Genomic DNA, 288,358 nt, shown 5'->3' on the forward strand with positions numbered 1-288,358 from the left:
CTGTTGGTTTCAAAACAAACAGTAACAGTCTGATACAAATACAGCAGTGGAACAGGGGTCCCACCAAGGGGGATATGGATCATGGTGTCAATCTCTGCATACACGGTCTTACATTTAAAGAAATGACAGTGTTATTTGGCTCTGCTGAGGCCAGGTGGTAGCACATTTATGTCTCAGATTCAAGACAGAGCATCTCTGCTCAATGCTACCCAAATGTGTAATCATTAATTTGCAGGTATTTATATAACAGAGTCTCTTAGTAATAGAGTTAAGTTTAATACAGCACATTTTGTTGGGGAAAGCATGGGTTTTAGAGCCAGACAATACCTGTCTCATGCCAGCCACCACCCCCTGTGCCATTTTAGGAAGTTGGGCCTGCTGTTTCTGGTTGGCACAATGAGAAAGTTGTAGGGAAGCACGGGGGATTTGGTTGGAAAGTCTGAAAAGGGAAGTTGGCTGAAGGCAGTTGCCCCTAACTGTTCCTTGGCCTTTCCAAACAAGTCTGTACACCTGTAGACCCTCGGGTGTTACTGGAATCTTTATGCTTAATCTTTAGATGTCCTTGCTTATAGGACACTGCAGACACATGTGTCCTTCCAAGATTACTTACCCTACTGATTGTATCTGAAAGATAAACTTTATGTTAAACTGCTATTATAATAAAAGCCTTAAGAGGCAGGTGATGGGGTTGTCTAGTTTCTTTAGCCAGGCAGTCCCTTAGTCCTCTCTTTCACAGAAAACCTGTGTCAAAGCAACCATTCATCTGTTGCACAGGGTCTGCTGGTCAGCCCCAACAGAAAGTAATAAAAGTCTAGAATTTTGATGAAGATTAGATAAGATAGCACATGGAAGACCTTAGCCCAACCCTGGCACCCAGCAGGCATTAACACAAAATCCCATGGCTTTATAATTTCACAGGAGTTTTGAGGGGCCAGAGCTAAGAAATTGGAAGGCTCAGCTGGGGAAAGTACAGGGAATGGCCATAAAGGGAGACAGAAATGAGAAACAGAGGCGCCAGAAAGTGTTAAGTGAGCAGCTTATCATCAGAGACCATCGGATTCTGTTGAAGTGAGGCCATGAAACCCAGAAGGCTATGATGGCAGGTGTGTCTATTTCCCAAATACCTTTGAATGCTTCCACTTCCATAAATCCACTGCCTGAGGTCTAGACACCTGGCTGAGCTCCTTCAGATTCACTTAAGTCATCTCTTACCCCCTTTCCTTCTGCCCTTCCATGCCTCCCTTCTATAGTAAGAATGCATATCCAAGCTCATCCTACTAGCCTTCCATCTCTCCACAATTGTTAGTCGCATAAAATCACCTTTCTTCCCATGGTTCACAATCAGCTGGCATCCTTGCTGAAAAACTCAGTTCCTCCACCCTACCAAGTTGCATGTGGTCTCTGGACCTTTGCACATTCTGTTTCCCAAGCTGAGAACACTCTTATCCATTATTTTCTTTTCTAGTGTCCTTTCTCCTCTCAGACTCTTGATTTTACCTGCTTCTTCCTCTAGGAAGACCTCCTTGCCTACCTGTCCAGTCCAAAACTGAGTTGATATCCACGCTAAGCTGAAGGCAGCTCACACAGTAGATGGCAGGCAGTGGCATTTAGTAAATGTTTGCTGAATAAGTAGATCTACCTGGCAGGGGAGATGCAGGCTCGATTAGCAGATAATGTGGAGACAATTTACCCTGAAGTTCATACTTAGTTTTTTCCTACCCGGGTTCCAGCAGGTTTACTGAGATGGCTCAGTAACCCAGGAAAATCTAGGAGTGTGGCCAAGGAACTTTTATAAAGTTGTGAAGGGCTAAGAGATTTGAGCTAGGCAGGGAGAAAGGCTGGGACTAAGGACTGCAGGAAGCCACCACCTCCTGGACCAACAGGATGAGCAGGGAAGGCTATAGGACCTCAGGGCTGTGGAAGGAGGAGAGAGCTGCTGGCCATGCGCTGTGGCCTCTGTTAGAGGAATGCAACCACTGCCCATGGGACCCCTCCTCTTGCCCTCCCTTCTCCCATGCTTTTATCGCCACCTCCAGCAGGTCACCAGGGCACCAGAAGTCCTGTTGGCTCTGAGCAAAATGGGTAAGGAAGGAATGTGATCAATAAGAAGAAACAGAATTTCTGGTTGTTCTAAGAACCTAATAACCTGTCTAACGACCAGTCCTAAACTGTTATTGGCAATGGATTCCACCAGCTGGTGTTAAGTCTTCTATCTTTTGGAATAAAACATGTTGACTTGGCCGAAACCAGTTTGGCTCAATGGATAGAGTGTCGGCTTGGGGACTGAAAGGTTCGATTCCGATCAAGGGCATGTACCTTGGTTTTGGGCACATCCCCAGTAGGGGGTGTGCAAGAGGCAGCTGATCGATGACTCTCTCTCATCGATGTTTCTAACTATCTATCTCTCTCCCTTCTTCTCTGTACAAAATCAATAAAATATATTTAAAAAAAACCAACCAACCAACCAAACAAACAAACAAACAAAAACATGTTGACTTGTCAATTGAATAGACATTAAATAAAATAATATTAAACTATTTTAATTTAATTGAAAAAAATTAAGACTTTAAAATTTAGTTTGATTTGGACTAAATTATTTGCAATTTAATAAAAGTCACTTTTCAATTTTAAGTTTTAGAAACCCACTTGGATGTTTGTCTCAACCTGAGGTATAACTCAGCCTCCATTCTGCCAGTGGATTTGCCCACCGCCAAATAGGCTGGAGTCTGAGCAAAGGCCTTGCCCCTGAACCGGGAGGCAACCCTTTCTGGGATGGGGATATCTCAGCAAGGTCAGACATGACGGTTCCCCGCTTCTCTGGCCACTAGTCATGGAATTTAGGTGTTGGGCCCAGCAACAGCTTGCAATTTGAGGGTTCAGATATTGTCATCTGGAAGATGTCAATATGGAGTCAGGAACAGACGAACACTTCCTAACTTGCAAATCCACAAATAGCGAACCTCCTGTCTGCTGAAGCTGGTGCGCTGTGCTAATTCAAAAGTCAGACAGCATGCAAAGGCTCCCTGTGTGTACGAAATGCTTGCAACACCATCTGCCTCTGTCTGTATTTAGGTGCTTAGTTTGTTAGCTCCGAGTGCTAACAAGGTACAGCTGCAGGGGCAAGATACTACCTAGGCCTCATTTCACCCAAAGCAAACCTAACATTCAAACAAAATTAGAGGAAATGCATGTGCCACCGCCTTCATTCTCCACCCAAGTTCAAGGTTTTCTCCCCCAGGGGATCAGCTTTGAATGGCACACCTTTGTGTAAGGCAGCCCTGCTCTGTTTCAGGACTGCAGTCAGCAAACTCATTAATCAACAGAGCCAAATATCAATAGTGAAATGATTGAAATTTCTTTAGAGAGCCAAAGTTTTTAAAATGAAACTTCTTCTAATGCCACTTCTTCACAATAGACTTGCCCAGGCCGTGGTATTTTATGGAAGAGCCACACTCAAGGGGCCGAAGAGCTGCATATGGCTCGCGAGCCGCAGTTTGCGACCACAGCTTTAGGAGATCATGACATCTTTGCTTAAAGTTGGTTACCAAGACCTTAGCTGGGCAGCACATGCATAATGTGTGGGTACTATGCAGAGACTTGCCTCCACCCTGGTCTACACTGAGCAGCTGTGACCAATACCACCACTGGTCTTCCCTGGACTCCGTTTCTCCTCTATAAGGTGGGGTAGTAGCGCCTCCCTCGGAAGGCTTTGCTGAGGACTACAGGTAGTGTGTGAAAGGGACACGCACATGGCGGGTTCTCAGGAAATGGTAGCCATCACGGTCATTAGTGCAGGAGGAGTTAACTGGATGGGGTAGACTCTCCAGAATCCAGTGTTTGCTGACACACAGGGGGAGGTGTAAATGCTGTCAGTTGTGCGTGCTGGCACATTTATCATTAAGCATCGTTGTGTCAGGGGTCCGTGAGCACAAACATGACCAAGCCCTTGCCTCCCTGAGAAACTCCACAGGCAGGCAAAGATCCTGGGTACACAGATACCGCCCTGCTTCTCCTCCCCAGACTGAGCAGCATCTGGAGAGATGGGACAAGGAAAGCAATAAGTAGCTAAGCAAATTAATACACAACACTCCCAAATAAAGGTCCTAATGATATGAGCCAGCCTGGCCACCAGACACTCAAATCAAACACAGTCAGTGTAACTTTCTTTACCACCACCTTCCCGGAGGTCCCAAGTGTTCTTCCATATGGGGATTAACCATAATCTCTTAGAAAGCTGTCTGGGACTCACATACTGCCATTGCCAACACAGGATGCTGCCTGGTCTTCCAGGCAGGACTACAGCTTGGATTCCGGGCAGGGGAGTGTCTGAGAGGCCTTCCGCGGTCCTCTGACCCGCGGTGCTGCAGCTGGCTGTGTAGGGCCTGAGCGGAACTTGCCTGCCTGCCACACACACAGGCACAGGGCCTCCGGTGCACAGTCCTGGACGCAGGGCAGCTCTCGAGAGCAAGGGCCATGTCGCACCACGTTTCTGTGTGCTGAGACTCAGACAAGGGTCTGAGGGCCCTGCCAGAGGACCGTGCTGCTTGTCACAGTCACGCAGATCACAGGGCCGGTGCTTCTGCTGGCGCCGAGGACTCTGCGCATCACTCAGGCCACAGGCGCCCTTCTCTGTCTTCTTCCCCAGGGCTCAAACTCTGTGCAGATTTGCAGGAGCTACACGGTGACACTAGAGGTCACTGCAGAGTACAGGCAGGGTTTGAGTTCTGGAAGGTTATAGATATAGAGAAATGCAAATTAACTAAGTCGTCAAATCTGTCCTCTTACCATAAATGTATAGGTTCTTGCACAACAAATTCTCATTTTTCCGGGGGCCCATTTCTTTGCTTCTCCTCACACTTCCATTCCTGGCTCCAGAGCCCGTGCTGGCTAATCTGGTGTTCACCGTAGAGGCTGGGGAACATTTTGTGTGCAGAACTCTCAAATGTGTGTAGGTGGAAACTTAACATGCGAGACGATGACACTGAGTGTCAACCTTGGCAACTAGATTGGCATTGAATTGTAAATGGCTTTATTTTTTTCATTTTTTCACTGTTCAAGATTTTTTGGCATTTTAGTTTGTATGACACTTGGACAGTTGGCTGTATTATTTATATGTATACTTTCCTTTTTACATTATATGGCAATGTACACTAATCTGATACATACAGTACACAGAACAGATCCTTTGGATCCTAGCTGGTTTGGTTCAATGGATAGAGGCTTGGCCCAGGGACTGAAGGCTCCTGGGTTTGATTCTGATCAAAAGCATGTACCTGGGTCACAGGCTCTATTCCCAGCCCTGGTTAGGGCTCACGTGGGAGGTAACCAGTTGACATGTCTCTCTCACATCGATGTTTCTCTCTATATTTCTCTCCCTCTCCCTTCCACTAGCTCTAAAAATCAATGGAAAAATATCCTCAGGTGAGGAGTAACAAAGACTCTTTGGAACAGTTATGCACAAGACATGCAATATTGGATTTACATTGGATCCCAGGATGTCGTTAATTAAAGAGAAGAAAGTTGGACTATGCATGTTGAACCACAAGTTATATAACCCAGTGGACACACATCTAGTTTGAAGGGCAATGTAGCGTATGCAGCATTGGCAGTGGTGCCGTTGAGGAGGTGGAACTATTTCACACAAGATAAGGATGGTCCAGCATCAGGACACAGATGCAGGGTTTTATGAGCCATTACTATTTATACCTTTAGAAAAATTATGTTTTTAGTCACAGATCAAATAAAAGGGACAATATGCACATTCTCCAATCAAAATCCTGCTGTAGCCTCGACAGTGAGATTGTAGGACATTGGAAGACTTGAAAACTATAGCTCTTTCTGGATCCCCCAAAGTTATCTGCTCTCTTCTTCAAACGGGCTCTTCCTCAGGTGTCAGAGTCACCTTCACAACATCAGAGGTTCCACTCTGTCCCAAGAGGAAGGAGCACTAAGGAGGACGTCTTCGTTTATTCCATGGAGACCCTTGATCATGGTGGAATTGGATGCTCCTGCTTAAAATTCTCTATCATACTTCCTGCCAAATCTGCCACAGTGGCCCAGGGTGTGTAGCCTTTCAGTTTGATCACCTCACAGGCAGTTCAACCACCTGTTTGTGAACTTCTTTCCACTGCTCCTTATCTGCATCACTGCCTAAATCAGGGTGCAGATCCTTTGGGGAGACACCAGCAACATTCACTCCACTCCACACAGGGACACTAGAGTCTCCAAGCTCCTCAAGGCCACACCCATGGCAGCTTAATGGGTGAACTCCCAGCCTCTCACCCTTAGAGGATGGAACCAGGCTGAATCCAGATTGCAACCACTTCCAATAAGATGGTTTCTGAGAAAGCCACTTATCTTCCAACCCACATAGGTCAAGATACCTACTGGATTGGAAACAACAAAGCAAATTGCAGTTGGGGTGAATTTCACAACATTAGGAATGAAGAAATTAAAGATGTTCACGTTATGCTAGACCAAATTATCCCTCATGTTGACGTGCCCCAGCTGTGGTAATAACAGCTTGGAGTTTGCAGTCTCACTGTAGTCTGTCAGAGACAGTTTTGGAGTTCTAAGGAAAAGGCTGCCATGCTGGAGACCCATCATCTCTCCCTTCAATTTGCCTTCCATGACATCAACAAGAGCAAGTTTACCTGCCCCGTCTTTCATGAAGATACTGATGGCTCAGGCATCCGGCAGCACCAGCCCAACGACCGTAACCTCATTCTGGGGGCTTCGTTCTCCCTGAAGAAGACGCACGGGCAGCTGCTCCTTGAGAGTTGCCGCACTGGACTTAGAAACAGAGGAATGGATTGCATGGCGGGTGGGCGTCAGATCCCAGACTAAGAGGCAGCTGCCCATATCAATGACTTTATTTTTACAAGATTTAACCATTTTTTCAAAATTGTAAATAAAAATTCCAGTTTATTTAAATAATTTTGTAATTCATGATATCCATGAATTATGATCTACTTGCTTTTAAAATTTCATAAATAATTTTGTATAGTTTAGGAACAAAATAAGTGTTTTGAAAACTAATTTTCATTTTTGATGAAAATACATTCAAATTTTAGACACTCTGAATACAACTTCATATATTTTTTTCAGTCCTTTGAGTCATTGAGCATGAGTGCAATTGAAATTGTGAGAGGTTAAAGGAAATGCAAAAATAGAGCTTAAGAAGAAAAAAAAAGACATAAAAAAAGAAAATCTTGAAAGGGATGGTCTGTTTAAATTTTTAAAAACTGGAAACAATAACATTTAGCAGCCTTCTAATAAGCATGGCCCACATAAAATTTACAAACAGATGTAACCAATTCTTTATTTAATGGAGATTTAATTACTAATCAAGACAAAGGAAATGGATTAAATAAGAAAAAACTGTTTTATATAAATCAATAAACTGAATAGGTTCAATGTGATCTCTGAAACTTCATATTCTTACCATAAGAAGATTTAATTATTCATCAAAAATAATGGGAATGTAAGTGAGCCTTCGTTCCTGCTCGTGTTAGGGCCTGAGAAGTGTTGGGGGCAGTCCGAGGCCGTCTGCATTCTGGCTGCAAACCTGCCTGGGCTGGGGGCCCGGAGCATAGATTTCCATGGTCTGAACCCAGGACTTGCCACCAGACCAAGCTCATTGGAGTGATACACAGTTTCAAAGTCCCCAACTCAGTGGCTCACACAAAATAGATTTCAACAATGCTGTTTAAATTTATTTGAAAATAGTCCACAAGCTTGCACTCCCTGGGATAGGAGGAAGAGTCAATTATTCCTTAAATCAACATATATTCAGTGAAGATGAGGGCTTGGCTTCCTGGGGCTTTTACTAGTAGTCGAGTGGAGAAGGTAGATGTGATTCAAAGACTCAGGTAAGGCGACCCACAAAGAAACACCACCTCTCCACCGAGAGAGCCTCCCGAAGGAAGGACCCGGTGGCTGTGCGCCCTCCTGCTCCTGGCCAGCCTGTCCTTCTCCACGGTCTCTCCCCTGCTCCTGGCCCCTTCCTCTTTCCTCCCTCCTCTCCAAGCAACCCCTCTGGTTATATGTGGGATGAAATGTGAAATTCTTATTAGGAAGTGGCAGTATGCAAATGAATGGAAATTCAGAGAAAAAAGACAGCTTATGTTTAAAAAAATAATCATCATGATGAATGTTCTCCTTAGAGAAATAAGCTTGTGCTGCAGTGTATGAGCAATGGCTGCCTGAGGCAGCTGGGTGCAATGTGGTTTCTGAGATTTTCATTGGTGCTGTAAAAAAAAGCCAAAAACATAAAAACAGGCTGTGAGAAGGGAGGAAAAAAATAAAAAGCTGGAGCTGCAGATGGGTGGAAGTGTAACGGATTCCTATAGAAATAGAGCATTTAAATTAGCTTGGCATAAAAATAATCAGGGCTGTGGGGTTGGCTTACTAACTATATTCCCCACTGCCTGATTCCATTTCTGTTTTGAGAAATCCAGCAGGCATCCAGGTTCCTCCACAGGCCCCATCCCAGCTCCAGCCTCAGGAACGAGGGCTGCGGCTGCTGCTCAGCAGTTGGCACACCTGAGCTTTTGACATGAGTCTTTCTGTTGTCCCTGCCTGACCCAGCAAAATTCTGGGTTTCTTTCTTCATGTTATCTTGCTGCATTCCTATAGAAGTCCAGAAACCCTGGAGCCTTTTAATTTAATTTTAACATTTCCCCCTGAGATTAATTTCTATAGTCACACAAGGGAGCCCAGGCCCAGGTTTTGATAATTAATAAATAAACAAATATTTTTAATAAAGTTGAAAGCATAGGGTCTCAATCAAGAAGGCCTTCTGCTAATCAACATACTTGAGTTTGTAAAGTAATATCCTGGGTATAAATTTGTACCAAGCCATGTGAAGTATAAGAAATGGTACATTCCTCCATTCTTCTCAGGCAATTTCTACCCACTGGGGTGGTGGCAAAGCAAGCCTCTGTCACGAGGGTGACCCATCACTAGGGCAGCGAGAGGCTCTGGGGCACCTGCTGTCCTTGGAGAAGTCCCTGCCCTCCTCTGGGCCTTTTGCTCACGGCCTTTGGGCCGGGAAGGCAGGTTTGCTCAGGGTCAGTGCTGAGCCATTCCTGCCTGAGGGTAGTTCCTGCAAGTGGGGCGCTGACTCCTACTGTTCTCGGTCCTCCCAGACTCGGAAGGTTCTGCCTTCCTGCCTGCCACCAGGGCAGCTCCCTCATAGCCCTCAGAGCCTTCCTCCTTTGGCACCCAGTGTGAGCTCTATAGAGCTTAACTTTGTTGTTGTTGACATTACAGTAAGCAGAAACAAGCCACTCAGAGAAAAACAAATATGACATGATCTCACTTATATAAAGCTTAGCTTTTAAAGACAAACCCTAACACCTACTTGGGAAAGAATGACTGGGGGTGGGGTGGGTGGGTGGGTACAAGGTTTCCCTTTTAAGTGCAAGAATGAGGCTTTGGGGCAGTTTCAATTTGTCTTCTCTGATCCCTGATGAACCTTCCATGACAATTTCAGATTAAGCTCAAAACATTGACTGAGTGAGGCTGGTACCTGCCCACCTCCATCACACCACCCTCACCCCCCATCTCAATCACAGCTAGGCCTGAATCAGGGGGTGCTGAGGGAGGGGGAGCAAACAGAGGCTCAAAGCTTTGTTTCCCCAGGTGGGCCATCTTTGCTTGCCCCTTTCTGATCAGGGAGCTGGAGTGAGTGCCTGCTGCCCATGGCGGGGTGTCCTCAGCCTTGCAGGGCGGGTAGGGTCAGGGGGCTTAAGGGAAACAACACTGGGCTGACTCGGCCCAGCCTTGGCTCAAGTTTCAAGGAGAAGGAGTGACTTTCTACCTAGTGCAAAGATCTGCCCTCAGATCTGCCCCTGCTGGGAGGCTTGCAGGGGCCCAGAGCAGAAGCTCCATTCCTCTATTGAAGAATGGGCTCTCGAGAGAAATGCACAATCCCTGGGGGAGGCCATTATTGGAGTAACAGACACAGCCCATTGGTGTAAACAAAGGACGAAAGATCTGCCCCAGAGCCACTAGACATCCTGGAGCACGGCTTGGAAATTACTGCAAAAATCTAGGCTCTCCTCTGTCAGCGCTGCTGGAGCAGATCCTGGAGGTACGGGTCCTTGCTCACTGAGGGATCTACCCGGTCTGCTCAGTGCCAACCCTGACAGTCACACCCATCCTGGCCTGCCACCTCAGCCCCTCAGCGTTTTCCTTCCTACAGAGCACGTCTGAGTCAGACATAAAGCCATTTCACCATAGCTGGTAACGGATTCTAGAACCTTCTATCAAAGGGTTGACCATTTGCCCTTAGGCAGAGATCCACAGGGTGGTGTGCAGCCAGGTGCCAGCACCTTCCCAGCACACACGCCAGCCTGGAACCTTCCACGCTGCCTTCCCTGAGCTGGTGCAATGAGAATTGTGAGTGCACGGCAGATTGGGGGTTATTTTTAAACACCCTTGCTGGGAGGCAGCAGCGACCTTAAAGTAGGTTGTCTCTCTTTTTCTGACATTTCAGTTTTCTCATAAAAGCATTTATTTGTAGAAACAGAGAATGCTAAGCTGCAAAAGCACCCACGTTATGCAAATGGCAGCTGCTGGATGTCTCCCACGTTGACAAAGGGAAACGGGACCAGCTGCAGCAGGCCCTCGGGGTGAAGGGGACAGCTGGCTGCCCGTCTTGAGAATGACCAGTCCACCAGACGGGACCGGCTGCAGAAAGCACGCTCTCCTCAGACCCAGGAGCCCCGGGGACCAGGAGCCTGAAGACAGCGACTCACGCCTGACCTTCCTGCAGAGAGGGCAGGTTCCTGGGGGAAGGACGCCATCTCCACGCCCCCAGCCATGCCTGTTGCTGCTGGTTGTCCAAGAAAGCCAGCGGCATTCCTTACCCTCCCCTGGCTGAAGTGACTACACTTTCCTGTCCTATTAAAGGAGGAGATCAAAGGAGTCAACTTCCACTCAGAGAGCCAAGAACTATGAGGGATGCCTGAAGGTTTGTATGAATGCTCAGACCTCTGAATAATAGCCATAACTGTAGTCTATTAAAATACTATCAACATGTTTATTAAATAATATATGTACATAATATATAAAGTGAGACAAGGACATGTCAATATAATATTTTATACAACAATAAATATATAATTGTCATTTTGAGTAGTTCTGCAAAAATTTCTTAGTTGCCTTATGTCAACACTGTGCCAGACACTAGGGGTCCCAAACGGTTACAGTTTAGGGAGATGCCTGAACAGGACTTTCAATCAAGCACCAGGGAGCCATGGAGGGCGCAGGGCTGAGGCAGGCACATGGCCAGCAGGGATGGAGGCGGGGTGGAGGCCGTGCAGCAGTGTCCTGTGCCGGTGCTGGCTGGAGGTCAGGGCTTTTGAAAGAGCCGAGCACGGAGAGTCCTCTCAGACCTCAGTGCCTGACGATGTTCTGTTCCCACTGAAGGCCCCACTTGAAGTCCCAGCTTGATTCTCCCAGGAGATGAGGAGCCTGGGCTGTGTGCCCAGCTCTTCCCACTCCCTTCTGTCTCAGCACTTGGCACGTGGCAAGTCCTCACTGCTCTGCTGGACTCTCTCTCCCACTGGTCCATGGACCCCAGTCGGCTCATCACTTCTGTGCCCACGGCGCTGAGCAGAGTGCCTGTAGCACAGCTGGTCGCCAGTGTGTATTTCTGGAACGACTGCGTGAAAAGCATGAGAGGCTGGTCTGCCTTCAGCTCCGCTCACCAAGGGCCCCTGCTCCTCCGGGTTTCAGGCCCCGTGCCGAGAGAGCACTCCCCTTTATGCTTTCAAAGGCAAATAAGGAACTCTGTGAGTGGGGGAGGGGGGATCATGATTTGTTAAGTTGATGAGTATAGCTTTCTTGTAAAATAGAAAATTCACGAATCAGAAAAGCTCATAGTCTCATTTGATGTAGGAAATGGTCAGCAGAAGGACAGAAGAAGAAGAAGAAGAAGAAGAAGAAGAAGAAGAAGAAGAAGAAGAAGAAGAAGAAGAAGAAGAAGAAGAAGGAGGAGGAGGGGAAGAAGGGGAAGAAGGGGAAGAAGAAGAGGAAGAAGAAGAAGAAGAAGAAGAAGAAGAAGAAGAAGAAGAAGAAGAAGAAGAAGAAGAAGAAGAAGAAGAAGAAGAAGAAGAAGAAGAAGAAGAAGAAGAAGAAGAAGAAGAAGAAGAAGAAGAAGAAGAAGAAGAAGAAGAAGAGTTCACTTTAAGACAGACTTCAATTCAGAGTACCCAGCAGCCCAGCAGCCATTCTTGAGCCCGCTCAAGCTTTTGAGCAGCTTGATTTTGATTTTCCAACATCACTGAGCAAGGGGTGACTATCCCACCGGGATGTTCACGAACGTTCATGAACCCGGAGCCTGATTCCTATTCCTCGGGATCTGAATTGGAACAAAAACCCGCACAGACAAAATGCTGGTGAGAGGAGCCCACAACCCCCCCCCCCGGGGGGGGGTGAGCAAATAAGCGTTTGCACTGCCACTCTCTCCTCAGCAGGGATCCCTCCACCTCGCCTACGACCAGATTTGTTCTGCCCCGGATGTCCCGGGCCTGCTTTGTGGAGACATCAACATAACAGGGCAATAAACTGAAATGAAAAGTGGACACTTAACAAATAAAAACCTGCATCTCCCCTTTATCCTGCTGGAATCATAATGAGCCAGGACTGCCAATCTCCAAAAGGTGAGCTGACGGGTCCTGGAACTGACGCTTCCCTCCGTGATCCTGATGTGGTAAATGGACTATGATTCCAGCATTTAATTCCCTCACCTCTTACTGTTTGGAGATTTCCTGAGCACGATGCTAGATACGACAAAGCCAGACCGTGAATACAGATATCAGAGATGAAATGTTGGTGCTCTTCCTTCTCCAAAGAAAGGAGTTAACTGCATTGTTTATTGTGCATATCGCTCCATGTGCCTGCATGCTTCCCTTAAAGATGTGGAAGGTGAATGCTTTTCTGAGGATATAAGTTAAACTTGCTGAGATTGTGATGACCATGCTTTTACTCCCAAGAAGACCTGGGTAAATTGAGAAAGGCCCTATAATGTCTGTTACTTCTTGTACTTCTTGCCATTTGGTCCTTATGGGGAAGGGCAAAGAAGGATTTAACCCTTTGCACTCCGCTGTCCCCTCTCAGGGGACATCGGAATTCTAGCATATCACTCGGATGTCCCCTCTCAGGGAGGACATTGCAGTTTATTAGTGATTACGGGGAATTGAGTTATTTCAACGCACGTTTCCGCCGCAAAGTAGCGTCGAGTAGCTGGTAGCCAATGTCCAGAATGGTTCGGAGTGCAAAGGGTTAAAATCAATTCTCACCCTAACTGTTTTGGCTCAGAGGATAGAGCATCGGCCTGGGGACTGAAAGGTCCCAGGTTTGATTCCTGTCAAGGGCATGTACATTAGTTGTGGGCACATCCCCAGTGGGGGGGATATAGGAAACAGCTGATCAATGTTTCTCTCTCATCGATGTTTCTAACTCTATCCCTCTCCCTTCCTTTCTGTAAAAAATCAATACGATATATTTTTAAAAAATAAAATCAGTTCTCACCATTTTTTCATTAATTATCTTGGCTTTTCTGTCATATAAATGTGCACAATAATATTTTCTCTGCTTTTTAAATATTTATACTTATTATTTCTGTTTCATGATATGCAGCTTTGGGCAGCTGATGTTGAATAATAGAGGTGCTAGGAGGGGAGACAGCGGACAGATTTTGAGTCCTGGGTCCTGAGTTCAAGACCAGCTCTGAGCCTGCTTAGTCAAGTAAACCACTCAGGGCCCAGCTCCCCCCGCACAGAGTGAATGTGATGCTGCTTTTCTTACCCTGAGTCCTGGCATAGAAATAGTGTCCTGTAAATTAATGGCAGCAGTCGCTGTGATCTTCACAGCGACTGTAGTACACCTCTTTGTTCCACTGTCTTTTCACAACCTCCCAGATTTCACATTGAGGATGCTGTTGGCTGTTGGGGGCTGTGAGCTTAATCCCTCCTCCTCCTTGCTTCCAGAGTTCAAGTTAATTGAGAATTAGACATAGATCCTAGAGGGTATTACCATGCAATATTCATTTAATGGCTGATAGGGATATATTGGAGCATGCAGCTTGCTGAAGTGGATTGTCTGTCTCTCTGCCCTCTCCGTTGCAGTCCAGACCTGAGACTTGCATGTTGAGGAGTGAGTCAGCTTACACTCACCCCGCCATGGACAGCTGCAGCCTGCCTCCCATCCCACAGAGCCGAACAACTGCATCTTAGACAGCCAAGCCACGGGGCCAAGAGGGGCAGTTACACTCAACATTTTACAACCACCCATTTGGGAAACAGAAACCACAGAGCATCAGATTTTCCACTGTTCACTCACGAGGCAGAGGGTAGGGGGAGTAAGAGGGAGGCAAACAAACAAAAGCTCACTCCCTGGCTCTTCCCCACTGAAGCTAGGCGTGTTGGAGACATTCCCTCCGTGTGAACCAGGGCAAGCATATCACAGGCAGAGAATGCTTCTCTCTTTAATTTTTATTGATTGATTTTAGAGAGAGAGGAAGGGAGAGAGATTTGTTGTTCCACTTATTTAATTAATCATTGGTTGACTCTTGTATGTGTCCTGACCGAAGATCTAACCCACAACCTTGGCATATCGGGGTGACATTCTAACCAACTGAGCTACCTGGCCAGGGTATACTTTTCTCTTTATTGGCTATTGGTTTAAGATATTCTTCTGGGCCCTGGCCATGATTGCTCAGTGGTTAGAGTGACAGCCTAAGCACTGAAGGGTCATGGGTTTGATTTCTGATCAAGGTACCTTGGTTGCAGATTGATCCCTGGCCCTGATTGAGGTGCCTGTGGGAGGCAGCTGATATCTCTCTCTCTCTCTCTCTCTCTCTCTCTCTTTCTTTCTCTCTCTCTCTCTCTCTCTCTCTCTCTTTCCCTTCTCCCTCTCTCTTTCTTTCCCCCTTCCTCCTTCCCTTCTACTCTCTCTAAAAATCAATGAGAAACATATCCTTGAGTGAGAATTAATAAAAAATAAAAAAATATTTAAAAATCTATCCTTCTCTACTTATGATACGGTTCTAAAAGCAATGAATTCTTTTTTAAAATATATTTTATTGATTTTTTACAGAGAGGAAGGGAGAGGGATAAAGAGTTAGAAACATCAATGAGAGAGAATCATCGATCAGCTGCTTCTTGCACACTGCCTACTGGGGATGTGCCCGCAACCAAGGTACATGCCCTTGACTGGAATCGAACCTGGGACCTTTCAGTTCACAGGCCGATGCTCTATTCACTGAGCCAAACCGGTTTCAACAAAAGCAATGAATTCTTAAAATTCAATTCAACACATCAACAGATGGTCCCCAATTTATGGTGCTTTGTCTAAGAATGTTTCTACTTTACGATGGAGAGAAAGTGATATGCACACAATAGAAACTGTACTTAAAATTTTGAATTTCTGTCATTTCCAGGATTAGCAGTATTAGATTCCATACTCTCTCATGATGCTGACCAGGGCATTAAACCTCAGCTTCCAGACAGGCATGGAATTACAAGGGGTAACTGTATTGCCAACATTTTCTGGATATTGTGATTTTTCTTTTTACATCCCATATGTCTGTAAAACATATATTTGTGTCTCTGACTTCTGGTGAGAAGAAGAGGAGGGCATTACTCCTGAAGTGAAGCTCAAGATAAGTGCCCAAATGTACGCCATGCAAGCGTTCTGAGCAGAAGTAAGGTAGGCTGTGCTAAGCTATGAAGTTTGGCTGACTGGGTGCATTACATGCATTTTCAACTTAGAATGGGGATGTAACCCCATAGTAAGTTGAGGAGCATCTGCATTGAATATTCACTGTATATAAGGCACTGTGGCAGAGTTTATTGTATTGAATAATTACTGTATATAAATGTGGCAAAGTTTTATTTAAATTTGGAAAAGATAGTATTATGACAAGGGAGCTATCACAGGACTCCTCAGAGCCCTTAATATTCTAAACTGCTCTGTGAGGTTTCAGTTCCACGAAAGCAACATAAACCCACTAGAGCCTATTCTGCCGTCTGGTTATGTTTAGCCATTCACTGGGTGGCCAGGCCGTGGTGCAGGATAGAATGCAACATGAGTGTGGCCAAGGTCAAAAGGCAAATAAGTGCCTCTCAGGAGAGAAACCAGGGCATGATTGTAGATCACCGAGTACAGAGGACATGCACTTCAGGCCCAGTGGTGCGGTGTTTACTTACAGCAGGAGGAGAGACAGAGTGCAGAGGGTCCAGCCCTTTGCAATGCACTGCTGTCTAAGGGCCAGTGGATCCAGGCCACAGCTGATGTGGGCAGTGTGATTGCATGTAGTCTGCTTTGTGCTATATGGAAGGACCCTGACCACTCCTCCGTGGTTCCTAGATACAGAAACCCTGGGGTATATTTGATGGCCACTTAGGAGAACACACACAGGAGCACACCATAGGCCTGAGACAGAAAAGCATTCCCTCGAAAGAGATAACCAGCCTCGGCCGTGAGGGCTCTCTATCTCTCAGCAAGGAAATGTGCCAGGCCACAGCCCATTCTTACACAGTCAAGTGGGGATTCACAGACTGCACATGGCTGCCTTTTCCAGCAAATTCCAACTAATATTTTGAATGGGGAAAAAAAATACAAAAAAGTATCTGAGTAACCTGACTCCAAAAAGCATATAAAGCAGGTGACTGTTGAGAATTAAAACTTTGAGAAGAGAGTATACAAGGTGAGTTTCCATCTCCCTCTCCCTCTCATAGCTTTGCTCTGAGGATGGCCTTTAGTCTCTGAGGAATGTAGCAGGGTGGTCCTTTAAGAAGCTGATACTCCAATATAAATTATATCTTTATGATTGGAAACTAAGAATAGATATCTCCTGAGAGCTAGAGAGTGAGGGATAAAAAGCCCAAAATGGAGAAAGCTGGAAAGAGACAGGTTTCCTAATTATAAACTCTCCCAAGTCTCAGCATTCCCCTTAGTGATACACGTGTACAATACAGACCAAACCAGCACCTACAGCCTTTGAGAGCTAAACTGGGACATGAACCACTGCCCACAGAAGGTGAGACAGAATTAGATAAAAACATTAACATCCTCCACAGTATTGTAATAGAATTCAGAGTGGATACAAACATAACACTCTCAATGTTCAGGATACAAACCAGAATTTCCCAATATAAAAAGAACCAGAAAAATGTGACCAATTCTCAAGAGGAAAAAAAACAAAACAAAACGAAAAAACAACAACAGATTCCCAAACGAAGATAACCCAGATGTTGAGGTTATCAAACAAAGACTTAATGCAGCATTAAAACTATGCTCCATAAGGTATATACATATACTTGGAATAAATGAAAATATAGGCATTCTCATCAAAGAAATAAAAACTATAAAAAGAAATCAAGTGGAAAAAATTTTAAATATAATATATGAAATAAAAATTCACTTGACGGGCTCCACAGTGGAATAGAGATGATGGAAGAGTCAATGAAATCTTACCCAATATGAGACTAAAATAAACAAAGACTCAGGTTTCTGTGAGACAATGTCAAAAGTAGTAACATATATTTTATTGAAGTCTAAGAAAGAGAAAAAGAAATGACTGAAATGCAAAAATTATTTAAATAAGTGATGGCCATAAAGTTCCCAAATTTGGTTAAAGGCATAAATTCACAGACATGGGCCAGTGGGAAAGGAGGAGGGGATAAGGGAAGCTGGGGAAGGTTAATTGGGGGGAAGAAAACATATGTACTACTATTTGTAATACTTTAAACAATTAAAAAAAAATAAACAAGACAAGTTATCTTAAAATACCTAGACATATCACAATCAAACTGCTAAAAGCCAAAGATAAAAGATTTTGAAAGCAGTTAAAGAAAAATGACATATTATGTACAAAGAACAATTCAAATAGTTGTGGGTTTCTCTTCAGATACCATGGAAACTAGTGTAATAACAACTTTAAGGCACTTGAAAATAACTGACAACTCAGTATTCTGAATCCAGCAAAAAATCTAAAAAAAAAAAAAAAAGAAGACCTTCTCTAATGAAGAAAAGCTAAGAAAATTCATCAGTAGCAGACATGCTCTAAAATGTAAAAAGAAGTTCTCTGGCTATTCCAGAAATGATGCCCAGAGAGAAACTTGGGTCTTGGCTGGTTGTCTATTCACCCAATCAAAGCATAATATGCTAATGATATGCTAAGGCTGCTCAACTGCTCGCTATGATGTGCACTGACCACCAGAGGGCAGAGAGTTGACCGGTCAACTAGTCACTATGTTGTGCACGACCACCAGGAGGCAGACTATCAACACAGGCGCTGCCCCCTGGTGGTCAGTGCATGTCAGAGCGAGCAGCTGAGCAGCTTTAGCATATCATTAGCCAATAGCCAGGCTCAAATCTGGCGAGTGCAGTGACAGTGGCAGGAGCCTCTCCCACCTCTGCGCTAAGGATGTCTGTGGGGAGTGGACCTAAGCCATCAGGAGGACATTCCCTGAGGGTTCCTGGACTGTGAGAGGGCGCAGGCCAGGCTGAGGTACTGCCCCTCCCCCCATTCCCCCCATGCACAAATTTCATGCACTGGGCCTCTATTAATAAATAATATCTCACAAGGACTTGCTGGGGAAATGAAATTGGAAATGGTTTGCTGGAGAAAAGCTGTGGAAGAGAATGGGGGTTGGGGGAGTGTTGAGAGGGTCTGGGCTGGGAGGACATAGGAAGAGGGCCCAACATTCTTGGGCAGGAGCTGCAGCTTCCCATACCCCGGCCAGCCACCTGTCCCCTGGGCTGCCTCACGTGCTTCCCAAGGACGTAGCAGTGACTGCCCTGAGGTGTGCAGCCCCTGCGTGGAGGTGAGACAGTGCTTTGTCTACAGATGTGCTGTTCTCTGAAATAAATCTGTCTGTACAGGCAGCGGCACTTAGGAGACTTCTAAAAATGAATTTCAGAGATGAATTTCTGATATCCAGGTACAGATCAAGAGCGAGGCTATTATTCCGATTGTAATGTTTGTTGCTTAAGATCCTCCTCCCAGAAAACAGCACCCAGAGTTCTGAGGTGGCTGCAGACGGGAGAGTTCCAGCTTTGGAAACGCATCCTGCCCGGGAGCATTAAGCAGTTTTTCTCTGTGTTATCACCTCACTCCATGTCTGGAGGCAGGAGCCATGCCACACCCAACTTCTCAGGATAGCTTTTCAGAAACAGGTTTCTGGGTCTCCTTGTGCAGAGTGTGATCTGGCATGTCTGCCATGGGCCCAGGGGTCTGGGTTGGCAGGCCCTCCTGTGAGTCTTGTCTGCAGTGAGGCTGAAGAAGTCTATGCTTAGTCTCTCATACAAGCATCTCACCACAAAGCCCTTCTGCGTGAGCACCAGGCCCTGTGCAGCTCCTGAGCCATCTCTCCCCATGCTTGTGATTGTTCTGATTGTGCCTGGGGTCCCTGTCAGCTGTGACTACTTGACCAGAACCTTGGCCTTGCCTTTGCTGCGGTCTCAGCAGGCCCGTAGCATGCCGGGCGCCCTGTGGGCCACTGGTAACAACCTGTTCGCTCCGTGTGCTGCCCCCTGCCCACAGCCCTTCTGTGGGAGGTCTTCCTCCACCAGCACCCCTGCTTCACATGAACATGCTGCCCTCCCGTCACCTGGGTTGAACATATCTCCTGGGGGTCTCAGGTTAAGACTATAATATATTCTTTAGAACCTTTCATTTTAATCTTTAAAATGTACACTAATTTCGCATTCATCTACAGAGAAAAGCTTAACAAAAACCTGCCATCCTGCCCCACCCGGTCTCGAAGCACATGATGCTTGGTGTGTGGTGTCTGCCTTGTGGGTTGTTGTCCAGCACACAGCATTATGCTCCCGGGCGTGCAGACCCCAGGGGGAAGTGCACAAACCCAGGAGGAAGGCTTGCTCACTCTGGAGAGGGTCTGTGCTGAAGAATCTAGAAGGACTGAACATAGGCTCCTCCAGAACCGAGGGTTCCCTCCAGTCCCCCAGGATGGGCCAGGGCCCTGTGGGGGGCCAGACAGGGGTTGTCCAGCAACAGGCTACGTGGCTAAGGGTTTAAGTGAAGGCGGGAGCCCAGGGGCCCCCAGAAATCCCATCTGAGACTTGCTCTGAACGAGGAGACCTGAGGGTACAGGTAGAGGAAGGTGTTTTGCCTGATGGGCTGGTCATCTCTGTGTGGCTGGTGGGGGGACTGGATTTCCTTTGGTAACTAATGTCCACTCTTCCCAGCCAGGCAGGGCACACCCGAGTGAGGCTACTGGCCCCAGGCTGTGATAGGCTTCAGGCTGAAGCACATTTCCCCCCGTTTTAAATAGTTCTGTCCTTTTCCAACAAAAAGATGTCATCTGGCTTTGGGCGGAATCCAATCTTCGGTGGCCTGCTTTTCTCCTTTAAGCACGTTGCTCTCAATTCCCTACAGATAAGTAACTTATTACAGTGCTTTGGATGGCCCTGCTCTTAATGCCAGCTTCTTCCCCTGAAGCACCATGCGCTTTATGATGCAGCTCCGGGTTGGTGCTGGGTCATGGATTTCAGAGGAAGACCGGAGACGAGGTCTGCTCCTCTAATTCTGACAGCCCATCCGCAGAGCAGGGGCCGCCGGGAAATAAGCTGGTGCCGGTCGCCTTTGGTCATCTGTCTTTATTGCTCAAAGAGAAGTCACGGAGAGCAGCTCCTGTGTTCACGTGTCGTCAGGTCTTTGCAGGTGAGTCTGTGTTTACCTGGCAGCTGTGCCCATTGACAAAGTGGAGTATGTTCACCTTTGCAGATGAAAGATAAAGCGAGATGGAATATAGAGAATTATGTCCATGTGATACAATCTGTTAGAGGGATATTTTCTGCCTTCCATTTTTGGCAGGCTGCCCTCTACCCGGGGAACAGCCTCCATCGTTCAGTCACTCCTTCAGTTCCTCCCAAAACAGATTCAGTCTTTCTGGCCTGCCTGCTGCGCGTGTTCACCGAGAGGGACCAATGACGCTTCTCTGAGCACCAGGGGGTGGATAATGGGAGACAAGGCCTGCAGACAAGCCCTGCCTGGAGAGGGAGCAGAAAGGCGTTTCTGGACTCAAAGCCAAGATGGGTTTAAAGCTCTCTTTTAGTCACAGGACACCAGCAGCTGATTAGTGAGGCTCCAATCTGCAGGGAGGCACTGATAAAAATTATTAAAAACACTGAGAGTTTTTATGTAGTTATAGAACAAGGAATTCATGGAACAAGCCATTGATTTTTTTTTTTTTCAATTTCTAAGAAATACAGAAAATTTATATCTTACTATTTCTCAGAACTCAGTAATGAAAAAAAGAAATCAGTTTTTCCTTAAGGCTGAAATGCAAAGCAGCCTGGCAAAGTGAGCAGCAGGGGTTGATTTTTTTTTTTTTTTTTTTTTTTTTTTTTTTTTAATATATCTTGCCTGTTCTGGGACTAAATGCCACCAGCATTACCAGGTGAAGTCTTTCTGCAGTCTCTCTGTAGGAGGCTCTGTCCACGGTCCTGATCTGGCCAGGATGCTGCGGAACTGTCCTTGGGACTGAGCAGGGACCAGCTGGGCTGACACTCTTATGACAGGAGACAAGTCACTTCACATCTTTTCCTGTCTCAACATTCCCACCTACAGTGGGCAGACTACACCCCCAGAGGGAAGAGAGAGCCACATGGTGACACACAATAAAGACAGCAGGACCTCCGTGACTGCAGCATGCTGTGACTGACTTCAGTTTCACTCCTTCCACCCAGGGCATTTTTCTCTGAATCTGCACAGCTTTCTATGTGACACTTTAACTCCATTTCCTTTGTATGAGTAATTCTTTTACATTGTGTGACAGGATCATTTTTTGGTGATTTAAAAAGATATATATATTTCCTAAAGGAAAGAAGAGGTGAGAGGAGAGGGATCGGGAAGAATGTGGAGGCTCTGGCCCCAGGTAGTAGAGAGAAGGGATAGAGGATCATGTTTTCTGGGTTTGTGTTCTGGTTCCACCACTCTTTTGCTGTGTGCCTTTGGGCAGACATCTAACTGGGGTTGTTTCCTCATCTGTACAGTGGTGCTCCTAATGGTACCTGCATCATAAGGCTTAGTGATACATAGAAAGCACTCAGCACAGTGATTGACTTATGCTGAGCTCTCCAGAAATGTGCACTCTCTATTATTATGTATATCTATGGCCAATGTGATCTATACAGATTTGTGGAATGAGTGGATTTGTGAAGTAGTAAATAAAAAACAAGAATGGAGGAAATTAAAGACTGAATCTCTCCCCCAAATCTTCTCTGATCTCAACAATGTGAATATGCAGGATGATCAACAAGTGTGTATTGATTTGGCCTCATGTGACCACTGGCACCCCGAGGCTGCAAAGTCCCTCTACTCACCCACTACAACCTCCCCGACACCAACTATTTCTAACTGTCTGTGCTTTGCAATATTGGCCTAGAGCACTGACCTCCCCTTATTCACTGATTGGAATCATAATTCTTCCAGTCTCCATTCAAATGCCACCTCTTCTGAGCGTATTTCACAAGCCAGAGGCTACTAGAATTTTATTGTTCTTGTTGATGTGTTCATTTGTTTTACCAGCTTTACATTTTCTGTTGATTCACTATCCCTTAAGTCCTGTGGACCGAGGCCTGGAGCCCAGGAGCATTCTCCCCCACCCTCTCCAACCAGGGGAGGGGCTTCGACCTTCCCCACGCTGTGGTTACCTCTTAAGCGATGCCCACTAGGGGTGGAGTAGATAGGTATCTATTTCCATGTGTGAAGAATGAAGGGGTTGGACTAGCTGAGGCTGCTCCAGCTTTAAACCCCTATTGTTCTTTGGGCTAGATGAACCTCAGAAACTAGCGGTGGGCATGTCACAATTCCAGTCCAAATCCCTATCTTTCTAAAATACTAAAACAGAGGACAAAAACTCCTGCCTTCCTCCCTAACACACACAAATTTGCAACTCATCCCCCAAGAAGATTCTTGATTACCCCCTAGGACTGCCGGGCCTTGAGCCCTCACAACAATGTTGCAGGTTTATTTATAAAGATTCTTTGGGATCTCAGTCTCCCAGGGTTAGTATGCTTTTCAATGTGATCAAGGGACTGAAGCAACGCAATTATCCTGGAGAGAGGCTGTGGAAGATGCTGTGTTATCTGTAGGGAGGCAGTGTTCAGGTGTAGTGGGTTACAGCAGTCACCATTCCCTGGCATCATCCCTCACCTCCACTCTCCATTCAGAATTTTCAGGCATGAATCCTTTTGTAGATGTATAAAATATAGGTTTTGGGTTGTTTGTTTGTTTTTTATCCTTCAATTTCTGTAGGATAAAATGCCATTTCATTATACTCTGCTACTAGCTATATTGCTCAGGGCATTGAAATCGAGAACTGATGGCTGAGATACAGACTGAAATTCCATGTCACCATTTTATTTTTATTTTGTTATCTTTTTTTTTTAATATATTTTATTGATTTTTTACAGAGAGGAGGAGAGAGGGATAGAGAGCTAGAAACGTCAATGAGACAGAAGCATCGACCAGCTGCCTCTTGCACACCCCCTACCGGGGATGTGCCCACAACCAATGTACATGCCCTTGACCGGAATCGAACCTGGGACCTTTCAGGCCGCAGACCGACGCTCTACCACTGAGCCAAACTGGTTTCGGCCCATGTCACCATTTCAGATGTTCCATTATTCCAGAACCAAGTGCTGTTTGCAGGCTTTTTACTTGATATTCTATAGCTATCGCCTTCGACCAATTATAATTCATCTGACGATCTAATTCTAACAGTCTAATTTTATCTTTCTGTAATTAAGCTTCTTCTGGCAGCATGCTATTTCACCATAAAAGGAAAATATTCCATTTCCCATTTTCAAAATTGGTTGAGCAAGACAAGGGAAGGTAGTCATCCACTTAATTCTATATATTTTTTGAGCAAGCATTTTTCTTATCGACTTAAAGAACTAGTAGGTTAGTCCAAGGAAAAACTTTTCAGATATCAAATGTTTGAGAATTTTTTCTAGAAAGAGAGCTGTGAATCAGTCAGTATTGATCACATACTTTACTGACTTTTTGCAGCTAAAAACCCAAGAGGAGAATGAACAAAGTTTCCTCAGCAATATGTCCTACAACTGGTAATATTATGTATCTGAGAGGCACAGGTTGATCATTGCATGTACAATATCCAATATTCTCTGACTGTATTGTGGGGGGCGTACCTACCTGAAGAACTAAGTTTCCTAGTCTCCCTTGCAAATGGGGATGGTTAAGTGACAAAAACTGGCCAATGAGACATAAACAGGGTTATCAGGTTGCATTTCTGCCAAAGATTCTCATAAGAGAGGTGGACTCAGCTGGAGGTATGTCCTATAAATGTCTTCCTTCTTTCTTCCTTCAAAAAGAACTTGATTGCTGGAGCTGAAGCCCCTCCAAGCACCACGAGGGAAGGGCCCAGAGAACTGCAGAGGCCTCAGCCCCGACGTCCTTTAAATAGGAACCAACAACAGCTCCTGTCTGCCTCTAGACTTTTCATTGTGAATCCCTGGCTGAGTTAGGCTGTTCTGATTTGGCCAATTGATCACATTCATGCCTTTATTTGCATATTTGTCTTCCCTCACTAGGATGTACTTCCACAAGGGATCATTACTGTATATCAGGGGTCTTCAAACTACGGCCCGCGGGCCACATGCGGCCCACAGAGGAGTCTGATCCGGCCCGCCAGGTTTTTTGGGCAGTGAGTGCAGCCGAGGTGTTACAGTAGGAATTAGTAGTTCATATAGTCCGGCCCTCCAGCTCTCTGAGGGACCGTGATCTGGCCCCCACTTTAAAAAGTTTGAGGACCCCTGCTGTATATTATGCCTGGAATGTAACATGCACTTGATAAAAACTTGCTGAGCACTGAATGAATGCAGCTAATTTCCTGACACAACCAGCTAGTCAGTAAAAGCTAATCAGGCACTCGGTTCTCTCCAAGCCACATCTCACTCTCACAGGGTACTAAAAGCCACCTTGCAAACACTCATTTAAAACTTTATTCAGCCCTGGCTGAGAGGCTCCGCTGGTTGGAGCATCCTCCCATGCACTGAAAGGTTGCAGGTTTGGTTCCCAGTCAGGGCACATACCTAGGTTATAGGTTCAATCCTGAGACGGGTGCGTATGGAAGGCAACCAATCAATGTTTCCCTCTTCTCTCTCTCTCCCTCTCCCTCTTGTCTTTCTCTCTCCCTTCCCCTCTCTCTAAAATAAACAAGCATGTCCTCAGGTGAGGATTAAAAATAATTATAAATTCATTAATAAAATCTTTATTCAAATCATGAAAGCTTCATGACATTTTTACACAGAATTAAATTTGTATTAGTTATTGATGACTTCTCATTCACATACCTCCAAAATATACAATCATGGAGTAAAGCAGGAGTTTTTGAGATCTCCCCTAGAAAAATACACCTGCCCATGACTGAGCCACAGAGGCCACTCTTGGGCCAGGAAGGACTGACCACTGCTCTTTGGGATTCTGGAAGGCAGGCCGACAATCTGCAAGATCGCCCTTTGGGGATGACCGTCACAGCTGCGCCTCAAGAGCTGGCCACAGTGAGGCAAACACACCAGGAGCCTTCTCTCGCCTCCTTGTCTAAAATGAAGGCAGGTGGGCTGGGGGCTGGGCTTGGCGTGTCTGCCCAGCCAGCACCTCAAGGTGCTTGCCCACTCAAGAAACCATATTTTGTGAATTTGGACCCTTCATGCTCCTTCTATTTGAAGTTTCTTGGTGGAATGTATCCTGTTATTTAGTTGGTAAATGTGCTCTCCTTGCTTATTTCTGTCTTTCAGTATATGGTCTAACCTGGATGAACAGGGTCACTTTCCACTTGAGTTGTCCCCTTTAGCACTGGATTGTAAAATGAGTAAAGACTCCAGGCGGCTCAGAAAGAGAAGCTGGGGCAGGGTTCTCCCAGTCCCAGGAAAAGTCTAGTTGTCCTCTAGAGATCAAGTAGCTTACTATGACCCATTCGGGTGCAGGGAGAGGCTCTCTGTCCTTTGCCATCAGGTGTCTGGTGAACTGGGACAGGGACCATCCACTCCAAGCCTGGATGGTGAGGGGTGGAGAGAACAGCCTCTGGACAGAGCCCCAGAAAAAACCCTGAGCATCTATTGAAGTCAAATCATGGTCATCAACCTATCTTTGTACAAAAAATGGAGCTAGAGTAGATTTTAATGGAACTAGAGTCGGTTTTAATGGCACAGGGAAGAACTTTCTAATTTTTCTTCTTATTGTTTACTGGGCAGTCAACTCAAACATGTGCAACATTGGGTAATTTATTGCATTGGAGGTTGTTTTATGAAAGCCAGTTAGAAGGAAAAAGAACACCTCACATTTATTCAGTGCTCTGTGGATTTGCAAAGCATTTTCACATACATTATTCTTATCTTTTTACTTTCTCTGTTTTTCAGTTTACTGAGCTTGAGTGGGATAATCCTCCTTCCCCACAGATTGGAATATAAAGTACAGAGCATGGCACACAATAGGCACTTAAAATATGGAGGCTGGTGTTCTCTCGTTGGATCCTTAGCTTTCCAGTATCTTCACACTGTTCCTCCATGTCCTCTCAACACCTGGGCTATAGTCAGTGACATCAGTGCTCCCCACTCTGCCATGGAAGGTTTCCTTCACATTGTTCCCTGACCACAGGGTCCCAGGCACCCCATGACAGGGTACCTTCAGCTCAGGATGCTGAGCTCATATGCTCCCTGCTCTATGCCTTCCATGCCAGGGCTCTAGAGAGCCTGCCCTCCCCATCACAGTCATCTATGTGCTCTCTCAATACCCTCCCTCACTGAAGGTGTGGCTCCCCTCTGCATGCTGGAGGGGCCCTGCCGATCTCCTGTGCCACCAGCCCTTTCGCTTCTCTCATCCTTCCTGTCATATTGCCTTCCTTTAGCTCATGCCACCAATATATAACCATTTTCAAAATTAACAACAAAATAATCATCTCAAACAAGAAGAATCCAGCCCTTAATGCTGAGGCTGGGTCACTGGTCCCTCCCAGGACTAGCTTTCCTGGGAAGGTCTTCAATATAGTTCCAGGGGTTGGGGTCATGTGACCTTTCACCTATTTACTTTTGGTCCCTGTTACCAGCTGAATTGTGTCCCTTCCAAAATCTAAATAAGTGACTGTATGTGGAGATGAGTTCTTTAGAGAGGTAACAGAGTAAAGATGGGTCCTATGGGTGGCTCTAAATCCAATCTGGCTGGTGTCCTTATTAGAAAAAGAAATTTCTACTCAGGCACATGCTGAGGAAAGGCATGGGGTGACACAGGGAGAAGACTGCTGTCCAAGAGGCAATCGGAGGCCTCAGGAAAGCCACGCCCACTGCCATGCTGATTTTAGGCTTCCAGCCTCCTGAACTGTGAGAATTACATTTTGTTTGAGCCCCCAATCTGGGGTGCTTTGTTATCGCGACCTATATGACTAATACAGTCCCTTTAAAATTGTTGTCTTCATTAAATTAATGAAAAGAACGTTTTTAATCTTTAAAAAACAGGTTCCATAAGCATCTTGGACAAGGACATTAGGCTATGTTAGTCCAAATTAAGAAATTTATTCTTAATCACATCTAACTTCACATCTTTAAGGGCTTTTATCTTGATCCCTTTCTGAATCTGATCCCTGAAGAACATCTTATTATCTACTTGGTCTGACACTTTTATCAAGACAGGCCCTCTGACTGACCATGCTTCCAATCCTAATGGCTCATGAGATAAGTGGCTACACCTACTGTGCAGACAAGGAACCAGAAGCTGAGAGCTTGCAGGACTCCAGGAGAACGTATTCCAGGGGTGTCTCCAGATCCATCACAGCTGCACCCAGGCAGCCCTCCGAATGTGGGAAGTAAACAGCACAGATCCCAGGCCTTGACACAGACAGCCTGGTGCCTGGCACGGAATACTGCCAGTAAACATTTACTTATGACTGGCTTAAATTATGACTACTACATATACACTTATAGATAGGTTATTCTAATAACCATATTTTTGTTCAGATTAAAGGCAAGTTCCCAGTGGATTTTTTATTTACTTATTTACTCCAGCTTAGTGTAGGGGTAAGAGAATTAAACTGGAAATTAGAACAAGGTTTGAATTCTGGCTCTGTAACATTCTAGCTGTGGGGCCATGGACCAGTCCCACTTTGGTCCTAGTTGTTTTTTTTTTTATTCCTCTGGTCTTAGTTTTTTGTGTTGTTGTTGTTTTTTTTATCTGTGAAATTAGGGTCTTGGATCAGATCATTCTAAAAAATGTCTTCCACCTCTATACTGCCATCATTGTGAGAATTTTGATAGGAAATGCTTGTGGGTTTCTAGCTTCTGCTGCTTCTCAGTTTTCATACATACAGAGTGAATTTTACCTTCTATGACATCAGTCACCTTTCAATTATCCATGGGGGAAAGGGGCACTTAGTATTGAAGACAGTTTTGTTAGCCTGAGGCCAAGGTCCTACTTCCTAGGTAGGGAGGAACCTTGGGGCTTCAATGTGGCCTAGTAGGTGGCAGAGGGGCCTGGCCAGTCCTCTGCAGGCCTTTACCTCCTGCAAAGTTCCCAGCCCTCAGCTTCAGTGTCCCCTGAGCTGAGCATTATGTTTCTAGCCAGCATGCAACCAACATGTTGGGGCCAAAATGGATGAGAACTGGGCATGCTCCATCAGCACCACACTTAACTGCAACTCACAAGCCTGGATCTTGCTGTTGTCCCCCTTCCTGCATCTCAGTCATTGCTGCTGCTCTGGGATCCTTGTGTCTTGAGGGCAGGGGCCATGGCTCAGTTAGCACCACCAGACGAGAATGCTGCCTGAAAATGCAAGCATACTTCAAGGGAGACACCTGCCTTGGCTGCATGGTGCTGGTCCACATTAGGTTCTCACAGCTCTAACATCTTATCTTACTTCCGAAAGGGGACATAAATGGAACTTCATTACCCTGACCTTTTCCAGGTGGTTGGAATTACATGACCCTGAGGAACGTCTGCACTTAGGTAGTTCAAAGGGCCTCCCCACTTCCTAAAAGAGGACAAAATATAAAAAGCAACAGGACTGAAACAGCTGGACTCTGTCCAGAGGTGAAGGGAGGCCACTATGAGGGGAGCGGGAGAGTGGGGGGAGGGGAGGCGAGCTCAGCCAGCCTCCCTCCCTGCCTCAGGGATCCTGTTTGGAGGCATTGATCTGCTGGGAGGTTTCAGGGAGCTATCTGTTTCCATGGCGGAGCCCTGTGAAGTCGCTGCACTGCCTGCTGGAAGGCAGGATGTGTCTTCATAGACATCAAGGCTTAAGATGTTGACTGGCTTGTCCATTTTATCAACTAACTAGATTTTTAAAATCCAAACAACTGGCCCTGGCCAGTGTGGACTCATTGGTTGGAGTGTCCTCACATATACTAGGGAGTGGCGGGTTTGATTCCCAGTCAAGGCACATATCAGATTGCAGTTCGATCCTCTCTCCCCCATCCTCAACCCTGGTCAGGCACATGTGGGAGGTAGCGATCCATGACTCTCTCTCTCTCTCTTCCTCTCTTCTTCTCTCTCTCTCTCTTTCTCTCTTTAAAACAAACAAACAAACAAACAAACAACAAACTGGTTGTTGCACTAATCATACAAATCAGTGACTTTCTTTCAAGACAGAAATGGTCTTAGGACTTGCCAGTTTGAAAGGCTTTGTTTCTTCTTTATTCCTTGTGCCTTTAAGCCCTCCCAAGATTAAATATCAACCTATCCTGAGATAGATAGATAGATAGATGGATAGATAGATAGATAGATAGATAGATAGATAGAGAGATTGCTATTTCTGCTCCAGACACAACAGACACAAACTAACTCCCTGCACCCCCATCAGTCTGTAGGATGGTCCTCAGGGTTGTGCTGGAGGATCCAGGAGGGAAGGCCTGTTCAGACAGAAAAGGTAGCATGGGCTTGGGCCTGTGGGTGAGTGCAGGTGCAGGTAGTATGTATGGAATGGGTTACAGTGCAGGTTGTGTGGGCTACAGAAGTTTTCCAGCTCAAAAAGATTTAGAAGAATTTCCAGATCACTACCTGGAGGTGGGAAATGAAGGATTCACAACCTCTCCCATCAGACAGACTTCCTGGACACAATCTGTCTCTGGTCTGGTACCCCACTGCCTCAACCTTGGTCTCTGAAGCTTTGTCCCATCTGCTCCCTTCAGCATAGAAACTGTCCCTCTGCCCAGAGTCTGACTGTGGTGTGGCTGTGCCCAATTTTGGGCTTAATTTGTGCCTATAGACTCTCCCCAGAAAGGGCCTTCCTCCTGTGCCCTCCTAGCTCAGCCTCATGCCACCCACTCTTACAGGCCCTTGGGCTCAGGGTGAAGGGTGGCTTCTCATCAGAGGGCAGGGATCAGGCCTGTCCCCTGAAACCCTGGTACCTGACAAGTAGCAGCATCCGGCACACATTTGCTGAGTAAAGGGATGGCACTTGCCTTTGAGAGCTATTTTTGAAGGTCATGAGCAGAAGACTCAACTGGATACTGTTAGTCTGACTCAGAAAGTCATGTAAATCCTCAAATATGTGGGATGGCTCCTTCGCTATGTAATTAACAATTCTACCACTGCAAGCTAGATAGATAGCAATTCCCAAACACTGTTTCTTCACATGGTTCCTCCTCTCAGGAACCTTGACGGCTCCTCTCTGGATGCCACTCTCCTTGCTGGTAGTCAAGACCCTTCAAAACCTGCCTCTCTCCTCTCTCAGCACCATGCAACACAACCCTCTCCTAGCTGGCCCTGAGCTCAAATGCTCATTTCCACCTCTATACTTCCACGTAAGCCAACTCCTACCCATATACCAGTCCTTACCCAATGGCTACTTAGGCTATGTGTCCCCCTTGAGCATTCCAACTCACAGTAACTGTCCATCCATGGACCTCTGGGAATGACAGCCTCTGCTATTCATGGGACCCTACATGGTGTCATGTGTATTGTTGTCATGGATGATTTCACTTCACACGTGGAACTTCTGCCCATAATAATTAGACTGCAAGCCTGTGCTCTCCGTGTGCTGACAGGGGTCCCACAGTAGCTGTTTCTGGAAAGTTAGTTGAATATATGATTGAAAAGCTGAGGCTTCTTTCCTTCCTTCTCAGAACAGGCTGACCAAAGCCTCCAAAGGCTGCTAGAGGGAGAAGTCCTAGTAGAGAGACACCCTCTGTCTGTACTAGTGTTCCTTGGAAGCAGCCAAGGGCGTTGGGGTGGCTGAGGAAGGTAGAGGCAGCTCACAGGTGAGCCAGAGCAGTCCCCACTATCACACTTGTGACAGCAGCTCCGTGGGTGCCAGAGCAGGCTGCACAGCTCAGGGACTTGCTTGGCTGCCTGAGAAAGAGACTACTGCCCCCAAGAAAGGGCTCTGGAGCTAAGCCAGTTGGCAACACATTTTAGGTTACCTTATCCCTCAACTCTGAAAACTCGATCTGTTGCTTTCTATCAAGCCAGATAAGCTGGCTACACATCTATAGACAGTACCTTTCCAGGAGCCAGTCTTTAAATCTCAATGGCAACTCATTCTAACTTGCATTTCTTCACCCAATGCGTATTGTCCTTACTCAGTAACATTGATTTTTTTCTTAGAAGTGGGTGTGTAAGTTGACTATCACGTAGTGAAAGAACACGTGATATTTCATGATACACATTGTCACTATTAATGTGTTCATTCTGTTGGTTATTGAAGATGTAGAGGACACTGGCTCAGTCCTGGAATTTCTCTAGCTGGTGATAAGATTTTTTTCCTCTGACATTGTATCCAAGAGCTAGTTGTCCTCCAGTACCTAATCTCCCCCTTTTACTTAGTAAGAGAACCCTTCATATTTTGCTGGGCACAAAACTTCTCGGCATCGATATCACATTCCCAGCCCCCTTTGTAGTTAGATGTGCTCATATGACTGAATTCTTGCCAATTAAATGTAAATGAAAGTGTCATGTATAACTTCAAATACTAAGTGTCCTTAACATAAAAAAAGTATGCTCCTTTTCTTTCATCTTCCTGCATGTTGGAATGCCTGCATGACATCTGGAGCTCAAGCACCCACCTTGAACCACGAGGTTGTATGCCAAGTAAAGGGTTTGTAGCTAGAGAGATGTCTGGGTCCCTGGTTATTGTGAGCTGACATATGACCCTGAACTTCATTTACATGAGACAAACTTCTAATTGTGTAAGCCATTGTTATCCTTGTTGTCTGACAATGCAACCAACCATAATCCTGATACTGTGGTGGTGGTTTTATGTCTGTTTCTACCCAGATATTATGGGTTGCATCATCTGTCTCCCTTGTCTTCTAGCTCTCAATCACAGCTAGCCAATGGCAGGCATTGCCAACAGAATGGAGAGTGAGAGTAGACAGAGAGAAGGATACTCCTCTTCCTTGCTTCCTCCATGTTTCAGTGCCTTAATGTGGCAGGTTACTCCTCCTTTCTATCCAGCTCTTGTCAGGGCACTGCTCATCCCTATCTCCATTTCTCAGTGGGCTCTGGCAATACTGTTTCTCCCTCTTTTCTCTCTAGACCTGAGGTAGTAATAGCTTCTCAGCACTGCTAATCTCTGGGACACTGGGCAACCTTTGTGAGTTTCCTTAGTTGTCTCAACCTCTGTAAATAGTCCTTTCATTATTTTTTTAAGTTATATATTTCAGTAAAGTTCTGTTTCTTTCTAGGACCTTGGCTGATATATCAAATGAGACAGGGACCAATGGGAGAATTGCTAACTTACAAGTCAGCACCGTCACAATCAGTCAATAAATGAGCATTTTACAAGTTTTCTTTACATGACACTTATCTGTGTTCCATGAGAACCACAACTCAGAAGAGCCATCCTAGCTGTGATTGTTGACTATGCTACAAACTACATAAGGCTCTCCTCTGGGTTTACCTACTATAAGATATAGTTCTGTTCTCAAGCAGTTTTATGTCCACTCAGGCACTATAAGGAACAGATAAGGGGATTAATTTTCATATGAGGGGGAAAGTGAAACTATTGTCATCAGTGGGGCTGAGCTAATGTTTGGTTTGTAGTGTGCAACAAGGTAAAGACCTTCAACAACTAAAGAGAGACAACTGATTTTAATTGAGAGCAATGGAAACTGGTGAACATAAGGTGACATGATAAAAAGTGTTATCAACATTTATTTGGCAAAAGCCAGTTGGCTTATTCTCCCTACCTTCAACCTTCTTATTCTCCCTACTATTCCTTTCAGATGTTATAGCTGCTACTTGAGTTAACTTTATAAATCTAGACTTGCTCATGTCTCATATCAGCCCCCCAATGCCAAAATAAATAAGTCCACCCTCCTTTACAATGAGTTAAAATGCCTTTTGCCACCCAAGTCCAGTCAATCTCTCTAGTGTAATCTCCAGCCACTTCCATCTACCTACCTTTTGCTACAGCCCCCAAGACAGTCAATATCTCCTAAACACATCACACAAGTGCCAGCTTCTGAGCCTTCGCACATGCTGTTCCCTCTAACCCAACACTGCCAATAGAACTTTGTGCATTGATGGAAATGTTCTCTATCTACTAGCCAATAACCATATGTGGTTTTGACCATTTGAAATGTGACCAGTGTGATTGAAGAACTGAGTTTCTAATGTTACTTAATTTTAATTAGTGAGACTTAATGTAAGTTTGGCTAGTGGCTACTCTCTTGAACAACACAGCTTTAGCCAAAATGCTCTCTGTTATTCTTCCCCCTATTTCCACTGTGGATCTAGAAAATTCCTACATATCACCAAAGAGAAATTTAAATGTTACTGCCTCACTATTGCTTTCTGTCATCTCACCCTCACCCATGAGACTTAATTACTCCCTCAGCTGTGTTCCCTGTGTCTATCTCACAGAATAGGGCCTCCATTCCTTCCTGGCAGCTTTTTCTTCTCATAGTTAGCTGTACAGTACTAATTGCATTCCTCTAGGTGAGCTGTGTGCTCTTGCCTCTAGGCCTTTGCATATTCTTTTGCCTCTTCTTAAAGTTCTTTACCTTACCCCTCTCCCTGGACAACTAATGCCTTAAGATGCCAACTTATATGTCTCTTATTCCAAGAAGCTTTCCCTATACCCTAGCCATCCAAATACGGGTCTCTTCCTAAGTACTCCCATAGTGTCTTATAGTTACACATCATCATTTTCTATACTTGTGTTTGTAGCCTGTTTTTCCCTATGTGCTTTAAGACTCTTTGATAATAAGTACTGGTATTATTTGAACTTCTATTACAGTGCCTGCCACCTAGTAACATGGGCTGTTAATGACTGAAATGCTCCTGCTGGGATGCAGTGGAGAGAAAACAGTGGGGCTACTGTCCTTGGTCCTGAAACAGTCCTGGGTAGCATGCATGCTATTCTATGTCCAAACTCTTTGGCAAACTAAAAGCAGGTTAAGGAATATGTTATGGGGAGAGGAGAGCAAGTATAAGATATAGATGATAGGAGATTTAAAGAGGGGGGAAAAAAGGAGAGAGAGAGAGATGATGGTGGAGGCTTGGTGAGTCCAAAAATCTGCAAGGTTGTCAAGAGTTGCATATTGATGCCAAAACCGGTTTGGCTCAATGGATAGACCGTCGGCTTGGGGACTGAAAGGTCCCGGGTTCGATTCTGGTCAAGGGCATGTACCTTAGTTGCGGGCATATCCCCAGTAGGGGTTGTGTAAGAGGCAGCTGATCGATGACTCTCTCTCATCAATGTTTCTAACTCTCTATCTCTCTCCCTTCCTCTCTGTACATAATCAATAAAATATATTTTTTTAAAAAGAGTTGCATATTGAATCTACAGGCAGTCTGCTCATAGAATTCTTTCATGATTGGTAGAGGTCATTCTTCTGTTTATTAAGATCTTAAGTTGATTTGATAAGACTCATACACATTATGGAGGGTAATCTGCTTTATTCAAAGTTTATCCTTTTACTTTATTTATTTTTTTAAAGGTATATTTTTATTGATTTCAGAGAAGAAGGGAAGGGGAAGGGATATATATTTTTGTGAGTGATTTCAAGTTTTTCAGGTATATACCCAGAGAGGGATTACTGGGTCATATTTATAATATTGCTTTTTCTGATGGAGTCAGATAGGTCTAATAGAGCTCTTTCATTTTTCTTTATGCTCATCTCTCTCTCGTCCCTCTGCATCATTTCTTGATTCCTATCTTAAATATCATTATTCTTTCCTCCATCTGATAGGTTCTGTTTTTTACACTCATTGTTCACTTGTAATCTCCTTAATTGCATGCTTCACTTCCAGAATTTCAGATTGGTTGTTTTTTAAAAATATATTTTTATTGATTTCAGAGAGAAAGGGAGAGGGAGAGAGAGAGAAACATCAATGAGAGAGAATCATTGATTGGCTGCCTCCTGCATACTCCACACTGGGGCTCAAACCTGCAACCTGGGCATGTGCCCTGATCGAGAATTAAAGTGTGACCTCCTGGTTGTCCTCTTATCCTGAAATTTCAACAAATTAAGCAACTATAATTCAACAAAGAAGTCCCTCCTCAACACAGAGGCATGCCTGAGATGTGCAGATAAGCCACACCTGCCAGGCTGATTGATTCTTTTTCGAAGTTTCAATGTCTTTGATAAAGTACTCATTGTGCTTATGATTTGTTTTCTGAGGGCACTGAATTCCCTGTCAGTATTTTCTTGCATCTTATTGAGTATTTTCAGAACTGCAATCTTTAAATCTCTGCCATTTATATTACATATTTTCATGTGTTCCAGCTTGCTTTCTGGGGATTTTTTATTTTCTTTCTGGTGATCCTCATTACTGTTGTTCTTCATGGTATTTTCTGTCCTCCTTTGCTTGTGCATTTATCTCTGAAGAGGTCTTTCTATTATTTTCCAGTAGATGGCACTGAATCACAAGAGTTTTTACATCTGTGATCTCCCAGTCTTTAACCTCCACAGCTTCCAAGAGACAAACAGCCATCCTGCTTGGTGGTGTTTGCTTTGCCCTCACTGATGACCCCTGACCTCCATGGGTTCCCACTCCAAGCACCCCTCCTAAGCATCAGTCACTAAGGGAAACAGTGGTTCTACTGCAACAGCTTTTGGTTTACAGATAATATGCTCCTGGACTTTACTCCAAGGACAATGGGAGGTGAGTTTTGGAAGTCCAAGAGGCAGCAGGGCTCTGTGGTTCTGTTTCTTTGTCTGAAACACTACTGCCCAGCCTGACAGTGGAGGGACACATGGCAGAACCCTGTGCTCAGTCAGATGTCTGCTGGCCCAGTCGCTGTTTGCTCTGCTCCACTGCTGGACTGCCCTCCACAGCTCTCTGTTCCTCCCAGCCAAAAGAAGCACCTGCAACCACTGACCACCAGCTTTCTCCCCTCTCTCCACCAGTTGAGTTGTGAGCTCCCAGCTTCAGGGCTGTGTCTGCATGCCATCTGCACTTTCCTCCCTTCTCATCTTCCTGTGTAACCCCAGATGCCCACTTTTAGACACTCTGGTGTGTGTGTCTTAGGCATGCCTCTGTGTTGAGCAGGGATTTCTTTGTTGAATTATAGTTGGTTAACTTGTTGAAATTTCAGGGTGAGAGGACAAGCTGTGCTCTCACTCTGCCATTCCTCTGACGTTACTCTATTCAGCTACTTCTAACTGAAGCTTAGGTTCTGAGGAAAAGGTCATATCTGTTCAGCAGTCAGCACGGAATCCTTAACCTTTAATTGACATTAAAGAGCTGATTTGCTCATGGGCTTTAAGGAAGAGGTCTGACCTGTGTTACATCTAGGATGTGATACACCTATTGTTAAACATACACCATGATCTGGGAACATATCGATCTGTTATTTCCTTTAGTGTATTAATATTGCAAATCTAGGCCTCCCCAAGTTCTACCCTCACTATGACTATACTCATAAAAAATAGAAAATAAGGGACAATATTTGGGCACCTTCTTTGACTTTAGGAAGAGCTAAGCATGTAGAAAACTTCAGGGAACTGTTGTCTGCTAACTTGAGCACAGGAGTTCTAGTTCTCAAATGCAATCACTCAATAACAATGCTGACCTCATCCAAGGTCCTTTGCCAGATGGTGCCTCTGGTTTATGAACACCTTTATTTCCCTCTAGAAACCCATGTTAGTTTGGATCAGGGACGTTTGTTTGTTTGTTTGTTTGTTTATTTGTTTATTTTTATTTTTTTTATTTTTTATTAAGGTACTACAATATATGTGTACATATATTACCATTCCCCCCCCCCACTCCCACACATGCCCTCACCTCCCAGTGTTTTGCATCTATTGGTTAAGCTTATATGCATGCATTTATTATTTTTAAAGTTATTGGTATTTTTAATTATAGAAATAATCATGAACTACACTTAACACACACTGGTTAATCATTGGGATTCAGTATGAGGTGGGAAAGTGCATTTCTTTGGTGCCCTGTAGACCAGAAGTTCGTTTTTGTCTCTGCCACTTACTATGGTGCCCAAGATTATACCTTTGAAAGGTAGTCAGCCTCTTCAGTACTTGGTTTCTTCCTTCCTATTCATTGCATTTCTGTGTGTACCAGAGATAATAAATGTAAAGCACTTAGTATGGCACCTGGGGCATAGTAGGGTTTGTAGCAATATTGCAGCTTCTCAGGTGGACAGAAGACGGCCATTAGCAGGTAGACAGAAGAGAACAGAAAGAAGCACGGCCCAACAGTGAAGAAAACAATCTCACCTCTGGTTTCTATCTCCAGCGTGGGCATGGGCGTTACTGAGATGAGTATATCCTAATGACAGTTACCTTTTGCATCAATGCCATCAGGCACATGGCTCCTCTAATCCGCAGGCCTGGGTTTGCCATGGAGATGACTGACTGTGCAGGCTTCCACTTCTCCCTTAGGATCCTGGGTGCATGGGAGCACAGCACCAGCTCTGCCCTTTACCTTTCTTCCAGGGATGCTCATCTCCCTCCTGTGGAGCCTGAACACCTTTTCCTACAGGTCATGTCACCATCTAAGCAGGTTTTGCTCCAGGGACTCCAGAGAAATGGTGCCTCTAGTGTCAGCTCAAGATCTGTGGGTCAGCCTGGGGGTGGCCCAATTTTATCTTAAAAGACTCGCCAAAGCAAATCTTTTATGGAGTTTCTTGTTTCCTAGAAATCCTTTTCTACAAAAGGAATTCTCTTGGTCAAATGAACTGTGTCTTTAATAAGGAAGGACCAAGTTATTTCAAATTCCATGTTTATCAGACAGTACTAATCATATAAATGGGCCTAAGGATTTGGCATCTGTACACTATGGCCTCAGAAAGGAAATAAGTAAAAGTCATACAGTGGAGAGAAGATGCTTCCTCAAGTCCTCTCTGCCTTTCTGTCTCCGTCTCCGCCTCTGTCTTCCTCTCCCTCTCTCTCTCCCTCTCCTTCTCCTCTTTCTCACCCTCTTTCTCCCTCCCTATCTCCCCCTCTTTCTCTCTCTTTTTCTCTTTTCGTTTATTCTGATATCCCAAGAAGTGTTTTATAATAGCAGAAGTGACTATCTTTTCCCACTGCTGCAAAAATTAGCCTTTTTTTTTTTTTTTAACATCTTCCTTATGAACTTTACTCAGAGGAGGCAACCCCCTGGTGCACTGCCAGCCTGTTGGGTCCAGGCTTTGAACTGCACTGTTTGCATGAACCTCCTAGGTTCTGGAGTGACAGGGCCCCTTCTTTTCTTGGATGGATTGTTCCATTGGATTAGATGAGAGGGGATTTGGGAGGTGGCATCTTTGCCTCTAGGACACTATAAATACTAAATTTCCGCTGAAACCGGTTTGGCTCAATGGATGGAGCGTCGGCTAGGGGACTGAAGGGACCCGGGTTTGATTCTGGTCAAGGGCATGTACCTTGGTTGCGGGCACATCACCAGTAGGCGGTGTGCAAGAGGCAGCTGATTGATGACTCTCTCTCATCGATGTTTCTAACTCTCTATCTCTCTCCCTTCCTTTCTGTACAAAATCAATAAAATATATTTTTTAAAAAATACTAAATTTCCTGTGAGCCTAGGGAAAACTTCAAGGCAACTGTTAAGCCAGCAAAGACAGAGCTGGGGGGAAGTGCTGTTGTCAAAGAGAACCCATGAAACTGTCATTTTCCTGCTTGTACTTAAATCTTCCCGTAACCAGGAAAAGATGTTGTTAACTCCTAGATCCCTTCCCTGGGCTGTGTGGACTAAACCAGTGACCCAGTGGCAGAGTTTAGGAGAATGTTAAAACATGACAATAAATAGATTTAATAATAGCCTTTTCACTAGACCTCGGAGGATCCCTGGCAGTCTCAGTTACTCTAGCTCACATTTCTTTTGCCCTGTGTTATATTTAGTAGCCCAATTTTGTTTCATATATGTATTTAGAAGGAATACATCAAAGCGTGATTTCTTTGAGGCAGTTAGATTATGAGTTACTTTGATCCCTTTTCTAGAATAACCTGTTTCACATATTTTCTATAATTTGGATGTCAATTAACTTTATAATTAGAACAAAATTATGTTTTTTTAAAAAGAAAAGATATAATCAAGCTTTAGTAACTTGAAAGATATTTTTTTCTCAGATGGAGAGATGGCAATAACAGAGGATTATGAAGAAATTCACAGAAGCTAGGGCTCTGTTTGCAACAACTGCTGTTGAATTAAGTGGCAAACTTGAATCTAAGTGAAGAAGACAAATTGGCTCTTCTGGTGTTGCATTTCTCTCTTTCTCTCTCAACATCTGCTGAGTGTTCCGAGGCCACGAGCCTGAGCTGTTGTGTGTGCTGGTGGCACTAACGAGGTGGGGCGTGGCTTCTCCTGGTATGTTTGTGTGTGCAAGAGTGTGTGTAAGTGATGTGAACCCCCAAGCTACACTAAAGTAACAGGATTGCAGCCCCCGCCCTCATATTCCATTTAATAGAAATAAAATAAACCAACCCCATATTTTGTGTATACAATAGAAAAGAAAATACTTGTTGATGTTCAATGCTTGAAAGGATATAGCGAAAATACTACAAAATATAAAAATAGTACCATCAATTTGAAATCCAGTGCACAGTAAGTCTCAAGTGCCATAGATTACTCAACTTTTTTCCAATAATCTTATCTCTGGAAATTTATACAAGAAAAAAATTAGAAAGAAGAAACAGCTATATGCTTCAAGGCATTTATTACCAGACTATTTCAAGTTATTATCAGACCATTAATAGCATAAAATTGGGGGCAACAAAAAGAGAAGGATTTACAATAAAATGATAACATATTTGGAATAATATTATGAAGAAAAGTAATACAAATAGGTACTTACAATAAAATATCTTAAAATCAGAACATAAAAATGTGTTTTATTTTATTTGTTAGTATAAATATAATCAAATAAAATATATGTAGAAAGAAAAAACAACTATTTTATTAAAATGATAAGATTGTGAATTTCTTTATCAAATTTTTAATTTTCTTAATATAATATTATTTAAAAAAAAAAGCAATGACAATTGCTCTCTTGGTTATGTGGAGTCACTTGCTGGTGGACTTGAGTGTTTATAATTATTAAGTATAGCTTCTGCATGCTGCAGTGGTGGTAGACCATTTCTAGAATCAAATTGCTTGAGTTCATAGGCGCAGTTCTACCCCTTTCTAGCTAAGTGTCCTTGCCTTTGCTTTCTCACCTGTAAAATGGGAGATCATAAAAACATCTGAACTTGGAGATAAATTTTAACTGTTTAAATTTCCCATGGTGAACTGAGTGGGTGAAGGTTCTTCAGTAAAACTTTGTGGAGAAACATATGGCACTCTAAGCTGTGGGAAGGGGCAATATAAAAGGTGCAGGCAAAGCTGTGAGCTGAGGCAGACTCCTAGTTGGCAAATCAGAGAAGCAGATCTAAAGGCTTCACTCACTCTAAAAAGGAACTAGCAAGAAAGAAGCAAAATAACAGTAAGTTGAACAAGGGAAAGAGGGTGGTCCTAGGGCAAGGGCCTAATGCTGTTTTGTTTCTGTTTTGTTTTACCTGTTCCCTGTACCTATTTTTTTTTTTTTTGCCTGTGCCTATTTGTCTGTCTATCTATCTATCTATCTATCATCTATCTATCTACCTATTATCTTTAACTTTTGGAAAATTTTAAATCTATCCTAAGTTAAAAAAAGAAAAAAGAAAAAGGTAAACAAACTCTTAAATATCCATTACCCAACTTCAACAAAATCAACATTTCATTGATTATCCCATCTATATTCCTTCCCTGGATAATGTTGAAGTAATAATTTTATCACTTCATCCATAAGTACAAAAGATTCAAGCTCTTTTATTTGATACAGCCACAACACTATTACCATATCTTAGAAGTTTGCAGTGATTTTTAACGGTGCCATTTGAGGATTTATTCTACAGGGAGGCAAGTAGGAGGGTCTGCTGCATTTAAATAAAATTGGGGCAACTCACAACCATTTGTCTGACATCACACCTTTCCACAACACCACAGAACAGGCAGCTCTAAGAACCACCTGAGCCGTATCCACCTGGTGGGAATTTGGCAGATTCAGCACAGGGTTTTGTACTAGAAAGACCAAAGTGAGGGCTTGAACTCTGGAGGAGTCCTCCCAATGGACACAAAACAAGGAGCCTAAAAGGCAATGGTTGTTAGCAGAATATAAGGGCGCAGGGACCATTCAAGAGGTAGGAAGAGCCCTAGCCAGTTTTGCAAAGTGGTTAGAGCATCAGCCCTCAAATCCAAGGGTCTCAGGTTTCATTAATAGTCAAAGGCTCATAACTCAGTTGCAGGCTCAATCCCTGGTTGGAAGGCAGCTATACCACTATACCACCCACGCCCCTAATGCGGGAAGCAACCAATTGATGTGTTTCTCTCACATTGATGTTTCTCTTTTACTTTCCTCCTCCCTACCTTTCACCCTCGCTAAATATCATGGAAAAATATCCTCCAGTGAAGATTAAAAAAAAAAAAAAAAAAAAAAAAGAGGTAGGAAGAGGCAGAGGAGAGATTGAAAAAGTTGCACCCCACCCAACTCAACCATCAAGTCAACTTTCATCTGTTTCATTGACCAAGCTTCTAGAACAATATCACATGACCAAGCTTCTAGAACAATATCACATGAACAATATCACTTTGCCAAAACAAAGCTCTCCTCTTTGCTGGTCAAGGAGGCATTTGTGCAAAGGTGTATACAGGTAGAACAGAAGGATAGGAAGCCTAGAACCAACCTCCACCTGCCCTCATATCAGCCACTTTTCCTAACACATCACCTGTAAAATGAGGGCAATGCCTATCTTCGCACAGATTAGATGAAATAAGTGATGAAACCACATCTAGCACATATTGGGGATTTAATATATTTTATTTGATATGATACAAATATATCTGCCAAACTGCTGAAGTCATATGGAGAAGCTTACAAGATATTATTTTTCAGAAAATTTTGGGAAATGTATTGTCCTTTTTCTGCATATTACTACATGCTCATTTACATAAATTACTGTTTCTCTCCCTATGACCTAATTCTAAGTCTGGCCAACAAATTCCAGTCCAGTGTTCACAGTCACTGTACTAAACAGACAGTGACATTCTTGAACAAAGGAGGAATATCTAAGGAATTGTTCTCCTGAGCAGAATGTAAACGGAGGTTAGGGGACCAAGTGACAAATGTCCTGGATCCCGTAAAGATGTGATTCTTCCCAATATGGAACTTTCTTTTATTGTTCTGTCCTGAGAAAATTGGACTTACTCTGAAACCTTTTGAAGTGTGACTCACAGTGATTCCATCTGCATAAAATCAGAGTTCAGTCTCCCAGGGAAAGGGTTAGGTGACATTATTTGCAGTGATTCACATCTGCATATCAAAAAGAAAGATGGGTTATGAGGGGCCCCCTTTTTATGGGGGTGTTAGCAGAAAGGGAAAGGATGGGATGCCAACTGAGGGCGCATTAAGGAGTTAGCAGGCTGATGCAGATGGGGGTCCTGGAGGTCCAATTTATCTCCTGCTGAAACACAGCTGAGCTCAGCCGGCACAAATGACACCCTTTATATATGTGCGTTTCTTTCCCCTTTTAGTTCCTCCCCGCTGCTGAGGCAGCCCGGGGTAGCTGGCTGTGACGTTTGCCTCATGGAATTGCCAGTGCTTTTAGCTCACCACAACAAAAGGTGGCTCTTGGCCAAGAAGTTGATTCTCCCTACCACCCGCTATAGAAACAGGAATCCATGTTTGCCTGCCACTTGTCAGCCAGAATCCTTACTGAGTGAATTTCTTTAGTCCTCATTTGTCCTGGAGTGTGGAAATAGAAGCCTCCAAGTGGGGTGTGCACAGGTGAAACCACAAAGATGGAGCCTTTGGTTGGACCCGAGGGTTCCCTCTGACATTGAGCTTCAGGCTGGGCGGGCTCCTGCTCCATGGGTACCTCACTCACGGATGGCCCTGATGTGGGAGACCTGCTTGCCGCAAACCCTCACAAATCCTCCCCTGCTCTCAACACTTGCACTCATTTCCCTCAAACACACTTGGCTGATTTTGATGAAGGGCGTGTTTTAATGGGGTCTTCATTCCTGGAGAGCTGCAGGTCCCAGATAGTAAAGGAGCCCCTGGTTCTCTCTAACGTTTTCTCACACAAGGGATGAAATGAGGATCCCAGGCTCTTGCACAGAAGCATTCTCTTCGGACAATTGAAATTGTTAAGAAATGCACTCTGTCTGTGGTGGTAGGAGAACCCTGTCTTGGGAAATAGTTCCCACTTACCTCTCAGAGACTGTGGTTCTGTTTCCAAAGGGCACTAATGTCACAGCTACCATCGTTCTTGAATAATTTTTTTCTCAACACTACACCACTCTCCTGTTGCTCCCCTTAAGTTTCTCAACGGTTTCCATCTTTTCTTCTGCTAAATCTGTTAGATACTGTGTCTCTGACACACTTCTTCCCTTGGGAATGATTCCTTCCTGTGGCTTTTGGGATGCCTCTCTCTTCTAGTTTTCTGCCACCACTCTGTCCATTTTTGGAAACCTTTCCTGAGTTTCTTTTTCTTTGTTTACCTCTTAAATATCAATGTCTATGAAAGTTTTCTTTGGTCTCTTACTTCTTACCCCGCCTACGCTCACAAGGTAATCTTTCCAAGCCTGTGGCTCTCACATACATTTATGTTCCTGAACCTCTGAAGCTTTGCCTGGGATTGGGGTCTGCATCTCCTCCTAAATGTCCTACATTCCTCCACCATTCATAGGCCCTGGATTGAATCATGGGAAATGAAAGAGGCCTCTCAATTATTGGGTCATTGACATCTGAGTTCAGAGATTTTATGATTTTTACTAGAAGCCACAGTGCATGGATTCATATACCAATGGGGTCCCTCAGCCTGGCCTGCATCCTCTCACAATCTGGGACCCATTGGAGGATGTCAGAGAGCTGGTTTCAGCCTAATCCCTGCAGGCCAGGTAGAAGGACCCCACTGGTACTCGAATCCATGCACCAAGCTTCTAATATACATATAAGATCTTTGGTTAATCTATTCCCGCCCTTCTCTCTCCTCCCTTTCCTCTGAGATTCATCAGTCTGTTCCATGTTTCCATGCCTGTGCATTGAGCATCTGCCCCCTAGTGGTCATTGGATATCATAGCTACCAGCCGGTTGGCTGGTCGGCTGGTCAGTTAGGTGTTTACATATATAGATTACCTGTGCTCATTTATTATACTTTGCCCTTGGTTAATGGATCCCATTGTAATTCAACCATTTTATACAATCATGTCCAAGAAAGCAACAGGAAACCTGGAACCTGCATCAGAACAAGTCTCACATCCTCCTGGACACTGGTTTTACCCTGGAGGATGTGATAACAGATTGACATGTTCACTGCCGGCCTGGTCACCCCTAACTGCCCACCCCTTGTCAACAAGACAAGGAAATGGATGCAGCAAAAATAACACGCTTTTAAGAAGCTGGACTGTGGCCCGGCCTGTGTGGATCAGTTGGTTGAGTGTCATCCCATGTTCAATTCCCAGTCAGTACTCATGCCAAGGCTGCAATTTGGGGGAGGAGGGGGTGTGAGTCAACCCATCACATAGATGTTTCTTTACCTCCCTCCCTCCTCCTTCCTCCTTCCTCTCTCTTAAAAATCAATAAAAACATCATATATATATATATATATATATATATATATATATATATATATATATTTAAAGAAGCTAATTATGATCAGTATAGCTAAAGAGCTTGATAAAATGAGGTATTATAAACAAAGGCAATCTCATGGTTTTCCCTTTGTTTTGTTTCTAGGATGGGAGGAGACTGAAAATGTTTATAAAGAATAAGAAAGGAGGAAGTTGAAAGGGGTGTTTTGAATATAACAAAAATCAGGGGTAAACTGGAAAATGAAAAAGCAGAGGAGAAAAAGCTAACCTTCAGTAGAAGAGGAAACACTTGTTAGTGAGATACTGATACAGAAGCAAAGGCAAAAGAAAAGGTGAGTAGAGATTGATATTAAATAGATATGCGATTAGAAAGAAGAGGAAGCTTGTAATTAATGTAAACATGTTATGTGATCAGATGCTAATAATGAGAGAGCAATGGGGTGGAAGTCATGGAAAGAGGCTTACAATAGCAGTTTTGAGGAGAAGAGGACACTAACAATGGTACAGAAAAGAACTACTAAAAGGAAGTAAATCACATATTTAAAACTCATCATAAAATTATGGAACGGCCCCACCAGAAATTTTAAGCCTTAAGGTATAACAAAACACATATTTAGGAATTCACATAACCTACTAATGTCATTTTTAAAATCATAATTTTATGATAGAAATAATCATATTTATCTGATTTGTGGAAAGAAAATATAACTAAAGGAAAGCTAAAAATTTAGAGTTTGTTAGAAATAAAAATCTGACCAAAGTGGTTCTATAATATTACAATTACTTTAACTTGATTATTTTCTATACTAGTGACCCAGTGCACAAAATCCATGCACATTAAAAGGGGATTAATTAGCAGAGACTGGTTTGGCTCAGTGGATAGAGCGTCAGCCTGTGGACTGAAAGGTCCCAGGTTCGATTCTGATCAAGGGCATGTACCTTGGTTGTGGGCACATCTCCAATAGGGAGTGTGCAAGAGGCAGCTGATCGATGATTCTCTCTCATCGATGTTTCTAACTCTCTATCCCTCTCTCTTCCTCTCTGTAAAAAATCAATAAAATGTATTTTGAAAAATAAATAAATAAAAAATAAAAGGGGATTAATTAGAGGAAATATTTTAATATTGCTTTTGCCCTTTCTCTATAATAGAAGTGTCAGAGATGAAAGAAAATTAGTAAAATGTATATGAAAACTTTTCTCCTGTCAGAGTCTGGGGCTCACAATGGGACCCAGAGTCAAGACGCCGCCCATTCACATGCGCCCCCCCCCCCCCATCATTGGGCTAGATCCAGCCCAGCCAGTGCCGCCCTCATCAAGCCCTGCCGGGCAGGGGACATTACCTCAGGTCCCCCACCAAGCCCCGTTGGGCAGTGGCACGGCCTGAGTTCCTCAGACCCAGCACTGGGGGTGCACCTTGAGGTCCCCCATCAAGCCCCACTGGGTGGGGGGCATGTCCTGAGGTCCCCTGTCAATCCCCATCTGGTGGGTGGGTATGGCCTGGCACTGGGGTTGGGGGAGCAGACTGAGGTCCCCTAGCCCACCACCAGGATGGGAAATGCACCTTGAGGTCCCCTGTCAAGCCCTGCCAGGTGGGGAACATGGACTGAAGTCCCCTGACAAGCCCCATGGGGGTGTGGGAGGGTAGCCTCAGGTCCCCTCATTAAGGCTCCTTATAGGAACTTGGCCTCAGCTGTGTGTGCAGCCACCTTTGTGATGGAGTGATGGCAAGTTAGCGTATTCCCTCTTTATTAGATAGGACTAGAGGCCCGGTGTATGAAATTCATGCACGGGGGCAGGGGGAGGGGTGTCCCTCAGCCCAGCTTGCATCCTCTCCAATCTGGGACCTCTCGAGGGTGAGATCAGGCCTAAACAGGCATTTAGACATCCCTCTCACAATCCAGGACTGCTGGCTCACAACTGCTCACCTGCCTGCCTTCCCGATCACCCCTAACCACTTCAGCCTGCCAGCCGGATCACCCCCTAACCACTCCCATGCCAGTCTGATTGATGTCTAACTGCTCCCCTGCCAGCCTGTTTGCCCCCAACTTCCCTCCTCTGCCGGCCTGGTCACCCCTAACTTCCCTCCCCTGCAGGGTTAATTACCTCCAGCTGCCCTCCCTTGCAGGCCTGGTGCCTCCCAACTGCCCCCTTCCCCCTGCTAGCCATCTTGTGGTGACCATCTTGTGTCCACATGGGGGCAGGATCTTTGACCACATGGGGGCAGCTATCTTGATCTTGTGTGTTGGAGTGATGGTCAATCTGCATATTACTCTTATTAGATAGGATAGAGGCCTGGTGCATGGGTGGGGGCCAGCTGGTTTGCCCTGAAGGGTGTCCCAGATCATGGTGGGGGTTCCCTTGGGGCGTGGGGCAGCTGGGGTGAGGGGCCTGTGGTGGTTTGCAGGCCAGCCATGCCCCCTGGCAACCCAAGTAGAGGCCCTAGTATCTGGGATTTATTTACCTTCTACAATTGAAACTTTGTAGCCTGGAGCGGAGCCAAGCCTCCTGCTCTATTCTTGGCTGCTGCCATTTCTATAATTGAAACTTTGTATCCTTGAGTGAAGGCCTGGGCCTGCCAGTGTGTGTGGAAAGCTTTGCTTCCTCCGTTGCCAGGGAAACCCAAACATCCCTTCTGATAGCCATCTTGGTTGGGTTAATTTGCATACTTGCTCTGATTGTTTGGTGGGCGTGGTTGGTGGGTGTGGCTCGTTGATGTAACGGATTGGTGGTTAATTTGCATATTACTCTTTTATTAGGTAGGATAAGCAGGAAAATTAGTGTACTCAACATGGAAGGCTAGGATACCCTGAACTGCCTAGACAACCACATGGTAATGTCTATATTTGAAACATTCAAATCTAGCAATTTCTAGGTAACATGTAAATCAACTATAGTGATGATAGGCAGAGAAGTCTGTCCAGCCTGATATCTAGAGATTCTAAGGATCATGACAGCCCACAAGCAGGGTCGTAAAAATCCACCAGTTTCTCAATATGCCACTACAGTGACCTCAGGATGTAGATCTCCTGAGGTGGGGTTGGAGAAAACTGAATTACAACACAAAAGTCTTCCACACCAAGAAAATGTCTAGTCCAAGAAATTAGTTCAATTATAGAGATGAAGTACAAACCATCATTTACTTGGTTTTACTTAATTGCTATAGCAAGAGCCCTGTATAATCAACAAAATTCTCTTATATTTTCCTATAATTCGAAGGGTATAAAAAAGCCACAGTTTGTGCTATAAATGTCATCCTTTCTCGGATTATCTATGAAACTTCAAAGACTTTAGTGGCTCCCATCATCCAAAGCAGTATCTGAAATTCCAATAAATTTCAAAAATAACCATTTAAGGAAACCATATTAAATATTATTAACCAGTTAATTGCCTTTATTATCAGGAGCAATTAAAAGTAAATCCACAGTATACTACAAAACTCTTCATAAGTAGCTACTAGTTTAAAAAGAAATATGAAAAAAATAAAAAGAAATATTAAAAACAAAAACATTTAGCATATTCTCTAATTTCTCCTTTTCAACTTCAAACTTTCATCCAGCAATGCTTCTTTTCTTCTTCTTGAAACTACTTTTCTTCTCTATCCCTCTGAGCTTAGAAAGTTTCTTTCTCTTGGATTTCTAGTTCTTTCTGTTTATCTTGCCAACCTTCAAAAGATTGCTTAAAGCTTTCTTCCATTTCACAGTACGCAAAATTTATCTCATCATCATCTGCAGTCATAAAGAAAAATGTTATGTTTAAGATTAAAACTGTCAACAGGGATCTATTGTGAAGTATAAAAGTAATTTTGAAAGAAGAAAGAATTTCAACATATTACCAAAGAAAAAGTGATAAAATAAAAATCCTATATAATAAAAGGCTAATATGCAAATCAACCGAATGGCAGAATGACTGGTCACTATGCAAGATCTGCCCCCTAGTGATCAGTGCACTCCCACAGGGGAAGCACCGCTCAGCCAGAAGCCGGGCTCATGGCTGGCGAGGGCAGTGGTGGTGGCAGAAACCTCTCCTGCCTCTGCAGCAGCCCTAAGGACGTCCGACTACCAGCTAGGTCCACTTCCATGAGAAGCTGCCTAAGTCATCAGTCAGACATCCCCCGAGGCTCCCGGACTGCAAGAGGATGCAAGCTCAGCTGAGGGAATCCCCTGAGTGCAGGAATTTCATAAGCTGGACCTCTAGTAAAAAAAACATAGTCTTAAATTTACATGGAAATTCTACTGCGGTCAACAGAGAAAACACATAACTTGCTTTAAACTACTCAACTAAACTTATTCTAAAATTATAGTGTGTGTGTGCTCCTGGGTAGTTATTGTATTCTGAAGAAATTCAAGGCTAGTATGTTTACTACAGCCAACTATATATGTAGAAAAATTATAAACATATTTCAATCAAGGTACTTTAGGAAGCATAAACAAAACTATTAGAGTGTGTCATTAAATAAGCACAGCATTATATATGATTTTATTTTCCTGTCAACAGAAAAAAACTACATTTCCTAAGATAACTATAATCAGATAAAAATTATCAAAAATATTATTGAGTTTTAGCCACCTAGCAAAATATGTTCATCCACATGTTCAAAAGCAACACGCTCTGGAACAGAATTAGGACAGAATATATCCCCTTTCCCTCCCTGCCCTGCCCATTGATGCCCTCCACCCCACTCCTGCCCCCTCCCCAGACTGTCCCCACAGTATTTTTTGCCCATTGGCTATGCATATATACATAGAAGTTCTTTGTTTAATCTCCATCTCCTTCCCCCCGCCCTTCTGAAATATGTCAGTCTGTTGCATGTTTCAATGTCTCTGGATCTGTTTTCTTCGTCAGTTTATTTTCTTCACTTGATTCTACATTTACGTGAGATTATATGATAGTTGTCTTTCTCTGAGTCACTTATTTCGCTTTAGTATAATACTCTCCAGGTCCCTCCAGGTTGCCTCAAAGGGTAAGAGATTCTTCTTTTTTACTGCTGCATTGTGTTCAGTGGTGTAATTGTACCACAGCCTTTTTATTCATTCATCTCCTGATGGGCATGTGGGCTGTTTCCAGGTCTTACCTCTTGTAAATTATGCTGCTATGAACATATTCTTTCAGATTGGTATTTTGGGATTCTTAGAATATATTTTTAAAATTGGGATCACTGCCGAAACCGGTTTGGCTCAATGGATAGAGCGTTGGCTTGGGGACTGAAGGGACCCGGGTTCAATTCCGGTCAAGGGCATGTACCTTGGTTGCGGGCATATCCCCAGTAGGGGGTGTGCAAGAGGCAGCTTGTCGATGACTCTCTCTCATCGATGTTTCTAACTCTCTATCTCTCTCCCTTCCTCTCTGTACAAAAATCAATAAAATATATTTTTTTAAAAATGGGATCACTGGATCAAATGAGAGTTCCATTTTTAATTTTTTTGAGGAAAATCATCACTGTTTTCCACAGTAGCTGCACCAGTCTGCATTCCCACTAGCAGGGAACTAGGGTTCCCTTTTCTTCTCATCCTCACCAGCACTTGTTGTTTGTTGATTTATAGCTATAACTTTATTTACTTCAAACCCTTCTCAAATGCACTTCTAAAGCACATTCATAATCATTATCTTCATGGTGAATAATAATGTTTTGCCCATGCAAGCTCACTCTATTTTAAGCTTATGGTTTTTAGAACTCTAGTCACTCTATAATATTAATCCACAGCAATTTCCTAAACTGCTTGATAATCTTTTAAAAATATTTTTACTAATATTTGTTTACCTCCTAATACATTTCTATCTTTCTTATCTGAAGTATTTTTCACATATACAAATTTCTGATCTATTAAATATGTTTAAAAACTAGGACTATTACCTACATTAATATGAATTATATATGATATAATCCTGATAAATACTTTTCTATATTTAGATTCCATCAGACTCTAGAAGGAAAAAAGATTATCTATTCCAATGAAATACCAGTATAATTCTAAGTTAATATTTCAAGCTTTAGTGTTATCAAAACAGCAAGTAAGAAAATACATATAATTTTCATATTATTTTAAACATCTTCTGGAGAAGAGAGTCAGATAAAATGAGAGTTAAAAAATGAAGCCAAGATATTGAAACTGTAGAATAGATTTGTGGGAGTTTTAATCCAAAATGCTAACTCTCCTTTACTCTTATATTTTAGGAGTATTCAATTATATCTTTAAAGAAAAACTAACATAAGATGTTCTAAGTTGAAATTTTCTATACAGTATTAAAAATCTCTGCTGGAAGACGTTACATTCGTAAGCAAGTCAATAAACACTAGTATATGTTCATTTTTGGGGGTCAGAGTTTTTTTTTTTTGGGGGGGGGGAATCAATATAATTCTACTCTTTAATCTACATACACATAAAATTCCCAAGTAGTGATGTTTCATTTTTTCCCCCAAATTCCTATTTCTTATATTTTTAAATATGCCAAGGACAATATAAACTAAAAATGATTTGCTTAAATACTACTTAATTTTAAATCAGTGAAACCAGTGAATATCATCTGACGTAAGAGAGAAGGTAATAATGAGTAATTTTAGATAAATGTTGAGCATATACCTTCATTAATTGATATGAGTTTTCTTCATGTTCAGTGGATAATTCTACACTTAAGGGCATATAATTATTTGAAACTGCTCCATAAGTGTAGCCTAGAGAAAGAAAAAAAATATTATAACTTTAAATATTAGAGTAAGGAACAAAATATTAAAATTTCAAACCTTAGAACATTCTTTAATCCCAAATTCTATCATAGCATATTATTGATCAGTAACTCAAAACCTCAGAAAAGCAATGAAGAATAAAGAACAGAAGAAATCTATAATTTTTACTCTAAAATGTAACAAATTTTTATATCACTAATTTGGTATCCTCTTTTATATTCTAGAATAAAGTTCATTCTCCACATAAACATAATAATGTTTTGTTTGATATTGTAATATCTTGATTAGAAATCAAGAAAAGTTTAACTTTACCTGCTACAACTAGCAATATAATTTTACACAAGATATTGAAATCACTTTAATAAAAGTACTAGTTTGAAAGATTATAATTACTAACATGTAAATGAAGTAAACTTTCTTGAGTTTGTGAGTTTTTGTTTTATTTTAGCAAGTCTTTGTATTAGCTGTGTAGATGTAGTTATGTTTCTTTTCCTTATCCATTTAATGTGTTAGATCATGGTAACATTTCCTAACAGTAAACTATTAAGTTAATCATTCTGTTGGTTAACTTTCCATTCACAACTATTTTGTCAGATATAGATTTTCATCTTCAACAACTATGCACAATCTTCTGGCATGCTTTCCTGTGTGAGGGGCTGTAGAGCAAAAAGTAACATTCTCCAGATCCCCTTTACACTAGGTTTCTAAAGGTTACTTACGTTCTATCAATTGATATATCTGTGTAATTATTTATTTTTATAAAATATTATGTGTGAAGAGAGGCAGGGAGCCATATTTTAACATTTTTTTGGCCCAACCATGATAGATAGAGGGAGCTTTGGTTTGGAGACAGGAGTGCATAGTAGATAAGAAATGTCTCTGACTTCTTTAATTATATCAGATAGAAAGCTCCTGCAGCAGTCAGGCTCTGCAGTGTATGTGTGTGTGTGTATTTTGTACATGTTGGATACTCAGTCTACAATCTGTTTCTTAAGTTCTGTTAGCAATCTGTTACTTACTGTCATAACAAATCTCCAAAGATTCTTCTCCCACATTCCTTGGTATGCACACTCTGCATAGATCCTCTTGCACAGAAGCTAGACTAACCCTGTGTAACCATCAGGACTGGTAGGAATGATGTTGCATGATCTGAGAATAGGTCATAAAGAAACCTTAAAAGGTCCCACCTTAGTTTCTTGGTATGTTGTTCGTGATATGGTACTTCTCACCATGCAGGTGGCATGCAGGCCCTAGGGACAAACCACATGCAGGGGCCTCCTGCTGATAGCACCAATGAACACGCAGCTAACAATGAGCATAAATTGCCAGACATTTGAGTGAGCCATCTTACAATTACAATCCAGTAAAGATTTCAGGTGACTGCAGCCTTACTCAACATCTGATGCCAAATGCATATGATACCAAAGCAGGAACTGCTTGGCTAACCCCAGACAACCTACAGAATCATAAAAGATAATAACAAATTGTTATTTTAAATCACCAAGTTTGTTTTGCAGTAATAACCAGAACATTTACTCTCATGCATAAAAACAAACACATAAACAAATACCCTCAATGGCCTCTGATGTCTACAACTGGGAGCCCAAATTAATACATTTATATTCATAAATTGAGTTAGACTCTGGCTTCTACTGTAAGTGTTATGACTATACAATTGTATTTTTTAAACATGTACCTTTTTATAACTAAATTAGTATATAGCCTACAGAATTTTGCTCCTCGATGGTTTGTAATAATTGTATTGCAAAATTATTTCTAGTTTCTAAAGACATCTGAAAAGAAATACATTTCCACCATCTTGCCAGATTATTGATGTAAAAATATTTCTATTTTTTGTCAATAAATATTGATAATTTTAATTTTCTTGGAAAATTATTCATTAAAACTATTAAACCTATTTGACTAGAGATGTATAGGAGATCCTCTCATAATTTTCTAAACCACTGCCATAATTGTACTTATATAAACTTTCATATAACTAATCTAAACCAATAAAAGAGAAACATGCAAATTAACCATCACTCCACTATGCCCACCAGGCAATCAGGAGGGAATATGCACATTAGGAGGAGAAACATGGCGGCTGCCCAGCTGCTCCAGGCTTGGAGTGCCCATTGAGGCAGGATGCCTGCTATGAGAGGGAGGGCAGGGGGCGAAGGGATCTTCAGGAGCAGCTGGCCACAGTGAAGACGAAGACTGCAGACTCCTGTGCAGTGAGGACGAAGATGGCAGACTCCAGTCCGGGTCTACAGCAAAGACGAAGACAGCAGACTCTAGCCGGAGCCTGCAGCAAAGACAAAAAAGGCAGACTCCAGCTGGAGTGAAGGCCTGGGTCCCAGGTGCCAGAGGAAAACCAGTACTGGAAGCCAAGGGAAGGAAGGCCTATTGCACACATCTCTTCATGCCATGGGCCTCTAGTTTTCTATAATTGTTACTTTTGGCATTTTTCATAATTAAGCTATATAGTTGGAAATATACTTTTATTTTCATTGTATAAACCTTAGTAAAAATAAATTATCATACCATTAAAATCTCTAATAACTCAACTATAAATAATCACTGCCAAAATATGAAGCATCTATAGTATATAACAAGTCTTTACATATCCATTCATACAGATGCTCAGGACAAAAATCTTGGAGCCATTTTTTCTCTTTCTTTCACACCAATCCATCAATACGTCCTTTTGGTTCTTCTACCATAAAAATGGTTTCTAGAATATGACCGTTTTCATCATTTTTACTCAAACTAGAGGCCCGGCACATGACATTCGTACACTAGAGGAAGGGAATCCCTCAGTCTGGCTGGTGCCTTCTCACAGTCTAGGACTCCACAGGGGATGTATACCAGCCAGCTTAGGCCCAGTCCCTAAGCCGGCAGTCAGACATCCCTCTCACAGTCCAGGGCTTTCACAGTCCAGGACCCATCGCTCCTTATTGTCCACTTGCAGAGGAGGAGGGAGGGGCTCCCACCACCACCACTGCACTTGCCATCAATGAGCCTGGATTCTGGCTGAGTGGAGCACACTGACCACCAGGGAGAGCTCCTGTGTGAGCGTCTTCCCCCTGGTGATCAGTACATGTCATAGTAACTGGTTGTTCCACTGTTTGGTCAATTTGCATATTAGCCTCTTATTATATAGGACTAAAAGCCCGGTGCATGAAAATTCATGCACTGCGGGAGTGGGGGGTCCCTCAGCCTGGCCTGTGCCCTTTCATAGTCCAAGAGTCCTCAGGGATGTCCTACTGACATCTGTGGGAGGTGACCGGACAGGTCGATCAGGGGATGGTGCCGCCCCTTCACCCCATCGCCCCCTGTGGCTGCTGGATGCCGTCCCCTCCACCATCACCCTTCCCTTCCTCTGCCCACTGGCACATGCTTTGGCTGGCCTGGCAGCACATGCATGCCGGCCCCTGCCTACTGGTCATTCTGCTGTTCAGTCAATTTGCATATTACACTTTTATTATATAGGATAACTCTCATCTCTAACTATTGTTATAATCCAACATGATTTATAAGAGTCCTATATGATCAGACCCTAGCATTCTTAGATATAATCACAAAGGCTTACTGTTCTTCAAATATATTGTATTAAGCCCACTCAATGTGTCTAGGCATTTACAATTCCTTCTTTCTAGAATATCGGCTCTCTAGATATCCTCACAGTTCATCATCTCATTCATTATCACATTCATGTGACTTACCTTCTCAGTCATGCTTAAATAGCACCTCCCCCTAGGAGCCTTCCCTAACTACCCTATCTAAAATAGCAACCTCCAAACTCTATCCCTTTATTTTGAATTTGTTTTTCTTTCATAGCATTTATCTGTACCAGAACATTACATATTTATTTATTTGTTTATTACCTGTCTGTCCACACTGGAACATTAGAAAAGTAGAGTAGAAGCTTTGCCTATTCTGTTCTCTGTTGTATTCTCAGTGGCTACAAGAGATATTTTCACACAGTAATATTTGTTGATGAGTATCTGTGAATATTCACATTATGACTTATACTATTATTTACACAAATTATAATACATTAAATTTTATAACAATTTAAATAATATATCATAAATATTTATGTCATTAAATATTTGTCTAATACCTTTTTAATGGGTATAGTGTTGAACACACCAACCTCCTGTTGAACATTTAGATGGTTGCAATTTTTCATTATAAATGAAGCCATAATTAATTCTAATGAAATCTTTTATTATTTAATTATTCTTAGAACTAGAGGCCCCGTGCAAAATTTGTGCATGAGGCTGAGGGAGAAGGGGGAGTTTCCCTCTGCCCAGCCTGCACTCTCTCCAATCTGCACCACCCCCTTGAGGGATGTCTGACTGTCCCATTGGGATCGGGTCTCAAAGGGCAGTCTGACATCCCTCTCACAATCCAGGACTGCTGGCTCACAACTGCTCACCTGCCTGCCTTCCTGATTGCCCTTAACCACTTCAGCCTGCCAGCCTGATCACCCCCTAACCATTCCCATGCCAGCCTGATTGATGTCTAACTGCTCCCCTGTCAGCCTGTTTGCCCCCAACTTCCCTCCTCTACTGGCCTGGTCACCCCTAACTGCCCTCCCCTGCAAGGTTGATCGCCTCCAACTGCCCACCCTTGCAGACCTGGTCCCTCCCAACTGCCCTCCCTTGTAGGCATAGTGCCTCCCAACTGCCCTCCCCTGCTGGCCATCTTGTGGTGGCCATCTTGTGTCCACATGAGGGCAGGATCTTTGACCACATGGGGGCAGCCATCTTGTGTGTAGGAGTGAAGGTCAATCTGCATATTATTCTTTTATTAGAATAGAGGCCTGGTACATGGGTGGGGGCCAGCTGGTTTGCCCTGAATGGTGTCCCGGATCAGGGTGGGGGTTCCCTTGGGGCGTGGGGCAGCCTGGGCGAGGAGTCTGTGGTGATTTGCAGGCCAGCCATCCCCCTGGCGACCCAAGTGGAGGCCCTGGTATCTGAGATTTATTTACTTTCTACAATTGAAATTTTGTAGCCTGGAGGGGAGCCAAGCCTCCTGTTCACTCCATGGCCAGCAGCCATTTCTGTTTGGATTTGTTTACCTTCTATAATTGAAACTTTGTAGCCTTGAGTGCAGGCTTAGGCTGGCAAGGGCAGGCAGAAAGCTTGGCTTCTTCCATCGCCTGGGAAACCAAAGCCTCCTTCCTGCTCTCTGTGGCTGTAGTCATCTTGGTTGGGTTTATTTGCATACTCTCTCTGATTGACTGGTGGGTGTGGTTGGTGGACATGGCTGGTGGGTGTGGTGGAGTGATGGTTAATTTGCATATTACTCTTTTATTAGGTAGAATTCTTCCCAGGAGTAATTTTGATCAGTTGTAGAAAATAAACATTATTAGGCTTTTTATATAAATTATACTTTTCTCCAAAAAGATATATAAACTGATACTTTTAAAATCGTCCCATGATTAGTTTTCTTTATTATTTTTTATTAGTTTTCTTTAATGTAAAGTAATAGAATGTCTGCTTTCAATTAAGGCTGGTTAAACAATACTAATTGGTGATTAGTATTTATTGGAGATAATAAGGAAGGTTAGTAAGAAAAACAAATGAACTATATTGAACAGTCCAATATACTATATATATTATATTAGAGACTAAATATATGCATGAAAGAAGAGACACATACTTTAAACAGCTTAATTTTCTACATTTTAGGCTAATTATTCTCACCAAAAAAAAATGTTTCTTTCAACCAGATAAAATCTGTACTTACTTAAAACATCAGTATCTTCTAAGTCCTGAAGAATGAGCTCTTCAGCAGTTTTACTTATTCTTTAGGATGTTAATACAGTGAAGAACTGACTCCAGTAATTCAACTAAGTCCTGAAATTTTCAATAATGAAAGTATAAACTTTTTCATTAACACTATGTATCAAATATCCCCTCCTTCATTCCACATAAAAAATGTGAGAAAATGCATAGATGAGGTAAAAGGCTGTAAAGAGCATAATTCATCTCACACCTGTCAGAATAGCTATCACCAATAAATCAACAAATGACAAGTGCTGGTGAGGATGTGGAGGAAAGGAAACCATTGTGCACTGGTGGTGGGCATGCAGACTGGTGCAGCCATTGTGGACGACAGTATGGAGTTTCCTCAAAAAATTAAAAATTGTACTGCTTTTTGACCCAGTGATCCCACTTCTGGGAATATATCCTAAGAATCCCAAAACACCAATCAGAAAGGATATATGCATCCCTGTTTATAGCAGCAGCATTATTTACAATAGCCAAGATGAGCGGATAAAAATCTGTGGTACATTTATACAATGAAATACTATGTTGCTCTAAAAAAGGAGGAACTTTTACCCTTTGTGACAGAATGGATGGACCTGGAGAGAATTATGCTAAGCAATATAATCCAGTCAGAGAAAGACAAATACCATGTTATCTTACTAATATATGGAATCTAATGAATAAAATAAACTGATGTACAAATTGGAACCAGAAGCTTGGATGTGTGGGACAGACTGGATGGTGTCCAAGGGTAGGGGGACTGGATAAAGAAGGTGAAAGCTTTGGCTGAAGAACATGTGTGCTTACCCTGTGGACACTGACAATACTGTGGTGAAGCCCTAGGGAGCAGGAAACAGGGGAGAGGGGAGAAAGAAGAGGGACACCTGCAAACATTAAAATGTTTTAATAAAATAAAAATAAAAACTGCAAAAAAAGGGAATATTTCAAACAAATATATATGGTAAAAATTTGCTCTTCATTTTCAGGTGTTATGAATTATATCTATGATTCTGTTGAATTTCATAATCACATGAAAAATATCAGGATATTTAGTTGCACTCAAATTAAGTGTGGTTAAGAAGACATAATAATGTAAAAATATTAAATTTTCTCAAATATTATATGTATAGGTTATTGAAATCCTAATTAAAACTGAGAATATAGTTATTTTTTGAAGCTAGGCAAGAGAGTTTTGTGTTGTTGTTTTTTTAAACTTAGTTGAGAAGATTTTGAAATTGCAAAACAGAAAATTGAACTCATTTGAAATTGAAAAATATAAAACTAATACAAAAAACATTAAGATTAATGGAAAGTATAAGATAATTTTGGATAGATCATATGTAAAACACTAAATGTATAAAAAGATAAAATAAATCAATTAAGAAAAGTTGGATTATTCAACAAGTGACACTAGAAACATTAGATAAGTATGTTCAAGTATTTTTCAAATTAGATCTTCATTTTGTAACATAAATTTCCATTGGGTTAAGAGTTTTGAGGTAAGAAAAGGAATCATAAGCAGATTTTTAAATCATATAAACATTGGAAGAAATATACAAGTGAAAAGATAGCATGTTTGATTTTTTTAAAAAAAAGCATTCCCCCTATAGATCTTTTCACATAAAGTTTTCTTCCATCCATATATATTCATATTAGAACATTCGTGATTAATGTTAAAAAGCAGGATACAAATATCTATAATAATTAAAGCGTAATATTCTAATTAGATTAGACATCCTTCCAGGACGATGCTGGGATTGCAGCTGCCACTGCTGCGAGGGAGGGATCCAGGCAGCTGGCTGGGAAGGCGTACTCTTGCACGAATTTCATGCATCAGGCTTCTAGTATATACATAACATGGGATAATCCCAATTTTACCCAAAAAATACACATAAGAATGTGGATGAGTTTTATCTTCAATAACCTTTTATCTTTAATAAGGTGATTTTTGTCTTCAATAAACTTTTATATTTAAATATCTATCAATTTACACTGTTTGAAGATGATCCTAAGGTTAAACATGAGATAAAGACACAAAACACATTGAGAAAGTAAAATATCTCCTGAAAATTTTCCTCCAATTAAAGGGCTCAAAAGTACAAAACTTAACACTTACAGCATCACTCTCATCACTCTGGGTTTCTGAGATTGAATCAGTATCTACAGCACCTTTTTCCAAAGAAGAAATGCTGATTTTGTCCAATTCAGTTTCTATTTCTTCATTGATCTTTGTATCATCAGCATCTTCCATCATCCTTTACAATAAATTACAGAACTAATCAAAGAAAATTAAAGAGGCTAATATGCTAATACAAATTGTGGGTTCTTTAATGTGTCATAATAATCCAACATTGTTCTCTATACACATTTTAGTTTAACAAATGTTTATCACACCTGATCATGTCTGTACCATATATTTAAGAACAATGTTTGACTACAAAATGGTAGTCAAACCATTTCCCTAGACTTTTAATTCTCTAAGGGAAAAATTACATGGAATAAGCTGGCTTGCCTTCCTGAACCAAGAAACTTCACAGAAAAAGTCATCATAATAGAAATGATTAATGGAAAAATGCATATGATCAGCTTGAATATTCAGAGATTAAAATACAAGAGAACAACCTAAGTCTATATATGGGGAAAATATAAGGTTAGTTTCTATTCATTAACTCACGAGTTGTTAATTTTAGCAGAGAGAGCTGTGTTTTGCAACAATAACATGTAATGTTGGATAATTATGGCATGTAAAATCAAAATTTATTTCATTTAAATCTTTTTTTAATATATTTTATTGGTTTCAGAGAGGAAGGGAGAGGGAGAAAGAGTTAGAAAAATCAATGATGAAAAGAAATCACTAATTGGCTGCCTCCTGCATGCTCCCGACTGGGGATTGAGTCATGTGCCCTGACCTGGAATCAAACCATGATCTCCTGGTTCATAGGTCAATGCTCAATCACTGAACCATGCCAGATGGGCCGTTTAAATCTTTAATACTTATAATATATATGCATTAATCAGTATATTTCAGTATAACTTCATGTCATCATCATCATCATCACTATCATTAGCTTCCAAGTATTAAGTAGCTGTGACAAGGCAGGCACTAGAAGACATTTGTAAAATGGATAATCTTCAGAGTAACTTAAAAGGTTAAAGCTCATGAGAGTCATTGTATAGATGAGAACACTCAGGTTTGAAGAGGGTACTTAACTGTCCATAGCCATTACATTAATAAGTAATGGGGGCAGGATCATAATTCAGACATCCTGAATTCAAATTCTGTTCTTCACTACCCAATTGTCCCCAAACTCAAGCTATTCATCCGCCCAGCAATCCTTCTGAACATCTCCTTTTCTAATAATCTTCAAATTGTTTATCATAACCCATTAGCAGATCAAAAAGTTAATGTAGTGCCTCTTGATTATCAAGTATTAATGACAGGATAGGATAGAAAATATTAGAATAGGCCAGGAAAAAAAAAAACCCTATAATTACACTATATGTGCTAAAGATTTGTTTAAAAAACAAACATGTTTCTAAAGTATGTATGTGTGCCTGAATTACAATGTAACCTATTTTTTGTTCTTTTATTGTGGCTCTTGGTAGAAATAATTTTGAAAATAACTGTACTAGTCAGCTATTATTTTATTTTAGAGACTATTCCAAACTTTCATTCCTTCCTCAAGTCCCGGGCCTTTCGACCTCTGAACTCTGTCTTCTTGGATTTGCCTGCCTCCCTCTCTCCCTCCTATCCTCCCTCTCTCCCTCTTTTCCCTTCCCTCCCTTCCTCTTTTTTTTGCCTTATTTTACTCATCCATCTCAAAATCAGCTTTTTTGGTGGATTCAAGTTGGAATTATGCTGAGAAACCAAAGCATGAGATACTTTAGGACTCCATTTCTATAACATTTTTACATGCCACAATTTTATAAATTAAGAACATATAAGTGGTTGATAAGAGTTGGGAGTTGATTGTGTTGGAAGAACATGGTGATAAAAGGCCAACATGAGAGATCCTTATAATGTTGGAACTGTTCAGTATCTTTATGGTGGTAGTAGATAAGTGAATCTATTCAGATAATAAAAACTATATAGAACATATACACATACAAATAAGTACAAGTAAAGCAGATTGCATCAATATAAATATCCTGGTCATGATATTATATTGATAATATAGTTTACAAAATATTATCACTGAGAGACACTGGACAGTGTATACAAGGCTGCATTTGTATACAAGTATTATTTTTTAAGGCTGCATGTGAATCTACAATTACACCACTAAAGTGTATAGATATCCTACGTACTCAATAAGAAAACAGATAAATATAATGCAGCCAGGGAATAGAATTCTACACTAGTTTTTCAATAAAAATAAGCACACTTACTATCCTCCTCAGGAAATATAGCCACAGAGAAATAATTTCAAAATGGCAGGTATCAGAGAGATAGGCAGAGTAATATCACTCTTATGTAACCACACACACCCTTTATTTTTAGACAGAAACATGCTGGGAGGCATTGAGGAACTTTTGATTTTCATTTCATACCTTTATGTTGAGTGATTTTTAAAATAATATATATGCAGTACTTTCATAATTTTAAAAGCTATTTTAGAAATACTCAGTTCATCCACAACCTTTCTCACTGAAAGGAGAACAAAACACCACCACTGATGCAAAAATGTGATTCTGTAATCAAACCAACTGAAAGTGCAATTCAAAGGTTAGGTGAAACTTTTTTTTAAAACCAAATATAAAGCGGAATACACGGGTATACAAAACTTTATTTAGAAAGACAGGAGAGTAGGGGAAAGGTAAGAGTCACTTCCACTATATGTCTCTCTCTGCTCATCTGCTGATCATTAGATCAGCCCTGTCCAATTACATATTCGAGCACATTTGTAATCTTAAATTTTCTAGTTAGTAGCAACGTTTTAAGAAATAAAGAGAAACAGGTGAAGTTAACTTCAATAATATATTTTATGTAACTTATTTTATCCAAAATAGTATTTCAACATGTAATCAGTTAAAAACTGTTATGAAGTTCAACCTAAAAAGGCTACATTCTTGTTTGCAAACTAAGTAGTCAACATCTGGTGTGCATTTTACACCTACAGCACATTTCAACGCGGACTGGCTGCATTTCAAACCCTCAACCGCGTCCTTTAGCTGGCAGGTGAGTGCAGCCCTAGACTGATTATGACGTGGCTACAGCAAACATTTGAAGTTTATATTGAATCACTTAGAATTGGCTAAAGCCGCTAAACATGGTAAATCTTAAGTAACTCTACCTTTCAACCATAGTTCAACTATAATAAAAGGGGAGCGAAATCTACTTTTAAAAAGTAACCAAATTTATGTATGAAAAAAATAGAATAAGAGAAAGACTAGAGAAGAAGGGAGTGCGGAAGGCAGAGCACCTTCATTGAGGGAAGGTTAGTCAGAGCAGATCAAGTTTGACTAAGCCACCAAAATGCCCCAAAGTGAGGGGAGCCTGGAGCCTGGAGCCTCGCGCAGCAGCCCGCAGCCCCTGGACCCAGAGACTCCGGCTCCTCTGCGCTCCCGCCGCGCTGCCTCCTTCCCACCACGACCCCACCTTGGGGGCCAAACCGTGGCGGGGGGCGACCTCGCAGGGGAGGTCGCCTTTTGGGGGGCCCGGTGTGAGTGACCCCAGCAGCGGGTAACCCACCAGCAGCTAAATCCCTCCATCAGTTGGAAGAGAGCGCCCGGAGAAACCAAACAAACTGTAACCACGGCAACAGCCAATCCCCAGGCAGGTGGGCCGCGTTTTGTACGGGTGCTCCAGCAGGACAAACTACCTCCTTCTGCAATTAGCATGAAGGCTGCATCTCAGGAGCTGGATGAGGAACTTAGGTAGATGTTAATATTTAAGTCATTTTGGAAAGTAGTTAACGAAGAACTTTATATTGTTTCTGATCTACCTATACTTATTACTTGCATATAGTCAATGTTAAATTGCCTTTGTTCATTCCACAAAAACTTAATCCTGAATAGAGACTTATGGGGTCCGAAATATGAAAGGGAAGCCAATGAATTGTTTGCCTTCCATCACAGCAGTTTTTTTAAAAAACAAACAAACAATCAATCAAAAACAAAGTAAATTATCACTCATTGTCTATAAAAAAATTCTCTAAATGAATGAGTTAGTGGAGTGAGAAATTAGAAAACTTATTTTCTAATTGTTTTACTGTAAAATATTGACGTGATTCTCACTGCTTTAATATTAAATTTTAATTTTATGTATAAATCATGTGATTTAACTTTTACTTAAAATTAATCAAAGATTTTTGTGTGGAACAAATATATAGAATACAAATGTGAAAGTTAATTTTAGTTAGTAACAGGTATTTCTAATTTTTATTGTTTTTAAGTTTGCAAACAAAGAATTAAATTCCAAGAGGAAGTGGCTATGCATAATTGCAAAAGATATCTGACATACAGTAAGCTAAGGGCAAACATTTAATTGAGCCTTTGAAAGGAAATAGACTCTATTGCTTGGTAACAATACCATAGTAAACTTGTATTGCATCAACTTAAGAATTAATAACATAAAGTGAGAAATCAGTAGAGTTTTGATATTAAAAAACATGTTAATGCCTCATTCAAAAAAGATGATTTTCAAAACTAAACTATTCCTGGTTTTAGATCTAATTAAGTTTAATATTTTCATTATCAAAGTTCATGCTAAAATGCCCCCCCCCTTTTTTTTTTAGTTTAGTTTTGTGGCTGATTTATAGACTATTCAAACTCTTCACTTATAATGGCCAGACTAGCATATGATGTTGAAATTCACATGTAAAAAATTTAAGCTTAATTTTATTTATAATTAGGAAAGTAGGCATTTCCATATATATATATATATATATATATATATATATGTGTGTGTGTGTGTGTGTGTGTGTGTGTGTATATATATAATTTATTAGTAATCAATTAATTTCTAAAACTAATTTTAAATAGCTAATTTAGTAATCAGCTAACTTGAAGATGATGTATAGATTGCTTTCCTTCATAAATCTTACCTTGCCAAACAAATGGGCCCATTACGAGGGCAGACACTCGTCTTGACCTCCAGGGGGCGCCACGCAGTCTTCCCCAGTCATGAGGCATGGTTAATGCCAAAAAAAACAAAATAAATAAAAATTAAATTAAATTTTAAAAAAAAACCCTAAAACTAAGAGAAAACCAAAACATAAAACAAAATTTAAAAAAAGATGCTTTCCAAGGCGCTGCTGGATACCTACCTGTGGGAGCCAGAGCCGAAGAGACCTCCACCATCTGCTTTACAACTGCCTGCCAACCGCCCCGCCTCCTGTTGTTCCTCTGCTCAGCGCGCCCGGCCTCCTGCAGCTCTGCAGCTCTGCGTGGACTGTGAGAGATCAGAAACAATGTAAAGTTCTTTGTTAACTACTTTCCAAAATGACTTAAATATTAACATCGACTGAGTTCCTCACCTTTCAAGTGTTACCAGGGTGGACTCTGGTTCTCTTTCTGCGGGGTTTGGTTTTGTCAACGCCGCAGCAGAAGACCTTCAGGAATGTCTGCCAGGCCCTTTGCGCCAAGCCCGGCCGGGCCCGGGTGTTGGCGGCGGGAGAGGCTGGGGGGCTGCCGTCTTGGGGGGAGCGATCAGGGGGGGCTCCCTCCTGGTTCTCCGCCTTTGCAGCCCTGCTCTCACTGCTGCGGAAGCGGTTGCTGGTGCGGGGGGTGGGGGCGCCCCCCGGGCGGAGCTGCGGGGCTGGGCCGCGGGTCCCCGGCGGGAGCGCCTGCACAGGCTCCAGGGGAAGAGGGGAGGCGGCGATGGTCTCCAGGCTGGGCGGCGGCGGGGGCAGGGCGTAGGTCTTTTTCACCCCCAGGCACGGGGGTCCTGGCGAGCCCTCTGCCTGGAGCGCCTGCACAGGCTCCAGGGGAAGAGGGGAGGAGGCGATGGTCTCCAGGCTGGGCGGCGGCGCGGACAGGGCGTAGGTCTTTTTCACCCCCAGGCACGGGGGCCTCACCCTGGATGGTCCTGGCGAGCCCTCTGCCTGGAGCGCCTGCACAGGCTCCAGGGGAAGAGGGGAGGAGGCGATGGTCTCCAGGCTGGACGGCGGCGGCGGCGGGGCGCTGGTCTTCTTCACCCACAGGCAGGGGGGGCTCGCCACTGATGGTCCTGACGAGCCCCCCGATGCCCGGGACTCCTCGCGGCTGGAAGGGGTGGCGGCCCCGGTGTCAGGGGGCCGGTAGGGCCTGACCTGGACGGTGCGGCCCGGCATCCTGCCCATGGCCATCCTGCCCATGGTCATGAGGAGGATGCGGTAAGTCCCCATTACCCGATCGAATGTCTGGCCCGCCACGGAGTCCCTGATGTCCTCCTCCCTAAAGCCCATGCCGCGCATGGTCTCCACCACCTGGGGGTCCAGGTCCTCCCCGGGCGGCTCGCTGTCGGGAGGCAGGTCTTCTGGAGCTAAGTCCATCCAGGGCATCCGCATGGCCTCCTCCAGGGTCGGCCTCTGGTCGGGGTCGACCGTCAGGAGCCGCTGGAGGAAGCTCCTGCCCGCCTCCGACATGTAGTAGGGGGGCTTGTAGTGCCCCTCCAATATGCGCTGCGTGATCTTCTCGTCGCTGTCGCCTGGGAAGGGCACGCGCCCCGTCACCGCCTTGTAGAGGGAGGCGCCCAGCCCCCAGACATCGGCCTTGCGGCCGTCATAGGGCTCGCCCCGCAGCACCTCGGGCGCCATGTAGTAGAGTGTCCCGCAACAGCTGGTGAGCAACTCGGTGGCCTCGTGGCTGAGGCCGAAGTCCGCCAGCTTGGCGGTGAGGTCTTCTTCTAAGAGGATGTTGTCCGGCTTGATGTCCAGGTGCGCGAAGCCCCGCCGGTGGCACAGGTGGAGGGCCAAGAAGACCTGGCGGAACACCGCGCGGGCCTGGCGCTCGGTGAGGCGGCGCCGCCGCTCCAGGTGCGCCTTCAGGTCCCCGCCGCGCACGTACTCCATCACCAGATGTACTTCTTGGGGGGCCACCACTATCTCCAGCAACCGCGAGATATTTCGGTGCTGTAGGATTCTTAAACACTGGAGCTCTCGGCAGGAACTGGAGACACCGACACCGCGCCGGACGATGCTCTTTACTACTACCTTGGTGTCCGTGGGCAAGTGCCTCGCCACCCGCACCTTCGAGCACGCGCCCTTGCCGATAGATTTCCCTAACACATAGTCTCCTATGCACTGCCCCTTGAAGGTAGTCGGGACAGGGGAATGGGACATGATTACAGAAAAAGAGTTAAAAATAAAAATGAAACTGCAGATTTGTCCTAGTTAGTCTCAGGTCACCTAGACGAGCTCCCTGCACTACACGGACTAAATCCTGAGCTCAGGCAGGGCCTATGTATGGGAGTGGTTTGCAGTTCCATCACACTGGCACTTTATGAGGTCAGAGCAACAAATGGACCAATCCCAGCTGGGGATGAACCACAGTGGTTTTTCTCACTTTTTGGTCTCATGACCCTTAAACTCTGAAAAACAAAAGACACACACTTTTATTTGGGATATTATGTTGAATTTATTTATTTATTTATTTATTTTAAATATATTTTTATTGATTTTGTACAGAGAGGAAGGGAGAGAGATAGTTAGAAACATCGATGAGAGAGAGTCATGGATCAGCTGCCTCTTGCACACCCCGTACTGGGGATATGCCCGCAACCACGGTACATGCCCTTGACCGGAATCGAACCCGGGACCCTTCAGTCCCCAAGCCAACACTCTATCCACTGAGCCAAACTGGTCTCGCCTTGATATTTACTTATTAGAAATAAAAATCTATGTAGGTGAGCACATGAGTGCGCACACAAACACACATACAAGCAAAAGGAAAAGTCTGACTTATTCTCATGCTCCAGTTCTCAGTTCAAATATCACCTGCTTAGTTCTCAGTTCAGATATCCCTGATCCATCCTTTCCTACCTACCTTACTCAGGCCATCACGTTTGTCATCTTCATAGCACCAACCACAGTGGGGCTGATTTTTGTTTACTGTCTGTCTTTCCCAGGAAGGAAGGAGCATGACTATAGTGTTCCCTGAGTCTAGCACAGTGAGTGGCAACAAAGTAAGTGTTTAATAAATGTTTGTTCACTGGATTAACAGGAGAGTTTGTGGTAACAAAACATGGCCAACTACTTAATCAAAGTGATCCATGAAATGTCTTAAAAAACAGTCATGTTCTGTCCTCAGGCAGCTTTTGGGGCAGATACGGTAGGACCAGGGAGGGCTGAGGTGTACGTTTCTAGGTACGTGGTTGCTCAGTGAGACTGAGGAACAGCCAGCTGGTAGGAGCCTCGCTGTAAAGATTAAAGATTATTGGCCCTTCCACTGGCACTTCTTGTTAAGGAGGAAAAAATTTGGACCTGCAGTAAGGCTGCAAGGTATGTTTACATTTTGAATACCCATTTCCAGATGACACAAAAGACTTCTCTGGATGAAAGAATGTCTACAGAGGTACAAAGGGTGGGGTAATATGTTGGGGTAAATTCTACCCTTTATGGAGGCAGAGAGGGAGCAGGCAGGCTTGAGGACACTTTGGGGGAGCCTCTGGCATACTCTATTCCATACTAATCTAAGAAAAATCCCTACCTTCAGTACACTGAGTGTTTTAATCACATGTATGTTATTCTAGTAATCATTTTCCTTTAATAGTTCCCAAAGTCTCAGCTTTGTGTCAAGGGAATCTTTAGAGGGATTGGCCTGTGCCTCTCCCTCTAGAACACTTTTGTTTGTTCATTTTTACCTTACTGCTGTGATACTTGGCTCCTAAACATCATAGTCTTTGTTGCTGAGCCGATTGGGACCAAAATGGGGGACATTTCATTATTCTAAAGAGATGTTTACAAGTTAGTCAGAGATTACAATAAACTCAGGAAGGAAAGGAGAGAAACTTTCCAAGAAAGTTGCCAGAGTAAGAGTTAATTATATCTATTTGTAAAAATTGTATTGATAGTTACTTAAGCAACAATACCAATAGAATAGAATATTTTCTTGGCATAATCTCTTTCAGCAAGGTAAATACAGACTCAAAGACAGGACATTTAATGTAAAACTGTCAAGGGAAAAGTCAAGCTCAAAAACAGAGAAAGGAACAGGCAATCCTTTTTTTCAATATGCTACATCAGTTATATGCGTCTAATTGTGCCCAGATGAGCATATAACTTTTTTATGTTTTTTCTTTTTTTCTCTTTTTTTTTTTTTACTTTCTTTTGTTTGCATGTGTTTTTTCCCATTGACTCCCTCCTCTCCACATTCACCCCTCCTCAGCGTTCACCACACCATTGTCTGTGTCCATGGGCTATGCATCTATGCATTTAAGTTCTCCAGTTAATCTCTCCCCTCCCAACCCCAATGCCCACCTTCTCTGTGAAATTCATCAGTCTGTTTCATGGTTCTACGTCTCTGGATCTATTTTGTTCTTCAGCTTATTTTGTTCATTGGATTCCACATATGAGTGAAATCACGTGATACTTATCTTCCTCTGACTTATTTTGCATATAACACTCTCCAGGTCCATCCATGCTGTTGCAAAGGGTAATAGTTCCTTCTTTTTACAGCAGGATAGTATTCTATGTTATAAATGTACCACAGGTATTTTTATCCTCTCATCTGCTGATTGGCACTTGGACTTTTTCCAGATCTTAGCTATTGTAAATTGTGCTGCTTTGAAAATAGGGCTTCATATATTTTTTTCCCATTGGTGTTTTGGGTTTCTTAGGATATATTCCTAGAAGTGGGATCACTGGGTCAAGTGGGATTTTTGTCTCCAGACAGAGCCCAGCTCTTCACCAACTTGGCCACTTAGACAGTTGAACTACAGCCCCAAACACTGAATACCACAACCAAGTCCTAAAAGACAGCAAGGGCAGCCCCTTTCTGACTAGTCCTGCCCTCCTCTGTCCTATCGCGGCTGCCGGCCTTGCCTTCTGGCCTCTGAGACCTCTGTGTGGTCTCACCTCTCCCAGGCGAGGACCTGGCCCCCGCTCAGGCGCTTCCTCCTCGCAGAGCTGGGACAGGCCCTGTTCTCTCCTGGGCAGTGCAGTCTTTGCCCCTGCTGCCTCCCACTGTGGGACCTGTAAGGAAGGAGATGAAGCATCAAGGTTGCAAAGAGAGTCAGGAGGGGTGTACAATAAGTGTGAGGTGTAAAATAGTAATTCTGACATAAAATAAAACAGGGCTCTGTGGGGATACGGGGAAAGGAGCTGATAATGCTGCCGCTGGTCAGAGCAAGGTCCAGGACAGTTTTTCTGCTAATCACTTTCTCTAGTTTCTAAGAGAAACAATAGTCAGGGAGGCCGGATACTATAACTTGAAGGAGTATGAGCAGCAGTATCCAGGTTTTCAGGGAGTTGAGTGTCTTACCCTGTTTGTGGGTCAGTTTTAGAATGTGCTCCGGCAGCTCACCATCCATTTCTTTCATTGGTATATTATAGCTTCATGTCTGCAATGGCAACAACACCTCTGCTGTTTCATTCTCTTTCTAGCTTAACAGAAAGTCTTAAACCTCTGGATAATCCTGCATTCCAGGTACTTTATTTTTAAAACAAAGCCGTGTGTGTGTGCGTGTGTGTGTGTGTGTGTGTGTGTGGTCTTTGCATTGCAGGACAAAAGGCAAATGGAGAGAAAATTAGGGGGAAAATGAACCCAAAACATTTTTACTTGATTTTTTTAAAAGTTGGGCTTTAGGGGAAAGGTATTATACCCAAGGATACAACATGCACCCACAAAATTGATCTTCAGAAAGCTTAAGCCCCATGCCCTTCATTTTATTGGCATTATGCTCTAATCAACCAATGAATTAAAAGATGAGAGGCCATTTCGATCAATTGTGGTCACAATGAAGCCAATGCCTTTGTCCCAGGTGGCAGCTTTCCAAAGGCCAAAGAGCATCTTAAAATGCTTTCTTTCAGACTGCTAATTGGCCATCCTGCCTTGGCATCCATGGAGGGAGGCACTTAACTTCTGTCCTCTGCCTTCATTCAGATGATGTCAGGAAGGTAGGAGGAACTATTTATACACATGCGCACCCGAGGGAAGAGGCTCCCCCAGCTCACCATCTGACTGCAGGCAGAACCCTGGCGTCTCTTGCTTTATCCTCTGCTGCGAACCGTACCACCATGTGTCTGGTACCAGGCACACGAAATTATGAATAAACGAATAATTGGCTCAGTTTCCACAGTGCATGACAAATGTTTTTCATGAACATTAAATTCCTATTTATTTATTTATTTTTAATTTGAAGAAAATTAACCTCATTTCTGGCACTAATTTCCTCTTGTCTTCCTTCTGGCAGCATGAATTCTTTATTTCTCTGAGGCAGAAACGCATAACTCTCTTGTTTGTCTGTTTTGCAAACTCTGTACATTGCCTAGGGAAAGCTTTGCCGTCTTTCCCACTCGCTTGTACAGACTCCGGCGGGTAATTCAGATCTGTTGCAGTTCCATGCCGCTGTCTGTTTCTTGCTCTCCAGGCGGCCTTTCCTTTGCATCTCCTGCAGTGCCCCCCACAATCCGAGCCTGGTATACAGTGGTGCTCACCGAGTGCTTACTGAGTAATTGAGAGCTCCTTGGAATGTTAAGATTGATTTTTCTATCAGTGTTTGAAATTTTATACAGTAAGCACAGAAATAAGACACGTTGACAAATATTTTCCTTAAATAAATACAGATCCCCCCACTTACCAAGGAAGCTCTCACCGCACTAGCCTTCATGCCAATCCTCAACTGTGCCAAACTTAACTTTTTGTGTCAGAACCAATGCATTAAAAGAAATAATTGTTTTCAACGTATTTTGCATCTAAAAGAACACTGTTGACAAATACTGAAATATCTCTGAAAGATGGGATATGTTTTAGGAGGTGCTTTCACAGCCCTGAAAAGCTTCACTGTGTCATTTTTTCCAGAAACATCCCCAATGTCCACTGTGTCGTTTTCCAGAAAGTATCCTGGTGTTCACCCTCTTTACCCAGAAACAGTCCCAGTTTGGATTTTATGAAAGGCAAGATCTACGAAAACTTTATGAAAGTGAGGAGTTTGTACCGAAACTATGAAGTTTCAAAAAAAATCAATGACTTGGACTGGGCAAGTAATGTTTTCAGAATGAGAAAGAAAATAAGAACCAGAATGAGTATTACAATAGCTGGGGAAAAAAAGAGAAAATAAATGGAGTTGAGATACACCAGGATGTTTCTGGAGCGCTTGCCTTGTGGTTTTTCCCTATAACAGGTGACTGACGAAAGGAGATACATGAAAAGTTCCTTTGTCAATAAGAAGATGATAAATCATTTGGGAGAGAAGACTTGCATACAAGTCCGTGCTCACCCACTGCCAAGATTTTGTTGTAATGAGTTTTTAGCCTCACTCTCAGCTAATAAACTTGTTTCTATTTCTCAGGGGGGAAAAAAGAGTCATCACAAAGGAATTGCCTTTACTTCCTGCCTGATGCTCATGTCTATAAACATTACAGGATCTGTATATCTCCGTCTCCTTTCCTCTTTGCCTCCTTTCCTAAGACCCCAGAGAAAAGATGCTTTTTCTATCCAAGGTAAATGCTGTGCCCCATACTCACACCCTTCCACTTGCAGGAACTTGCTCCATCAATTACCACCCTCCCCCAGAATCTTCAACCTCCCTCTTCACCACAGTTTTCCTCTCACTACATAAGCATATGCTCGCATCACAAAACAAAATAGAACAATGATCACATAACAAAAAACTTCTCCCTTGATCTTATATCAGCTGATGTCCACCCTGGGTATACTGAATCCGCTAAGATCTCTGAAAAGGAAAATCCTGACCCCTGTGGTCCAACTCAGGTCAAGGGCAACAAAATCCTTAAGTAGGGTGGTCCAAGCATTGGTATTTTCAAAAATACATATTTTAATAAGTTTTTATTGATTTTAGGAAAAGATGAAGGGAGAGAGAGAGAGACATCAACCAGCTGCTTCCCACACGCTCCGACTGGTAATTGAACTGGTTGGCTCACAGGACAAAGCTCAACCAACTGAATCACATCAGCCAGGGACCAAGTATAGGTATTTTTAAAAACTACTTTTCTGTGCTGAAACCGGTTTGGCTCAGTGGATATAATGTCGGCCTGCGGACTGAAAGGTCCCAGGTTTGATTCCGGTCAAGGGCATGTACCCTGGTTGCGGGCACATCCCTAGTGGGCAGTGTGCAAGAGGCAGCTGGTCGATGTTTCTCTCTCATCTATGTTTCAAACTATCCCCCTCTCTTCCTCTCTGTAAAAAATCAATAAAATATATTTTTTAAAACCACTTTGCTGATTTTAATGCATAACCAGAGTTTTAAAATGTTGACCTAGATAATTATATTCCTCCTCTTCCCTTAACATTCAATCTTCTATAACTACATCTATTATATTTCAAAGCATTCATAAATATAATACCTACTAGGGACCCAGTGCACAAATTTGTGCACCTTGGAAGGAACTGTGGGCCACGAGGCTGCAGTAGGTACAGGAGTGGGTCTCAGTCCATCCTCCGCACCCCAGCCCGACCCCTCCCGCCACAGCCCCTGGTCCCCTTTCTGTGGCAGCCCCTCTCCTGCCAGCAGCCCCCTCCTGATGCTGCTCCTCCCACGTGCTGATAGTGCCAGCCCAGCCCTGCTCACACACCCGCTGACAGTGCAGAGTGATTGGGGCCGGCACCAGCAGCGGGTGTGAATGGTGGCTGCCGCCCCAATCGCCCCTCAGAAGCAGGGGAGGTGGAGAAGCCCTCAGGGGTGATCAGGGCCTGTAGCCAAGAGCAAGGGCCTGCTCCAGCGCCAACTTGTGAGAGTGAGCAAGGCCCACACTGCCAACAGGTGTGAGTGTGGGGCAGGACTGCAGCACCTGGAAGCAAAGAATTTTCAGTGACCGCCAGAGACTCAGCCCAATGACAGCTACTGGCGCCCCACCTCGGTCTGGTGCCCCTACTCACCTGCTCCACCAGCCTGCTGTGGCCAGCGCCCTCCATTTTCCACACACACCCCTGGTGGTCATTGCATGTCACCGTGACCAGTTCAGTTTTTCAGTTGTTCCACCTTTAGGTCTATTTGCATATTAGCCTTTTTTATATATAGGATTGGAGAGTAAAGATATATTTAGATGATGGAATTAGCAGCAATTGGTAAAAGATTGGATACACTGGTGTTAAAAACTGATGCTTAAACCATCGGTGCCATTTATCAAGATAAGAAATACTGGAATCTGTAGATTACTTTGGGCAGTATGGAGATTGCAATGATATTAATTCTTCCAATCCATGTTCAGCGTATATTCATCCATTTGTTTGTATCTTCCTCTAATTCTTTTTTCAATGTGCTATAGTTTTCTGAGTACACATCTTTTACCTCCTTAATTAGATTTATTCAAAGACTCGCCACAGCTGTTCCTGGAATCCAATTAAGGAAAGCTGGGCTCACTCCCACCAGCCAAGGTACCTCAAAGTAACTCAAATGCCAGATCTCTTTGGGGGCAGCCATGGTGGCAACGAGAAGGCCTAATTCTCAGCCTGGGTGTCGGGAAGAGAGTCAGAGCCTTTCCCTCGAAAGACAGGGGCTCACAGAGGCCTGGAGGAGTCGGACTCAGTTTCTGATGGCCGAATGCTGACAGCCCCCCGAATCCCCCCTCCCCGTGCTGTCCCACAGCTGGGCAGGAAGCCCCAGTGGTCTTGCCTGAGATTCAAAGCCTGTGAGCCAGGCCCTTGCCCTAGTCACACTCTCTGAACCCCACAACCCCCGGCCAGGCTCCGTCCTCTGCTCTCAGGTGCCGTTGGGCCTGCTCAGGCCGCCAGCCCTGCTCCCGGAGGAAGCCTCGTCATGTGAGTACTGACCTGTGCGGGGTCATCCGGTAAAGGACGAGCTCAGCTTCAGAGGAGAGGCCACGGCTCCTGCGGGTTCCCACAGCCAGGCCGGCGGAGGGGCTGCGCCAGCACCGGTGTGGCCGCGCCGGCTCCTCAGTCCGCGAACCAGAGGGAGTCTGCCACAGAGTGGGTGCTGGTTCACCTCACAGCTGCACGGGGGACCACGGAGAGCGGGGCCGCGGCGCTCAGGTCAAGAGCTCCCAGCCCCAGTCTGCAGGTGTTTCTGGGGAGAGTGGGTGATGGGACACTGCCTGTCACTCAGAAGACGCAGGACGAAGCCAGTGCCCCCGCAGAACCGCCTGTGCTCAATGCTGTGGTGACGAACATGAATACGGGACCCTCCCACCTGGAAATTCCACTAGGCAGTTTCCTAACTTCTGACAATGCCCCAATCCAGGGGTCCTCAAACTTTTTAAAGTGGGGGCCAGATCACGGTCCCTCAGAGAGCTGGAGGGCCGGACTATATGAACTACTAATTCCTACTGTATCACCTCGGCTGCGCTCACTGCCCAAAAAACCTGGTGGGCCGGATCAGACTCCTCTGCGGGCCGGATCAGACTCCTCTGCGGGCCGCATGTGGCCCGCGGGCCGTAGTTTGAAGACCCCTGCCCCAATCCAAGCACATCAAACTCAAAGGCTAACACAGGCCAAGTAAGGTTTAAGTTTATGTGGGCTACAAAGAAACAAAAGTTCCAGTTTTCATAGAAATGTAGCTTTATTTCAAGAGACATGCTGAACACAGAGGACTAAAATAAATGAGTAATCATTAACATAAAATAATAGAAATTTTTAATAGAAATTAATATATTTTTTCTTGACTTACCCAACATTGAATAACTGCACAAATTAATAAGGGTAATGCAAACAAACCTATTTTTCTTGTTCCCCAAAAACGACATATTTCCTGCTGCGCACACCAAACTAGTCACTACAAGACTAATGGCGTGGCAATAGGCTGCTAGGATATTCGCTGCTGGTATTAGTGGAGAGAAATGGTGTGCCTGTGTGTAACGAATGCAACAGGGTTATAGTAACCCCTCATTAGCGAATGTTGTAGTTTGTTATTAATAATTATGTATAACAGAAGATTGTAAAAATTAAGTTACAACATTTTTATTAAAACTGAGCAGCAAAAGTATTCGTTGTGGGCCACGTGCAGGCTGCAGGCCACGAATTTGACATGCTTGCTCTAGTCCCTTCACCATGTTTTCCACTACACCACATGTGTCAAACACAAGGCCCGCGGGCCAAATCCAGCCCGCCAGGCCTTGCAATGTGGCCCGCACCGCGCTGTCATCACTGCACTCCGCTGTCAGTTTATGATAGGGGTGTCGAACTCAATCAGAGAAGGGGCCAAAATCTAAAATCCAGCCTAAATCGAGGGCTGAATGGTTTACTGAACAGTCATAAACTGACAATGTCATAAACTGACAGCGGAGTGCAGTGATGACAGCGCGGTGCGGGCCACATTGCAAGGCCTGGCGGGCTGGATTTGGCCCGCGGGCCTTGTGTTTGACACATGTGGTTTATGACATTGTCAGTTTATGACTGTTCAGTAAACCATTCGGCCCGAGATTTAGGCTGGATTTTAGATTTTGGCCCCTTCTCTGATTGAGTTCAACACCCCTACACTACACACACATACACACACACACATACACACACACATACACACACACTCACACACACACCCCAGGCCCTACCAGCGGCCCCAAGGACCACAGGGGGGAAGAGTCAGGCCCACGGGAGCCTCCCAACACACCTGAGAGCATTACTCCCGGAGAAGCAGGAGGCGGGGACCCAAGAGCCTGCAGCTGAGCCAGCCGGACACTCACCACACTGCCGCTCCGCCGAGTCCTGCCCCTGCCGGTCTCAGTCTCCTCCTGTCTCAGGGGGACTCACAGAGACAACATGGGGCGGCACCTGACATTTAACATCAATTTTACTTTTTTCCCGTCCAGACACTGTTTTCAAAAGAACGATTCAGCTGATGTGCTCTTACAGCGGACATTTCCTCCGGCAGCCCCGCCACCTCTGATGGCCCCGGCCCTCCTGGCTCCCTGGCTCAGACACGCTGAGGCTCATGCCTGGGCTCTACGTACTCTTTGCCCTCCTCGTGTCACAGGCCGGCATGGCCATGGCCTATCAGGAAGAAGTTTTACAGGGCACAAGTGGGGTTTTCAAAACTGAAAAAAAAAAAAAAAAGGTAAGACTTTGAAAATATTGTGAAAAGAATTGGCATGATCTCCTTAAGAACTATGATGGAGTCACTTGTGCCAAGCCCCAAGGCAGTTAAACAAGCCTTAATCCTTACCTCACTGCAGAGAGAGAGAGAGAGAGAGAGAGAGAGAGAGAGAGAGAGAGAGAGAGAGAGAGAATATCTGCCATCACCTCCTTCCTTTCCCACAGGAGGGCGCCCTTACTAAAACAATGCATTCTTGGCTAATCCATATCCTTTCTGTCTTTAAAACCTTCCACTGTGTACAACCCTTTGCAGTTCTTTTGTATTTGCTAGATGGGATGCCGCCCAATTCATGAATCACTCAATAAAGCAATTTAGATCTTCAATTTACTCAGGTGAATTTTTTATCACTAACACTGAAAAGGGATTCTGAACCTCCCTACACCACTTTCAAGGGAAAAAACACAACTCAGATATCATTTGGAGGGAAGAGATCTTTGGGGGAAAAAACCATCTAGATCAGGGGGTAGATGTAGAAAATGGAACTCCTGAATTTGGAAAGCCAACCTACCTCTGGACTGCGTGCCTTGGCTTGAAAGTAAAGTAAATCGAACTTGAAGTTTTGGGTTTTCCCCCAGCTCACAACTGAACCTAATCTTATTGGTACAGACCCCCAAACCCTGCCCTCGCATGCTGCAATCATCCAATTTGCCCTAAGAAATGACCCTGTAGGCTCGGGTCCCATGGGGCAGGCCTTGGGTTATGAATCTGCTAATTAAATAAAAGACAAGTGCAGATGGAAATGCAGGTGGGGACCCTTCTCGCCTCTACACTTGTTCGCCCAGCTAGATTTCAATGAGGCGAGCCCAGTGTGCCTGGGAAGACATCTGCATAACGCCTCGTAATTAAATTTGCTGGTTAATAGGCTGCCTCGGCATGGACTAGGAATGCTGCTGCCAGGTCTGCAGGGCAGTCGTGGGGGCTCTAACTGGAGTCTGTGACAACCTATTGGTTTGCTAGGGCCACCAGTACAGCTGGGAGGGTAAAGGGAAAGACACCATTCTCTCAGTGCTGGAAGCTGAGGGTCCAAAACCAAGCTGTGCACAGAGCCACACCCTCCCGGGAGGCTGGCGGGAGGGGGGGGGAGGGTGTGTTATTCCTCACCTCCTCCAGCTTCCGGTGTTTCCTGGTGTTTCTTGGCTGGGGCAGTATCACACCAACCTTCACCTCTGTCTTCACATGGCTGCTTGTCCTGCGTCTCTGTGTCCCTCTCCTGTGAGATGGACCTCACAGGCCCAATGGTCCCGGGGTGACAGGTTCTCATGGCCTTAGGCACGCAGAGCTGAAAAGGAAATGCCAGGCTCTTCCTGGTTTCCCGCCTCTGCTCCCCACCACCTGACCGCCAGTCTTGGCAGCTATGAGCCCAGACCCAGCCCAGGCCACGCTGGCTGCCATCCTCGCCTGGCAACCGGACTCTTGCATCGCTGCTTGGAGCCTGAGTCCTTGTCTGAGTCACTTCTTCCCCAGGGTTCATCATATTTGCAAACACTGAGGCCCAACTCTGACCGATTTCAGCAGAGATTTTCTTAAAAAGGATATTAGGAAGCTCCCAGAGGGCCAGAGAACCAGGACTGGATGCTCCATGCCGGGAGCAATATCTATAGGTTTTCAAAATCTCCTCAGGTGACTCTTATGTGCAGCCACATTGGTGACCATAGCCCCAGGGCACCTCGGACACCCCGTTCCTATTAACCAAGCTGCATGAGCAGGGGGATCCACCTACAGCTCTAAAGCAGTGTTTCCCAACCTTCTCTCATGATGAGAATCACCTGGTGGAGTTGTTAAAACACAGATTCCTGAATCCCAACTAAGAAGTGCTAAACTAGAATTTTTGGGAACATATAGGTAAAATTGTATACTTAACTAGTGCTCTAAGACAGATTTTATATACAGAGCACTAAGTTAGGTATGCAATTTTACCTATATGTTCTCAAAAATTCTAGTTTAGCACTGTGGTTTAACAACTGTGGTTTAACAACTCCACCAGGTGATTCTCATCATGAGAGAAGGTTGGGAAACACTGCTCTAAAGGATGGTAACAGCAAGTTTGCATTATGCTAAGGAAATTCAGCTGTCTTGTTATTCTGCTTATCCTAATCATCACGAGGTTATCCCGCACAGCATCATTTGGAATCTTAATGAGAACTGCTTTCTTAGTTTTAATTGGACTCCAGGTCCTTTATAAAAATCTCTCAATATATTATGCTTACTATACCAAAAGTATTTTGTTAGCACTGCGTTTTAATGAGAAAGAGAAAGAGAGAGAGAGAGAGAGAGAGAGCAGATAGCTCATTTTAAAATACACTAAAAGGTAAAAAGCACATGCCAAAGGTGCAGACATGGTTGTCGTCTAAGCTTGATTTGTAGAAACCATATTTCTGGGTGCAGGAAACAGAAAACACAGAAAGCAGGGTACTCGGGACGTGACCCTGCTTGTCTGTCGCCACGAGCCCCTGCCTGCTGAGGTCACCTAACCATGTGAAGCCTGTGTCTTTGCGGGGAGAGAGAGAGAGAACACTGGCCCTCGCTGCTTCCTGTGACAGGCCTGGGCCAGACGCCCATGTCTGCTGCCCTCAGTCCTCCCAGCAACACTGTGAGAGGAATATTATAGGACTTGCTTTAGTTCTGGGGAAACTGAGGCCCAGGCATCCCAATAGATAGTCTAAAATCATACGGCCAGGAGGGCGGAGGAAGGACTCCAAACCAGATTCCTCTGGGCCTCCAGCCAGTGCTCCTTCTGTCGACCGAACTCCAGGAGAGCAATTCTGACCAACGTCAGGGCCAGTTCAGACTTGACATCGTGCCAAGCGGAATGAGCCGGACACAAAAGGACAGATGCCGTGCGATCCGCTGACCAGAGGTGTGGAGAGGAGTCACCTTCAGAGTCAGAGCGTGAAATGATGGTTCCGAGGCTGAGGGAGGGGCAGGGGAGTTGCCGTTGAATGGGGACAGAGCTCACTTTGGGAAGATGGAAAGTTCTGGAGATGGATGGTGGTGATGGCTGCACAATAGTGGGGATACTTGATGCCACTGAGCTACCCTTAAAAATCACTGAGATGGTAAATCCGCAGCAATTAGTGTTGCAGATGTTAACAGGTCTCTAACATGACTGACGTAATCATTGTTACCTATCACTGCAGAGCATACTAGTGACTAGAGTAGAGGTCTTCTTAATGCAGTTTTTCCATGATGTTCTTTCTTTGTGAAGGAAAAAAAATAGATAACTCAGGTGTGGGAAGGCCTTTCTAGTGTACACAGACCAAAGAAACACATTTAGCAGATTTTATCATAAAAATTATTTGCACTTCAGAAAATTCCCTTCAGAAGATGGAAAAGTTAAGGTACCATTGGAGAAAAATAATTCTAAAATTTTAGTTCGGCCCAGCCAGTGTGGCTCAGTCGTTGACTGTCAACATGTGAACCAGGAGGTCATGGTTTGATTCTTGGTCAGGGCACATGCCCGGGTTGTGGGCTTTATCCCTAGTGGGGGCAGGTAGAAGGCAGCCGATTAATGATTCTCTCTCATCATTGATGTGTTTTTTTTTATATATTTTTTATTGATTTTTTACGGAGAGGAAGGGAGAGAGATAGAGAGCTAGAAACATCGATGAGAGAGAAACATCTACCAGCTGCCTTTTGCACACCCCCTACCGGGGATGTGCCCGCAACCAATGTACATGCCCTTGACCAGAATCGAACCTGGGACCTTTCAGTCCGCAGACCGACGCTCTACCACTGAGCCAAACCGGCTTCAGCTCATCATTGATGTTTCTATCCTTCTCTCCCTCTCCTTTCTTCTCTGAAAATATTAAAAATATATATTTAAAAAATTTAGTTCGTCATTAGCTAATGTCCATAATATTTAGTTACTGCAAATCAGTAAGATAAAAAATATAACAACCTACCAACAGGACATAGACAATTGAAGAAAGAAGGAATACAATTAATTCCTGAAAGAGTGAACTGCATGAGGACTCAGGAATGCAAATTAAAATATTCAATATCGTTTTCACTTGTCATATTGGCAAATATTAAGCAGAATCATAATGTACCATGTAGCTAATAGTTTTGAGACTGACATCATACACTGCCAGTGGGAAAGTTAGTTGGCAGGATCTGTACGGGCAGCATGCACTTCTTAGAGGCATCCTAAGGGAATCATATGCATTCAGTCTAAACAGAACAGATGTACAAGGACATGTGACAAGGTATATTATTTGTAACAGTGAAAAATTAGAAACAACATAAATGTCCTACCATGTATCCACATGCTACTTTGTAGCAATTTAAAATAATTTTAGAGTAATATGATCATGAGAAAAAATGCACAAAATACTTAAGGTGATAAAAGAAAGGTACAAAACAATATATATTGTATAATTTTGATTATTTTAAGATGCTTAATCAGGCACAGAAAATATTATGAGAATAATATATGTAAAAATATTAAGCAATATAGATGGGTTTTTTTGTTTTGTTTTGTTTTGTTTTGTTTTTAACTAAAGCCTGGTGCCCAAATTCGTTGAGATCAGGCCAAAACTGGCTCTCCTGAGGAGTCCCGGATTGTGAGAGAGTGCAGGCCAGGCGGAGGGACCCCGCCAGTGCATGATAGGAGGCCTGGAAGAGCCATGGGAGGTTGGCCAGCGGGTGAGGGACTGCAGGAGGGCTCCAGGGTATGTCTGGCCCCTCTCGCTCAGTCCCCATGGGCCAGACCCCAGCAGCAAGCTAACCTACTGGTCAGAGCATCTGCCCCCTGGTGGTCAATGCACGTCATAGCAAGCAGTTGAGCGGCCTTAGCATAACATTAGCACAGCAGTCGGCAAACTCATTAGTCAATAGAGCCAAATATCAATGGTACAACGATTGAAATTTCTTTAGAGAGCAGAAAACCGACTTCTGCACATGGGCCACAAAGTTTCAATCGCACTGTACATTGGCACCCACACGTGGTATTTTGTGGAAGAGCCACACTCAAGGAAGGGGCCAAAGAGCTACATGTGGCTCTCAAGCCATAGTTTGCCAACCACTGCATTAGCATATTACGCTTTGATTGGTTGAATGGACGACCAGATGACCAGACACTTAACATATTAGCCTTTTATTACATAGGATAACTGTATTTTACAAGTTTCCTAAAATAAATAAATATTATTTTTGTGTCCACAAACAAAATATTACTTAACTTTCTTATCCACTTTTCACTCTGACTCCACCCCTGATGCTGTGTCAGAGTGCAGTGTCCATTGTAGTGGTGCATTGCTCTGTGTTCGACAGATGCCCTACCTGTGCAAACCCTATATACCCCCACCACCTTGCTGAGGCACGGGGAGAGCAGAGAGTGGTCTCGATCCCAAAATGTCCACTTTCTCCCTCAAAATCTTGCCATTCTAGATGGCAGAAACGAAACCCTCATGCAAAACCTGACCTGTGAGGGGGGTTGGGAGATGCGGTCTTCGGCAGGCCAGCTTCTGGCCGCAGTGAGACACTCCTGGGAGAGGAAATGGAGGTGACTGAGCCAACCTGCTCTCTTCCACAAATGGCTGTGTTAAAGAGATTACACAAATCAACGCGGCTTAAATAGTAAGGGCATTTGTTGTCATGCTTATATAATAAGTAGTCCAGAGGGAGGCAGCTGCAGGATTAATGAATTCAGTGGCTCAGCGAATACAAAGCTCTTGTCAAGAACTGGGAAGGTCTGATACTGTATGCTGCTTGCAAACTCATGCATTAGCCTGCCCGCGTTTCATGGACACTGGCTGCCACAGCTCCTGCCTTCACACATCATCATCTGAAGATGAGAAGAGAGACAACCAAGGTCTTTCACAGGCTAGAGAATTGATGCAGTCTTACGTGAAAAAAATATAGGTGAATTACCAATAACTTCTCCTCAAGTAACTCAAACCTTCTGTCAGGAAGTCAAGCTATTCTCATAAATTCAAAGCTGACTTCTCCCAGATTCCAACCCTAGCCATTCCTCCAATGCTAAGCCATTGCTCCGAGGCTGTGTTAGCTCATTTTCCCTGGAGAAGCCTGATACAGGGGACATGACGAGACCAGCAGTGATTCTGCATCTGGGCAGGCCCCCACCAGGGTACACTCCTGCTTCTCCGGGTGGTGGGAAGAGGGTTGCCCAGGTCACATAGCAGCCATCACAGTCCGAGCAGACATGGGGAGCTCGCTGGCCCTTGGCCCCAGGGAACTCCAGGAGGCCCTTCCTTCAGAGAGTCACTGCTCTCACACTGCAGACGGCCACTGGCTGGCTGGCAGAGAGGTCATGACCCCCTGCTTCAGCTCTGTCCCTTCGGTCAGGGCTGTGTGTTGGGGGGGTAGGGGGGGGCAGACCTGGTTGCAGCAAAGCTCCTGGGAGGCCTGGAGCTCCCAGAATCCCCCATTCCCACTCCTGCCTTCCCTGGACTGAGAGCCTGACCCAGAACCGGCCCTGGCTGCTTTGCTCTGTTTTTATCTCCCTGAGTTTTCTTACTGAGCACGGGCCAAAAGCATAATGCTTCTCCCAGCACCAGAGGGCCGCAGGAGTGTCTTTCGGTTGGAAGACTTGACTGTTCAGAATGAATGAGCCGAAGCTCCCGGGATGCAGAGAGCCGACCTGGGCGATCAGGAGTGTGCTCGGCCAGGGAGAAGGCGGCCTGTGGAAGGTGTGTGTGGTGAGTAGATGAGATCAGGTTCAAGAGCAAACCTGAAATGTCAGCTTCCAAACCCGAGCTGTGAGAAACCCTCAGGGCAGGGCAACTTCCTGTTGAAGTTTGTTGACTTCCATAGGCGGGTTAGCTTCAGAGAGACTAAAACTTGTCGCTGATGAAGCTGATCTCAGTTGGCCTTGCCCCTGGATAGAGCTATGTTGTTACTGAAGCAGTTGAGTTGAGATTTCCACACTGCGATACACTGAAAATCAAAACCATTGATTCAGGAAAAAACCCTCCAAAACCTTCAATGGAATTACCCCACCTGCTGCATTCATTTACATAAATATAGCTTTCCTCCAACTTCAGGTTGCCTGTGAGCGCACACGTGCGTAAATTCTCTTTCTGGGAGAACAGGAGAGCAACCCAAATCTTCAACAAGTTGAAGCACAAAACGAGAACCCTAACGAAACAGCTGCAGGAAGAGTATATTGGATACAGAGAGTTTTCTTAGATGTAAATTTAAAAAAAGTTGTTCTTCTTGAACTGCCTCTGGCCATTTACTAGCTGAGTCCCAGGGAATGAATGCGCAGAGGGCAGGCTGAGAGCCGCCTCTTCCAAGTAACCGGCTTGCCTCCCCTCCAGTCAGCCGGGGCATGGGTTGGTGTGGGGGATGGGGAGGGGAAGGGACAGGGATGCTTGCTGCTGAAGCCACAGCTGGAATCCCCTCCATAGCCCTCCGTGGAGGCGGAGGGGGAGGGGGGGAGTGTAGCCACCCCTGCTCCCCCCCCCCCCCCCCCCCCTAGCCACCAAGACCATCTTGGAGAACCCAGAGCACAGATGCAGGTAAGTCTGTGACTTCTCACCTTCGCTCGCTGCCCTCCCCCCACCCCACCCTCCCCACCCCCGCCCCCATCCCCTCCCAGCAGGCGCTGCGGTGGCCTCACTGGCTGCTCTGGCTTACTCTTGCCTCAGTTCCTGTCTTTTGCAACAGGCTGGCAGCTCCAAGCACTCATCTTACTGACGATGCTTCTTGTGACTTCTTTTTCCCAGCCTCATGGAACCGAGAGGGTGCTGTGGAAAGAAGCTTCCGGGTGAGAGGCCACTCCGCAGAGCTGCTGTTTAGTCTGAAGTGACAGCCACCACACGTTTCTCATGCAGCTCCCTCCATCCAGGCCTGCGCGCCACCAGGTTCTCGCTGCTCTGTCATTCCTCAGGCGGCGTTCGGAGAGCACCAGGGACACGCCATGGAGTCAGCTCGGACCGCTGACTATAAGGACGCTTCCCTAACACTCCTGGGCTCCAGGCGCAAATCTGAGTGCTGGAGAGGTGTTAACTCCTGTAATCCTCACTACAGTCCTATTAAGCAAGCAAGTGCGTGCCCCATCTGCAGACAGTAAGGCGAGGGGATGAGTTACTTGCCCAGGTTTTCCTAAGTACTGACAGGCAGAGCTGGGATCCAACCCCGTGGGCCTGGCTCCAAGCCCAGCCAGACATCACCCTGCTTGACCCGGGGCAGTGATCTGACAAACACACACCCTCAGGCAGCGAGAGAAGCAACCAGAGCGCTTACACTTCTAACGCCAGGAAGTCCTGTCCGGAGGCAGGGGGCTGAGGCGAAAGCTGTAGACGTAGTCATGCCATATCAGCAGTAACAGCGGGCATCTCTCAGCACTCCGCACATGCCAGGCCTGTGCCAGGCCCTGCACCTGGATCAGCTCCCTCAGGCCTCACGCTCACACTAAGGGGCCGGGTATTCCCAGGGCACGGCCGTGCGCCTCCTCTCCAGATTGGGTGATGCTGTTGATGGTGTGAAATCACCCGGGTGGGATTCAACAGACATAGGCAAAAACTACAAATCAGGACTTTTTCAATTCTCCATTGTTATTGAAAACCCGTCCATGATTCATTTGCCAGCACACACACACACACACACACACACACACACACACACCCCGGAGGTCAGCTTGCCCAGTCACCCCATAAGCCGCAGTCTCTGCCTCCAGAATGGCTCCCCCTGGACAATCAGGGCATCGGAGCCAGTGAGATGCCGTCCAGAACTAACGGCCCTCAGGGGACAATCGGTAAACACCTGCTCCTTCAGGTAGGAATGCAAGTCCCATCGAGCAGCAGACATTCCATCGGGTGGGAAGAGCAAATATTCAAGCAGAAATAAACTTGAGAAGCACAAGTTTCAGGTAGAATTACCCTAATCACATGCCCTGCACTAAAGGCTCAGCTGATGGGCCGCGGTGGGGAAGCCGGGCAGCTGCAGGCCTGGGAGGACAGACCCCGCGGGAGTGCCCACCTGGGGCAGGGAGGCCAGGACCTTGGGGGCAGGTGGGAGGGCCCCAGACACCACTGCTGGACCTGCAGGGGAACTGCGGGCCCCTCATGCTCCCTTCCCCACACACCCGGACACAGGGCGCTCTGGGGCACCACTGACACGGTGGAAAGCCTCTGCACTGCTCTGTTCCCTGAAAGCTGATCACAGCAAATGTGCTCAAGTTATGTCTCGCATTAGCAGGGCCCTCTATTGGCACCAAATTTAGGTTCATTGGTGCTCACCGGCCCCCATGGGGTAGGTATCATTCTCTCTACTTTACAGACGAGGAAACTGAGGCTCAGAAATGGTAGGTGACCTGCCCAGGGCCCTGCAGTCAGAGACGGGCAGATGAGGAGAGCTCGGTCCAAGGTCAGGGCCCCTCACTTTCCATCCTGTTCCCTCCACAGTCCCGTGCCCCTCGTGCAGGCAGAGCACTTGGATCTAGTTGCCTGTCCTTTCCCCAAGACCACTCTCTCTTGATGACCAGCTTTGGAGTGAGCCTTCGAGGCAGGCAGTGACCGCCCTCCGGCTTTGTTCTTCTCCTTCACCGTTGTGACGGCCTTTCCGGGGCTTTTGCCTGTTCACCTCTGTGGACCAGCACTGGCCCGTCATACCCGCTCCCCACAGAGGGCTGCTTCCGGAGGCCCGCGCCAACACTCTCCAGCCAGGCCAGGCAGCTTCTGCAGAATCCCTCTGGCCTGCCCTGGTCCTCCAGGCATGGTGGGCTGCCCGACAGCCACGGCCCACAGTCTCCGACGAGGGTCTGTTGGTTTTCACCACCAGCAGCTGCATGTTCTCATGTTACTAAAATCTCTCTCTCAATTGCTGAAGCTGTGTAACAAATTAGCTCAAATCTGAGACACCTAAAATGATGACAACATTTATGTTTGTTCACAAATCTGGTGGGTTTGGCAGGCAGGGCTCAGTGGGGTTGCTCTGCTCAGGCGGCAGCACCTTCCGGCAGGGCTGGAGTCCCGGGAAGTGTGGCCACTCACGGGGCTGGCAAATGATGGCGCTGCTGGCTAAGACTTTAGCTAGATCTACACCCTGCATGTGGCCTCTCCAGAGAGCCGAGGCTTCCTCACAACATAATGGGTGAGCCCGGGAGCAGCACTCTAAGAGAGGTCTAGGCCCACTACCTTCTAAGACTTGGGCCAGAAGTCAGAACGCAGCCAGGCAACCCCCAAATCTCACCCAGCTTCCGGAGCGGGGGGGGGGGGGGGGGGGGGAGGTGGGGGGGACGGGGGTGAGGGGGGACGGACAGCCTCCACCTCTTGACCTGGAGTGGCAGAGTTCTGGAAGAGAATGTGGGCCCAGTATTACTGTCATCACACTTTTGGAAAATCAGTCTGCTGTGGACATGTTTCGAAATATGAACTTGTTCCATCGTGGATATGTACAGTTTAAATTCCCGCCCCCTCCTATCCCTGGCCACCCCGGGACCCCATCCCTCGCCAGGCTGGCCATCCCTGTGGGCACCGCTACCTCCAAGACCCTACAGTTTAAATTTTGATAAATGCCATGTTTCTCTGAAAATAAGACAGTGTCTTATTTAATTTTTGCTCCCAAAGATGCGCTAGGTCTTATTTTCAGGGGATGTCTTATTTTTCCATGAAGAAGAATACGGTACACATTTATTGTTAAATGAAAATAAAGGAAATCTATTACCTGTATATGGTATGCTAGTATGGTAGTTGTCAACACAAACCAGACAAACTGTGAATCCTACAGTATCAAGAATTTACTCATTTATTCAATGACAATCATGTCATCATCTTCTGGAACATCATCATAACAATCCAATTCCCGAATTTCCTGGTGAATTTCTTGTGACTCCATTTCTTTCAGAATCAGTGAATCAAATCTCTCACGTTTAGCAATAGCACTATCTTTAAATGAGTACTTCTTGTCAAGGTAGCCTGCTCGCAGTGCATTTGCAATGCAACTGTCAGTGATTTTCTCCCATGAATTCTTCACCCAAGTCACAACTTCTTGCAGTTTAGGTTTCACAAAGTTTCCAGGCTGATTTCTCTCCATTCTATTTTCAATATAGTCATTAATTTCCATGCAAATTGTCTTTGAATGGCTTGTTTATTGCAATATCAAGAGTCTGGAGATAGGCCTTCATTCCTGCGGGAATCATTATCTGATCTATTTTTCTTTTGTGAAGAAATGTCTTCATGTTTTTAGTTCGGTGAGTGCTGGCTGCATCCCAGACCAGCAGACCTCTTTGGCTCCCTCGCATAACAAGCTGCAGCATTAAATCGACCCTCTTCCTTATAATTGCTTGTGTGGCCCAGGCCTTTTCAGTTTCAAGAATAAAGCGCCCAAAACACATTCAATATTTTCCTTCTTGCCCTTAGAAATGATTAAAGGTGGGATTTTAGTGCCATCCAGACGAATTGCCAAAATACAGGAAACACGTGCACTTTTGTAAGCAGTGGAGGGAATGTACACTAAAGAGGCACCCCGCTGTTCAATTGTTGTTTGAGATGATTGGCCCATAAACACTGCAGTTTCATCCATAGCAATCATGTTGGAAAGATTGTATTTAGAGAAGTCAGCATCATCAATAAAGGACTTGAATGCAAGTGCTCGCTTAATAACTTGAGTATCTTCCAACCTAAACAATGTTGTAGATCTTCTTAAAGACAGTTCACTTCGCTGAAGGAAATTGTCCAGCCAGTGTTGTGATGCTTTGAAGTCTTGGGGCTATGTCAAACTGTGGTGTCATTGCAAGGGCAAATTCTTGAATCTGAGCCCTATTCACAACCAAAGCTTTTGCTCTCCTGTCAACAACCCACTCACAGATCATGTCTTCCAGCTCAGAAAATAATGGTTGCTGACCTGATCCACACTTGTGCTTTTTAACATTTCCCTTGTCCACTTGTTCAATGAGGTTACCATACTCTGCTCACCATTTTTGGACCAATCGGCTACTCAACATCTTCTCTTTGCCAAAAGCAGTAAGATTTTGGCCCCAAGAGTCTTCCACGATTCCTGTTTTGTACTCCACAAAAAGCTTTTTCTTTTTGCGCTCATTTCTAGGGGTAAAATAAGGAATTGGGGAATCAAGGTTGGGGGAGGAAGATCACTTAAAATGACACAGGGGGGCTCAGAGGGTGGAATCAAAATGGCACAGGAGAATCAGAGGGGGAATTACCATTTTAGTAACCCCTTTTGATCCTCCTCTGTCATTTTGATTGCCCCCTCTGATCCTCCTGTGTCATTTTAAGTGATCCCCCTTCCCCCACTCCTGTGCCACTGAACACCTTTACCAGACATTCCCCCTACCCCTTTATCAGACATTTACCTCCTGGGGCCTGCCTGGGGACTGTCACTGGGCTTGCTGGGGCCTGGATCTGGGCTGGAGCAGGGTCTGCCACTGACTGAGAACCTTCAGTCATCATGAGGGCGGCCGCAGCATCAGGTAGTGTCACCAGAGACAGACCAGCACTCACCACCTTCCCCGCGTCTGTCAACTCTAATCCTTCTGTTCTTCTACAAGCATCTGCGAAAGTCTCTTCCTCTCTCCCACCCCGCACTCACCGCTCACTCCGACCTCCGCTCCGCCTCCACATAGCAGTGACGTCAGGACTCTGTGTAAAGTCACTGGTTGCTAGATGCCAGTTGGGGAGGCCCTAGGGACCAGTTTATGGTAAATTAATTTTTATTCTGAGACAGAGCCTGGGGGGTGGGGGGGCTTATTTTTTGGGGGATGCCTTATATTTCACTCAGAAGGAAACCTGTAAGTAGGTCTTGTTTTTGGATGATGTTTTATTTTCGGGGAAACACGGTGTTTGTTAATTGCCCTTCAGGGGCTGGGTACCAATTCACTCTCAGTAGAGGAGCATGAGAAACACATATTTGTTTAAGGAAGTAATGAAAAGGATGGAGAAATTCAAATTAAAACCACAATGAGATATTACCTCACACCTTTTAGAATATCTATCATCAATAAATCAACCAAGAACAAGTGCTGGTGAGGATGTGGAGAAAAGGGAACCCTTGTGCACTGCTGGTGAGAATGCAAGTTGGTTCACCCCCTGTGGAAAGCAATATGGAGTTTCCTCAAAAAATTAAAAATGGAACTGCCTATGGCCCAGTGATTCCACTTCTGGGAATTTATCTGAAGAAACCAGAAATGCTAATTCGACAGAATATATTCAGCTGTGTGTTCATTACAGCATTATATACAATAGCCAAGATTGGGAAGCAGTCCAAGTGCCCATCGATACATGAGGGGATAAAATAGCTATGGTACATTTACCCCACTGTAGAATACTATTACACAGTGGAATACTATCTACATATATAAAAAGGCAGTGACCATGATGACTGAAAACCAGTTGACTGAACATCAGGCTGCGTGGAGTGATCATGCTGACAGGGAGGTGCAGGAGGTTGGAGGTGACCAGGCCAGCAGTGGTGGTTGGAGGGGGGGGAATTAGGGGTGACCAGGCCGGCAGGGGGCAGTGAAGGGCGACCTGGCCAACAAAGGGGAGGGGGTGTTAGGGATAATCAGGCCAGCGGGGGGGGGGGGGGGGGGGGGCAGTTAGGGGTGAACAGGCTGGCAGGTAGGTGAGCGGTTAGGAGCCAGCAGTTCAGGATTGTGAGAGGAATGTCCAAGGGGTCCCAGATTGGAGAGGGTGCAGGCTGGGCTGAGGGAACATCCCACCCTGTGCATGAACTCAGTGCACTGGGCCTCTAATTCTTCCATAAAAAGGAAGACAATCTTACCCTGTGAGGCAGCATCGATGGACCTGGCGAACATTTTGCTAAGTGAACAGAGAAAGACAAGTACCATATTTCACTCATATGTGGAATGTAATGAATAGACTGAACTACCAAGCAAAATAGAGACATACTTATAGATAGAAAGCAGACAGGCAGTTCTGGTGATGGGGGATGGGGGTGGGGGTGGGGGTGTGTGGAGGGATTGAGCAAAAAAGAAAAAAGAATGAGAACTCATGGACAACAGAGTGGAGATTGGAGGAAGAAGGAAATAGGTGGAGAGAACAGAGGAGGTAAATGGTAGTGGGGGAAAAATAAAATAACATTAATAAAGTTTAACCAGAAGAAAAAAAAAAAAAAAAAGAACAATTGAGTGAAGCACTATGAAGCTGGTCTTCAGAGAAACAATCATCTGGCCACTGGGGGGCAGTGTGTTCCCACAGAAGCTCAGGGAGGGGCCCTCTGAAAGGAGCTGAGGAGGAGGAGCCAGGAGTCTCCCTACAGTGGAGAGAGGGGGTGGGGCCGGGGGAGGCGGGTAATTCCTGGTTGGTACCTCACCGGGCGAGGGAAGACAGGACCACAGCTTTGCATTTCGTTGGCTCTTTTGGCAGAGGAGGCCCCTGGTCCTTGTGTAAGTCAGTCCAGAAACACAGGCCCAGAACTCAGAACACACCTGGCTTCTTTGGGGGCCTCAGGGGAGTTGAGGCAATTCCTTCAAAAGCAGATTTCCAAAATGTTGTGTGTTTTTTTGTTGTTTTTTTAAGGCTACAAATGCCAGGGCAGGCACCGCCAGGGAGCACTGAACCCCATCTTGTAACACCTTCCCAGGGTGATTCCCCCTGCATGTAAGACTCTGTCAGTTCCAGGAACGCCTCTAAGTCACCAGGACCTGCACCTCGCCTGCATTATCTCTCCTGCCCAGGGAGGGCCAGTGGCCCTGGGTGTGGTATCCAGGGGCGTCAAGCAAGATTTTGCCATCCCCATGGGCAGAGCCACCTGCTTCTCTGTCTGTCCCCATGGTGTGTCTGCTGACCTTCACATCCTGAGTCCCCCAGGCCACTCGGGTCGTCCATCGCCTGCGCCTGACACATCCACCTCTCTGTCTCCCTCTCCGTCCTGTGTCCTGGCAGAGAGCCACGGCCACCCAAGCTCAAGGGTGCCTGTGTGACAGGCTGCACGCACCACCCACTTCCCCCGGGCGATGGCCCGCAGGAGGGGCCAGGCTGAGCGGCTGCCCCTTCCCAGCAGCTCCGAGGGGCCACGCCCAGCCTCCTGCCGCCCTAACTCCACTTCTCCCGTGGCAGGAAACAAAGCAGGGCGTTTTGACAAGACAGCGTGGATGTCACAATGATTCCATGGGGTATGAGTTTCTTAAAAAACCAGTGAGGTGGCAGATGTCCTCCTACCCTCCTGGAATGTTACCTCAACCACTGAAGTCCAGAGCGCAGCCCAGAGAGGGTGTGGGGCGTCAGGGACAGTCCCCGAGAAGCAATAAAAGGTTTCTGGACATTGCAATGTGCTCTTAGTCTACGTTAGGGGCCAGCGGGCCTCTTTGGCTGTCCCTGCAGCCTGCAATGAAGAGGCCATGCTGTCACTTGCATTAAGCTCATCTAATTGTGGGGGTCCCTGTGGCTCCAACCCGCCACTTTCCACTCACAGCCCTGCCTCCCTCAGCTCGGAGGCACAGCAGCGGTGCGGGCCGGCCAGCGGACCATGAATCTCCAGCGAAGCCCCCCGCGCCCCCCCGCCCCAAGGCCTGCGTGGGCTGAAGCTGAAGGAGCCCAGTCACATCAGGAAGGCCTTGCTTTGACCTCAGTTCTGTGTCGCTGGGCCGATGGCTGGGCCTCAGTTTCCGCTCCTAGGAACCGGATGGCAGTTCTCTCTTCATAGAATCCCTGTGAATTAAACCAGAGGGCAAATGCAGCCAACTCAGCACGATGCCAGGCACCCCACTCCACTCCTCCCTTCACACCCACCCCCACCCCCGCCCTGCCCTTCTCTGACCTTGAAGCCCAAACACGGGCTTCCAAACAGGAAATGCAGGCGTTTTGGCCTCACTCACAGCAGAGGGTCAGGCTGAGACTCAGCACCGCGGAGCCGCGGCCGCCCATTTGCACGTGTCCCCGAGCCTGGGGGCCGCAGTGACAGAGTGTTCGGTGACCCGTCCCTCAGGGGCGCATGGTGTCAGCACCGAGTGCCCTCGCCGTTAGGGCCAGTGACTGGGTCATTTTCTGTCTGATTACACGGGTGCTGGCTTCACCCTGCCCCCTCTCCCCGTGGTGGTGGCCGCGGGCCTCAGCGGGCTGGCACTGTCTCCCTCTCCTCCGCTGACCGCTTCCTGCCCCCTCGCTAACGCCCCTAAGGAGTCTGAGCACAGGGAGCCCCACCTCCTGACCCACAGGCCTGAGGAAGACGCTGGTGCCAACCTACTTTCACAGCCTTTCTTCCCAGGGCCTCAGAACAGGCAGCGCTGCTCCCTGGCTCCCTGTGGCTGGAATGAGCCCAGCGGGTCAGGCGGGGGAGGGCGGGCAGGCTCGGCTCCCGCCGCTCCGCCACACGGTCCTCCGTGTGGCCCTGGCCACCAGGCTGACCCAGACACCGTGGGAGGTCGAGGGCCACCAGTCTCTTTGGCCATGATAGTAGCAGAGGGCAGATAACAGGATTCCCAGCCTGGGGCCACCCCGAGCACATTTATTCTGCTTCCCATTTAAAGTCAGTTCGCTCACTGGGAAAGGGGCCTCAAGGAACCCGAAGGGAGCCAGTCAGCTCCACAGACTGACTGCACGTGAGGGAGAGGGACCTTCCTTCCCCACGCCAGGGCCCCGGCCCTGCCCGCCCCCAGCGACAGCATCTTTGTGAAGCGCTTTGCTGGCTTCCAGGCCGCCTTCGGTGCAGCCTGTCCCAGGGGGGCCAAGGGTCAGAGTTCCCGCCACTGTTATTTATGCCTCCAGCACCCCCACTGCTGGGGAGGAGGCCCGCGCAGCTGGGAGCGGCTGGAGGGACAGAAAAACCCACTGAGCAAACAGACCAGGGAGAAGTCAGGGGAGGAAATAAGGGCCGTGGAGAAAGATGAGGGAATTGCTAAGTGTGTGCTGAAGGCATCCATGAGAGAAGCCTTGGGGTCCTGAGCTGCGTGCGCCACACCGGCCTGGCCCTGCCCTGGGCTCCACTGTAGCAGAGTTAGAGTTCCACTCCAGCCAGGGCGAGGTGAAGGCTGGCATCGATGGAGACAGCGCACTTTGGGGGCAGCAAGATCAGCCCAACGGTTCTCCTCCTCGGCACTGCGGACGGGAGCTGAATGGAGTCTGTGAACCACCTGTTCCAGGACCACAACATCTCCCGGTGCTTTGTGCTGCCTAGGCCCACCATGACCAGGGAGTGGCTGGGGAGCTGGGTCAGCATGTGGGCTGCAAATGACGGGAGAGCTGCCCTGGCAGGAACATGGGCTCAGGCCATCAGATGAGAAATTAAAGATGCAATTCTGCATCCCTGCCCCTGAGGTCCAAAGATGGAAAGGACCAGGTCATAATTCAGCCACCTCTGTGGGCTCCGGGGGGAGGGGGAGCCTCAACTGCCATCATCCAGGCATTAGAGGGAGACAGCTGCCTGCTGTGGTGAGTCTGGGGCCCAGCAGCATGTCCATTTGGTGCCCAGCTGGCTGCCCCGCAGCCCAGATCACTGTAGGTGGCATCACTGGGCTCCTAGCAACTACAGCAAGGCAGGTGCTCCTGAAGCTGGTATTCCCGAGGACCACTCTAAGTCATGGAGTGATCTGTGCATCTCAGAGTCTCAAGACTTCACTCAGTCGGTTTGAGACGGAGCCCAGGCACCTGGATTTTACATGCATCCCAGGCATCTTTGATGTGAGTGTGTCTTGCCTGGTATCTCGGCATTCAGGGGCATTTTGGCTCAGATGCGTTTTACAGCGGTGTCTGACAGGACTCATACCTCCACTAACTTCCTTGGGCTTCTGCAACCCTAGTGCTGCCTCCAAAGTTTAGTGTGGCAGGGTCTGGCCAGGCTGGAAATGGAAGCAGATGTGGGGGCGGGTGGGAGGTGGAGGGTGGGGCAGGGGAAGGAGCCACAGCTGGGAGCTCCAGGGGACGGATGGTGATGGGTGGAGGATGACAGCCACGTGAGGATAACAGGATATGACGCAGGTGCGGCACGAGAGCCCCAGGAGCAGGGAAAGGAGGCCCAGGGCTGCTGGAGCTGTGCCAGGGCCCGGGGCTCAGTTTGACCAGCGACAGAGCTGCTGCCAGGACAGGCCTGCGGCCACATGGGGGCGCTCGAGGAAGGGGGGCTGGGAAGGGGTCTGGGTGTGAGCAGTCAGCTGTTCTCCTGGGAATGAGCCCCCCTTGACTCACTCACTGTGCTATTCCTGGCCCCAGTCCTGCAGGCGATGTCCTTGTAACTCTCTAACTTGCTAATCGAGTGAATGCCTAGGTCCTTGAAATATTAAAAGACATTTCAAAGGAGCTGAAAATTGACACCCTAACTTAATCAACAAGATTGTAAGGTTGATTTCAAAAGGGCAGAGGTACATTTCCCACCATCAAGTGCACACCGGAAAGACAGCGTCTCACCCATGTAAATGCTAAGTTACACTCACATTTCAGAATGTGTAGGCCACATACTCTCAAATTGCTTGACTTCTATTTAAACCTGTTTTAGGCCAGAACAGCTGAAGCACATCCTAGAATATTAAATGCTTTTAAATGTCACTTCATGGCAAGTACCAGTTGGTAGGTTTTATTTTATTTTTTTTTGTAGTTAAAAGTATATGTTTTATTTATTTTTTTTCAAGAAAAATATCTTCAATATAATGTTACATGCCATAAACATTAATATCTTAAGAAAAATTATTTTAAATATGATAATGTTACATGCAATACCAATAATTCAAGAAAAATGGTCTTACTGGTACATATAACATGCAATAAACATTGATATTTCAAGAATAAAAGGATTTTAAGTACAATATCACCAAAACTGTGCTAACATAGTATCCTATCTAATAAAAGAGTAATATGCAAATTAACCATCATTCCACTTCATCCACAAGCCATGCTCACAAGCTAATCAGGAGCGAGTATGCAAATAAACCCAACCAAGATGGCTGCAGCCACAGAGAGCAGGAGAGAGGCTTGGAGGAAGCCAAGCTTTCTGCACATCCTGGCCGGCCCAGGCCTCTGCTATAAAGTTTCAATTATAGAAGATAAATAAATTCTAACAGAAATGGCTGTCACCATGGAGCGAGTAGAAGGCTTGGCTCCACTCCAGGCTACAAAGTCTCAATTGTAGAAGATAAATAAATCCCAGATCCCAGGGCCTCAACTTGGGTCGCCAGAGGGCATAACTGGCCTGTAAACCACCACAGGCCCTTCACCCAGGCTGCGCCACACCCCAGGGGAACCACCACTCTGATCCAGGACACCCTTCAGGGCAAACCAGCTGGCCCCCACCCATGCACCAGGCCTCTATCCTATTTAATAAAAAGAGTAATATGCAGATTGACCATCACTCCAACACACAAGATGGCTTCCCCAATGTGGTCAATGATACTGCCCCCATGTAGACACAAGATGGCCGCCACAAGATGGCCAGCAGGGGAGGGCAGTTGAGAGGGACCAGGCCTGAAAGGGAGGGCAGTTGTGGGTGATTAGGCCAACAGAGGAGGGCAGGTGGGAGAGACTAGGCCTGCAAGGGAGGGCAGTTGGGAGCAATCAAGCCTGCAGGGGAGGGCAGTTAGGGGTGACCAGGCTGGCAGAGGAGGAAAGTTGGGGGCGACTGGACCTGAAGGGAAGGGCAATTGGGGAGACCCAGGCCTGGATGGAAGGGCAGTTATGGTGACCAGGCCTGTAGGGGAGGTCAGTTAGGGGTGACCAGGTAGGCAGAGGAGGGAAGTTGGAGGCAAATAGGCTGGCAGGGGAGCAGTTAGGCATCAAACAAGCTGGCAGGGGAGTGGTTAGGGGGTGATCAGGCTGGCAGACAGAAGCTGTTAGAGGAAATACGAAAAATAGGCAGGCGAGCAGTTGGGAGCCAACAGTCCTGTATTGTGAGAGGGATGTCCCGGATTAGAGAGGGTGCAGTCTGGGCTTAGGAGCCCCCCTCCTCCATGCATGAATTTCATGCACCGGGCCCCTAGTGATATCATAAAAGTTGTAGGAAATATTAAAAATCTGCAAATAATAGGATTACTTCTATTATATTCTAGAATATTTTCCCCCTTTGGCCCTATTTTTATTCATCAGTTTATGTTCATTATATTCCACAAATGAGTGAGATCATATGATATTTATCTTTCTCCAACTGGCTTATTTCGCTTAGCATTATGCTTTTAAAATCTCTTTTGTCAGATATGAGTATTGCTACTCCAGCTTTTTTTCTTTTTCTTTTCCATTTGCATGGAAAATTATTTTCCATCCCTTCACTGTCATTCTATGTGTGTCTTTTGTTTTGAGATGGGTCTCTTGTAGACAGCATATAGTTGATTCATGTTTTTGCATCCATTCAGCCATCCTACACCTTTTGATTGGAGTATTTAACCCCTTTTCATTTAGAGTTATTATTGAGAGGTACTTATTTGTAGCCATTTTAATTCTGTATGGCTAAGTTTCTCGCTCAGCAATCCTTTACACTGCAGTGTTTCCCAAACTTTTGACATATGTGTACCCTTCTATAATTTTCGTAACGCTGAGTACCCCTCGTACTCATGAGAACGTAGAATTAGGAGCAGCTAAGCACGGTGCAGTGCATATCCCCACCAAACTCTTCCCGTACCCCTGGGGTTACATGTACCACACTTTGGGAAACACTGCCTTACAGCAATCCCTTTAGCATTTCTTATAATGCTAGCTTGGTGGCGATGAATTCCTTTAGGCTTTTTTTTTTTTTTTTTTGTCTGGGAAGTTTTTTATTTGGCTGTCTATTTTGAATGATAGCCTTGCTAGATATAATAATCTTGGTTTCAGATTCTTTCTTTCCATTACCTTGAGTACTTCATGCCATCCCCTTCCGGCCTATAGAATTTCTGATGAGAAACAGGTGTCAGCCTTATGGGAACTCCTTTGTCAATAACAGTTTTCTTTTCTCTTGCTGCCTTTAAGATTCTCACTGTCTTTAATTTTTGGCATTTTAATTATGATGTTTCTGGGTGTGGGTCTATTTGGGTTCTTCTTTGGGGTTCTCCATGTCTCCTGAACTTGTGTGACTTTTTCCTTTACCAGGTTAGAAAAGTTTTCTACCATCATTTCTTCAAACACCTTCTCTATTCCTTTCTGCCTCTTCTGGCACACTTATTATTTTAATACTAGAGGCCTGCTGCACAAAATTTGTGCATGTGGGTGTGTGTGTCCCTCAGCTCAGCCTGCACCCTCTCCAATCTGGGACCCCTTGGGGGATGTCCACCTGCCAGTTTAGGCCCAATTCCTGTAGGATCAGGCCTAAACTTGCAGTCAGATATTCCTCTCACAATCTGGGACTGCTGGCTCCTAACCACTCACTTGCCTGCCTGCCTGATTGTCCCTAACCACTTTGCCTGCCAACCTAATAGCCCCCTAACCCCTCCCCTGATGGCCTGATTGACACCTAACTGCTCCCCTGCTTGCATGATCGTCCCCAACTGCCTTCCCCTGGGGGTTGAGGGACTGGGGGACTCTGGCTGGGTGAGGCGGGGATGAGGGGACTGGGCACCACCATCTTTGTGAAGGTGTGGCAGTTAATTAGCATATTTCCTCTTTATTGGCTGTGGGTACTGCTATTTTGTGAGGGCGTGACAGTCAATTAGCACATTCCCTCTTTATTAGATAGGATTGTTACATTTCACATTGTTTCACAGCTCCCTTAAGCTGTCCTCCTGTTTTTTGTTTCTTTTGGTTTTCTAATGGAGTATTTTCAACTCTGTCTTCTAATTCACTGATTTGATCCTCAGCTTCCCCCAATCTGCTGTGTATTCCTCCCAATGTGTTCTTTATTTGTGTTATGTCATTCTTTATCTCAAACTGTTCTTTGTTCATAGTTTCTATATCTTTTTTTCATACTGTTGAGCGTTTTTAACATCATTACTCTGAACTGTTTCAGATAAATTTCTTATCTCTGCTTCATTTATCTCATCTTCTGGAGAATTCTTTAGTTCTTTCATTTGGGGGTTGTTTCTTTGTTTTCTCATTTTTATTTTTTTGGGTTTGTGACTGTGTATTAGGTAGATCCTCTACACCTCGGTAGGTTTTAAATGACTCTCAAGGGCATCCTATATAATAAAACCCTAATATGCAAATTGTCCCCTCGGGCTGTTGTTCAACCAAGAGTTCAACCAGGAGACCGGGAGTTCGACTGCTTGCTATGATGTGCGCTGACCAGCAGGGGGCAGTGCAGAACATGCTGTGTGTTGGCACTGCCGGCTCCCAGTGGGCCCTGACGAGAGCGGGACCATGGCAGGATGGTGTAGCAGGTGAGCAGGTGGTGCCCTGGCCAAGGTGGGTATAAGCGGGGTGACCATTGGTAGTGGCGGGGGGTAGGGCCACCGCCCAGCTCCCAGATGCTGAAGAAGCTGGGTGGGGGGACCGGGTGAAGGGGCAGCACCAGGCCAAGGTGGGGTGCCAGGCGGGGCTGCAACGCTGGGGGCATGAGCTGAGGCCTGATCTCTGTAGGCCACCCCAAGAGACCCCATCTGTGAATGAATTTGTGCACCAGGCCTCTAGTCTATATAGATATAAAAGGCTAAGCGACTAAGTGACCGTACAACTGTTCGGTAGGTATGACACACACCTACACCAGGGGGAGACACTCAACGCATGAGCTGCCGAACTGCGGTGTCTTGGCAGCTGCGGTTCTCAGGTGACGCAGCTGGAACCAAAGGAGGGAGCCCAATTTTGGGTGCATCACCAGAGAACCACACTCTCACAATCTGGGACCCCTCGGGGGATGTTGGAGAGTTGGTTTCAGCCGAATCCTCACAGGCCAGGCTGAGGGACCTCACCTGCCGGAAGGACCCCACTCACTCCGCAGACGACCTTCAATCTGCGGCACCACCCCAAGTGTGGCCGGGGAGGGACCACAGGAGGTTGGCTCCAGGGCGTGTCTGGCCCATCATGCCCAGTCCCGGCCCACCAACCACCTTCTAATTAATTTCCTTTCAATGTGCATGAATCCATGCACTGGGGCACTAGTATTTTCATAATTTTTCTCCATGGTAAACCATCTATCAATTCACCACTTTAATCATGGTCCTGTATTTGAAGCTAATTACTCAGATCACAAGTGCAGGGGCGGGGAGAGTGGGTGTTAGAAAGATAACATGCAAATATTCACAACAGAGAGCTACTGTGTTTTGGCAAATAGATTCTCTGTGAAGAAACATACTTTGAAAGTAAATCTCTTTCTCATTAAGTCCCTGTCCAGATACTTCAACAAGTTACTCACACCTCCATATTAAACATGTAAGTCTCCTCACGCTGCTGACATACCTCTGTATCATACCCTCTTCCGAGATACAAAGTTAGAGTGCAGTACACTGTGCCAGCTCAGGAGGAATACTTCCAGGTCTCACGATAAGAAATCAGGGAGTGATGATGTCAAGCAGTGGTTTTCAAATTTTTAGGCAGTGGGACACTTTTTTTTTTTTAAATCAAACAAACTCCAATAAAAATATAAATATTATTGTATTTGTACAGATTTATCCCTAAATTTAAAAGGCTCCATGATATTTGGTGGACATAAAAATTTGAGACCAGAAATGAGTCTGGCAATTTGTTGAAGTCGTTTCAACCTCCACATTATTTATGTACTGTGTTGTGCCTGCAGAGTTTTGAGACTATGCTGATTCATAGACACAAGGAGATGCAAAGCATACCATGCAATCCTTGGGTCCACTTAAGTAAGTTTTACTGCAGGATCCTTGCAAAACAAATTTGCCTGGCAGAAAAACTGAAATGTTGGTATCTATTGTAATTTGGCATTTAACAACAGTCTGCATTTTTAAAGTTACATTTTAAATGTTTTAAAAATAAACATTGCATCAAATATTTATTTATAGAACAAGACTCCTGGGAATGGAGGACTAGCCCATTCCAGACCAACTCTTTATAGATCCCTATAAACTGAACAAAGTATACAGCACAACTACTTACCATATCGAAGAGAAAGAAAAAAACCCAGGAAGATACCTGAGGAGAGCTGATGCTGGAAATAAAAAGTCTTTGGGTGCATTTCCTGTTTTTAATGACTTTTTGCTTGAGGACAGGCTCTATCCTGCCAAGCAGAGCAGCTAAACTTAAAACAGTAAACCCACACCATGCTGGCTTACCCCACAGTATCATGAGCTTAAAAAAAAAAGGACTAAGTGTAGAGTGACTAGAGTAGGTAGAAAGTGAGGAGAGAATCCTAGAAAGTAGAACCAGATTTACAAATTCTGTGTAAAACTTCCCCAACCTCTGGTTGATTCTATAACCAGACATGAGCAAGGCAAATTCAAATCAGCCTAGCTAAGAATTTGAGATTTCTACTGCTATCTATTGCAGGGGGTGGGGACTCGGGAATTTAAGATTACCCACGTTAACTGTCACCCTTAAAAAAAAACGGTACTCTTCCAAAGAATGTAATAGAATCCAGAATCTCCAAAATGTGTGATTCACAAAGTTATGATACAATCCAAAACTACTAGACATGCACTCAAGAGAAAAGGTAATCAATAGAGATTAATCCTGAAAAGATCTAGATGTTTGAATTAGCAGCAAGGATTTTTAAAAGTATACGTATGCTCAAAGAGTAAAGGAAAATAAGCTTGTAAATAAGTGAACAAGTGGGAAATCTAAGTAGAGAAACAAAGCTATAAAAAAGAACCAACAGGAAATTCCAAAATGGAAAAAAAACAATGTCTGAATAAAGGATTTACTAAATGAGCTTTAGAGCAAATTATCGATGACAGAATAAAGGGTCAGTGAACCTGAAAATAAATAAAATTGCCCAACCTGCAAAACAGAGAGAAAAATAAATTTTAAATTGAAAGACCCTCAAGCAATTGTGGGCCTACTTCAAAAGTTCTAATGTATGTGTCAAAGGAGTATAAGAAGGAGAGGACAGAAAGGGGCAAAAATATATTTGAAAAATAATGCCCAAATATTTCCCAAATATCATGAAAGACATACATTTACAGTCAAGCTCAGTGAACCCCAAGCAGAGAAAACAACACGTAAGAATGTGAAGCAACATTGCTGGTGAATGTGAATAGAATAACTACTTTGCAAAACTCTGGCAGTTTCTTGTAACAATAAAAATGCATCTACCTATGACATAGCAATTTTGCTCCTGAGAATTTATCCCAGATAGGATGAACACAAATGTCCATAAATTACTTGTGTAGGTCTTATCCAAGAAAACATAAACCCACTATGGCATATACTACAATGGAACACTAATCTGTAATAAAAAGGAATAAACAATGTATGCAATGATATGAATAAAAAGAAAAAACAAAAAAACAAAAAACAATGTCAAAAGAAGCCAGATGCAAAAGGATACATACTGTTTTATTTCATACTAGAGGCCCGGAGCATGAAATTTATGCGGGGGAGGAGGGGACCCCCTCATCTCAGCCTGCACTCTCTCCAATCCGGGACTGCTGGCTCCCAATAGCTCACCTGCCTGCCTGCCTGGTCACCCCCAACTGCCCCCTCCCTGCTGGCCTGGTCACCCCTTGCTGCCCCCCTGCCAGCCTGATTGCCCTCAACTGACCCCCTGCTGGCCTGGTCACCCCCAAAAGTCCCCCCCCCCCACCAGCCTAGTCACCCTTCACTGTTCCCCCTGACAGCCTAATCACCCCCAATTGCCCCACTGCTGGCTTGGTTGCCCCAAACTGCACCCCCACACACTGGTCTGGTTCCCCTAACTGTCCCCCCACCAGCCTGGTCACCCCCAACTCACCTCTGGTTGGCCTGGTCACTCCCAACTGCTCCCCCACCAGCCTGGTCACCCCACGCAGCCTGTTGTTCAATTGTTTGGTTGTCCCTCACTAACCCCGCGGCAAGCCTGGTCATAGGCAGCCATCTTGTGAGGGCATGAGGGTCAATTTGCATATTATCTCTTTATTATATAGGATATCCTATACAGTAAAACCCTAATATGCAAATTGACTGAACAGTGGAACAACCTGCAGAATGAATAGTCACTTTTATGGGCACTGACCATTGAGGGAGAGATGCTCAATGCAGGAGCTGAGTGGCAGTGCCAGGCGATCAGCCAAGGTGGGTGCCAGCAGGAGCCCCCCCAATCGTCCCACCTGCCAGTCACCCCACAGATGGCCCTGATCACCTGCCAGGCCCAGGGACCCTACCCTATATGTTGGGAACAGTCTCTTAGATTTAAAAACTAAAATCTGACAAGGCTACTCTGACACTGAAAAAACAGGATGATGCAGTGATGACATACATGGACTCTGGCTTGCACATTTTGTGGTCAGCCCTGATTTTGACACAACTATGTGACAAAGCCAATTACTTAACTTCTCTCTGCTTCAGTTTTTCTACCCATAAGATGAGGGAAATGGTTCTACTGCCTCAGAAGGATCATGTTATGTACTACTTTTTATAATCAGGGCAAAAAAATGTAGCTGCTCATATAACAGCAAGATGCTGTTCACCTGTATGAAAAGTATGGTCCCTGATGCATGCAGTATCCCAGATTGCGAGAGGGATGTCTGACTTCCGGTTTAGGCCTGTAAACCTCGAGGGCGCAGGTTAGGTTGGGGTATCCCTTTCTGCATGAATTTTGTGCACTAGGCCTCTATTAGAGGTCGGTGTATAAGATTCGTGCATGGGGAGAAAAGGGTGTCCCTCAGCCAAGCCTGCACCCTCTCCAATCTGGGACCCCTTGAGGGATGTCCAACTGTCAGGATCAGGCCTAAATGGGCAGTTGGACATCCCTTTCACAATCCAGGACTGCTGGCTCCCAACTGCTCTCCTGCCTGCTTTCCTGATTGCCCCTAACAGATTCTGCCTGCCAGTCTGATCACTCCCTAACCACTTCCCTGCCAGCCTGATTGCCCTTAACGTCCCTCCTCTGCCTGCCTGATCACCCCTAACTGCCCTCCCTTGCAGGCCTGTCCTTCCCATCTTGTGGTGGCCATCTTGTGTCCACATGGGGGCAGCCATCTTTTGTGTTGGAGAGATGGTCAATTTGCTTATTATTCTTTTATGAGATAGAGGCCTGGTGCCATGTGTGGCGACCAGTTGGTTTGCTCTGACAGGTGTCCCACATCAGGGTGGGGGTTCCCTTGGGGAGTGGGGTGGCCTAGGCAAGGGGCCTGTGATGGTTTGCAGTCCGGCCACGCTCCCTGGTGACCCAAGCAGAGGCCCTGGGATTTATTTATTTTCTATAACTGAAACTTTGTAGCCTTGAGTGGAGGCCAGGGCCAGCCAGGAAATTTAGCTTCCTCCATTGCCAGGGAAACCCAAGCCTCCTGCTTGCTCCATGGTTGCAGCCATTTTTGTTGGGGTTTATTTATCTTCTTTAATTGAAACTTTGTAGCCTGGAGCAGAGGCCTGGGCCGCCAGGGTGTGCAGGAAGCTTGGCTTCCTCCATTGCTGGGGAAACCCAAGCCTCTTGCTCCATGGCCACAACCATTTTTATTGAGTTATTTGCATACCCACTCCTGATTGGCTGGTGGGCATGGTTTGTGGGTGTAGCAGAGGTATGGTCAATTAGCATATTCCCTCTTTATTAGATAGGATATACATGTATATCCTAATAAAAGAGTAATATGCAAATTGACCATCACACCCTCGCAAATAAGGAGGGAATATGTTCATTTATTGCCACACCCGCAAAGATGGCAGCACCCAGTCCCCTCAGCCCCACTGTGGCAGCAGGCATGTGGCACAGCCAGGCCTGCTCCTAGGTAGGTCCAGGCACTCTGCATGCCTGCCTACGGAGTCCCCCAGTCCCCTCAGCCTCCCGGCCGCCCAGGGCTGGCCTCAGGGACAACCAAATGACTGAACAAGCAGGCTGCATGGGGTGCCCAGGCCGGTGGTGGAGGCCATGAGGGGTGACTAGCCTGGGAGGGGGGGGGGCAATTAGGGGCAACCAGGCCAGCAGGGGGGGCTGTTAGGGGTGACTAGGCTGGCATGGGGGGCAATGAGGGGTGATTAGACTGGTTCGGGGGGGCAACCAGGCAGGCAGGTGAGCGATTAGAAGCCAGTGCTCCAGGATTGTGAGAGGGATGTCTGACTGCCCATCTAGACAGGCAGGCAGACATCTCCCAAGGGGTCCCGGATTGGAGAGGGTGCAGGCTGGGCTGAAGGGACCCCCTCCCCCATGCATGAATTTCATGTACTAGGCCTCGTGTGTGTGTGTGTGTGTGTGTGTGTATCTCCAAGAATAGGCTAATCTATGCGGGGGAGGGGAGAGAAAGCTAAATAAACTGCTCCAGGGATTAGACTAGGAGAGACAGGACATGAAGGAGCATTCTATTCTGAGGCCACAGTAAGTTGTCTATCTTAATATGATTTGTGTTACATGAGTGTTACATTGTTAAAACTTGTTAAATGGTATTAAGGTATGTGTGTTTCACTCAAAGTTATCTTTTACCTTAAAAACATTAAGTGCAAATATTAAACTCTAATTAATGATATGGACACTGAAGTGTTCAGGAGTGAAGTATACTGTATACTTGAACTTACTTTGAAATGCATAAAATACAGTGACTTGATGAATGGGCAGATACGGGTATAGGAGCACTTACTGAACAATTGTAGTATTTTAAGTTTTTTCATAGTAAAACACTGAGGAAGAGGGATATGCGCCCAATTCTTAAAGGTCTATTGTGAAACAGGGGGTCCCAGTTGAAAATTCAGGAATTAAGAGACTGAGCTTTGAGAGCCAAGCAGTGCAAGTAATGGTGTTTACCCATCCTCAGCACTAGGGCAGAGCCAGCTGAACAGTAGGATGCCTTCCAAATAGAACAGTATGTCTGAGGTGTGAGGCTGTAAGATCCCTGAATAAGCCATAGGCTGCACACATGGAGAGCTTTGCTGTGCATCTGTGGCTGCCGCGGTGGTGGTAGCTGCTGGCTCAAACAGCTCCCCATCCCCAGTGCAGGACATGGAGACTCCACACCTCCGTCTCCAGTCACATTTCCTCTTCCTTCCGCGCCTTCCATTTCACTGACCTTTGGTTCCGTTACCATCCGGACTGTCCCTCCCACCTTAGGGAACGCAGAGGCTGCGTGCCCTGCTGGTGAGAAACTCCCTCTCCTACCCTTGGTCCCTCGCTCATTTCTGTTCATTCTTGGACCTCGGCTTCCGCTGGCCCACAGACCACACTGGGCACTCCCACTCCGCCCCAACTAAAGCACATGTGAAATGGTGTGTTACTTCTTTGACAGTATTTGATGTCTCTCTTTCTCCTTAAACTAGAGGCTCCAGGAGGGCAGAAACTGGCCAGCAGTGGACTTGTACAGGACAGTAATGGCTTACCTTCATAGCACTGTTATAAATAAGCCCAACCTTTTAGGGTTAAAAGTGTAATTTTATTTAGATGTTACTTGTACATAATCTATAGTAAGATATACAAACAGATAAAAATTGTTTAACAGAAATTTTTTTTAAGACCACTTTAAATTTAATTTACAATAGCATTGGTAACATTGCAGGATGACAGATACTCTGAATAGAAAACAAAAAGTTCTTGTTACTCTGGCTGATACGGTCCCACTAGCCTTTAATGGATTAAAATGTATCATGTATTTCAGCTGCAAATTATTACAAAACTTTCACAACCTAGCCACTGGGTGCTAAGAAAAGATTTTGATATTCTAAAAATTTACTAAAATGAAAATGTCAATTCTTTAACAGTATACTTTACCTAAAGGAAAATGTAAGGGTACCAAATCTTATGGTTTGGTTTTGGTCTAACAACAGAAAATCAACCATATCATGTTTGTGTCAGTAAAATGTATGACACTGACTGATCTCATCCCCTCTGCCTAACCTACTAATATGAAAGAAAGCTTGTAAAATATTAAACTAAAATATACATGGGAGGGAAGACTGGGGACAATTTAAAATTACCTTACAATAATATATAACTACTTTAAAATGTAAAATTCATAGGTATGAAATAAGCTTTTAAATGTTCTCCATTTGTCTTAGTAAATACTTATTGAAAATGAAAACCGAAAATTCAAAATATTCACTTTTTCTTTTTCATGTGATACCATGTTAGAAAAAGTCTAAATTTAAATTTTAGAATCAAATTTATTGAGAAAAATACTGCAAAAATAATCTAAATTGAATTTTAGTCCTTTGCCATTCTTTTGAAAGCTACATTACACGTCAGGGCAAAAGCTTTTTCACTAGTCAAAAAATCAAGTTGAAAATAACTTGTTGATTAAACTACAGGCAACTAGTAACTAATAATAGGCTTATAAATATTTATGAATAAAGTATCACTGATTTCACCGTAATGAGCTATGGACAGAAGAAATCCTTACTTAGATAGTAGCTTTACATATCTTCTCCATCCTGAGAACAGAAAGGACAGGAGAAGCAAAGAAGCATCACCCAATGTGAGTGCTAGAATTACACAGGTCACTCCTACTCCAAAGTACAAAAACCCAAAATACTGCAATAAAGACAAAATAAGACTAAAAAAAATGGTAAGTCCCAAGAATAATGCTAGAAATTAAAGATTCATTAATAAATTATTTCTTCTATTGAATAAAATTATGGTGAGAGCCAAATGGTGACTAGCTCCAAGATACAGAAACTCAAAAGTCATGTGCTGATGAAAAGTCTCGACGACCTGGCAGAAGCGTGGTCTTGGAAAGGGGGTGCAGACATGAGGCTTTCAGAGTTTCAAAATTTATGTGACTGAAAGCCAACGTACAGGCCTTCTGTGAGGACCGCGTACAGGCCAGCCAATGTCCGTGCTCTGGGGCCGGCTGACTTCCTCAGCTGCACTCGTTAGCACACTCCTTTAGCTACAGTCCTGTTCACAACCCTACCAACCACCCAAACAACTCTTCCGCTAAAGATTCCTTCCCCATGTCTGAGCGTCACTTGTACCTGCCGCTTGTTGGAAATGTGGGGTCTTGGTACAAATTCCTTAGTAAGTAAAGTGTCTTAGTGTTTTTGTGCTGTCTTTATAGTCAAAGCCTGGGTGTTTGTTTATGCTGGATAAGCAGTTATCCTGCATCCAAAATTACAGAGCATACGCTCTCATTCCTGAGTCTCCCCACGGTTTGCCTTCACCAAAAATATGACCCCCATGGGACCGTGGGGAGAACCACAGGAAGGGAAAGGTTACGGAAACGTAACCTGCTACAGCTACAGGTCTAATCTAACCTGAGGTGCTTTTTAAAATGTCATGTGCTGACGACAATGTGAGGAGAGAGCCCGTGCTTCCAGGACAGAGCGAAAGCCCGCTCCTGGGATGGACCCCTAACCTGGCCACAGCACAGGAGAAGCAGAGAGCTCTCAATGCCTACATCCGCCTACACTCAGGCTTTCAAAGTTCAGACCGAGGGCGGTGGGGAGCCGTCTGGAGCACTCGCTAGGGCGCACAGAGGAGCTCCCGGGAAGCAAAAGGCAAAGGTCTCCTTCGCACTCAGAGCCCACACTTGGCAGCTCTGCCCGGCGAGGCCGTGGCCCCCAGACCACGCAACCTGGCGGAGGCCCACACGGAAGGGCTGTCGAATGTTTCGAGCGTCATCGCCAATGGCCCCAGAGGGAAAAAGAACCCTGTTCTTCATTTTATTACTACCGAGCTGCTTACCTCTCACAAAAAGCATCCACAAGCACTGACTAAATGCCCACTGGGACTCCTGCCTGAGAAGGCCCTTCCAATTTCACATTTTATAAGAGCGTGCAGAGGAGTGTATTCAACAAAACATTCAAGGTCACAGAATGTACCACTCCAAGAAAATGAAAGCAGAAGCATTTGATTCTCTTTATTTGTTAAACCTTTCTCTCTGGAACCAACTTCTTCTGAAACACACACACAAAAAGTTGAAACAGTATCACTTACTGATTGGAAGACTTGGACACGTAGTCATATTTTCCGGCGTATAAGACGACCCCCTAATTTTACAGTTAAAACATAGGTTTAGGCCTATATTCGCTGTATAAGACTACCCCCCACTTCCGAGGCAACACCAGTTCTTTTTCTAATAGACCGCCTCTCTGACTCTGGCCAATCTGAGCAGGCTTTTTACTAGAACACAGTGTCGTCTTATACACCGGAAAATACGGTAATCTTGCTGAAGCCTAACACTAAGCAGTTTCACAAACACACAGCAAGTCTGCAGAATTATAAGGTACGAGTGAACCCAAACTGCACTGAACACTTTCATGGCCAGGAAAAAGGAAGTAAAAGGCTGTTTTTAGGGCAATGCAATAGTTACAGCGTCATTTCCTCAGGTGCAGCATGATTTTCTATGTGTAGTGGCACTTAAGTATTACACAGTAAATACTGAAAGAACCCAGAATTTTTGGATGTGCAAAAGCAATTATCACATTATTAATACAAAAGTTGCTAAGCTACAGGATTATAATACCACTATTTGGGTTGTTGAGACTAGTTAAAATTTTCAATTCACTTCCAACACACGGCTTCCTGGCTGTGCCCGCCCTCAGTCAGACCAGTCGTTTTCGTCCAGCTCCGAGTCGTCGTCAGAGTCGCTGTACTCCACGGCAATGCGTCTGGACAGGATCGTGGCCACGTCATTCCCGACCGGCTCGCGCTTGGCTTCTTGCTCACGCTGCTCTTGTACTTTTTTTAGCTGAATTCCTAGAAGACACAACACATAGTTTAGAATTAAATCCTTTTGCTTGCTCCAAATTAAGGAAAAACAAACTAGTAAGTCTACTTGACTTTTTTTCTTCTTCTATCGACACTAAGGATAAAAACAGTTTTGGAAATTTGAAGGGAGAAAAGCTTGGGAAATAGAAGTTTCATGACTTAAAAAAAAAAAAAGAATGTATATAACTATTTTTACAGCAAAGTAATGGGTGGACGGACACCTTTACAGAAGACCCATGAGCTGCACTGTCCAACACAGTGGCCACGAGCCACAACAGCTGTGGCCACCCGGCTGCACCGTGCACCAGCAAACACTGCACATATCTATCATTACAGAACACTCCCACACAGGCTTGGACAGCTCTTTGCTAACCTGTTGAGGTAACTGAGAAAACTTTGCTTAACAATTATTGTTAAAAATGAATATAAAATAAAACCATCTGCTCTCTTACCTAGTAACGGAATGGATCATGTGATGACTTAACGTGTGAATTCTTTAACTTTTTCTTTTGAATTAATTTCAGATTTATAGAGTAACAGTAACACTAGTATCAAAACGTTCCCATATGACATACATTCAGATTCCCCAATGGGTAACATTTGATCACACTCGTTTCAGCAATCTTTATCACTGTTATTAATACACACAGTTACTTTTTTTCTGGACAATTTAAAAATAAGTGGCATATAATTTGCTATTTTGCCCTTTACCCCTAAACTACTTCATGTGTAATTCCTAAAAAACAATTATTAAATTCAGAATATAAGCATAGATACAATGCTACCATTCAGTCTATAAATTTTATTTAAATTTTGCCAATAGACCTAATATAGCAAATGAAACAAGTTTCCATCAGTTTTGGGATTCAATACCAATCATCTGTTACATTAGTTGTGGTGTTTCCAATAATGATCCTTAATCTAGGCAGTTCTTCAGCCTTGGTGTTTTATGACCTGCAGTTTTGTAGAATGCTGTCAATATGGCTCCTCAGAGGTTTTCTCACGGACAGATATTTGCAATTATCACTCTTCCTGGGCAGGGCTCACACTGTCAAAATCAAAACACTGTCCTCTTGTGACCCCAAATTTGTTATCAACGAGGCATTAAATAGCTGTTTTTCTTAACAAAATCAAAATGCGTCAATGACATTCAAGACAGATGAGAACCCTGGGATCTGCAGGGGGCCTGCCCCCTGGTGCAGAGACACTGCACTGCGCCCAGCGACTGGGCAGCTCCTCAGCCTATGAGCAGCTTTCAGAGTATTTCCACGTGGGCGGTGACCCTAACCACGCGGGGGCTGCGGCGGGGGGTAGAGGACACATGGTGCGCAGCAGGGCTTAAGGCGGGGCTCTGGGGGAGGCCGGTGGGGGAGGCTCTGATCTGACAGAGGCGCTCTACCTTCACGGTTCATGTTTTGGGGCTTTGGTGTAGGACTTCCATCTGACAAGAGTTTTGCTGCTATGTAAATGTTGCAAACTACTGGCTTAGCATATCAAGCTAAAAATATGAAAAGTCTAAGACATATTAAATATTTATAAAATATCACTAAAATGAGCTCATTTTCTTTCATTTATACTTTTACCATTAGAATAGAATGCAGACAAAATAGTCAATGTTTATTTCCAGTCAAGTAAACCTTTCCTGAATTCTTGGTTCTTTATCACATGTGCTTACTTTGCATAGGCAAAACCACATTGCTGTTTTTTTAAAATGTCACATAAAGCTTCTTTAACCACATTCTAAAAACAATCTGGTGCGGCAAGTAGTCCCTTTCAGACCAGCTCTAGCTGGCTGGAGACAAGAGTCTCTCTGATTGGAAGATGGCCCACGTCGGGGATCCACTTACCCATTCGAATAGCAGCAAGAAGATCACTGCGCGCATCGCTTATGGGTGGCTGTGCAGTTTCTTGTCGTTTTGCCTCGGCTACGGGGGGGCCATGCATGGGGGAAGATGAGAGGGAAGAGCTTGTGCCAGGAGGGCCTGGTGGGGGCGGCGGGGGGCCCGGAGGGGGCGGGGCTGTGACCACCAGCCCAGTGGAGGGCGGGTGAGGGGGCACCGGGTAGGAGGGCCCGGCTGCTGCTGGGAAGGAGGGCTGCGTGGGAATCTGGAGAGGACTGACGAAAGCAGTTTGTGCTGAAGGGATCATGGGGGGTGGAGGGGGCGGAGGTGGTCCCGAGGGGTTGTAATATTCAATGATCTGGGCTGGGATCATCCTGTTAGAGAGAAAACACAGAGTCATTTAAGCAGCAACAGAGGGTCACACCTGAGGCTCTGACATGCCTAATGGAAAGCCTCTCCCAAACACAATACATATTGTCATTTGGATTTAAGACACTGCAGGATGCAATATCCACTGCTGGGCCAGTTGTTTCCACAGGTTTACATGATTCACTACGACAGAGTTTATGATCATTCACTGAAATGCATCCAAAAGATAACCCCTCAAAGAGGAATTTCCTGTGAAATGCTAGGTAAGAAGAGCAACACAAATACATCCTTTACACTGGGCATCTCAAACGCAGGTGGCTCACAAACTTGTCTTATAAGGGTTCTGTGGCCAGTCAGATTTGGAAAATTCTGTATTTTATATCTCATCTCCATGGAAGTTCCTCAAGCCTACAATGCCCATCAGAATATAAAAAGCTTTGAAAAGTCCTACAGCCAAGAAAGCTGCTGAATTCTATTTAGTCTAAGGTTGTCCAAAGCAGATGGACCCCAGACTCTCTTTTGACCTGACACCTAGAGCCTCAGAACAAACTTTGGGACTCCTGACTTAACAAGAACCAGGGAAACAGCCAGAGCTGAGTGGTCAGGGAGGGTGCCCCGAAAGATGAGGGATGTCTGTTCAGAAACTGGTACACGCTGCTCTGGACTGAAGGACATGTGGTTAATGGAAACACACGCTCGACTTTCCTAGGCACTGCCTCTGAGGGGAACTCAGAGCGCCAAGGCAGCCTATGAAAACACAGGTGGGTGCCTAAATTACCAAACACCCCAAGATGAGGGTCTTTCCCAGGGCCGAGTGAATTTCACTGATCAACAGGAAACAAGGTGGGAGAAGGATGAGTGGGCAGGAAGAGGTTATACAGCCAGGAGTAAGCACGGGGCGCTGCACTGCACAGTGCTCTCATTGGCGGTATGACTTCTCCCTGGTTCACCCAGGATATATACAGAAATTTCAGGATTTGGGACAGGTTCACAAAATCGGAGTTCCATTCTTTATCAATGCCTCTGCTTAACGATCCACTCACACATACACAAATGTGTGTTTTAAGGGAGTATACACATGAATACAGACACAAACCTGAGTTTTATCTGTAATAAGAAAAGGGAACAGCATAAGACTGTATTTCTTAACCAATAGTTTCCACATTCAGTCATTCTGGGCTGTACTCTGGCCTCTAAAGTATGACTTTTAATTAAAATTCTTATACACACATAGCAAGATTCCATTGCATGGTGAGTAGCAATCAGAGTACAAGGAATACCAAATTACCCATAGTCTGCTGGAGCCATGGGTGCCGAGGCCTGGGACCCCTCTGCGGCCTGTGGTGGGGGTGGCGGAGGTGGCTGCTGAGGTCTGTTCAGGGCCATGTGTCTCACCGACGCAGAGGGGGGTCGGTACTCATGCTCGGGGGCCTGGCTGGCCGGCCCAAGTGGCAGCGCGTCACCTGCTGCGTATGAAGGGGTGACGGGCTGTGGGTGCAGAGAATGGTTGGGAGTGGCTGGATAAGAATAATCTGTGACATCCGATGCGTGAGACCTGGCATTCAAGAAAAGGGTGGGAGAAATTTAAGTTGAAAAGATTTCCACTAACCAGCACATAAGCATATATTTGAATAATGACATTGCCAATACACAGAAATCACACATTTATTTCCTTTACTGTAAACTAGGTCCAGCCTCATGAGAGCTTCCAAGCAACAACGTAATGACTCCGTTAGCAGCGAGCCCGGTGTTACATGGAGTCAGACTCACAGCTTTAAAGTGAGCAAGTCAGACAGATGGGCAAGCAGGACCAGCAGAGCCCCATTTCACACCATCTCAGCATATGGTCTTAAGAGAAAAGGCCACGAGACAAGTCCCACTTAATTCAAAAACAGCACCGAAGGCAGAGGACTTCAGTGGCCAGGAAGCTGATAGCAAATCATTAGAAATTACAAAATGGCAGATAAACTGGATAAATATTAACAGTAAGAACAGAAAAAGCAAGAATGAAGTACAGTGAAAAATCGTTCTCTTAAACAGAAGAAATGTATTTAGCCAAAAATGAAAGAACATGGTGCAATATGGAAGGGCCTTCCTGCTTCCTCTGAATGCACAGTCATGGGCGAAACGCTGGAAAGGATGGAGACTGTATGTTAGTTGACGGAGCTTCGTGAGGGGGCACAGGGACTTGTAAAGGTCACAGCTGCACAGAATGGTGTTAGTAAGGCACAGTCGTGCTCCTGGCCCGGTTACAGGACACATGGTCAGTATGGGGGCTGCATGTCCCCTCGTGATGGCCAAAGCGGGTGGGCAGCCTGAGGATGGCGATGCGGAGAGCAAAATGACAAACCCTCTGGGCGTTCTGTCCTCTTTCGTGCTCCCTGCCTGTTGCAGTGTCCTTGCATCACTCATAAACTCAATGCCCATTTTCCTCCTCTCCCACTCTTCTTTTCTTGTTCTGACTTTTCTCACATTTATCTGCTGGTTTCGGGTAGGATTCAGCTTGTGTTTCTCTCTCTGAAGGAAACAGGCAGACATACATGGGGATGTGGAGGAGCAGGGGAGACACCAACTGAACTTGGGTCTCAAAATCAGACAGTAGCTTCCCTTAACTGGAGCACCTCAGACATAAAAAAAAAAAAAAAAAAAAATCTTTCTACATGATCAGAGACTGTTTTCCCCCCTCCTAATTGCAATGTAATAATAACTAATAATTCACCTTTTTCCCCCTCTAATTGCAATATATACTGTATAAAACCCTAATATGCAAATAGACTGGACGGTGGAACAACCGGTTGCTATGATGTACTCTGACCACCAGGGGACGAGTGCGGGTGTTGGCAGCAGGCAGCAGAGCATGGAACATGGTGGGCATTGACTGCAACAAGTGAGCGGGGTGCCGGTTGCTGTCCTCGGGGAGAGCCTGTGGTGATTCTTTGCTCCCGTGTGCCACAGTCCCACCAGGCACTCACATCTGCTGCCAGCACTGGTCCCACTCGCACCCACTGCCAGTGCCAGAGATTGGCCTCTCTACCTCCCCCTGCTCCTGAGGGACGATTGGGGCTGGCAGCCACCTCTCACACCCGCTGTTGCAGCCATGGCTTGCATCTGCTGCTGGCGCCAGTCCCAATCATCAGCAGGTGCAAGTAGGGCAGGCACCATTAGCGCACGGGAGCTGCAGCGGCAGGAGCGGGGCTGCTGGCAGACAGGGGGCCAGGGCCCATGGTGGGAGGAGCTGGGCAGGGGCCGGCCCTGTGCCCATTGCAGCCTCGCAGCACACAGTTCTTTTCAAGATGCACAAAATTGTGCACTTGGCCACTAGTAAATTCTGTATTTAGGTGTGCATATGATTAAATCTTTTGAACTATGCAAACTGCTGGCAAGTTAAAAATGTTTTTAATGGGGAAACAACCTAGCATATTTTTATAATGTAAATACCTAAAACCCAGGAATCTTTGGTGATGTATGTTTAACTCTGTGTATGTGACTATGTCATATGCTACGTGTACAATTTCTAAAGGAAAAAAAAATGATCTGGAAAAATCTAGAGCGCTTCTCATGGGAGGAGGAGCCAGAAATTATGAATATTCTGGAATAATTTAGAGTGCTATCCTTATAAATAGCTTTGTGACATAGCCAAAAGGAGTCAATAAAAAGGAGGAAAGCCAGACAGATGAGTGAATAAAGGAACAGGCAGTGAATGTCTGAATTTGAGAATTACAGCTGGAGAGTTGTGGAGGGCAGGACTGAGAGGAAGGGTGGGCAGGACAGAGGACTGGTTTAGGAGTGAAGGCTCATTTAAAGAAGAGCCCAGTGGGCTGGAGGAGAGGTGAGAAGTGGGGTGACTGCTGGAGACAGAGACCTCCCATGCAGGAAGGTAGAAATCAGCTACAGAGACACACACCAATGTGGAGATGTGTGGGCTGGTCCTGTGACTACCTGTTATAGGAGAGAGAACTGGTAGGAGTGAGATGATATGGAAACAGGAAGAAATGTAAGCAGGAGAGACTTGGTGGGAGAAGCCAGGGACTCCCAGGGTTTTGTGGGTGGAGAGGTGGGCAGAGTCAGAGCTGTAATACAGCGCCCGGAAGAGGATGAGAAACAGCACAAGGACAACTGGGCATGGAGGTCTCACGTCTTCCAGATCAGTGAAAGAGAGCTGTGGGGAAGAATTTAATCAATTTCCATCCTGAATTTATGCTTAAAATCAAACCACTGCTGATAATCTACAGAGAGAGCAAAAATTTATGATTAGTTTACATGAACCACTTTTTATGTACAAAATATATTACTTATATGAAGTTTTATTATATACAAGCCATAAAACTTAATATTCAAAATTTCCTCAGTTACTTAAAAGCCATGATTCTAAATAATACTTAAAATAAGAATATAAAACATTAAAAAGTTAAAAGGCAGAAAGTATAGAGCATGATTCCAATTTTGTAAACAAAAAACATATATACCTTTACAATAAAAAGATAAAAAGGAAAAAGTACACTAAAATGCAAACAGTGGTTTCTCTGGATAATAGGATTATGGATAATACTTGAATGTTTTCTGTAATTTCCAAATATAAAAAAATTATTTTATAATAAGAAAAAGTGGTACACTTTAGTAAAATAAAAAAAATTTAAATTAATTTAAGGGATGTAATCCAAGTGCAATATTAATTATAATCTATTTATCTGGGACATGCATATAGTAAGAGGTCAGGAAAAACAGTATGAGACAAAAGGAAATTCTAAAGAAATAAAACTGATTAATCAATTTGCTTTTTGAAAAATAAAAAAGTAAAGATATATCTAAAAACATAAAAATTCAGATACTAAATCATCTGAATGATTTTATACCCAGCATGAAGCAATCTAATCTCAGATATTAGAATGAGCATCAACTATTCAACTGAGGGATTAAAAAAATTGTTTTTTTTCTGTCTGTACATATTGAAATAAGAGTGCAGAGTATTATAAAATAAAGTATATGTTTTGCATGAGAAAACAATACAACTAAATTAGCTGGGAAAAACGCACACAAAAAGCCAACTGACATATTGGGAGCTCTCAAATTTAAGTGCTTCTCTCACCCAAAGAACTATGTGTAGAATTGTCGACAGAAACAAACTGACATAATAGATGTATCAGTTAATAATGCGGATTTTTTTCAATAGATGGAATTATATATATGTTGAGATATATGCAATTTGATATGTATGCTATTTTGTTTTATTGACACAAGCTTCAAAGCTTCATATGTCAAATTTGCTGAAGGTGTTAACATCATAGATATTTTTGCTTAAAAATGTTGAATTTTGTGCCAAAAAAAGAACATTTGTGGGCACTTTTAATTCATTACTTTATTTTGAAGAGAAAGTTATTGTATACTTGGGGAAGCTAATGGTGAACATGCTCCACCTCAAGATACTTGTGAACGCTGGTTTAAACACTTTAAAAGTGATGATTTCAATGCCGAAACCGGTTTGGCTCAATGGATAGAGCGTCGGCTTGGGGACTGAAGGGACCCGGGTTCGATTCCGGTCAAGGGCATGTACCTTGGTTGCGGGCATATCCCCAGTGGGGGGTGTGCAAGAGGCAGCTGATCGATGACTCTCATCGATGTTTCTAGCTCTCTATCTCTCTCCCTTCTTCTCTGTACAAAATCAATAAAATATTTTAAAAAAATAAAAATAAAAAAAATAAAAGTGATGATTTCAATGTGAAAGACAAAGAACGTCCAGGTTAACCGAAAAAGTTTGAAGACCAACATTTATAAGCATTATTGGATGAAGATGCGTGCCAAACTCAAAAACAATTTGCAGAAAGATTAAACATTGTTCAGCAAACAATTTTCAATTGTTTACAAGCAATGGAAAATTTTTAAAAGAAAGGATAATGGGTGCCATATCAACTAATCAAAAGATAAATGGAAAAACCTAAAAGTCATCAGTAAAATGTTGCTTCAATGGCACGAAAGAAAGTCTTTCTTGCATCAAATTGTGACTGGCGATGAAAAGTGGATTTATTTTGAGAATCCCAAATGCACAAAATCATTGGTTGATTCAGGTCAACCATCAATATCGACTGCAAGGCCAAATCACTTCAGAAAGAAGACAATGCTCTCTTCGTTTGGTGGGATCAGGAAGGTGTGATGTATTATGAGCTTCTAAAACCAGGTGAAACCATAAATACTGATCACTACTGACAATAAACAGTCTATTTGAACCATGCTTTGATCATGATTTCAGAAGACACAGCAAAGTAATCTTGCTTCATGATAAAGCACACACTTCAAAACCAGTTAAAGACACGTTAAAAGCTCTTGCCTCAGGAGTATTAACCCACCCGCTGTATTCACCAGACTTGCTCCTTCAGAGTACCACTTGTTCTGATCGGTGGCACATGCACTTCCTAAGCAGCACTACAAAGCATACGAAGAAGTGGAAAATTGGGTCTCTGAATGATTTGCCTCAAAACAAGAAAAGTTCTATTGGGACAATATCCACAGATTACCTGAAAGATGGGGAAATGTGTAGCTAGCGATGGACATTACTTTGAATAAAGCACTTTTGATGTTTCTCTTAAAATTATCGTGTTTTCTTTGATTACAAATTCCGCAATTACATCTAGTAAAGATCTAACCTTGAGACTAGAGCTCAATTAAAGCTCTAATAATTCTCTAATATTTAGCAGATAACAAGATAACAACTTGTACAGAAAAATTACCTAGAACTTGCCTCATATCCAACCCATGACTTAGAAGCCTTCTGGGGCAGGAACATTCACAGGCCCTGTAACTACCAAATGTTAAGCAGCTTCTGCCACAGTCTGTGCTAAGCATTGAAATCATAAAGACAAAATTTATTTTAAAAGGACACAGATCTAAGGCCAGGTCCAGGTTGTTGCTGTTTTTGAAACATCCTTCAATCACATAGGAATTCTCTGTTCGAATTTTTAAATGCTGATGGAAGACTTAGAGAGATCATGCAAATGCAAGACAACAACTTTACAAGAGCAGAAATAGGAAATTAAACCATAATTTAAAATTGACTAGTCAGTCCCTGTTGTTCAATGAATCCCTTTTGTGACAAATGTGACTTATTGTTCACATCATTCACACCTGCAAGAAATATTTTTACTTAATTGCTAACACAGTTTTAAAGTAAACACCAACAGAATTCTTGTGAAATCAGAGCACATAAGATTAAGGAACTAAAGAAATAAATATCTTTTGTTCATCACTTTTTACAAAGGTTACCAAAAGAGCAAAGAAATTATTCCTTGACCACATCAATTACTACCTACCGATTGTATTGATATCAAAGAGCAAAAGTAATTCAACTCTAAGCTGAAGAGTAAGACAAAGAATTAAATTATTACAATAAAAATGTAAGTCACTGGGGTGTGTGTGTGTGTGTGTGTGTGTGTAAGCCCAAATTCAGAATCCATGTTAAAACACTGCATATCCAGATTAACTGAACAAGAAAGTAAATCGGAGATATGAAAAGTCATCCAATGTGACCCAACACATAATAAAACTACCTTAAAGTATTATTTCAATATTCATGTGTTGTTCATGAATATATATATATATATATATATATATATATATATATATATATATATATAATATATATAATTTTTTTTTTTTTTTTAAGAAAAGATGTGAGCCGAGACCGGTTTGGCTCAATGGATAGAGCGTCGGCTTGGGGACCAAAGGGTCCCGGGTTCGATTCCGGTCAAGGGCATGTACCTTGGTTGCGGGCATATCCCCAGTAGGGGGTGTGCAAGAGGCAGCTGATCGATGACTCTCTCTCATCGATGTTTCTAACTCTCTATCTCTCTCCCTTCCTCTCTGTACAAAATCAATAAAATATATTTTAAAAAAAAAAAGATGTGAAACATTCTGTAGCCTTATAAATACCAAAACCACTATTACCAGTCACATCCAAGGAATAAATAAAATGAAACACTACTCAGAGGCATTACTACACACACACACACACACACACACACACACACACACACACCTAGTATCTGGGGACAGGGATCCCTCGGAAGATGCTCCGTGGTACACACTCTGAGACAACCTGTTGTCGGGTCTGAGCTCTTTGTCATACGCCATCATATTCCACTCCTGGCGCCTGTTTCTGGCTTTTCTAACCTTTTTCACCTCACGGGTTGTGCCATCTATACGTTTTTGCTCCTGAAGTCCAAAAAAAGAAAAGCAAGCATGCCGAGACAGGAGAGAAAGACAACAGGTTAAATGCAGTTATAATGCTCAGGACACAAGCATGATGTGCAGATAATGTCAGAAAATTCTAGCACAGTGTCTACTCCTATCCAACACAGACCCCCCCAAAGTAATAAATACTTAACTATTTAACCCAATAAATGAAAATTATTCTGCTGCAACTACCAGAATTACTATCATTTTTTAGTAATTGCTTCAGCAAATTTTCATCTTACTAGGCGTTTAGCTGATTTTAAATATAACTTTTAGATCTATAGTATACAGATAAAATGTCTGATGGCACCATACAGATAAATCATTTCCCACCCCTACATAATTTTGACTGGCTTGTTAACTTACAATTTAAAAAAAAAATAATTCAAAATGTTCTTTTTCCAGTTTCTACAAGAAATATTTAAGCTAATCCTGCAATGAGCTAAACCCAAAACAAAAACAAGGCACGAACTTACCTTCCCATACAAAGACTCATTCTTGCCCCAGCCCTACTTTGCCAGCAAAAATGTATCCAATAAATACGTAGGTACTTCTTTAAAGGCGAGAACAATTATTTCTGTTGTTTATAAATTTTTTCCTGGTTCTCTCATAAAATTTTATGATCTCTAAGGACAAGAACTATGTGCTCTAAGTTCTATACTCCTTTTACAGTCCTTCCACAAGTGATTTACCTAGAGTGCAAACACAATCAATGCTGACTAAATGGCCAAATCCAGGTGAGCTTAGAGAACTTGCTATGGCATCGAAGATACAAAAGGAAAACAACAATAACAACAAAAAGATGTGTGTCTGCCCTCGCGGAGCCTGTAGTCCAGTTGGGGAAGCCTACAAAATCATAGAAATAAATGTCTAATTATAATAAAATGCAGTAAAGCATATATGCATCACGTGTAGAATGTTGTCTCAGCTGGAAGTCAGGGATAGCGTCCAGGAGTGAGAGGGAAGACCTACCTGTGAGTGGCTTGGACTGCAGGGAGCCCATCAGAGCAGCTAAGAGAGGACTGAGTGGGCATGGGCTCCAGGAGGAGGAAGAACACACTTAGGAGAAATGAAAGAAGGTGAGCGGCAAATGAAGGTTAATGGCCCCAAAGAGCTGAAAGGTAGGCAAGACCTTAAAGGCTACGTTTAAAATGTTTTGTTTTTTTTTTTAATCTCAGAAACAGTGGGAAAGCACTGAAGAATAAGAAGGGAAGGGCTGACAGACTGAAGAAGAAGAGGCATTTGAAAAGATCCTTCTAGGATGGGGAGCACACACTGAAGGAGAAAGGTAGAAACACCAGTCAGAAAGCTATTCAGGTTGTCTAGTGAGGATGGTAGGCAGCTCATGATGGTAGTGAAGACACACGATTAGACTGTTTTTGGATAAGGAGGTACAATGTATTGGCAAAGAAGGTAAACGTGAAATTCACAGAACATAAATAAAGGGTTAATAAAGATGAATAGATGTGTAATGCAAATTAGATTTTTTTGGAGGGAAGGAGGGCTCATAAAAAAAGACAATATCCAGGACTGGAGGAGGCCTGCTAAGAGTATAAACTGGTTCAGTGTTTTAAGGGTCAGGAGCAATAAGATGGTATCTCTCAAAATTTAAAACTCACATTCAACTTCCATGAATTTGCTCTGAAGAAATATCTGCATGTGAGTACATGGATATCCACTACAGTATTGTAATAGTAACAATTTGGAAACAACCTAAATATTCATTATTCTAGTAATGGGCAAATAGTTTATGATAACTATTAAAATGCTACATAACTTCATAAAAAGAACAAAGTACATCTTTACTTATGGCAATATATGTGTATGCCTGTATGTATAAGTTGCATATAGTACAATTCTATGCATATAAAAATATTTTGTGAAATGTATATGCATATATTTGTGAACTGAAAAAAATCTAAATCTAAAAATATGTGTGCCAAGCTGCTAAATGTTAACATAGTTATGCCCATGGAAGAAAAACATATCCCCAAATTTTCTAAACTAATGCATAATAGTTTAGTATAATTTGAGCATTTCACAACTTGCATGTATTGTTTGTATACTTACACACACACACACACCACCACCACCACCACCACTGCTACCACCACCACCACCAACAACAAAAAGGAGGGAGATTTCAATGGATTCCAATACACATCCTAATTAAGAACCACTGTATTAAATTAATTAGACTATCCCCCTTACTTTTAAGAGATGAATGCTAACATATTTAGGGACTGTTACAATAACTCTCTTTGCAATAATTTAGCCTCCAAATTTACCCATCAATCTGCACACACCACACACACGTGTGACATGATGTTAACAGTGATGCATCTATGCTCCAACTACAGTGGCCTACATTCAAATCTCTAGAAAATGCCAAACTATTCCCTAGACCAGAATGACCTTAGCTACTTTAGAAGCAGTTCACCTCCTCTGCCCGCCACTCCTCCAGCACCCTCTCACGTACATGTGCTCGCACATGCGCCCACAAACACACCTGCACCCACACTGACTTGAGCTCACTTCCACCCACGGGTGGACCTGTGAGATACCCCGAGGCTGTCCTAGACACTCACTTCCTCGTCTCTGTCATCCCATCTTGTCTTCTCATCCCCAGCACAGCATACTTCTCCTTCACAACACTTACCAGCACTGTAACTGCATACTTCCAACTACGTGTTAATTTGCATAATTTAAAAAATGTTTTTAATGGATTTCTCACATCCAAATTTTCTAAACAAATTTTTCCTTCATATAGACTTGTCAATACCAAATTGAAAGTGACTTGCTTTCTAGAAACCCCAGAGGATTTCCAGAATGAAGGACATCTTGCCTTATTTTCTGCTCCTATATAAAGGAGATTTGTATTAGAATTTCTCATTTCTTTCCCTCTTTACGAGTTCCAGAGGGCTGCATGATTATTTAATGCTTGTTTCCCCCACTCTATTGAAATCTCCATCAGGGTGGTAATCCAATCATTTTCACCACTGCTTATCCAGCATTAAAAGACTTTTTTTTTTTTTTTTTTAAGAGAACCTTAGAAGCATGGAACACTGTCGAATCTCAGAGGGGAAGCGGGGTGAGGGTGGGGAGGGAAGAGATCAACCAAAGAACTTGTATGCATAATCAAGGATGTAGACAATATATGGTGGTGAAGGCCTGGGGTGGGGGACAGGGGAGGGCTAGAAGGGGTCAATGAGGGAAAAAGGGGATTTTTGTAATACTTTCAACAATAAAGATTAAAAAAAATCATTATATAAATGAATGAATAAAAAATAGTTATCAGAATTTTATGTGTTTGAACAATGTGGAATGAGATAAAACTGCCAAGGAAATAATTAAATTTGATGACACAATAATCATACATAGATTATGACTGTTTTCCCCTGAAGAACACTAGTGAAAAATTAAATATTTTTGCCAAAAGTATCACTGAGAAGGGAAACCTAGAAGGTAACTTAAAAGGACTTTTGCCTGGTTACTGCCAAGAAGTGTGGGGATTAAGACGAACATGACTAAGTATCTGTTTCCTTTCTGTCCCAGAGAGTGGGGTCTTCCTTTTCTCCACCTGAATACTTCGTAGTTTCTTGGCTTGAATAATCCTTCATTTGAGAACTCAGCAACTCTTCCAAGATTTCCCAGTTAATCCCAACCCATGAGCACAAGAAAAGAGGAAACCAAGCCTTTGGAATTCTCTCCTAGAATTCAGTGGTAATATCTTACACTTACAGTCTGCAAATTGTTATCATGTACTCTGTTGTAAATCCTAGTTTCAAATTTCAAATTATCTTCCATCTCAAATTATCTCTCCTATTGAGCTAAGACAATTCCTCAAAATCTTAAGACCTCGAACCCACAAAAAGGTAAGCATTTCTCTTAACTAAAGCACTCTAATATTTGTCAAGGAAACCAGATGGTCATTTTTAAAAAAAACATAGCTTACATTTAAAAAGTCTTAGCAAATATTAGCCTTTGGAGAATTAACTCTTCTCAGTGGCTTAAGCCTAATTTCTGGCCAAAGGAACAATTTTCAAAATATAAGTCCCCACACCTGCAGAGAGTGAGCTTGTCCCTCCAAGAGTGCTCACAACCTCAGAAGTGCTTCTCAACCTTCAGACTTGCAGGGACCTTGCCTCCCTCCACCCACCACAGAAGCCTCACGTCCAGTAAATACCATCGTCTGAACTTGCAGATCACACGCTTTTCAATCCAATATGAACAGCTCACTAAAGCATTAATTACAGGTAGGTGGCAATCCAGTTATGAAGAAAGCTTTAAAATGATGGAAGCAAATAATTATTTCTGATATGGAATACTGACTGCTTTATCAAACTTGAAAGAACAGGAGAAAAATTCTAAAACATGGTTACAAACAAAACTGAAATTTTAGCCACTATTTTTGTGAAAGCAAAGCAAGTGTTAGAGAACAAATCAAGAGTATTTACCAAAAAATAATATTACTGTGTTAGACTGACTTGTCTGTATCCTCCTGAATAAACTACAATCTCTAAAAAACCTTCATCACTAAATCCAACATTTCAACCATTCAAGTAAAGAATTTACTTATTGCTTTCCAAACAAGAATCCATTTACACATATATACACAGTTCTCCTAAAGGAATTATTTACCTTTTGACGCCTTTTCTCTTTCCTTTTGTCTTCTGTGTCCTGTAGCATTTTTTCTTTCCAGAGGTCAAAGAAATAGGAAGGATCAGTATAGAACTTCAGCCCATCCTTTTTATCATCTCTAAAAATCAAGATATTACAAGTCAGGGGGAAAAAAAAGACTGTTAGATATCTTCATATGGGAATAACATAATTCTTTTTTTTTTTTTCTCTTTTCTTTAAGAGAGAAAAACATTGATGTGAAAGAGACAGATTGATTGGTTTCCTCCTGCACATGCTCCGACCAGGGCTGGGAATGGAGCCTGCAACCTAAGTATGTGCCCTTACCTGGAATTGAACCTGGGACCCTTCAGTCTGTGGGCCGACACTCTTTTTCAATGAGCCAAACCTAATTGACTTTTAACTCATGAGATTATAACATCTTCAGGGGGGCATTTTAACTGTCTATACAGTATTAAGTTTCTCAGATTTCCTTACTTGAAAAAAAGGTGTAAATATTCAAGAACATCAACTTTTTCTAGAATAATCAGGTAAAAAAGTACTCTTGCAAAATTAGATTTAAATATAGAAAAGTACTCCTAAAAATCACAATATGGCTCAGAAACAGTAATATTCAATACCTCAATTACTTTAGGAAATGATCTGTTTATTCCAATAGGGGGCTATCTATACAGAAGCAGATGGATTCTTTACACACATTTACTTTTACTCTGGAGTGTCGATGTTATGAGGATAAAGATTAGTTAAGTATTTTGTCCCCTTTACTCAATGAGTTTTGCCCAATATCTAAAAATTCATTTAGAATAAAAGAAAAATATTCATAGTGTGTAAATGTGACTAAGAAAAACAGTAAAGACATATTTTTAAAGTGGAAGTAACCAACAAAGAAAATTCACTTGTAGTCATTTCATTTTCAGGCACTGCTATAATTACTATGGTCTAGAGAATATTTCAAGTCTTTGTATAAGTTATTCATTAAAATAATGCAGCCAACATGATTTCAAAGTATAATATAAATCAATAGTATATCTAAAACTAATCATGATATGAAGTAAATACTCTTCGTCTATCAATGCTTTAAAAGTATCTGGCCTATAAAGGAAGAAAAATACATTTCAAATCGGTATTTCATTAAGTCATTTAAGGCACAGAGAGGAAGCAAAAATCAATGAAATAAGTATAGGAAAGAGTTTATACCCAAATAATCAAAGAAAGCTACGTGAATTATTCAAGGGGCAAAGTCATCTGTCCTGTATCTCCTGCTCTGCCATGTTCTGTAAACTCTTCATCAAATGATAAAGGCCTAGTTCCTCCGAGGGCTATTCTGGCTACTCTCTGAAAACCACTAACAAACCAGTGCATTGTACTCTATGCTTTAACCTCAGATTACTTAAAATCCTTTCTTTGCCAAATTTCTAACTGATAAGCAATGTGCAGTAAAAAATTTCATTAATAACATTATCGTGAAAAATGTAATGTTTCCCTAAATACTAGACCTTCAATATAGATAAAAATATAGAAATTTTTTTGAACTTGCTGCAAAATTTAAGATGTACAATAAATTCACATTTTAAAAGAATGAAGCTAATACTTAAAAGAGGTCAGAAACTCACATAACTAAACAAATATTAACCCTGACATAAAAACATAAGAAGAAATATCCTATGTTCAAAGAACTGAACACTTGGTTTTTCAGTCACATTGCACTTCTCATATATTAACTATGTTAGGACAGTGTCATACTTAAGCTCAAATGCAAAAGTTTGTGCTTTACATACCCCAAATATTAGTATATTGAGCAAAAAAGAAAAGAGAAAGAGAATTCATGGACATGGACTATAGTGTGGTGATTACAGGGAGGGGGAGGAGGAGGAAAAGTGGAAATAGGAAAGATCAGTATAGAACTTCAGCCTATCCTTTTTATCATCTCTACTAGAGGCCAAGTGCATGAAATTCATGCACGAAGTAGGGAGGTGTCCCTCAGCCCAGCCTGTACCCTGTCCAATCTGAGACCCCTTGAGGGATGTCCCTCTCACAATCCAAGACTGCTGGCTACCAACTGCTTGCCTGCCTGATTGCCCCTTACTCCTTCTGCCTGCCAGCCTGATCATCCCCTAAGCACTCCCTTGATAGCTTGATCAGTACCTCTCTCTCCCCTGCTGGCCCAATTACCACTAACTGCCCTCCCCTGCTAGTCTGGCCACTCCTAACTGCCCTCCCCTGCTGGCCTGGTAGCAGGGGAGGAAAGTTAGGGGTGACCAGGCCTGCATGGGAGAGCAGTTGGAGTCCACTAGGCTGGCAGGGGTGGGACATTAAGTCGCCTCCAACTGCCCTCCCCTGCTCGCCTCAGTGGCTCTCTCCTGCTTCACTATTATCCTCCTCCCTGACTCTCCTTGACCCCAGATAGTGTGTGCTTAAGAGCTGAGCACTTTGGACAGCCGGTGTGGTTCAGTGGTTGAGCGGTGACCCATGAAACAATTTGTTTTTTATGCAATACATGTGTCTGGTTCTATTCTGGTCAGGGCACATGCCCAGGGCTTTGGGCTATTTGATACCTAACTGTTCCCCTTACAGTGTGTGCTTAGGGTTCTCCCATGCAGGCCTGGTCTACTTTCTTCTCCTGCCAGCTTGATCGCCCCCAACTCCCCTTCACTGCAGGCCTGGTCCTAGCCGACTGCTCTCCCATATAGGCCTGGTTACCCCTAACTGCCCTCCCCTGCAGGCCTGGTCACCTCTAACTGCCTCCCTCTGCAGGCCTGGTCTCCCCAACTGTTCTCCCCTGCATCCAAGTTGTCCCTAATTGCCCTCCCTTGCCAGCTTGGTTGCCCCTAATTTCCTTCACATGCCAGCCTGGTCGCCCCCAAGTACCCTCCCCTGAAGGCCTGGTCCTCCCCAACTGCCTTCCCCATGCAGGCCTGGTCACCCCAAACTGCCCTCCCCTGCTGGCCTGGTTTCTCCCAATAGCCTTCTCCTGCAAGCCTGGTCCCTCTCAACTGCCCTCCCCTGCCTGTCCAGTCACCCCTAACTACTCTCTCCTGAAGGCCTGGTTACCCCCCCCCCCCCCCCCGCAACTACCCTCCCCTGCAGGCCTGGTTCCCCCCAACTTTTTCCCCTGCAGACCTGGTCCCCCCAACTGTCCTCCCCTGCTGTCCTGATCTTCCACAACTGCCCTCCCTTGCAGACTTGGTCTCTCCCAACTGCCTTCCCCTGCAGACCAACCTTGTGGTGGCCATCTTGTATTCACATGGGGGCAGCCATCTTGTTTGTTGGAGTGATGGTCAATTTGCATATTACTCTTTTATTAGATAGGATAAATCAAGATATTATAAGTTGGGGGGGGGAAGACTGTTACATATTTTCATATGGGAATAACATAATTAAATTTAAAATATTTAATGGCGCTGCTATTCTTTTTTTTTTTTTAATATATTTTTATTGATTTTGTACAGAGAGGAAGGGAGATAGAGACTCTCTCCTGCTTCACTATTATCCTCCTCGAAGAGAGAGAGTCATCGATCAGCTGCCTCTTGCACACCCCCTACCGGGGATATGCCCACAACCAAGGTACATGCCCTTGACTGGAATCAAACCCGGGATCTCTCAGTCCCTAAGCCGACGCTCTATCCATTGAGCCAAACTGGTTTCGGCAGCGCTGCTATTCTTAAACACACTATTAAAAAAAGTCAAGGAGATTTTTATTTTCATAAAACTGAATATACACATACAATCCTATATAGTAAAGAAGTAATATGCAAATTGGCCATCACTCCAACACACAAGATGGCCACCCCCATGTGGTAAAAGATGGCCACCCCCATGTGGTCAAAGATGGCCACCCCCATGTGGACACAAGATGGCCAGCAGGGAAGGGCAGTTGGGAGGGACCAGGCCTGCAGGAGAGAGCAATTGGGGGTGACCAGGCTGGCAAGGGAGGATAGTTAGGGGTGACCAGGCCTTCAGGGGAGGGCAGTTAGGGGCAATTAGGCCAGCAGGGGAGCAATTAGGCATAGATCAGACTGGCAGGAGAGTGGTTAGGGGGTAATCAGGCTGGCAGGCAGAAGTGGTTAGGGGCAATCAGGCAGGTGAGAGTTTGGGAGCCAGCAGTCCTGGATTGTGAGAAGGATGTCCAACTGCCCACTTAGGCCCACCGGGATCGGGCCTAAAAGGGCAGCTGGACATCCTCAAGGGGGTTCCAGATTAGAGAGGGTGCAGGCTGGGCTGAGGGACACCCCCCTCCGTGCATGAATTTTGTGCACAGGGCCTCTAGTGTGTGTGTGTGTGTGTGTGTGTGTGTGTGTGTGTGTGTGTGTGTATGTATGTCAATTTATTTTTTATGCAATTAAAATTTTAAGATCATCACAAATATTTCATCTTGTTCCTAATTATTCACATATAACTGTTTAGTTGAACACAAGCGAAATTACTAGTTAAAACTTCAGGCTTACAATACCCTATTTACATATATCATTGATTTTAAATACATGTGCTAAAGCTTCCAGAAAAATATCCTTGTTCCTTAGAAGAATGTGGCATCAAATGTGAAAACATCAGTGTTTCCATGGGCTCTCACATTTTTTTTTTTTTTTGAGAGAACCTTTCTCCCCTTCCTGAAAGAAAGGGATGTAGCAGGAACTGCTGCTTTGCCAACAGAGCTATAGGTCCAAACTGGGACTCTTGGACCATGAGAAGGTGCAGGAATTCAGACCAAGAAAAACTCTGGGAACCCCTGAGAAGGACCAATGGCCTACGAAGGCAGTAAAAAGAAGCTAAAAACTCACTGAAATCTGAAAGGCCTGGGTAGGACTATCACCCACAGGCTAATCCTGGGGGCAGTGAGGACTACCCCCCACCACTCTCCTTCATTCCTTCAGCCTCTGAAGGTAAAAAGATGGGAGAGGAACTCGATGTGCAGTGAGAAAGCATATGAAAAAGAAAAGGGAGACAGAAAAGGAAGTGACAGGAAATATGGAAAGAAAGCACATGTTATGGGAGGTAGTATAGGTGTTGTAGAAAGCATACATAGTTTCTTAATGTTAATTTTTTGCACTATTTGTTTTTCATTATTTTTCTTGGAAGTCTGGTCCTGATAATGTGTCCTACATTTTACAATAACAGAAAGTTAATTTGTTGACTATATTTTCACTCCTGAAAACCCCAAATGCTGCAGAATACATTTTCCTAAATTAAATAACAAATATCTCTGCAGGGCTGAAATGCTGAGACAGTTATTTTGCTGCATTCTAACTGATTATGAGGTCCCTTTCAGAGTGACTTTGAATATGAAGAACAACATAAATATACACAGTACTGTTATGTAATGTGCTCACTTCCACTTATGATGTCTACATTTAAAAGCTAATATTAGAACTCACATTTTTCTTGATAAGTTTATATTTTGAAATATTAACACTTTTAACAATGACTAATTTCACTGTAATACTGCAGTTATCTTCAAAGTTTGAAAGATACTTTCACAGAACTGTCACCCCCTTTGAACTTAGCAATACTGACAAGGCCTGGGAACCCCTGAGGCCATACCTGTATGGTGTCAGGATGTTCAGAGGAGGTGGTTTATCACTCTGGTTGTAGATGTCAGCTACAGGGTTAGGAATGCTGTTCTTTGAAACCACCTGCTGGTCTTGGACTGTGGAACTTTTGAAAGCTTTTTTCATGTTGATATCCTGCAGTGACACTATTTAGAGAAAAGGCCCCAAGTTGAGTAATATGAAGATAGTTTAATTGTTTACAAATAAGTACAATTTTAGTCACAATCATAAACATCTCCTAGAATAATCAAATAATGTTGTTTTCATTTAAAGACATGCTAAGGTAGCATGAGCTCCTTCCCTCTCATCAATCACAGTGACCTCTGTGAAGGCATGTCTTTCTTCCTTTGTAGCGATCTAATTACTCCACTGAACCTAATATTATAGCATTGTTATTCATTTAAATAGTATTCATTTAAATAGAAATCACACAGAAATATAGTTATGAGTATAACCGTCATGTAAATACATAGATATGGGCATCCTTGTGGAGGCATTAGAACAGTTAATACCATTTAATTATAATACATGTAGAAAAGATTTCTGCAGAAAATGTAAACACTGTATATATAAAAAAAAAGGCATTACTTTTTCCTGACACTATCATTAAAGAGAGACAGCAAAGCTTTTCAACACACAGTACTAGAAATTATATACATGATACAAAACTATACTAAGGAGTAAGAGAATCAGGGCTGATTATGCTTACTTACTTCTTATGTTTTTACAACTTTATATCTCATGTACTAACTCATCTGACTTTGAGACAAGCTTTTTGAGGTGGGCAAACTGGCCCATTAACCCACTTGACCAATGAAGCTGAAACTCGGATATACTGTAAAATCTCATAAAATTTAACCCTCAAGTTTCTCACAAGACTTTCCATTGTAAGAACAAACAAACAAAACAAAAAAAAACACCACAGAAACCTGAAGAAAGGTAAATATTTTTAAATCACTTTAATAGCAATCTGAAAGGTGAATGACGGGTCTAAGATGTTAACAATTCCTTCTCTAAATAAACCAAATAGGTATTAAAATTTTAGTTTTTTACAATAAAAGATTAATTTTAAAAATAAGATTAAAAAGCTCCACTATTTTTGTTGGAAAAGTCAGTTAAATTTAAGACATTAAAATTTAAATGTTCTACATTTTTGTTAAATTTCGAATTCACTAATTTAATTCTGACCTTTGAAAAAGACATTTTTAAATGAGGGATGACTTCCACAAATAACCACATTTAAAAAAACCTTCACTTTTTACTACTACTAATACTACTACTATTATAGGTCTAGTGAAAAACCAGATGCTAGGATCATTTTAATGCAATAAGAGAAACTATACCATTATACGAAGGTAAAAATAATTTTTAAGTTGAACATTTTTCTCAAAATAAACATGAAAGGGCATTTTTTATACCTTTTTTACAGATTCTCCCCACCCCCCAGTCTAATCTCAATCCTTCACTCAAAAGATAATGAAAGTGAAATTTTAAAAAAGAAATTAAGTTTTTTGTTGAAACTGCCACAATTTCAGGGTGCATCATTAAAATGATTACAGTTAACTAACTACACAGTGCTTGCCAATATGAACATTATTTTAAGATCCCAAAGTCTGAAGGCTTTCAGTAAATGCTATTTCTAAGAAGTTAAACCATCAAGATTATTTAAAAGCATCAACCCTAATAAGAACATGGGGAGGAAGCCTTCACTCTGCACACTCAGTATATACTACCTGCCCTCTTATCAATATCTTTGGATTGATTCTGTAATTTTTAAGGTAAGAAAGTATCTTTAAAATAACTACTAATGGCCTAAATTAGGACTTTTAATACTGAATGCAGTTAAAAAAAAAAAAAGAAAGAAAGAAAGAAAAAATACTTTAAAACAAATACTAAATGGGTAAAAAAAATTTTTTTAAAAAAGAGAGTATGGCATATGAGATACGACATGATATGAATCTCTTTTTTTTAAAATAAAATTTTATCTATTTCAGAGAGAAAAAAAAGGAGACAGAAATATCAATGATGAGAATCATTGATCAGTTGCCTCCTGCATGCCCCACATTGGGGAACGAGCCCACAACCCAGGCATGTGCCCTGAATGGGAATCAAATAGTGACCTTCTGGTTCATAGGTCGATGCTCAGCCACTGAGTGACACCGCCAGGCTGATGTGAATCTTTTAATTGCAAATTAACCCAAAGTTGTGGGTTGTCCCCCCTCACTATTCTTCTAGCAAGAGACAAGATGAAATATCAGCGTAGTAGCCCAAGGAAAAAGCAGTAATTGCCCTGCAATTAATTACTATTGTCTTGTCAAGATCACTGCTAGCTCATTGTTTTTGTGCAATTACATACCCTCTTCCACTGTCGAATCCAGCTGGGTAACTTTGACAGCAAGGCGATCAATTCTGTCTTGAAGAGAATTTGCTCTGATGTAAAAGTTGTTAGCCTCATTAAACAACTCACCAAATATGTCTTCAGCATGTTTGCCTGTAGGAGAAAATGAATGGAGAGAGCCATCTGTTGAGGCGGCCTTCACACATTCTCACACTGCCGATTACTGTTAACACAGGGATTTTGTGCAAATGATTATAAAAATAGTGTCACAGTCAAGGCCTTTAGAAGATTTGAAAATTTATTAGGGCTGTACACATATCTGAAATTGACCCACAGTTGTAAGAATTTAAAATACTGCAGATAGTACAGAATTTTTATTTAATTGCTACATGAGCTATCAAGCACGTTTGTTTTCCATTAAACTTGTAAAAAAATTACTCCAATTTTGCATGCTTTTTGTATAAATAGAATCTCAGTACCTAAATTTTCCTTTTATTTCCACGGATAATTCAATAAATCATGTTGGTTTCTAAATTTGGGATTTTATCTTATTCACAATTAGAAAAGTTAGGTATCTTTACATTGCGCCTGACACTTTCAAATGGCATTAAATTGTTCTAGTTCATATTTTAAAATCTAAATACTAGTATATAGTACTGTCTCTGGAACTTTCGAAAAATCAGTATTTTGTATTCTGAGTTAAATTGTTCTGTATGTATCACTTCTATATTCTTGTGAGTGCTAGACACAACTATCGATACTTTCCTTAAAGTGTAATTAATACATTTCTGAAAATCTGACAGGCAAGAAAAAAAATCTGCCTATGTTAAATTTCCAGATTCTAACACCATTTGTTTACTCATTCAACAAACATCTAGTCTGAGTGTGCCTCATTCAACACACATCTAGTCTGAATGTGCCAGGCACATCTGCATCCTATCTCCTCTGACAGAGATGCTACTTAAGATAAACTTTCTTTTTAAGAACAGTTTTAAGTTCATAGCAAATATGCACAGTTCCCCCCAACATCCAGGACCAGAGTGGAACATCCTATATAATAAAGAGGTAATATACAAGTTGACCATCACTCCAAAACCCAAGATGACCACTCCCTTGTGGTAAAAAATGGCCGCCCCCATGTGGACACAAGATGACAACCACAAGATACCGGCAGGGGAGAGCAGTTAGGGGCAACCAGGCCTGTAGAGGAGGGCAGTTGGAGGGGACCAGGCCTGCAGAGGAGAGCGGTTGGGAGGGACCAGGCCAGCAGGGGAGGGCAGTTAAGGGCAATCGGGCCAGCAGGGGAGCAGTTAAGTGTTGATCAGGCTGGCAGGCAGAAGCAGTTAGGGGCAATTAGGAAGGCAGGCAGGCAAGCAGTTGGGAGCCAGCAGTCCTGGATCGTGAGGGATGTCCGACTGCCCTCGAGGGGTCCCAGATTGGAGGGGGTGCAGGCTGCGCTGAGGGACACACCCCCTCCCCTTACACGAATTTCATTCACCGGGCCTCTAGTTTGTTATAATTGATGAACCCACATTGAATTACATGGTTTGCTCCCTGACCTCATCTAGGTCTACCGAAACATCCAAGTGAGACTTCCTCTAACAACTGTAGCTAATTAGCAACCCCTCACCACACACACACACACACACACACACACACACACACACACACCCCATCCCTTCCCTGCTCTAATTTTCTCCTCAGCACTTACTTATTCATCTTGTTTCCTGCCTATCTCCTTCCACTAGGCTGTAGGACCCAAGGAAATAAGAGCTCTCCTCTGTTCTGTGCATTGCTGTACCAATCAATCACCAAGGTGTAGTATATGCCTGGCTTAGAGAAGGTGCCCCCAAACATTTTGGAATAAATGAATAATATATTAAAATCAATTCTTCAGGATGAGGATTAGGGTGTGCAAGATCAGATGCCCCTCTCTGTGTTCTCACAATACCATAAGCTTGCCTCAATCGCAGGACTAATCACAGAACTCTAATCTTATCTATTTACGGAAGTTCTTTGAAAATATGAGCTATGCCTCTTATTTCTGCATTGTGCTAAGCCAGTGCCCATATTTCTTAAATAAAAGGCACATGGTCTACACCAGTTGTTAATAAGTATACAACCAACAAATGCTCCCTGTACAAGTTTGGGAAATGCTGGGCTACAAAGATTTAACATGTTTCTATGCCTTGGGGCATCTCAGAAGCCTTACTATGCTAACGTGTGTTAAGAATCTGCAAGAGAAGCAGCTAGCATATAACATTTTCAAGATGACTGGGCCTGGAAACACCTAATAACATCTTCCAGAACCACCGTCTTATGAAGCCCATTGGGGAAATGCCTGCCCATTAAGCTGGATGACCTGGAGACAAACACCATTTTCCAAATGCTTTATATCCAAGTCTGTCCATAGTTTGTTTTGAATGTCAGACATAGTTAAAATGTACCCAACTAATTTTTGTTTTTCTAGTTGATCATTCATAGCTTTAAAAAATTATTACAGCCCTAGCTTATTTGGCTCAGTGGATAGAGCATGAAGGTTCCGGGTTTGATTCTGGTCAAGGGCACATGCCTGGGTTGTGGGCTCAATCCCCAGTAGGGGGCATATAGGAGGCAGCCAGTCAATGATTCTCTCTCATCACTGATGTTTCTATCTATCTCTCTCCCTCTCCTTTCCTCTCTGAAATCAATAAAGAGATATTAAAAAAATTATTACAGTGCAACTCTAAAAAAAAAAAATCACATTCCTTTCCCTTTAGCTATGCAGAAATCTAATTAACAGGGACAGTATCACATGTCACCAGGAATGTGGAAGTATACAACAGTCTCTTGCAAAAGTTATACTAATATCTTCAAAACACAAAAAGTATGGTTAAGAACCACACCCTGGGAGACACTATAAATTGAAAAGGTTACATAACAAGTCCCTTCTATCTACAGTGCTTAATCCTATTTGGAAAAAAAAATTACAGATATATGTATATACATGCAATTGATATTATAATCCCATTGGAAGTTCTTGATTTATAAAAGAAAACACAGCACGCACGCGCGCGCGTGTGCGCGCGCACTCACACACACACACACACACACAGAATTAAAGACTTCAATATTTAATCTTTTGCCAGCTGCTGAAAGCTGACAAGTGACTAAAAAGAAGAATACTGAAGGAACTATAATTACTGCTGAACAAGAATAAAGTGTTGCAATTACAGTGTTCAGTTTTACAAACAACTTATTTGAAAAGCTTGATTTTAATCACTCTTTCAGTGGTACATCCATTAATAGCTATACTAAAATAATGGAAGACCACACTGAGATAAGTGGAATTCATTCATTTTTTGCTTACCAAGTATCTTCTTATAGATTTGTCAGGCCCATTATGAACTTGTGTCCAAGTATGTCAGGTTGAGAAGTATAAAAATTTTGCATGGTTTTTAAATTGCATTTAAAAGTGAAGGTTCATTAAAAATAACCAGTATGTTTGTTGTGAGTCCTTTCTGCAGAACAAGAAACCATTCGTGACAAAGTCCTTCAGACATTTTAATACACATATCTAGCACCTAGATATTGGGTTGTCAAGATTTTGGCTTATTGTTCTCTATTAAAAGGAAGTAAGATTCTTGGGAAAATGACTGGATATGAGGCTGAGGGGGAAAAGTACAAGATAACAGTAGACTATCTTGCTGTACTTTTCTTTTCTTTTCTTTAAAATATATTTTATCGATTTTTTACAGAGGGGAGGAGAGAGGGATAGAGAGCTAGAAACGTCGATGAGAGAGAAACATCGACCAGCTGCCTCTTGCACACCCCCTACTGGGGATGTGCCCGCAACCAACCTACATGTCCCTGACCAGAATCGAACCTGGGACTTTTCAGTCCACAGACAGATGCTCTACCACTGAGCCAAACCGGTTTCAGCTGTACTTTTCTTTAAAAAGTAAAGAAGTACTCAGAGATTGGTGGGGACATGGCAGGACATGGAAGCCAGCTTAAAAGGGCTCTGACTGGCCAAATGTGGGAAAATGTGAGCATCAAAATAAATAATAAAGATGATGGATTAAAACCCAGACAATAAATAAGAATCTATGAGTTCATATTGATACAAATAAACGAATGAATGAATAGGGGAAGAAGTACAAACACAACAGTATTCCAACTAATAAATGTAAGATAAATTATGGAATGATCAAAATCACCATTCGCAACTACTACAGTAAGAGTTTTTAGCAAAAATCATCAATGGATACTGAGAATAGTAAGGAGAAGTGGGATGGAAACAGGATATTACAGTCATAGTGTGTCTCCCCATATATGGAGACACTCAATTATATAGGGACAGGGCTGGGGAACCTTTACATTAGAAAACCCTATGAATAAAATGTTAACCAAAGATAAAAGTTAATGTGGGCACTCAAGGGACAAACAGATAATCTGTGCTTCCTCATAAAATGCACTGAGGACGATATCTCATCACTCTGCCATACATAGTCCTGACAATATCCTATATCTAATCATGAGGAAGCATCAGAAGATATAAACCAAGGGACAATCCACAAAAAATAAAGGCCAGTTTCCTTTAAAAATGCTAAGTCACAAAGTTAAAGAAAGACTGAGAGCTGTTCCAGATTAAAGGAGATCTATTAACATGTACATATATATGTCTGTATACATATATACACATATGTTGAGGAGATGAAGGAGAAAGCAGGAAAAAAAAGGTAAGTCTCTGAGGAAAAAGATGTGGTAAAATCTACACTCATAAAAGAGAAAGATGTAAAATGACCATACTTTTGCAACACCCACCAGCCAATCAGGAGTATGCAAATTAACCCAACAAAGATGGCGGGTTAATTTGCATATGCAGGCACCGGGCAGGATGCTGCTTGCTTCGTCGCCATGGCAACAACACAGGCGTTCCACACCACCCGGCCTATCCGGGCCTCTGGGCAGTGTGGGAAGGCAGAAAGGTGGATCCAGGCCAGAGCAAAGGTAGAAAGGCGGCTCGGTCAGGAGCGAAGGCGGAAAAGCGGAGCAAAGGCAATGCCGGCAGCCCGGGGAAGGAAGGCCCATTCTTGCGTGAATCTTCGTGCACTGGGCATCTAGTAATGTGTAAGTGAAAGTCGATGAGAATTCTTTGTTGTTCTTCAGCTTTTCAAATGAGTGGTATTATGTCAAAAACGTTTCAAGAAACTTTTTACAGTACTTGTAATAAAGTCCAGTTGCTAGTGAATTCCATAAAACAAGTCATAATTAGTGAGTCCTAAGCTTATTTTTTTTCTTTTTAAAGTATTTTTTTCTATTATGAAAGCAATCCATGCTTATTATGACATAAACACAAAAATAAACAATAAAAAAATGGCCTGAAGTCCAATCTAAATAATCTACTGTTAACATTGTGATCTTTGTTGTGTTTATAAGTCTGTGAAAAGTAAAACAAACCAACAAACAAAAAACAACACCCAAAACATAGTATATATCTCGATTCTTTGAAATGTCTTTGTATCAATGTAATATATGCTTATGTAGAAAATTTGGAAAACAGGAATATAAAAAAAAATGTCATCATAGTTAACTACAGTGAACTTTTTGATATACTCTTTACAATATTCTTTTTAAGCATTTTATAAAAATTAAGATAACAGATGTTAATTATTAAGTATTTGCTCTCAGTTTATTTAGCAAATACTTATTTACTTATTAAGCACTGTGTACCAGGCACTTAAAGATATATAGCACTGCTTGGCCAATGTGGCTCAGTTGGCTGAGCATCCATGCACCAAGAGGGAGCAGGTAGGATTCCCAGTCAGGGCACATGCCCAGGTTCTGGGCTTGATCCCAGTGAGGGGAGGTACAGGAGGCAGCCAATCAATGTTTCTCTCTCATCGATGTTTCTATCTCTTTCTACCTCTCCCCCTTTCTCTAAAATCAATTAAAAAAAAAAAAAGATATACAGTAGTGAACATAGCCACAAAGCTTATATCAGACAATGTGTCACATGAAGGTGTGATGAATAGATGGTAAAGGAATAGACAGTGGAAGAGGTGGGTGGTATTTAGGTGGTCACTAAAGGCCGCTTCAGGTGATAAGGGAACTATATGGATGTCTGGGGGAGGAAACTTCCAGGCAGAATGCAGAAACACGCTCGGGATGTGAGAGCAGCATCAAGGAGGCCAATGTGGCTGGAGCCTGTGAGTAGAGGGGAAGTGGTAGCAAAAAACAGAGAAATAAAACCCTTCCCTTTAGGGGTGGGTGGCTAGAGAGAAGCAGGGAGGTCCGATAGGAGGCTACTAGAGAGCAGTGGAAGGCGTGGACTAGAACAGCAGCAGTGGAGGTGCTAACAAGGTGTAGAGATTTGGTATGCATTTTGAAGATATCTGGTATGAGAGAAAGAAGAGGCAAATCAAAAGCACTGGAAGAGTGGAATTCCCACTTACTAACAGACGGGGGGAGAGATAGAAGAAAGGAATCATTAATTTTGTATTAGACATGCTGAGTTGAGATGCCCATTAGAAATCCAAATGAAGAGACCCACCAATACAAGTTTGAAATCTAGGGGAGAGGTCTGAACTGAGGACACAAATTTGGATGTCTCCATGTAAAGATAGTATTTCAAGCCATGGACCAGATGAGATTGCCTAGTGAATGGGAACAGGCAGTGAAAAGAGTCAATGACCCAGCCCTGGAGCACTCCAGCACACAGAAGTTGGGAAGATCATCAGAGACTAATAAAAAAGTGCCTGAAGTGGGAGAAACATCAAGTGTACTGGCACGGAAATCAGGTAAGAAAGTTTCTTCAGAAAGAAATAATCAACGGACTCAAAGGCTGCCAATGGATCAAGTCACAAGATAGAGAATGAGCACTAGATTTTGCAACATGAACAGAAACGTCACTGATAACATTGACAAGCAGTTTCAAGAGTGGATGGGACAAAACTTCAGTGAGGGAAGTGAGGGCAGTGGAGTTATGAATGATTCTTAAGAAGTCTTGTTGTGAAGGGGAGCAAGAAATGGGTTCATAGGTAAAGACGATCTTAGGTTCATTTAGTTGGAAGATTTCTCAATATATTCATATTTAGTAGGGATGATGTAGATAGGCAGGGGAAACAGATGATGCAGAGGAGAGAAGGTAAATGGACGGACATGAGGGTGAGGGGTTCCATGCTTTACATAGAAACATGTACATACACCACTTTAAGGGAGAATGAGGAGGACATATCAGATTCAGCAGAAGGGGGCTGTTTTGTTCTCTGACTACTTTTATTTTTCCAGTGAAATGAGAATAGCAAGTTCATCAGTGGTAGGAAGTTTGAGGTGGAAAGGGAGGATAAGATATAGTCAGGAAAACCAATTAAAACAGAAATCACAGCAGGACTTCTAAGCAACACTGAGGGCTCAACTGAGGAATATGTTTGTAATTGTAAAACTTTCTTCTATTTTAATATAAGCATTTAAAGCTACAAATTTCCCTCTAAGCACTTCTGAAACCAAATTCCACAAACATATTGGTATTTTGTGTATTCATTACCACACAGTCAGACATAGTTTCTAATTTCCATTTTTATTGCTTCTTTGATCCAAAGATTATTTTTGCTTCATTTTCCAATATGTGAGAATTATCTAAAATGATTATAATTATTATCTCACTTTCATTCCACTCTTTATGATATCGATATTTTCAAATGGATCACTATAGGGCTAAGCATATGTTCCTTTTAGACATTAAGAAAATGTGTGGGAGTTTTGTGTTCTACAAAGGGCAATTAAAGTCACATTTGGTTGGTAATGTGCTACAAACCTTCTATATCCTTACAGATTTTCTGTCTATTTGTTCCATCAATTACTGAGAGGATTTTGTTAAAATCTCCAACTATAATTCTGGGTTTTTCATTTTTTCCCTTTATTTCTATTTTTATTCTATGTGCTTTGGAGCTCACTTATTAGGTACATATACATTTAAGATGGTATCTTTTATCACTATGAAATGTCCTTACTTATGTCTTTTATACTCTACTTGATATTAATATATCTACATAAGCTTTATGTTTTATGTTTACATGGTATATAATTTTAGTATTTTTTATTTTTTTATTGTTTAAAGCAGGGGTCCTCAAACTTTTTAAAGTGGGGGCCAGATCACAGTCCCTCAGAGAGCTGGAGGGCCGGACTATATGAACTACTAATTCCTACTGTAACACCTCGGCTGCGCTCACTGCCCAAAAAACCTGGCGGGCCGGATCAGACTCCTCTGCGGGCTGCAGTTTGAAGACCCCTGGTTTAAAGTATTACAAATAGTAGTACATATGTTTCCTTTTTCCTCCACTGACCTCCCTTAGGCCCCACCCCCACCTCCCCATACATTCCCTCAACCCCCTCCCCCAGTGTCTGTCCATGATTATCCTTCTATGCATGTATACAAGTATTTTCTTTAAATCTTGTCTTCATCCTTAAAAAATGCATGTATGTTAGCCTTGCTGTTTTATTTATACTAATAAGTTCTGCATTTTAAACAGAATGTTTAAAATGTTTATTGCAATTATTGATACAGTGGGTTTAATTCTATCATTTGGGTGTTAAGTTTTCCAGTTTTGTTTTTTTTCTGTTCCTTGTTCTTCTGTTCTTTTCCTGCCTATTTTTCTGGGATAATCAAATAATTATCTTAGATTTCCATTTTATCTTCTCTATCTTAGAGGTTATTGGAAATTAAAATATACATTCTTAATTCATCAAATTGTACTTTTAAGTAATATAGTATTTCATAAACAATGTAAAACTCAACAGAAAAAAAATCCATTTATCCCCTTATTCCCTTAGAGCTATTACTGTATATATTTTAATTTCACACAGTAAATAATTTTTAAATATATATATATATATATATATATATATATATATATATATATAATTTTTAAACATCTTTCTGGTGATCTTTATTCCTTCTTACAGATCCAAGCTACCATCTGGTTTCATTCCTTTCAGCCTAAATAATTTGTTTTTGGCTTATTTATTTATTTTGTACTGCAGGTATGCCAAAGACTAATTCCCTCACATTTTCTCTGAATAAAAATGTCTTTATTTCATTTTCATTTTTGAAAGGCATTTTCACTGGATATAGAATGACAACTTTTTTCTTTTGTCACTTTATTCACTGCCTCATGGTTTCCACTGTTTCTGATGTCATTTTTAACATCGTTTTCCCCTATTTATTTCTCTTGCTTCTTTTAAGCTCTTTAAAACTGTTGTTCTTTTAGCAATATTATCATGTGACAAGATGTGATTTACTTCAATTTACATATCCTGAAATTTGTTGAACTTCTTGGATCATTTGGTTGATATCTATCATCAATATTCAAAAATTCTCACCCATATTTTTTCTGGGCTATTCTCCTTTCCTCTTCTGGAACTCCAATTATATATTTGATATTGTCCCATTTGCCCCATATTCTGAATGCTCTCTTAAAAAAAAATTAATAAAAAAAAATATATATATTTTCACACACACACACGTGTGTGTGTGTGTGTGTGCGTGTGTGTGTGTGTGTTTTACAGAGAGGAAGGGAGAGGGTTAATTAGACATATCAATAGGAGAGAAACATCAATCAACTGCCTCCCCCATGCCTCCTACTGGGGATGTGCATGCAACCAAGGTGCATGCCCTTGACCGGAATCAAACCTGGGACCTCTCAGTCCTCAGGCCAATGCTCTATCCACTGAGCCAAACCAGTTAGGGCTGAATGCTTTGTTTTTTTTCTTAATCATTTTCTCTTGTGAATCAGTCTGGATAATTCCTATTGACTTGTCTCCAAGCTTACTAATCCTTTTGCTTATGACCAGTCTGCTTTTAGGCCATTAAGTGAATTATTCCTGATACTATATTTTTCAGTTCTAGTATTTTTCTTTTTTTAATAGTTTCCTTTTCACTATTGAAATTCCTTATTTCTTCATACATTTTGTTGACCTTGTTCATTCTTTCCTTCAAAGTATTTTTTATTCTTAGAATTTCCACCTCTCTGTTCATATCATCCACCTCTTCTTGAATGTTGTCTACTTTTTCATTAGAGCTTAGCATATTAATCATATCTATTTTAAATTCATGGGCTGATAATTCCAACATCCCTGACACATCTCAATCTGGTTCTGATGGCTATTCTGTCTCTTTATACTGTGGTGTTTTCTGTTTGTTTGTTTTTTTACCCTTTACATTTTGTTACTGAAAGCCAATCATGACATGGGTAAAAGGACCTGAGGTATAGTGGCCTTTAGTACCGTGTTGGAAAGGTGTGGGAGAGAGACGGTGTTCTAGAATTCTATAACTTTCCCCCCAGCTTTATTGAGGTATAACTGACAAAATTGTATATATTTAAAGTACACTATGTGATAATTTTACATGCATAAATTGTGAAATGATTACCACAATCAAGTTAATTAACACATCCACCTATAAATACTCACTCAAATGCCTGAGCAATCATTAAGCTCAGGCTTCATTAATTATCAAGATGGAAAATCCTCATCACCCATCCAAGTACCAGAATACCTCTTTTCTCATTAATTGAATGTGTAGAATTGAGATTTGAAAAGAGAAGTTAGCTTCTTAAAATGACACGATTTTTATCTTAAAAAGAAATAACCACATCATCACCTCACTTTCTTTTGTAGGAACACTTACAATCTATTATCTTAACAATTTTCCATTATACAATATAGTATTTTAAATTATAGTCAGCTTGCTGTACAGTAGATTCCAAGGTTTTACTTATCTTACAACTGAAGGCTTCTACCCTTGACCAGCATCTCCCAGCCCTCACCCCACCCTACAACTCCTCCCCTGGTAATAACCATTCTACTATTTGTTTCTGAGTTTGACTTTATTTTTAGATTCTACATGTAAATAAAATCATACACTGTTTGTCTTTTTCTGTCTGGCTTATTTCACTTAGCATAAAATCCTCTACATTCATCCATGCCACAAATGGCAGCATTTTCTTTTTTCTTGTTGTTTAATAATATTCCATTGTGTGTGTGTGTGTGTGTGTGTGTGTGTATAGTAGTAGTCATTGTTCCCCCTTATCCGTGGTTTCACTTTCCACCATTTATGACTGAAGCAGACAATGTTCACTCCTATAAAAGAGCCTGCTTTATGGAAGAATACTAGTTTAGGTTACTGATAATCACGTTCCTGATATGACAGATTGTAGTAAATTTTTAGAAAAATATTAAAATCTTTAAAATCTTCCTTCAAAGTTTTTAGATGATCTGCTTTAAAAGTGTAAATCAAAACAATCAGAAAATAAATCACTTAAGGCATTTTACCATAAGCCTATAAACTCATGAAATGGGAAAAATAGAAATGATAAACCTGAGATGTTTAACGAAGGCAAGACTGAAGAACATTCAGAGCTGGCTGACTCTCCAACTTGTATTCTTAAGGATTATTCTATGTTTAAATCCTGCTATGTTGAAATCTATCTAGGGAAAGAAGAAATGAAAAACAACCAAACTCATAATTATGTCTAAAATTCCATAAGGAAGTATTTCTGATATTCCAGGTCAAACATCAGTTGGGAAAGTGCTTGAATTTCCAACAATTCTGCCTTTGGTGGGAAGAGGTCTCTTACGATGCTTGTCTCTAATTCTAGTGCTGACAGAACTTTTATGTTAGAGCTTCCTAAGTAAATACATTACTTCTTACCTACTCAATGGAAAAAACTCACAAAAAATAAAGACTGACCCAAAATATAGATGTCATTTATTATGTGTTAATGTGGTAGCAGGTCATAATAATTACATATATTTTCTATTTTATGTTGATGTCAAGTACATGTGTATTTTTTTTTAACTTCTAAATAGGTGTCATATTGATTTTATTTGCTGTATGTTGCACCTACAAGGGTACTGCTGAATAAGCACTAATAAATAAATAAATGGTAATCATTAATTTGCTATTTTACTAACAAGTAATAACTTAGTACCTTAGTTTTCCAAAATCATCTCCTTGGCAAATATGTATCACTGTACTCCTCTTTGTGTAAGGCAATCTGGGTGGTGAATACAGATGCATTCGAGGAACTTGAAGAATGGGGATCTGTTCTGAGGACACCCAAGCACTACTCCTTGAATGTCCAGCTCCTGCAGGTCCAGGGACCTGCTGCTCTCTCCTCCTCGCTGGGCTTCATGGTCACTCTTATGTTCAGCTCCAGTTTCTCTCTGCAAATTATTTTGCCATTCTTCACCAATTTGCTCTATCTTCTCGTAAGCTCTGCCCCAATCCACAACTTTAGCTTGCACGCAGCCATCATGATTTCTTTAGTGCTGGGTGAGATTTCAGGAGGAGATTCCATAATAAACCAGCAAATTCAGTGTGGTTTCTTAGTTCGAACCTCCTGGAAGCAAACGACTGATCCAGCTCATCTCTTCAATCCAGATGCAGAGAATCTAATTTGTAGGCCTTGTCTCTGGTACACACTCCAAATACAACCTCTGCAGTGATTCCTAGTCTCTGGTTCTAAAGCTCCCCAAATGATTCTGGTTGAGATCCACTGAGAGAGCCTAAATAAGGCTGACTATCCTTGAGGCTGGTATCTCATGTAAGGTTACAGTGGATTATGTGTACAAAACATAACCAAGGCTAGAGTAGTGCATTAGTTTCCTATGACTGCTGTATCAAATCACCACCAATTTAGTGGCTTAAAGCAACACAAATGTAGAGTTCCCAGAGGTCAGAAGTCTGAACAAGATATAGGCAGAACTGTGCCTTGTAGAGGCTTTAGGGGATAATCCAGTTTCCAGAGACTGCCTACACATTCCTTGGCTCATGTCCTTTTCTTCTATCTCAAAGCCAGCAACGGCCAATCGAGTCTTTGTTAAATCACAACTCTCTGGCACTGACTCTCTTACCTCCTTTTTCCACATTTAAAGGACCCCTGTGATAACACTGGTCCCATCTGGCAATCTTAATTCCCCCTTGCCACATCACGTAGGATAGCTGCAATCTGAATGTTCCAAGGTTAAGAAATGGACATCTTTCGAGGGGCTATTATTATTCTGCCTAAAATTGGACTACGTGAAACAAAACATACTGTTATTAGTTTCACTTACAAGAGACGATATCCAAGTAGACATCATAAACACTACTAATACAACACTGCACATAATATTACAGCATGAGATACAGCTCCACTATTAAAACTTTAACAGTCTGTGTGGGTTTTCATCACTTATAATCTACTAGAGGCTCAGTGCACGAATTCGTGTACCAGTTGGGTCCTTTGGCCTGGCCTGCGGGATCGAGCTGAAACTGGCCTTCCAACATCCCCCGCGGGGTCCTAAATTGCGAGAGGACATAGGCCAGGCCAAAGAACCCCACCAATTCATGATTGGGGCAGGGGAGGGATGCGGGAGGTTGGCCAGCCAGGGAGGGGCTGAGGGAGGGCTCTAAGCCTTGTCCAGCCCATCTCACTCAGTCCAAATCGGCCAGACCCCAGCAGCAAGCTACCTATAGGTTGGAGAGTCTGCTTCCTGGTGGTCAGTCATAGCAAGCGATTGAGCATACTAGAGGCCCAGTGCACAAATTCATGCAGGGCTGGGGGCAGGGCTGGATGGGGCAAGGGATTACAGTTGTTCTGCCATTCGGTCACTAGGCTTTTATTATATAGGATTAGTCAGCTTAGACAGCCATAACAAAACATCACAAATTTGTGTGGCTTCAACAACAGAAATGCATTTTTCTCACAGTTCTGGAGGCTGGAATTTGGGGTCAGGGTATCAGCATAGCATCATCACATACACCAGAAAGTGGTGAATCAATTGCCAGTCAGGACACATGCCCAGGTTGCAGATTCAATACCCAGTCCAGTGAGTGCAAGAAACAACGGAACAATGTTTCTCTCTCCCTTCTTCTGAGATTAATTAAAATGAATAATAAATAATGTTCTATAAGTATGGTTTTAACAGAAAAGACACTTAGTGATCTATGAAGTGAAAAACACTTTATAATATATAGATAGATAGATAGATAGATAGATAGATAGATAGATAAAATAGCGAAGATCAATTAAAAAGGAATTATTGATTTCAGAGGAAGGGAGAAGATAAAAACATCAATGATGAGAATCATTAATCAGCTGCCTCCTGTATGCCCCTACTGAAGATCAAGCTCGAAACCTGACCAGAAATCACACTGTGACCCCCTGGTTCATAGATAGATGCTCAACCACTGAGCCCCACCAGCTGAGCCCCATTTTTATCAATACTAGGCACATGAGGTACATTGGCAAGATCCGATTCCTACATGAAAGTCTGAAATTGCTCAAATTCCTTTGCAGCTAGGTTTCTGGATATGAATTTGTTTCTGACAATTGGATGCACTTGTACAATATTTTGAAGGCAAAGGAGGGGCAGAGGCATCTTCCCGCAGTTTGGGCTGTTTGCTGCTGGTGATCATGTTTGCAGAGATGTGGAGGTTTTCTGCAGTGGAATCCGGACTGTGCACAGGCAGCTGTGGCAGAGTCAGTGCCCAGTGACCTGTTTTGTGGGTGCAGGATGGCACTTGTGGGGGTAGCAGTTCCAGATCCCCGGGTCACAGCTGTGCTGGTGTCCTAGAATTCAGTTGTGGCTGAGGGAGCAGCTCCTCCTACTGGGCAGGGAGTCTTTCCTGGGGGCCCAGTCTAATACCCACTCCTCCAGCTTTCCGATGATTTCCCAGCACCAGTTCCCTGTGCGAAATTCTTTCCTGCCTAAAATAGCAAAGATCTAAAAGCATTTTGGACCCATTATTTTCAATGAAAACAATGCTGCACAGGGTCGGGTCTGAGAAATGGGTAAGGTGTTGTGGAAGGCTCCCTTCTTTGAGTCTCAGCTTCCTCTTCTACAGAATGAGGCCAAAGATTATCTGTTTACAGTTACTGAAGACCATGGCAGCTGTGTTTCCCAAAGATGGCCACATTTCCTATCCCTCCTGTGGCCTTGCCACTTTCCACCATGTCCTCTCTCATGAAGCAGGGCTCTATCACGCTGGTAGCCAGTACACTGGTTGCCCATAGAATTCCAAGGCCAATGCCCATGCCACTCCAGGCTCTGGCTGGCATGGGGCCTTGCCCTCCTGGCTCGCTTCCTCTCCCGGTGTCCCAGTGCCTCACTGCACACCATGGCCCACCTGCTGGTGCTGCAGGGCCCTGTGGGCGGTGTAAGAGCCCAGGTCCAGCCTTGTTCCTCCTAGCTACTGTGTGCTGCCGCACCCTGCACCTCCTATTCTTGCCGCTGTTCCAGCGAGGGCCAGACACCCAGGTGCTATGCACAGTCCTTCCGGACTACCGTGGCCAACAGGAAAGCCTCCCCACCCCATCCCCAACTCTGGAACCCTGATCCCGGGTCCCCTTCCGCCAAGGATAGCTTTGCCCATGCAGCTGCCCAAGGCAGTGTACATCCAAGGTCTCTGGACCCCAAATTTCTGCCAGCCACAGCAGTTGGCTGGCTGGCCCCATCCTGGTTGGAGTGTTGGGGGTGATCCTGCCAGGATCAGGTTGGTTGGCTGCCACAGTGCATGTCAGAGCCACCAGTCATTCTGGTCGTCCTGGTTATTCCGCTGTAATGGTCACTGGACTTTTATATACATAGATTACATTTTGATAGGTTGAATGGCCGACCAAATGACTGGGCACTTAGCATATTAGGCTTTTATTATATACGATGCCAATAGATAAGATATTTCAGCCATAAAAACAGGAGACTGACTCATTCTGATAAAAATATATGAATGCAGGAATCTAATGAACATAATAAACTGATGAACAAAATAGATCCAGAGACATAGAACCATGAAACAGACTGATGAATTTCAGAGGGAAGGTGGGGGTGGGGAGGTGAGAGGGGAGAGAGTAACCGGGAAACTTACATGCATATATGTATAGACCATGGAAACAGACAATAGTGTGAAGGCTTGGGAGGGGTGGGTGCAGGGTGGAGGGGGTTGATGGAGAACAAAAAAAACAAAGAGGACATCTGTAATACTTTCAACAATAAAGATATATTAAAAAAAATATATGAATGCAAACAGAAACATTTTATACTTCAATAATTTGCAAGTTATCTTCCTATAATTATACAAATTTACACATTTTATCAACAACCACTACCAAAAATAAATTATGAGTTTATTTTCCAGAAGAAATCTACTGTGAAATACATTTAACTAATTGCCAAGTTACTTTTGACTTAGTCAATGATTATAGATGTATTAAAAATTAATAAGTAATACAGTACAATTATTTCTAAAAATACCTATCTATAATGTTTTTTCTTAAAAAAAAAAAAAAAAAGAAAGTGCTTAAAGTTTTTTAGGAAACATACCCTGTGCTTGAGGCTACCAGTATGTGAAATTTTATGGAGGATTTTCTAGTTATTAACAGTTTCTGAAAAACTTAACTGTGAAAACTTGTCATCCAAAATGCAGTGAACCTAAAAGGAGTGGGATGAAGTGAGAAAATAAGATTATGTAAAAAGTTAGGGGGAAAAACACTGCAACTTCAAAAAGTTTTGAAGGAGAAGGATTTTCAAACACATATTTGAGGCTTAAAACATAGAATATTCCTCAAATATTTCATATCAATGTTCAAATTAGAATAACAGAAAGTCTTTTCTTTATGCTTGAATTTATATACCCTATGCATGTAATATGTAACTGGTTCTGTATATCTATAATAATTGTATTTGACTTCAATTTGGAATCAGCAAATCTCATGATTTTTTTGCTTTAATCTTTGATCAATTTGGGGTTTTATTCAATTGAATAATACCTATCTAAATATTTATCGAGAGCTTACTTTGTGCTATATTACTACAGGTGTTAACTAGTTTCAATTTACTACCTTTTATATAAGTTAGTCCTGTCCAAGTCAAACAAAATACTCCAAATTTATAAAGCTAATTGTATTATGCTCATTTTCATAAGTTTTAAAATTTTATAAAAACTACTTTATATCTACTCATTTGGCCTCATCTAATAATTTGTGAACTGGTGAATTCTAACTTTATGTGTTGCTACATAAAGCTGGTGCTACAAAGCCAGAGAAGGTGCTGCTAATTTCACACTGGGACATGTAGGAGGGAGGAAGGGCAGTTCCTTCCCTCAAAGCTGCAGTCTCATCTTTGGACAAATAGCTACTGAATTGAAATCTATTTGCTAATATTGAAATCAATAAAATGCAACTGATAATGAAAAAAAAAAAGTTGATCTCAAAAAGAGATGACTTACTTAGACTGCTTAGCTGGCGTATGATAGCAGCAAGGGTACTATTGGTTACACATTCAAGTTCACTGGTAATCCCTTCGGGCAAGGCGCCCCGGCACAGGTGCCGGGGTTCGATGTTCCTCTTCACTAAAGGCATGGCTCACAATCTGAAAATTAAACAGACATTTTTAAAAAGGCTCACTGCACTTTTTAATAAATCGAGTCTTCATTTTCTGGAAAATTGATTCTTTTTCCCAGCAGTTCTCATTATCCTGTCATTTCTACATAAGAGAATCTGCTAAATATGCAACAGATGTTGAATAACTTAAGTGAATTCTATAGAGATCAAATATAAATGTACAGTACAATTCTACTTTACAGAAAAATAATATATGCAAGATTTCCAGGTAAGCATAAGTGAATGAATACATCATCTTGCCTTCCCTCCTACTGACAAGAGAGAGAAAAGGTGTGAACCCACAAGAACTAAGAGCAGGACACAACAGTCCTAAAACTGTGGACAGAGCTTAATCAAATTAAGACTAGGCTGCAAGTAGAGGGAGGCAGGAAGTAAGCTCACTTGAACACACAATCTTGCCAAATCTCCTCCACAAAGTTCAGGAATGGGAGATCCCAATTACTATGAAATGGGGCATTAAAGGGAATGGAAATAGAATTGGGTTTTTTCCCCCTTAATATAATAAATCTTTATTGTTCAGATTATTACAGGTGTTCCTCTCCCCCCCCACCATAGCTCCCCTCCACCTGATTCCCCCCTATGCTCCCCCCCCCCGCCATTGTCTTCATCCATAGGTGTAAGATTTTTGTCCAATCTCTTCCCGCATTCCTCAAACCCCCTTCCCCTTGAGAATTGTCAGTCTGCTCCCTTTTTATGTACTTGATTGGTTTTTAAAATCGATTTATTAATTCCTTCTCCCTTCTTGAGCTGGCTTCTTCCACCTCACCCAGCACATTTTACTCTCTGGAAGAGGTAAATTCAAGCATAGGGACTTGAGACACCAGGCATAGCTCCAGGTTGGGGTAGGCACTGAAGCCCATGGTATGAAATCAAAGTCTACACTGAATGCTAAGATACATATGCTCCCCACACCCCACCTCCCTTCCTGCTTGGCTTCTAGGACACGGGGCCTGTTTTTACTACCCACTGAAAGAGACCAGAGCATTCTTCCCTGAAAAGTGTTTGAAGAGAAGTCCATAAACATTAACACCTGACCTCCTATTGAAATACTAATCAGGTCACCCTACAGTAACACATGTCAATAATCTCTTCCCAACACAGTTTCCAGTCGGCTTTAATAGCTTAGACCTAAACAAAAGCAGAGGATCACCAGACACTTCAGGAAAGCTTCCTGTTACCCTGGGAATTCCTTTCATGTTTCTCCTTATAAAATACATTATTAAAAAAATAAACTTTTTGTTTAAGGAGGCATTTATAGTATCAAATCTACTCATGCAACAAATCTATTGCTCACAGCACAGTGGAAAAATGCAGTGACTGTCACTTTGAGAAACTGTCATATTGCCCAATTTGCAGCAGCAGAAACACAGAAAAGCCTAGAACCTTAGTGACACCTGTTAGCAGCAAAGCAGCCTGAAAAGCCAACCTGGAACTCTTTTTAAAAAATATATTTTATTGATTTTTTTACAGAGAGGAAGAGAGGGGGATAGAAAGTTAGAAACATTGATGAGAGAGAGACATCGATCAGCTGCCTCTTGCACACCCCTACTGGGGATGTGCCCGCAATCAAGGTACATGCCCTTGACCGGAATTGAACCTGGGACCCTTTCAATCCGCAAGCCAACGCTCTATCCACCGAGCCAAACCGGTTTCAGCTGGAACTCTTGTTGTGTGAGACAGATAATATTGTATTTGTTTAAGCAACTGTAGTTGGGTTGTCTGTAACTTGAAATAAAACTCATTTTTATCAAGTACAGTAACAGAATGAATGGTATACTGTATCTGAAGAGCCAGAATGTGGTCAGCATACAATCAATCTTTGCTTTTCTTCCCCCTTTCTTCATAACCTTTGTTCATGCATCCAATAAATACTTTCTGAGCACCTGCCACATAGCCGGCAGTGTATGAAGTGACAAGGACCCAATGATTAGTGAGAACAGATAAAGCCCTCAATTGAACTTTATACTAGTGAGAAAGTGAAACATTTATCCAACCACACAGGTTAATGGACAGGGGGATAGGGCAAGGGTGTGGGGGGGAGGGGAGTGTGGTCAGCGTATCTGAGGAATCATGGGAACCCTGCTGGGGACAGGATGGACTAAAATCTGAAGGGTGAGGGCTAACTCACAAAGGGTCCCATGGCAGAGGCAGCATCTATATATGCTAGAAGCCTGGTGCATGACATTTGTGCACTGGGGTGGGGGTGCCCTTCAGCCAGGCCTGTGCCCTCTTGCAGTCCGGAACCCCTCGGGGATGTCCTCCTGTTGCCTAAGTGGCAGTCAGACATCGCTCTCACAGTCCAGAGCTCTCACAGTCCAGGACTCCTCACTCCTTACCACCCGCCTGCAGCAGAGGCAGGACAGGCTTCCTCCAATGCTGCTGCGCTTGCCAGCCATGAGCCTGGCTTCCGACTGAGCTGCGCACCCACTGTGGGAGCGCACTGACCACCAGGGGGCAGCTCCTGCATGAGCATTTGCCCCATGCTGGTCAATGCGCATCATAGTGACCAGTCATTCTGCCGTTGGGTCAATTTGTATATTAGGATTTTATTATACAAGACTAGAGGCCTGGTGCACAAAAATTTGTGCACTCAGGGGATTCCCTCAGCCCGGCCTGCACTCTCTCACAATCCAGGACCCCTCAGGTAGGGACCCTAGGCTTGGCCTAAGATCAGGGCCTATTGGGACTTTCCTTCCCTGGGCTGCATGCAGGTGGCACCACCCCTGCCACTGCTTGCCATCTGTGCAGCAGCTGCCCCTCCTTCCCCTGCTTCAGGTGACCTCCTTCTGCAGGTGACAGGCATGGGGTGCGATGGCTTGGCTGGCCTAGGCCATCCTCTGTGGGGCGATCGCCACTGGTGGCTTTAGACTCCCTCTTTCTTTGCTGGAGGGAAGGGACCTAACCACTTGCCTGCCTAACTGATGACCCCTAATTGCTTGCTGGGGAGGCAGTGCCAGCCCTGCGAGGGCCATCTGCCTACCTGATCACCCCTAACCGCTTGCTTGGGGGCAGGGCCAGCCCAGCAAGGGGCCATGGTGGTTCTGGTTTCTGGTTGTTCTAGTCATTATGCTTATGGTAGCTGGCCTTCTATTATCTACTAGAGGCCCAGTGCATGAAATTTGAGCATGGGAGGGAGGGGGAAAGAAATATCCCTCAGCCCAGCCTGTACCCTCTCAAATCTGGACCTCTCCAGGGATCCAGGGCTGCTGGCTCCCAACCGCCTGCACGCCTGCCTGATTGCCCCTAACTACTTCTGCCTGCCAGCCTGATCACCCCTAACCACTCCCCTGCCAGCCTGATCAATGCTTAACAGTTCTTCCCTACTGGTCTGGTTGCCTCAAACTGTCCTCCCCTGCAGGCCTGGTTGCTTCCAATTGCTATTCCCTGATTACCAGTCACCCCTAACTGCCCTCCCTTGCCAGCGTGGTTGCCCCTAACTGCCCTCCCCTACAGGCCTGTTCGCCTCCAACTGCTATTCCCTGCTTGCCCAGTCACCACTAACTGCCCTCCCCTGCCAGTCTGGTCACCCCTAAATGCTCTTCCCTGCAGGCCTGGTCACCCCTAACTGCCCTCCCCTTCCAACCTGTTCACCCCTAACTGTCCTCCCCTGCAGGCCTGGTTGCCTCCAACTGCTATTCCCTGCTTGCCCAGTCACCACTAACTGCCCTCCCCTGCAGGCCTGGTCACCCCTAACTGCCCGCCCATTTCAAACTGGTTGCCTCTAACTGTCCTCCATGCAGGCCTGGTTGCCTCCAACTACCCTCCCCTTCTTGCCCAGTCACCACTAACTGCCCTCTCTGCCAGCCCGGTCACCCCCAACTGCCCTCCCCTCAGGCCTAGTCCCCCGCAACTGCCCTTCCCTGCAGGTCTGGTTCCTCCCAACTGCCCTCTTCTGTTGACCCAGTCACCCCTAACTGCCCTCCCCTGCAGGTCTGATAGCCCATAACTGCCCTCCCTTTCAGGCCTGGTCCTTCCCAACTGCCCTCCCCTGCTGGCCTGATCATTCACAACTGCCCTCTCATGCCGGCCATCTTGTGGTGGCCATTTTGTGTCCACATTGGGGGGGGGGGTCATCTGTATGTTGGAGTGATGGTCAATTTGCATACCACTTGTTTATTATATAGGATAATAATAAAAGGGTAATACCGTATTTTCCGGCGTATAAGACGACACTGTGTTCTAGTAAAAAGCCTGCTCAGATTGGCCAGAGTGAGAGAGGCGGTCTATTAAAAAAAGAACTGGTGTTTCCTCGGAAGTGGGGGGTAGTCTTATACAGCGAATATAGGCCTAAACCTATGTTTTAACTGTAAAATTAGGGGGTCGTCTTACACACCCAGTCGTCTTATACGCCAGAAAATACGGTATGCAAATTGGTCACGATGCCATCACAATAACAAATGAAAAAGACTGTGTGGGGCAACCAGGCCAGCAAGGGACGACCAAATGACTGACCAGCAGGCTGCTTGGTCGACCAGGCCAGTGTGGGGGAGAGGGGAGGGCAGTGAGGGGTGACCAGGATGGCAGAGGGGGGCAGTGAGGGGCGACCAGGGGGCTCTCCAATATCCCCTTAGGGGTCCTTCATTGTGAGAGGGCAGTTCTCAGGTAACACACTCTGGAATTGGGCTCTCTCCTGTCTTCTCACAATATTATGTCACTTTCTCTCTGTATCTGTCTCACTTCTTTCATCTTACTTTACCCTAAGTTTGACAGTAACTGACAACTTGTGGGCATCTAGCTGCAAAATGCAATTATTTAGCAAACAGGATTTACTTAGCCTGGAATCTAGTAGGCCCAGAGCAGGACCCTGCTCACTGTCAGGCGCCTGCCCAGGCCCTTCACCCAGGCAGAGTCCTGTGGCAGCGGGAACCTCCGTCTTCCCACCTGAGCTGTTCCTTTACCTCCTTCTCTCCCTGGAGTTTGCCCACTGGTGCTACTGTCTGCCTGGAAGGAGGGAAACTGTGGCCTGTTTCCCAGCTGAGTGTGGTAGATCGCTGCCTCCACTGGAAATCAGTATTAGGGAGATGGGCCCATGTGGGTACCAGACATTGGGACCGCAGTCACTAGGTCCTGCATGTCCCATCATTTAGCTGAGTCAAAAAATTCCTGTAAGGGCCAGACCCATGACCTCTACAATGGGCTAGAAGCCTGGTGGGGAGCGAGACCCAAAGTGGGGAGCCAATGGGCTAGCAGCCTGTTGCACAAGCATCAGTGGGGTCCCTCGGAATGGCCTGTGGCTCTCTGACATCCCCAAGGGGTCCTGAATTGAAGAGGACAGTTCTCAGGTAACGCACCCTGGAATCGGGCTCCCTCCTCTCTGGTTCCGGGAACATCACCCGTGACCTACAGCTACCAAGTCACCATTGCTTGGCAGCTCCTGTGTTGAGCATCTGCCTCCTAGTGGTCAGTGCGCATCATAGCTACCAGTCGGCTGGTTGCTTAGGCTTTTATATACCCCGTTTCCCCAAAAATAAGAGTGTCGTATATTAATTTTTGCTCCCAAAGATGCACTAGATCTTATTTTCAGGGGATGTCTTATTTTTCCATGAAGAAGAATACGGTACACATTTATTGTTAAGTGAAAATAACGGAAATTTATTACCTGTGTACGGAACGGTAGTATGGTAGTTTTCAACACAAACCAGACAAACTGTGAATCCTACAGTATTAAGAATTTACTCATTTATTCAATGACAATCATGTCATCATCTTCTGGAACATCATCATAACAATCCAATTCCTGAATTTCCTGGTGGATTTCTTGTGACTCCATTTCTTTCAGAATCAGTGGACCAAATCTCTCATGTTTAGCAATAGCACTATCTTTAAATGAGTACTTCTTATCAAGGTAGCCTGCTCGCAGTGCATTTGCAATGCAACTGTCAGTGATTTTCTCCCATGAATTCTTCACCCAAGTCACAACTTCTTGCAGTTTAGGTTTCACAAAGTTTCCAGGCTGATTTCTCTCCATTCTATTTTCAATGTAGTCATTAATTTCCATGCAAATTGTCTTTGAATGGCTTGTTTATTGCAATATCAAGAGTCTGGAGATAGGCCTTCATTCCTGCGGGAATCATTATCTGATCTATTTTTCTTTCGTGAAAAATGTCTTCATGTCTTTAGCGCGGTGAGTGCTGGTTGCATCCCAGGCTAGCAGACCTCTTTGGCTCCCTCGCATAACAAGCTGCAGCATTAAATCGACCCTCTTCCTTATAACTGCTTGTGTGGCCCAGGCTTTTTCAGTTTCAAGAATAAAAACGCCCAAAACATGTTCAATCTTTTCCTTCTGGCCCTTAGAAATGATTCAAGGTGGGATTTTAGTGCCATCCAGACGAATTGCCAAAATACAGGAAACACATGCACTTTCGTAAGCAGTGGAGGGAATGTACACTAAGGAGGCACCCCGCTGTTCAATTGTTGTTTGAGATGATTGACCCATAAACACTGCAGTTTCATCTATAGCAATCATGTTGGAAAGATTGTATTTAGAGAAGTCAGCATCATCAATAAAGGATTTGAATGCAAGTGCTCACTTAATAACTTGAGTATCTTCCAACCTACACAATGTTGTACTGGTAGATCTTCTTAAAGACAGTTCACTTTGCTGAAGGAAATTATCCAGCCAGTGTTGTGATGTTTTGAAGTCTTTGGGAGCTATGTCAAACTGTGGTGCCATTGCAAGGGCAAATTCTTGAATCTGAGCCCTATTCACAACCAAAGCTTTTGCTCTCCTGTCAACAACCCATTCACAGATCACGTCTTCCAGCTCAGAAAATAATGGTTGCCGACTTGATCCACACTTGTGCTTTTTAGCATTTCCCTTGTCCACTTGTTCAATGAGGTTACCATACTCTGCTCGCCATTTTCGGACCAATCGGATACTCAACATCGTCTCTTTACAGAAAGCAGTAAGATTTTGGCACCAAGAGTCTTCCACGATTGCTTTCTTGTACTCCACGGAGTAGCCTTTTCTTTTTGTGCTCATTTCTAGGGGTAAAAAAAAGGAATTGGGGTATCAAGGTGGGAGGAGGGGGATCATTTAAAATGACACACGGGGGATCAGAGGGGGGAATCAAAATGGCACAGGAGAAGCAGAGGGGGGATTACCATTTTAGTAACCCCTTTTGATCCTCCTGTGTCATTCCGATTGCCCCCTCTGATCCTCCTGTGTCATTTTAAGTGATCCCCTCCCCCCACTCCTGTGCAACTGAACACCTTCACCAGACATCCCCGCTACCCCTTTATCAGACATTTACCCCCTGGGGCCTGCCTGGGGACTGTCACTGGGCTTGCTGGGGCCTGGATCTGGGCTGGAGCAGGGTCTGCCACTGACTGAGAACCTTCAGTCATCATGAGGGTGGCCGCAAGCATCAGGTAGTGTCACCAGAGACAGACCAGCACTCACCACCTTCACGGCATCCTGTCCGCTCTAATCCTCCTGTTCTTCTACAGGCATCTGCAAAAGTCTCCTCCTCTCTCCCACCCCGCGCTCACAGCTCACTTTGACCTCCACTCCGCCTCCACACAGCAGTGAAGTCGGGACTCCGAGTAACGTCACTGGTTGCTAGATGCCAGTCGGGGTGGCCCTAGCGACCAGTTTACGGTAAATTAATTTTCATTCTGAGACAGAGCCTAGGGGGGCCTTATTTTCGAGGGGATGCCTTATATTTCACTCAGAAGGAAATCTGTAAGTAGGTCTTATTTTCAGAGGATGTTTTATTTTCGGGGAAACACGGTATATAGCCTAGAATTCCAGTTCACGTGCACCAGTGGGGTCCCTCGGGCTGGCCTGTGGAAATCAGGCCGAAACCTGCTCTCCAACATCCCCCGAGGGATCCTCGATAGCAAGAGGGCCCAGGCCAGGCCGAGGGACCCCACCAATGCAAAGATCCATGCACCGGGCCTCTAGTGGAAAATAAAACAGGAGAGGGCAAAAGTGGTTAACAGCTATGAAAAAAAGTTCTGTTTAATTATCCAATGTTTTCACTAACTATTTCTGTCTTATATCCATTAAAGTGGTGGCTGAACATACTGACCATATTTTCAGAATCAAATACTATTTAATCTATTGCCTTAGGTGCACTGCCTAGGGGACATGGCCTCTCTGTGCCTTAGTTTCCTCCCTGTAAAATGGGGATAACAGTACCTACCTCATGGAGTGAAGAGTTACTGATTTATTATATCCATGATCATTTAGAGCAGTGCCTGGCATATAGTAACATTCATTCTGATTATAGGAATAAAAACAAACAGTTCACTAGTTGAGGATAAAGCTGAACCCCGGGATATAGCTAACTCTATTTACATTAAAATTACGTAAAAGAAGAGGTGTGCAGAAAGGAAGGGATGCTCTCACGTGAAAGTTCCAGATACACAAGTCTCTGAGCTGAGTGTAAGATTTATTGTGATTTGTCACTTCTTTTTTGGAGAATCAATTGGAACAGTCACATTAGGATGGTAACTAATTACAGAACAAGAAACCAGGATTCCTCATAAGAACAAAAACCAATAATAAACCTAATAAAGGCATAAAGTGTGAGAAAGGAAAAATACTGGATAATGATCAGCATGAAAACTAGAAAGAAATCAAGCAACAAAGACCCTGATGTCCATAAAGAAGCACAGAGCAGTCGGGGGTGGGCGGAGGAGTACCCAAAGACAGCACTGGGAAGCTAATGAAGGGACAGAGCTCAGGGCTCTGAGCTCATCAGCAGTCTGCTTGTGATGCTGGTTTGTGAGACGGGCCCAAGCATGAATTAGCTTTTAAATAATTTCTCAAAAGAAGGTTTTGCAAGACTTTGGGGTAAACATGAGATTTAGGAGCTGAATGCTGACTGTGTATATAATATGCCCTGTTTCTACATTCATTTTGTATTTATTCAGGATGAAATGTCACCCTTTCCCCATATTTTTAACCCTTTGACATGCCAGAAACATGCCAGCACACCATCTCCCAGCCCACCACCACACTTCTCTGTATCCACAATTGTTCAAATAGATAGAACCATAATCATACACATTTCACTCAGAGGCTCACCAGCCTGTCCAAAGCACACCCAAAGCTAGTAAATACCTTCTCCCCCTTCCCTGCTACCAGACATACTGTAATTAAGGCACAGTCGGATGTGCCTGCACCCTACTCTGACGCCTCCCCAACCCATGCCAAAGACCCTCACCCATCTATGTAAGGCATTTACTTACTGAGTCACAGATGACGATATGCTAAGCACTGGGAGGCCCCATGTATCCATGGCAGCCTTGCTGGAAGTACTAACCTGGATGTAGTTTAAGATGTCATAAGAGTAAAAAGGAAAAGCTCAGCTCTATGCAGGTGTATGCTCATCTTCTGCTTTCTGTATTCTGATGCTTTCACAGCTTGGGCCCTGCTGGCCCTGCGGGGACTGCCCCTCTCAGGACTACCCAATTCCATGAGCTAGAAAACAACTCACAGCAGTTAGCCTTTCATATGCAAACCTATCAGTCCAGAGCCCACACCTACCACCTTCTCTGTGGAGCTCTTACACTATCCTCATAACCAATAATGCAGACAGCTAGGGACAGCATCATGCTGCTGAAATGATTCACTCCAGGTAATCCTAAACCTGCTTATCCTGCCTCACCTGTTCCTTCATGCCCCAGTCGTGGTCCCCACTCCCCATCCCATCTCCTGACAGACCCTGGTGCTTTCCAGTGTACGTCCTGCGTACATATTTCTAGTCAGTGCAGCCTTCACTTGGCACTTTACCTGTTGTGGTATTTCAGCTATGACTAATCCTAGCCTCCATTTCCCACTATCACAATACCTTTATTTGGAGCTCCCACACTTATCAGAATACAGAGACGTGACAGGGTACTGTCTTTACAATTTAAAAAAAAGAATTTCATAGCTCCTTTTAAAAGTTCTATCACCTATCAATGACTATTATGGCTTTCCGATTCAGTGTAAAGTACTCTAACTGGTGTACTTTTCCCCAGACAGCCTTTATTTTTATCTGATACTAATCTATTTAAACAAACTGAACAGCAAGGGGGAGTTAAAGGAGAAAAAGTTGGGTCAATTGTTACTCTTGAAAATGGTTTGCAGTAACAAAATCAAACATGTAACAAACTACCCCCATTACCAATGACAAGCATGTCTCTCAGCTCCTTCACTGGAAAACTATGATGCAACCAAATCATTTCCCCCAGTCATTCTAGGTGCTAAGAAAAGAAAAAAAGACTGCTAATCAAATGCATAAGGATTATTAGAAGTTACATAAGGCATTACTATTAAACCTGGAGTGTGTCCAACTTTTCTGGGAAATGTTTCAATTTAGAGAGACAACCTGGTTCACATAGCTGTGAACTAGATTCCGGACAAAGCTAAAACCAGGCCAGTCCTTCCCTAGGAATTTGAAAGTGGGACCATGATACCCACCTAGTTGCTGCTTTCTTAAACAGCAGAAAAGGTTATTCTTTTACCACATGACATGGAGGTTCACAAAGTTAGCCAGCAGCAAGAAACCAGAGAGAGAAACTGGCAGAGATAAGAGAAACAGAAGGACCCCAATGGTTGTCCCCAATCTCTCTCAGACTGCACAGCCATCTAGGAGAGAACCTTCTCCCCCATTCCCCCCGCATCTCCCACTCCCCCCCGCACTAAGGGTCAGGCTCGCATCAAGTTTGATGCCTCCGCCAGCCTTCTCTAGCTCTCTATTTCCTTTCACACAGGCATTTCCTGAATCGAATCCTTGCAGGTGTGATCCAGCTTGGTGTCTGTTTCTCAAAGGACCCAGACTAATACAAGCGGCCCCAAGTGGTCTAAGAAAATAGGTGGTTGGTTAAATGGGATTAGGACTTGCTCAATACCATGCTGCAGGTTGACAAGGATGCCATCCTAACAAGTAGGCAGTAAACAAATATCCTAACACAAGATCATGTTCAACTGCCAAAGATTTCCCTAGAAGTGACCTGGATGATGTCCTGGTGGAGGGAAATGCCATCTACACTAATAAAAGAGAAACACCTTGCATCCCCCACCACAAAGAAGGAAGCATGGTGCCTATTAGCGGGCCCTAGGAGCAGCGTACCTAGGATAGTGCTGTGGCCCACAGACTGGGTGGCACGCAGCTTCTACCTTTGAGAGTGGTCTGGAGCAAGAAAGGGCCCTACAGTGTGGCCAGGTGGTGGTACAAGCAGCCTGGCTGCTCAGCTGTTGATCCCCTGGACCTTGGATGGGGCAAAGGTGTCAGTGGTAGGAAAGACACAGGATGGGGGCCATGGCAAGCTCCAGGGGAGAATGAGCTTGCCTGGTTATGTGGGCAAGGGATTGGAAGAAAGGGAACTAGAGTATGTGACAAGGAGGTATGAGAAAAGGCATGTGGGTGGACACTTGGGAATGGTGATGGTGTGAAGACTTTTAGATCATGTTAATCCCCACACAAGGCACCCCACCACTGAAGAGGCAGTGGGCAGAGTAAACAAGATTTGCAGCATTGGTCCCTCCAGAATTGGCCAAATGAAATCCCATATGACATTGCATCTCACTAGGGGCCAGCCTGGGGGTTCAGGAGTGGGCCTGGCACAGTGGGTGGGATCACACACACCACTTAGAGGCAAACAGCAAAAACAAAACAAACAAAAAAAACTGAAAGAATGGGTGCCACCCTTCACCATGAGGTCTGCTTATGAAGTCAGAGACCTCTCTAAGTCACTGTTCCAAAGGACACCAGGGTTTAGAAGCCAAGGGGTAGATGCAGGAGTGACCCCACTTATCATTGCCAAAAGCCCTCCAAGGGGCCTGTGCTTCCATCCCTGCCCACTGGACTCTACAGGAATAGATGTCCCAGTCAGAAAAGGACATCAAGCAGCAGAGCAAGGTCCCAAAGATCTGCAAGGTCCAGTTCTGGATGGTTCTTTAGACTCATTCTGCCAGCGATTAGAGTGAAAAGAGGAGTCCCCATACTTTCAGAGGAAGCTGACCAGCAGGAAGACTGTGGGCTACATTTACAAGGGACAGAAAGAAGCATGTGTGGAAGCTGCTGATCCATTTGGGATCCTTGCATGTGTGAGCATGTCTTGTCATCTGCTACAAGGAGGATCCAATCACTTACTGACCTTCAGTAAGTGTGCTAATCCTGTGTGTTCACATGTGTACATGTGTATGCATGTGTGTGCTGTATCTGCAGACACTTCCTGGACACTTACCTGTTATTGTAAACTTAGCATTTCTCACAGTGGGGATTGGTTCTCTGCACCCTGCTTCCTGATATTCCTTACAGAGCAATTCTGTGTTTGCTTCTACTGGCACAGGACAAAAAAAATACAATTTCTCAATGAAGAGTTCTTACTATTGGAGCCCCAGGCAGATGACAAGCTATTTTGTGGGTTTGGTGAGCAATTTTTAAGGGATCTAACAACCTTCTGAAAATGCCAGCATTTACTCTGAGGACTTTCTAGCTCATGCCTCAGGCTGGCCCAAGGCACATTCCAGTTTCACAGCAGCAGGAAGACTGAGCCTCTAGCACCTGTTTCAGTGTCCAGCTCTGAACAGCTCTGAACAGCTAAGGGAGCAGCTCAGCTCTCTTAGCCTCTCACACAGATGGAGGAGTGACCAAGTCATTCCTCTTAGCACGGTTATGCTTTAAAAAGCTATAAATGCAGACATACTTGTTATACTTTGTCCAGTACTACAGGAGCTAATTTCACTTCATAACGTTACTTGTGAGGAATCTCTTCAGAACCCCTAGCTCTGATGACTTTCCCTTCATTCCTGTAATCACCACATTTCACTGTCCCCAGAACCCTCCCCAATGTACTTCTCAGATGTATTTTGAATGATAAACAGTGACATTTATCAATTGCTGACTAGGTAGAGTAAAAAAACAGAAGGAAAATAAGGCGACCTACAGAGAATGACATGAAGTATTATAGAAAATACAGCAAAAATGTATACTCAACTCTTATTTATTACCTAATCAAATTAACCCTATGAGTCCCCAGGTATACTAATAACATTCCTTGCCTTCTTTACAGGGTGTTGGGGGCTCACATAAAAATACATACTGGGGGAGGGAATTTACAAAATCCTCTCAGGAAGGAGCGGCAGGGTGTGGCTGCCACTCGATGCCCAGCCTCAACCATCATGCCGTCCACACCAGGCTAGGGCATCGAGGCTGGGCATCGAGTGGCAGCCACTCCCTGCTGCGTCTTCTCCCTGCTGCCAGAAGTTGGGGTCCAGGAACTGTGGTATTTACCAAAGAGAGAGGTCTCTCACCTCACTAACCCAGGTGTGGGTAGAGCTGCGAGCTAGACAGACAGAAGCTACAGCTAGGCCAGGGAGCTGGGAGCACCAGGGGAGGAGAGAGGTGGCCAGGGCAATGCTGTGGCAGGAGTGCAGCAGCAGAAGCCCAAGGCTGAGACTCACCAGAGGAAGCAGTGCCACACCCTACCATCATCCTGCCTCGAAAATTTGTCCCAATCTGTGTCTATGGGATGGGCTGTGTGGAACTCAGGGATGGCAGAGGGGTTTGTGAATCTGAGAGACCTTTATTTTCTGAAGGAACTTTAAGTGGATAGCATGATGAGAGCTGGAAAATGAGACCAGGAAAGAGGATCAATCATGCCCACCCCAAGTGCATGGGAGGTACCCCTTCCCAACCTGCAGAACAGCTGGTTCTGCAGAGGCTGGAGGCAGAGGCTCAAGGCAAGGGGGATCAGCTCTGGGCTGGAAATCTGTGCTCCTAGGGCTGGGGCTGGCTGCCCAGGGGACTAGGATATTTGGACAGCTCAGAGCCTGGGCGAAGGCCATGACCAACAAGGGCCTGCTGTGGTGAAAGACTGGAGTGCCAAGCAGGGTTGATTTTTTATTTCTTTTGACCTGAGGTGGCAGCAAGGGGGTGCCAGCAAGCCAGGCAGAACTGAGACACTGGAAGGAGAGGAAGTGTCCAAACTCTTCCTATAAACTACAGGCATCATCCCCAATACCAGACTGAAACCATCCTGGCCAAGACCCAGCTACACCTACAGAGCCCAGTTCTTTGAGGAAAGGAGAGCAGATCAGAACAGGGGCATTCAAGGGGTGAGACCTGAGGCAGACTCAGCCTCTAGGATACATTCAAAGAAGAACTAACACCTATCCTCCTCAAATTATTCCAAAAATTTCAAGAAAAAGGAGCACTTCCAACCTCTTTTTACGAGGCCAACATTATCCTAATTCTAAAACCAAATAAAGACACCACAAAGAAAGAAAATTATAGGTCAATATCCCTGATGAACATAGATGCTAAAATCCTCAACAAAATATTAGCAAATTGGATCCAGCAATACTTTAAAAAGCTCATACACTGTGACCAAGTGGGATTTATTTCAGGGATGCAAGGCAAGTACAATATTTATAAATCTATAAATGTGATGCTTCACATAAAATTAAGGATAAAAATCACACTGTATTAATATATGCTGAAAAACATTCAACAAAATCCAGAATGCATTTATAATAAAAACTCTCAGCAAAGTGGGAATAGAGGGATCATACCTCAACATAATAAAGACCATATATGACAAATCAATAGCCAACATCATACTCATTGGACAAAACTTAAGTGTTTTCCTTAAGAGCAGGAACGAGACAGGGATGTCCACTTTCACCACTCTTATTAAACACTAGAGGCCCAGTGCACAAAATCTGTGCATTTAGGGTGGGAGATGTCTCAGCCTGGCCTGTGCCCTCTTGCAGTCCGGGAGCCCTTAAGAGATGTCTGACTGCTACAGAGGTGGATGGAGAGGCTGTGGGAACACACTGACCACCAGACACTCAATACAGGAGCTACCCCCTGGTGGTCAGTGCTCATCATAGCAACTGGTCATTCTGCTGTTTGGTCAATTTGCATATTAGCCTTTTATTATATAGGACAGTACTGGAAGTCCTAGCCACATCAATCAGACAGGTTGAAAAAGTAAAAAGCATCCAAATTGGAAAAGAGGAAGAAAATAATGTCATTGCCGAAACCAGTTTGGCTCAGTGGTAGAGCGTCGGTCTGCGGACTGAAAGGTCCTAGGTTCGATTCTGGTCAAGAGCATGTACATTGGTTGCCGGCACATCCCCGGTAGGGGGTATGCAAGAGGCAGCTGGTCAGTGTTTCTCTCTAGCTCTCTATCTCTCTCTCTTCCTCTCTGTAAAAAATCAATAAAATATATTAAAAAAAGAAAAGAAAATAATGTCATTATTTGCATATGACATGATATTGTACATAGAAAACCCTAAAAACTTTACCAAAGAACTACTGGATTAATAAATAAATTCAGTAAAGGACCCAGATACAAAATTAACATCCAGAAATTTATGGCATTTTTATACACTAATAATGAACTTTCAGAAAAAGAAACTAAAAAAACAACCCCACTTACCATTGCAATAACAAAATATAAGATATCTAGGAATAAACTTAACCAAGAAGGTAAAAGACCTGTACATGGAATACTATAAGACATTGAAAAAAGAAATAGAGAAAGATGCAAACAAGTGGAAGCATATATTTTATTGATGGATTGGAAGAACATCATTTAAGTGACCATACTATGCAAAATAATCCATATATTCAAGGCAATCCCTATTAAAATACCAATTGCATATTTTGCAGATCTAGAAAAATTATTCCAAAAGTTTATATGGATCCAAAAAGGAACCTGAATAGCCACAGTAGTCTTGAAAAAGAAGAACAAAGTTGGAGGAATCACAATACTGAATAGCAAACTATAATGTCATTATAATCCAAACAGCCTGGAACTGGCACAAGAAAAGACATTATATCCCAGAAATAGACCCATGCTATTATAATTCTATCTAATAAAAGAGAAACATGCAAATTAACCATCACTCCACTATTCACCCACCAGCAATCAGAGCGAGTATGCAAATTAACCCAACAAAGATGGCAGTTAATTTGCATACACAGGCGCCTAGCAGCCTGGACCCTGGGAACACCCAGGCCGTTCCTAGTCTGTAGGCCCACACTTAGGCCCTGAGTGGCAGGGTCCCAGAATGCCCCCTGGCCACTCCGGGCCTATAGGTGCAGGCCCTAAGCCACTTGCGCGTGCTCTGGCACCAAGCGGGGGTTCGGATCCACGCCCCCAGTCCAATGCCCACAACAGGGGGCTGGCTGCTGGCCTCTGAGGTGTGCGGAGACCCCTACGGCCGCCGCCACCACACGCAGCCCAGGGTCTCTGCATGCCCCCAGCCTGGTGTCCATGGTGGGACTGGCTGCTGGCCTCAGAGGCATTCGGAGATGAAGATGTTCCTGCCCCAGCCATTTGCGCTTACTCCGGCGCCAAGCAGAGGTTAGAGTCCATGCCCCAGCCCGGCGCCCAGGGTGGGGGGGCTGGCTGCCAGCCTCTGGGGTGTGTGGAGACCCCCGCAGCCACTACCAGGTGGCAGGAACACACCCCTAGCCCAGTGGACACAACACAGGGGCCGCATGAGTTGCAGAGGCAACACCTTTTCAAAAAATATATATTTTATTGATTCTTTTACAGAAAAGAGGGGAGAGGGTTAGACGGTTAGAAACATCAATGAAAGAGAAACATGGATTAGCTGCCTCCTGCACATTCCCCACTGGGGAAGTGCCTCCATCCAAGGTATATGTCCATAACAGGAATCAAACCTGGGACCCTTCAGTCTGAAGGCCCATGGTCTATCCACTGAGCTCTATCCACTGAGCCAAACCAGTTCAAGAGTAAATACCTTTTCTGACCACTCATTGGCTAAGCTCCCTGTAAGCCATCACTTGCAGTGTTCTTGGTAACTTGGGTTATAAGAATCCAAGAAGGTGATCTAAGGTTTTTCCACCACTCTCCTGGAAGAAAAAACAAAGGCCCACTGCTGAGGGGCTAAGAAATGTCATATCCTGCCCTACCGGTTTGGCTCAGTGGAGAGAGCCTCGGCCTGCCAACCGCACGGTCCAGGTTGGATTCTGATCAAGGGCATGTACCTAGGCTACAGGCTCCTCCCTGTCCAGAGCCCAGGTCAGGGCTCATGCAAGAGGCAACCAATTAAAGTGTTCCTCTCACATTAATGCTTCTCTCTGTCTCTCTCTCTCTCTCTCTCTTCCATACTCTCTAAAAAAATCAATGGAAACAGCCCCAGGTGAGGATTAAAAAAAGAAATGTCATATCCTATGAAAGACACTTCTTGAAAATACCTTTAAAAAGTTGTCATTTTTTCACAGTGAAGGGACTAGAGTCTGTGTTGATGAAAATACCTTGGTGGCTGCTGTGGCTGGCAGTGGCTGCAGCAGTGTGGTGATGGGGCTGGTACCTTCCCTTGATCAGCCCTGTTGCCTCCCGCAGAGGGTGGCAGACTGTGGCTGAGGCCTGCTCCCATGGGATGTCCTACTAAGCCGTCAGAAGGACATCTCCTGAGAGCTCCCAGTCTGTGAGAGAGGGCAGAATGGGCTGAGGGAAACCTCCACTGTGCACAAATTTAAAGCACCAGGTCACTAGCCTATATAATAAAAACCCAGTGGCAGTGGTTGTAATGCTGTAATGACAAAAACAAAAAACAAAAAACAACAACAAACAGTCACCAGGAAGCTGCGTGTGCAGCAAGGCGCATGTGGGTGGATAGAGCCGCATGATTTCATGTGCTGGGCTTCTAGTCAATATCTGAAAAGGAGGCAAGAACATACAATAAAGAAGTCTCTTCAATAAACGGTGTTAAGAAAATTGGACAGGTATACGCAAAAAATGAAACTATATCACCTACTTACACCATCCACAAGAATAAATTTAAAATGGATAAAAAAAATTTAAATATCAGACATGAAAACATAAAAATCCTAGAAGAAAGCATGGGCAGTAAAATCTCAGACATCTCACATAGCAGAATTTTTGCTTCTACATCTAAGGGGGGGAAACAAAGAAAAAAGTAAACAAATGGGACAACATCCAACTAAAAAGCTTCCACACAGCAAAAGAAACCAGCATCAAAATGATAAGGGAACTCACTGTATGGGAGAACATACTTGCCAATGATTCATCTCATAAGGAGATAATTTTTCAAAATATATTAAGAAGTTATACAACTCAAGAAAAGGAAGACAATCCAATTTAAAAAATGGGCACAGAACCTGCATAGATACTTCTCCAAAGAGGACATATAGATGGGCAAGAGACATATTAAAAAAAAAAATGCTCAAAGTCACTGATCATCAGAGAGAGGCAAACTAATACTACAATGAGGTATCACCTGCCAGAATGCCTACCATCAATAAATCAATAAACAGTGCTGGTGAGGATGTGGAGAAAAGGAGAACCTAGTACACTGCTGGTGGAAATGGAGACTGTTCCAGCCATTATGGAAAACAGTGTGAGTTTTCCTCAAAAAAATAAAAATGGAACTGCCATTTGACCCAGTAATCCAACTTCTAGGAATGTATCCTAAGAATCCTGAAACACCAATCAGAATATATGCTCCCCTAAATTCATAGCAGCATTATTTACAGTAGCTAAGATCTGGAAACAGCCCAAGTGCCCATCAGTAGGTGAGTGGATAAAAAAGCTGTAGAACATTTATACCATGGAATACTAAGTAGCAGTAAAAAAGTAGAACCTCTTATCCTTTGTGACAGCATGTATGGATGTGGAGATTATTATGCTAAGCAAAATAAGCCAGTCAGAGAAAGACAAATATTACACAATGGCACTTATATGTGGAGTCTAATGAACAAAATAAACTGATGAATACAATAGGTCCAGAGGCATGGATACATGGAACAGACTGACAGATATCAGAAAGGTGAAGAGTGAGCATGACAGGAAGAGATTAACCAAAGAACTTATGTGTATATTAGAGGCCCAGTACACAAAACTCATGAACGCACTCAGGGGATTCCTCAACCCGGCCTGCACCCTTTCACAGTCTGGGAACCTTCAAGGGATGTCCGACTTCCAGCTTAGGCCCATGGGGAGCAGGCCTAAGCTGGCAGTCAGACATCCTTAGTGCTGCCATGAGCCCGGCTTCTGAATGAGCAGCACTCCCCCTGTAGGAGTGCACTGACCACCAGGGGGCAGTCCTGTGTTGAGCATCTGCCTCCTGATGGTCAGTGCATGTCAGAGCAACAGGTCATTCCACTGTTTGGTCAATTTGCATATAGCCTTTTATTATATAGGATATGCATAGCCCATGGACACAGACAATAGTGTGGTCAAGGCCTGGGGTGGGACTTTGGCTGGGTGGAGGGAGCAAAGGGAGGGGAAATGGAGGCATCTGTATACTGTCAACAATAAAAAATAAAATAAAATAAAATGTGCTGGGCAAAAAACAAACACACACCCCAAAAATCTAAGATTCTAATGATATTATTACTTTAATTTTAATATTATCTTACTCATTACTAAAATGATACTCAATATTTACTATAATAAGTTTATTATACAATTAAACTAACATTTTTTATTAAAATTTTACTTATTATGCAACTGAAGGGCCTGAACACTGGCATTTGACTTCTCTAAGTAGTACTTTGAGTTAAAGTCAAATGATTTAAATGAATTAAAATCAAAATTTCTGTCAAAAGTCAAAAGTCTGTCAAGTGCTTCCTAATTCAAGGCAACTATTCTACCCTCTAATACTTTATTTAATTTCTTTCTTAAAATTCTACATACTAAAACTCCTAAGTTTTTCTATAACATGATTAAGTGAAAATTTTTTCCTAATAAATAATATATTGTACACCTGTAATTTCCTAAGTGATAAAAGCACTAGGAACATCTTTTATTCTAATAATTGGTCTTTGAGCTAGGTTCGTAACATCAAGCTCCTAAATGCCTTAGAAATTCTGGGTGATAGAAATGCACATGGTTCTAATAAAGTGACTCTTGGTGGAGTCCTGGATAAAAGCTGATCAACAGAAAGACTGAGCCATGTTTAAAAGCTTGGAACTTTCAGTCCTACCCCCTATTGTCTGGAGAGGGCAGAGGGGTCAGAAATTGAGCTAATGATTGACCATGCCTACATGATGACATGGCTATAGAAATCCCTAAAGAATGGGATTTAGAGAGCTTCCAGGTTGGTGAAAACATCCACATACTAGGAGGGTACACCCCAGTTGGGACAGAAGTTCCTACACTGGAGCCATTACAGACCTCGACTTATGTACTTCATTTAGCTATTCATTTGTATTCTTTATGTTCTTTGTTGAATAATAAACTGGTAAATGTAAGTATTTCTCTAAGTTCTAGGAACTGTTCTAGCATATGATCAAATCCAAGAAGGGGATTATGGGAACCTTGAATTATAGCAGTCTGATGTTCAGGTGACAATCTGGAATTTAAGATTGGCATCTGAGTGCGGGTAGTCTTTTGGGACTGAGCCTTTAGGATCTGCACTAACTCCAGATGTTAGTGTCAGAACTGAATTGAGTTATAGGACATGCAATTGTTGCAGAGACTTGCTCGATGTGGTGTCAGGAATTATGTATTGTCTCTATCAGAGAATTGAGAGTAGAGAGAAATGTGGGAGGAATGTAGTTTTCCTATATACTCTCCTTATCTTTCTCTGCCTCTTCTTTTTGTTTTTGTTTTTATGTTCTGTTGACTTAAGCTTCAATTAGCTGATTCTTTTTTCAGCTTTGTCCAGTTTGCTAACAAACCCAACTTGTTTGTGTGTTTTTTGTTGTTGTTGTTTCCAGTAGTTTCCATTTAACTTCTAAAAATTGTATAAGTTTCCATCTCTTTGTTGATATCCACCATGGGTCAATGGATATTGCCTACCTTTCCCACTACATCATTTAGATATTTAATCACAGCTATTTTTAAAGTCCCTGTCTGATAGTTCCCACATCTGGGTTATCTCTGAGCATGTTCCGGTTGACTGCTTTATCTCCTGACAATGGGTTTTCTTTCTTCCCTTTTTTGGTAGCATGATTTTATTATTTTGGCTGAATGTTAGATATCACATGTAGAACAGTGGCAAAAGATGAAAAGAATTTTTCCACCTGAAATGGCTAGCATGATCTTTTGGTATGACATTAGTACTGGGGATTGAATCAACCTACTCAGTGGTTTAACAGATGTGTTATTGTTACACAGTACAAAACAGCATTAGAAATCCCTTAGTGATGGGCTGTTACCTTGCGCCAGGTGCGGGGTCTGGGATGCCAAATTTTTCTTCATGTTCCTGCTCCACCCAGTAGTCCCTTCACACTTGTGTCACACTTTTCTTTCCAGAAGAGGATTGCTATTGCTTTGTTTCTATGGGCAAAGTTCATAGTAGGAGCAGGGAAAGTTCTGTTTTTCTGGTCCAGCCTAAATCTTACTTGAACCCCAGGATGAGACCTCCTCAGTGTCTGTGCCTTTCTTCCCAATGACAGCTAAACTCTGCCTTGTACCTGTCCCCACCTCAGGCATGAGTTTCCTATCCTCATCTGCATAAACAGAACTGTTTTGTTTCATTGAGAGATTATGAGCCTGAAAGGTTATCCTGCTTCTACCACCATATTTTGCCCCAGAAGCAGAGGTCTTTGCTGATTACCAAGGGCAGGAAGAAGGGCCCTTAACTAGAAGTAATCAATATTTGGTTGTATCCTGAGGATTAGAGGGTTTGTTGCCCTCCCAGGAACTAGTGCCCTAGGAGAGAAGAATCTGGGGAAGCAGATGCTATTATGCTGGTCCCCCAGTACAATTACTACTCCTGTGTGGCTATACCACCAAAGGGGTTCTGTCTGATCTCCAGGGTTGCCTCTAGCCTTCCTTATGAGAACCTGGCAGAGGCCTGAGGAAAAGAGCTGAGTGTGACCTCCCCTTGTCTCTGGGATCCTGTTATTCTAAACAAATGTGTTAACTCACATTAACCTTTAAGAACTCATTTACCTACTCCTGTGGTGGTCACCTGTTCCTCCTACGCTCTGCTAAACATAAAACAGCTCAAGTGTCCTGTCTCTCCTCAGGAGGGCTTGTCACTCTTTAAGAAGTCAGGGAAAGTTTTCCTTCTGGATCATCTGGCTTAGTCTCTGCCTTATTGATGGAAGCTATGTTCTCTTGTACCTTTTTACATCCTAGTTGGAAGATAAACTCTGCCATCACAGTAAGAACAAAAAGAGCTTACTGGCTTCTTGTTAAGACTTTAAACTGCTAACTATATTCAATAAGGAGAAAACAAAGTAAACTGACATTGCTAATGAGCGAACATTCAAGCAAACTATTTTCAAAAGGTAAGAATACTACTACTGCCGAAACCGGTTTGGCCCAGTGGATAGAGCATCAGCCTGCGGACTGAAAGGTCCCAGGTTTGATTCCGGTCAAGGGCATGTATCTTGGTTGCAGGCACTTCCCCAGTGGGGGTGGTGCAGGAGGCAGCTGATCGATGTTTCTCTCTCATTGATGTTCCTAACTCTCTATCATTCTCCCTTCCTCTCTGTAAAAAATCAATAAAATATATTTTTTTAAAAGAATACTACTACTATATTAGCACAGATAATAACTAGCTTTCACACAGAAAATATACGGCAATGAGTAGTATAAATTAAACTGTGATTATTCCCTATTTTATATTGTGATTATAGAAAGGGCTGATGGGATTCAGAATAACATATTAATTGCATTATATCCTTATTACAAAGTTTAAAACTATATTATTGATAAAGCTAGTTGACTGTACAAAGCTGGCTGAATAGATTTTGTGATCGATTTCTTTCTGTACTATGCAGCCACACAGATTATTCTATGAGTTTTGAAAGTATGCAGTTTGCAAAACCTGACAAGGTTAATGATTCTGTCTTTTCTATTCTTGATGTGTTGGTAACCTTTGCTCTGATTGCTTCATGCTCAACAATTAAGAGTGCAGTGCATGGCAGAGCTAAATCACATGGTAAAGACTATATTGCAGACACCAAACTAAATGTGTGCAGATGGCAGATGTCTGGCTTTTTAATCATGCTGACTTTTATGTATTCAGAATACAAGTGATCTAAACAGAAGTGGTCTGGTTCTATCCCCATGTCCAATCAAGTGGCACAATGCTGCCTACGCCCCTTCCTTTGACTTCCCATTGTGCCTTTTTTATTTTGAAAGACAAGGGCCATGTCTGCTCAAGCCAGTTTTATGGTACTCCACGTGCTTACTGACATTCCCCAGAAATTAGTCACCAGTAATAACACATTCCCATGGCCAAAGAGGGGGTTGGCTTCCTCAACTCCCAAGCTGTCACAGTGCCTTGTAGAGCTACTCTGCCTCACCTTCGGGTGAAAACTATGATGCAGCTGGGGGAAATCTGCATAAGCTTTACTCAATAGCATGTCATTGAGATGAATGCTTACATTTCACTATTTAGGTCATGGTCCATTGACTTGGAATTTCAGAGTGAAACCAGACTGGATTAGGAGTGGGGACCTGGGTGCTAATCCTAGTTCTCCACTAACACTGTGTGAGACCCTGTGCAAGTTTTGTCATCAAGGTGGACCTCAGTTTCCTGTTTTGAAAAACAAGTTTTCTCCCTCGGTTTCCCTCTAATCTGCTTTGTTTCTTTTCAGTTCAATATTCAGCTGGTTTTCATAAACTACTATATTGGATTCACTTGCTCTCCAAACATTTTGTGCCTTTTTATTATGCTTTAGCCAGTGGAAGTACAAAGAATAAACAGGCAAAAACAAACAAAAATCCCTTTTGATCATGCAATTAGTGGCTTAATAAGACATATATATATAATCTATAATAATAAACACATAATATGCTAATTAGACCAGAGAGCTGAACAACTTTCCAGATGAAGCTGAGGTGGTGGGGCTGAGGCAGAGGCGGTTAGGGGTGATCAGGCAGGCAGGCAGAGTGGTTAGGGGCAATGAGGCAGGCAGACAGGTGAGTGGTTGGGAGCCAGTCCTGAATTGTGAGAGGGATGTCCAACTGCCCGTTTAGGCCCGACCCCACGGGCAGTCGGGGCATCCCTTGAGGGATCCCAGATTGGAGAGGGTGCAGGCTGGGCTGAGGGACCCTTCTCCCCCATGCACAAATTTCGTGCACCAGGCCTCTAGTGTGCCTATAATTGGACAACCTGGGAGAAATGGATAAATTTCAAGAAACATACAAACTTGCAAAAGTGAATCAAAAGGACCTCTTACCCTATGAAACAGCATGAGGAACCTGGAGAGTATTATGCTAAGTAAAATAAAACAGTCAGAAAAAGACAAGAATCACATGATCTCACTCATATATGGAATCAAATGAACAAAATAAAATGATAACCAAAACAGATTCAGAGACACAGAAACATGGAACAGATAGTCAAATCTCAGAGGGAACATGGGGTTAGTAGGTGAGTGGCAAGAAATCAACCAAAGAACTTGTATGCATACTAGTATATGCATAGCCCATGGACACAGACAATAGGGTAGTGAAGGCATAGAGTGGAGGTGGAGGGGTGAGGGTGATTGAGGTGGGCAAGAAGGGGTCAATGGGGAAAAGAGGACATAATGTAATACTTTCAACAATAAAGATTTTAAAAAATATATACCAATGGCATTTGCCACAGAATTAGAATAATCCTAAAATTTATATGGAACCACAAAAGATCCTGTAGCCAAAGCAATCTTGAGAAAGAAAAACAAAATTAGAAGTATCATGCTATCAGATAGCAAACTATATAGCAAGGCTATAATTATCAAGACAGCATGGCACTGGCATAAAAACAGATGCACAGATCAATAGAACAGAATAGAGAGCCCAGAAAGAAACCCACATCTATATGGTCAATTAATTTATGACAAAGGAAGAAGGAATATACAAGGGATTAAAGACAATCTCTTTAGTAAATGATGCTGGGAAAACTGGACTGATATATTCAAGAAAATAAAACAAGACTGCTTTCTTACACCATACACAAGAATAAACTCAAAATGGATTAAAGACTTAAATATAAAACCCAAAATTATAAGTCTTAGAATTGCTCTTGGGAATTTTGTACCTCTGTTCACCAGGAATATGACATTGCTCTTAGTAATAGACTTTTTGATTATGTTTCCTTGGACAAGGGAAACAAAAGAAAAGAGTAAACTAATGGGCCTAAATAAAAAAAATTTGCATAGCAAAGGAAGCCATTAGTAAAATGAAAAGACAACCTATTGAATGGAAGAAGATATTCACTAATGACACATCTGATAAAAAATTAGTATCCAAAATATATAAAGAACTCATACAACTCAACACTGTAAAAGCAAAGAACCCAATTAAAAAACAGGAAGCGGACTTGATTAGACATTTCTTCAAAGGGGACATACAGATGGCCAACAGACATATGAAAAGATGCTCAATGTTACGTTACTGATCATCAGAATGATTATCATCAATACACTGACAAGGACAGGTTTTGGAGAAGATGTGGAGAAAATGAGTCCTCATGAGATTGCAAATTGTTGGGACCACTATGGAAAAGGGTATGGAGGTTCCTTTAAAAGTTAAAAATATAACTACCATATGACTCAGCAATCCCACTCCCAAGTATTTATCTGAAGAAATCCAAAACACTAATTAGAAAAGAACATATGCATCCTTATATACAACTAGAGGACTGGTACATGAATTCATGTATGGGTGAGGTCCCTCGGGGTGGCCTGCAGGCATCAGGCCCCAGCTTGCGCTCCCAGGCTTGCAGCTCCAGCTCGTGCCCCCAGCCTAACAGCTCTATAGCCCCACCTAGCCACCCCCTCACCTGCTCCACCATCCCACCTACATGGCCCGGCTCCCTGAGCACCTAAAAGCCAGGTGACAGCCCCACTCCCCACTGCTGCCACCACTGGTCGCTATCTGTGAGGCAATCGGGCCCCTGTTCATGTCTGCCTTGGCCTGGGACCACACACTCACCTGCTCCACCATCCCAACATGGTCCCACTCTCATTGGGGCCCATCAGGGCTGGCAGTGCCTCCACTGCTGCCTGCTGCCAGCATTACCTCGCCAACACCCACCATGTTCTGTACCAGCCCCTGGTGGTCAGTGCACGTCATGGTGAGCAGTCAAACTCCCGACTGAACTTCCAATTGAACAATTTGCATATTAGGCTTTTATTATATAAGATAACTAAGATATGGAAGCAACCTAGGTGTCCATCAATTGACAAATATATAAAGAAATTGTTGTACATATATACATGGAATATTATCTGGCCATGAATAAGAATTAAATCTTAGGATTTGCAACAACATAATGGACCTAAGAAGGTATCATGCTAAGTGAAATAAATCAGACAAAGTCAAATATCATATGATATCACTTATACCTGGAATCTAAAAAATAACAACACAAAACAGAAGCAAACTAATAGATACAGAGAACAAACTGGTGGGTGCCAGATGCAAGTGGGTTTAGGAACTGAGTGAAAGAAACCCTGGCCAGGTGGCTCAGTTGGTTGTAACATCATCCCATACACCAAAAAGGTTTTGAGTTCAATTCTCAGTGACAGTGCATAAAGGAGGCAATGCATCAATGTTTCTCTCTCTCTCATTCATAAAACATATCCTTGGATAGGGATTAAAAGAAGAGTGAAGGTATTAAGAAGTACAATTTGGCATCTATAAAATAGTCGCATAGATGTATAGTATAGCATAGGGAGTGTAGTCCATAATATTGTAAGCTGTCAGGTGGTTACTAGACATATAGGGGGAGCACTTTGTGAGTTATATAAATGTCTAACCACTATGCTGAATGCCTGAAATATCATATTGAATGTCAACATAACTGAAAAATTTTAAAACTGAAAATTTAAAAATAAATAAAACTCAATACAAAAACAAACCATTCAATTAAAAACAGGGACAAAAGACTTGAACAGATACTTCAAGAAAGAATACAGATGGCAAATAAGCACCTCAAAGATTTTCAACATGGTTAGTCATTAAGGAGATGCAAACCAAAACCATGAGATACCACTACACACCTAAGAGAATGGCTAAGCTTCAAAAAGACTGACCATACTAAGTGTTATTAAGTATCTGGAGAACCTAGAACTCCCATACCCTGCTGAAGAGAATATAAAATATCCCAATCACTTTGGTAAAGTTTGGCAGTTTCTTAAAAAGTTAAACATATACTTGTCCAGTTGATCCAGCCATTCTACTCCTAGGTATTTATGCAAAATAACTACTAGTAAAAGCATTTGCCCAAATAAAAGCATTTGTACATGAATGTTCACATAGCTTTATTTGTAAAAGCCAAAATAACCCCAAAATCCATCAACAGATGAATGATAAATCAGCTGTATATTCATGGAATGATTTATACCTGCAACAACATGAATGAATTTCAAGATAATTATGCTGAATGAAAGTCAGATGAAAAAAATGTATAAGCTGTATGATTCCATTTGTATTACTACTAGGGGCCGGTTGCAGGAAGATTCCTGCAAGAACAGGGCTTCCGGGGGGCTTCCCTCCCACCACCGCCACCTCTCCGCCCTCCCCCCATGCTTTCCCTGCCGCCTCTGCCCCCTCCCCCGCCACCAACCATCGGAAAACACAGATATTTACATTACCATAGCAAAATTATAGTTATGAAGTAACAACAAAAATAATTTATGGTTGGGGGTCACCACAACATGAGGAACTGTATTAAAGGGTTGCGGCATTAGAAAGGTTAAGAACCACTGCTCTAAAGGATACATTGGCAGACTAGATTAAAAAAAAAAAGAATATGTTCTCTCTAAATACCAATCTCAAAACCAAAAAGCCTTTTTGTTATTCTCCCTCTACTCTTTAAAATAAAGAGAAAAAAGGACAGTTCCACATACATCATTTCATTTGGTTTTTACAACTCTATAAAACATGCAAGACAAATAATGGCATTTTATACATGAGAAAAGTGAAGCTCAGAGAAAGAACTTGTCTTATTTGTCTGCTATGTCTCATTATTCTTAAATACCCTTTAAAGGTAGAGCAATATAGGTCATTTAAATCTTTAAGTAATTCAAAACCTTATATTATCCACTGTTGGAATCACCATCATTTTGGTTCAGAGTAAGCGAAAGAAAAAAATGACTAGGCTTAAGTTTTATCATCTTGACCTCTCATACCCATTCATTATTCACAAAGTTCAGATAATAAAGTATTGGTTAAACCTCAGAAAATAAAAAGTAAACAGGCAAAATATATAGCCATATTTGTTGTTCACATAAAAATTAATATGATGACTATGGTATATAAAATTTCCTTTCAAATTCTTACTGTTTATTAGGATCTAAAGATCTATTATCTCTTAAAATTTATATATTAAAATACATTAATATCAGTATTTTAATATATTAGAATATTTTATCCTGTCTTATTTCAAATTAAAATTCTAAACTATAACATTATATAAATTAAATGGCTTTTAAGGGTAAAAGTCATATGCTCTTACCGTGTAAGTGTTGACTTAAGAGTTGCAGAAATTTCCCTCAGGCAGCATCACCACTTTGGCTCAGGTATCAGAGTAACAGCAATCAAAATTAAAACTAAAAAGAAAAAATAAAATAAATACTGGCAAGCAAAATGCATTCAAGTCTTCAAAGAAGTCTTAAATTCAAATTTCACATTTCAACAATTTCATCAAGGGAGCTCTAATCCCGGAAGTAGTTCTTCTGAAATTAAAACAAGAAGCTAATAAGGTATGTGAATTCCTGTATAATTCCAACTCCCTGCCCCAGAGTAAGCTCTAAAATTAATTTCAAGGAATTACAATAAATAATAGCCTAAGGGCAAAAACATAAAAAAGCAAGTATATTGTAAGTTTATTCAACTGAAATGCTCAATTCACTTATCTAACAACAACCCATGCATTTTAGGTTTTATTACTCCCGAAAAGAATAAATATTCATCCTTCATACAAAAATTCTATCAGATATGAACATTTTCATTAATTTCATACACAAAAATTAAATTCAATAAAAATCTTGACAATCACTATATAAATATTTTAATAGTATATAATATGGGGATAAAATAGTAACAAAGATATACATCTGCTGAACTTACTCTATAAAGTGTTTCCAGGATAACTGACATTAACAGAGAACTTATAGAGCAATCTGACATTGTTTACCATGTGCTGGAGCTGCGAGGTACCAAAAAGTACAATATGATTTCCTCCCTAAAGAGATCTATGGTTTAAAGAGTACATATAAGAAAAATTAAATGACTAAGCATTTATTCATTCAGCAAAACTTTATCAAGCACCTTGTATAAGTTAGCTTCCTTTTAAACACTGCAAACAAATAAGGAAATGCATGCTCATGAAACAACTCAGTTTCATGAATGTAACTAATTATCTACACTAATAAAAGATTAAGATGCAAATTGACCATACCTTCGTGATGCCCACCAGCCAATCTGGAGTATGCAAATTAATCCAACAAAGATGGTGGGTTAATTTGCATACCCAGGCGCTGAATGGCCAGGGTGGGATGCTGGTGTTGTCTCTATGGAGACAACTGCCCCCAGCTGCTCCAGGCATTCCACACTGCCCCCAGCTGCTCCAGGCCTCTGGGCAATGTGGGAAGGCGAAAAGGTGGCTCCGGGCCAGAGCAGAAAGGTGGCTCCGGCTGGAGCGAAGGCAGTGCCGGCAGCCAGGGGAAGGAAGGTCCATTCTTGCACGAATCTTTGTGCATCAGGCCTCTAATAATAAGTAGATGCTCAAAAGCAAGAGCATGGCACCAAAATGGGGTAGGATATACCAAACAGCTCAGGGGAAGTCAAGAGAGATAGGAGGAGTGAGCCTAGCAAGGCCAGGTAGGCAGAGGAAGGGAAAGGTGTGCAAATTCCACAGGAAAGAAAAGCAGCGTTCAGTCTACTAAAGAGCACTACTGGACATGCATGAAATGTATGACGGCCTTTACATGATGAGAACCTACACAATCAAGACTGTCAACATCTTTTTGAAACTATGGAAAAATAGATCATTCAATGCCACTAATTTATGCATGCCTTACTAGTATGCTTATTTAAAATTAAAAGCAGTACCTAATTTTCTTCGCTTTCCCTAGGAACTCTTGATTATACAAAGTAGAAGGAAAAAAGTGAGTTTTTCCTAACTAATTTATGTAAGTGATCACTTTATTTCCAAATACAGAGAACTGTCCCTGGATTTTAGATTATCCAGGCCAAATTTTACTTCTCCTGGATCATCTTATTTGCATGATTTTGAAAGTAACCAACACTATACACTTCACTTTAGAGGTGATTATATCTAGATGACTGTGTTTTCTAGATGATCATTTATGTTAAGCAACATGTATTAACTCTTCCTTTGGGTAACACAACTATGAGTTTTCCAATTTTGTGAAGGCTATGTAACTATTATTTTGTTATTAGTTATTACTTGGTGATGCTTTACTCAGGACTAAGCACAGTGCTAATATGTGACATATATTTTATATTTAACTTAATCTTCACAGGCATGTAATATCTCCATTTAAAAGCAAGAAAATTGAAGATCGGAAGGTGACTTTCCCAGGATAACACACAGCTTGGAAGGGGTTGGGTTAAGAGAGGTCTGTCTAGCCAGTCACTCATTTTAGTTACTGTGTTAGATGGCCTCCTTTTGGGCATGCACACATGCATTTTTCTTTCCTACTCTACTGCTAACAGATCTAACATAATTATAAGCCTATATTTATATAGTTTATAGTTATAAACTATAACCATAAAGGTCTTAAAAGAATTAACTAGATTTTCTGAGTATGTTGCCTAATTTTACAGGGCAAAGTTTCCTTTAACTCCTCTGAAATTACAAATTAAGTTTAGTAAGTGTGAAACCCAGCACTACTACAAAGAGGTGTCATGTAGCAAGCACAGGGGAACACATTTACTTGCAATGCCAGAATTCAAATTCTGTATATGTCCCCATGGTTAAGCTCTGATGGTGCTGAAAATGTTCTTCTGTGGCTAGAGTCTAGGAGCAGAGCTGTCATGTAATTTCCTACCAACGGGCTTGCATCCATGATGCTCCCCCACAAGAATGCCCTCTTTTATTCTAGTTTCCATGCATCCAAATTGTCTCTTGACTTCAGAATACAGCCTAGTTCCGCCTCCTTCATCCACCCATTTTCACTGCTCTCTCTGCTTGACAAACACTTATTTTATTGTGGAAATGTGCCAGGCATTATTGTGTGTTGCCCTACCCTGCAAAATCAAAGTCCAATTTTGCACCCCTAAGAATCTCTTGGTCCTCTAGAAGAAAAGTCATACAAACAGGGATTAGTATTCAATGTGGTAAAGGTATATACATGGTATCAAGAGTGAGCGGAAGGCGCAGATGCCACTGGAGACAGGTGTGGCAAGGAAGGATTCAGAGTCCTGGTAACACTGGAGCATTAACTCAGATGATGGAAGATGAAGACCTAAAATAAGACAGGCCCTCGCCAATCTGGCTCAGTGGACAGAGCATCACCCTGCAGACTCAAGGATCCCAGTTCAATTCCGGTCAAGGGCACATGCTAGGGTTGCAGGCTCGATGCCCAGTAGGGGGCGTGGAGGAGGCAGCCAATAATGATTCTCATCATTGATGTTTCCATTTCTTTCTCCCTCTCCCTTCCTCTCTGAAATCAATAAAGACATATTTTTAAAAAATAATAAGACGTGATAATTTTTTAAAGGGAAGAAACTTGAGATCTGTTCTGGATGATGAAGTGGATGGGGTGCTGAGATGCGTCAGGGTGGAGTCAAGGAACATTAAGGCAACATAATCTGGCATCCCCCTTTTACAAATGGGCAGTGTCCAACATGACAGCCTCCAGCCACAGGGCGCACTTGAAATGTGGTTGGGATGACTAAGGAACTGAATCTTTTATTTCATTTTAATAAATGTTAGTTTAAATAGCAACCTGTGGCTAGCAGCTATTGTACTGGACAGTGCAGCTCTTAAGGTGTCAGGCTTGAGATAATGAGTTGAAGGGGTTATTACCAATATCTGAGAAAAGAATACCAAGATGAAGAGCATACAGACACTCAAATATTTGTTGGGGGGGGGGGGGGAAGAATGAACAGAAAATGAAGGAACAAACTGGTTGAGCTTTAAGGACTTCTCCCTTTAAAATCCCATCATACAGATACCTATCCTTGCTCATTTAAGTTTCAAATAAGGTCCTCAATATGGTAGCACCAAAATGTACTCATGCTGTCTCCAGATCTCAGTCCAATTTTTAAAATAGTACTACTAAATTAAAATTCCTCATGTTAGTATATGAAAAAAAGAAAAACTCTATATGGAAGCCATGGCAAGTTGTAACTTAAGGAATAACACAGACCAACAACAATCAAGCCAGGATAAATAACTGTTTAGTAAAATATGTCTTTTTCAGAAAGGAAGGGAGAGTAGGGAGGAAGGACCAGAGAACTTTATGATGAGTTCAGGTAATTTCAAATGAACTACTGACCATTCACCTCCTAAGCAGTTCAGTTTATATTCAGTTTACATGCCCGTGTCATCTGTTGAGAGAAATGATTGAATATACCTCATGAAATATCTTATTTTACTCTATAGAGCATTTTAAAAGGTCAATGATAATAAAGTTTTCCCTAGTAATATACTCTTTAATCTTAGTTATACACAAGAAAGTCAATATGAAATAAAAAATTCTGTGCTATGAAAATATTTAATCTGAGAACAGGTGGTGCCTAAATGAGGCATTGTTAATCTGGCAATATCCTCCTAATCTGATTATATTAAGATTTGTTTACTATTTTGGTCCTTGCCAGTCTCTCTTAAGCTTCTGAATTTCAGTTTTTATAAATTAGAAGCTAGCATATTACAACACTCACACAGTCCCAAATATCTACTTATCCCCTGATTTTCCAGTGCTACCTTCTTAATCAGACTCAAATTCTAAGTTCCTCTCTAACCATGAGATCATGGCATTAATGTTCTTATTTATTCACATATAAAGTTCTGTTTACAAGATTATTAGACACTTTAGAACATGAAGCTATATTAGCGTCAGAGAAACATATCCCATCAGAACATATAATATGAACGTTTCAGCAATAAGTGTTTAATCCCATTATAAAAAAAACAAAACAATCTTTGTGCTTCCCGCCTTCGCCTCTCAGGCTGGTTATCTGAGCTTCAATTCCTATTGCTAAAACAGTCCCACATCTTTTATATCAGAGCCTGGCACCACTATTCAACTTAACTTATAAGTGAGCTCTTATATAGAAGGTGAGATAAAAACAATATTAAGGCCCTGACCAGTATGGCTCAGTGGATAGAACATCTGCCTGTGGACTGAAGGATTCCAGGTTCGATTCCGGGGAATCTTGACTGCAGGCACATCTCCAGTAGGGGGTGTGCAGGAGGCAGCTGATTAACGTTTCTCTCTCACTCTCATTGATGTTTCTAACTCTCTATCCTTCCTTCCTCTCTGTAGAAAATCAATAAAAAATATTTTTTTAAAAATGTTAAGTAATAAGACAAGGTCTTGGTCCCAGAAAGCTTTAGCTGGTGGGAAAGAGTAAACAAACACAAGAGTTCTAAAACAAGTAGCAGAAAATACATTGCTATAAGTTAATAATGTTAGCCAGCTGACACCCGAGGAACATGCAAGTGCATCAATCTCAGCTGGTACACATTCAGTTAAGAGCTGAGAAAACAAATTAACCATCCTATGAGAGCACAGGTGAAGAAAATGTCTCCCAGTTTTAAGCAATGTGTTCATCCTATAAAATAAAGAGCTAATATGCTAATTACTAATAGACCAAAGAGCAGAAAGACCTGTGGACAAAGCCAGGGCTGTGAGGGCCGAGGCACCCAGGGTTTGGGGGCTGAGCTCCTTGCATGAATTTTGTGCATTGGGCCTCTAGTTTAAAATAACTTATAACATGCCCAGCCAGTGTGGTTTAGTGATTGAATGTCAACCTATGAACCAGGAGATCATGGTTCGATTACCAGTCGGGGCACATGCCCAGGTTGCAAGCTCAATCCCGGTGTGGGGCATGCAGAAGGCAGCCAATCAATGATTCTCTCTCATCATTGATGTTTCTATATCTCTCTCCCTCCTTTTTCCTCTCTGAAATCAATAAAAATATATTTAAAAAGTAATAATTTATCACAGACATAAATATATGGGTCATAAAACACTATTTTCTTTCCTTTTTTAATCTTCACGTGAGGATATGGTGTGTGTGTGTGTGTGTGTGTGTTTACTGATTTTTAGAGAAAGAGGAAGGGAGAGAAAGAAACATCAACCTGAGAGACATTGATCCGCTGCCTCCAGTACACACCTGACCCTTGGATCAAACCTGCAACTTGTGCCCTAACTGGGAGTTGAACCCACAACCTTTTGGTGTATAGGACGACACTTAATCAACAGAGTCACCCAGCTATGGCTAAAACACTATTTTCTTCCCCTCTGCTTAATGAACAATAACTGCTCAGTAAAATATGAAGAACAATCACTTCCTGATATAATACTACTTTGCAGAGATGCATGGATTGGCCAGTACTTCTGGGTAAAACAGTTCCTGGCCAGAGAATTTGATGGCCCAGATACAACCACTCATCAATCCAACCAGACATTTACTGTTCTCCTGTGCATGAGCGATACAATCATGGACCAGACAAAAGTGAAGCTATTTACAGAAAGTTGGAAATGCTCTCCAGCAAGAAAGACACAGGCAAAGAGCCATAAGAGAAGACTAGTTCCACCTGCAATACACAGGACTTACTAGTAAAATCTGTATGTGGAACAAAGTGACAACAAGAGACTGATTACTGTCCTTTGAGATGTACCAAGTATGCAAAGGTAATATAAAGATAAATACTATTACCACCCCTAAATACTAGGACATCATGAGGCAGTTCAAAAGTTCCCAGATTCAGAGTTTGCTTATGAACTAGAGTATACACTGAGTGGCCAGATTATTATGATCTCTGATATATATTTTAGAGGCCCAGTGCATGAATCTGTGCATGGGTGGGGTCCGGCCAGCCTGGCCAGGGGGAAGGGACATGGGCAGTTGGCTGACCTGCCTGCTGGTCAAACTTCTGGTCAAGGGGACAATTTGCATATTAGCCTTTTATTATATAAGATATACACTGAAACCTGGCTGCTATGGGTCAGTGGTTGAGCATCAACCTATGAACAAGATATACACTGAGTGACCAGATTATAATATGTTCAGAGATCATAATAATCTGGCCATTCAGTGTATATGTGTCTGCAGACCTGTCTCCAGGGAACTCACAGGCCCACAGGCTGGAAAACAGCAAAGACAAGAGCTGGAAGGGGCTGCAAGACCTGCCCCCATTTAGTGCAGGGCCCTCTGTACCATATCCCTGTAAACTTCTGTCTGAACATCATTCAGGGTTAGGGAATTCATGAGTGTGTAATGCCATGCGTTGAGAAACACTATTTGAAATGAAGCTGTCTTTATATTCAGTTAAAGCCTACATCTTTAAAACTTCAAACCAATGCTTTCTCTTCTGCCCTATGAAATCAAACCCTTCCAGTCTACAGCTTTTAAATATGTAAAGGTGCCCCCAGGTTGTCCTTTAGAAGGCACAGATCGATGTGGCCTAGGGAAAGCAGCACATCCCCAAAAAAACACAGCATCTGCCTGTGCCACTGGTTTCATCTTCCAACTCCTGCCATGCTGGATGCACTCCTGCTTAGAAAGCCCAGTCATCACGGGGATGAGCCTCTGGTGGTTACTGAAAATTCTTTGCTCCCGTGCACTGTGGTCCTGCCCAGTGCTCACTCCTGCTGCCGGCACTGCTGCTGGTGCTGGAGTCTCTGCTAGCACCTGCTGCCAGCACTTGGCGCCAGCCCCATCACTCAACGCCATCAGCAGGTGCAAGCAGCGGCTGCTGGCCCCAATTGCCCCTCAGGGCTTTTCCACCTCCCCCTGCTCCTGAGGGGCAATCGGGGCTTCCTATTGCAACCCTCTGCTAGCATCAGAGCTGCTACTTGCACCCACTGCCGATCCCAGCCCCACTTGCACCCACTGACAGTGCAGAGCTATTGGGGCCAGCGCCATCAGTGCATGGGAGCAGAGGCTATGGGAGTGGGGCTGCTGGCAGACGGGGGACTGGTACCAGGAGCTGAAACAGGAGGGGCTGGGCGGGGGCATGGAGGATGGGCCGAGACCCACCTCTGAGGCCACCACAGCCTCATGGCCCACAGTATCTTTCAAGGTGCACAAATTCATGCACTGGGGTCCTAGTCTGAAGATAATAGTTAAAATCTTGAAACAGATACAACACAAGTATAAGATTGTTCTGTCTATATGATGTTATATGTATTTTTATCTGCTTTAATTACTGAATTCTGTAACTTGGATTCAATAATGATTCATAGAGATTCTAAAAATAAATCTGTCTTAGAATATAGAATGAGAAACATCGTGTAATTTTGTTACTAAATATATTACTTTTCACAGCTTAGCAACTTATTCTTTTTCAAAGAACATATTTTTATTGATTTCAGAGAGAAAAGGAGCGGGGGAAGAGAAAGAAACACCAATGATGAGAAAGAATCATTGACTGGCTGCCTCATGCACACCCCACACGGGGATGGAGCCCATAATCCCAGCATGTGCCCTGACTGGGAATCGAACTCCGGCTTCCTATAAACTGAGCCACACTGACCAGGCTATTTCCTCTTTTTAACCAAAAATGTAAAACATTTCAGGTACACATTAAACATTCATTTTCAATACTAATTATGTATTTATAAGTTTATAAGAGAAATCTCAGACATATACTAACCTTACTTAAAAACAGTCTCTTGACACTTTCCCTCTACATCTAATCATACTCTTCATTAAACACCTTTGCTTGCAAGAGTATAATCTCATTTACATATGATGAATGAATGAAAACAAAGCTGTTAGCCAACAGGCATTCCATTGCAAATGGAAATTATCAATAACAGCTTATATTTGAATCCATGGTGCCACTTACAAAGGGCTTTCACATAAATCATCTCCGATTCCACAACAACCCTGACACAGATAAGAAAGGTAGCAACTTAACTATCTTACAAATTAAGCAACAGGCTCAAAGGGTGAAACATTAAAGATAGGAGAAGCATTCACCTACATCTTTCCCACCTTAAATTCTACCTTGTATTACAAATCCAGCTTGCTCCTTCTATGACAGACACTCTAGCTTCCTCAGCCCACTTGGGGACCACCCCATCCTAGCCAGCTCACCCTTCTTTTCGAATTCCAACAGAACTCATGATGACTATCACCCCTGTGAGATCCAACACTCTCCTTTCCATCTGGTCTATCTTTGCATGGATATGGTTTGTTTTCTCAACCCAATTAGGAGTCCCTTGAGGGTAAAAACATAGTCTCATATTTCTTAATGTCTATAATAATACCATGCACCTAACAGGTATACACTAAATTACTGTTTATGATGCTACCTATCAGAGGATCATTAAGTAGACAAATGTCTCTCTTTTCCTCACTTCAGCATCCCAACTATGGCATTATTCTTAGCTATGAGTCCACCTTCCCAGTTGCAACTAGGTTAGGTAACCCGGCCTAGACCATCATAAATAAATAAAACAGAGGCTGTCTTAACAATGGTTAAAGTTGCTTTTCACCTTTAACTGTCTTGAGTCTCTGCTGTTCTCCACACTAAATACTATCCCTGGTTTCTGATTGCATGGTGGTTCCTGAGCACCTGAGAATCTGTGTTTTTATTTCCTTGATATGACCTGCCTTGATTTTTATATTCACCTAGTTTCTGTTCATGCCAGGACACATGCCTTTACCTCCCAGCCCTAGCTGAGTTCTCTTGACCCTGATTTTCCAACCTTAATTCACAACAACCACAGTCCAATCCCTACACAGGGACCTGCTGAGCCTTCTATGAGTGGCCAAAAGAGGGATGTGGCCTTCCTCTTTACCTTCAGCTTCTATCTGGAGTTCTGCCTTTCCACAGCTATTTCAAAAAAAAAAAAAAAAAAAAAAAAAAGATAAATTAACACAGATGCCAGCTGCAGTCACTACAATCCTCATTACCCTATATACTTCCTCTTCAAACATACTAAACAAATGTAACAACTAGGCTAACATACCATACAGTCAGCAATCACCAGCCTTTGGGATGCCAAATAGATCATAATCAAATCAGGATTACCAATTAGTTTCAGTACATATGATGAATCTCAAATTTGGACAAAGAAAATTATTACCTAATGCACAAAAATACTTAGGCAAGTTGCACATTGTCATATAAAAAGAGCAGATATAAATGCTGCATTGCAGAGGTTTTTAAAAAATTTTAATGACAACTTTTTAAAAAATATATTTTAATGATTTTTTTACAGAGAGGAAGGGAGAGTGAGAGAGAGTTAGAAACATCGATGAGAGAGAAACATCGATCAGCTGCCTCTTGCACACCCACCACTGGAGATGTGTCCACAACCAAGTACATGCCCCTGACTGGAATCAAACCTGGGACCCTTCAGTCCGCAGGCTGGTTAGGGCTTCAATTACAACTTTTATAAATTCCAGAATCAAAATATATGTCAAAGCTAGCTATGTCATATAAACATGAAATAAAGATTTTCATGTGCAATTTAATCAGTAACTCTGGTTATCCCCTCCCCCCACCTCACCCAGGATAAAATATAATAGCAGCTACTATAACAAATGGGTCCATAAACTTTCACCCACAGGGGAATCACTGTGCTCAAAGAAGACTAACAAACAGGGCAGCCACATTTTACAACATGTCTGCTTTTGATTCTCCCAAGCCTCTAGTCAAAGCCTAACGTACACTCTATCTAAAGTAATCAGGGAGGAATGGCTCACCACCATACTATAAGAACACAGCACTGCCACTTACGTATGAGAAAAGACTAAAACATGAAAAAACATTACCACCATCCAGAAATGAACATAAAATTCCAGCCACCTGGGAAGTAACTCATTACCACTGAAATATTTTTAACATTAAATTTCGTCTCCTGTAGAGGGCAAGAAGCAGGGGCAGGCCCAGAGCTATTAAATGAAACTGGAAAAATTGGACAGGTACACGGAAAAAAAAATGAAATTAGACCACCAACTTATGCCATACACAATAAACAACTCAAAATGGATAAAAGGCTTAAATGGAAGTAACGAACCATTAAAAATACTGGAAGAAAATAGGCATAAAATCTTAAGACATCTCCACTAATTGTCCGAGAGGTGCAAATCAAAACAACAATGCGATACCATCTCACTCCTGTCAGAATGGCCAACATCAACAAATCAACAAACGACAAGTGTTGGCGAGGTTGCGGAGAAAAAGGAACCCTCGTGCACTGCTGGTGGGAATGCAGACTGGTGCAACCACTGTGGAGAACAGTGTGGAGTTTCCTCAAAAAACTGAAAATGGAACTCCCATTTGACCCAATAATCCCACTTCTAGGAATATATCCCAAGAAACTAGAAACATCAATGAGAAAGGATATATGCACCCCTATGTTCATAGCAGCACAATCTACAATAGCCAGAATTTGGAAACAGCCTAGGTGCCCGTCAGCAGATGATTGGATCAAAAAACTGTGGTACATCTACACAATGGAATACTATGCTGCCATAAAAAAGAAGGAATTCTCATCATTTGCAGCAACCTGGATGGAATTGGAGAACATCATGCTGAGTGAAATAAGCCAATCAATGAAAGAGAAACACCACATGACCTCACTCATTTGTGGATGGTAAAGAACATTATAAACTGATGAACCAAGAGACAGATATAGAGACAGTAAAGCAACAGGCAGACTGTCAAATTACAGTGGGGAGGGGAGGAAGATCTGGGGGAGATAATAGATCAACCGAAGGACTTGTGTACATGCATATAAGTACAACCAATGGACATAAAACTCTGGGGAGGGAGGGTATGTATGGGAGGGAGGGGGGCAAAAAAAAATCAATAATATATATATATTTTTAAAAATCTTAGACATCTCTCGCAGCAATATTTTTGCCAATATATCTCTGAGGGCAAGGGAAACTCAGGAAAAGATAAACAAAAGGGACTACATCAAGTTAAAAAGCTTCTTCACAGCAAAAGAATCCATCAACAAAATGAAAAGAGCCCAATGTATGGGCTCTTTTTTTTTTTCTTTCTTTTTTTAATATTTGCCTATGATATATTCGATAATGGGTGAATTTCCAAAATATATAAAGAACTTTTACAACTCAACATCAGGAAGACCAAAAATCCAATTATAAAATAGTCAAAGGACCTAAATAGACACTTTTCCAAAGATGATATATAAATGGTCCAAGAGACATATGAAAAAACTCTTCAAGTCAATAATCGTCAGAGAGATACAAATTAAAATGACAATGAGGTATCAACTCAACACCGGTCAGATTGGCTGCCATCAGTAAATCAACAACAAGTGCTTGTTGATTTGTGGGAACACAGACTGGTGTGGCCACTGTGGAAAACAGTAAGGAGTTTCCTCAAAAAATTACAAATGAAACTGCTTTTTGACCCAGCAATCCCACTTCTGGAAATATATCCTAAGAATCCTGAAACACCAATCAGAAATAATAGATGCATTCCTATGTTCATAGCATCTTTATTTACAATAGCTAAAATCTGTAAACACCCCAAGTGGCCATCAGCAGATGAGTGGATAAAAATGCTGTGGTACATTTACACAATGAAATACTACATGGCTATAAAAAAGAAGGAAATCTTACTGTTTGTGACAGCATGAATGAACCTGGAGATTATTATGCTAAGTGAAATAAGCCAGTCAGAGAAAGATAAATATCATATGATCTCACTAATATGTGGAATTTAATGAACAAAATAAACTGATAAAATGGAAACAGAAGCATGAATACATGGAACAAACTGACTGTTGCCCAAGGGGAGGAGAGAAGGGGTGACTGGATAAAGAAGGTGAAGGAAATAGTTTAAAAAAGACAAAAACAACATATATTAATGCCCCAAGAACACTGAAAATAATTTAGTAAAGACCAAGGAAAGGAGAGGCTGGGGAAGATGGCGGTGAGCAAAAGTGGGGGAGAAGGGGACTCCAGCAATAGCATCAACATTAAAAACTTTGTTAATAAAAATAAATTCTGTCCCCTATTAAATAGTAATCATTTAATTAGTGGCATCCACTATTATCTTGTAGGAGACATTTTCTAGGGACCAGAGGCTGCACGGTAAAGGGAAAAGAACAGGTGTGGGCATGAGAGCTCTGAGTTCCAAGCCCGCATCTATCACCAAAAGCTTTGGACTCTGAGAAAGTTATTACCGTCTAGGCTTCCATCTCCCCATCTGTAAAATGGGCTAATAAGACCTCCCCTTATAGTATAAAGATGAGGGGAGGATGAACTATTCTAGGCAAAAGCATAGCAAGATGGCCGAGGCTAACCCTCTAACACAAGCTGAACATGCATCTGCCATCAAACAAGGAGGCAAGAAGCATAACTGCCACAATCAGGCTGTGCAGAGAACATGCCACCTTCTCGTTTCCCTCGAGTGATGGTAGTAGCACCGACTGTCTGGGAATGACAAAGAGGATGCTTGTGGCAAGTGGCCAATGCACTGGATGAGCCAGACCCAGCTCTTCTTTGATTTCTACAGGTAAAGATAATGATGGAATTTACCACTGAATGGGCAGAAATGTGGATATTCCAAACAGTAGGTATTTTGATGTTTGAAATCCTCATGTTTACTTAACTAATGAAAGCTCCTTTTACTTTTGTAGTTTTGTTAATAGGTTGAATCCTGCACTAAATGCCAGCTGATCTATCAACCCTGAAGGCATCAAAATATCAAGGTTCAGTTTCTGCTTCTGTTCTCCCCATGACCTGCCACAATCCCTAATGGGCGACAGCATTTTTCTCTTAACGTCGAAAGGCGCCCACTCTCCCAAAGGCCAATGCTCTAGAACTTTCAGTTCAGAGGTCACAAATAAATGACTAACTGAATCCACATATAAAGTAAACTGAGGAAATTAAAGTGGTGACAGCCCGTATACAGGGATAGTCAATAGACTTGAAATCAAAATGCACTCTAACAAGTCTTAAATCCAACTTTACTTTCTCCCCTCACAAGTACTGGGGACATGTTATAAAATAAATACCATATCATTCAGATGTCAAAGATGTATAATTGCATTGATTTTAATGTATTACAAACACCCAGACATTAAATACCACTTTTATCTATTTCAATGCTTAAATGTAGTGATTCTTTAGGTCTTTTTAACATAAATTGGTCAGCAATTTTTAAATTGAAAACAAGTAAATGAGTTATTGCACTTAAAAATACTGAAAGGGCATTATAATTAAACTACCAAAATAACACTATTTCAATAAATTATGGCCCTTCTTACTATATAATATAGAAACTTAAGCAACCTAAAAGAACCATATAATGGTGAACTTTACCCGAGAGCAACCAGCACACTATATACACATTCCTGCAAGAGTTAAAGCAGACAGACAGAAAGGAGAAGATGGAGAGAGGATCTGGAGAAGAGAAACGACTTTAAGATTCACCTGATGTGGGGTGGGAGCAGCTGGGAAGAGGTCAATTGGGGGGAGAAGACTTATGTAATACTTTAAACAATAAAGAATAAAAATTAAAAAAGGTTCACCAGAGCTGTGGAATGTTTCTTCTAGTCCAGTGGTTGGCAAACTCATTAGTCAATAGAGCCAAATATCAACAGTAGGACGATTGAAATTTCTTTTGAGAGACAAATTTTTTAAACCTAAACTTCTTCTAACGCCACTTCTTCAAAATAGACTCACCCAGGCCGTGGTATTTTGTGGGAGAGCCACACTCAAGGGGCCGAAGAGCCGCATGTGGCTCGAGAGCCGCAGTTTGCTGGCCACAATTCTAGGGGGTAATAAGTGATGCAGAGAGTGCTCCTGTTATGTTATGCTAACGTCTTTCAAACACAAGGAGATTAAAGTAATGAAAAGAGGAGCCAAAAATATCTGGTCTCCAAACTAAAGACCCAACAAAAGAAAGAGCATCCCAACTCCTATGAACACTTAATATTTCTTATTTCAAACACTGTTTTAGTTGGGATTTCTACCATGAATTCTCTGCTGGGCTGAAATGTTACCCAGGATTATATCTACACATAAGGGCATTTCAAAAAGAAAAATATGAAAAGCACAGTAGCTAACAATGCCATGCTGAGCCTGGTGCTCTGCTGAAGTGCCTGCTTCATATGCATATATCTCTCAATCTTGACCACAGCTCTATGAGCTAGGCGCTCCATCTGTATCTGTATCTGTATCTATATAGAGAAATATGCTAATTAACCAGAACGTCGTAATGGGTCAACAGGACAGGAGAGATTGAGCGTGCAGCGTCAGGGGTGGGGTGGCAGGGGCCTCTGTGCACCTGCGCTGGGGGAGGGCCTGATCAGCAGCGGCCTCAGCTGCTTCAATGGCCAGAGAGGGAGGCAGGGCCAGACCTGGGACTCAAAGGTAGGCGGTACCGTGAGATTTCGAATCGTGTACTGGGCTACTAGTTTTAGATAAGAGGAAAGTAGGGAATAAAGAAGTCATATGATATGTCCAAGATGCTCCAGTACATAATGGAGTTGAGATTCAAACTAGAAAATCTGCTTCCAGAGACTAAACTTTTAACCACTATCCCACCTTCCATTACTTGAAATTAAATAATATGGTTGTTATAGCCAAATCAGGAAATGGAAAGCTACCAGATATCCGCTGCATTCACCTTACTGTGCACTCCACAACTAAAAATAAATTTCAAAATCTCTCTCTACAGTAATACTGGATAAGCCAGTCAAGCCATAGGAAGTCTACTATGTACTAGTACTTCTGCTTCTAGTACATTATTTAAACCTCAGAGCCCACAGAGGAGGGTAGACAGAGATGGGTATAGTAATTCCCAATTAGCAAACAATTGGGAGTAGGTAATTAAATATTACTACAAACTTCTACATGGTAAAGGCAAGACTGGAACTCCTCAGTCCATTAGAGTACATTGATGTCTTTGGAAATATTTGTTCGATCTGTCTAAATGAATCGAATCCCGTAAGTTGACTGAAACTTCCACTCTGTAACATTACATAGACAGTCTGCCCTAGAACTTATCAAGGAAGCATCCTTCCTGAAGGATCCTGCTGAGCTCTAGACAGGGCCTTTGGGGGCCCAGGGAAACAACTACTCTATCAGGCTCAATAAGAAAGTTGCCTGAACAAAGACAATGATATCTCTGAGAAGGTGAAAGAAGAGTTGCCCCCAAAATACACAACTGGTTCTAGTTCTCTAAGGCAAAGGTCGAGAGGTGCAGGGCACCAATGAACGTGGGAGTGAAAGGATAGAGACACACGATGACTCAATGAGGGAAAATAAAATAAATTAAGGGGTTTTTTTGTTTTGTTTTGTTTTTTAAATATATTTTATTGATTTTTCACAGAGAGGAAGGAAGAGATAGTTAGAAATATCGATGAGAGAGAATTATCGATCAGCTGCCTCTTGCACACTCCCTACTGGGGATGTGCCCGCAACCAAGGTACATGCCCTTGACCGGAATCGAACCCGGGACCTTTCAGTCCACAGGCCGACGCTCTATCCACTGAGCCAAATCGGTTTTGGCTAAATTAAGTTTTAATTGTATTTAATATACATAAGACATTACATCTTCATATGGACCATAGGTCAGCTGTCATACATCACAGATGTATAAAACCACCCTCATTGATGTTTCCAACTCTCTTCCTCTGTGTAAAAATCAATTAAAATATATATATATATATATATATATATATATATATATATATACACACACACACACACACATACACACACACACACACACATATACACACACATACATACACATATATATATATATATATATATATATATATATATATATATATATATATATACATATATATATAAATCCTAGTGCTGGCCAGGATGGGGATACATAGATACGTTTGCATTTTACTGGTAGAAGTGTAAACTGTAAATTAAACTTTTTAAGATTGCAAAGGGTCCACAAGATCAAACTAGATTCTAAGGGGGAAAAAACACATGCATTTCCCAAAATGTAATCTGTGAAGACAAATGAGGGTACTGTTTGACTTTCGTAAAGACAAAGGTGGTTAATAACCACTGTAATCTCTTGAGTTTAGAGCCACCATCCCTACCTCCTGGCCATAGCTGACTGGACCAGGACAGACACTACCCAAAATGGGTTAGTCATCACCACTGCATCCCAGGAATTAGGACGCTGATTCTGGTTTACTTTAGCACTTACTTACTTGAACAAAAACATACACTCCTATCAAAAGCATTACCTTAAGAAGGTCCACATTCCTAGGATATTCTATTTCTATTTCACACACAAACAGCACTTGAGAATTCAATAAACTGACTTTCAGTTTGAATTTTTCAAATTTATTACTATAGGATTATTTTTTGCTTATATATTTTTTAATTCTTTATTGTTTAAAGTATTAAACATGTCTCCTTTTTCCCTCACTGACCTCTCCCTGACCACTCCCACCCCCAGCACATGCCCTCACCCCCCCCCTCCTGTGTCCATTGGTTATGTTTATATGCATGCATACAAGACCTCTGGTTGGTTAATCTCTTACCAACCCCCCTTGTCACCCTTCTCTACATTCCCTTTGCTTCTAAATCTCTGGATCTATTTCTGTTCATCAGATTATGTTGCTCATTATATTCTACAAATGAATGAGATCAAGTGCTATCTATCTTTCTCCAACTGGTTTATTTCGCTTAGCATAATGCTTTCCAGGTCCATCCATTGCTGCTGCGAATGGTATTTTTTTACAGCAGCATAGTATTCTACTGTGTAGAATTTTTTAATCCACTCATCTGCTGATGGAAACTTAGGCTGTTTCCAAATCTTAGCTATTGTAAATTCAGCCACTATGGACATAGGGATGCATATATCTTTTCTGATTGGTGTTTCTGTTTTCTTGGGATATATTTTTAGAAGTGGGATTACTGAGTCAAATGAAAGTTCTATTTGTAATTTTTTGAGAAAATGCCATACTGGGTTTTTTTTCCACAGTGGCTGCTCCACTCTGCACACCCATCAGCAGTGCCCACATCCTCCCCAGCACTTGTCATTTGTTGATTTGTTGATGACAGCCATTCTGACAGGTGTGAGATAGTACCTCATTGTTGTTTTTATTTGCATATTTCAGATGATTAGTAACTTTGAGCATGTTTTCATATCTCTTGGCCTTTTGTATGTCCACTTTCTGATGAACATAGATGCTAAAATTCTCAACAAAACTCTAGCAAATCAGATCCAGTAGTACATCAGAAAGATCACACACCATGACCAAGTGGGACTTATTTCAGGGATGCAAGGCTGGTATAATATCCGCAAATCAATAAACGTGATACATCACATAAACAAATTGAGAGACAAAAATGACATAATCCTATCACTTGACCCAGAAAAAGAATTTGACAAAATCCATATCCTTTCCTGATAAAAACTCTCAGCAAAATGGAAATTGATGGATCACACTTCAAGATCATAGAAGCCTTACCTGACAAACCTAAAGCCAACATCATACTCAATGGGCAAAAACTAAAACCATTTCCCCTAAGAACAGGAACAAGACAAGTATGCCGGCTTTCACCACTCCTGTTCGAAATAGTACTGGAAGTGCTAGCCACAGCAATAAGACAAGAAGAAGAAATAAAAAGCATTCAAATTGGAAAAGAAGTAAAACTGTCATTATTTGCAAATGACATGATATTGTACATAGAAAACCCGAAAGACTCCATCAAAAAACTACTAGACTTAATAAATTTGGCAATGTAGCAGGATACAAATTTAACACAGAGAAATCTCTGGCTCATTTATACACTAATAATGAACTCACAGAAAGAGAAACTGAGAAAACAATCCCATTTACCATTTCAATTTAAAAAAAAAAAAATTAAGATACCTAGGAATAAACTTAGCTAAGGAGGTAAAAGACCTATACTCAGAAAACTACAGGATGTTGAAAAAGAGATAGGGGAATTTATAAACAAATGGAAGAACATACCATGTTCATGGATTGGTAGAATCAACATCATTAAAATGTCCATACTCCAAGGAGAGGTCAATGGGGGGGTAAAGGAGACATATGTAATACTTTAAACAATAAAGACTTTAAATAAAAAATAAAAGTAAAAAATGCTCATATTACCCAAAGCAATCTAGAGAGTCAATGTAATCCCCATTAAATTACCAATGACATATCTCACAGACCTAGAACAAACTCTCCAAAAATTTATTTGGAATAAAAAAAGACCTCGAATAGCCACAGCAATACTCAGAAAGAAGAACAAAGTTGGAGGGATCACAATACCAAATATCAAGCTATACTACAAAGCCACTGTTCTCAAAACTGCTTGGTACTGGCACAAGAATAGATATGCAGACCAATGGAACAGAACAGAGAACCCAGAGATTGACCCAAACTATTATGCTCAATTAATATTTGACAAAGGAGGCATGAACATACAATGGAGTTAACACAGTCTCTTCAATAAATGGTGCTGGGAAAATTGGAGAGATACATGCAAAAAAGTTTCATAGACCACCAATTTTCACCATACACAAAAATAAATTCAAAATTAGAAGAAGCCACAGGCAGCAAAATAGCAGACATCTGTTGTTCTAGAAGCATCTTTCTGGAACAGCTCCTAGGCCGATGGAAACTAAGGAGAAAATAAACAAATGAGACTTCATCAAAATAAAAAGCTTCTGCACAGCAAAAGAAACAAGAAAGCTCACTGCATGGGAGAACATGTTTGCCAATGTTATCTCCGATAAGGATTTGATCTCTAAAATTTATAGGGAACTCATACAAGTTAACAAAGGGAAGATAAACAATCCAATAAAAAAAAAATGGGCAAAGGACCTAAATAGACACTTTTCAAAAGTGGATATACAGAAGCCAAGAGACATATGAAAACATGCTTATATTCTTATTTTTCCTAAACTCCCTTCTCCAATCTTCCTATTCACTAATGGTAATTTATATCAGTTTGTCCCATTTTCGTATTTACTCTTGCTCAAGAACATCATTTTCACTCTTTGAATAGACGAGTCTGATATATAACGAGACTTAGCAACTCCCAAACCACACCTTTTACTTCAGAATATTTTCTTGACAGGATTATAGGATTTCTGGTATTTTTAGAATTTTTTAAGTGCTGTAACAATTTTAAATCAATGAATCGAGAAAGTAATTTTCCAAAAGGGGCAAAAAAATTTTCTTTTCATTTTAAAAACTCATCTTAATTTAATGGTGACTATCATTGACCGATAGATGACAACTAATTTTCTCTCATTTGTTCCAATATTTTCTAATCTGTTACAGAATTATATAAACTATAGAACTGATTTACCTTTCAAAATATAGTTTGACTTTTGAGAATTATCATAGTCTTGATAGTCCTCTCCCTTGAATCAATCACTCTGTTCAGTATTCTCACTCAGCCTAACAATAAACACTCAGAAAGGAAAGAAGATATATATACTTCAATCTTAATAGTCAACTATAACACAAAGAATTCAAGCTTTCAAAGTACTTAATTCGGCTTAAGATGCAATCACGTTACATGCTGTGAAAATAATGCACACCCCCATTCTGTTTTTAGAGAACTTTGAAAACCTAGACAATATGCTTCCTTTCAAAATACCAACTGCTTACAGAGGAAAGAAAGAAACAGACAAATGATCTTGCCAAGAGCCATTTCTGTAGTTTCTCTAGAAAGAGTAGCCCTTTCAGTGGCTACAAAGAAAAGATTTAAATTCAATCCCTGATTGCATTGATGATAGACTTTTATTTATTTAGAACTGAATTTGAGAACAAAAATGAGCCCGGAGAACTCTAATTCAGTTGTTTCCAACTTTTCAAAGTATCAAGACTCCAATGAAAAGCTAAAAAATTTTTGAGGATTCTTACAGGAGTTGGTATCTAGTGATTAAAAAGATTTAAAAAAAAAAACAAAAAAAAAAAACAAGCAAACAAAAATGCAAGTACACAGTTATGATTTTCAAGTACCTTAACACATGGTTAAAATAGCAAGACATACATCTAATATTTTACTACAGAACTAGTTAATGTCAGAATTTGGTCAGAAATGAAATCTCCAGTCTTAGGATAAGATAGGGCTCTAAGAACCGGAGAGTATGATTCATCATAGAGGAAGGTTTACCGTAAGTATTCCCAATAATTCTCTTAGAAACTAGACAAGCTGATTTCCAAGTTCTTATGGAAAAATAAGCAGATAGACAAGATAATTCTACAAAAGAAGACTACAGAGCATCCCTATTCAGATACTTGTGGACCCTCAGGATAAAGATGCCAAGAAGGGCTCCTGGTGGCTAATTGGGCTCAAATTTAAAAATGGTGCCCGTGTGTGTGTGTGTGTGTGTGTGTGTGTGTGTGTGTGTGTGTCTCTTTCCTTCCCTTCCTCCTTCCCTCCATTCTACTCTCTAAAAATCAATGGAAAAAATGTCCCCAGGTGAGGATAACAAACAAAAATAATTTAGCAAACAAAAAGTGAATAAAGAGCCTTGTGGTGGTTTCTAAATCGGGCCTCTCACACAAGCTGCACTTAAGAAGCCTGCACTAAACCTACCTGCACTGTGTTCATGCTGAGTCAGCTCTTATAAAGGAGTTCTTGGAATTATACTTCAACCAATAGGACTGAGACCTTTCCTGTCTAATCAGAGCTGAGCAGCTATACCCCATCAGAATCTTCACCAAACAATCAGCACAGCTCCATTCTGATCAATCAGAATAGTGCTTTTTGGACCAAACTGTGAGGATTTGAAGGTCTCATTTACAATACATGAGGATGAACCAATCAGCGGGGACTTCTCTCTACATAAATCAGCTCCTCTCCAGCTCAGAATGTGCACTTTCTTCTCTTTCTACCAAAAATTGTTTTCCCAAAGACTTCTTATGGGAATAGAATGAAGCAGACTGGAGCAGGGCAGAGTGGCACAGACCAGACTGGACTGGGGTAGAGCAGAGCAGAGCTGTCTGGACAGAGAGGGGGTATTGCCCCAGAGCCGCCCCAACCCTGGCCACCCTGCAGCCTGCAGTTTCCCAGCCATGCTGTCTTGTATCACTACTGATCTGCTCCACAGCCGTGCTGTACTCACAGCCATGCTGTGTCACACCTGAGCTGCATGCACTAACGTTTCCTTCTTCACCACACCCCAAATTGGGGATTCCCTGTTGGCATTAAACTGGTGCCAGCAACCTCCAGTTGACATTCCAAAACACTACACAGCTACAATAATTAAAATAATGTGGTGCTGGAACAGATTAGAAAATGCAGAAATTGACTAATATATACTAGAAACTAAATATAAAATAAATGTGGTATTGAAATCACTGGAGTAAAGATTATTCATTCGATTTTACTGTAACAACTCAGTACCTACTTGGGGTAGGGAAGGATCAAATTGAGTCCTTAACCTTATACCAAAGGAAGTTCCAAATATAGCAAAAATGTACACAATGAAACCACTAAGGAACCTGAAGAAACACAGAATTTTTAAAAATAACCTTATAGGAGAAAACGTCTTTCAAAGCATGACGGAAAAACAATAGAAGCCAAACATTAAATTGCTTGCAAAAAAATCAAGTAGTATTGCATTACAGAAAATTCTATAAATAAAGTCAAGATTATACATTAAATGAAGTCCCTTCAGAGCATTATATTCTTTTTATTTTTTTTATTAAATTATTATTTTTGTATATACCAATGCCCCCCGCCCCCGCGCCCGAGCATTATATTCTAACCCCGGTTCTACATCACCCAAAGCACAACACTCTTTCTGTATTCCATACAATCCCAAACCACTCAGGAGAAAGTTTTAAAATAATAAATCGCATCTAACAAAATCCATTTAAAACCTTTCTTGCCCATGCCTATGAAGTGAGATTTCTATAGCATCATCCTCCAGTCATATTAGAAACAATCAGCCATAAAATAAGGTCATGTTTTTCATTATGCACTTAGGGCCACAGTTTCATTTTTGCAAAATATACACATAGTAAAGCAAAAAAAGGTCAGTTTTTTCAAAATAATCTTGCTCTGGGATATATGGTCTGACTGTCAACACCTAGGTTCAGCAGTGAATGCTTACCAAGTTTCCAAAATCAACTGAGCACCTACTATCTCTAAGGTATTATGCCAAACTCTAAGATGAAGAACCAATCTCCTGCTTTCAATCTAATTTCTTATTAGTCCAACAATACATAAGGATATCTGCTTATCAACAACAGGAACATATGTTATCAATAGGAACATACTGAAACATACATTTCAATCTTCAAATTTCCCCATGTAACTAACAAAAAAAGCAAAATTACAATTATCTAACATCACCATGGGATGTTTTAAAAAACTAGTTTATAGGTCTACCTAAGTGACTCAGCCCAAAACCTAAAGGCACAACTATATAGCTTATAAGCTGCATGAATGAGGTACTCCATCCTAGGGTAATGTCAACGGTGGCTCTTTACATTCAGATCATTAATCCAGTATCATCTTGATCCTGAAACCATATAATTTTTATTCCCATGGACTTTGTCCCCTTTAGTCATATCTGATATTTCTCCAATTACTTATCAATTCATTCTTTCTTGTGGACATGGAAATGTATTTATTATAATTATGTATTGGCTTACTTTAATCAAATTTTTTAAAGTTTGCCTTCTGTTTTTGCTTTCCATGCTACTTTTTAACTTGTATTCCATCTATTAGTTCAGTTTCCAGTGAATTCATTCATTGTTTTTATTGCACATTTAAGGTGTTTTTTTAATATATTTATATTGATTTCAGAGAAGAAGGGGGGGGGGGAGACTGGGGACTGGCAAGCAGGAAGAATGGTTGAACTCTTGGCCTCTCCCCCTGGCCCACAGGCTCCGATTGCTGGATGGAGAACAGGGAACCGGGGTGGGTGTCGACGGTGGTACTGAGGACTGGCAAGCAGGCAGAAGGCAGACCTCTTGGTCCCATCCCCCCTCTCCCCCATTGCTGGGTGGAGAATGGGGAACCACAGGGAACTAGGGTGGGCAGTAGCAGGGCGGGACTGGGGCCTGGCGAGTGGGCAGAAGATGGCCCTGATCGCAGTCTAGGCCTAGGGACCCTACCTGCACAAGATTTCATGCGCTGGGCCTCCAGTACTACCGTAAGGAATTCTAGAACCAGCTTTATGCAATGGTTATGTGTGTCCATGTGAACTTGTCTGTATCTCATCCACTAAGGAAAACAATTCCGCTATTTGTGATCCTTGCTTGCTCCCAATTGCCTTTGGAACCTGCCCCAAGGCAAACCAGGATCATTTTAATAAGCTACCATAACAGGATTTGCTGTAAGCATCAAATGTGATGATGTAATTAAGATAATTAATACCAAAAGCATTATGCAAACATGCACTCTTATGAAAACGGACACATTATCTGCACTGTACCTTAGTTGTTACACTCTGTCACTAAGACTCCAGGCTTCAAACTTCTAACTTAACATTAACTTCTTTCAGCCCTATTTTCAACATCCATAGATGTGCCTATCATCCTCTTTCTTATTGATTAATTATGGTCTCAAGGTATCTACCCAATTAGAAGATATGTTAGTTTAAAAAGACATCGCGGTTGTTTTTCCCCTCTCTTTTGAAGATGGTCTCAAAACACACACACAGATCTCAAGCTTTCTTAGGAAATGTTTTGCTACTATTGCTCTTTATTCTGCCAATTACTGGGCAACTTTCTATTCTCAGTACAGTGCTCAACCTTTTATTTCTTACTTAAGTGACCTCCTTTACTCCTTACAATAACTCTGGGGGAATAGACATGGTTTTCTTACATGAGGAAATCAATGCTCACGAAAGTTAAGAAATGTCCTCCAAACCATACAGTTCATAAATGGCAAAGCCATGATTTGAAAAGAAATCAGTCTGACAGGGTTGCCATTATGTCTCATCTAGTCCTGAGGAAATCAATCATCACAGAAGTAGGTCCAGTCTGGACCATCCACATATGACTGCATTTATGTATGTCCCATTGTGTTCCACAAAGATAGTATTTTGTTGGAAGTAGGTAAAAAAAAGAATAGAAACATTAAATGAGCTAGAAATGAGACAAGTGCAAGAAGCGTCCCTTAAAGCACTTAAATAACCTTCTTCAGATGAACTGCAAATTTAGCCCAAGAACTTGTAAAGGGGAATTTAAGGTATTACAGAATTCAGGGTCTGCAAACCACAAATCTACCAACTATTCAAAGAAAGTGTCTATTTCTGATTCTAGGACCCAGGAGGAAGGACAGCCATCCACACCTGCTAACATTATTTCAAAGCAAAAGCTAAACAATCACCACCATGGCATATTCCTCTTTCTTTAATATCATAGTCCCCCGTTACTCAGTTTCACTCTCCATGATTTCAACCATCATCTGAAAATATTAAATGGAAAATTCCAGAAACAATTCATATATTTGAAATTGCCCAACGTTCTGAGTAACATGATAAAATTTCAGGCTATCCTACTCCCTTTGTTCTGTGTCTTCAAACTATATATGCTCCCCGCCCATCTCAGTTATCACATCAACTGTCATGGTATCACAGAGCTTTATATTTAAGAAACCCTTATTTTGCTAAATACTGACCTCAAAGCTTATGAGTTGTGACGCTGACAATTCGACTATGCCAAAGTAAAGCCATAAAGTGCTTCTTTAAGTGAAAAGGTGGGTACAATATAATATTCTGAAAGAGAGATGCCACATTTGCATTTTTATTATAGTACATTTTTATAACTGCTCTATTTTATTAGTTACTAGAGGCCCGATGCACAAAATTCATGCATAGGGGCTGGGGGTGTCCCTCAGCCCAACTTGCACCCTCTCCAATCTAGGACTCCTTGAGGAATGTCCGACTGCCTATTTAGGCCCAACCAGGATCGGACCTAAACGGGTAGTCAGACATCCCTCTCTCAATCCAGGACTGCTGGCTCCCAACTGCTTGCCTGCCTGCCTTCCTGATTGCCCCTAACCACTTCTGCCTGCCAGCCTAATCACCACCTAATCACTTCCCTGCCAGCCCGATTGATGCCTAACTGCTCCCTTGCCAGCCCGATTATCCCTAACTGTGCTTCCCTGCTGGCCTGGTAATCCCTAAATGTCCTCCCCTGCCAGTCTGGTCGCCCCTAACTATCTTTCCCTGCCAGCTTGGTCACCCCCAACTGCCCTCCCCTGTTGGCCCAGTTACCCCTAACTTCCCTCCCTTGCTAGTCTCGTCATCCCTAACTGCCCTCCCTTGCAGGCCTGGTGCCTCCCAACTGCCCTCCCCTGCTGGCCTGACCGCCCACAACTGCCCTCTCCTACAGGCCTGGTTGCCCCTAACTGCTTCCCCTGCTGGCCATCTTGTAGCGGTCATCTTGTGTCCACATGGGGGTGGCCATCTTGTGTGGACTGATGTTCAATGTGCATATTACTCTTTTATCAGATAGGATTGTTGTTAATCTCTTACTGTGCCTAATGTATAAACTTTATCATAGGTATGTATAAGAAAAAACATAGTATATATAGGATTTCAGACATCCTCTGGGGGTCTCAGAATGCATCCCCCTAGGATAAGGAGGGACTACTTTGTATGGCAAATGGCCTCTTCTGTTCTTTTGATAGCAAGTCTAGTTTGTCGCAAATGATTATCAAGGAAAAAAATCTCTAGAAGACAATCATTAAAAGCAAAAGCCAAGTGATTCTAATTGTCTTCCGTTGAGGTAACTTGAGACTCCTTACCCACAAAGCTATGATTTTATAATTTTTTTTTATATATAAAATTTTCATTGCAACTCCAAGCAGCTAGAAAGGAGTGGCTCTGGTTGGAACAAGAGTAGAGGCTTCCAACTGATTTCTCTTCCTGACTTGTCTGAAACTTGACAATTCACTCATGGTTACTCTCTGAACTTTTCTGACATGTATTGCTTCCTTCTACCACAAAAGGAATTTGTGAAGTTTATCCCTATTTTCCTTCCAAAAGTAGCAATCATTAGCAAAAGTTAAACTCGGAGCAAAAAGCCTATTAAATACATACCTACATAAACATTTGGGAAATCTCATCAAAAAGGAAAAATGGCAAATTAAGAAAATTGAAGCAGTTTATATATAACAGCAAGAATATATTAATGACTTAAAGTTATAAAACTATTCTAGACTTAACTCTAATACTCTAACAGCCTTAAAATATAACTTTAGGTCCTGGCCAGTGTGGCTCAGTTGGTTGGGCACCATCCTGTGCACCAAAAGGTTGCCAGTTCAGTTCCCTGTTGGGGTACATGCCCAGGCTGCAGGCCATTCCCCAGTGAGGTGGACATGCAAGAGGCAGCCAACTGATGTTTCTCTCTTGCATCCATATTTTTTTTTCTCTTTCTTCCTCTCTTTTCCTCGCTCTCTAAAAATTAATTTAAAAATCTGAATAAAAATAAAATAGAACCTTAGGAGATACAGCATTTATTGTGTCTGCTTTAGGGGATAGGGAATGGAACAGATAAAATTGCTCTGGTCAACTCAAACTGCTCTGGGTTTCTAGGCAGTCAGTGGTCTGATTAGTTAATTGTTCATATCCCTATCATTTCAGAAATCCTGGGAACTTAATTTGCTAAATATTATTATCTATTTTAATACTTTAATGCAAATACTAGAGTAAATCAAATTCTACTCAATTTAGGAAGAAAAATTACATTCCACCTATCCAGATAAGGAAGGGTTAAGGGTTCCTCATTTCATCAACAACCAATGTCTGCAAAACCAACATAATCTTTGAAAAAAAAAGAAGAAAAGGAATTCAAAATTTACCAGAAATAATTTAAGACTGACACTAGATTTGGGAGGTGTGGGAGGTTATCAAGCACCAAAATACAATATATGAAATCCAACACTTCAGAAATTAGAAATTTGAATGCTAATTGGGCCTACAAAATAATAATATGAACCTAATGCTTGGCTGGTTTTATACAAAGCCCATTGTGTCGGACTATTCATTAAGATTCTTTCAGATGTTCCTGATGGAAATGGAAAACTACACATATTTTTAAACTACATTATGCTACACAGCACTTCTGAGGGGGGGAAACCATGAAAGCCAATTTTTGGACACATTCATATTCATGAGTCTATCCTAATATCTTCTAAAAGGAAAAGTTTCAGAGGTTATTTTTAAATGAAATTTTTGTGTTAGAAAGGCAAAAACACAGTAAAAAAATTACTGGAAAAGCAGGCATCTCCAATTTTCAGCATCAAGGTTTCAGAAACACAGCCATTCTAGAAAGCATCTGTTTTTCAGCATGACTCAGTTTCATTTTTTCTGGACTCATTCATTCATTTTCTTTGGCAGTTCACTTATTTCATATATATATATATATATATATATATATATATATATTGATTTTTTTACAGAGAGGAAGGGAGAGAGATAGAGAGACAGAAACATTGATGAGAGAGAAACATTGATCAGTATCCTCCTGCATACCCCCCACTGGGGATGTGCCTGCAACCAAGATACATGCCCTGGACTGGAATTGAACCTGGGACCCTTGAGCCCACAGGTTGGCACTCTATCCACTGAGCCAAACCAATTTCAGTGCAGTTCACTTATTTCTGATGCCCATACATAATCAGTGTTCACAGTAATTATTAGAAATTTGGTCTCTAAGAGGGAAAAGGTCATCACAAAGATATATGCATATGTATATGAATGTGTGTGTGTGTGTGTGTGTGTGTGTGTGTGTGTGTAGATATATATAGATATATATAATATCATGTCCACAGGGGTCGGGAGTTTGAGGGAAGGGATGCAAAGAAAATCTTGTTTTTCTTTTTTTAATATATATTTTATTGATTTTTTACAGAGAGGAAGGGAGAGAGAGACACAGAAACATTGATGAGAGAGAAACATTGATCAGTATCCTCCTGCACACCCCCCACTGAGGATGTGCCCGCAACCAAGGTACATGCCCTTGACCGGAATAGAACCTGGGACCCTTGAATCTACAGGCTGACGCTCTATCCACTGAGCCAAACTGGTCAGGGTGAAAATCTTGTTTTTCTTTCCTTTTTTTCTTTCCGGAATTCACAGAGGCAAAAAAAAAAAAAAAAGATAGAATTGTCAAGGTGACAATGTATGTGAGATTTTGTTATAGCTGCAGAATCCAAAATATAAATGTCTCCTCAGTAAAAAAGAACAATTATTTTCTTTTTTAAGATATATTTTTATTGATTTCAGAGAGGAAGGGAGAGAGAGAGAAACATCAATGATGAGAGAATCACTGATCAGCTGCCTCCTGCACGTCCCATACTGGGGATGGAGCCTGCAACCCAGACACATGCTCTTGCCTGGAATCGAACCTGGGACCCTTCAGTCCACAAGCCGACCCTATATACATTGAGACAAACTAGCTAGGGCGAGAACAATTATTTTCAACCTTATTTCCCATCCCTGGCACTTCAATTTAACATCTGTCTGGAACCAGACTATTCACCTATATAATCAATGAAATATTAAAGTAATTGAATTTTCGTCTACCATGCAAAATTACTCAATAAAAACAAAGATTTTTTTTAAAATATTGTATTTAAATAATTTGTTTATAACAAATCACCACCTTCCTTCCCCTTCTCTAGCTTGGATATTTTATTTATTTATTTATTTATTTATTTATTTATTTATAATATATTTTATTGATTTTTTTTGCCCCCCTCCCTTCCATATATACCCTCCCTCCCCAGAGTTTTATGTCCATTGGTTGTACTTATATGCATGTATACAAGTCCTTCGGTTGATCTATTATTACTTATTGTATTTTAATCTATTGATAGTTTCTATCTTTCTGTTTTCAGAGACTAAATATTAGTTTAACATTCAAAAAATAGCCCCAACCCTGGTGGTGTGGCTAGGGGGTTTGCAGCATTATCCCATACACCAAAAGGTTGTGGTTCAATTCCTGGTCAGGGCAGGTATGAGAAGAGTCCAATTGATGTTTCTCTCTCACATCAATGGACGGAGACTTGACTTGGGGTGGTGAACATACAATACAGTGTACAAATAATGTGCTGTAGAACTGTGCACCTGAAACCTATATAATTTTGTTAACCAATGTCACCCCAATACATTTAATAACAGAAATCATCAAAAATGAAATGTAGGTTTCCCAGGTGATTCTTTTGTGCAAATTTGGGAACTACTAAGTTACAATCATCTAGAGATTGTTTTAAATTTTCAAAGCCTATGCAACACCTCCAGACCAATTAAATAATAATTTCTGGAACTTGGATACAGAAAAGATCATCAGGCCTCCAACCTAAAAGATGAAATAATTTACAAGAACAGAGAATCAGACTAGCATCAACTTAGTAAAACAACATATAGTCCTGACCAGTGTGGCTCAGTTGGTTGGAACATTATCCCATACACCAAAAAGCCACAGGTTCGATTCCCAGTGGGGACACATGCCTAGGTTGCAGGTTTGGGTCCCAGTTGGGGAACATGTAAGAGGCAGCGAATCAATGTTTTCCTCAGTCTCTCTCTCTCTCTCTCTCTCTCTCTCTCTCTCTCTCTCTCTCTCTACCTTTCTGTCTCTCTAAAAATTTAAAAAGAAAAATCAGTACACATATCCTTGTGAGAATTAAAATAGCAAGACAAAAGTAGAAAATTATTTTTAAGAAACTTAGAAAAGAAGTGAAAACAAGGATTTAATATCAAGCTATCAAAGCCACAAAAAAAGTACTTGAATAAGCAGGCACTCTTAAAAACACTTACACATTCACCCTTCCTAAGGATTCTAATCACCTTTCTCAACTCAGCTCAGCATCTGAATTACAGACATAGAAAATTATCTGAATAATGATTTCCAGTTTTCCCAAGGATACACAGTGATAGAATTCTAGATGCATAGGAAAGATGTAAATCCGCTACCTTCAATAGATGCATGAGGGCATTAATTCCATTTAAGCAATGGATGACTGAAGAAATTTCAGCAAAAGGACTAATGAATAAGTAAGCAGTTTATGTGTTTAATTGCAGAATTAAAAATAAGACTGGGCTTATTTTTCCATAAAAATAAGTATGTAAATAAGTTCTTACAAAGCAGAAAAATACAACTAAAATAACAGGAAGAGAGAAAAGAGAAAATAAAATCACTGAGTATTGTATAAGTAAAAGGGGAGAACCAAAGAATGACAGTTGCCGATGTTAAAAGGATAGGTTTAAAAGTGGAAAGAGGATTAAAGGCAATAACGAAGGTATATAACGGAAATGTAATCACTGAAAAATTTAGCCCTTCCTACTTTTCAAAAGAAGTATTTTTTAACTCAAGTAAAACACACCTAATAATAAGCATAGTAAGTATAATACAGATAGTAATTCTAAAATGACAAAAGAGAAAACAAACATATCATATATAACAATGTGAATGAACTTAACTTGCCTATTTAAAGATTTTCAAACTTGCTTAGGATATTTGTGCAACATTTCTGTTTTATATTAATGATTTTGTTGTGCCTTAATATAGCATTTTTTAAATGTTTGTTCATTATTATAGTGTTCAATATATGTCCAAAAAACCTTACTAGTTATATTGTTAGATCATTTATATCTTTACTTAATTCTCTCCCCCCCCCTTGAATTCTCATGCTGAGTGGTGTGTGTGTCTTATTTATTTATTCTTAGATTGGCTATAGTTTCTATATAGAATATACTTAAAAATGCATTGATTCAAAAAGGCTAAAAATAAAGGGATTAATAAATACCTCTCATGCAAATGGAACACTTAGGTTGCAATCATACCAGACAAAATAAAATTTAAGCAAAAAGTATTCAAAAGACAAATGCTAAAAGCTCCATTTCACAAAGAAAAATAAGTTAATATCTATAAACCTATAGCCAATCCAAGAATAAATAAATAAGACACACACCCCACTCAGCATGAGAATTCAAGGGGGGCGGGGGGAGAATTAAGTAAAGATATAAATGATCTAACAATATAACTAGTAAGATTTTTTTGGACATATATTGAACACTATACTCTAATAATAAACAAACATTTAAAAAATGCTATATTAAGGCACAACGAAATCATTAATATAAAACAGAAATGTTGCAACCAATATTCTCTAATGACAATGGGGAGAAAACTAGAAATAAAAAAAAACACATTGGAAACAATATAAATACCCACCAAAGAAGAGATTATACAAAAGAACTGTATAATCACCCAATGAAATATTATACAGCAAAAAGAATGAATGACATGAGTACTTGCAACAACATGGATGAATTTAACAAAATTGTTGAACAAAAGATCTAAATACAAAACCATATGTAATAATGATCTAAATTCAAAATTGGGCAAAACTTATCAATGTTAGAAGTCCACATAAGTTGCTTTGAGAGTGGGGTGATCATGACTCAAAGTGGGAACTGTTAACTTCTGGGTGCTAGTTTCACAGGTAAATGCATTTTGCGAAATTTCACCAAGCTCTATATTTCTGATCGGTAGACTTTCCTGTATCAATAAAATTTACAAAATTAAAAGACACACTAGAAATTAAATACAAAAGTCTTTCCAGCTGAAAATTGAAACTCTTTAATGAAAGGGAATATGTACACAAATCACAAAATTTCTGAAAAGTAGGAATAATGAAAATGCTATATATTGGAGCCCCTAGAATAATTTTAAGTAATAATCAGAAAAAAATTCAGAGCTCTAAACACCTATATCATTTTTTTAAGTAAATACCTGAATTATATTCCTAACTCAAAAAGCTAGAAAAAGAACAGAGTAAACCAAAAGAAAGCACAAAGGTACAATTATAGATACAAACAGAAATTCATGTTTATAGAGAACACATCAAATTAATAAAAATCCTGGTTCTTAAAAAAAACCTGAATCCGTCTTTTGAGATAACTAGAGTACTAGTCAAATTCATAACAGAAAGTAAATAACGGTTGTCAGTCACTGGGGGAACGGGGCTGGAACGATACAGAATTTCAGTATTGGAAGATGAAAAAGTTCTGGAGAAGAATGTGATGGTGGTTGTACAACAATGTAAATGTACTTAATACCACAGAATAGTACACTTAAAATGGTTAATATGGTCAATTTTATATTACTTATTTTTACCACAATAAAAAATACTGAAGTAAACAAAGCACACACAAATTCTATCAAAGAAAAAAGAAGCAAATACACAAATATAAAAAAGATATGATATATGATATATAAAATATAAGACTACTCTGCATACACAATGCAAATACACTTTTTTAATTTAATAAATCTTTATTGCTCAGATCATTACAATTGTTTCTTCCCCCCCTCCCCCCATAGCTCCCTTCCTCCCGGTTCCCACCCCACCCTCTGCCCTTACCTCCCCCCTATTGTCCTCATCCATAGGTGTACGATTTTAGACCAGTCTCTTCCTGCACCCCCACACCCTTTTCCCCTTGATAATTATCAATCCACTCCCTTTCTTTGCCCCTGATTCTATTATATTCACCAGTTTATTGTTCCTCAGATTTTTAATTCACTTGTTGATATATATGTATTTGTTGACCATAATTTTTATCTTTTCTTTTTTCTTCTTCTTCCTCTTCTTAAAGAATATCTTTCAGCATTTCAATACTGGCTTGGTGGTGATGAACTCCTTTAGCTTTTTCTTGTCTGTGAAGCTCTTTATCTGCCCTTCAATTCTGAATAAGTAGAGTTTGCTGGGTAGAGTTATCTTAGTTGTAGGTTCTTGCTATTTATCACTTTAAATATTTTCTTGCCAATCCCATCTGGCCTGCATAGTTTCTGTTGGAAAATCAGCTGACAATCGTATGGGTGTTCCCTTATAGGTAGTTGTTTTTCTCTTGCTACTTGTAAGATTCTCTCTTTGTCTTCTGCCCTTGGCATTTTAATTATGATGTGTCTTGGTGTGGTCCTCTTTGGATTCCTTTTGTTTGGGGTTCTGTGCGCTTCCTGGACTTGTAAGTCTATTTCTTTCACCAGGTGGGGGAAGTTTTCTGACATTATTTCTTCAAATAGGCTTTCAGGATCTTGCTTTCTCTCTTCTTCTGGCACCCTCATAATTCTGATGGTACGCTTGAAGTTGTCCCAGAGGCTCCTTACACTATCTTCGACTTTCTGGATTCTCTTCTCTTCTTGCTTCTCCGGAGGTGTTCTTTGCCTCCTTGTATTCCAAATCTTTGACTTAATTCTTGTGTTCCTCTAGTCTGCTGTTGGGTCTCTGTATAATATTTTTTATTTCAGTCAGTGTATGTTTAATTTCTAGTTGGTCCTTTTTCATATCCTCAAGGGTCTCGTTGAATTTATCGGCCTTTTCCGGGAAATTCTTGAAAATCCTTATAACCGTGGTTTTGAACTCTATATCCAGTCTTTTGTTCTCCTCCATCTTTTTCGTTTGAGATATGTCTCCTTGTCTCCTCATTTTCGCTGCTTCCCTGAGTTGGTAGGGTGGCTTTGTATGTTTAGTGTCTTATATGGGCCGTTAGGTCAGCCTCCCCAGTTACCTGAGGTACACACTCTTGGTGCACCCCTTTGTGGACTGTGTGTACAGCCTTGTTGTAGTTAAGTCTTGATTGTTGTTGGTATCACTGGGAGTAATTGACCTCCAGGCCAATTGGATGTGCATATCAGCTGTGTCTACACCAGGATACCTTTTGTATTGGAGACGTTATTATAGGATCAGACTTGCAAAACTGCAAAATCCCCGGAGCTCAGCTTGGATGGGGCAGTCTCAGGGCTGAGCCAACAGTCTTGGCTTTCCGTCAGTCCTGCCCTTGTACATGGGCCTCAGACCTCTGCCCTCGCTCCCGAGTTTCCGCCTGACAGTCTAGATTCCCCTTGTAAGAGCGTGGGTGCTCCAGGGGCTCGCCCAGAACTGGGTTTCAGTGCTCAGTGCAGTCTAAACTGGGAGTCAGTGCAGTCAGGAGATTTCGACTCTTTCCACTATGGAGAGACTGCAGCAACTTCCGCAGTCTCTGTGCACTCTAGACCCTGCCCGCTGTGGCTCCCAGATCCCCCGAGTCTCCCAGTCTCCGAGTCTCGAGGTGCCTTTCTCTAGAGTCCAGACTCTACCCGTATGAGCCTGGGTCCAAGGGGTTTCGGCCAGGGCTGGGGTTCAGTGCAGTCGGGGGCTTCCTTTCCCCTCCCACCACCAGGCACTTGGCCGCCCTTCCTCTCTGTGTGCACGTCTCCCTACCTCAGCTCCCCTGATCCATGAGCCTCTCTCCTTCTTTCCAGTTGTAGATTTCCCACTCAGCCAGCTTTCCTGTGGTTTTGGATGATGTCTGTTCTGTCTCTTAGTTGTTGTTTTCAGATTGTTGTGCGTGCGAGATGGCAATTTATGCACTTACCTAGGCCGCCATCTTGGTTCCCCTCTCAGTGCAAATACATTTTAAAACCTAGATAAAATGGTTAATTTTTTAGGAAAGCACAGTTTACCAAAATGGTCCCCAGCAGAAATAGAACACTAAACTAACTAATTTCCCCAGAAGAAATAGAAAAAGCTTTTAAAGAACTACTCTACAAAAAGAAAAAAGAACCATACCTTTAATATTGGCAGGGTCTCATGTGATGTTTCCTTTTTCATTCCTAATTTTGGTTACTTGTACATACGAGTTTTTGAAACTTATTTATCTCACCAAATTTATTTATGCCATTGGTCTTTTCAAAAGAACAGCTAGCACTGTAGATGTTTCCTAGTGTATTTTTTTCTATTTTATTAACTTCTTTTATAATGTCCATCTAGTACCTCTAGGATTAGTTTGCTGGGGTGGTGTTGTTGTCATTTTCCCTGTCTTCGTGAGATGGATGCTCAGATCACTGAATTTTTTTCAGTCTTTTTTTTTTTCCTAACATGTATTTAAAGCTATAAACTTTCCTCTCAGTATGACTTTCACTATACCCCCCAAATTTGATATACAATATTTTTATATTAACTCTGATGAAACTTTCTCAATTTTTGAATTCTCACTATAATAGATCTTTGACCCATGAGTTATTCAGAAAAGATTTGCTAGTTTCATTTTGCTATTGATTTTAGTTTAACTTAGAGAACCAAATTCTGTTTGCTTTCAGTCCTCTGAAATATACTGATTCTTGCTTTTGCCCAGAAGGCTGGGTGAAATCAACTAACACTGGAAAAGAATGTATATTCTGTGGCTATAGGGGCGATGTCTAGATAAACAAAGCAAGTTCATTAATTGTGTTGTTCAAATCCTATATATACTTACTAAATTTCATTCAGTTACAAAGATAGTGTAAAAAAAAACCAAAAAACTCCCTCTATGATTATGAATGTATCTATTTCTTTTAAAGCCTGTATTATAATCACTAAAATTACTTTGGATGATCTAGACACTCTATTATTGAAAACAGAAAGGTGAATCACCAATAAAATACTCTTTACACTAATAAAAATGGCACTAATTATTAACCAAAATGGCTTAATATCATCTCTCAAAAAAAAAATCACTTTATAGGTTTCCTCCATACTCTAACTGGATCATATCCAATAATTCCAGACAGCAGATCAATTTGCTTAATTCCTCAGAGATACATTTTACAACTAATTTATGCTGCTTGGCTCCTGGGAAAAGTTAGTAATGCTCTGCAATATATTCTATGTACAAATCACTGAGACTTTTCTACAGCCGAATGGTACTTATTTGTCCAAACCAATCCTCCTCTCTGGCAAGAGGGCATCACCCCCACCCCTTCAGTGCCCCCTACCCTGAATCCCATTGGGCCTTGATGCCATCTTAGAACCATTCTTCCACAATGCTCCGTAAAGCTCTCATTATAATCTGAAATCCACCGTACTTCTGCTCTGTGGTAGAATCTTTGATGATTAGACAGAGTGTCCGTTTATGTGGTCCTACTAAGAATCCCAAAGCTCAGTTATAGAATGGCCAGGTATGGATTAGTTTTCTCCATTTTCTTGGGTCAGGCTCACATGCCAGTTTAGATCAGGCATCCTCCTGTGCAATCCCAATGCACCTTTAAAATATATATATATATATATATATATATATATATATATATATATATATATGTATATATATATATATTTATATATACATATATATTTCAGATAGGGAGAGTGAGATAGACAATTATGATGAGAGGGATCATTGATTAGCTGCCTCCTGCACGGCCCCTGCTGGGAATCAAGCCCGCAACCCGAGCATGTGCCCTTGACCAGAATCGAACCTGGGACCCTTCAGTCCACAGGCTGACACTCTATCCACTGAGCCAAACCAGCTAGGGCCCAAGGCACCTTTTGCTTTTCCACTGGTCACAGTATACCACAGTGACCTTTTTGCTTTTATTCTCAGCTAGTGCACTGTCAGCCTCTCAAACACAGGAACCATTTGACTCATCTTGATATCCTCAACATCTAGTCCTGCCAAGCATGTGGACATGTGTTCCTTCTACTCTTGTCATCTCCAATATATTCTCTACCCAGCATTCCTGTTGATCCTTTTAAAATCTAAATCAAAGGATAAATCACTTCTCTGCTCAAAACCTTGCAATGGCTTTCCATCTCAAAATAAAATGCAAAGTGCCACTACAGTCTATGGGGCCCCACATGGTCGGCCCTTTATTACTCTACTAGGGGCCCAGTGCACGAAGATTCGTGCAGGGCATGGGGGGCATGGGGAGGGGGGTGTTGGTCCCTCAGCCCAACCTGCACCCTCTCCAATTTGGAAGCCCTCAGGGGAGCCCTCCCCAATCCGGGAGTTTCTGTCTGTCTTTGCAACCATATGAGCGAATTGTCTGAGACCCCAACCCAGTTTGACTTGTTACTCACAGATTAATAAACTTTTTTTCTTTGTTTCATTGGTAGAGATTTCCTGGAAGTTTTACGATATCTTCCCTTTAATTTTTCCTAGACACTCTGATTTTACTTATGTCTCTCACCTTTGCTTTCCCTCCATCCCCCACCACAACAGTAACTTGCTCCAGGCTCACTTAGCTCTAGTGTCTAGGACAGTGGTTGGCAAACTCATTAGTCAACAGACCAGCACCACTGATCTAGCAGATCCATCTGCCACCAGAATTAATATTCCCAGAATTCCTGGTGCTCCCAGCGTTATTGGTTTCCCCTTCCTGCTCTGTCTCCCTCCCAAGGCCTCCCATTCTGCCAAGTCCTCCAAGCCGCCAGCTCTCCTTCTCTGCTCTCCGTCTGGCAGCTTGGGGAGCCAATTTCCCCAGGCCACTCCACTCTCCACTGGCTCTCCTGCTCTGCTCTCTGCCTAGTACCTGTGTATGCAAACTAACCCACCATCTTTGTCGGGTCAATTTGCGTATTCACTCCTGATTGGCTGGTGGGCATAAAGGAGGTATAGTCAATTTACATGTTTCTCTTTTATTATATAGGATGATCTCACACACACACACACACACACACACACACACACACTCATGCTGTCCTCCTTATACCCTAAAGGTCTTTGCACTTGCTGTTCCTTCCCCCATAAAGGTTCTTTCAAATATCACATCAGAAATGCCTTCCCTTCCCTGCCCACACTGTCAAAAATAGCAGTCCCTGGCACTCTCTTCCCTTGCTTGCTCTATTTTCTTTATAGCCATTATGACATATGACATATATTAATGTTGTTTATTATCTTTCTCCCCCACTAGAATGTGATCTCCATAAGAAAAGGCTGAAATTCATCCTCTAGAATACAGGTCAGGAATTTCTGCTGTGAAGAGTCAAATAACTATTTTATACTTTGCAGGTTAGACAGTCCCTGACCCAACCATTCAACTCTACTCAACGATGCCTTGTAGTAGGAAGGCAGCCACAGCCAATATATGAATGAATGGGCATTCTGTGTTCTAACACAATTTTCTTTATAAAATCAGGCAAAAGTCAAGATGTGGCCATAGGCCTTGTTCTAGAAGTTCACCAGCCCTTGTTCTAAAACAAGCTTGGCACACAGTACATTAACTGAGTTAATCAATCACGTCTCTGTTCCTAGTCTCAAAGCTACCTTTAACTGGCAACATACAATACCAGCACTCCAAGTTCATCAGAAAAAAGTAATTCAAACTAGCTAGCTTTTATACATCTTTTACCAAAAAATCCATTTGATATTAATTATATTCCTGAGTGGCTGAAGAATATACAATTCTTGTCACAAGAAAGTATATAGACAGTGCTAGTTTGACCCTCTGCAGATAATTTTTAAGATGTATTTAACTTTATATAAGGACATTACAATAATCAGTCTCATTAGGACCACTGTTCTAGGTGTTGTAATAATGTCACTGAGCACATCACCCACTAGTTTTTAATGTAACCCAATAGAAGCCCCAAATGTGAAGTCATAGGACATGTTAAGGAAGAGAAACTAGCGTGTTTGTTATGGACGGTGAAAACGACAAATGCAGAGTCCCTTTCAGTTGGGCCATCGGGACACTCGGCCAAGTTCCCATCAGCCTGCGGCAGACTGGTTATGTACCTGTTGTCCATATGCTCTCTTCTCCGGGGTCCCCAGCTAGACTACATTTTTTAGCCTAAAGTAAGTTAAGTGAGGCCATGTCTGAGTACAGCCAGGGGCCCATAGAACTTCTCACAGTCCCTGGCCAGTTTGGCTCAGTGGATAGAGCATCAGCCTAGACTGAAGGATCCCAGGTTTGATCCTAGTCAAAGGCACATGCCTTGGTTGCAGGCCCGATCCCAGCCCCAATCAGGGTGTGTATGGGAGGCAACAATCAATATGTTTCTTTCACATCGATGTTTCTCTCCCCCTCCTTTCCACTCTCCCTAAAAAATTAATGGAAAAATACCCTCGGGTGAAAATTAGCAATAAAAAACAGGACTTTGCTCTCTTTCCCTACCCACCAGGTCACCTGGGCAGGTTCCCCCTTCCTTTAGGATGCTAATTCACAAGGTTAAAAAAAAAAAAAATAGCCTGACTACCTGAAGGGCCCTGTGGAAGATCACCCCACCAGAACCCCAACACTGACCTTCAATGTGGTGAGAAATAGATGTTTCTTGTGCTAAGTCACTAGAAACTTTAATTTAATAAAGTTAGCCCACTACATGTAAAACACTGACCTGGCAGGCTTCAGCATCATTGAAAGTATAGGTTTTATTCTTTTAATTCCTGATCTCCATATGATTTTGATTCTCATTGTTTATATTCAGCTTTATTATTATGAATATTTCCATAAACTAATTCAAATATTTATTTAATGAAGGACAAGAGAGATAAGACTTCACTGTTTGAGCTCAATAAAATCATAAGCAACTGGAACAATAAAAATTTGGAGAAAGTACATATTCCATCTAAACAAAACTATTTGTAACTGTCACTGATACACAGTTGATCTAAGTTATATTGGTGTCCAAAAGAGAAAGAACCAATCTGAATAAATGTTAAAATGCATGGCAATAAATTTCATCTCAATGAAATATAATAATCATTAGAAAGCAAGTAGTCTAAGAAATGAAACCACCAATTTAAATTCCTGTCTAGCAAGAATATGTAACCATAAATGTAGCTTAAAAGAAATTTTCTGTTCTAAACTCTCTAATGCCTAATCCCTAAACAATTTTTTCAAATGATGTCCTGAGGTTTTGTTGTTTCCATGATTTTTTAAAAGAGTTGAGTGTCAGAAACGGAAGACTTATTTAATTAGCCTATGTAACACCATGAACAAACAGCACAGAAGCTAAGAAAAATTTAATTATGGCTCAGGCTCAGGTACAAACTTCATTATCACCAATAAGCCTTGTAACCATTCAAAATTATAATGCCAACTTTAAAAAAGGAATACATCTTAATAATCTTCCTCCCTGGGAAATCTCAAAGAATGATTCACATTTTAGTAACACCTTTGGAAACAATGGTATTTGCAAGTGTACAATTAAAATCTGAACAGGTGACTGGGAAATTTGAGCATTTCTGTGTATTTCTGATTTTTAAATAAAACAACAACAACAACAGAAAACTTAACTCTAGAAGATGTAAAAAAAAAAAAAGGGGGGGGGGAGGGGGGACAAATACTATGGAAAAACCAAGAACCAATACTGTATAAGCTTTAAATTCTACAGGGTTGATTACATAATGAAATGTATTACAATTCCCCCAAATAAATTAAAATCTTACTTTTGAAGAATAGAAAGTATGTCCCTCCTCCCTCTCAGCTATGTAACAGCCTCTCTCAAAACAGACAACATAAGTACGTATAAGTTGCTCTTTCTCTGGTTAATGTCATCCATCAAACTGGACTAGATACTTTCTCCTTGTGTTTAGACACTGTTTCTCCCATGCACCACAAGGAGCAATTTAAATCCATGAGGCTCTCCATAAGCATTAATTCTAAACTGAGGAAAGAATATGGCCCAGCAAAGAATTACAAAGCCAATTCAGAACTGAAACCTGCCAAGGTAATACCCTTACACAGGATTACATAATAAAACATCAAAAAACAAAAACAAATATGTCACATACATATTGGGACAGTTGAAAAAAATAACTGATATTAGTAGGGCAAAATGACTCAGACCTCTTCCCTAAATTAGGGATAGTATTGGACTTATTATATGTTATGAATCAACACATATAACATATTCAATGAAAAAATATTTGTTGAAGACCGACTATGTGCAAAGAACATACCATTTCATCCATTTAACTGATAAAATATGGCCACATGGATTCTAGTTCACAGTCAATCACACCCATATTTTATATTACAATATAATTTCAGTGAACAGTTCATGTGCACAAAGTGGATAACAGCACTCAATGAGAGGGTGCTGTGAGCGAAAATAAAATGGCACTGCTGCAGCATGGCAAATCCAACATGGCTGTCAATTGTAGAAAAAGGAAGTATTCAAGACCGACTAAAAAGGAACATAAAGTGAAAACTAAAAGAAAGGAAAAAAAGTTAAAATGGATAAAACACTGAAAAAGTTCAAGAATACATTAACAACAAAAGACATCTTTAGATCAATTTCAAGACCACTGTTCCTATAAATCAGAGGGCACCTTAAGAACAGGCCCAAGGAAAAATTTCACAAGTAAAAAGTTGAGAAATGCGCGAAACCAGTTTGGCTCAGTGGTAGAGCGTCGGTCTGCGGACTGAAGGGTCCCAGGTTCGATTCCAGGCAAGGGCATGTACCTTGGTTGCGGGCACATCCCCGGTTGGGGGTGTGCAGGAGGCAGCTGGTTGATGTTTCCCTCTCATCGACGTTTCTAGCTTTCTCTCTCTCTCCCTTCCTCTCTGTGAAAAATCAATAAAATATTTTTGGTGGGAAGGGGGAGGAAAGTTGAGAAATGATCCCAGGTGCTGAGCTGAGAGTCAAGGCCAATTGCATGAGAAAATGCCCTGGATACTTGGAATGTTTAAAATTTAAAGAAAAAAAAAAGAACAAAAGAGCTCACCTCAAAGAGAAGAGACACCGGTCCAGGGAAGAAGAAACAGAACTGGGCTGGCTCCCGAGAGTAAGGGTAAAACCTGAGTGTGGAAAAATATTCTAATCTAAAGACATCTATTAAGATAGAAGGACCGGCTCTGATACAAAATCAAACAAACAACACTGGCCTAAGGTGAGAACAGAACGAAGAACAGGACAGCAGCGAGGAGGCACAGGCAGACACCACCTCTAGGACACCAGGACCTAGAAAAAGGCAAGGCCATGCCCAGAGGACCCAACTCTCAGAAGGACCAGCCAGTCCCAAGAAAAGCATGCCTGCCCTGAAAAAGGAAGGAAATAAGCATCTTTAAAACTAACTTTTAATAAGAAAATAAAGTCACTACAAAAATAACAAGTTTTAGAAAAAACTGCCTGGCTGGCTACACACACACACACACACACACACACACACACACACACACCACACTCCTTGCAGCCATTCACTTTTTAAAATTTTTATCTTTATTGTTGAAAGTATTACAGATGAGCACCATTCACTCTTTAATTCACAGCCATAAGGTTCCACTGAGACTCTTCTTGCCAAAATCAGTAATAATATTCTAGGACTCACCCCAATGGCAACTTTGAAACCACTATTCCATTGTATAGAACATCCTCTCCCTTTGTTTTGTTTTCTTTCTTTTCTTTTTTCTTTTTTTGTAATTTTTTTGTATTCTTTAATATACCCAAATCCCTCCATTTAAAAAAATAAAAATAGTCCCCCTTTACCCAACTTCCTACAGCAGCACCACCACCACCACCACCACAGGCACTGGCCCCACTTCACTATTAAACCCTTACAAACCGGACATCTGGCTCTAGTCCCCATCACTGTGTTGCCATTGCCATCATCCATATTATTGATACTAATGACCTCCTGCCTGAGGTTCTCCTGGACCATGGCTTCCAAGACACCATTTATGCGGCTTCATCCTTCTTAGCCTCAGTTTGGGAGCCTATTGTCCTACCTGCCTTTCACACACAAGAGTTCCCAGATCACACTCTACATCACTCCTTTCTCACTCTCCATGCTTCTAGAATAACTCCTCTCCCCAGCAGCAAACCTCCATTAACAAACAAGCAAAGGCAGAGCTTCTAGACACCAGAACACCATTAGTGTCTCAGGGCAAAAGAAATGGCTACTGAGTAATGGGGTCACTACATAAGTTCAAATAACCTAAGCATTTATATCCTAACAAGTTAATATCCATTTGGGGGGAAAAGGACGCTTTAATTGAGAGAAAAAAATGAGCGTTTTTATTTCATTTTTAATAAAGTATTTACTAATGGAATATATACATGTGTTGAGCATCTCACAATTTCTCAGACTGGATAGCATTGCCTTCATTTCCTGTTTCATACTGATTCCCACACATGGAACAGGAACCACTGAAAACTCAGCTTACAAAGACAACATCATTGAAAGGAACATAGTACAACCTATTGGAGAAACTGCTAACTACTCTGAACTAGTAGTTCCCACAGGGTTGGACGGATGTTACACAGTGCTGGCTTTCTTTCAACAATTTAACATCCTGCATTTTCCCTGTGAGCTCACTGTAGCACCTCGGCAAGTAATTTAGGAACTATGGTGCTAAGAACTCTCAAATGTCTGCCCAGTCCAGATGCCAACTGAACACTATGTCCCACAGGCACCTTAAAGCAATCATCTTTCCCCACAAATGGCTGCTGCTCCCACTAGTTCCTTCTCCTGTGTCCTTCCTGCCACTTCCCTGTCCTTGCCACTTTGTTTTCAGTTGCTCCAATGTACCGTGAACAAGCCTTTGTCCACTCTTCTCTACCCAGATTCTGACCAATTCCTTTTCTCAGACCTCTCTGGGAAGCTATTCAAATCTCTCTGAATAGTCCCTTACGCTGGTCTGGAGTCATCCTCTGAGCTCCTGTGGCTGGCCCCTTTCAGAGCACTTAGCATACACTGCTTTGTAGTCCATGGTTACATCTTGTCCAAGAACAGAGCTGAACAGAAAGCTCACCCGGGGGGACAGAGGTATCTGCCTTGCTTATCTCTGCATCCCCAGAACATATGATAAACTCCGGAGTCTCCTGAATAACCAGAGCAAGCGAATGAATGGATTAGGTCATTCAGGCGATGCTCCCGTGTCTATCGCAGCACTCACTGCACAGACTATAAACATATTAAAGCTCTCATCTCTTACTTCCGAAACCCCAGTATTAAAGTAGTGCCTGGTACTTGGCAGAAAATCACCGAATAGCTTCTGAATAAAAATGGTTACCAAAAAAATTCTAGAAGGCTACACCCACTGTATTAAGTGTGGCTACCTCTGGAGAAAGAAACAAGACTAGGGCAACAATAAGAAGAGAAAAAGGGAACTGAGACTTTTTAGTCCATGTATCACAAGTGATATTAAACTTATTTTACAATATGCACTACTTATTTATGTATTACTGGTATACAATATTCCTATATCATAAGCATAAGTTTAAGTAATGGGTAAAATAAATAAACAGCCCTGAAGAATGCATTTGGTTCTAAATTCCCAAGAGCATGTCCCAAGAAAATCTGGCTTTAAAGAGGAATGAATATAGGATACCTGGGGGGGGGGCTGAAAGAGAAGCTGAGAATTTAAGTAAAGGTCTGCATGGCATATGAATGGAGTCACTCCCAAGAAAATATGTTATGATAACACCATATGGGGGAGAGATCTGTGAACCTTCTTCAAAGACAGTTCTTGGAACTCTAAAAGAAGACCACTAGTACTGGCCCACTAGTTTAGAAAATTCTCTCAATACTTACAATGGCAACAGTTTTAATAAAAACATTCCAATAACCAAAAGGATATTTGCCACATGCAGGTTTCCAGAGTAAGTATAAAGTATGTCTACTCAGACATAGTAAGAATACAGAGAGGAGGCTACAGGGTTGGCATGACCACTTAGCAAAGTGTGTTGCAACTTTATTTTCAGGATTTAAAAAAAAAAATAGTGCAGCATATTACTGGCTATTAGGTCAAAAATTTTAAACAAACAGATAAAACAATGCTATAAAGCAACTCATGTCAACAACTGGAAGTGAAAGAACAATTTTTACATGTATATAGTTCTAGAACAAGCTTCTTTTCACAGTGAATCCAGGTCAGACAGTAAATAGATAGTCAATCAAACTTGCCATTCTAATGAGCTTTCAACATCTGAAAAGACACAACTTTCATGAATATAAATTAAGGTCTTTAAAAATGAAGGAAAAAATGAGTATTACACAGACACTATGGAAAGGAGACCCAGACACAATAAGAACTGCCTATGGGAAAGGTCAAACCCAGCTTTCTTTTGTTTAACCTATCAAGCAAATAAAAGAGCTAGCTTTAAAGAATCACTACACTGTTTCACAACTAGAAAAGTTGATACACAAGAGAGGCAACCAACTTTCAATAGAATTTGCCCTAGAGGCAATAGAAAACTAAGTCAATTATAACACTTTGAACTTAGCGTTAATAAAGAAGCAGACATTTTAAGTTTTCGACAAACCCAAGTGTGAAGATGCAAAATATTTCAAATGGCTAGCCCCTTCCCCTTAAAAATATGGACCCCAATCTTACATTAAAATTTCATAGCCCATTGTGCATTTGATTGGGATAGCTTCAAAGCAAAACCGGCTTTTAATTGTATTTCTAAAAACTCAAAAAATTATTGCTGACAGTAACTGCGGTGTTTTGTGTTTTTTTTTTAAATTAATCTCCAGGTGAGAAAGAATCCCCGTGCCACCCAATTGCATTTAAGAGAATAAGATGCTCCTATTCATCCCCGCGCCCATAGCTTAGTTTCTTAATAATTAGGAACTCTGCTCTCCACTCTGCTCTAGCAGAGGCCAGCCCGAGAAATCGCCGTTGCCCTGGTGCCAACGGCGGAGAGAAAGGCTGAATCTGCCCCCCCCCCCCCACCCACCCACCCCCCCCCCACCCCCCGCCCCGGAGGAGGCTAAGAGCCCGGCGTCGCGGCCCCTGCGGCCCCCGCCGCCGCCGCCGGCAGCCAAGCCTCCCGCGGAGGATCCCGCAGGCGGAGCTCAGGGAAGCGCAGCCTCTCCCGGCCCCGCAGGCGCCCCTCGCCGGTGCCCGACCCCGTCCCCGCGCTCGGAAAGCCAAGCCAGGCTGCTGAGGCCGGGAGCTCCGTGGGTCCGCAGCCCCAGAGAGGGGGGCACCGGGCCCGGGGAGGGCGACAGCGAGGACTGAGAGCACCGGACCCAGAGGCCGGGGGGCGCCCGGGTTGTGCCAGACGCCGGCGCGGGTGCGCGGGGCCGGGATGGATGTGAAGGTCCCGGACCGGAGGGATGGGGAGGCAGCCGGGCGTCGTGCGTGAGCGTCAGCGGAGGCCCCGGCGCCACCTGCAGCCGGGCAGCGGGCACCGGGCACCGGGCAGCGGGCACCGGGCAGCGGGCAGCGCAGGGGCCGGAGGGCCGGGGGCGGGGGACGCGCGTGGAGACGGCCGCCGGGCCGGGGCGCGACGGCGGGAAGCCGCGGCGGCGCAGGAGCCGGGGGAAGGATGCAGCCGGGCCGCCGGGCAGGGCGCCGGGCTGCGCCGCGGCCCGCAGTGGGCCCGCCGCCCGCACGAGCGCGCCTGGCGCGATGCAGCAACTTCACTCGGCCGCGGGGCTGCGGCGTCCGGCCCGCGCCCGCCATCCCCCGGGCAGCCGCGCGGCCCGGAGCCGAGCGGGAAAGGGGCCGGGACCCGGCGGCCCGGGCGGCCGCAGCTCGCACTCACCTGTCCGCGGTGCCGCCGCCGGGGCCGGGGCCGCACTCCGGGCTCCATGGTCCCGCCGCGCCGGGCTGTCCGGCGCCCCGTGCCGCACCGCCCGCACGCAGCGGCGCCCGCGACACCGCCTCCGGCCGGGCCACCGCCGCGGCCACGCCCCTCCCGGCGGGGGCCTGGCGGCGCGGGAGGGGGCTCAGCCCGGCTCAGCCAACCGGGGCCGGCTGACCAGCCGCTTCGCCAGGATTGGCGAGCCGCTCGGCCAATGGGGAGGCGGCAGGGGCGCGAGCCTCGGCGCCGATGGGCGGGGAGCCGTGGTGAAGGTGGCTGTGCCTCCGTCCTCCGCCCCGGCGCGGGATGGGGTTTGGCCGGTGTCCTTACCGGAGTGGGAGGTAGGTCCACTTGGGACCAAGTTTACTGGAGGGGCATTTATATCACCTCTCTTTACGACGTGCCACCCCCTCGCAGTGCCTTTGACTTTCCACCCATACCCTAACCTTACCTGGGTTTTGGGGGTCCCCTGGAACAGCGCTCTCACCCTGCATGTTGTCAGGCAACCCTGAGAGCATTATAGCCCTGTCATGGGTTCTCAAGCCTATTAACATTCTACCCACAAAATCTTCTCATCTCCCGCTACAGATTCTTTCCTTTTTATTCCTACTGCCTCCAGTCTCCCTTCACCCGGGATGTGAGAAAATTCACAATGGATCTATGAAACGTGGGATGTCCCTGAAACTACCAGCCTAAATCCGTGGCAATGGAACATAGCCAAGTGATATTTGATGACTCAGGCGGAAACTTAAAAAAAGAAGGAAGAGGAAAGAGAAGGAAAAGGAAGGAAAGAAAACAGAAAAGCCATGTATGTTCTCCCAGGTCCTGAAGAAAAGGGGTTTAAAGACATCAAATAGAAATGTTATCTTTGTTTTTGTTGCATGCCTTTATTCTTTTGACTTATGAATAAGATCACTACATTGAAAAACTTACAGGTATAAAAGAAGTTCCAGTCCCAATAAAAAGTCCAAGAAAAGCTAATTAAGGGTGTTTTCTTCTTGTCCTTACAGACCTGTGGCAACTGTCTTAGTCTCTTCCAGTTACTAACAGGCAGCAAATACCAGCTAGGAAAAAGAACAGCCCCCTGGCCGGTGTGGCTCAGTGGTTGAGCGTAGACCTATGAACCAGGAGGTCACTGTTTGATTCTGGTCAGGGCACATGCCCAGGTTTCGGGCTCAGTCCCCAGTACTAGATCCCCAGGTCCCCAGTAGGAGGCAAGCAGGAGGCAGCAAATTGATGATTCTCATCATTAATGTTTCTATCTCCCTCTTTCTCTCTGAAATCAATAAAAAATACATTTTTTTTAAAAAGAATTAAAAAAGAATAGCTGTTTATAACAATTTTAGCAAAGTTGGCAGCATCAAAATCATGCACTCCTCTTTTATCTTTTTTTTTTTTTTTTTTTTTTTTTTGAGAGAGAGAGAGAGAGAGAGAGAAGAAGAGAAAGGAAGAGAAAGAGAAACATTGATGTGATTGACAGAAACATACATTGGCAGTGTTCAGCACACCCCCTATTAGGGATCCAAACCACAATCCCAGGTTTGAAGCCTGACCAGGAATCGAACCAGTAACTTTTCAGTCCAAAGGATAATGCCCAACCAATTGAACCACACCAGCCAGGGCCGTGCACCCCTCTTTATGTGTAATTTATTTACTCATGTTCTTTTTCAGATGATATATACTAGTTTCCATATCTTGTCAATATGAAATATATTAGTAATTAATAAGGTAAACAGGATCTTAGTGAATTATTATAGTGCTTTGTATTTGAAATATTGATACTAAAATGATATATTTTTGCTGAAGTGGCATTAAAATTGAAATTACTTTCCTTCATTTTGTCTTCACTTAGCCAAGGGAATAGCTTCCATGTCTATATTTAGGTCATTGATTTAGAGCTCAAAAGTATGAAGGTATTAGGACACTGAGAGTGTTTTCAGGGTTGATAATAATTACATTTCCCTCGCCCTCCCTGCTTCAGTGACCCTGCCTTATATGAACCTCTGATACATTTAGTTCACCCAGTATTGGCCCTTAATGGTACTGTCCTGAACTGTTCCATATAGATCAGTCTTATCTCTAGATGGTAAGTTCCATGAAGGTAAGGTCCTTACTTTATATTCCTGTTTCCTCCCCTTCCATAATGCCTGGTACAGTGCTGAACATGTAGTAAATATAATTCTATCCTTCTATTCCATAATATAAAATTTTTCAAATACAGGGCTTATGTGAACCAGTCCTTTAAATAAAAGTTACTCAGAGTAGTCTTGTTAGGGGCTAGTGCTTGAAACTGTTGCCAAATCAGGGAGTGAACTGATTGTAACAGAAACCTGACTGAACTGCTTACCAAAGAGAGGGTGTTTCTTACCACAAAACAGAAATCTGGAGACAGCCCTGGGGCTTCTGCAATATCGCCCTATGTCAGTGTGTCTCAGGCTCCTTCACTCTTTGGCTCTACTGTCCTTGACCTGTGACTTTGTCTCTCTCCTCGAAGGATGACTGCTTCGAAGGATGATTCCTTCTGGAAATTGTGCCACATTGTGGGAAATGGTAGGGGATGGGTAAAGGGCAGAAGATCAAAGAGGTCCATGCCAACTGAGACTTCCCCTTTACAGTCTTCCCAGGAATCCCCAACCAGCACCTTCTGCTTGCTTTTTATGGGTAGGCCCTGACATACTGACCACCCCTAAATGCAGGAGAGCCTGCAATACTAAGTAGTTTAAGCTGTGGATCTAATGTGCAACCACGTCTGGGTTCTGTCAGTAAGGGAGAGTGGGATGCAGTTTCTGCCAAAGTTGCTGAATAAATGAATACATGAATCCCACTATTCATGATATGAACCATATTTTGTAAAAAGGCATTCAAATCTCAATAAGAAAACAAACAGTCCAGTTTAAAATGAGCAAAAGATCTGAACAGACACCTTGCTAAAGTAGAGATGGCAATAGGCAGATGAAAAATAAGCATATGCTCAACATGATACCTCAGAGAATTGAAAATTAAAACAACAATGAAATATCACAACATACCTTTTACCTGGTAGAATGGCTAAAATCCAAAAAAATAAAATACCAAATGCTTGCAAGGATGTGGAACAAATGCTCATTCAGTGCTAGTGGGAATGCAAAATGGTACGGCCACTTTGGAAAATCAAGGGGCAGTTTTTCACAAAGCTAAGCATAGTTTCACCGTATGATCTAGCCATCACACTCCTTGGTATTTACCAAATGAGGTGAAAACTTATGTCCACACAAAAGCCTGCACCCAAATGTTTGTTTATAATAATCAAACACTGGAAGCAACAAAAATGTCCTTTAGGAGGGTTAATGGATAAACAAACTGGAATATCCAGATAATGAGAATTTATTCAATGATAAAAAGAATGAGCTATCAAGCCATGAAAAGACATGGAGAAACTTGAAATCAACATAATGCTAAGTGAGAAAAGCCAGTTGGAAAAGGTTTCACACTGTATGATTCCAAGTAAATGGCATTCTGGAAAAGGAAAAGTGTTGAGAAATTTAAAACATCAGGGGTTAGGGGAGGGAGGTGTGACTAGGGAGAGCACAGGGGATTTTTAGGGCAGTGAAAATATTTTGCATGATATTGGAATTAATGGTGGACATGTGTCATTATGTATTTTTTTAAATACATAGTGTAAAAAACAAAAATGAACCTTAATGTAAACTGTGTACTTTAGTTAATGAAAATGTTCAATATTAGCTTACTAATTATAACTACAATAATGTAAGAACTTAATAAGAAGAAAAACTGTAGGAAGGGTGGGAGTAGGGGGAATATATGGTACCCTATGTATTGCCTGCTCAATTTTTCTGTAAATCTAAAGCTGTACTACAAAATAAAATCTTTTTTTAAAATATATTTTATTGATTTTTTACGGAGAGGAAGGGAGAGAGATAGAGAGCTAGAAACGTCGATGAGAGAGAAACATCGACCAGCTGCCTCTTGCACAACCCCTACTACCAGGGATGCGCCCACAACCAAGGTACATGCCCTTGACCAGAATCGAACCCGGGACCTTTCAGTCCACAGACCGACACTCTACCACTGAGCCAAACCTGTTTCGGCCAAAATAAAATCTTTTAATCATTAAAAACAATAGGAACTAAGTTAACATAACAAAGTTAACATAATGATATTAACAAAGAGAAAAAAAAATTGGAGGAGTCAACTTTGCTTTATTTATGGACTTTTAATGTATTCATAGGCAAATTCTATTAGTCCTTCAACTATTACTAAATCTTAAAAAGTTCTTAATCACCCTGACCAGTGAGGCTCAATTGGTTGGAGCATCATCCCATAAACCAAAGAATTGAGGTTCGATTCCTGATCAGGGCACATACCCACGTTTCAGGTTCGATCCCCGGTTGGAGTGAATAGAGGAGGCAGCCAATTGATGTTTCTCTCACACATTGATTTTTTTTCTCTCTCTCTCTCTCCCCACCTCTCCATCACCCTCTCCTTTCCTCTCTCTTTAAAATCAATTTTAATAAAAACATATTCTTGGGTGATGATTAAAAAAATAGTTCATCATCACGTACATACTAGTATATATTTTTTAGTTTGAGGAGGTTTCCCCTAATTTTTTACATTGAAATTTTTCAAATGTAAAGAAAAGTTGGAGGGATGGTACAATAAGCACCTACATACCTTCTATCAGATTTCACCAAATGTTTGTGCATTGTCACATTTGCCTCTTTGTTCTTCATCACAGCCTCCCCCGCTCCTCCCCTTCTTCCCCCCCTTGCAAAGACTATGTACTGTTAACGTAAAAAACCATTGAAACCTGTAAAGAATTTTTGTGAGTTTATTTGAGCCAAACTGTTGACATATGCCAGGAAGCAGAAACTCAAAGAATTGAGATAATGCTCTGGCTGGATTTTAGATTTTGGCCCCTTCTCTGATTGAGTTCGACACCCCTACTCTAGAGAATGGCAGGTTACATCTGTATTTATACATTGCAATAAAAAGAAAGGGACGTAGGTGGGTTACATGAAATGCATGAGTGATAGATTAAGGAGGTAGGATAAAGCAAAGGGGGGGGGGCAGGAAAGACCCCTGGGATTGGATTAAAAAGTAAAACGATAGATACATATGAAGGAATTTGTGGTATCAGTCCCGGTGCCAGCACATTTGGTTGTGGCCCAAGGGCTCCAGAAAAAGGGAAGTTATAAGTTACCCAGACATTTCAAAGGGTATCATAGATGCATTATCATAGATGCAAAAAGACAAATAGTCTCAGTTAAGGTAAAGGTTGACCTTGTCAGTGAAGATATCAGCTTAGAATGTAACCACCCACCATAACTGCTTATAGTTAAAGTTTCATTTCAGACCATCCTTGGAGGTTACTTTAGGTCTCTGAGTTTGCAAGACTGCCATGCGGGTCTCCCCTGAGCTTGTCAGGTTAGCATGTGGCCCCTTTTCATCCACAGTATCTCTAACTTTTCAAGACTTCATTACTCATTTTTAAAAATATATATTTTATTCATTTTTTACAGAGAGGAAGAGAGAGGGATAGAAAGTTAGAAACATCAATGAGAGAGAATCATTGATCAGCTGCCTCTTGCATACCTCCTTCTGGGGATGTGCCTGCAACCACGGTACATGCCCTTGACCAGAATCAAACCTGGGACCTTTCAGTCCGCAGGCTGACACTCTATCCACTGAGTCAAACCCGTTTCGGCTCATTACTCATTTTTTTTTTTCACTTTCCTGTAAATATTTTTTCAACCTGGTATATATAATAATTCCTTACCCCATGAACTGGTATCATGGTGAAGTAGTAAAATTAAATTTGGGACAAGGGAGGTGGTGATATGGCATCATGCTAAAGAGAATTCTGATGATGCAAGGCAGTGGGTCATTTGTGTTCCATGAAATGATGTGTGTGAAGCACATGGTCCTGGGCTCGCCATTGAGTTGAATGTGTGCTGTCTGGTGTTATAACTGAACAAGCTGTCAAGCACACTCCTAATAAGATCTTCCCAGCTATAATTTAAAACCTCTTTTAATGTGCCATTTTTGTTTCTTTACTTTTGCCTGATCAAAATCCTATATAATAAAAGCCTAATATGCTAAGTGTCCGGTCCTCTGGTAGGCTGCTCAACAATTCAAATAATATGCTAATGATATGCTAAGGCCGCTCAACTGCTCACTATGGCATGCACTGACCACCAGGGGCAGTCAACCAATTGACCATTCACTATGACGTACACTGACCAGGGAACAGACAGTCCACCAGTCGACCAGTTGCTATGATGTGCACTGACCACGAGGGGGCAGATGCTCCAACCCGTAGGTTAGCTTGCTACTGGGGTCCAGTCAATTGGGACTGAGCAAGATGGACCGGACATGCCCTGGAGCCCTCCTGGGATCCCTCTCCGGCTGACCAACCTCCCACATCCTTCCTTGGCCCCAGTTGTCCACCTGTGCCCTCTCACAATCCGGAACCCTCCTAGGGATGTCAAATAGCCAATTTCAGCTCAATCCTGCAGGCCAGGCCAAGGGACCCCACTGGCCTTTAGTGCACCCAAATTCGTGAACTGAGCTTTTAGTCTTATATAAATTCCCACAGTTGAAATGTAAGTAGTTATCTTTACTTTAAATCAGATAAATCTGATATTGATGAGTAGTGACTTTTTCAACACACTTTATAAAATAGATGCTTTCTCAGTGATTTGCCTAAGTTCTATCATTACTAAATCATTAGTGGAAAAACAATTGTCATTCTCTTTACTTAATAGCATGTCATCTTACATAAAAATTACACACTGTTTTGCATGAGGAAGTGAGTTCCATCTCACTATGGGGAAGCTGAAGAACAAGGGTGTTTGCTAATTGAAAGAATATAATTAGAATATGTAAGAAATCAAATTATAAAAGCATAATAATTGTCATCATTTTTGACATCTTCCTTTGGACTTGTTCTTATAATGACTACAAATACCTCCTCAAGAATTAATTTAGCTTCATACATAAATCTTTATAAACAAGCTTCACTAACTATACCTTCTTTAGAAGGATAGTGTCTACTTCATGTTGCCACTAGAGTGAAATAAATAGACACATCTCACAAGAATAAAAACTTCCCCGGAAAAGTAAGAAACTTTATCTTAAATTGGAATCCGAACCCAATTATCTCATGAGAGCCAGCCACACAGTGGTATTAAACTTATTTTCAAGTGAGTAAAATGATGGAAAATTGAAAACAATATATATTGAGAATTCACTATTTGCAGTAGGCTGTACTTGCTATAGTTAATATTCATAACACATGTTGGACACATGGTATTTTGCCCATGTTACAGGTAAGGCATAGAGCGATAACAATACCTACCCATATGACTCAGACTGAGTGATGTTTTCAAGGAAGAGCTGTGGCTCCAGTGACTCAGGATGGTGGTGAGTCTGCAGCGCCTGTTCTGACAGGACAGCCAGCACTTCTCTCAAGTCTGTTCCGGACCCCTGGCCCCAGCTCCTTTCTCATTGCCTCCACCCAAGCTGAGGTCACTGTCACCACCTTCTGTGCTGTGGCAGTGTTTCTAACATGTATCCCTTTGCTTCATTCCCCATAAGCCTGTCTTCACTCTTTATGGGTGACTTTAAAACAGTCTCTGATGCTCAAAAACTTCAGAGGCTCTCACCATCCTCAAGGCAAGTCAAATAAAGCCCTTAATTATTATTTGGCTCCAATCAGTTTTCCTAAAACATCTGGCCCCACTCATGTGCCTGGGCATTTTCTGTCTGAGTACCCGGCCCTCCACCTGGGAGGTTCCTCTTCCTCATGAGGCTCAACATTACCCTCTGGAGCCTTCCAGCAGTTCCCGCCCACCACTGTGCTCTCCATGCACCCCTTCAGCCGCCTTTCCTACCACAGTTATTTCACTGTGCCCTCCAGACGGGAATTCCCTGAGGGAAGAGAATATTATATTTATATTCATCTGGAATCCCTGGCTCCTAACACATGTTAGGCGTCCAGTTAATATTTGTTGAATGGATTATCAAGATATAGAGATAACTAATATCCAAGCAACCTAAATAGCACTTACAGACAGAGAGCTCCAAGGCTTCAGGCCTAGAAGTTTCTGTGGGGAGCATGTGGAAAGCAGGCTCCCACCCCCAGAAAGGCCATGAGGCTGAGGGCAACAGCATCGGGAGGTTGAAGGAGTCTGGGTGGCGGTTAGCTGGCAGTCTGTGTATGCTGTCTACTCCTCTGCTTCTGCCTGAGACTCCCCAGCTTCTTCCGACCTCATCTGCAGACACAGCCCTGACCTTGCTGGTGGGCGGGCACCTGGATCTGAAGTTACTTGGCTACTGAATGTGTTACAAGGTAAGTAAAGACCATAATTAAGCACCATTTGTTGTCTGCTTACTCCGGTCCCGGAACCTTGGGAAGTGGCAGGATGTGCTGCAGAGAGCCTGGCACTTGAATTAAGCCCCTCAGGCTTTACTAGAGTGTACTCTACACCTGCTGCTTACTTAGGAAAGCACCTTAACGTCTCAGCCCCCATTTTTTTTATATGAAATGAGCATAAGAGTGGTGTACAGGAAACATTCTTTATTCTCCTTCCCTCTCTCCTGGTTTTGTTGGTTTATTAGATCCATTCCCTTTACCACCTGAAGGAAAATGGTTTTAAGTCAGTATTTTACAAACAATGCAGAAGTATTACCTGAAAGTGACTGAACCAAAGCTTATAAAGTGAACTCAGGTTCACTATACATATGTAAACAAATGGTAAATAGGGTACTAGACGGCCCTGTGTACATAAGGGATTTTTAAAAAATCAAATCCTGAAGTCCAGTGTTATTGAGGGCTCGTTCCATACAGACCCTCTCATTTGTCCATCCCTGCATGGGACCTACACTGCTTTTAGCTCCAACTATACCCTGTTTTCACATTATTACAAACATTGAGCAATTGCTCCAAATTCCATTGTTATTTTATTGCTTGGGTTATTCCTGTTCCTAATTGGCTCCCTAGACAAATGTACACCATGCCCTCACAATGTGTCTGCAAAGTGACCTGCTGCTGGCAGCGCCCGGATGGTCTTTTCTCTGTGCTGTGCTAAGGTAGTCACATAAGCCACAGGGATTTGACAGGAAGCAAATGACTCCCAGACAGATGCTACCTGAAGACTTGCCTTCATGATCCGGGCCCGGGGCCTTTGCTAGTTAACCATTCCAACCTCATTTCTATGTGGTTTATTTATGCCATGGCTTTTCCTATAAAATTTAAGGATCTTGATGGATTTTGGGTGTTTTAAAATTTTTATTTTCCTTTGAAAAGTTTTTCAAGATGAAATGTTTGACAAATAAGTCATCTAACACAAGGAAGTTAAACGACTTATCTGAAGTCACAGATGATTTTTATTTAACAATCCTACAAGATTTCCTGATTGTCTTAGTTTTCAGTCAGAGTCAATCTTGGTAGAGAGGGCTGTGTTTTATTTATCTTTGTGAGTACCACCTCACAGCCCCTAGCCCTCCCTACCAATAAGAGAAAATCAAGTTTTCTCAGTTACTATGGAGCTCTAATTATATTCAATGAACAGTTCTAAAGGGAGACGAGGTTGCAAGGTGCTCTGGAGGATGTGAACCAAGTATAAAGGTCCTTCCTGCCACCAAGGAGAACCCCTATAGCAGTGTTTCCCAACCTTCTCTCATGATGAGAATCACCTGGTGGAGTTGTTAAAACACAGATTCCTGAATCCCAACTAAGAAGTGCTAAACTAGAATTTTTGAGAACATATAGGTAAAATTGCATACCTAACTTAGTGCTCTGTATATAAAATCTGTCTTAGAGCACTAGTTAAGTATACAATTTTACCTATATGTTCCCAAAAATTCTAGTTTAGCACTTCTTAGTTGGGATTCAGGAATCTGTGTTTTAACAACTCCACCAGGTGATTCTCATCATGAGAGAAGGTTGGGAAACACTGCCCTATAGCATGGAAGGCAATACTCAGGCATGTTTTCAAATGTAAAAATTATAAGTCAAAATTGATGTAGCAGGTTTTAGGAGAGAAGTAAATTATAAATTAAAATCCACCAGAGTGTCATGGAGAGGGAAATACATCCATCCAACTGGAAGCATGGAAAGGGTAACGTTTATGTTGAACCTTGAAGGGTAGATGTCCTTTGAGAAGCAGAGATAGCTGATGTGGGTTACTCCAGTGCGTGAAATGGCACAGTTGGGGAGAAGCTGTGAGAATGTAACTATGCTAAGAAATCCAGACATTATTGCATGTGCTGTGCGGAGCCACTGAAGGCAGTCCAACAGTGTGTCAGCCCTCAGGCTGGGCCCGGCGCTGAGAAGAGTTAGTGCTGTCTGCTTGGTGAAGGCTCCTGCCATCCAGGTGGAGAGGGTTGGAGAAGAGAGAGGGGAGACAGGAGAAAGAGCAATGTGGACGTGCGGCAGGGGTACCATCCTTGGGCTGGAAGTGAGAAAACAAGGAGATTAAGATGTCAGATCATCTCAAGGTTTCAAGCTTCAGGGATGAGCAGGAGGACATCATTACAGACAGGGCAGACTGAAGAAGAACACGGTTGAAGGAAACGTCTGGAGTTTTATGGTAACGGTAAGGAAATTGATTGGGTGCTGTGTAAATTAAAAGATACAAATGACACAAATATTTATTTGTGCAGAGTTTTACTTATTAGAATCTGACACCTGAACTATCCCTCAGCAAAGCTGAAGAGAAGGCTGGTCCATACCAAGCCAACAGATCTATTAGGACAGATATTAGTCAAGTGAAGCTTTGCTTTCCAGGGGAAGCCAAGCAGTTTTCGGTAATGCCATCCACTGAATGGATGCATGATTAAAAGACTAGATCAAGCATTTACCTAGAAAAATACAGTAGCTCACCAAAGCAAAGGTTTATGCCTCTAAAAGTGATCTCCCTGGTTTTTATTTTATGTTATGTCACTTATTTCAATGCAGGCAAGTGTCTGTAGAGCATTTACTTGCACTTAACAGAAATGTTCAAAAAAATTCTCAGCCACCAAGGAATTTACAGAAAATTAAGAGAAGCAAAGACTACTACGATTAGGATACATACTGTTCGAGAGGGTTCTATGAGAGCAGACAGGAGCATCTTAAGCAGAAAGGCTGGAAAGAGGGAAACTGATTGAAGACGGTTTCTCAAGGAGGAGATTCAAATTCCTAAAGTCAAGCCAAGAGCCAACTCTAGGCAGAAGGTATGCCAAAGGCAATGGCATGCGGAGCGCACTCAGGTGTCACTGTTAATTCTGGGTAGCCCCGGGAACTGATGTATATATGGGGAGTGTGTGTGTGTGTGTGTGTAGGGAAGTGAAGAGAGGTATGGAACGTTACACGGAAATGAGACTGAGGAGGTAAACTGAGGCAAGTCATATACATTTAGTCAATTTATTTATACATTATATTATTACAAAGAATATTTAAGATGCCTCATAATATATATTAAAAAATTAAAAATTCTTGAGGAAATCAAAGAACAAATATGTGGGTTGCACATCTGTGAAATAATGCTGGAATTTTGAAGAGAGGTTAAAAGATTACCTGTTTGTTTCTCAGCTTCCTAGCTGCCATCCCAAAGAAGAAGACATGACCCACAGTTTCTCTGAAATAAAAAGAACTCAGTTGCTCAGAAGAAGCAATGCGTTTGGAATATAGAACGTGCTTCTTAAGATTCACTGGGAAGAAGTTTTGTGGATAGGAGCATTGAGATCTGATAAGAAAAGCTTTGGGGAGAACTACCCTTGCAAGCTGAATCATGAGTAAGAGGGAGAGACGCTGGCTGCAGGAAGGAGCAAGGCCTCCACTGTCCCCTCTTGCAGTGTGAGCTGTTCCTGCCATTGTGAGAAAACAAATGAGGTCACACCCTAGGGCCTGGAGGCTGTATCCAGCCAGCAGACATGTTTGTTGGGCTGGCACAGTGCTTGTTTATTGTTGTCTTTTACTTTTCTCCCATTAACACAAAAGCAGTGTGTTGTGAAAATATAAATGACCAAAAAGAAAAATATAAATTAGAATCCTGACCAGAAATTAGCACTATTAACGCCTCCTTTTATCCTAGATATTTTTCTTCATGGTTTTTTTCATTTGGACCTTCTAGGCAGGACACACTGCCTCTTGGTGCCTGTGCCACCTGCTCCCCTATTGCCTTGTATCTGGCCCAAGTGTTTTCTATCTGGTGCTCGTGAGCCCCAAAATAAAATCCTAAACTATGATCCCTAAAAGGAATCACAAAATAAAAAACTATTAGAGAAAAGAATAAAAGGGAAGGTAGTTGTTCAATAAGAGAATAAATCTAATAAGTTAAAATGAATTCATGGTATTTCAAAACATCAAATAAACATTTTAAGTAAAAGAATTTATTTAACCACATCAAGATTAGAAGTTAAAATGTTTAAATAATAAAATAGAGACAGGAAAAATACAATTTACTCTGAAAGAGATTTTTAAAAATCTAGAAAAGTAAAAATCTAAAACACAAAAGTAGAAACAATGGAAGATTAAGAACAAAAATAGAAAAGATCAAATTATTACAGCCAAAACAAAAAATGTAAAGTTAGATGGCATTATAGAGACTAAAAAAGTTTTAATTAAAAGCAACATTGAAACAGTAATAGAATAAAAACATTGAAAAGTAATAGAATAAATTAGATAGAATAAAAATAGAATAAAATAGAATAAAAGTAATAGAATAAAAAACAATTTTAAAGAAAACTCTAAAATAACTCTCATTCTGAAAATTAGAGAAAGAAGGAATATTCTTTTATTTTGTTAATCCTCTCCTGAAGATATTTTTTCCATTGCTTTTCAGAGAGAGAGGAAGGGAGGGAGGAGAGGAAGTAGAGAAACATCTATGTGAGAGAGGCACATTGAGTGGTTGCCTCCTGCAACCCATGTATGTGCCCTTGACCAGGAGTAGAATCTGGAACCTTCAGTGTGCAGGTCGACATTCTAACTACGGATCAGCACCTGCCAGGGCAGAATATTAAAAACTTTTAAGAGAACAATGAAAGTCACATAAGTCAGAGCAATAATGTACCCTAAAATAATCTCAAGATACAAAGGTGAAGCACTGAAGAAACACACTTCTCTGTCAAAATGGAAGAGAATGAGAGAAAATTAGTAGAAAGCACACAGCAGTGGAGATCTTTAACAAATTTCTGAGTCTCACCTGGCTTTCCATATCACTGATCCTATTTGTCACAGTGTATAGAGTGTAGAAGGCAAAGGGTTACATGATGCTCTGACAAAGCCATTGCCACCTCCAGCACAGTATCTCATCCCCCTGATAACCACTACTCTCTTCAGCTGAAATCAGGGTGGTTTGCTCTTTAATTCAAACATCTAGAGCACATGTGTCAAACACAAGGCCCGCGGCCAAATCCAGCCCGCCAGGCCTTGCAATGTGGCCCGCACCGCGCTGTCATCACTGCACTCCGCTGTCAGTTTATGACATTGTCAGTTTATGACTGTTCAGTAAACCATTCGGCCCGCGATTTAGGCTGGATTTTAGATTTTGGCCCCTTCTCTGATTGAGTTCGACACCCCTAATCTAGAGGGTGCCCAATTCAATCTCAGAGAAGGTCCCTTCAGTTATTGACACTAGTCAGTGGAAGACATACTACTTAGTTTCTATTGGGGGGAATCTGTGCAGATCCAGGGTTGCCCTTGAGAAACGGAAACAGGAAGAAAAACAGGCAGAGCTTTAGATATCCATGGGGTGGTCGGACCTCTCTGATCAAGTCTGGTTGAAGCATAGTAACTCCATCTTGGGTAAAAACTGCTGTTTAAAATTTAACCCTACTATTCTGGCTTCTGTAAACCTTTGCTTGCTTAAATGATAGGGAAAAATAAGTCTACTCCCCATTCCAGTGAGGCCATAAACTATGCCCCAGACAGAGTTGTCAGTGCTGGCACCAGGCCAGGCCTTGAGATATGGTCTCATGGCCTGTCCCAGCACACAGGACTTTTTCTCAGAAGGTCCAGAAGTCTCATTCCAAATTTGGAGAAAAAAAAAAAAAAGAGCTGAAAAACATATAAATTAGGGAATGGAACTATGACCTTCTTGTTTATAGGTTGACACTCAACCACTAAGCCACACAGGACAGGCCTCCTTCTTTTTTAATGGACTTTTATTTTATCTCTATTTTGGCCACTCTATGAAACTTCTTTCTTATACTTTCTTTCCTCTTCTTGTCCTGTTTTTATCCAGCAGATTGGGCTGCTGATGAAGCCACACCAGGACAGTCTGGCATGGACCTAACAATGGCTTAAGGAAGAGCATGGAAAAGACGGGGCGGGGGGTTGGGAGTGGGCAAGAGCATTGAGATTAAGAGGACCTGCTCTGTGCCGGAGGCTTTCACAGCCATCCCATGAGGGAGATATTTATTACTCCTGCTCTTTAAAAATGAAAAAACTGCAACAAGGAAAAAATGCCATGATCACAGTGAAGAAACACTGAAGTCAGGGAGGGTGAAGGAGATTTAAAGTGAGAAGAGCGAGAAGTGTAAGGCAAAGAAACCGAGGGTGAGGAGGAGTCCTGGGTGCTGTCAGTTCTCCCCAGAGGCTCTACTGGGAGATAAGCAATCATGCCTCCCAAGCTCCCCTGTGCTGCCCATTCTCCACTCCCCCCTCATCAGTTCCCTGCCCTTCTTTGCCCTGCATCATCTCTCAGTTCAGGCAGAGGCAGGGAGGCCAGGAGGAGAGGGGGCAGCTTGTTTATCTCCCACCAAGCCCTATCATTGTCTGTTTCTGTCTCTTTTCTACAGCAACACTACCAGGGGCTCCAGCAGCATTGTTCCCTCCCCGTCCCGCAGGTCCAGGCCTGCCAATGGCCTCCCACTGCTGCTGGCCTCTGGGTTTACACCACCCTCCTCAGTTCCCTCAGCCTGTCCATGCTGTTGTGACAGATTCCTCACCACACTCTTCAGTGACCCCTTGGAGTGTACCGTCTGTGCCCACTGCACCATGTCTGAAACACTTCCTGATCTGCTCTCTCAAATAACTACCATGAAGTTATGTCTGTTTGACATCGAGTTATAAACATGCCCAGAAGTGATGTAGCCTCTGTTCGTTTGCTTGGGCTGCTATACAAAGACACATGGCTTGGGAACTTAACAGTAGATTTTTTCCCCCCTCACCATTCAGGAGTCAGAAGTCCCAAGATTAAGATGTCAGCAGAGTTGGTTTCTCCGAGGCCTCTCTCCTTGGTTCTTAGGTGGCCATCCTCTCTCTCTGTCCGACCTGGTCTTCCCTCTGTGTATGGAGCCCCTGGTGACTCCTCCTCCTATCATAGGGACACCAGCCATATTGGATTAGGACCCACCTGGCGCTCCTGTTTTGACTTAATCACATATTTAAAGCTCTTATCTCTGATTACAGACATATTTTGAGGTACTGGGATTCGGGAGTTTAGCATATGAATTTGGGGGTGCACAATTCAGCACATACCAGCACCCTAAATAACGTCTAACTGGAAAACATTGGCCTCAACTTATACTGTATTCCTACAATGGTTTCTAATCTTGTATCTGCCCCCGAATATATGAAAAATCTATCACAGTCCTGCTGGTAATACCCTCCAATCAACGGCAGGGGCTCTTAAGAAGAATGTGGAGGCGCATCCATCCCAGCCCCGGGGAAAACAGCGTTGGAGAGTGGGGGAAGTGCACATTCCCATGCCCAGATCTAGAATCATTGTTTTTTAAGGATTTTTTTTTAGGAACTGGCCTCTTTGTCAATAATAATTCTTGGAATCTTAGAGATTGGTCCTTGTAGGTTTAAATATAGCTTCAGTTAATGACTTAAAGTGTTGCAGTAGGCCCTGCTGAAAGCAGTTTTCCACTCAATTGCTAGCGGAAACCCAGAGAAAAGGTCAAGCTCAGCCAGATTGTAGAAACTAAGTTCCCACAATCTTTCTGTAATTCTGTTCTTCTTGAAGAAACAGAACCATCAAGCAGGTGCCATAGAACTCATGGTGCCAGACGTCCAGAAGGGAGAGTGGGTCTGTCTTCCTTGCCCTGGGGAGCATCGGGGGCGCTGGGAGCTGGAGGTAGGCTGTTTGACTCGGTCCCATCTTCCCTCCATGTGTTTACCCTTCCTCCTCTCTTCCTTTCCCTAGAATTGGGTCTGGAGCTGAAATTTAAGAGAGCATTTATCTATCACTCGCCCCTCCTCATCCCCACATGCAATACAAATAGTAATACTTCTCTTCAGATGATTCAAAATGAAGTCATTTCTCCTCGAAAATTGTCCCTATTATGTTTTTTAATTGTAAAGGGAAGTGAAAGACATTCTGAATCAGTAAATAATATAATCTTGTTCTCTAATAACTTTGCCCATTTTGACCCACATTATTTAAAAACTTTGTTTTCTAACTTGGTAGTCATCCATCCATCCACATATGTTTAACTCCCTCCCACTTCCTTCCTTGGCAGAGGAAATCCCAAGAACCAAATGTTACAGACAACTGGAAGAAGAACAAAGCAATACCAGAGAGATGGAGTCACATTTATTACTCGCGGGTCCAGAGGAAAATGTCTCAAATTCTGGGCCCCAACATGCAGGAATTCTCCCTGTTTATATGTTTTTACCTTCTTTGTCTCCCAAATATGGAGTGTTTCTGGCCCTTTTGCAAGTTCTTAAAGAGCCCATATGTGATGGGCCTTGAGACCTCAACCAGGGGCCTAGCCTGGCACCAACACTGATAACCTTGTCTGGAGAAGGCTTAATGGCCTCTCTGAAGTGGGAGTAGTCTTAGCAAGCAAGAATTTATAGAAGCCAAATAGGGTTAAAATTTCAAAAAGCAGTTTTCAAACAAGATGGATGCTTCACAAGGAGAAAAGCAGGAATACTTCTGGATAAACAGATGCCAGGGTCAAAACCAGGACAGACACAGCCTACCACCTCCTTATCACCCCAACATCCTTCTGCTCAGAAATGCCTTAGAGAATAGGGCTCAACCTTTCCACACAGAACACGGGCAGGGCGCAGTATCCCAGGGCCTGCACCGCTCCCCACGCATTCCCATTTTCTTCACCCACTTGACATTTCGCACCTCTCTAGCCCAAGTCATAAGTGCGCTGTCCCATTAAAACTGTAGGCTCCTTATGTGCAGACACTATTTCTCTTTGCCCCACTTATTGCCTTTCAAAAAGTTACATTAACTATATGCCCAGTCCAATAAGCATTTATTGAGCATCTATGCTATGTCCAGAGCAACAACAGCACATGCTGACCAATTTTCAGTGGACCTGGGGCAGGAGGTGGTGAGGAATGGTGTTCTACCCAGATAAAAGGTGCGAGGTGTGTGACACTGAACTCTCATTGTCAGATTTGTCACTTTAATGTGTATGGCTAAGAACAGCTCTGTGCAAATAGGCACTCGGCACTAAGGCTTCTCAGGGAAAGATTTTGGTAAGTACTACAATTCAGATTCTGTGGCTTTCTGGCAAATGTAACACAACATTTGAAAAGGAAGTATGATCTACATGGAGAATGACAAATGATTTCTAGTTTATTTGCCAAGAAATGTAGGAGGCAAATATAAAACAAAACTCTAGCAAGGTTAGCATTTTTCGTCTCCAAATATAATGCTGCTGACTACAGGCCAACAGCAAGCCTTGCACAGTCTCTTGCACTAAAATTGGCCAGGAATGCAATGCCATCACTTTCAGCATTTAGATGCCACCATAGTCATTGAAAGTTTATGGCCAGATACTGCTTTCTTTACTCAAACAACCTACAGTCTTATTTATAACATACTTTGGAAATCACAAAGATGATAATAGTGGTATTCTTTAACATGTTTAGCTTTTATTTGTTTTTTAAAAATATGTATATCCTATATAATAAAGAGGTAATATGTAAATTGATCATCACTCCAACACAAGTTGGCTGTCCCCATGTGGTCAAAGATGACCATCCCCATGTGGACACAGATGGCCAGCAGGGGAGGGCAGTTGTGGGCGACCAGGCCAGCAGGGGAGGACAGTTAGGGGTAACCAGGCTGGTAGGGGAGGGCAGTTAAGAGCAATCAGGCTGGCAGAGAAGGGCAGTTGGGGGCAACCAGGCTGGCAAAGGAGAGCAGTTAGGGGTGACCAGGCCAGCAGGGGAAAGATAGTTAGGGGTGACCAGGCCTGCAGGGGAGGGCAGTTGATGGTGACCAGACCTGCAGGGGAAGATAGTTAGGAATGACCAGGCCTGCGTGGAGGACAGTTAGGGGTGACCAGGCTGGCAGGGGAGGGCAGTCAGGGGCAAATGGGCTGGCAGGGGAATAGTTAGGCATCAATCAGGCTGGCAGGGACTGGTTAGGGGCAATCAGGCAGCCAGGCAGGCAGGCGAGCGGTTGGGAGCCAGCAGTCCTGGATTGTGAAAGAGATGTCCGACTGCCAGTTTAGGCCCGATCCCACAGGCCTGCAAGTTGTGAGAGGTATTGATCAGCCATCCCAACACTCAATAATTAACTTTGTCTGTGGCTTCAAATTCTTTTATTTGCCTTCCTGACATATGACTTGATTCAATGTCCCACTGTTTTCTAGGCTAGCCTATCCCCAGGCTGTGTAGAGCAGATGAGTGGGAGGGTTCTGAGAGGCAAGCAAAAAGGAAGCACACAGGTCTTGGCAATGGACTGAATGTGACAGGCTGTGATTGTGCCATTATAACTGAAGAAAGAGGAACAAGATTTCATCGAGCAACCAGTTAGCCTTCTCTGAGCACACAGGGCATGAAGTCAGTAGGAAGACACATACTTCCTAGGTTGCACATCCTTGGTGGTAGGAGGATTTGTGTTCCAGGCAGCAATGTAATCATGGTGGTTAACTAGGAGAGGAGAATGAATTGTCAGCTGTGGGAAAGCAGAGCAGGAGCCTATCATAAGGGAAAGATAACAGAGATGAGTAAATCCATAAAGGAAGAGGGAGGATTAGAATTGGGTGAGATGCCAGAGTGAGGGAACAGCTCAATGTGAAGGAATGTCCTGGGGTTTGACATGAGCCACAATTTGAGCCAATGAGCTCTCTCTAGTATATTATAAGTATTTCCCCTCCCAGTATAAAAATTAAATGATTACAGATGAGTGTGTGCTTGATGTTTATATTTCCTCTGTTGTGAATCGGCACGTAAGGAAGTTCTGGTCTAATGGAAACGGAGCCCTGCTTTCATTGGTGGAGAAGTCCCAGTCAGCTCGGAGGTGCACCATTAGGCACTCACCCAGGGACCTCAGCCTGAAACTCCACAATTTTATATGCATTTTCTTATGTTCTTTTCCCTTTGGTCCTCTTTTTGAAATTCAGGCTCTCATTTAGTGCTGACACATTAAGCACATTTGCACCAGGAGTTAAAGATTCCCCAGATCTTCTTTCCAGATGACAGATGTTGAGCAAGTGTGAAAACATCGGAAACTTGGATCATAAAACAGAGAGAGAGAATTATTTGCACACCATGTTTATGGCAGCATTATTCACTATAGCCAAAAGGTGGAAGCAAGCTAAGTATCCATTGATTCATGATAAATAAGCAAAATGAGGTATACACTTACAATGGAATATTATTCAGCCTTAAAAAGGAAGGAAATTCTGACACCCTGGATGAATCTTGAAGGCATTTTGCTACTTGAAATTAAGCCTGTCACAAAAAAGACTAGTATAATATGACTCCACTTATATGAGGCACAGAGAGTAGTGGAAGTCATAGAGACAGGAAGTAGAATGGTGGTTGCCAAGGGTGGGGGAAGGCGTCAGGAGCTGGTATTTAATGGATACACAGTTGCAGCTGTCCAGGATGAAAAAGCTCCGGACATTAATTACATAAGAATGTGAATATACTGAACACTAAACCACTTAAAAATTGTTAAGAAGGTAAATTTTAACTATATGTATTTTATCACAATTTTAAAAGAAAAGTTAAGGGTAGTAAAAGCCAAAAATAAATTTACCCATTTTGAAATTTTGCCAAGAGCAGGCTCCGAATGAAAAAAATGTTTTAATTTTTTGTTTGTGTGTATGCTTTAAGAGTCAGAGGAAGAGATGTGTTGTGCATTAAGCATTAGGGTCTCTCTAACAATCTTCGTCATTGACCACCTCCCTAGTGTCAGGCACTTGGGCATTTTCTGTTGTGAGTCCTCACAACAGCCCTAATGGGGTAGGTACTATTTTCCCTATTTTACAGATGGAGAAACAGGCCTGTTAACTCCTATGGGATCAAATTGCTGGTAAGTGGTGGACTCCTGTTTTGGAAAGTTCTCCCCCCTCCCCCCGCAATCAGTGTTTGTGCCCCCACATCTTCTTTATTCACCTCAGAAGACTGCAGAAAACTTGGAATCAGATAGTAAGTGTCCTCCTAGATCTCCTTAATAGCAAGCGGGGGAATCAGAGTGAGAAGAGTCCAATTAAACGGCAGTCCACAGTGTGTGCAGCTCCAAGCCAGCTTCCTGTGCACTTAACCTTTCTGCATTTAATCTAAACTCAGCACAGGAAAATGCCCCTATTGTTAAGCTGTCTATATGCAAAGTTAACAAAAGTATGTCAGATCTTGGGACACTACCAAGGGCTGGAAAGCAAGGAGTTTTGCACTTACTTGCTCTCTTCCAATCACGGAAGGAGCCTACAGCAAATACCATAACTGTGTTTCCATTGTGTTTGCACTTCAGCATACATGGGGAAAGATGGCTCTCTCCTCTTGTTCCCTTCTCTAGTCTACCATCCAACCTAACAGGCTGTCAGCCCACCCTCACTCTATCCCAGTTAAACCTTCCACTGGCTCTCTCTGGACATAGGTCAGAACCCACACTCTGATCTACAAGATGACCCTGCCCCTCCTGTCTCCTCTCTCTTGGCTGACACACATGTGGCCAGCTCCAGCTTTATTAAATTACTTGTTCCCTGAACACACAATTTTTTTTTTCATTTCTTTCACATCATAGTCAATGCCTCAGTTTGTTGAATGGATCAGGCACTGTGTTAAAGTCTTAAGGTATTATTAGTTCCATTTTTGCAGATGAGGAAACTGAGGCTCAGAAATTCTCAGGAATTTTCCCATGGTCACACAGCTAGTAAGTGGCAGTCGGGGTTTAAAACAGATTCCAAAGCACTGCCTGATTCCAAAGCCAGTGCTCTCAAACACAGGCTGATGTGTTCTATCTCTGCAAATCCTCCTCCAAACTCTCCTTGACCCCTCCACTTCTGCCCTGCACATGCCTGCCTACTCTTTACCATTCCTGCCCGCATCACCTGGCCATACTTACTACTTGTATTAATGCATCAATATTGAGCACCTGCTATGGGCCAAGTCTGTGTGGTGTGCACGTGACAGCAGGTGAACAAATCGGATATCCCCACCTGTTTAGGGACATAGCTTTGGCTCCCTCAAGGACAGGGCCTGGGGTGCACTTTTGCTGAGATCCTCATCCTGCCTGGCTCCCTGGTTGTTGACTAGATAGACCTGAATCTCAGTCTGGAGGCTGATGGTTAGGAGTGGGTTTGAGGGACCCCAGCTTTGTAGGTTTCCCCAAGTGGGGATTCCTTCTCTTCCTAAATCCTCCATGATGCCCACATACAACAGGGCAATCCAGAATTGAGGCTCAGGGTAGTAGGCCACAGACCCATTCCCCTCAAGGTGTGTGGTCATCATAACCCCCAACCCTCAATCATTTCTTTGAACAAACCCTTCCAAAGATAATCAACTTCTAAGGAATACTCTGCTCACACTTTTCAGACACAAAGGTAACCTGAGCACTGGAGCTGGGGAAAAGCACGGGTGATCTCTCTCTAGAGCTCCTGGCATGTTTTCTTACAGGAAGGAAAGCACAGTGCAGCTGGGATTGTCCACGTGTCCTAGTATGTTGGCTGCAAAAGCAGGGGCCTCCATGAACTTGGGACCTACTAGCCACAGGTATCATCTCAGTCATCTTTGGCTGACCTTCCTCATATGTGAAGGAACTCCCCTCTCATCTGCCTGGCAGTACAGGGAACTGTCAAGTCATCCTTTCTGAGTTGTGTGTTCATCTGGTAACAAGAACAAAAAGCCCTGGGGCCAAGGACTCTGCTCCTGAACTTTAAGCTGCCTGGAAGTTGCACTAACTCTTTTAGGCCCACTTATCAGACTATCAGACTGCTATTTCAGAAGTCAGAGCACCTGACTCATTAAATGAAATGAGAATCACATGGCTCCATTCAAACAGGTGCAGAAGGACTTAACAAGCATATGGATGCCTTGACTAGTGATTCTGTGCCTTAAGAATCTGTTTTGTGAAACATTTCAGACCAGGAAGTTTTATTATATACTAGAGCCCAGTGCACAAATGCACTTGGGGGGATGTGTCGCTCAGCCCAGTCTGCACCATCTCCAATCTGGGACCCCTTGGGGGATGTCTGACTGACAGACGGACATCCCTTTCACAATCCAGGACCACTGGCTCCTAATTGCTTGCCTGCCTGCCTGATTACCCCTAACCCCTCTGCCTGCCAGCCTGATCGCCCCTAACCATTCTATCTGCCAACCTGATTGCCCTATTTGTCCCCCTGCCAACCTGATCACTCCTACCATCTCCCAGCATTCAGACAGGTGCAGAAGGACTTAACAAGGTAGGAGTGATCAGTCCCACTCCATTCAGACAGGTGCAGAAGGACTTAACAAGCATATTAAGGACTTAACAATGCTTGTTAATTAAGTCCTTCTCCACCTGTCTGAATGCAGTGGGACTGATCGCTCCTACCTTGCCCCCCTGCTGGCCTGATCTTCCCTACCTTGCCTCCTTTCCAGCCTTATTACCCCTAACTGCCTCTGCCTCAGCCCCCAGCCTAAGCCACAGTCTGGCCTCCCTCTGCCGGAGGAAACCTGGCCAATCAGGGGAAGACACTGTCCCCATCCTCTGCTGCTGCTGCCACTGACCCTTGGGCCTTGCAGCTGCATGAGGCTGCCTGAGCCTCGGGCCTCAGCTGGGCATGGCAGCCACCATTCGAGGCTTCCCTCAGGCAGCCGCTGCAGCTTTGTCCAGAAGGACGTCCGGATGTTAGTCCAGAAGATGTCTGCCCTAATTAGCATATTACCTTTTTATTAGTATAGAGTCATTTTATAAGTTAAATTAATGATAAGAAATGATGGCACAAAATTCAGTAACCAGACATGACCAACAGAGAAAAGTTGCTTATCCTAATATGTTTTTACATCCCTGTATTCCCTATATCTTTTTTTGAAGTGAAATTTATATCACTGCTTATACAGTAAATATGTCCCTTCACACACACACACACACACACACACACACACACACACGAGATATATATTCCTATAAGTAAATGGCAGAGACAGTGAAAATGGGCTAACACAAAGGAACTTATTTGATTTTCTTAGAGAACTCCTCACATTAATAAGCTGGTTCTTGGTTCTTAAGGTGGCTAAGCTTGGAAAATCAGGCTCACAAACATCTGTGGTAGGGGAGATCAGGCCAGAAAAAAAATGGTATTTCAAGGCAAAAGAATAAAAAATAGAGTAAAATTGTTCTGCTCATCTGGCTAGAACGCATGGGCTATTTCAGGTGAAGGGGGAAGGAGAGGGTGTGCAAGTTTACCTGAACCTTTAATTCGCAGGGGCTTGGTCCAGACATAATCCATGCACTCAGCAGTAAAAGATGGCTTGCTTAATTACTTAAGAGGCCCAGAGAATAACAGCAGGATTTTTATAAATGGAAGCATTCCTCTTGTGCTTCTTTCTGTGATAAGCTGATTATTGCTTTATTGGCTCCAGGCTTGTCAGGACCGCGGACAGTTCCACCACAGCAGGGAGTGCGCTCCCTGCCTCTCTTCTCCTTGTAGAATGTTAGAGAAAAACAAGACTTGAAAAGTTAACTATTTTCACACTTCTACTTTACAGATGAGGAAATGGGTGCTTATAACAGTTAAGTGACATGTTCAACTCACAGGCTGAAATTTCAAAAAGGCAGCATGTCCCCCAATATAGTGTAGTATGCAAGGATCACTTACAGTGAGTGGGTTTAAATCCACAGTCTGCCTCTTAATAGCTGTGTGAAATTTGGACTTCAGTTCTCTCATTCTGTAAAAGGAGTGTAAGAATGCTTTCCATAAACAGTAGTGAGGATCAGACATAAAGCAAGTAAAATCCAAACTCAACATGACAGAGTAAGGGCTCCATAAAGGATAGCCAGTGGTAATATCAACACTCATCCCACACACCATACTGAGAAATAAGTAAGTGCAAAATACACCCCCTGTCCCACAGTGCCATTTGCACACAAAACAAGTGAGCCCGAATTCCAGAGAGCTCCTAGTTCTAGCTGACTTCCCATAAGCCATGCTTACTCTTTAGGGCAAGGAATTTCAAAAACAACTGGTATCCTTTTTCCCCCCAGCTCAGGTCTTAAGTTTTAAGTATTAGCAAAACCATGTGTACATAACTGGGTAGTCTGAACCCAGATTTATCTACCTTAGAACAAAACTTTGTTCTACAGCCTTCTAGACTTTGTGCTTTTCATCATTCTCTTCCTCCCTACATTTCTCTCTCTCTCTCCCTCTCTCTCTCTCTCCCTCTCTCTCTCTCTCTCTCTCTCTCTCTCTCTCTCTCTCTCTCTCTCCTCCCCCCCCTTCACGGTATTAACATCACAATGTTAATTCTCCCTTTCTCCACACCTACCCCTCCACCTGTGTAGGATGTTCACTGAGTACCTGCTGTGTGCCAAGTGCTGTGTGAGAAGAAAGACATAGTTACTGGCTTCATGGAGCTATGATCTGATGGAGAAAGACACTAAATAAGCAATTACCATAAAGTAGCACTGTTATCCTGTACAGTTGGTCCTCGGGTTATGTTGGAGATCTGTTTCTATGGCACGATGTAATGTGATTTTCACTGTAAGTCGGAACCCACCTACATAAGCACCTACGTCACTCACATGGAGCAATAATTAAGTGAATTAAGTGAAACAGTAAAAAAAAAAAAAAAAATTAAGATAACAATTCCTGACCTTTACTTGTGGTAAATAAATAATAAAAAACATAAAGCACATATGTACATATGTCAAAATGATAGAACTTTTTTTTATATAAATAAATGGGAGATGGTGATGTAATCTTGAAACGACATACTTTGAGTCCGACATAATCCGAGGACTGCCTGTATAATAAAGGGTAATATGCAAATTGACGAAACGGCAGAATGACCGGTCACTATGATGCACACTGACCACAGCGGCAGGGAGGGGGAGGAGGCGGGGGTGCGATGGGCTGTGTGGACATGACGCTCCATGCAGGAGCTGCCCCCTGGTGGTCAGTGCACTCCCACAGGGGGAGCGCTGCTCAGCCAGGAGCTGGGCTGAAGGCTGGCCAGCACAGTGGTGCTGGCAGGAGCCTCTCCTGCCTCTGTCACAGCGCTAAGGATGTCCAACTGATGGATTCCCACTCCAGGGAGTGGGCCTAAGCTGTCAGTTGGATATCCCCCCGAGGGCTTCCAGACTGCAAACAGGCACAGGCTGGGCTGAGGGACCACCTTCCCCCCAGGGCATGAATGTCGCGCACTGGGCCTCTAGTCACCTATAAAGATTTCCCTGTTTTAGACAAGTGAAAGTAACTCTTTCTTATAAAGAGCTTGAGGACTTTCATCCAAACTGAAGAAAAGTAACAGAAGAAATTATTATCATTATAATAGCCTAGTTTTTACCTCAATAATGGATGCATAATGGCAAAACCTAGCATTTCAAAGCTCATAAAATGAAATTTCTTGGTGCTGTCAACTTTTCCTTCACTGGAAAAAGAAATTACACCAGAATGGGATCTTTTTAACATAACTAGCATACACAAAAAGGAAATCTTCCAGCAGTGAATAGTGCATTAAATAGTCACACTGGAATACACAAAAAGGATTAAAACTCAGATTATTAATAGTTTAGTCTGGAATGAGCATTTGGGAACTGTTGATTATATAATTCATGTAGATGCTGAACATGTACATTGTACATGCTTTTCTACCTGTTATTGTTGTTTTTTTAATCCTCATCCGAGGATAGTTTTCCATTGATTTTTAGAGAAAGTTGAAGAGAAAAAGAGAAAGACAGAGAGAAATATCAATGTGAGAGAAACATACTGATTGGTTGCCTCCTGAGCCAAACCAGTTAGGGCATGCTTTACTACTTTGGGGCATATTACTTGATTTATGGCATAAGTTCCACACCTAGGGCTATTATACAGAGCATATCTGATACTAATAAGGATCTTTGTGCAAATGTTCATCCTCAGAGAACACTGAGCATTAATGAATACATGCTTTTCCATCCTGAAGGAGATGTGCTTTGGGTCCCTCTCTTGCAAAGACTCGGGACTGTGGATGCTTCACCTAGAGGCACTAAGGGAATCTGTGATGACATTTGGCTATCTAAGCATGTAAAACCCTCATCTTTGATTTTTTGGGAGGTGTGAATTTCTCTAAGTATGGTCTCCCCCCTTCCATCTCTTCTCTTTCTTCTATTTTTTCTTACCAATCTTAGAGATCAGCAGTTTGAAAATAAGTTATGTTAGGGAAGCAATCAGCAGAAGAAAAAAATGAAGTTGAAAGTAGACAGTATTTAGATTGTAAATAATTCATACTAATTTAAATTATACCTAGCTTTCCTTTCCATGACTTATTACTGTTTTATTAAAATAATACCAGTTATCCTGTGTTGAGTGACTTATACAACACGCATTGTGTCAAATACCAAGGATAAAGATTTTTAAATTTTTATTTATTATCATATTTTTTATATTTAATATTGATTTGTCTTAGTTTCAAGTGTGCAGTATAGTGGATAGATAATCATATACTTTGCAAAGTGTTCCCCCCACTATTTCTGGACTCACCTGGCACCAATAGTTATTACAATATTATTGACTACATTCCCTGTGCTGTACTTTACATCTAATTGTTGTAAAGTACAATTAGAACTGTTTAATCTCTTCATCTTTTTCACCCAGCCTCCCACTCCCACTCCCCTCTTCAACGTCAGTCTGTTTTCTATACCTATAAGTGTTTCTATTATGTTTGCTAATGTTGTTCATTTGTGAAATAATATGGTATTTGTTTTTCTCTGACTGTTGCAAATGGTAAATTTTCATTACTTTTTATGGCTGAATAACAGTCCATTGTATATATGTACCACTACTTTTTTAGTCACTCACCTATTGATGGGCTCTTGAGTTGCTTTCATATCTTGGCTATTGTGAATAATGTTGCAATGAATATAGGCATGCATTTATTCTTTTGAATTAGTGTTTTGTGTTTCTTTGGATATATATCCAGAAGTGGAATTGCTGGGTCATAGGTGGTTCCATTTTTAAATTTTTGAGGACTCTCCACACTATTTCCATAGTGGCTGCACCAATCTTCATTCCCACTAACAGTGCATAAGGGTTCCCTTTTCTCCACATCTTTGTCAACACTTGTTTGTGGATTTATTGATGATAACCATTCTGGCAGGTGTGAGGTGATATCTTATTGTAGTTTTAACTTGCATTTCTCTGATGATTGGTGATGTTGAGCATCTTTTTATATCTATATTGGCTATCTATATGTCCTCTGCTAATTTTTTAATTGGATTGTTTGTTTCTTGGTGTTGAGTTTTATGAATTCTCTATAAATTTTGAATATCAACCCCTTTCAGATGAATCAATGGAGAATATCATCTTCCATTCAGCAGGTTGTCAGATAAAGACTTAAAAAAAAAAATAGAAGAGACAAGGTCCTTGTCTTCAATAAATGTATGGTCTACTGGGAGACAACCTTGAAATCAGAGTTTCTTAGAGTTTCGCTGTCTTCAGAAATAATGTGAGGAGGTTGGACTAGTGAGGAGTCTGTTTTTAGTCAATATTTACCCCATAAATGTTAAGCACCTGCCATGTGCAAGGCACTGAACTGAGTACTATGGGGGAGGTTACTAACATGAGTCAGACAGGAACTCTGCTGTTTAGAGTTTAGTAAGGGACAGACAATCGTATCTAAATGCCTAGACCTCTAGAGAGAGACAATGGTGAGTGTTGTGGTGGCTTCAAGAGGCCAGCAATTCTTTCCCACTAGAGATGGGGTTTCATTCTCCTTCCTGACCTTGAATCCAACTGGCCCTGTGGCTTGTCTAGACCAATAGAAAATGGCAGGGAAGCCCCAAAACTTCTGATCTGGCTCTGAAGAGATATGCTCCTTCTGGCTTTGCTGCTTGGAATGCTACCTCTTATTAAGAGCTATGAAAGTAGTTTCAACTTGCCTGAGACCACAGAATTAGGAAGCCAAATTAGCCACAGGGAAGAAAGGCCCTGTTGAGGATGCTATTAGGATGTTGGTTCTAACCTCATGCATAGGAAATACACACCGTAGTATTTAGACGTTAAGGAGTCAAACATATGTAACTGACTCAAATATCTCAAAAAAAATAAAATAAAAAGAGATCTTTGACTCATTTAATGCACTATATGTAATAGAATATGACATAATAACGTAATGTAAACAAATAATAAAGCAATGGAAAAACATATTAATAATAGGTGAACCTGGGAGATAGAGGTGTTCTGTGTACTATGCTTATCCTTGCAACTTTTCTGTATACCGTATTTTTCTGTGTATAAGATGCCCTGTGTATAAGACGCTCCCCACTTTTCCAAGCCAAAATTAAGAAATCAATATTTTAAAACTAAAACAGAACACATTTTTATTTAGTAATTACCACAGGTAATGTTTACATACCAATACTATAATATTATGCAGGATATCACTTTATTCAGCCTCTGTTGCATCACTGCTCTCTTCTTCATCACTATTAGTACCAGACATATCAATTTCTTCAATTTCTATTGTATCACTGCTGTCTGCTGAGTAACTGTCTATGCATGTGCGATCATCTTCGTAAACTGGTGGCATTTTCTGAGCTAACTTTGTTCGTGTTCTCACGGCCAACCCTTCTCTCTCATGAAATTGAAGCACCATTTGCCTTTCCTATAAAATCCACAATGTTCATTTTACTTGCAAGCATTCTTGCCTGACATTGAGTAAGCTTGGTTGACACACAGAAGCCACTCTGGCGCTGCTCCATAATTCAAGTCTTAAGCCTCTGCTTCAAGTTTGTCCATTTTGCTGGTTTTCCTTTTAAGGCCTTCTTCTCTGGCATCTTAAGGAGTTGTTCTTCCTGTTTTCTCCACTGTCTGATCATGTACTCAGTGAGAGGAGGTCCAAATTGTCTCTCTGCAGCTCTATTTCTGTGCTCTTTTGCATAGCTTCTTACATTCGGTTTGAATTTTGCAAAGACAATTGCTTAACGGTATTTATCTTTTTATTTTTTTACATCTTTATGGGCTCAGAACACTCAGGTTCCTGTTGCATCTGTACCCTCTCCACCTCCACCTGCACCTCCAATTATGGTATCAGATGACGTCAGCAACAATAAGGCTCGTGATTGGAGGGAGCCTGGGCAGCTTTGACAAAGTCTAGGCAGCTATGCACTCACGTTGCGGCTCCCTTCTCGGCTGACTTTGTGTATAAGACACCCCTCGATTTTCAGTCTAATGATTTCGGGGAAAAAAATAGAATCTTATACATGGAAAAATGCGGTATTTAAATTTACCTGTTTTCAAATTAAAAGTCCTTAACAAATAAATCCTGTTATAAACATAGTTATATTTACCTCATGCTTACCTATGGATAACAGTGGCTGAGAGAAGCCATCAGCCTTGTTGGTCTTTGGGTTTCCACTAAAATAAAGGAAGCCACCACATTTGCCCCAGCACCCTCAGTAACTCAGTGTAAAATCGGACACCCAGCCCCCTCCCCCCTTGGTTAAAGTGGGTTAGGGAGAAGTGCCAAATGAACACAGCCGTGAGCCCAGTGTTTCGTGCAGTTTGTCTTGGCTCCTCTGTTAGATGTTAAGCCCAACCAGGCAGGGACCAGGGCACTGGGACTATGGCATTCATTCATTTAAGCAATCATGCATTCACATATTCATTTCATTTCATTCAATGTTTAGTGGGTGACTACTCTGATCATCCATCTGGCTTGTCTCTCTCATATTAACTAGAGTAATTTAAGACATAGAGTGTGTACTCAAGATGCCAAGCAGCATGGCCCAAATCTGGCCAGCAGTATGGCCACAGGGGGGAGAGGGAGGGCAGTCAGGTAGCCATCGGTCTCTGTCCCCACATATGGAAAAGCAAAGCCCGGTTCTCACCCTTCAGATGGAGAAGCACTGCCCTCGTTTTGCTTTGTACCCTCATATGTTGGTAGAACATTTCATGCTGCCAGTTTAAAAGAAAAGCTGTGCATTCTCTAACCCCCACCCTCATCTTCCTGGCCCACAGTGGCTCTCCATCTAGCGTTTATGAGTTAGAGCTGTGACGTTTGGGAGCCACCATTTGCCCTGGGCTGTATCTTAATTTGTGGTTTAGCAGGGGATGGTTTTATTGAATATTTTAATTTCATGACTTCCATAGCTCACATTTTATATAATCTTCACAGGAAGAGGGCTTATGGGAGCCCCTTGGTCCTGGGTTATTCACTACAAGTTTCTTAATCTGAGATTTTCCAGCCTGTTGTGAAATAGCAGGGACTTCTCCGGAGCAATCAGAGGCGACCTTAATTAGAGTCTAATCGTCTGACATCTCCCTGCTGGTGAGCACTCCTTTCAGAAAAAGAATGCTCCAAGCAAGGCTGCAGGCTACTATGTGCGCTTGAAGGAGAATGAGAAAAGATGACATTTGTGTGATTGATAGAGGCCTAGAGCTAGGATTCCCTTTACTTTCAAGTGTTCCGGTGTTTAAGCACCTTTGGTCCAGGCGGGAGAGAATTAGACAGCTCAATAACCTCACCTCCTGTTATTTCCATTCCTGCCTGTTCCTCCCACCTCCTCCCCTGATAGCTTTGATCCAGGGAAGAAAAGGGAGGCTGAGAAATAAGGAAGAGAAGGCAAACTGGAGCTAGGATGAAGGTAGAGAAAACAAAGCTAATTAGCTCTCCCTCCCCCATTCCGCTATGCAGCTGAAAAACAGCTACTGTTCCTTTAACTTAACTCTAATCTCTCTAGCACGGGTGGGAAAGTGGTCCACACAGCAAAGCTGCTTTTAGCTTTTACCCTTTGAAGCAGAGATGGAAAAACAGGAGAATTGTGAGGAGAAAGCACTCTTCTTTATTTTTTCCCCCTCCAACCTTGAAAAGGAGAATTCATGCATGTAAATAAGAAAATTTTTAAAAACACAAAGAAAACCTTCAATATAGTGTATTAACAAATGCATGCACTAAAAAAATTCTGTAAAATAAAGCTTATCTGAACAAACCAGAAATATTATCCCCAAAACGGACAGAAGAGAATAATGAAAACATTACCTGTCTAAAAATCTATGCTCATGCAACACACATCACCTACAATATACCATCTGGTGAGCTACAGAGTCAGCTTTAAGCAAGTAAAACTATTGTCATTGCAATTATTATATTTTATGAGGTTCTTAAATTTTATCGAGATACACATTTGTTTACCCAAATTTCTCTTTGCCATGTGATCCAATAATTGGGCCTGTTTCATAAGCATCACGAAGAATAATGATGTAATAACATGTTGCTCCAGAATAATGATGTCCTAGCCAGAAGCTGTAGCTGAGTCCAGCCCAACCTTGGGGCTGGCCTTGAGGACCTACAGTGTTATTTACATTGTTCTCCACCTTTCTCCCACATCCTGTGTGACAGGTTTGCATTGGCCTTCGAATGGACACATTCCTCACTCCTCAGGGCGGGAGTGAAAGACTGCCTCTGAGGTGGAGCTGGCTCTGCTCTGCGGGCTGGGCAGGAGACGTCTATTCCTCAGGAGCGGCCAGGCGGGAACTACAGGGCTGCTCTGACTCCCTGGCCAGTCAGAAACCCCAAGGTTCCATCTGTCCTTCTCTGTCATTTTTAAAAAATCTTCACCAGAGGATATGTTTATTGATTTTTTTTTCCCTAGAGAGAGGGAGAGAGAGAGAGAAAGAGAGAGGGAGAGAGAGAGAGAGGGAGGGAGGGAGGGAGGGAGGGAGGGAGGGAGGGAGAGAGAGAGAGAGAGAGAGAGAGAGAGAGAGAGAGAGAGAGAGAGAGAGAGATCTGAGAGAGAAACATCGATTGGATTGAACCCACAGCCTAGGTATGTGTCCTGACCGGGAATCAGCCCATAACCTTTGATGTGCTGGATGATGTGCCAACCACCTGGGCGGCTGGACAGCGCCTTCTCTGCCTGGCTGACAGTGCTTCCACAGTGGTGGCGATGGTGTTGTGATGACAACGGCGACAAAAGACACCTTTATTGTTCTGTCAGCTACTCAGTCACAGGATGTGCGTTGCCTCCTCATGGGGCAGGCAGGTGGGGTGATCAAGCCTATGTCAGAGATAAAGAATCAAAGCTCAGAAAGTTTAGATGCTTTTTCCCCAATCTCACAGTCATACTGCTGAATGTGTTTGGCCTGCCAGTGGCAGGATTTTTAAAACAAGGTCATACCTCCAGTATTCTGTTTAAACTTTTTTATTTGACAAGTTCAAGGTTGCCTGGAAACAACTACCAGAAGAAATGAAAAACCAATAGCACATTTTCTTTCAAATCCAAAAATTTAATTGAGTTTTATACTCAGATGGTAATTCTGATTTTAAAAGTCTATTTTCATATAGTCTTCAGAAAAGTAGCTTCCTTTCACTTTAATAAAATTTACTTGAAATGTTTTTTAAATTTACAAATGCCTTAGAGAGCTTATTAATGCCAATAACGCTTTCTATTAATCAGACGGTGCTGGGCACTGTGGGGAAAGGGATATAAAATGCACTCCCTACCTCCACAGTGTTTACCTAGCTGGCACTGGTGCTATACTCACCAAGGAAAACTGAGTGGGTGAATGAAGTCCAGAAAGGAAGGGGCATGAGCAGGGACACACTGATCAGCACCAGAAGGCTGATAGGGAACCCACAGGGTGGGGATGGGGGGTAAGGAGGGGGCAGGGACTTTGTAGACAGGGAGATGCACAGGCTCGCAGGCACAGTGAGCCAGGGGCCGAGGGATTGAAGCCCAAGCTTTGGCCCGGAGGGTCCCTGGAGGAAAGGTGGACACCCTTGGACAGTTGTGTTCAGAGCAATATGGTAGTTCAACAAAGCAGCTGGGATGGACCCTTTCAGACATGGATTCTGCCATGTGTGACATTCCCCAGCCTTTTCCTGCCTTTCTATCATGAACTTCAAGGCTACCTGCATCCATCTAGTTATCCTGTCAACGAATAAATACTTATTAAGTGTCAAGAATGAGCAGGAACCATCCTAGTCCAGCGATTTTCAACCTTTTTCATCCCATGGCACACATAAACTAATTACTAAAATTATGTGGTATGCCAAAAAATATACTTTTTATTGTTGTGACAAAAAAAAATAGGTATAATTTTGATATATTCACACTGGATGGCTGTTATTGTGTTGGCTGTTGTCATTTTTTTTTTTAATTTGACAATCTAAGGGGACAGAGGTCAGTGCCTCTGACTAAACAGCCAGGTATTGCATTCTTTACAAATTCTTGCACACACCAGTTGAAAATCGCCGACCGAGCCTGTTTGAGACATTGAATTGATTTATGTTTTCCCTGCAGCTCCTCTCCCTGCCCTAACTTTCACTTTCACCAAGGCTGGCTCCCAGGTCTCATTCCCAGGACCGTCCAACTTTACTTTGGCCCCAAATTCCTTGGAGTGGCTGTTTGCATGATTTTCATTGTGATCAATTTGAAGGGAATTTCTAGGGTTAATTCTCAGAGCCACATTACCCAAGAAAAAATCACCTCGGGGACTGTCCCACGTCCGTCCACCCGGCCCCCCTTCTCAAGCAGTGATTCCTAGACTATCTTTGTAGATCACCAGAGCGTTCACAATTGCCCTTCACAATAATTTACAGTTACTCCAGGCTTCTTCAGCAATTTTCCCTCTCATATAGTCTTTTTCTGTACATGAATCCTTCCTGCTGTAGTGGGCAGCCAACTGCCAGTCTCACTAATAGCTCCCATTTGCAAGGTTCCCTGATACTGTCCTAGGCCTTTTACATTGTTTCTAGATGTTGGTGCAGCCAAGGAAATGGCACGGCAAGAACGTTAATCCATCCTTCTTATCTCAGAGGCATCTGTTACACCAGTTTCTAGCCTGGAATACTCCTGGAAGTCTTGAACTAAATTTCCGTGACATAGCTCAAATTTTCTTTCTTCCCTGAAGACTTTCTCTAAGCACCCAAAGTCAGCTGCTGCATCAGAAAATAGCCTGGAATCAGAACCTTTTTTTTTTTTTTTTTAATTAGAAAGAATCATGAAGATCATCCCTTTCAACCCCCTCTTTTTACAGATGAAGAAACGGAAGCCACCAGCTGTTGGTGATGGCAGTGCCACCAGCGCCCCCAAGCTGCCATTCAGTCCCCAGCACAGAGCAGTCACTCCAGGACACCAACAGCCGTCCTCAGGGTCTGGGGTGGGCGCTGTGAGGTCGCCTTAGTTGCTTGGCATTGTTTATGTCTGATTCCTAAATCGTGCTGGTTGGCTGTGATAATGTATTCTAAATAAGATTTTCTGCCCCACTGCAATTTGCCTTTGCCAGGTCCCGAGAAAATGTCCGAAGGCAAATGAACAATTAAGTTGATTAAAAAAACAAAAAAGTGATGACTTTGATTTTAGTTTCCAGATCACTACCATTTGAGCTCAGCTTTGGAATTTTTCCAGATTTTCCTTATTTATGAACACATTGTTTTCAAAACTACACAAGCCATCAGGAGGAGGCTGTTAGAATCAATCTGCACAGCAATGAATCAGAAGATCATGCTAGATTCACTACAAGACATCTGCAAAGCTGAGTGCAGACTATGCCCTGAATGGGGATTTCCCCCCATTTTCTCTGTAATTTAAGGCTGCATGGTTAAATGGTAAACAATTCACAGCTGCAAAAAGGAAATTGAAGACAGAGTATAATTTCACACCACAGGGGTCTGTAATCTGTGGTAACTGTATTGTTACTCTGATTCTTTCCTTATACTCTGCCTTCCCTTTAACACAGATCTTTAGGAAGATCCCGTGCTTTGAGGTGTTAACACCTCCAGGGAAAGAACCAAGAAGAACTTGAAGCTTCCCCGCAGGCCTGCAATCTTGCTGATTCCGTGGAGAGTCTAACCGCAACAGAGCGGCTGTCACCAGGAGCGTCAGGGACCGTCTTATTAAACCAAAGGGAAAAGGAGATATTCTGGTATTCTTCTGTGATCAATAAACCCAGCCCTTCAATCGCTCCGATGTCCCGAGTGCGGTTCAATGGCACAGGCCTAGAGGGCTGAAGTGGATCAGAGCACAGAATAACTGGGCATTTACAAAAGGCCCACACGAAGCAAGTCTCTGGCCTAGAGTTCTAAAAGAAAAGACAAAATCAAAAAGGCTTCAACATGTTCCCTTCTCTTCAGGGTCCAGGGGTAAGCTCCACCCCAGTTGTGGGCTGACTTGGATGGAGCAGCAGGGCCATGGGGAGTAATGACGGGTAACACGTGAGCAGCGCTGGACTGGCCGAAGCTGCGTCCTTTCCCGGCAGCGCTGAGCGTCGGGATGGAGCCTGAAAGATGGAGAATTGCCCCGCCGCTGGGTGGGGGTGCCCCGGGAAGAGGGCAGGGCTTCCCTCCGAGCCCACAGGAACACAGAGCTCCCCGCCTCCACTTGTGGTTAGTGGCAGGTGGCAAAGGCAAAGCGGTGCATTTTCTCTCCCAAACTCCCTTAGATCCTGCTGTCTCCTGGAAGGGAGAAATCCTGAAGGTGCTGAGGAAATGGAGGTGGTGCTGGCAGAGAGCATCTTCCTGGAGTCCTGCTCCAGCTCTGGAAGATCCCAGGAAGGGAGCCGGGGCTGGCCTCGGAGCCCTGTGAGTGACAGGCGAGTGAGCCTGGGCCCTAAGGGAAGGAGCGCCTGTGGAGGGACCTTGGACACCACAGACGGAGGGAGCTGCATTTCATTTCATTTCTTTTTTCTTTCTTTCTTCTTCTTCTTCTTTTTCTTTTTTTTGCTATCTATTTTTAAAATAATAGCAAATCACCTCAAGACAGTCCAGAGCCAATTAAGCTGATTTTCTTCATCATCAAAGCTCAGGAGGAGAAAGATCTCAATATGTAACTAACTACCTGTCATTTTCCCCCCTCTTTTTCCAAAGAGGAAAAAACCCTGCGTTAGCCAAAATAATATGGGATTCTCCAGACTGAGAGTGAGAGTGGGTCTGGGGAGAGGGTTGTCCAATTCAATCTTTATATTTAAAAGGCCATTTAAACAAAATTAAAACCTCTATAACTGGCTTCAAACCAGGAACCAAGGAGTTGTTGTATTTTGTGTGTGTGTGTGTGTGTGTGTGTGTGTGTTTAAGCTAATTTATCATGTAGGATTTCCAACTGTAGGGTTTGCTATTGGAGTCCCCAGTTTGCCATAACAAAGTACCACAGATCAGGTGGCTCAGAGCAGCAGACGTACTCACAGTCTGGGGCCTGGAAGTGAAATAAAAACCCAGCAGGGCCTGCTCCTCCCGCAATCTCGAGAGGAGAATCTGCCAGAGGCCTCCCTCCCCCTCCCGGCGGCCTTGGGCGCTCTTTGGCTTGTAGGTGGCCGTCTTCTCCCTGTGTCTTCACCTTGCGTCCCTCTGTGTGTCTGTCCCAATGGCCCCTTTCATTATGACGCCAGTCACGGCCTCAGTGTAACTGAGTTACCTCTGGAAAGGCTCCGTCTCCAACTCAGGTCACGTTCTGAGGTGCTGAGGTTTAGGACTTTAACAGATATGTTTTTTAAGGGAACACAATTCAGCCTTCGCAGGGTTTTTGGTGTGAACGCAGTGGAGGAGTGTGACGCCATTGCTTCACTGCTGCCCGGGAAGCCGTGGCTGCAGGCTGGCCCCGGGGGTTGCGAAGTGCTGCCAGGCAGCCCAGGACTGAAGGCTCCAGGGGCCCCGCGTGTGTCCACATCACACCTTCTCACAGATTTTGAACTCACTCAAAGGAAGATTATTTTCTTCCTGAGGAATCCATCTTCAATTCTAAAAGAAAAATTAGTAGAAAAATGGGGTTTATTATCTTCCATTGAAATGCTGCATATTAAACATCAACTTAATCAGCATTTTCTCCCAAGCCCTGTTAAGATGACAGTAAGGAAATAAAACACTATTTTAAAAATATTAATTATGACTCCAACTATATGACATTCTGGGGGGGGGGCGAGGGAGCAAAAACTATGGAGACTTTATTGGATCAGTGGTGCCAGGGGTTGGGCAGAGGAAGAGATGAATAGGCAAGAACAGAGGATGTTTAGGGCAGTGAAAATACTCTGAATGATGGGTATCTGTCCAAAGCCATAGATGGCACAACACCAATCAAACTGTGAATTCTGGGTGATGATAACATGTCGATGTAGGTTAATTGATTATAACAAGGTACCTCTTTAATGGGATATTGGTAAAGTATACCTTAGTGAAAAATGCACAAAGACTATGTGTACAGTTAGCACTGAAAGTGTAAACACTCAGTGAACCGTCACCCAGGCCCAAATACAGAACATACTGATCCACACAAGTCCCCACACATCCCTTACTGCCACAGCTCTCCCCAAAAGAGGGCACTTTAAGCTATATAATAGTCACCATGGGGAAGCTGGAGGAAGGGTACATGGGACTCTGTCCTATTCTTGCAACTTCATGCTAGCTCATAATTATTTTTTTTAAATATATATTTTATTGATTTTTCACAGAGAGGAAGGGAGAGGGATAGAGAGTTAGAAACATCGATGATAGAGAATCATCGACTAGCTGCCTCTTGCACACCCCCTACTGGGGATGCGCCTGCAACCAACGTACATGCCCTTGACCGGAATAGAACCCGGGACCCTTCAGTCCACAGGCCGACGCTCTATCCACTGTAGCTCATAATTATTTCAAGATAAGTGAAATATATAGCATGGCCCATGGCCACAGTCAATGGAGCAATGAGGGCCTGAGGCAGGGGCAAGGGTGGGCTGGAGGGGGTTAATGGGGAAAAAAGAAGACGTATGTAATACTTTCAACAATAAAGAATTATTATTATTATTATTTTTAATTAGGCCCTAGCTGATTTGGCTTAGTGGATAGAGCATCGGCCTGCGTACTGAAGGGTCCCAGGTTCAATTCCTGGTCAAGGGCACATGCCCAGTTGCAGGCTCGATCCCCAGTAGGGGGTGTGCAGGAAGCAGCTGATCAATGATTCTCTCTCATCATTGATGTTTCTATCTCTCTCTCCCTCTCCCTTCCTCTCTGAAATCAATAAAAATATGTTAAGCCAAGACCAGTTTGGCTCAATGGATAGAGCTTCGGCTTGGGGACTGAAAGGTCCCGGATTCGATTCCAGTCAAGGGCATGTACATTGGTTGCGGGCACATCCCCGGTAGGGGGTGTGCAGGAGGCAGCTGATTGATGATTCTCTCTCATCGATGTTTCTAACTCTCTATCCCTCTCTCTTCCTCTCTGTAAAAAATCAATAAAATATATTTTAAAAAATAAAAATATATTAAAATATAAAATAAGTATATATACATGTACATCAAAAAGTGAGTTTTTATGCCTTTTGTAAGAGTTAAAATAAATTCACACACCATAAAAATCATTTGGACAGGCACATGGTCACCTTTTGCTGCTTGTTTGGAAAATAGGATACTATACATTTGTGAGAAAAATAAACAGAAGAGAATTTTAAAATGTTTTTAAAAACTGAATGATTAATAAAAACCCCTACTATGGAGATACTATTATCATCGCCATTGTAATGGTGAGAAGACAGAGGTGCCAGGTAACTTGCCCAGCCCACAGGGCATGTAAGGAGACGGCCTTGTGCCAGCGGGGCCTGAACATGCATTTCATTATCACTCTAGCGCAGCTGGTCACTTCAGAGATGCTTTGCCTTGAGATCCGTTCATGGCCACTTTCTCTCTCCTCATAGCCTGTCTTATTTTTTTCCCCATTTGTGGTTAATATCATCTGGCATTATATTATACAGTTATTTGGATTCATTTTATTGGCCAGCTTCCCCCATCCCTGGAGGGTTTTAACTGCCTTATTTACCTGATTCCCTGTGCCCAGAAAAATACCTGACACATAATAACCACTCAAGAAATATTAGGTTCATGAAATAGCAAGAAGGATTAATTTTTTAAAAGAAGGAATATATGTAATCTTTAAGAGAAAAACAGCTCTACAGAAAAACCCGACATACGACCCCTTCTTCTGGAATTTGACCCCAGAGGCTAGGGAAAGATTTGTTTACCTCACTAAGGATCCTTTCCAGAATCTTAGACTATGCATCGCAAAACCATAAAGATGCTTGCAAAAGACATAAGATTAGCAGGGCATCCAGCATTTCCTGTTCGACTGCCCTTAGAAACTTACCCACTGAACGAGTAAGTGTAATGGTTGTCATGAAAGTTACACTGTCACTAACGTCAGCATTGTGAGTCAGCACGTTAGACATGCTGTGGACAGCTGTCCCCGTCCTGTTATAGCAGGAGGCACTTTATCGTCCAGATGAGTCTTTGCCCATATTTAGCCGTTATCCCAGTTGGTAGAACAATATTTCCCAAAGAGTGGTACATGTAAAAAAAAAAAAAAAATAGCTTACTTGAAAACAAATCCTTTGTTCTGCTGTACTCTAAGAAATGTAACTGATGGCCAAGGAAGCCCGAAGCTCTTATACCCAGCAACAGGGCAAGTCATCCAGATGTTTCCAGTGGTTACTCAACTTGGAGGTCATTCTTTTCTTTATTTCTTACTTTTTTGAATGTATTGGAGTGACATTGATTAATAACACTATAGAGGCTTCAGGTGTACAATTCTATAATACATGATCTGTATGTTGCATGTGTATCATAACCCCAGGCAAGTCTTTCATCACCATTTATCCCCCTTTATCTTCTCCCACTTCTCCATTTCTCTTTCCCTTGGTAATCACCATACTCTTGTCTGTGTCTATGAGTTTTTTTGTGTGTGTTTTGTGTTTTTTGTTTGTTTGTTTGTTTAATCCTTTCACCTTTTTCACCCAGCCCTCCCACCCACCCCACCCCACCCCCTGCAACTCCCTTCCCCTCTGGAAGCTGTCAGACTGTTCTGTCTCCATAAGGAAGCCATTCTTTTCACACCCCAATCCTCTCACACCTGCCCCCTCGCTGCAACTGAGTGAGAGAAGTAATTTCCAGAGAGCAGACAGTTGCAGCTGAGTCACAGAAGAATGCTCCTGCCACACGGAGGGAAATCCAGCCCTGAGGAAGAGTGAGCACCGTGGGTTCCGTCTCCTTGGAAGAGCTGCTTAACTAAGGTGACCAGACGTCCCGCCAAAAGTGGAATGTCTGGTCACCTTATGTTTAACACCTCTGTGTCCCCATTTCCTGGGCTCTGAAATGGAGGTAGCAGCAGTATTTATCCGACAGAGTTGGAGTAAGTATTAAATAAGTTAATACACGAAAATACCCAATGATTGTTAACTCTCCCTGTCTCACTAGAACTTAAGCTTGCTGAGAGCAAAGATGTTGTCTGTTTGGGGTACAGTAGCGCCCCAGTGCCTCTCAGGGCTGCCATGAGGTGAGTGCTTATGAAAATACTTGTGATATGAACCAGTGACACATTTTAGCATAGCATGTATCTGTGCAGCAGCAAAGTAGGAAGAGCAGTAACTATATCTGTAGAAATGATGAGGAATTCATGGTTAATATCTGAGTTTAGGCAACTACAATGGAAGAATTCTATCTGTAATTAGCAAATCAACCCTGATCTAAGGGGAGAAAGTTCTATCACTGGAACTGGATATGAAACAGTGAGAATCACATGGAGAACTCAGAGCTAGGACAACACAGAAAGAAGAGTAACTTTTCCTTGCCTTGGTCACTCCTAGGTAAGGATACCAACTTCCTGTCTTAGATATTAAGACAAAACAAGATTTCAGTTTCCCAACTACAATATTTGAGGCCACCAGCAGGCGGTTGCTACATCTTTTTCCTCCCGATCCACATGCCCGTCTTGAGACTTCAGCTGCTCCATCAGCAATTCTCAGTCTTCATTGCCCCTACCTCTCAGCCTAGAACTTTCTGGTTGTCCTAATATTCAGTTCTGGATGGGTAACTCTGCATGCTACCTGGCCAGGCCTGAGAACATTGAGCATTCCAGAAACCACACTTTTGTTACCACCACCAGCAAGCAGTAGCTGTCATGGCAACCAGTGCACTCAGCGACCCAGGGTGACTCAGGTGGAGTCACTAACTACCAGATCCTCTACACACGGTTTCTCTCAGCTCAGGTAACTGCTTCCCAGGACCAGGACTGAATGAATGTCTTAGTGCACATGTGTCAAACACAAGGCCCCCGGGCCAAATCCAGCCCGCCAGGCCTTGCAATGTGGCCCGCACCGCGCTGTCATCACTGCACTCCGCTGTCAGTTTATGACATTGTCAGTTTATGACTGTTCAGTAAACCATTCGGCCCGCGATTTAGGCTGGATTTTAGATTTTGGCCCCTTCTCTGATTGAGTTCGACACCCCTATCTTAGTGGGTCAGTGGAATAACTTTACTTTGGGAAGTTACAGTCACAATTTTCCAATATAAAAATATAATTATGAAACAAAATTTTTTTTTTAATCACCCTTCTGCAATCTGTTTGGGGTACCGTAGTGCCCCAGTGCCTCTCAGGGCTGCCATGAGGTGAGTGCTTATGAAAATACTTGTGATATGAACCAGTGACACATTTTTAATCACTGAAAAATGATTAAAAGTTTTAGAAAATTGTATGGCAGGTTTTTTTCCATGTATTTATAGAGGTACATGAATACCATTTAATTTTAAATTCTGATTTTTTTCCCCCCAGTGAATTTAGCATTTTCTCATAATTTGTAATGCATGAATAACATCCCTTACAGGACATTTGCATTAACATGTCATTAACTATTTAAAGTATTTATTGTTCTTTCATGTTAATAAGTGGTGTTATAATATGCAGAGTCTTGAATATAGATTTTTCCAGGTTTTGGGCTTATTTATTTTGGTCAATTTGCAGAAGCAAACTTACTTACAAAGTAAAGTAAGGAAGAGGTTGACGTTTTTACCAGGGACTAGCTAGCAGGCTGAGCTGTTTTGCAAGAAAAGGAAATCAAGTTATCCATTTCCAGGAAGATCTAAAATCATTTTTATTTTTAAAAAGTTTTTTTTAAGCAAATACTTTTTGCTTTAAAAAAAATTACTTTCAGTAAATTAAAAAGCCAGCTTGTTGGCTCCTTGTTGGAGCAGACTGCTGTGGCCACTCCTGCCTGACTAGTAAATAGAATGAGGGGATGGATGTGACTGTTTTTCTCAGTACAGGGGCACTCTGAGCTCTCTCATCTAGGTTTCATGTTGAGTGCAGAGGAAGTAGAAGTGATAGATCCTATTTAGCCTCCACTTTACTATCGGAGGCCCATTTTAATGACTGTCAGTCTAGTTGATAAAGGACAGGATTGCTGGGACACTGGACACAAAAGTCCTGGGGATCCGACCGCCCTTCCCCTGCAGGCACATCCCTGCCAGCTCTGCCTGGGGCCAAGGAGAGGGAGCACCGTGGAGAAGTGGAGAAGCGGGGCTGCAGAAAGAGTTCACCCCCCAATTGCAACATCAGGTGCTTTATAATTTCTTGGGAGTTCCTTCGCTAACGGACCGTGGAAATAAACACAGAGATCCAGGCTGGGGGTGAACTGTCACACAGCTTGTTCCTCTGAGACTGGCAATCTGTGAGCTCTGTTTGTCCTGCCCAGTCTGCCTTTCATCTGGGGGTTTCTGACAACCCCCAAACCCTTTTAGGCTCCTTGACACTGCTCCCTTTGCAGGTATTTATTTTGGGAAGAGGAAATGGCTGAACTTCCCGTCAGCATGGGTTCCACTGACTGAAAGAGGGGGGTGGGGTGGGGGGTATGTGGCCTGAAGGGAACTCACAGGCACCAGAAGACTTCAAGCTGCCTGGTGACGTCTGGCCCATGACAGGGTGGTCTGGATATTGGATACTGCCTGCCCTTTGCATTGCTGTCTCTGGTTTAGGAGAACAGAAAGGCAGGCCCGGAGCACGAGGGAGCCGAGCCAGTGCAGGAAGACCTCTGGCTGTCTCTGGCGCAGCAGCTGTGTGGACCCAGGTAGTTCCTGTACTTCTGGTGTCCACTGAATGCTGTGTCCTAGCTCACACGCTGCATCCCAGCTCCCAAGGTGATGGTGTTAAGAGGTGGAGCTCTCATGGAGGGAATCAGTGCCCTTAAAAAAGGCCCCGAGAGCTTCCTTGCTGCTCCCATGGTGTGAGGACAGAGGGAGAAGGCGTCATGCACGAACCAGGAAGGGTGCCCTCACTCGAATATGTTGGGGCCTTGATCTTGGACTTCCCAGCCTCCAAAATTGTGAGAAATAAGTGTTTGTTGTTTACACCATTTAGTCTATGGCATTTTTGTTATGGCAGCCCGTGTGCAGGGCCATGTCCCCAGGGCAGTGTTGGGAGGTGGCGTGGCCGGGAGGGTAACAGGTTGAAACAGGAGATGTAGTCTCCTTTCTGCCATGACTGCCCTGGTGAGCTCGGGGCAATCACTCAGGCCCCGGGTGCTTCAGCGCCTGGTCCATGAAACACATCCTATAGAGAGGATCATGTGGCCTCCAAATTCTTTTGGAGCTGGCACAGCCCGTGGTTCTGTGAAACCAGCTGTTCATTGCCCGATGGGCTCAGTTGTAGAGACCAATCATGGCCTAGCAGCTCAGGCCCTTTTCCACGGAAAAAAAGCTAAACATCGCTGCTGCTTCCTCCTGCTCCCGACAGTGAGTCACGTTTAGTCACAGTGTAGCAGCGGATCAGCCCTGTGGACTGCCATGTCCTCTTGTCAGGGGCCTGAAGGGCAGGTGTGACGTAGTTCCCCCCGGGGGTGGGGAGTCCTTCCCCAGGGAGCACCTGCCAACAAGAAACACGCTTCTCATTGGGCTCCTGTTTGCAGCCCGAGGCCGGTTTTCTCCGGCGCACTCCATGCTTTTGAGATTCCCGTTGCATTCAGCAGACATTACACGAAATCCCCACAGAGAGAAAGCACAAGGTACCCGCTGCACGCATCACAGCGAGTCCGTGCTGGGAGCAGATGGGTTCTCTCATCTCCCGAGGCCCTGTCGTCAGCCCAGGCAGGGGCCTGAGCTGGCTGGCACCTCCCCCGCCTGCCCGCCTGCTGAGGTCAGGTCTGCAAATGGAATCTGCCTTCTGGTTGGAGAGAGCAAATGTGTTCTAGCATTTTCCCTTCTCACTTTAGGGTAGATTTTCTTTTGTTTTTATTGGCAGAAAATATTTATTCTCTTTTTTTAGTTTATTTTTATTGCTGACATTATTACAGATGTCCCCTATTTCCCTCCCCTCTCTCCCCCTCCACCCAGTCCCCCCTCCGTTTCTCTTTCTCCCCCCCCCCCCACCCCAGGCCTTCTCTGCACTATTGTCTGTGTCCATGGGTTATGCATATATACACCTAAGTTCTTTGGTTAATCTCTTCCAATCCCCCCAACCCCCTCCCTTCTGAAATCTGCTCCATGTTTCCATGCTTCTGTTTCTATTTTACTTATTGGTTTATTTTACTCATTAGATTCTACATATAAATGAGATCATGTGATACTTATCTTTCTCTGACTGGCTTATTTCACTTAGCATAATGGTCTCCAGGTCTATCCATGCTGTTGCAAAGGGTAAGAGATCCTTTTTTATAGCTGCGTAGTATTATATCATGTCTCACAGCTTTTTTATCCGCTCCTCTACTGATGGGCACTGGGCTGTTCCAGATCTTAGCCATTGTAAATAACACTGCTATGAACATAGGGCTGCATATATTCTTTCTGATTGGTGTTTTGAGATTCTTAGGATATATTCCCAGAAATGAGGTCACTGGGTCAAATGGCAGTTCCATTTTTCATTTTTGAGGATACTTCTCACTCTTTTCCACAGTGGCTGCACCAGTCTGCATTAGGGTTCCCTTTTCTCCACATCCTCGCTAGCATCAAGGTGCACTTTCAAGTCTTCTGGGAAAATAATATTCCATGTGAACACAGGGTGAATGAACATATGCAATTTTGATTCCAAGAGTGGCATCTTTAGGGCTGTCATTCCTCACTCAGTTCTTGCTACCAGAGAAGAAAGACTTAGACTTCAAAGTTCAGTGACTTCGCTGCCTGTTAGTTACTCACAAATTACTGGGCTCTGAAGGAAGGGTTGAGGTTTAAAGCATCTCTGATTGGCTGCCAGCCACAGTTTCACATACTATTGGAATTCAATATCAGCAATGACTTCGTGGAGACAGGGAGTGTCTGAAGCTGCCTGTCTAGAAAAACTAGGGTGGATTTCTTAATATGTAAAGTAAGGATTTCTGTGCATTCATGCTGACTAATGCTGAATCGTAATTACATTGAGCATGTTCTTGTTTTTCCAAGGCCACATTAGACCAACCGATAGCCAAACGTTTTCTCGGGAGAGGGGGCTTTGCTAGGGCTTGCCAGTCAGCTCTTGCTGGGAGTGAGCTAGAGAAGCTTCCAAGCTCATTTGCTTTCTCTTAGGAGCTGCTTGAGTCATAGTGGTTATTTTGGAGACAAAACTACGGGACTCTACTTTGATTTTTTTTAAACTCTTAGAGATTAGGGGGAGGCCACATGCTCATCCAGGAGCACTGAGTGGCTCTCATGGCAGGAACTGCAAACACAATAGGCAAGACAGTACCGGTCCCTGCCCTTTTTTATTTAGTCCAGGGATGGTGATGGAGTGTGGACATTGCTAGCCTGGGGGTGCCGTGGGAGCCCCTGGAGACAAAGCTCCCCGAAGGAAGTGAAGCCATATCTCGGGTGATACCTGGTAGATGTAAGGTGGCTGTCCCTCAGCAGATGAAGGCGGTATGTTATGTTCCAGGAACAGCATGGGCAAAGGCCCAAACATGGGAGAGAGCATCAAAGGGGTGGGCAACAGAGAGCGGGGCTGGATGGCGGTGAGGGAGGAGGTGGCTGAAGCAAGGGAGGCCCTGGAGATCCTGAAATGGGGGTGAAAGAATCTGGGCTTCCTTCTAGAGCAGTTTTCTCAGCGGACACTACTGACACGCGGGGCTGGAGAATGCTGTCCTGGGCAGGGCAGGAGGCTGTCCTGGACATTGCGGCATGTTCAGCAGTATCTCCTGCTCATGTCCACAGGAGCCAGTAGCATCTCCCCAGAAAACACAATTTAAAAAATGTCTCCCAACATTGCCAAATGCTGTGTGGAAAGCCAAAGGACCCCTTGCTGGCAACCCTTGTTCCATGGGCAATGGGGAGTCATGGAAGGATTTTGAGCAGCACCAAGGCCCTGATAGCAGGAAAGCCTGCAGTCTGAGCTGCTGCAGCCTGTCCTCTGCCATCGTTCCAGTCTCTCTCCCCTCTGGGCTGAGCTTCTTCTGCGCTTAAAAAATTGTAGGAGAAAAAGAGTGAATGTGTCTTTCCATGGGTTTCTTCTCACAACTAGAACTAGAGAAAAGTCTTCTTTTGATGAACTGGTATAGTTACTTTTACACTAAGAGCCCGTGCAGTTTCCCTTGTGTTTATCTGCCTTTCTTAGCTGGTATAAGTCAGAGGTGCTCTATAGCACTGCCCGGTTAGTTGAAGTCAGCAAGTGGGGAGGTTGAGGACCTCTAGAAACTGGAGGCTGCACATCTCCATCTTTCCTCCAGGGGGCAGCAGCCCCTCAGCTCCAGCTGTGGGGCCATCATGAAGGATCTTTGTGTTGTTCAAGAAAAACAGGAAATTCAGATTTTTGTGGTCAAATCTTCAAATATTTAAATAATGGCAATAAATTCGGATGTTGTAAAACATGTACCAGGCAACATCAGAGTCTCAGGGCTATTTTCCAGTCAAAGGCCTCTTTGTGACTTCTCAAAGGATATTTTTTTGTTTTGATTTTTTTTAAGTAACACTTTATTTTATTAGTTGATTTTTTTCCTTTGTATTTTTGCTTTATGGTTTTAATTTAATCTGGAGAGATGAATAGGACTGTGCTAGGTGTCCTATTGACCCCACCCAAACCCCTTTTCCTTCTTTCTCCACATTGTTCTGTGTCCTAAGACACAGAATGACCTCTTCATTAAACTCTCCTTTCCAGTTTGAGGGTTCTATTCGCTTCCTGCCAGGACCTGTGACTAATAAAGTATAAGCAAGTCAAAGTAGAACATAGGGGACTTGGAGATTGTTCTGTGAACAGAATATAAATAATAGGATGGCCTCAGAGGGTGCACATTAGAAGTAAGTTGGGAAGCAATACTCACAAGGCACACAGAGAAAGCTTCCAGATTCCCATTTGATCACATCAACCCCACTTTGCGTGGCAGGAGTCTGCTCCCTTAGTTTAAAGCAGCTCGTGGCATTCCCATGAGAATGGCATTTATCCCATTGTTCCAGCCTAGAACACCTCCTCCTGGGGGAAGTAAGGAAGGCATTTCACAGAAGCTCACTGGCCAGTGCTCCTCAGGATGCTTGTTTTCTATCCCCTTGGTTGATTTTTTTTCAGTCTTTCATTCATCAAAGTACAGTCTAGGTCCCGGCCAGTGTGAGTCAGTGGTTGAGTGTCAGCCTATGAACCAAGAGGTCATGCCTGGGTTCAGGCTTGATCCCCAGTGTGGGGCATGCAGTAGGCAGCCAATCAATAATTCTCTCTCATTATTGATGTTTCTATCTCCTCTCTCTCTCTCTCTCTCTCTCTCTCTCTCTCTCTCTCTCTCTCTCTCTCTCTCTCTCTCTCCCTCTCCCTTCCTCTCTGAAATCAATTATATATATTTAAACCACACAGTCTGGGTTTTTCTAGGCAGTCCAGGGCAGTGGTTAAGAGCAACTGAGTTTAAATTGCATCCAGTGTGTGGGAGTCTCAGCTCTTGTCCTTTTCCCTGGACAGCTGTGCACATTCTCTGTCTGGAGTCCCTCGGTGCTCCCCCCATTTTGTGCTCTTTGAGGACTGCAGGTACGGCTCGGAGACGCCCCCTAGCTTCCGCAGTGCGTGCCCTACATCTAAACTCAGGCCCAGGGCAGCAGGTGGCCCCTCCACCTTCTCACCGGCTCAGCGCTGCGGGTCCTATGGTGTGTGCCCATTGTAATGAGAAGCTTTTGCTCCCAACATAATCCTAACTTGCCAGGATAACAAATTTCACCTTACAATCAGTATGGCTCTTGCTGGGACCATGGGCCAAACTTGCTGAGTTGGGGGGCGGGAAGGCTAGAAGGTAGTGATGATTCAAAGCTGAGGTAGTCAAGGAGGAAATCCTGAGCCCGCTCATGGTAGCCACTCACTGCTACCTTCCTATTTAATGTCAGACTTGATTCTCTCTTACAAACCGGATTATGTGACCCCTCCCCCAAATAACTCCACTCCTTAGTCCCTCTCCCAGGGGTGAGTTGGTACAACTAATGGCAAACTTGGATTGCAGGCTGCCCTGACCTGTTCCACAGCTCTCAGCTTCCTATCGGAGAGTTTGACTAATAAAACCAGCAATGACTTGGCTGGCATATGTTGAATATTTACTATGTGCTAGGCCTTTACAAGAATCACCACTTCAATGCTCCCAAATAAACCTATGAAATGGAAACGTTTGCCGTTGTCATTGCAGATGAAGGTCTGGGACTGGTAGAGGTTGAGCATGGGCTGCAGTTGAAGCCCAGAAGCCCCGCCAGCACTTGGTGAGTGAAGTTACCTCTCGGCCCTTCGCTTAGAGCCACAGAAGGGCTCCCACAGCCCAATCGGGGCCCCGGTGATATGCAAATGAGCCATGTGTGGCTGGAGGGAGGTGGCTCAGTGCAGACCTGACAGGATGCCTGGCCTGCAGGGAGGAAGGGAAGGAGCACAGACCAGGGGAAAAGTGCTCCCAGTAGTTGGGCTGCATGTGCAAAGGCCCTGAGGCAGGAATGCCCTTGACGCGTCTGAGAAACTGCAAGAAAGACCGTTTAGCTGGAACTGTGTAGTGGCGGAGGCACATTTCAAATGCTCAGTGATCTCATGCAGCTGGCGGCTACCATATTGGATAGCACAATGCTAGGAGGTGTTGAAATCTATGGAGTTGGGCAGGGTCACTTAAGATGCCTTGGGTACAGATGCTGGTGTGGGGGAGGTACTGAGAAGTGCAGGCTATGATCTCTGAGGGGGTAAACATTGGAAGGGGGAGGCGGGAAGAAAGGCGATGATACAATCTTCCAGAATGTGCCAGAAGGACATGGCGGGTGAAATGGTTCTGAAACCCACATGCAAATGAGAATCGCAGGGAGCTTTCTCAGTATACCAGCGCTGGGCCCTGCCACAGACCAATGGAATCTCATTCTCTAGCTAAGTTATGAGAATCCGAATTTAAAATAGCCTGTCAGGTGATTCCAATGGCATCCGCACTGGAAGGGAAACACAGCGGGAGGGTGGGCCGTGCCATTTAAACATTAACCCTGATGCAAGTAGGGGTTTTCTCTTCGAATGAACATAATCTCTAGAATACATAACTTTGGGTGGGGGCCTTCTCGTTCCGATCTTGAGGTGGGGTGGGGTGGGGGCAGTGAGGGGAGTTCACGGCGGTCCTTCAGCTGTCTTAGCATTCAGATTTACAGTGGTCATCATCTTCATGATGGGATTGGAGAATAGAAGCAAGAACATTACCATCATTGCAGCCAAACTGCTCAGCCTTCTGGTTCACCCTACTGGGAGGAACCCAGTCAGAGGAGGAAGGGACAGGTTCCGACGGAGCAGCTCAGACATCCTGCAGAGGGAACTCAGCTGAAGATGGTCACTGGGAAGCCTGGGGAGCATATTAAAAATAACCGAGGCTCCCAGGGAGGGAGCTCAAGGAGGAGCTCACCTGGCAGGCTAGAAGGGAGTGGATGCATGCATCAGTTCATTTACTCCCTCAACACGCAGCATGCTCTTATTGAGCACTGACTACGTGCCGGGCTGACCATCCTTACAGAAGGTAAGTTTCCATTGTGTGTCAGTGTTGGGTGTCTCCCACAGGAGAGAGTGCCTCCAAGGAAATGAGACGTATAGTGGGTGCCCAGCGGCTGAAGCTGCACCACTTTCACCCAGATTCGAAGTATAACCACGCCATCCTCTGCCCAGGACCGCTACCCTGGCTGCCCTCTGGACTCTGTCCATTCCTGGCAGCACGGCCCGTCTCCCAGGAGCCCACAGCCTGGTGGGGAAGAGAGGCCCCGAACAGAGGTACATCCCAGCAGGGCTCAGGTACATTCTCAAGTCAACATCCAGGAGAAAATAAAGCACAATCGAAATTACCCTCAGAAAAAACCATCAGGGAGGTGGTATGTTGGCACTTGCAATACGGCCTCTCAGAAAATACAACACAGCCCGTGTGTTTCCCTGCAGCACCGAACAGATGGCCGCCTCGGTGGCTGAGCACCAGCGGAAGCACTGGCCCTGCTTGCGTTTTGAGGTCATGTTGCATGAAAAACACAAGCGGTGGTTATAAACACTGATGTGCGAAAGGCTCCCAGCACAAGAGGATCAGAACTGGATGCAAATGTTCACACATTCACACTCCGGGGCATATGCTTATGTGGGGATGGCTGGCAGAATCCCACATGCTATTTACATTGTTTTTCAGTTAGTTTCCCTTCAGGCATCTACAGTTGAGTTCACTTGAGGTAAATGTACAACTGACTGAACTCAACTGCAAAAGGACAGCGCTGGTGCCAAGTGGCCAGAGGGCCGCTCTTTCCAGGAGGCGGGCCTAGCGCCGGGAGAGGGAGCCCTTCCCACGTGGCTCCAGCATTGCCAAGAGGGGGCACCCGCTTGCCCTCCTCCCCAGAGTCCTTTCAGAGGACAGCCCCGGGCTTCCTCACGTCCCTCCAGGGGCACTGTCCCACTTTGGCCGAACCACCCTGGGCCCTGCAGAGGGTTGGGTCTGCTCATGCAGTTCCCTGGGGACTGCCGTCCTGGAGCTACAATATATAGGGTCGTTCCAACCCCCTCGGCTGCTTATCTTCTGACCTCCTCCCGGGCCTTTCTGAGAAGCCCCGTGCCCAGCCCCATCACGGGCAGCAGGCTTGGGGGCTCAGCGCCCTCAGTTCCCTGGCTCTGGGCTCGGCTGGCTGAGGGTGGCAGGCATGCCGCCTTTCACTCCGCTTTTCCAGACGCCACTGGCCTGGCCAGCTTTGTTGGACTTTCTTGCCAGCGAAGGGGGTAAGGCAGGGTTGCAAAGACCAGCTGCTTCCTGAGGCTGTGGCAGCCCTAGATGACATTGTGATTCATTTGGTCCCCAGAGCCCCTCACAAGGGGTAGCCCCTCGCCAGGATCTAAAGCTGGACTTCAGATCCCTCATCCCTGCCCTGCTCTGGTGTTGCTAGAGGCACGGTCGGTGAAGATGCCTGGGGAGGCCCTGGGGAGGCTCAGGCGGCTCACTATTCCATGGAGTTTGTTTACAGAATAATTCTCACACTTGCGTGGCTTACGGTTCAAACCTGACTCCCTGCAATAAACTCGCCTGAGACATGGAAGGACTTCTGCTGCCTCATCACTGCTGTCAGCCTCACTCGGACTTGCATCACGCGGTTCCTGCAGGTCAGCTTGGCCTGGCCGCCCCGTGAGAGGGGGAAGCATACACACACACACACACACACACACACACACACACACACCTGCTGGGAGCCCGTTGTCTGCATGGCTGGCCCAATGTCCACCTATTGGAGCTGGCAGAGACCATCTCTTTTGCTTGCTTGTATGTCATTGTAGTTTTTCTTGCCTCATAAGGGGATGTGGTTAGTATACAAATGGTTCATCAGCACCATTCAGGCAATTCTTCCTGAATGGAATTTTTCAACAATTTTTGTTTCCAACATCCAAAACTAGCAAACAAATAGTGTGAAAGGAACAAACAGATGCCAATGGTTATGGGGGTTAATCATACAACCACAGCGTGGAAAGCTCCTTGAAAAGACCCCAGGCCTCCTGCCTCAGGCCTCCCTGTCTCCCTGCCCAGGCAGAACCACCGGCCACAGGAGAGCAACCCCATCTTTGGAAGGAAAGGGTCTGGAGCAGGGTCCTGCCGCCTCTGGTGCGAAGCTCTGCGCCCTCCCGTCCCTCAGTTTGGCACGACAGCCTGCACCTCCGTTTCTCTTTACATCTTCTTCCCGGAAGCTGCTTCTTGTCTGCCAGCACAGGAGCTCCTGGTCTGGCTCTCACCAGAGCGGCCCAGGTGGGTCCAGTCCCGTGGTGGACAAACTGCAGCTCACGAGCCACATGCGGCTCTTTGGCCCTTTGAGTGTGGCTCTTCCTCAAAATACAATGGCCTGGGCGAGTCTATTTTGAAGAAGTGGCGTTAGAAGACATTTAAGTTTAAAAAATTTGGCTCTCAAAAGAAATTTCAATCGTTGCACTGTTGATATTTGGCTCTGTTGACTAATGAGTTTGCCAACCACTGGCTTAGGGTATTTGTTAAATAAAGAATTCAGGTTGCTACCTGCACAGGCAAATTGTAATTCTCCTGGGAGGGAATCCATCTTGGGCACTTCTGATGTGAATTGTGGTTTATGAACATAGAGGGGGTGGAGGTCAGTCAGGAAGCCCTAGAGACCACCCCTCCTCCCCAGGAACCGCCACACCACTCTGCATATACCTTTTGCCACTGTTGATAAACCAGAGTTAAAAAATAAAGAACTAAGAAATTAAAGGAAACAACAAATAAAAAATAAAAAGAAACTAAGAAATTAAAAGAAACAACAAAAAAGAGGTTAGGAAGGACAAAATATAAGGTGATTTTAAAATATAAAATAATTTGTATTTTAAAAAAAGTAAGAGATAGGCCCTAACCGTTTGGCTTAGTGGATAGAGTGTCAGCCTGTGGACTGAAAGGTCCCAGGTTCGATTTCGGTCAAGGGCATGTACCTTGGTTGCGGGCACATCCCAGTAGGGAGTGTGCAGGAGGCAGCTGATCGATGTTTCTCTCTCATCAATGTTTCTAACTCTCTATCCCTCTTCCTTCCTCTCTGTGAAGAATCAGTAAAATATATTTTTTTTAAAAAAAAATAAGAGGTAGAAAATTGAATTATGCATAATTAAAGGCTGTTAACTTAAAGAATTAAAATTATTTATAAACCATAAATGATAAAAGAAATGAGAATTTTCTATATAATAAAAGCCTAAGGGACTGTTAGAGTGTAATGACCAGGTGCCTACGATGCACACTGACCACCAAGGGCCAGATGCTCAATGCAGGAGCTGTCCCCTGGTGGTCAGCGCTGCTCAGCCAGAAGCTGGACTCACAGATGGTGAGCAGCAGCACTAAGGAGCAGCAAGCCAAGCAGTAAGGAGCAGTGAGCAGGCAGGCAGTAAGGAGCAAGGGTCCGGACTGCGAGAGGGATGTCTGACTTCCAGCTTAGGGAGCGATCAGGTGTAAGTCCAAAGGCAGACATCCTCCAAGGGGTCCTGGACTGCAAAAGGATGCAGGCTGGGCTGAGGTACACCCCTCTCCAGTGCACGGATTTTGTGCACTGGGCCTCTAGTTAAGAAATAAAAGTTAAGACAAAGATAAATAGAAAAGTTCTAAACAGGATAGGAAGAAAACTAAGGCCATTAAAAACGCGTAAACCTATAAAACAAAGAGCAGAAACCTTAAAGAATTAGATAAGTACAATGAGCAACAATTTATTTGCAAAAATATTTTCAAACAATGGGAAACTAAGGCTCTTGGAGGTGAAGGTAATTGAAAATGAGATGCCAGTCACTTGAAAGGCAGCAGGGGGAGTCCGTGGAGCCGCCTCTGACAGGCCTGGCAGGGGTTGTCTGGGTCTGGGTACCAGGGCTCTCAACCTCGCCTCCCACAGCTCGTACCTGTTCTCCCTGCTCCTGCGGAGGCGCTGCTGAGGCCCAGGAGACCTGCCTTCTAACAGCGCTGCCTGCCACCCATCAGCCCAGGTCTGCCTCAAGCCCCAGAGCCCCCTGCTGTGAGTGAGAGCCTCTCCCCATGACACCCTCTGCTGCTCCTTTGCAACGTGGATGGCACACACTGCTCCTTCCGGGCCACCAACAAAGAAGCCCTCCTGGACTGAGGAGAAGAACCAGGAGTGAGGAGACAGCACAAGGGGAAGAGGAACCCTGCTGGCATGTTACTGCATGCCAGACACTGGGCTGTTGTTGACGTACCAATGCCACTTCTCGTAGAGACACCTGGCAGCTGACCTGCCGGTTGGTAGCAGCGGTATGCCCATTATACGGATGGATACCCTGAGTCCAGTGACCCTTTCCTACCCTGGTGTTCGCCTCTGCAGTCACAATGCAGTCTGCTGGCCTCACAGCTTTCTTCAGTGGTTGTCTTTTTCTTTTTTTCTACTGTTGACTCCATGTTTGTTCTCTTTTCAGGCCATGGGTTTCTGGCCTGCAGTCAATTCCCACGGGTGCTGAGCTTCACTATCTCTATACTTGTGTTCCCCAGACTTTCTGTATCCCAAATATAAGAGATGAGATCTCTGGCATAAGATCTCATTTCTACCTCCTTTTGCCTAGTAAACAATAAGAAAGCCTCCAGCGATCCCATGTGGCTGTGCTCCTCAAGGAGAAGGCGTCTCTGTAAATGTAACTGAATGATGCTATGAGAGGGAGCAACACGGGGTCCACAAAGAGGCGAATTCCCTAATTCACTCACGATTTTCAAAAGATGAGAGTAAAGGAGAGAAAGCGCTAAGTCAACCCATGAACAATATTTATCAAGATCAGCATGTGGGCAGGCACAGGCAGTCTTCCAGATGGTCCTTAAGGAGCCGGTCCTTGGTTAGGCGAGGCGTGAAAGGTGGGCGACCACATGGGGTGTCATTAGCTGCCAGTGGAGGTAGGGACCCTGAACACAATGAGTTCACTCGCAGATCTGGACTCTCCTGTGATCTTGGCCACAGTTTCTGAGCTTCAGGCTCCTTACTTGTAAATCAGAATTCATAATAATGCCCACCTCCAAGGGGTTGTCAGTGTCCTCAGGCCTGCACAGCATTCCTGGTACACACAGTCACTGGGGGAAGGCAGCTGTGGCCATGACTAGGTCAGAAATGACACTGTGAACAGTGCAGACCGGATGACAGGGGCTGGACTGAGGGAGCTGCATCCAGAGAGTGTGGGCTGGGACTCTGTCTTCTTGATGACATTGTGACCAGTTCTATTTTTTCTAGCTCAGTGGTCCTCATCCAGGGGCAGTTTTGATACCCGCCCCCCTCCCCCTTCCCGGACATTGGTCATATCTGGAGACATTTGGTTGTTGTCACATTCAGGGGAGGCAGAAGATATGCTCTTGGCTCTGGTGGCACCCAGCTCACTGCCTTGCACACAGTAACCGTTTGTTGACTGGATGAATGACTAAATAAATACGTAAGTTCAAGTACTCTGACTTCAAATTCCTTTGAGTAAGTTTTCATGATAATTCTTTGCCTCATAATGTGTCTAGAAGATGAGATAATGAAACTAAAATTATAGGAGTTATCATAAAAGGCAATATGAGCAAAGAATTGGGTTTTTTAACAATTGATTTTGAAATTGTCGAGACATTCACACCCAATAGTGGAAAATTCTCTTAATCTATGATCCTGAACTTTCAAAAAAAAAAAAAAAGAGAGAGAAGAATGATCTGTTGAGATTTGTTGAGACAATTTCTTTTTTATTTAAAAGGAGCTCTTTCAGCTATGAAGGTTTAAAATTCAAGGCTAAACATTTAAGTAAGCATTTTAAAAGTTTGCCCTCTAGTGGAGAGAGTAAGAAATGCGCGTGTTAATGGTGATGCCTTATTTCAGCACTTCCCACACTTGCCTGAGCACATTCTCCACTCAGAAAACGAGAGTGGTAATGTGGGCTGATTTGTGTCCCCCTACAATTCATATGTTCATCCCTACCCAGAACCTCTGAATGTGACTGTATTTGGGGGGAGGGCCCTGAAAGAGGGGTAGGCCTAAATGAGGCCTCTAGGGTGGTCCCTGACCTAATAAGACTAAGACTGGTGTCCTTATAACAAGAGGAAATATGGGCGGACACACAAGAGACACCAGCACCATGCTCACAGAAGAAAGAGCCTGTGAGGTCACACAGGAAGCAGCCATCTGCAAGCCTGGGAGAGAGGCCACAAGAGAAACCAACCCTGCCAACACCTTGATCTTGGACTTCCAGACTCCAGACGGTGAGAAATAAATTTATCTGATTTGAGCCCCCGCTGTGGTATTTGTTGTGGTGGCCCTAGCAGACCACTCACTCAGGAACAAGCTTCCCCACTGATGAAGAAGGTAAACATTCAGTATCATTGAACTTCTCCTCTTTATTTATTTATTTTTTTTAAAAAATATATATTTTATTGATTTTTTACAGAGAGGAAGGAAGAGGGATAGATAGTTAGAAACATCAACCAGCTGCCTCCTGCACACCCCCCACTGGGGATGTGCCCGCAACCAAGGTACATGCCCTTGACCAGAATCGAACCTGGGAGCTTTCAGTCTATAGGGTGATGCTCTATCCACTGAGCCAAACCGGTTCCAGCAACTTCTCCTCTTTAAACTTGTATCCTTCCTACCAAGGGGCCTCTTTGGTCATATCTGGAGACATTTAGGGTTGGTGGCCATCTAACTCAGGTAAAACTCCCAGTAGGCATCCCATGAAGAGGTCATGGCTGCACATGCTCTCATTCCAATTCAGCATTTGCTTCTATCTGCCTCCTTTTTGGGCCATGGTAAGGCTAGGTATGTGTTCATTGACAATTTAATTTTTTATTTAATTTAAAGCTATCATTTATTTCAAACTTACTAGTATATGTGAATTTTAAAGGAAATATACATAAGCAAAACTAAAGAAATAAAATCTAAACATGATTTTCCTGCACTCAGAGCTGATCCCATTAACATTTGTTATTTCTCATTTACTATGGGGGTTTTTCTTGTTTTGTTTTGTTTTTAATATACATTTTATTGATTTTTTACAGAGAGTAAGGGAGAAGGATAAAGAGTTAGAAACATCGATGTGGGAGAAACATTGATCAGCTGCCTCTTGCACACCCCTATTGGGGATGTGCCCGCAACCAAGGTACATGCCCTTGACCGGAATTGAACCTGGGACTTTTCAGTCCACAAGCCGATGCTCTATCCACTGAATCAAACTGATTTTGGCTTTCTTGTCTTTTTTTCTAAAAAATTATGTTTTATTGAGTTTTTTAGAGAAAGTTACCACCTACTGAGGATTGAGCCCACAACCTGGGCATGTGCCCTGACTGGGAATTGAACCTTTGACCCTTTCATGCATGAGATGATGCTCAACTAACTGAGCAACACTGGCCAGGACAGATTTTTCTTTCTACAACTAGGGATGCATAGTTTTGGTTCATTTACAAAGATGGGCTCATTATCTACATATTGACTTTAACCTTTTTTCACCAATAATATATAATAAACAACTCATCACATCATCAAAGATTATAGTTGTATGGCTTTTCATACTCTATTGTTGCTGGAGGTTAAGGTCAGTAGTTAGCATAATAAATGCAAGAAGTTCGTCAAAGGCTGATGGACATTTTCAGCAGGGCTGAAAATCTGTATATTATTATTACCTGCTGCTGAACAGCTGTAGGCATTTCCACTAATCTGATAATCCTTTCCTGTTTACCAAACTTTACCTTTGATATGCCTGTTGGCATTCCTAAAAGGCCAATGTATTTCCAGTAAATAAAAAGCTGTGGGTCCGGAGATTCGGGGAGTCACCGCACTAGAGGGTGAAGCCTCCACCTGGTTCCCCAAATGCCTTCCAAATTTATATTTCTTGTATAGTCTCTATTCATTTATGCACAGCCCTTCTCCAGATTTCTGAACCCTAGCTGTGGAAAGACTGCAGCATATTGTAAATAACTCACCTACTTTAGTTAATTTTCTATAGATGGATTTTTACTTTTCTTCTATTTGTTCTACAATATATTCTAGACAATGTTGTAGTGGATAACTTTATAAACTTAGCATATAGCCATGATTGTTTTCTCAGAATACTAAATTTTGATTTCAAAATTTAACTCTAGCTTCTGGCAAATGGGGAAAGTATTTCCTACACGTCCAAGCAATAAATGATCTAAACCAGACAGGGAGCAGAAACACAACGCCACCGGTTTTAGACTGGATGGTGAGGACGACAATTTCATGGAGGACTGATGGAAAATAACCAGGGGAGACGGATGGGGGGAAAGAGGAGAGAATGTCCACACCTTTAAATAGCTGGGCTGAAGATGAAACCAGAGGAAATAAAAGGGGAGGTAAAGAGAGCTAAGGAATGAAGAATATGACTGCTGAGAAAGAGTGAAGAGAGAAGGTCAGTTGTAAGGCCTGATGTGACTGGTAAGCAAAATGTTCACACTTACTGTGACACCCATCGACATGTCTACTATACACCGTGTGCTGTCAGGTGACTTAAAATATCTACCTGATTTTCCCCTCATTCCCCTGTCACTGACATATGTTCAGGAAATGCAAAAAAGTGTAACTCTCAACTTGGCAAAACATGAGAAAAAGATGGATATACTGAGAGAAGAAAGTTCATCTAATGCTTTACAAAGTAAAACATAAGTGCATTTAAAAATTCTGTTTGCCCACCAATATGGGTAATCCAAATGGTCTGTAATGGGCATTTATTCAGGGTTCCCTCATCTACCACTTTGTCAAGGAAGAGAAGTGTGGGTGTGACTTAATGAACTCTGTTAGACCTTAGGAGAGTGATGCTAACTGTGTTAGAAATGGACCACACAATCTATAATAATCTAAAATAATAAAAACATAATATGTCAATTAAACCGGACAGCCAAAGACCTTCCGGATGGAGCCGGGGCTGAGAGGGCCGAGCCTCTGGCGTGAATTTCATGCATCGGGCCTCTAGTCGATAATAAAAGGTGTCTGAGGTACACAGAGCATGTTCTAAGAGGACTTTTTAAGCCGCATGTGCCAGGATCTGACTTGCTGATTCCTGGTCCCAACTCTTGTCTATGATTATGCCTTTCACGTCTCCTTGCTGGCCTTGGTGTCTATCTGTGAACTCTTCTGGCCACTTGTTGTGAGCTCGTGGCCACCAACAGTTCACCCTCCTCCAAACACAAACACGCAGCACCCACTTGCTCACAGGAGCCTGTGTGGGTCCTGCTCACCCAGGAGCTGCCCACACTGCCCCGGGGCTGGTGGGCTGGAGAGGCACGTGTCTGCTGTGATACATATGATGGCAGAATTGAACTAGACCCTAATCCAGCCTTAAGAGACTGTCCATTCTAAAATCCAGTCATTTGGGGCCCGGACATGTAGGCAGGGAAAGTAATGAGCATTAGTTGGCAGCAGGCACAGAGGCTTCCCTGAAAGGAAGGGCTCTTGCCTGAGAAGGAGGCTCAGAGGCCACAGCTTCTCAGGAAGTTGGGCCAATCGGTCATCGTGGATGGTGTGACGCTCCGGCGGGCCTTATGGATTGGTCACTGCCGTTGTCGTCACAGGGCACAGTCATGAAACGGATCCCCAGTGCACAGCCCAGCAGGGCCCCCGTGAGCTGCCGAGACCCAGGCAGGCAGCCCCCCGGCACGGAGTGCTCTGCAGGAGCTCGATGCGGCCATGCGGAAGAACCAAGTAGGATGCAGAGGGAGAGGAGCAGGGTAGCGGCAGAGAAGACGTGGATGGAGCACAAATAGGAAAGCAGGACACTGGGTGATGAGAAGAAGGTGCACACGCTGTGATTGACAGCTCTGGGCACACCGGGTGGTCAGGTCCTGAGAACTCATCAATCTGCACACGTATGATTTGTAAGCTTCTCTGTGTGTAAATTCAAAATAATATCTCCATAGTCTTTCAATAAAAGGTTAAATACATATTCAGTTGGAATAATACTCTTATTTCAGAGATGAAATGACTTGCATGTAATGGCAAACTTTGAATATAATTGCTTTCAGGCCTTAGGCCTTTTGGGTTGTTTAAAATAATAATAAATTCAGAATCAAATCTGGTAGGTAATATACTTAATCCGAGTGGGGACCACCATTATTTTTTTATTATTATTGATTTTTTACAGAGAGGAAGGGAGGGAGACAAAGAGCCAGAAACGTCAATGAGAGAGAAACACCGACCAGCTGCCTCCTGCACAACCCTTACCGGGGATGTGCCCGCAACCAACGTACATGCCCCTGACTGGAATCGAACCCGGGACCTTTCAGTCCGCAGACCGATGCTCTACCACTGAGCCAAACCGGTTTTGGCTATTTTTGTTGTAGAAAATGAGATGGGGTTTCCTACGTGGCTTAACCAGACCCTGAAGGCCATATCCACGGAGACGTGCTCTGAGCACAGAATGGGGCATAGCTCTCAGGGGCGCCTTCCTGAAGTCCGTGGTTTCGGGCTCAGGTGCTGACAGGCCAGCTGCGCGCTTTACAGGCACACCTGGTAAAAAAAATAACAAATAAATAAAGAAGAAGAGGAATCCCTGTGCGTGGCCTGCTCTGTGGGGAAGGGGTGGTTTTGTTTGACTCGATACTTCTATCTTATTAACTCTATGCCTCTGTGAGCTCCAGATCGGGCTTGACGCACCTTTCGTTTCAAGTGCAGAGGGAACGGTCCCCACTGGCTGTGCTCTGTGCAGCTGGGCTGGGGTTAGCCACAAGGTATGAAGGAGGCCAGGCCCAGGGAAAAGGAAAAACATCCTGTTTAGATTATGAAGAAAATATGCACAAGTAATTCTGGCCTCTCCCCACTGGATGCTGGGATGGAGATGATGGCCGGGGGGAGGAGCTGTTGGCTGACTCCGACACTGGCACCCTGGGCCAGGCGGTGCTTCCCATCGGTGAGAGGCCTCAGAGGCACAGAGTGACCCAGGCTCCCTGCACAGCAGCCTCCTGCAGCAGAGCCCGGGGCGCCCTGTGGGAACAAAGGCGAGGCCGGGTCAGAGGGGCTCAGCTGGCCTGACAGCAGCCTCTCTGGGCACGACCTGCTCTGGAGACAGACGCCACTCCTGACCCCAAGCTTCAGCCTGGGAGAGATAACCACCAACCAGCCCGGCGGAGGGACCGGCGGCTGGTGCGGAGCCAGGGGGAAGGACTGGGTCTGTTTGAGTTGTACTTCACGGTCTATACCCCTGGACTGTGTGGAATGTGTAAGCACTTCAGCAACGTGTTCTACCCGTCCTCAGAGGCACACTGGGAAGGGCCTGTTCTCATTTAGTTCAGCATCCGGGTGCTTGTGTGAGGAGCCATTTTCATAAATTGTCTGTCTGTCTAGAGTTCAGCTGCTTCCCCCACCCCCACAGCCTCCTTCCCACCTAAGCCTGCTCCTTTCCCTGGAGTACAGTAGCAGCAGCAGCCCCCCAAATTCCCCCCTCCCCCCTTCCAGCCACGTCCCATCTTTCCTCCCCTGGAAGCCAGAACAGCTGCCAGTCACAGACCCCGTGGCTCCCACCCTGCATGCTTCCGTTTCCCCTGCTATTAACCTTGTCTTTCTGATGCTCTGGCATCTTGGGGACCTGATGATTCTGGAGACACTGTCCCTTTCAGGGGAGCCAACTCATGGGCAGAGCAAACCAGCCTGTGAGGCACCTCTCACACCCAAATCAAGCAGCCCAGCCCCATCCACACCTCCTCTGGGGAGCTCACACTCTGGGCCCCTGCCGCCTGCCTCCCTTGTCATTGCAGGGCCGGGCGACAGACAAATGGGGCAGCCCAGTGCGCCAGAGTCCTCTGAAATTATCCAAATTGGCCAGCTCTGCCTGCCTGCCCAGGACCTTTAGTTCCTTCCTACAGTGACGCCTCTCCCCCTCCCCGTCTGCTCCCGGTGGTCCCTGGTGCTTCCTTGTGTGGCCCTTCTGGCGTGGTGCTTCCCCTTCTCTGGGGAACTGTCAGTGGCACAACTCCCTTTCAGTGACAGCCATTTCCTTCTGTCCCACTGGCCTTGCCAAGCTCGAATCTGACGAAAGCTGCGCTTTAAAACCCTCAGCGGAAAGCCATGGTCTTCACGTGTCCTCCACGCTGCTGGCCACGGAGGTAGCTGCCCAGTGCATGGGCTCTTGAGCACCTGACATGTGGCTGGTCAAAACGGAGGTGTGCAATAAGGTGAAATATACCCTGGATTTCAAAGACAATACCGAAAAACAGATAAGTATCACATCAATAATTTTCTAATGCTCACTCGAGGCTGTGCTTATTGATTTGAGAGAGAGCGAGAGGCATCAGTGAGAGAGGACACCAATTAGCTGTCCTCTGTATGTGCGCTGGTGGGGAAGCAAACCCGCAACCTCTCGGTCTGTGGGATGATGCTCGACTCAACGAAGCCACCCCTGCCAGCACTCGTGGATAATTTTTCTATCGACCGCATGTTGAAATAATATTTTAGACACACTGGATTAAATAAAGCAATAATGCTACCTGTTTCTTTTAATTTTTAGGATAATTACTAGAAACTGGGAAAGTACACACGAGGCCCCATGTCTCCACTGGACAACACGAGAGCCTCCGTGATCTAACCCGCTACCCTCGGGCTTCACCCCCCTCCCTCTCTGCCCCGCTCATGCTGCTCCCTCATACTGGCCTCCCAGAATGCACCAGGCAGCGCCCGCCCAGGGCCTCTGTGTTTGCTCTCCTGACCTGGAACGAGCCTCTCCGATTCCCGCATGGCTGGCTCCCTCTCCTCCCTCACATCTCCACTCCGCCGTCACCTCCTCAGTGCTGACTGCTCCGGCCTCCCTCTATAAAATGTCAGCACCTCCCCCTAAATTTCTCTCTCTCTCTTCTGCTTTATTTGTCAGGCTTAATATGTACCTCTAGCCAATATTTTTCTTGTTTCACTTGTTTACTATCTATGTCCCCACCAGCACGAGAGCTAATGAGGCAGGGATTTGAGTCTCATTTGTTCTCTGCTGTATCTTCTGTACCTAGAAAGATCAGTGCTCTGCACTTAGTAACAGTAAATATTTGTTGAATAGATGAATACAGAATACAGGCTTTTAGCCTCAGGATCCTTGTTCCAAATGAGAGAAGTCAAATACATATGACAGATAAAAACAGGGTTTGGGGGTTGAAGCAGGTGAAGGCCTGCAGGGAGGTGGGAACTGAGCCAGCTGAGAAGGCCTGGCCATGGCTGGGAGGCACTCAGACCCACTCAGACCCACTCAGATCTACTCAGATCTGCTCAGACCCATTCAGACCTGCTCAGACCTGCTCAGACCTGCTCAGACCTGCTCAGACCTGTCAGATGGTGGTGACGGGCAAAAGGTGGAACAGGCTAGAAAGGGGAGAATGAATAATTTGTATTTTTAAAAAAGCTCCCCTTAAGGCCTAGGCTGGTGTTGCTCAGTGATTAGAGCATTGGCCAAGCATCAAAGGGTCACAGGTTCAATTCCCAGTCAAGTGCATGTACCTGGGTTGCAGGTTGGATCCCCGGCCCCGGTCAGTGTACTAGGGAGGCAACCATTTAATCTCTCTCTCTCTCAATAGAAAAAGAATATCCTCAAGTGAGGATTAAAAAAACACACAAAACTTCCTATAAGATATGGGGGAGATCAGCTCATGGTGCTGTGCTTATTTTTACAAGTGGATAAAGAAT

General features: G+C 43.2%; 1 protein-coding gene and 1 pseudogene across 4 annotated transcripts; both read right to left on the bottom strand.

Moving 5' to 3' along the window:
* Positions 1-5,826: 5,826 nt before the first annotated feature.
* On the bottom strand, positions 5,827-6,726 carry LOC311619623 (L-lactate dehydrogenase A chain-like; annotated as a pseudogene). Its single transcript has one exon. The product of its transcript is annotated as an L-lactate dehydrogenase A chain-like (transcript).
* Positions 6,727-105,869: 99,143 nt separating this feature from the next.
* On the bottom strand, positions 105,870-224,865 carry WASF3 (WASP family member 3). Of its 3 annotated transcripts, none has more exons than XM_084876266.1 (10): positions 224,734-224,865; positions 177,896-177,989; positions 149,370-149,512; positions 132,137-132,271; positions 129,773-129,926; positions 124,238-124,355; positions 119,400-119,575; positions 112,662-112,928; positions 111,011-111,378; positions 105,870-109,151 (listed from the first exon to the last, which is right to left on the bottom strand). In XM_084876266.1, the coding sequence occupies exons 3-10, from the start codon at positions 149,500-149,502 to the stop codon at positions 108,994-108,996; spliced, it is 1,509 nt and encodes a 502-aa protein (XP_084732392.1). In that variant the 5' UTR covers positions 149,503-149,512; positions 177,896-177,989; positions 224,734-224,865; the 3' UTR covers positions 105,870-108,993. The 3 variants fall into 3 exon arrangements, with proteins under 3 accessions (XP_084732392.1, XP_084732393.1, XP_084732394.1); XM_084876267.1 differs by lacking the exon at positions 119,400-119,575 and adding an exon at positions 113,724-113,890 and having other exon boundaries at positions 224,734-224,863; XM_084876268.1 differs by lacking the exon at positions 132,137-132,271 and having other exon boundaries at positions 224,734-224,863.
* Between the last annotated feature and the right edge of the window lie 63,493 nt (positions 224,866-288,358).

The sequence above is a fragment of the Pipistrellus hanaki genome, assembly GCF_964339955.1.
Source record: "Pipistrellus hanaki genome assembly, chromosome: 3".
Lineage (NCBI taxonomy): Eukaryota > Metazoa > Chordata > Mammalia > Chiroptera > Vespertilionidae > Pipistrellus > Pipistrellus hanaki.

Coding starts and splice junctions, on each gene's coding strand:
- WASF3 (XM_084876266.1), bottom strand. CDS start 149,502: ATGCCTTTAGTGAAGAGGAACATCGAACCCCGGCACCTGTGCCGGGGC. Junction 119,576..124,237: donor AAGAGAAAAGGCGTCAAAAG/GTAAATAATTCC, acceptor TTTGGACTTCAG/GAGCAAAAACGTATAGATGG. Junction 112,929..119,399: donor TCCCTGTCCCCAGATACTAG/GTGTGTGTGTGT, acceptor CTTGAATGCCAG/GTCTCACGCATCGGATGTCA.